General features: G+C 39.8%; 3 protein-coding genes across 5 annotated transcripts; 2 read left to right on the top strand and 1 right to left on the bottom strand.

Moving 5' to 3' along the window:
• The first annotated feature begins 14,152 nt into the window (after positions 1–14,152).
• On the top strand, positions 14,153–126,974 carry ablim3 (actin binding LIM protein family, member 3). Of its 2 annotated transcripts, XM_055224643.1 has the most exons (23): positions 14,153–14,499; positions 39,676–39,798; positions 63,211–63,394; positions 77,149–77,264; positions 83,092–83,218; positions 84,279–84,372; positions 93,882–93,969; positions 95,599–95,657; positions 95,740–95,811; positions 101,529–101,681; positions 104,744–104,773; positions 104,889–105,009; positions 107,592–107,687; positions 109,787–109,837; positions 117,570–117,704; positions 120,218–120,288; positions 120,501–120,669; positions 124,243–124,272; positions 125,507–125,562; positions 125,678–125,744; positions 125,836–125,846; positions 125,945–126,025; positions 126,674–126,974. In XM_055224643.1, exons 1-23 carry the CDS (start codon positions 14,487–14,489, stop codon positions 126,785–126,787), a joined length of 2,061 nt encoding a protein of 686 aa, XP_055080618.1. In that variant the 5' UTR covers positions 14,153–14,486; the 3' UTR covers positions 126,788–126,974. The 2 variants fall into 2 exon arrangements, with proteins under 2 accessions (XP_055080618.1, XP_055080619.1); XM_055224644.1 differs by lacking the exon at positions 109,787–109,837.
• A 5,020-nt stretch (positions 126,975–131,994) lies between these two features.
• afap1l1a (actin filament associated protein 1-like 1a) lies at positions 131,995–196,146 on the top strand. Of its 2 annotated transcripts, none has more exons than XM_055224641.1 (19): positions 131,995–132,189; positions 169,706–169,831; positions 172,122–172,205; positions 173,938–174,017; positions 177,009–177,144; positions 177,320–177,406; positions 178,188–178,405; positions 179,674–179,853; positions 181,557–181,637; positions 183,112–183,187; positions 183,281–183,391; positions 184,420–184,631; positions 186,650–186,795; positions 186,886–186,943; positions 190,484–190,583; positions 191,170–191,337; positions 192,821–192,996; positions 194,388–194,516; positions 195,258–196,140. In XM_055224641.1, the coding sequence occupies exons 1-19, from the start codon at positions 132,168–132,170 to the stop codon at positions 195,282–195,284; spliced, it is 2,217 nt and encodes a 738-aa protein (XP_055080616.1). In that variant the 5' UTR covers positions 131,995–132,167; the 3' UTR covers positions 195,285–196,140. The 2 variants fall into 2 exon arrangements, with proteins under 2 accessions (XP_055080616.1, XP_033830428.1); XM_033974537.2 differs by lacking the exon at positions 131,995–132,189 and adding an exon at positions 155,549–155,749 and having other exon boundaries at positions 195,258–196,146.
• Positions 196,147–201,313: 5,167 nt separating this feature from the next.
• On the bottom strand, positions 201,314–222,783 carry gabrp (gamma-aminobutyric acid type A receptor subunit pi). The gene is made up of 9 exons (XM_055224652.1): positions 222,732–222,783; positions 222,477–222,589; positions 219,779–219,846; positions 219,483–219,700; positions 215,849–215,931; positions 214,047–214,184; positions 207,194–207,346; positions 202,538–202,731; positions 201,314–201,670 (listed from the first exon to the last, which is right to left on the bottom strand). The coding sequence occupies exons 2-9, from the start codon at positions 222,580–222,582 to the stop codon at positions 201,344–201,346; spliced, it is 1,287 nt and encodes a 428-aa protein (XP_055080627.1). The 5' UTR covers positions 222,583–222,589; positions 222,732–222,783; the 3' UTR covers positions 201,314–201,343.
• Between the last annotated feature and the right edge of the window lie 10,774 nt (positions 222,784–233,557).

Raw genomic sequence — 233,557 nt, 5'->3', positions numbered from 1 at the left:
GTCTGTTTTTGAGGAGGAAACAGCGTTAGAACATGGATTAAAGTCTTTTCTCCCTGGCATTTAACACTAACAACACAGGATATACATGTGTTTTGTTGTTATTTTCGTATTTATTGTGTTGTCTGTGTATTTGTTTTTGTGTTAACTTTTACGTGAAGCAGCTCAAGTGGCTTTAAATGTGCTGTAGAAATAAATAAAGGTAGAACACTTGAGCTTTTGCATAATTAAACATCCCTCCTTTTTCAGCAATGCAAAAATCTGAGTCGTTTTTTCAACTTGTCAAACGTAAAATACAAGAGCAGGCAGTGTGGGTGTTTTCCGCTACACTTTAATAACGTGAATAGAATGAAGTGTGGTTCCTCATTCCGCAGCACCAGTCTCTCCAGTCCGGTTGGCCCAGGTCTGAGGAACAATGAGATTAAATAAGACGAGAGTCAGCTGTGTCGTAATAGGTCAGCACATAACTCACATAACTTCATTCCAGACGCAGAGGAACTACCTCCAAATCCATGAGTAAACACGGAGATATCACCGGAGACACCCTTTTCACACCAAGAACGCAGTCAGACTCATCGCTGCATATTTGGTGACGCATCGTAAAGCGATCGTCAACAAATACTGGAGATTTATATTTTAAAAAGAAGGAAATTATGAAGAAATGTAGAGCGATAGATCAAAAAAACTACAGGATTTATGTAAAGCGTTTGAAGCATTACTCACTGCCACAGACTGTTTATGTAAATGGGCAGAGCTAACCTGCTAGCCGCCGCGTTCCAAACAGGAAGTGATCATGTACGCACTTCCGGCTCCATCGACTCTGGCTCCAATTCACTTTCTATTGAAAAACCTGTGTCCTCTCTCTGTCTCTGCTGCTGTCAGACTCATTTTGGTCTTAAATGTTCGTATTAACCCTCTACATGATCCTGGGGTTCATTTTTTTAAAGTTATTTTAAGTTTATTTTGATTTTTTTTTTTTTTTTAAGTTTTGGTCGTTGTTTTTTTAGGTATTTTTATTTATTTATTTTTTTTTTTTTTTACTTATTTTTATTTATTTTATTTTTTTTGTTATTTCGAGTTTTTGTTTTTTTTGTTTGGTTTTTTAAGTAATTTTGAGGTTATTTAGGATTTTATTTTTGTTAGTTTGAGTTTTTTTGTTATTTTTATTTATTTACTTATCATCTTTTTTTTTTTTTTTTTTTTTTTTTTTTAGTTATTTTGAGTTTATTTAGATTTGTAATTTTATTTTATTTTTTGTTTGTTTTTAACCGTTTTAACCGTTGCCCCTCTCTCTGTACCTGCTGCTGTCAGACTCATTTTGGTCTTAAATGTTCATATTAACCCTCTACATGATCCTGGGGTTTTTATTTACTCAATTTTGTGCGTCGGTCCTGCTAGCGTTAGCAACAGGTTTGATTGACAGCGTTGCTAGGGGCGTTACCTTCAACAAATTTGCTCCGGATTGGCTCTTTGGTTGCCATGATACTCGGCTCCAAATTCGCCGCTATAACTGCTAGCCTCGACAAGCTTCATTTGACGTCGCACTTTTGTCGGTCGCCGCATCTGCCCTGAGACAAACTGAGGTGAGGCTGAAAACTAAGCAATATGGGTGAAGTGTCTTGCCCAAGGACACAACAACAGTATTTTACCCCTGCCGCCCTCCTGTGGCACGTGGTATTTACAGCAATCTCCCGTCCAAGCACTGACCACACCCCTTCCTATTAGTCATGTGACTTTCATGAACGAATCGGCTCTTCTGAACGGCTCCTTAGCATGAACGTTCGGAATCGGATTTCGTTTTTTAAAAAGAACTGAATATTTTGTCTAATTTTGATGCATTTTTACACAGATTAACCCTGAAACAAAACAAGAATCAGGACAGAATCAGAGCAGGCGACACAAAAAACACATATTTAGGATCATAATAACAATTAGTTCTTTAATTACTGCGATTGTAGTGAAGCGTTTTATTTAGTTTTCCATAATTCCAAACAATAAACTCCCTCCGACTCTCACTTTGAACCATTTTAAACACATTTAAGTCTCGGTCACTTCTCTGTGTGATCAGTTTTTGTCGATAAAATGAGTCGTCACACTGGTTTCTGTCGTATAAATAAATATAAAAACAGCTTTTCAACGGCTCTTTGAAGAAAACAGGTCCAAAAGATTCAGATTCCGAGACACGAGTCCAGACTTTTGACCAGATCCGTGATTGTTCTGTAAATGATTTCTCTAAATGTGTTTTCTGTTTGTGTTTGTGTGGGTCTTTATCAGCCGCCGCTTTGTCTCCACCTTCCTCGTTGTCGCTGCGCCACTACGGGACTTTTCTCTGTTATCTTTGCCTCACATTCACTTTCTGGGTCAGGTCCGTCCCTGTCTGTGTGAGGGCAGATAATACTCCCTACAGACCTTCTCTAGCACTGTTTTGGTTTCCTCTTTGTCTTTTCTTTGTTGGTTAAATATAAACTGCTGAAGTGATTGAGTTTCCTTGCAGCCAGGCCCGTCAGAACAAAATTGGGGGGCCCGGGGCAAGAAATCTCACATGGGCCCCTCCTCTAAAATAACACTTCTGGACCGCTAAGACTCTGGGACCTGGGACAACCACAAACTGTGTAAAGAAGTGGATTAAGTGAGTGTCAAATGAAGCTCATTGAAGTTAGCAGTTATAGCGGCCATTTTGGAGTCGAGAAATTGGAATTCTGACCACGAGTATCGTAGCAACTAAAGAGCCAATCAGGAGCAAAGCTGTTGAAGGTAATGCATGGGGGAAGCGACCTCGAGGAAAGAAGGCGCCTGATTTGTCTGTTTTTAATGTTCATATCTTGATTTAGAGACACAATAGTGAAATAAAAACCCCAGGATCATGTAGAGGGTTAATACGAACATTTAAAAAACTCAAAATAACTTAACAAAAAACTTAAAATAACAACAAAAAAAAGCTTAAAATAACAAAGAAAAACAATCATTAAACATTTTAAGGGCTAAATTTGACCCATTGGGCTCGCTAATTTATTCAAAAATAATAAAAAACATACTTCCGGCCATTCTGCAAGCTATTACTAAAAAGATTAACAAAAAAACAACAACCCAGTTTTACCAACCACTGCTTTGCTGAGACGATGACTTTGTTTGGGTAGTTTTCCAGCTCAACAGGTCGGCCATCTTGTCTTTACCACTCTGGCTCATTTTAGTTTTAGTTTTTGTTTGTTTATTCATTTTGGGCAGCAGCAATAACTGCAGCCAAATTCTCCAGGGTTAAGACCAAAATGACAGTGAAAAGTGAACTGGAGCCAGAGTCGATGGAGCCGGAAGCGCATCCATGCTCACTTCCTATTTGTAACATGGCGGCTAGCAGGTTAGCTCTGTCCATTTATATGTACAGTCTACAAGGACAACAGCCCCCTTTGTCCCCCCGCTGTCCACACTGTCCCCCTGCCCACAGCCTTTATGAACCACGCCAAAGTCACTCTGAGTGCACGCGTGTTACGAGGTTAGCGCTGTGCTAACCATGCGATCGTGAAATTGGCCGTTCAGAAGGACACGGGCCATTTGTTCTGCAATTTGAGAAACTATGGCCGATTAGACTCTGCCTCTCAAACTTTAATACTGCAGTGTGGTAGATGTGCTGTTGGGAAGTTGAGTTTTATAACATTTTAGCTAGTTTTACATAAAGCTAGATAGGCTAAAACTGTCTTTAAAGGTCCTATGTTACGCCAAACTGACTCTGGTGAGGTTTAAGTCATGTTATAATGATGTTATGTCGTCAAAAACAGACCTGGAGTTGTGTTTTGTTTCATTCACACATGTTTGAGTGACCCTGGTTTATTACTCAAAGCTCAAAATGTTCTGTTCCACCTTGTGATGTCATCAAGTCGCAGTTTTTTTCCTTTTACCTTTAGTTCAATAAAAAATGGTCAATTCCAGGACTGAAATGATCCAAATGATTCTAGAAATGAAAGTGTAGAGTTTAAAAACACAGCGGAGCACTTCCTGTATCACCACTTGATGACATCACAAGGTGGAACAGAGCGTTTTCAGTTTGGGAGAAGAAGATTAAAGACATAAAATTGTTAAAACTATGTGCACTGGTCCTGTAAATATTGTGGATATTTGAGTTTTTAAAAGTAGTTTAAAAAAAAAAGGTAAAAACAAACTAAGTATAACTAAATATTGAAAGATTTTTATTAATTTATTTTATTAATTTTCAATGAGACAAAATTAAATAAAATTGAAAATTACAAAGAAAATAAATGTAAAAAAAAATAAATAAATGTATTTGTCGTTCAGCCCAAACACGAGGCCAGATATTTCCCCCAGAATTAAAACGGCATCAGACTCAGGGACAGAAGAGACTTGTGCCTGAGTGGACGTCCCTGACCACGAGAGCGGACAAAGGACAAAGGACACAGGACACAGGAGGACAGTGGAGGAGACAGTGTGGTGCTCATGGGTAAATCTGACCACTGGAGTCTGATCACAAAACAAAAGAAGGACGTTAGGCCTGTGATTACAGCAGGACACGAGGCTCATCTGTCTGTGGAGAGACACGAGAGACGAGAAGTTTATCTGTGGAGAACAAAGTGTCTGACTGAATAAGAAAGACGTTAAAATCACAATAAAACAAATCGAAATTTAAAAAATCATCATAATTATAACACCTTTAGTCCTATTTTAGTCCCATTTTAATCCTGGTTTAGTCCTGGTTTAGTCTCATTTTAGTCCCATTTTAATCCTGGTTTAGTCCCGGTTTAGTCCTGGTTTAGTCCCATTTTAATCCTGGTTTAGTCCTGTTTTAGTCCTGTTTTAGTCCTGGTTTAGTCCTGGTTTAGTCCTGGTTTAGTCCTATTTTAATCCTGATTTAGTCCTGGTTTAGTCCTGGTTTAGTCCTATTTTAGTCCCATTTTAATACTGATTTAGTCCTGGTTTAGTCCTGGTTTAGTCCCATTTTAATCCTGGTTTAGTCCTGTTTTAGTCCTGGTTTAGTCCTGGTTTAGTCCTATTTTAGTCCCATTTTAATCCTGATTTAGTCCTGGTTTAGTCCTGTTTTAGTCCCATTTTAATCCTGGTTTAGTCCTGGTTTAGTCCTGGTTTAGTCCAGGTTTAGTCCTGTTTTAGTCCTGGTTTAGTCCTGGTTTAGTCCTGGTTTAGTCCTGGTTTAGTCCTGGTTTAGGCCCATTTTAATCCTGGTTTAGTCCTGGTTTAGTCCATGTTTAGATCTGGTTTAGTCCTGGTTTAGTCCTGGTTAGGCCATGTTTAGATCTGGTTTAGGCCCATTTTAATCCTGGTTTAGTCCTGGTTTAGTCCTGGTTTAGTCCTGTTTTAGTCCTGGTTTAGTCCTGGTTTAGTCCTGTTTTAGTCCTGGTTTAGTCCTGGTTTAGTCCTGTTTTAGTCCTGTTTTAGTCCTGGTTTAGTCCTGTTTTAGTCTTGGTTTAGTCCTGGTTTAGTCCTGGTTTAGTCCTGGTTTAATCCTGGTTTAATCCTGGTTTAATCCTGGTTTAATCCTGGTTTAGTCCTGGTTTAGTCCTGGTTTGTTTTCATCCCTGACAGTTTGTTCTGCTCAGTAGCGCCTCACAGTGGTCACGTGATGTTGCTGTTACGTGATTGGTTCAGCTGATTTAAACAGGTTATGGATTTGTCTTTCTATCGGTGGAGGAGGAGGACAGCGCCATCTACAGTCCGACTTCTTCAGGACAGTATCCCAGGTGTGTGACAGTAAAAATTCCCCCTCGTCCTGGTTTAAAGTCATTTGGTCATATTTCCGTATTTCGATTGTGTCCTCAGATGACCGGACACATCGCAGTAACACCACGTGACCACTGTGAGGCGCCAGTGAGCAGAAGAGTCAGGGATCAAAACAAACCAGGACTAAAACAGGACTAAACCAGAACTAAACCAGGACTAAACCAGGACTAAACCAGGATTAAACCAGAACTAAACCAGGATTAAACCAGGATTAAACCAAGACTAAAACAGGACTAAACCAGGATTAAACCAGGATTAAACCAGAACTAAACCAGGATTAAACCAGGATTAAACCAAGACTAAAACAGGACTAAACCAGGATTAAACCAGGATTAAACCAGAACTAAACCAGGATTAAACCAGGATTAAACCAGGACTAAACCAGGATTAAACCAGGACTAAACCAGGATTAAACCAGGACTAAAACAGGACTAAACCAGAACTAAACAAGGACTAAACCAGGATTAAACCAGGACTAAACCAGGATTAAACCAGGATTAAACCAGGACTAAACCAGGACTAAACCAGAACTAAACCAGGACTAAACCAGGATTAAACCAGGACTAAACCAGGACTAAACCAGGACTAAACCAGAACTAAACCAGGATTAAACCAGGACTAAACCAGGACTAAACCAGGTATAAACCAGGACTAAACCAGGATTAAAATGGGACTAAACCAGGACTAAACCAGGATTAAAATGGGACTTAAAAGGGATGAAAACAAACTTGACACACTGAAAAATGAATCTATTAAAAGTCCAGAAGACTAAATGAACCAGTTTGCACTTTTATAGTCCACAGATCTGACCTGTAACACCACGAGGCCAAGTTACAGGTCAGGTCTGTGGAGAGGCCCAGATTAAAAATACACATTTTCAATGTCTTTGAACAACAAAAATATCTATAATTTATTAAACGCAACATAGATACTGAATATATAAACTCTGGCTCCAATTCATTTTCTATTGAAAAACTGCGACCCCTCTCTCTGTAACTGCTGCTGTCAGACTCGTCATTTTGGTCTTTAAATGTTTGTTTTAACTCCCGGCTACACCCTGGATAATACGCGACACTCACGCATAGTTACTGCGATTTAAACAGACCTGTTTTCGTACGTTCAGATGTTTTTTGGGCGATAAGAGGAGGCCGGACTTTGGGATTGAAGCAGAAACGGGAAGATCCAATTTTCCCGACTGACTCCATTCTACTTTTTGTTGAAATGCAGCCACACGTGTTGAATTTGATCATTTCTTTTGTGACTAGAGCCTAAAATCTGCAATTTCACAACAAAAATCTCACCCGCCGTCACCTGTGTGGATTATTATTGGTCTTTAGAACGTCGAGATGTCGAGATGTCGAGATGTCGTCTGAAACACAGAAACAACAGAAGAAAACACACAAACTGTACAGAGAAGTTGTTGATTCTGTAACAAAAAACACATAGAAATAATGTTAGCGTCGCACAACTCCAGTTTAATCCCACGACTGCAGACTCTGACAGCGCCCCCTCCTGACCTGGCGCCCCCTCTTGACCTGGCGCCCCCTCCTGACCCGGCGCCCACTCCTGGATCAGCGCCCCCTCCTGACCTGGCGCCCCCTCCTGACCCGGCGCCCCCTCCTGACCTGGCGCCCCCTCCTGACCTGGCGCCCCCTCTTGGCGCTCTCTCGCTCTGCTCCTTTTGTCACAGGAAGCTCGTTTTCCTGTTTTTCTGTTCCCTCAGTGGAAGAAACAGCCACAGTAAAGTGTTAGGACCAGAGCACAGAGAACCACAGGGCATAAGAGCTACACCCACATGTAACTACACCCACATGTAACTACACCCACATGTAACTACACCCACATGTAACTACACCCACATGTAACTACATCCACATGCAGCTACACCCACATCCACATTCACACTCAGCTACACCCACACTCAGCTACACCCACACGTAACTACACCCACATGCAGCTACACCCACATGCAGCTACACCCACATCCACATTCACACTCAGCTACACCCACACTCAGCTACACCCACATGTAACTACACCCACACGCAGCTACACCCACATTCACACTCAGCTACACCCACACGCAGCTACACCCACATTCACACTCAGCTACACCCACACGCAGCTACACCCACACGCAGCTACACCCACACACAGCTACACCCACACGCAGCTACACCCACATTCACACTCAGCTACAATCACACTCAGACTCAGCTACACCCACATGCAGCTAGTAACTGAAGGTGCACTTTTTTTTTTTCTTTTTTTTTTTTTTTTTTTTATTCATTTATTTATTTGGTTTATTTGAATAGATAAAAATACAGCAACTTAGATTAAATATGCAGTAATCAGATGCAGGTATCACAGTGTTTATGCCCGACGTTAATTCACAAAACCATCACCAGAAGAACTTTAAATCTGTTCAAATTTCACTAAAAAACATTGGGATCATGTGTAGAAAAAGTAAATAAATACAGTGAATTATCCCACACTTACAAACTCACACAGTTTCAGTCGTTCTCAGCCTCTTTCTCTCCCCTTGCTGTTACTATATAAATTATATTAGAATCTATCTCCATGCAGACCGGTCAGATCTGCAAAGAGGCAAGCACTTTCACAGTAAGAATGCATTATTTTTTAACTGCAAAAATTTCTATTAGGTAAGATGATAATGGTGATCACATTTTTATATAGCACTTTTCTACCTTCAAAGATTCCACAGACACTGGGGGCGAGGTGGGTGAAGTGTCTTGCCCAAGGACACAACAACAGTGTTCATCTGCGGGAGCTGGAATCGCACTGCCAACCTGTGGGTCAATGGATCTACAGCTCAACCAAAGATGTTTATGTCGAGAGCGGGATTTGAACCGTCAAACTTTGGATCAGTGGACAAAAAAACACTCTATCAAACGCCCTGTTAGGATAGAGAGATTTAGGTTTAATGCCATACTTTGGAACATTCATGCAAAGTCATACGGTTTTATACGATGAATGTAAAAATCACCAGCTCATGGATGCGACCGGTTGTTATGGCTCTAGACCTTAAGTTCTTTTCCTTTGTCATTATTTGCCTGTTTAAAATGTGGCGGAAAATGCAAAAAAGAGACAAAAATGGCGTCCGCTATGCAGTACACGTTCAAATGTAAGTTCTGAAGCGACATGAAACTGTTAAAATGTGAGTAAAGATCTGTCTGAGGCGACGCGACCTCAGTAAAGTCCTGTTCATTTGAGTTTAATCGCTGTAACTGACCAAACTTGAGCGGAATTATCCTTTACACTTGTATATTTGTGTCTGTCGTAATGTTTAATATTCGTCCTTATTTGAGAATATTCTTTTGTCTTTAGGGAGCGACAAGCAGACGGCAGAGTTTATTCATCAGAGGAGGGAGAATGTGAACTTCAGCGGGGCCAAATTCTCCTCAAGTGCACAGACAGAAGTTGAGGTACGCTCTGTGTCCCATTTCGGCACGAAGGCGACTGCACGGAGGAGTACCCTGCGTCGGGCAGGTACTTCGAACGGTGCGTCAAACAGCACTTCTAACGGTGCGTCAGTGGGTACTTCGAACGGTGCATCAAAGGGTACTTCAAACCGTGCATCAAAGGGTACTTCGAACTGTGCATCAAAGGGTACTTCGAACGGTGTGTCAAAGGGTACTTCGAACGGTGCGTCAAAGAGTACTTCGAATGGTGCGTCAAAGGGTACTTCGAACGGCGCGTCAAAGGGTACTTCTAATGGTGCGTCAAAGGGTACTTCGAACGGCGCGTCAAAGGGTACTTCGAACGGCGCGTCAAAGGGTACTTCGAACGGTGTATTTGGCGAATTGGGACACGGCCTATGTCTGTGCGTGTCTCTTTTGTCGTGTCACTAATGTGGAAGATTTTGTCATGTTATTGTAAAATGTATTTCTTAGTTAAACTTTTCCTTTGTTACTTTTTTGTTTAACCCTCACACGTTTCTTTTTGTTTATATATTTTCAATCCCTTTTGTTTAGTTTACCTTTTACAACCTTGTTCATTAAATTACTACATTAATTACCATTTCTCCATCTTGTTTTTTGTCGTAACACCAGGATTATTACAGCTACTTTTTATACTACACAAAAATATGTTATAATACAGCTATGCACTACTTCTGATGTAATAAAAGTAGGATTTTGATGGTCGTGTGTTCAGTGTTTGCAGAAAACGACAGACGAGGGCGACTCTCACATCCCACTATTGTCCCGTTTCCTTCAGCAGCTCAAAGCTTCCTCAGGAGAAACACTGAAACAAACGAGTAAAACACAGTCAGAGCTGCAACATAATGAAGTACAAGGAGTAAAGTACTGTACTCAAGTAGGATTTTAAGGTATCTGTACTTTACTTAAGCACATTTTACAGTGGATACTTTTTACTTTTACTTCAGTACATTTGAGAGCAGTATCTGTACTTTCGACTCCACTACATTTTTGAACAGGACTGAAAAGTAAAAAGTACTTTTCATTTGATTTGAGGGAGTATTTTTACCATGTTCATGACTAAAACAAACTAAAGTAAATACACAAAACAGATTTAACTCGTTTCTGTGACCAAAATATGTCTCATTTTTAATCAAGATCTCGACATTTACACTTTAACAAATGAAATGTGAAATACTTTTACTTTTGACTCTTAAAGTACATGTGAAAACAGGGACTTAAATACTTTTACTTAAGTTTTTTTTTGTTTTTGTTTTTTTGTGTGGTGCTTTTACTTTTGTAACTTTTTACTTCTGTATCTGTACTTTTACTTAAGGAACAAAACTGAGTACTTCATCCACCACAAGATACACAAATATATATTTAAAGAAATCAAATAAATAAAAAAATAAATCTAAAATTCTCATAATAAAAGCGTGTTGTAAATATGTTTGTAGGTATTTATGGACTAATATCTGTTTGTAGATCACTGCTCATCACTTTTGCAGCTGTTTAACTCATTTCTTCTTCACTTCTGACACTTTACATAAAACTTTAAACATCAGCGTCTAATTCACTCATTTACACACATCCTCCAGAAGGGGGCGGTGTCGTGACAGTTTCAGCAGAGTCCATCCTTATGCAACAAAAACACAACATCTGAGCCTCTCCCAAACTCATACAACTCGAAAAATACAGTTTTAAAACAGTAACACGTGGGGTTTATTGTGACTGTTTATATCCAAGTGATAGAGAGTTCAGCTGGACCCAAATACACACCACAAATGTAAAAAAAAATAAGAAAAAATAAATAAACAAATAATACATGTAATGATTTATTTATTTTTATTTTTATTTTATTTTATTTATTTATGTATTTATTTATTTTTTATTTATTTTTTATTTTTTATTTTTTTTTTGGGGGGGGGGGTATTGAATTAAATTAAAATAAATGAAAAAAAAAAAAATAATAATAATAATAATAAAAATAAACATTAAGAAAGGATAATAATAATTTATATAATCACATACATTTACATCTATGCACAGTACTCGGGGTTGTCCATAAGATTCAGCTCATCTGTCACATCTTTAAGTTTTACAGCATCTTTCTTTTCCATAAAACAAACAGATGACAAAAAAAGACAAAGTTCTTTATGAAATCTGAGGAAGGATGATTTTTCAGACATAAGATAAAGAATTTACCCCATAACAAAGATTAAGGTTAAAATCATGTCACATTTTTGTCATGCATAAGAGTAAAAAATTATGTATTTACTGGTAAAGTCTTTTAAATGTGGGATTCTGGGGTCTGTGGTGTAGATCGTCCAAAAGGTTTTAGAAAATATACGTTCAGAAAATAAGTGTCCTGTCGATTCAATATTTACATCACTGAAAGAAATGTCTGTGTCTGAGACTTTTAAAATGTCTTCTTCAGCTTTAGAGGAAGTTTCAAACAGATTGTATGAATTTTCTTCTTTTCCTGAGATGAAAACAGCTGTGATTTGGAATTTATATAATAAAAGTAAATTCAAACCAGAAGAGTTCAGAGGTGATTTCAGTAAAACCTGCCCCCTGACCTGTCCTGTCTCCTGCTGTCTCTTTTTGTCTCCTGGTGTCTCTTTTTGTCTCCTGTTGTCTCTTTTTGTCTCCTGTTGTCTCTTTTTGTCTCCTGTTGTCTCTTTTTGTCTCCTGTTGTCTCTTTTTGTCTCCTGTTGTCTCTTTTTGTCTCCTGTTGTCTCTTGCTGTCTCTTTTTGTCTCCTGCTGTCTCTTTTTGTCTCCTGCTGTCTCTTTTTGTCTCCTGTTGTCTCTTTTTGTCTCCTTTAGTCTCCTGCTGTCTCTTGCTGTCTCCTGTTGTCTTCTGTTGTCTCTTTTTGTCTCCTTTTATCTCCTTTAGTCTCCTGTTGTCTCCCGCTGTCTCTTTTTGTCTCCTGCTGTCTCTTTTTGTCTCCTGTTGTCTCTTTTTGTCTCCTGTTGTCTCTTTTTGTCTCCTGTTGTCTCTTGTTGTCTCCTTTAGTCTCTTTTTGTCTCCTTTAGTCTCTTTTTGTCTCCTGTTGTCTCTTGTTGTCTCCTTTAGTCTCTTGTTGTCTCCTGTTGTCTCTTGTTGTCTCCTGTTGTCTCCTGCTGTCCCCTGTTGTCTCCTGTTGTCTCTTTTAGTCTCCTGTTGTCTCCTGCTGTCTCTTGTTGTCTCTTGTTGTCTCCTGTTGTCTCTTGTTGTCCCCTGTTGTCTCCTGCTGTCTCTTTTTATCTCCTGTTGTCTCCTGTTGTCTCTTGTTGTCTCTTGTTGTCTCTTGTTGTCCCCTGCTGTCTCCTGCTGTCCCGTTGTCTCCTGTTGTCTCTTTTTCCTCTAAACTGTCCCTCTTCTCTTCTTCCTCCTCTCTCCACATTAAAACTCTTCTTTTTTTACTTCAGTGAAATAAAACGTGATGAGACGCAGACACTTCGCCCTGGAGCTTTTCCCAGCGGCGCACGGTGACGTCGTCGCTTAGTAACGGCTAATGAGCGTCACGTGAGCCGCGGTGACGTCACGACACCGGAAACGAAGCTTTTTAACGCACAAAGTCAGAATTATAAACCGTGAAATTAAACTTTTGTTACTGAGCAGCCAGGAAACTGATTTTTACATAATAACGTGATAAATAAAAAAATTAAAAAAGAAAACTAAGAAAAAGGGAAGCTAAAATGTTTCAAATGTTCAGTTATATGTTTATGTGTGTGTACAAATGTGTGTGTGTATGTTATGTTTATATATATATGTGTTATCTATGTATGTAGGTGTATTTGTGTGTGTGTATATTGTATGTATGTGTATATAGGGGTGTGTATGTATGTGTGTATACTTATACTGTGTGCATATGAATTGATACGTGTATATATGTGTGTATATGTATGTTTTATGGTATAGGTGTATGTATATGTGTGTATGCATGTGTTATGTATGTATGTAGGTGTATATGTGTGCGCATGTGTGTATATATTGTATGTATGTGTGTGCAGGTTTATAGGTATATATAGTGTGTATTTGAATAGATAGTGATAATGTATGTGTATATGTATGTTTTATAGTATAGGTGTGTGTGTGTGGGGGGGGGGGGGGGGTGCACACACTCTTATGCATGACAAAAATGTGACATGATTTTAACCTTAATCTTTGTTATGGGGTAAATTCTTTATCCAAGTGTCTTATGTCTGAAAAACAAACCATCTTTCCTGATTTCATAAAGAACTTTGTCTTTTTTTTATCATCTGTTTGTTTTATGGAAAAGAAAGATGCTATAAATCTTAAAAATGTGATGGATGAGCTAAAACTTATGGACAACAACGAGTACTGTGCATAGATGTGTATATATATATATATATATATATATATATATATATATATATATATATATATATATATATATATATATATATATATATATATATATATATATATATATATATATATATATATATATATATATTATTATGTAATTTGTTATTATTATTTCTTAACATTTTGTATTATTATTATTATTATTATTATTATTTATTTGTTTGTTTTTTATTTTAATTTTTTACTTTTTCTTTTTTTTCTTTTTTTATTTGAGTTTGTTATTATGCAGATGATTAAAAATATATATGCCCCCCCTGCAAAAACAAAAAACAAAACAAAAAAACAAGAATAACATGATAAACTCTTAATATTTCCACACATTTGCCATGAGTCTAAATGTACCACGTGATCAGTGTCAGCTTTATTTTCACGCAGACACATTTTCACCAGTACTTCAGTGTTTTTGTGCGTTTTACGTGCGAAAACAGACTCACGTGTAAAAAGTCCAATAACATCAAAGTCAAACAGAGTCGCTCTCGTGCCTTTATTCTGAAGGACTGTCCCGGATGTGCGCTGTCCCCTCTGCGCTGGTGCGTGTGGCGCTGACAGCTGCACACCGCCAGGGAGAGCTCAGAGGAAAACCGACCGGGAGCCTAAAACTGTGAAGGTGCAAATCTGACCGAGCAGCATCGCGGTGTCATTGGTGTTTCCATGAAAAAGCCCGAGCGACGAGGCACTTTTGGGATCTACAAACACTCCTCTCCTCTCCTCCGCTCCCTCCATGCTCTTTTCGGACCCGCTTTTCTGTGGATTCGGAGCGCGCGCGGTGCCACAGAGATGAACTGAGCCAAGCATCAATTAGCAGCTTTACTGTATCACTATTTATGCAGCGGGGGAGAAGGGGCAAACTGCTCCAGGGAGGTGCTCTCGCGCTGCATGGGATTGTTTTTGACGAGGACGCGCCGTTTCCGATAAGGACGCATTGGGCACCATGAGCTCCAGCGGTGAGTCCATCCATCCCCGCGCGCTCTGCTTTCTGCTTGTGCACTTGAAGCGTTTAAGGACAATACCTATGGAAAAGCAGCCACCCACTGTGCGCAAACGCTTAGGCAGTGAGCAGAAACCAGCGCGCCAGGTTGTAACACAAGGCGCTTTTACGCACGGGCACGACGCACAGGGGGGAGTTTTCCACGTTTTTATCCCGCGTCGTTACATTTAAGCTGTTGAATTGCGTTTTACTGGAGGTTTGTGGTGGTAAACACGTAGTAAGCAGGGTTCCTACAAATACTTTCCCCGTGCTAATCTGGATAATAGACTTGGGGCAGGGTTAGGGAGGATAGTCGAGCTAATAATATCTTGGAGGTGAAGCGGCGTTTAAGTGCTGAAGGATTTTTTCGCATTCTTGTTTAACTTAACAGCTGTTGCTTGGTTTCCTCCCATGTTCTGGTTGCCTTTGAGTCTCCTCTCGTGTCTGTCCGTGCGTGTTTACAGTGGGAGGACATGCAGATGCAAACGAGGACAGCCCTGGTTGGATAAGTCCACGTTTGGGTTGTGTCCACGGGTGAGATGTTCAGCTTTAGGGCTCTGTGGTTTGACCTTACCATCACCTGACCCCCATCCTCTCTCCCTCAGCTGAATCAGGGTTTTTCCCTTTGGCAGTTTGGATGCGCTGGTTAACTCATGTGTGAGACGGTGCATAATGGTACAGAGGAGACAGTAAAGATGCAAAAATACTCAAAAGTTTTGCGAATCGGGTGAGATTTCTTGAGTTGAACCTGTCCGGGATCTCGGATAACATTGAAATGAGTGACTGAACGTGCAATTTTGGGGTCGAACTGTGCAGAATCAGTGAGGAAAATACAAAACAGAGGCTTTAAATGCGTAAATATGTTTGTCTTTTATGTGTTTTATGTGTGGATGTGGTTTTAATGTCTTCAACTAGTGATGGAAATGCAGAACAAACACTTAAACGAACATAAATCTGTGTTTAATCCTGTTTTTTAGGATCATTTAAATGCAGTTCCACACAAAAATGTTCTAAATTTTCAAACCTAAGCCTGAAAAAAAAGCTGGAACTGCATATTTTGGGCCTCAATATTACAGATACTTTATTTTTTAATCCTTAGTGCACAGTTTGAACCCTAAATATGTGTAAATATGTTTGTCTTTTATGTATTTTACGTGTGGATGTGGTTTTAACTTCTTCAACTAGTGGTTTAAAATGCAGAAGAAACATTTAAATGAACATAAATCTGTTTTAATCCCATGTTTTTTACACTTTTATCATTTAAATACAACTCCATATAAACGTTTTCTATTCAGATCTAGGTCGGAAAAAAGCTGGAACTGCATATTTTGGGTCTCAATATTAGTTTTTCTTTGCAAAAAGTGGAATATTTGGGGTATTTTTGTTGTCATATGATCAAATTTGAGCTGCGGCGACGTGAATAAGTCTCTTTTCTGGCTAATTACTGCGGTGTTCTGGCGTTTATCCGCTGCAGCTCGTGTCTTTCAATGAAACAGTTGATTTTAAATGTTCACTGGGATTATTTTTGCAGTATTTCAGTGTTAATCAGTGGCATAAAGTTGTTTCCATATCATCGTTTATCGTGGTATTTCTCTGTAGCGTCGACACGTGTTAGGTCTGTTCAGAATGCAGCGATCTGATTGGCTCATGTGACCAAACACGCTACGAAAAAAAACTTTTTAAAGCAGATATTCGGGGTTCTGTAACTAAATATGTTTTCAGAGTATTTGTCCCATCGATTTTACTCTGAAATGATCTGAACGTTCACTTTTCTAGAGGAGGATCAGCCTGTTTGTTCTGTATCTGTGCCGCCGAGCGAAGATACAGGTCAGATCTGTGGAGAGGCATTAAGAAAGTTTTTTTTTTTAATGTAATTTAATAAAAGCAAGATAAATGTTTAAGGCCAAACTGTGGAGCGTTCTAAACAAAGTGAACCAAAGTAATCATGTCCAGCTTTACGAAAACTGGATCAAAGATGGACGCTGTCAGGATTTGAGCGTCCGCAAAACGTGGAAAGGGATCATAGACGTGGACTGAGCGAGCGTGACGTCACCCACAGCGTTCAGCTCCAAATGAAGCTCATCGAGGCCAGAGCAATTATAGCGGCGAATTTGGAGCTGAGTTTCACATTTGGAATTCCGACCACGAGTATCATAGCAACCAAAGAGCCAATCAGGAGTGAGGTTGTTGGACGTAACGCCCCTTCCCATCCGCAACGCTGGTTTAGTAGGGAGCGGGCGCTTAGCAACGCTGTCGATCAAACCTGTTGCTAACCCAACTCAAAAATTCTAAAAAAAAAAAAAATCAAGTAAATAAAAAAATTCAAAGTAACAAAAAAAAATAACAAAAAAAAAAAAAACTCAAAATAACATAAAAAATATAATAAATATAACAAAAAAAACTCAAAATATAAAAAATCCCAACTCAAAATAACTAAAAAAAAAATCTAAATAACTATAAAAATAAAGTTAAAAAAAATAAAATTCAAAGTAACAAAAAAAAAAACAACAAAAAAACAAAAACAACTAAAACAAATTTTAAAAAATCAAAATAACAACAAAAAACTAAAAAAATAAATAAATCAATGAATTAATTAACCCCAGGATCATGTAGAGGGTTAATACGAACATTTAAGACCAAAATGACGAGTCTGACAGCAGCAGAGACAGAGAGAGGAGACAGCTTTTTCAATGGAAAGTGAAATGGAGCCGGAAGTGCGTCCATGATCACTTCCTGTTTGGAACACAGTAGCTAGCAGGTTAGCTACATCCATTTATATAAACCAGGGGTGTCAAACTCAAATTCACAGGGGCCAAAATTAAAAACTAAGACAAATTCCCAGGACAAACTCAGTATTTGTTGTAAAATGTTGTGCACCTGATGTGTGATGTTTAACCTTTTCATATGAAGTTTAGATTTGCTGAAACACAACAACTCAAGCTTGATACGACAAATGAGGACTTAAATTTGAAATAAAGACACCTCAGTAGTGTTTATTTCATTTTTATGAATTTATTTTATGTTTCTATAAATAAATGAGTCAAAAAATAAAAATAAATAAATAAATAAAATAAAATAAATAATAATTCCATTGACTGGACTATCAACTATTAACAGTAAAAAAGGGCATTAAAAAAAAAAACATATATTCAAGTTCAATTTTTACTCTGCCATTGGTCTCCACTGCGCATCAGCGTACTAGCAAAGCATTCTGGGATTTGTAGTATTAGTGGTGCATGTGCTATATACCAGCGTTCCAGCTCTAATGCACATTTGATATGATGTCACGGGCCAAATATAATTGCACCGCGGGCCAGATTTCGCCCCTGGGCCTGAGTTTGACATATGTGATATATTGTCTATTGTAGTGATTCATAAAAAAGAGATAACACACTGAGTTAATAAATCAATACAGAACATACTTAGAAAAGCCTTCACTCCATTGTAACCACTGTATCCTCGTACTTTACATTTGCCTGAGTTTTCTGCATAAATTCTCGGACTTGTTTGCTCGCCGTAGCCGTGTTCTCCGTGACGTTGTTGTTGTTGTTGTTGTTGATCTGTGCGAGTCAGAGCCTGAGGCGGCGGCACATTCCGTAACTGTCAAAAGGCAAGTTGAAGTTTACTTAAGAACACGAGGTCACATCCTCCTTGTCTTCTCCGTTTTGACTGAAGAGGTGAGATCTCCCTGCATCATTCATAACACAGTCTATTCTCATGTTGTGGGCTGCTCCATTATTCATCCCAGACTCCAAACTCTCTGCTCCTCGTCTCTGTCAGCGCTTTGTTAAAGTTAAACAAACGTTGTAAAGAGAATAAAGGATTTCTACGGGGACTGTAGACCATTGTGTCCTGCGTCCTGATTGGCTGTTGGACTGTAGACCATTGTCCATCAGTCTCCTCCGTGCCGTGTCTTCTGTCCAGTACAGAATGTGTTCAGACAAATTTACATAAACGTTGGATCTCAGTGTGACTCTGAAGTGCTGTACGTTTGCGATTTGTTTTCTCCACCGACAAAACCCACAATGTCGATGAAACGTTCTGCACCGACAAAGACGCCTACGAAGGTTTGAACTTTGAGAGAGTTTAAACGAGAGAGAAATGTGAGAAAATGTTAACGCCTGTGTGAGAAAAGTGTACAAAGTGTGTGGTGAGGGGTTTTACAGACAAAAACATAGAGAATAATGTAAAAAATAAAGCTGATACTTCGCGGATTTCGTTTATTCCGGGTTATTTTTAGAACATGACCCGCACGATAAATGAGGGACCACTTGTGAGCTTTAAGTCATGTCATAATGTTGTTACCTGTTACATCTCCAAACCTCAAAACGCTCTGTTCCACCTCGTGATGTCATGAAGTGGTAGTTTTCACGTTAACATCTCCTTTTACCTTCAGTTCAGTCGAGATAAGTGGCAAGTCCAGAGCTGAAATGATCCAAATGATTCTAGAAATGAAGGTGTGTGGAGTTTAAAAACACAGTGGAGCACTTCCTGTATCACCACACGATGACATCACAAGGTGGAACAGAGCGTTTTCAGTTTGAGAGAAGAACTCAATCATCTGCCTAAATAATACCCATGATGCTTTATTTGAAGAGTTTAGTTAAAAGAGAGAGCTGCACAAACGTGAAAACTCCGCTCTGTTTTGGTTTGTAGTAGAATTTGAGTAAAATAATCAAAATCTGTCCTAAATATCGGCCCAAAAAAACCGTCAGGGCTTATCTGTCGTTGGTTTCTCTGGATTCTAAACCATGAAAAAAACATATCAGTCGATCTCTAATTAGGATTAAATGGATTTATGCATAACAGAAAAGAGGAGGATGGAGCGATCGCTGGAGCTTTGGGAATTACACAACTCCTCAACTGATCGACGATATGTCTTTAGTCGACCAGGAACTGAGCGGAACAGCCTCGTACCAGGAGCGTCCTCTCAGCCCCTTCGTTTAAGAACATCCTGCGTCTTCACTGAGTCGAAATGGGAGGAGCAGAAATGTGTGATTTTAAAAACATGTGGTTAAACAGGAAAACGAGCAGCGTGTGTGAGTCGACTGTACCTGTGGTTTGACCTGAGGCTGGCACCTCGGCCCGGGCAGATGGTGCAGTGACACGGACCGAGGCGAGTGCTGCAGGGACACACACACACACAGATACACACAGACACGCACGCACCCCCCCCCCCACACACACACACACACAGATACACACTCCTCTCCTGTTCTTTCTGGTTCTGTAGCTGCACTGATCACTTTTGTCTAAATACACATTGTGCCGATTTTCAAGGGTTTTTGAGAATCTTTAGTAAAAGTATGATAATAATAATAATAATAACAATAACTGAAAGCGGTGATAAAGGCCCTCCCCACCCCTTGCGACCACGGGGTACATGCCGCTGTGAAGTTCACGCCTCTCGTTCCCGCTCACGTCGCCCCTCCCCCCAAACTCAGCGTTTACCTGATTCTACTCCATTCATTCCAAGAGCATTTACGACATTTTCACACCTGCACAGTTGGAAATGGAGGTGTGTCTTCGTTGACTTTTCAGTCTGGTGTGTGGAATATGTGTAATAAATGTCAATGGTCTATGACAAACTGTTTTTTTCATCCCAGTTTAACCAAAACCAAAAATGTATTTCTACTGATGTTGGACGTTGCCGTGGCAACACATTTGCAAATAGATGTATGTTCTCATTGGCTTTTGGTTCAGTGTGTCAATATAGATGTACATGCCAAATTTAAAATGTGATTTTTAAAAATAACATTTGAAGGGGGCGCTACAGAGGCGTCTTTAAAGTTACAGACCTAAGTTTAAAGACGCCTCTACAGGCGTCCAGCTCAGAAATGTGCACACGTTTTATTGGGTCCATTTAAATACGACAACATTTGTGAAACATACAGTTTTTTAAATTGTTTTTTATTTTATTTATTTATTTATTTATTTTTTTAGTCTAAGTCAAGTCTAAGTCAAGTCTAAACCAGGTCTAAACCAAGTCTAAACCAGGTCTAAACCAGGTCTAAACCAGGTCTAAACCAGGTCTAAACCAAGTCCAAGTCAAGTCTAAACCAGGTTTAAAACCAGATCTAAATCGGGTCTAAACCAAGTCCAAGTCAGTGTTTTACGACGGCTTTGGCTTCAAAAGGTCCGTCACTTCCTGCAGAAACATTTGCAGCTCATTTCTATCATCCATGGTCTTTGTCCAGTCAGTGTCCTGTCTCTCTCCCTCTGCACCCATGTTGACAGACAGATCCTGATTGAGTCTGGTCTGCTCTTCCAGTTTGATCCTGATGTGCTGGAGCTCACGTTTGCCCTTGGCGGTTTTGGACTTTTCCTCCTGGTTCTGTTTCTTCAGTGCCTCATTCTCGAGGCGCTCGTCATACAGACGTCCAAGCTGATAGTCAAAGTTGTTTCTCAACTCCAGGTGATATTTGTGTTGACTATCTCGTTCTGCCGCCATTTTCAGCATTATATTTTGGAGCTTGGTGTTCTTCTCCCTCTCGTGTTCCAGCTCTTTCTGCAGACTGTTTTTCTCCTGTTGCGTCCTCTGTGGAGATGCACCCAGGTCCTGCAGCTCCTCGTCTTGATGCTGCTCGGTGTGTTTGACCTGGCGCTGCTGAGTCTCCTCGTGTATCTTTGTAAGTACACGATTACGTCTTCAGCAGTTCCGCCATCATCTTCTTCATTTCCTGAACATCTCTCTCCAGTTTCTCATTGGCCTGAGTTTTGGACCTGAGGCTCTCTTCAAGAAATTCTATTCTTTCATTGGCCTCAGAAAGTTCTGCATTCTTCTCTAAAATGACCTCGTCTTTCCTCTCTAATTCCTCTCTCAAAAAGAGGTTAGTGTCGGTCTTGATCTGCAGATCCTGAAGGATCAGATTTTTACATTTCTGTCCTTCTTCCAAACTTTGACACACATTTTCTACCAGGAGATCTTTTTCGTAGATGATTTGTTCGACTTCAGATCTCGTGTCTGATAGCCTTACCCTTAGATCTTTGAGTTCCTCCTCCTGGCTCTGACATTTTTCTTGGAGGAACTCGTTTTTGCTGTTGATGGCCTTGAGCTGTTCTTTCACAAATTCAGTCTGTGATCAATTTATTCATATAGCGCCCCCTAGATATAATCACCTCCGTGGCGTTGTCCAGTTTACTCTGCAGCTCTCTGTTCTGCTTTCTGAGCGAAGGTTTTTTACTTCTAAACAACAAAAACATATTTGCTGCTTTTAGTTGTAAATGAAATAAATTCCCTGTAAATGAATAATGCATAAGAATGGAAATATATTCCATTTTTGGGACGTTAGAATGATGCGACTGTTACGTTGTTCTCCGTTATGAAGAGCCTCTCTTTAAACTCTTTCACAAGTCCAGGTCAAACATATTAAATTCAAATGTTTTTTGTTTTTTTTAAATAACATTTTAAGGGGGCGCAATAGAGTCTAGAGCCTTAATTTCCCTGTCATTACATCCAGTTCAGAAATGTGCAGACGCGCTTCATTGAGTCCATTCAAATACGACAATATTTTTGAAAAATACATTTTTTTTAAATCTTTTTTTATTTCAATTTTGTTTTCCAATTATTTATTTATTTATTTAATTTTTTTTTTCAATTTTTTTCTTTGTTTTTTCAGGTCTAAACCAGTGGCCTTGTATTCCTGGTGGAGTTGGTGGGTGGGGCTTAAAAGGTGATGTCGGTCTGTCTCACGCTAAGATCTTTTTGTGAGAATCCTGGATCGGTTCCTCCTTCACAGGTTCCAGGATTTTCTTCACTTCCTGGTCCTGTCCTTTCCGAAAACTAGCTCACTGTCTGTCTTAGCGTTGTCCATCTGCAGGCTGTTTTGGGACGGCTTTGCCTTCAGAAGGTCCCTTACTTCCTGCAGAAACGTTTGCAGCTCCTCTCTAAAATCAATGGACTCTTTCCGATCATCTTGGCTTTCTTGCTCCCCCACCATTTTGAGGACTTGATTTCTCGTCTTCGAGCTGTTTCTGCAGGCTGGTTTTCTCCTGTAGGGCCCCGTGTACAGATGCATCCTGAACCAAGTCTAAGTCAAGTCTAAACTAGGTCTAAACCAAGTCTAAGTCAAGTCTAAACCAGGTTTAAAACCAGATTTAAATCAGGTCTAAACCAAGTCCAAGTCAGTGTTTTACGACGGCTTTGGCTTCTAAAACGACTGTCACTTCCTGCAGAAACGTTTGCAGCTCCTTTCTATAATCGTTGATCTCTTTCCAGATTTGGAAGAGTGACATTCTTGTCTTTCTCATCCTGGAGCTGTTTCTGCAGAGTGGTTTGCTCCTGTAGAGATGCACCCAGGTCCTGCAGGTCCTCATATTTCTTTGTGAGCTGTTCAGACAGATCCTGATTGAGTCTGGTCTGCTCTTCCAGTTTGATCCTGATCTGCTGGAGCTCACGTTTGGCCTTGGCAGTTTTGGACTTTTCCTCCTGGTTCTCCTCCTGTATGTTTCAATATTTTTTTAGACCCCTTCTGTTTAGTTTAGCCTTAACACCTGTGCATTAAATAACTTCTTAATTTACCATTTTCCATCTTGGTTTTCTTTTGTCACTTCCCTGTCCCCACATGAGTTGGGTCGTAACACAAATGGAAATGATCACTTCTTATTTGGAACGTGGCTTCTAGAAGGTTAGCTCTGTCCATTTATACACTGCCTGTCCAAAAAAAAAGGTCACACACTCTAGTATTTGGTTGTTCCGCCTTTAGCTTTGATTACGTCACATTTGCTGTGGCGTTGTTTCGATTTCGCTTCTGGAACGTCACAGATTTATTTCCATCCAGTGTTTAAAGTTACAGACCTAAGTTTGACCTCCTGAGACCTGGCGTCCTCATCTGTGGACAACACATTTTGGATTGTTTAGGCCACAGTGCAAATTTTTTAGAAGAACAGCAACAAGAACATGTTCAATTTTGAATATTTCTAAGAGTTTAGAATATTAATTTTTTTTGTTTATTTTTATTTTATTTTTTTATTTAATTATTTTTATTTAATTATTTTATTTTTATTTGTTTTTATTATTATTTTTGTTGTATTTTTATTTTATTTTTTATTTACTTATTTTTTATTATTTTATTTGATTAAAGCTCGGGTCTCAGGAGGATAAAGACGCCTCTACAGGCGTCCAGCTCAGAAATGTGCACATGTTTTATTGGGTCCATTTAAATACGACAACATTTATGAAACATACAGTTTTTTAAATTGTTTTTTATTTAATTTATTTTTTTTATTTATTTTTTTGTCTAAGTCAAGTCTAAACCAGGTCTAAACCAGGTCTAAACCAAGTCTAAACCAGGTCTAAACCAAGTCTAAACCAGGTCTAAACCAGGTCTAAACCAGGACTAAACCAGGTCTAAACCAGGTCTGAACCAAGTCTATGTCAAGTCTAAACCAGGTTTAAAACCAGATTTAAATCAGGTCTAAACCAAGTCCAAGTCAGTGTTTTACGACGGCTTTGGCTTCAAAAGGTCCGTCACTTCCTGCAGAAACATTTGCAGCTCATTTCTATCATCCATGGTCTTTGTCCAGTCAGTGTCCTGTCTCTCTCCCTCTGCACCCATGTTGACAGACAGATCCTGATTGAGTCTGGTCTGCTCTTCCAGTTTGATCCTGATGTGCTGGAGCTCACGTTTGCCCTTGGCGGTTTTGGACTTTTCCTCCTGGTTCTGTTTCTTCAGTGCCTCATTCTCGAGGCGCTCGTCATACAGACGTCCAAGCTGATAGTCAAAGTTGTTTCTCAACTCCAGGTGATATTTGTGTTGACTATCTCGTTCTGCCGCCATTTTCAGCATTATATTTTGGAGCTTGGTGTTCTTCTCCCTCTCGTGTTCCAGCTCTTTCTGCAGACTGTTTTTCTCCTGTTGCGTCCTCTGTGGAGATGCACCCAGGTCCTGCAGCTCCTCGTCTTGATGCTGCTCGGTGTGTTTGACCTGGCGCTGCTGAGTCTCCTCGTGTATCTTTGTAAGTACACGATTATTCTTCAGCAGTTCCGCCATCATCTCCTTCATTTCCTGAACATCTCTCTCCAGTTTCTCATTGGCCTGAGTTTTGGACCTGAGGCTCTCTTCAAGAAATTCTATTCTTTCATTGGCCTCAGAAAGTTCTGCATTCTTCTCTAAAATGACCTCGTCTTTCCTCTCTAATTCCTCTCTCAAAAAGAGGTTAGTGTCGGTCTTGATCTGCAGATCCTGAAGGAGCAGATTTTTACATTCCTGTCCTTCTTCCAAACTTTGACACACATTTTCTACCAGGAGATCTTTATCGTCGATGATTTGTTCGAGTTCAGATCTCATGTCTGCTAGCTGTAGCCTTAAGTCATTGAGTTCCTCCTCCTGCCTTAGACATTTTTGTTGGAGGAACTTGTTTTCACTTTTGGTGGCCGTGAGCTGTTCTTTCACAAAGTCACTTTCTGTGATCAGCTCATTCATATAGCGCCCCCTAGATATAATCGTCTCCGTGGCGTTGTCCAATTTACTTCGCAGCTCTTTGTTCTGCTTTCTGAGCGAAGGTTTTTTGTTTCTAAACCACGAAAACATTTTTGCTGCTTTTGTAGATTAAATAACTTCCCTGTTAAAGAAATAAATTCACTATAAATGAAACGCGTTCAGTTGTAAATGAAATGCGTTCAGTTGTAAATGAAATGCGTTCAGTTGTAAATGAAATGCGTTCAGTTGTAAATGAAATGCGTTCAGTTGTAAATGCTCCGTGTGGTCGGCTCTGGTCTGTGTCTGACTCGAGGTTTATCTCTGATCTCTGAGAGTAGCTTCCCTTACTAAAAATTTTCACTCAAAGCACAAAGCTGCTTCATGATGTCACAAAGCCTCGCCTGGTCTGTTGCATGGCAACAGAACGCTTTGAAAATCTGTTGCCGCGGCAACACATTTCACGATGCCATGATTCCGCATATTTAATTTCTTTAATGTGATTGGTTGTTTTCTCAGATTCTAGAATGTGATGTCATACTCCCAGGAGGCCTTCCAAGGACCAGTTTTTCCTATTGATTATTGATACTTTCTGCATGTATGTCTATGGTAGAATGTTTAGCAGTTACCTTGGTGACATAATGCACACATTAGCAAACACACACTGATATGTTTTCTGAAAACTCAAGAAAAAAATACAAAATGGATTTAAACACATTTTCTGGAGCCTATGATGAACAGGTGATTCATTGAAAGTTTAGTTTTGTCTGTTTTTTCAGTGTTTTTGTGCCATAAAACTGAAATAAAAAGCACAAAAATTCCCCATATTGTAATTTGTACATCAGACTGGTTGCGTGTGCTGTGTGGCTTGTGCAGCGAGCAGGATGCTGGGGAGAGGTAAAACACGTGTTGATCAATAGAACGATCATTGAGCTCAGGGACCGGTCGAGGATCTGCAGAGCAATACATCAGAGAGGAGCGAAACCGCCACTAACGCCTCTCTCATCTCCCACAGACTGGAAAAAGAAGTGACTGAGTGAGTGTGACGTCACCCACAGCGCCGGGCTCCAGACAAATGAAGCTCATCGACGCTAGCAGTCGTAGCGATGAATTTGGAGCCGATTTAATAAAAAATAAAAAAAACAACTGAAAATAACCCAAAAAAAATGTAAATAAAAAAATAAACTCGAAATACCTCAAAAAGATTTACCGTATTTTCCGCACTATAAGGCGCATCGGAATATAAGGCGCACCTTCAATGAATGGCCTATTTTAAAACAAATTTCATATATAGGGCGCACCGCATTATAAGGCGCATAGAATAGAAACTACTGTAGTATCTGGGGTTGTGTTACGCATCCACGAGATGGAGCTGCGCTGAAGGGAATGTCAACAAAACAGTCAGATAAGTCAGTCAAACTCACAAAACAAGTTAATGCATCACAATATAATAACTCTCGAAATAGTGCAACGTAATAACAATAACTCAACGTTGTTCAAACGTTAATGTCCATATTCACAATATCTCCCAGCCTTGTTTAGTTGTAAACACGTGAAAGAAACACGTAAAGCCTCACTTTTTCAGCTCATTCCTCATTCACGAATCCGTCGAGTTCTTCCTCTTCAGTGTCTGAGTTGAACAGTTGGTCGAGCTCACTCAAAGTGTCTGATTCCGTCTCGTCAAAATCGCCATTATCCGTGTCGCTGTTGTTGTCTTATCAGTTCAGTGACAATTCCTCCCTCCGTGAAACTCGGACCACAGTTGAGACTGATACCTCAGCCCAGGCATCCGCAATCCATTGGCAGATTGTGGCGTATGTCGCCCGGCGCTGTCTCCCCGTTATCCCTATAGCGTCGGATCCTATCGTCGCCGTTAGACTCGCGTTGCGGACTTTCCAGCAGCGTAACTCCGCGCCCGGTCGTGCTCTCATGTAAATTCAAACGGCGTCTCAAAGCGGAGACATGGGGCTATCTAAATATTTTACCGTCATTACGGTAATCTGCCTCTGTTGTCCTGAAGGTGACGAATGAGAGGCTGCGGGGATTTTCACTCATTTATTCGACGCGTAAAAGAAAAAATACGGATGGATGTGTAAAATAGAAGTAGTTGTCTGGAAAAAATGCAGCAAATGCTGATACTTCGTTTAACATGATTTTTATGGATAAAAAAGAATAAAAGTCTAGGTCTAGGTGAGCTATACTTGCCCATAGTGTGCTCAGTCCTTAAAGGGTTATTACCGCTATTACTTCAGCGACGCCTCCTGACTACGGGTGTCATAATTGACCAATATTGATCCATATATAAGGCGCATCGGATTATAAGGCGCACTGTGGGTTTTTGAGAAAATTAAAGGCTTTTAGGTGCATCTTATAGTGTGGAAAATACGGTACCCCAGGCTCATGTGGAGGGTTAATACGAATATTAAAGACCAAAATGATGAGTCTGACAGCAGCAGGTACAGAGAGAGGACACAGGTTTTCAATAGAAAGTGAATTGGAACTGATTATTACAGCCCTAGTCCTGAAGTTATGTTAGTTGCTTGTTTGTGTTTATCCCTTATGTTTTGTCTGTGTGTCCCCGAGACCGTCTCCTTCCTCCATAACCCTGGCTGTTGGAGCGCTTGGCCGTGATTGGAGGACTGTTTCCCAGCCTGGCCAATCCTAGGACCCACCTTCAGCCGCCTCCCACCCATTTAATTAGATTTGGGACACCTGTTTGAAGCTGCTGGCCTGTGTCCGGCCAGTGAGCCAGTTTGTATGTGTAAAGTGTCTCTTTTGTGTGTCACTACGGTTGTAGAGACACTTCCCTGTCAGTACTGACTCTGTGTTTGTTTTGTTACTGTAACATTTGCGTTTTAGTTCATTTTACCTTTTTGTTTTTGTCTAATCCTCGCAAGGTACTGTGTGTTTCAATATTTTTAGATCCCTTCTGTTTAGTTTAGCCTTAACATCCCTGTGCATTAAATAACTTCTTAATTTACTATTTTCCATCTTGGTTTTCTTTTGTCACTTCCCTGTCCCCACATGAGTTGGGTCGTAACACAAATGGAAATGATCACTTCTTATTTGGAACGTGGCGTCTAGAAGGTTAGCTCTGTCCATTTATACACTGCCTGTCCAAAAAAAAAAAAGAAACCAAAGAAAAAAAACAAGGTCACACACTCTTATATTTGGTTGTTCCGCCTTTAGCTTTGATCATTCGCTGTGGCATTGTTTCGATTTCGCTTCTGGAATGTCACAGATTCATTTCCATCCAGTGTTGCATTAATTTTCCACCTGTTGCGTTGATGATGGTCGAGTCTGACGCTGCACAAAGCTTCTCCAGAACATCCCAAAGATTCTCAATGGGGTTAAGGTCTGGACTCTGTGGTGGACGATCCATGTGTGAAAATGACGTCTCACGCTCCTGATCCAACTCTTTCACGATTTGATCCCGATGAATCCTGGCATTGTCGTCTTGGAATACGCCCAAAAATCCATTGATGGAATAACCTGGTCATTCAGTATATTCAGGCGTCCGCTGACCTCATGAACGCTGAACCTAGACCAGACCAACTGCAGGACACTCAGACCTATTTGCTGAGTTAAATCCAGGTGGCGACTTTTTGTTTGGCCAGGCAGTCTGTGTCATGATGGATGATGGAGTCAGTCTTCTTCTTAATAAACAAAAATGAGATTAAAGAGGACATAAACTGACTACGATGACTGGTGACTATAAATTATCTCAGCGTCACAGAGATAATCCCAGACAATCCAGTTCATCCGGATGTTTAGACGTGCACAGCTATGCAAATTCTCGGGCAGGTTTTGAAGAATGGTTGTGAACGCTGCCAAGGAATTAATGTGTCGCCGGTTTAGACGCTCACTCGATCATGTGAGGGTTTGGAGGAAAAAGTCCCACTGCATTTGAAACTGTTGCTTTTACAATTCATAATTTAAATTCACGATTCATACATCCAGAGCACGTTTGATTAGCTCACTGCGTTGTACACGACTTCAGCTTCAGTCAAATGAAGCTCATCGAGGCTAGCAGTTATAGCGGCTAATTTGGAGTCGAATTTCATTTTTGGAACTCCAACCGTGAGTGTCCTAGCAACCAAAGAGCCAATCCAGAGCGAGGTAGTTGAAGGTAAAGCCTCTTCGCGCCCGCACCTCTGGTTTAGCAGGGAGCGGGCGCTTAGCAACGCTGTCAATCAAACCTGTTGCTAACGCTAGTGGAAGAGCAACCTCAGGGAACGAACTGACTGTACTGATTTGTCTGTTATTAATGTTCATATCTTGATTTGTTTACTTTATTTATTGATTTATTTGTCTTTATTTTTACAGGGTAACCCAACGATAGCGCTCTTTTTCATGGTCGCCCTGTTAAAATTCACAACAAGATAAAAAACAACTAAAAACAAACAAGTAAACGAGCCCGTATAAAACATTAAAAACAGGGGCAGGTGTGTGTTTAAAAGGTTATTACCAGATTATTAAATTGCGATTGTGTCACCAACGTGTCCAGTTTTGCTTTTCTGTGGAGTGTTGGCTCGTCTTTAGCCTCGTACAGTCATGTGATCTGGTGTTAAATGTTCCGGTATCAATGATTAACAAACAGGTGAGATATTCTGGCAGTTTTTCAAGTCGTCCCTTATAGATAAATTAAATAAAAACCCCAGGATCATGTAGAGCGAGTTAATATGAACATTTAAGACCAAAATGACGAGTCTGACAGCAGCAGAGACAGAGAGAGGAGACAGGTTTTCCCAAAAAATAAACAAAAAAACAAAACTCACAAAAAAAAACAAACCTCAAAATAATAAAAAAAAACAAAACAAAAAACTCAAAATAACTACAAAAATAAAGAAAATAAACAAAAAACCTTAAAACAACAAAAAATTTTAATAAAAATAACAAAAAAAACCTTCAAAATAACAAAAAAAAATCCCAACTCAAAATAACTAAAAACAAACAAACAAAAAACCCTCAAATAACTAAAATAAATAAATAAATAAAAATAACCCTCAAAAAAATAAAAAAAAATAAAAACCTAAAAAAAATTTAAAATAAAATAATAATAATAATAAAATTGAAAAATAAACTTAAAAAATGCACGGGATCATGTAGAGCGAGTTAATACGAACATTTAAGACCAAAATGACGAGTCTGACAGCAGCAGAGACAGAGAGAGGACACAGTATCTTCCATGCTTAAAGACCTCTAAAAACCTCTAAATTAGCATGTTAAGTATGCCCCCCTATTGAAGAAAAGCCCCCCCGTATCGTCTCCAATTAATAATATCTGGGTCCGCCCCTGTAATAGCATAAGATTTGCTTTTTCAAAGATTTTAGACCATGAGACTGTAGGATTCATCGTCTGGACATCTCAGTGACATAAAGCTCCAGGAATAATACTGCCCCTGTGTCTGTGTGAGCCGTACATGAGCCGTATGAGCCGTCTGAGAGCCGTATGAGCCGTGTGGAGTGTGGAGTGTGGAGTGTGAGCACAGGGATCCGTGCCAAAGCCTGTTTGATTCTGTGTGTCTCATCTGGACAAAGGGTCAGACACAAACGCAATTTATCATCCACAGCCTCAGTCCAACAAGGAACAAAAGATGGAGACAAAGACCCTCAGAGGTAGAACCAGACTGAAGGTGCAATATATACATGGAACATATATACAGAACATATATACAGAACATACATACAGAACATATATACACGGAACATATATACAGAACATATATACAGAACATATATACACGGAACATATATACACGGAACATTTATACACGGAACATATATACAGAACATATATACACGGAACATATATACACGGAACATTTATACACGGAACATTTATACACGGAACATATATACAGAACATATATACACGGAACATATATACAGAGCATATGTACACGGAATATATATACAGAATATACATATACAGAATATATACACAGAACATATAAGCACGGAACATATGTACATAATATATACACATAATATATGTATACGGAACATATATACAGAACAAATGTAGACGGAATATATATATACAGAACATATGCACAGAGTATATGTACAGAATCTATAACTAGAACATAAATGGAACATATATACAGTAAATATACACAGAAAATATATACAGAACAAATACACAGAACATATATACAGAACATATATACAGAACAAATGCAGATGTAAGAATCACTTTTCTAAACAAACCTGCACAAACACTTTCACTGTCACTTTCACTGTCACTTTACAAAATGCAGTATCACGTTTACATTATTTTTCTTTTCCAAATTAAAGCTGCACTATGTCACTTTTCTGGCAGAGTGTCCACCACCAGCTTTGACCATGGATATGTTGTTATCTGGAATATTTAAAATGTAAAATGTTTTAAACTCTATGTCACATGAATTCACTCACAGGAGTTTTAATTACTACATAATTTGATATTAGTCTTGGAAATGCAGTATTTTTAGAGCAAACTCAGAGCTGTGACGTTGCCATCGTATTGTGCGGCGTCTTGGTGGCGTCCTCGTTACGACCTTGACTTTTGAGAGGATTGAATGATCATCCGGCCGTCGCTGACCGTTTGACCCGTCCCTCTCTCCGGAGTGACCGTCTGTTTGTGATGGACTGGACACCATCACGGCGCTGATAAATGCCTCTGTCCAAGGTCCTGACAGAGATTGACGGAGATGAGGCGGAGGGTGGGACTGGCTTTAATACGGTCAGAGAGGAGTTGTAGGTCAGGAGAATGTAAACCGCAAATACACATGAACTAGTGGTACTTGTGTGTCGTTGGTTTTATCTACGTTTTGTCCTCATTTGGGTCATTTCTTGGTTAGAAGCATCGACTGTTTATATAAATGGACATAGCTAACTGCTGTCAGACTCATTTTGGTCTTAAATGTTCGTATTAAGTCGCTCTTACATGTTCCTGGGGTTTTTCTTTCACTATTTTGTCCATAAATCAAGATATGCTGCGAGCTCGAGGCGTTAGCAACAGGTTTGGTTGACTATGGCTGTGTCACAATTCGCCAAATGCACCGTTTGAAATACCCGCCGGATGAATCTAAAGACCTTTTTGTTTAGAAAAGCTTATTGTTGATGTTTTTAGCGTTTAGCAATTAGTATTTTAAAGTTATTTTTTGTTGTAGCACTCTGGGATTCTGTTGAAGAGTGCATTATAAATAAAATGTATTATTATTATTATTATAATTTCTCCTCCGTGCAGTTGCTTTTGTGCTGAAATGGGACACAGAGCGTACTTTAACCTCTGTCTGTGCGCTTGTGGAGAATTTGGCCCTGCTGAAAAAGTTCCCATTGCTCGTCTGCTCGTTGCTCCCTAAAGACAAAAGAACATTTTTAAGTAAGGACGAATATTAAACATTACAATAACAACAACAACAAACTTTTTTTATAAAGCGCTTTTCATACAAAAGATGTAACACAAAGTCCTTTACAGTGCATTAAAAACAGTGAACAGAGAAGATCACCCCAGTGTTTGGATTTAGTTTTCGGAACTTCCAAACGGAGTTGATTAGACGACCTCAAGGCCCGGTTTGGATTTCGGACCAACAGTTCAGCCAGGTAGGGCGGGGCGAGGCCATTAAGAACTTTAAAAACAAAAAGTAAAATTTTAAAATCAACTCTAAAAGAAACAGGAAGCCAATGCCAATGCTAAGCACCTTCTCTTTGCTAAACCAGCGGTGTGGACAGTCCTGCTCCGGATTGGCTCTTTGGTTGCTATGAGACATGTGGTCAGAATTACAAATATGGAACTTGACTCCAAATTAGCCGCTATAACTGCTCCGGCCTCGATGAGCTTCGTTTGACTGGAGCCGAACGCTGTGAGTGACGTCACACTCACTCAGTCGACTTGTTTAAACAGTCTGTGGTTAGAACGAATGTGGGCGTTTAGATCTGGAACGCTCCTGTTATAAACCCGTTTTAGTTCTGGTTCTTCTCAGTGATGGTACTTGGTGTGTGAAGTTGGAGAACCACTACGATGTTTTCTGGACTATCAGTCGCTCCGGAGTATATGTCAAAAAATGCATAGTAATGAAAAAGAAAATGCAGTTGTCAGTGTGACCGTAACGAAGATGTGAAATTATATCTTTGCCACATCAGCAAAATGGCCGCCATCAAGGGCCAGATGTGACTGTGGCAGGATAAATGTCACTAAATGTAAACAAATGTCATGTAAAATAAATGTAACTACTTTTAAACTTGTTAAATAACTGTTTCTGTATTTATTACTTATTCAAGTTGCAAATATTACGTGTCTGTGTAACTGTGTATTTCCTGATAAACTGACATTTTTAAAAGTGTGGATCTGGTCAGAACCTTCAGCTCTGATTCAAAAACAGACTTTTAATTATTGGACAATTTGTTGTTTTTCTCGCAGACTCACGTTTACAATATTTAGCTCCGTGTTTGGTGTCAAAATGTCGGCGTAGATTGTACCGACCGCGCCTCATAACACAAAAAACACACAGATTTTCTCCTTAAAGCTCAAACTTGTATTCACCTTTAGCGTCTTTCTTGAAACTTCCCTCCACGCCGACAATTTTCCACTTCCTGAACAATTTGGGATGATTATTTGCAAATATTTCTCAGTGTCACTTGTTGGAAAATCTCATTAATTTATTGTCAATACACACATTAAAGCAGCACAGACTTATTTTAAAATGACAGTCAAGCCTTAATTTATCTTCTCGCGGGCCACATAAAATGACGTGGCGGGCTGCATTTGGCCCCCGGGCCTTGAGTTTGACATATGTGTTCTAGAATCTACGTTGACATTTTGACACCAAACACGGAGCTAAGTATGAAAAAGTGAGTCTGCAAGAAAAACAACAAATTGTCCAATAATTAAAAGTCTGTTTTTGAAGCAGAGCTGAAGGTTCTGACCAGATCCACACTTTTAAAAATGTCAGTTTATCAGGAAATACACAGTTACACAGACACGTAATATTAGTTACATTTATTTTACATGACATTTGTTTACATTTAGTGACATTTATCCTGCCACAGTCACATCTGGCCCTTGATGGTCCATTTTGCTGATGTGGCCCTCGGTGAAAATGAGTTTGACGCCTCTGGACTAGAGCAACAAGCTAGCATCACTTTTGCCCGTTTTTTTTCTGTACAATAAGTCGCACTTTGAGAATCACTGCATTAAATGTTGGAAAATCATAATGAAATTCCTTTGCCGCTGAAAAGGGTGAAGTCTGGCTGCTCGGAAAATGTATTTGTGAATTCGTTTTTGTGCTTCTTCTGAGAATAACTCCAGAACATCACAAGGCTACGCGGCCGTTTCCATCGATTCAAAGTGATTCATTGTTCATTCGTCACCACTGATCTCCCAGCATGCCTTGTGACAGGGCCGTGAGCGTGTTCCTCCTCGGAGCTCAGGAACAGCTCCAGACTCTGCACCCTCGGGACGCCGTCTGACCCGGGACCCGTTCTTATCTCCTGCCTGCTCCCCGTCGGCTGTGGTCTCATGGGACGTTAGCTGCTTATTCCGAATGGTAGATAGTAACAACTGTCTGTGCGTGTGACGAAGAGGAGGAGAGGAAGAGGATTTTGCTGGATTGGAGAGCTCTTTAATTGGTTTACACGAGCCGGGCACAGGTTACAATTGGATAAAGTTACGTAACGACCTGATTCCTAAGTCTGAATTAACCCCCAATAACGTGGACATGTGATGTTTTTTGTTGATTCTTCTACAACAATTTGTATTTTAAGTTGACACAAGTTTTTCTGGTTACTTTGGGCTTGGTTTAGCTTCATAATTTCAGACAATATGAGTATTTTGTCTGTATCTGCACTCACACGACCATTGGGAGTCCTGTTTTCCGTGTTTAAAATTCTGTAACGGGTGAAACTGGTTGTAAATATAGTGTTTGAGGTAAAGGGGCAATAGTCGCTCAGTTGGTTGAACGGTCAGAAAAGTGCTGTATAAATTACCGGAGGTTATATTAAATTGGAGCTGGACTCATCCATCATCCTGGCTTGGAGTCACTGTGGTTGTTTGCTTAAGGCGGCTCCTCTTTGGCAACGCTCCAGGGGGGATGAAGTCCGTCCTGAGTGTCTTAAGTGTCTGGATGTTGCGGGGCTGTTTTGGCCGATACGTCTCTGGAAGATCACGTGGCGGTCGGGGATAGTTCCTCTGGACTGGCAGACCGAGGTGGTGGTCCCTCTGTTTAAGAAGGGGGACCAGAGGGTGCATGAGAATCACACTCCTCAACCTCCTCGGTAAGGTCGATTCTAGGGACTGGAGAAGAGAATCTGACCGATTGTCGAACTTCGGAGTCAGGAGGAGCAGTGCAGTTTTCTCCGTCGGGTCCTTGAGGGTTCATGGAAGTTTGCCCAACCAATCCACAAGTGTTTTATGGATCTGGTGGAGAAGGTATTCAACCGTGTCCCTCGTGGTGTCCTTTGGGGAGTCCTCCTGGAGTATGGGGTCCAGGGCTCTTCGCTAAGGGCTGTCCGGTCCCTGTACGACCAAAGTAGGAGCCGCGTTCGCATTTTCAGCAGTAAATCAGACCTGTTTCCAGTGCGCGTTGAACTTCGCCAGGGCTGCCCTTTGTCACCGGTTCTGTTCATTGTTTTTATGGATAGACTTTCTAGGAGCAGGCCTGGGAACGCCTTGGAGTCCCACCGGAGGAGCTGGAGGAACTGTCTGGATGAAGGAAGTCTGGGAGTCTCTGCTTAGACTTCTGCCCCACTGACATGACCCTGGATAAGCAGAATAACTGGATGAATACATTAATTACCCTGATAAAGTGACTAAAAAAACATTGTGGGTCAACATTCAGCACAGGTTCTTGTCCAGTAAAAATCTAGACGTCAGTGTTTCTCTCTCCAGACTCTGATATTGTCATTTTCATTTCCCAAAACTACTGTGACTAATCCAAATGTCTCCAGTGAAATCAGTTTTGCCTCCAGTTGCCTCCTTCAGTCTGTGTGTCCACGCAAACCTTTGAAACAAATGTGTCAAACTCAAGGCCCACGGGCAAAATGTGGCCCTCCGCATCATTTTCTGTGGCCCTCGACAGGGTAAATTAAAGGTATAATAGTCTTAAAATGTCATTTTATCAGGAAATCCGCAGTTACGCAGCCATATTTTTACATGAGCAATATTTGTAACTTGAATAAGTAATAAATATAGGAACAGTTAATCAAAAAGTTTTTAAAGTTCTTAGATTTATTTTACATCTGGCCCTTCGAGAGCAGCCATTTTGCTGATGTGGCTGCTCTAAAAGCTCTACAAGGTTGTGAACACCTCCCCCTTCTCCCGGGAGCTTCATTTTAACCTAATTAATTGCTGTTAACAGAAGCCTGTGCATTTCCTGTTTGCGCCGCCGTCTCTTTCATGTCGTGCCATTACTGGACCTTATCTTTCACTCACTCTCGATGGGACCAGATTTGTCCAACGGACCAGTTCCTTTTCCCCGGTGTGGAGGAAGGGAGGGGCGTTATTATTTTGACCACAGGGCGCAGGGTCTCAGAGGAGGGGTCCACACTGTGAGCCCAACAATGACGTTAAGTGTTGGGGATTTGGGAGTGGGAGTTAGTCACGGGAGCATTTTTCCAGCGCCTACGGTCGGATTGAAACAGGAAAATAAACAACAAATGCAACAACTGTGGCTCCACTCTCACTCTGCCCACTGGGGACAGCTGGGGATGGGACTTTCGGCTCTTTTACGGGATCCGAATCTTTTGGATCTGTTTGTTCAAATGACAGAGATGTGGCAGAAGTCAGTGTGAGAAGTGTGTTTAAAATGGGTGACGTCACATTCTTTTCACTTTCTTTTTTTACGTAGTTCAGTTTAAAAAAATGCATGAAAATTAGAAAGAAAAAGATTCGACTCTTTTAAAAAATGAGATCCGATTCCCGCTGTTCACGTTCTCTGGGTTTGCTTTTAATAAAATACTTAAATGTTCAAAAACGGACCTGTAGTTATGTTTTGTTACATTCACACATGTTTGAGTCACACTTTATTATTAGTCTGTCACATCTCCAAAGCTCAAAATGCTCCATACCACCTTGTGATGTCATCAAGTGGTAGTTTTCCAAGTTAACAGCGACGGTTTTACCTTTAGTTCTGCAGAGATTTGCAATTCCAGGTCTGAAAAGATCCAAATGATTCTAGAAACGAAAGTGTGTGGAGTTTAAAAACACAGCGGAGCACTTCCTGTATCACCACACGATGACATCACAAGGTGGAACAGAGTGTTTTCAGTTTGAGAGAAGAACTCCAGGTCTGTTTGTGATGAGGAAACAAAATTAAAACCGACCAAGTTCAACATCTACAACACACAAACCTGCATATTTAGGCTGAGTTCTTCTCTCAAACAGAAAACACTGTTCCACCTTGTGATGTCATCGTGTGGCGATACAGGAAGTGCTCCACTGTGTTTTTAAACTCCGCACACCTTCATTTCTAGAATCATTTGGATCATTTCAGCTCTGGAATTGACCATTTATCTCGGCTGAACTAAAGGTAAAAACGTAGCTGTCAACTTGAAAAAAAAACTACCACTTGATGACATCACAAGGTGGAACAGAGCGTTTCGAGCTTTGACTAATAATAAACAGTTAGTCAAACATGTGTGAATGAAACAAAACACAACTCCAGGTCTGTTTTTGACGACGCAACAACATTCTAAAATGACTTAACGCTCACAAGAGTCAGTTTTGCGTAATACATCCCCTTTAATTGGTTTTAACGAGACAAAAAAAAAGTGAAATCCATCAACATGAGGAAAAAAGTGATTATTTTTCATATTTATCATATCACCCAGCCTTAGTCTATCGCTTTAATGTGTAACTATCTAAATCTGGTGTAATATGGGTCATTTTTCTGTCTTTGTAACATTTATTTCCGTTCAAACCCGGGTCTATTTTAAGCCCCGTCCTGTGTCGTACTCCACATCTGTCTGAGTCACATGGTTCATAATAGAACGTCCTCTCGCCGGGCGCTGCTGTGGTGTGGGTGAGGAAGAGAAGCGCAGGGAGCTCAACCACTTTACAGGTGTCAGACAGAACAGCCTCCGTCAGAAGAACCTAGCTAACACAGACGTAGCCCTGTGCGCGGACGCTAACAGCCGCCCCCGCTACACTGAACGTCAAGGCAGATTGTAAAGGGCGATGTTGTAATCATAGACTGTACTCTTTATATAAATGGACATCGCTAACCTGCTTGCCGCCGCGCTACAAATAGAAAGTGAGCATGGACACGCTTCCAGCTCCATTGACTCTGGCTCCAAGTACATTTTTATTGAAACTGCTGCTGTCAGACTCGTCATTTTGGTCTTACATGTTCGTATTAACCCTCTACATGATCGTGGGGTTCTTTTTTTTTTTTTTTTTGGTATTTTTTGTTTATTTATTTATTTATTATTAGTTATTTTTTAGGTTTTTATTTTATTTTTATTTTTATTTTGAGTTTTTTTTTTTTTTAATTTATTTTTTTTGTTGTTGTTTGAGTTGGGTTTTTTTGGTTATTTTTATTATAAATCTTTTGTTGTTTTGAGGTTTTTTTTGTTTATTTTCTTAATTTTTTAGTTATTTTGAGTTTTTTTGTTTGTTTATTTTGAGTTTTTTTTTTTTTTTTTTTATCTGTCTCCTCTCTCTGTACCTGCTGCTGTCAGACTCGTCATTTTGGTCTTAAATGTTTGTATTAACCCTCTACATGATCCTGGGGTTTTTATTTCACTTTTGTGTCTGTAAATCAAGATATGAACATTAATAACAGACAAATCAGGCGCCTTCTTTCCTCGAGGTCACTCCTGTTAGCGTTAGCAACAGGTTTGATTGACAGCGTTGCTAAGCGCCCGCTCCCTGTTAAACCAGTGGTGTGGGCGGAAAGGGACGTTACCTTCAACAGCCTCGCTCTGGATTGGCTCTTTGGTTGCTATGATACTCGCAGTTAGAGACTTCGCTTTAGCCTCTAGCCTTGATTAGCTTCATTTAACTGGAGCCGAACGCTGTGGGTGACGTCACACAGAAAGTTTTTTTTGTTTGAGTTTAAGTGTTGGGATATTCAAAAACAGATGCTATCGTTAACTGAAATATTGAGGAAAACGTATCTGAATATTGTCACGGGGAAAACAACGCTCACTCCTTGGTATTTAATTCATCGCTATAATTATTGAGCTTAATCGTATGTTCACTGATCCAGAAGTTGGCGGTTCTAATGCTGTTTCCTCCTCAAAAACAGACCTGGAGTTGTGTTTTGTTTCATTCACACATGTTTGAGTAACTCTTTATTAAACCTCAAAACTCTCTGTTCCACCTTGTGATGTCATGAAGTGGTAGATTTCAAGTGAACAGCTCCTTTTTTTTTACCTTTAGTTCAGTCGAGATAAGTGGCAATTCCAGGTCTGAAATGATCCAAATGATTCTAGAAACGAAGGTGTGTGGAGTTTAAAAACACAGTGGAGCACTTCCTGTATCACCACATGATGACATCACAAGGTGGAACAGAGTGTTTTCAGTTTCAGAGAAGAACTCAGTCTAAATCTGCAGGTTTGTGTGTTAAACATGTGTGAATGAAACAAAAAAACACAACTCCAGGTCTGTTTGTGACGAGGGAACAACATAATATGGGACCTTTAAAGAAAACTGAAGTACTTCCTGTTCAGTTCAGCCATAATTGTCACACGTAAATTTTCGTCGGGACAAAACAGACTTTTTTGAATGTGTAAAATGTGTTTTCTCTCCAGGCTCGGCGGGCGGCGATCGCGCCTCAGGGACGATCCGATGCCAGAGATGTCGGGAGATGTGCAAAGGAGAAGTGGTCCGAGTCCAAGACATGCACTTTCACGTCAAGTGCTTCACCTGCACTGGTAAGAACACGTGTAGCCTGTACGCTAACTGGAGCCTGTATGCTAACTGTAGCCTGTACGCTAACTGGAACCTGTACGCAAGCTGTAGCCTGTATGATAGCCTGTGTGCTTACTAGGGCCTGTATGCTAACTGTAGCTTGTGTGCTAACTGGAGCCTGTACACTGACCACAGAGTACTGCATTCTGAATACTGTGAATACTTTTACATGGAGTTGCATTTAAATTAGAGAGTAAAGACACAACACAGGATTAAAAACAGCTTCATGTTTGTTTCACTGTTTGTTCTGTGTCTCACCTCAGGAGAAGGTTTATGTTTTTCTCACTAATTCTGTGCAGTTTGAGCCTGAATCTTGTGATAAAGTACTGCAGTGTAATCCTTTGATTTTACAAGTAACTGTAATCTGATTACCTCCAAATGAAAGAGTAACTGTACCAGATTACAGTTACACAGCATTAGTATTCTGGATAAGTATTATTGGTACATGTATTTAGTTACTTCCCAACACTGTTTAACTGAAGCATGTAGCATAGCCTATAAGCTAACTGTAGCCTGTGTGCTAACTGTAGCCTTTGTGCTAACTGTAGCCTGTGTGCTAACTGGGGTTTGTGTGCTAACTGGAGCCTGTGCGCTAACCGGAGCCTGTGCGCTAACCAGAGCCTGTGTGCTAACTGTAGCCTGTGTGCTAACCGTAGCCTGTGTGCTAACTGTAGCCTGTGTGCTAAGCCTAATTCTGCAGGGTTTGTGTGTTAAACGTGTGAATGAAACAAAACACAACTCCAGATCTGTTTGTGACGATGAAATAACATTAGAACAGAACAATATTTCGTTTTATTAGCTAATTTTCTTGTGTGTTAAGTTTTAATTTGGGGAAACAAGGACGTCTGTCAATCCTGCTGCTGTGTTTGTATAAATAATAGAACAAAAATCTAAAATGTCCCGTCTGAAGAGGAGCTGGTGGAGATATTTGTGCAAATTAAAAACCAAAACGTTGCGGCACGAGGACGATGTCTCACGTAAACAGCTCCATTTGTAACCCAAAGATTCACTCGAGGCTTTACTTTTTATAACCATTAACAGACGGCTTGGCACAAACGCTACAACCAAACGATTATAAAGCATCGCCTCGTCTGATTATGTTCTGTTTTGCAATTTTATGAGCTGCGTTTAGAAAATGAAATAACCAAAATTGTCATGTCAAATTGGCTCTAATCTCGACACTTACACAAGACACGAGGAACAAAAGCGGATTTTTTTTTCTCTCTCTCTCTGTGTCTGTTTACATTAGAAAATCATCATCAGTGGAGCGTTCCTGCAGGATCGCCGCGGGGTTGGGTTAAACTGCACGTGCGCCGAGTTTTATACTGACGTGTAAAAGCCGACGACAGGCCAAACCGACTTTAAACGGCCCAGATTAGACAGATTAATAATAAAAGGTGATTCAAACGTGTGCGAGTGAAACGAAACACAATTCCAGGTCTGTTTTTGAGGAGGAAACGGCGTCAGAACACGACTTAAAGCTACAAAAGTCACTGACACTTTTAAATCTTCAGTCGCTCCTATAATTCTAAAGTTAAACTCACCAAATTTTAGCAGTAGATAAACTGAACCTTCTGTGATTTTTGGCAGTATATACGGTTATAATTGTCACTTACACTTGAACTTATCACTACTTAAACGAGGGGAAGTAAAAATGACCTAATTTCCGGCTTATGTCTCTTATTTGATCCTCGATATCACGTTTTAAGTCGTTTATTGAGTCGTCTGAGGTTTATTCACAAACACATTTTCTTTAAGATCGTCCCACAAGAAGAAATCAGGACTAGTCAGGTCTGTGGAGATCACATACTGCCCCCTGTCTGTGAAAAACACGTATTATTCCTTTAATGACGTTTACACTCGGGGCATCTCTGGGATTGGGTCGAATTTGACCCATGTGACTCAAAGTCCCACTGGACAATGAGGGTTCGTTCCTCGGTGCTGGATTTGCTCAGATTAATGTGGGAAGAGTCGTTCTAAATGCTCTGGAAAAATACAAGAAAAATATTTAGAAACAGAAGAGTTATGGTTATTTTTTTCAACTGTCAGTGACTTTATAAGACCCTAAAACACATGTGTCAAACTCAAGGCCCGTGGGCAAAATGTGGCCCGCTATTTCTTTTTATGTGGCGGTGAACAGGTAAATTAAAATGTTTGACTGCCTTAAAATATCAGTTTATCAGGAGATACACAAGTTACACAGACATTTTTTCATATCTATGCAAATCCCTGTGCAATATTTGTAACTTGAATAAGTAATAAATATAGAAACGTTTAGACAGCGACCATTTTATTGATGTGACTCTCTGTGAAAACGAGTTTGACGTCGCTGCCTTAAAACACGTCTTTCTTCAGATATAAAGAGCTAAAAGTCAACTGAACTTTTTGTAAGAGCTGTCAGAATACAGTGTCCTTGTTTCAGTTTTTTTTTTTTTGTCTACATCTCCAAAGCACAAAACGCTCTGTTCCACCTTGTGATGTCATCAAGTGGTCATTTTTTTTCCAAGTTAACAGCTCCTTTTACCTTTAGTTCAGTCGAGATTCAACAGGTTCAACATTTACAACACAAAAACCCTGCATATTTAGGCTGAGTTCTTCTCTCAAAGTGAAAACACGCTGTTCCACCTTGTGATGTCATCATGTGGTGATGCAGGAAGTGCTCCACTGTGTTTTTAAACTCCACACACCTTCATTTCTAGAATCATTTCGATAATTTCAGCTTCTGGAGTTTCTAATCTCTACTGAATACTACTACTTCATCGACATTGTGAGTTTTGTCGGGGAGAAAACAAATTGCAAATGTACAGCACTTCAGAGTCACACTGCTGGAAAAAAGCATGCAAAACTGCACTTAAAAAATAATTTGATAGGATTAAGATTAGATTCAAGACATTTTTATTTTTATTTTTTTCCAAAACAACAAAAAAGTACCGTATTTTCCAGTTTATAAACACACTTTTTTCATAGTTTGTCCGGGGGTGCGACTTATATGTGAAATATGTTTTTTTTTCTTCATTATTATGCATTTTTTCGCTGGTGCAACTTATACTCCAGAAAATACGATATCTGTTTCGCGTTAATTTGAACTTCTCTCAAACTGAAAACACTCTGTTCCACCTTGTGATGTCATCATGTGGTAATACAGGAAGTGCTTTACTCTGTTTTTAAACTCCACACACCTTCATTTCTTAAATAATTTGGACAATTTCAGACTTGGAATGGCGAATTTCTGCAGAACTAAAGGTAAAAACGTAGCTGTTAATTTGACAACTACCACTTGATGACATCACAAGGTGGAACGGAGCATTTTGAGCTTTGTAGATGTTACAGACTAATAATAAAGAGTTACTCAAACATGTGTGAATGAAACAAAACACAACTCCAGGTCTGTTTTTCAGGAGAGAACAGCATTAGAACATGACTTAAAGCTCATTTTGCTAATTTTGTAGCACCTTTAATTGGTTTTAACGAGACAAAATAAACGTGAGATCCATCGATATGAGTGAAAAAGTGATTCGCTTTAATAAACATCACATCGAGTCTATCGCTTTAATTTGCGTAACTGCACAAAACACTCCCACAGTCCAAACCTCCCTGAAACTCGCTGCACTCTGAGGACCGCTCTGCTCCCAACGTGTCGCCCAAAAACACAGGCAGCTCGTGCTCGGGGGGGGGACGCTCTTCCTCGTGCCGCGGTTGTGGAGCGTTGCTGTGGAAACGGCGTGGAGGGGCACCCGGGCCGTGGTTGGTGGATATTCTCAGCATCTCTATGGTCCCTTCGGCCAATGGGGAGGTTTGATTTCGTGCCCCGGAGAAAAAGGGGGGTGCGGACAGGAAGCGAGGGAGCGGGAGAGGAGGAGGAGGAGGACGGGGGGGAGGAGGAGGGGGATGGCGTGTTTGTGTCACCTTAACGTTACATCATCACGTTAATAACAAACTGGTGAGCGACCTGCGTTTGTCCGTCAGGGTTGTATCAGTGCACAGACACGACTAAAACAAGCATCTAAACACTTTTTTCTGCTCATATTTTGCCTTTTTTTGTTTTTATGACATTATTCTTAAAGCTGCACTATGTAATTTTCCTGTTAGAGGGTCTGCCACCTGCTCGTCTCCGTGGAGATGGCATTTTTTTACCGATATGTTCCAAAATATGTCATTAAACTGTCTTAAACTGTCACTACAGGGCCACATAACAGGTCAGATCTGTGGAGAGTTGTGTTTCTTTAGGTATATTTGAAAAAGAGAAACGTGTAATTGAGTACATGCAAAATAGATGTTTATTAATGCCATACTGTGGGATATTCCAAATAAGCTTAGTGTATTTAAAGGGGATATATTAAGCAAAACTGACTCTTGTAGCTTTAAGTCATGTTATAATGTTTTTATGTCATCAAAAACAGACCTGGAGTTGTGTTTTGTTTCAGTTTTTTTAGTCTCTCTAGCTCAAAACGCTCTGTTCCACCTTGTGATGTCATCAAGTGGTAGTTTTCAAGTTAACAGCTCCTTTTACCTTTAGTTCAGTAGAGATAAGTGGCAATTCCAGAGGCTGAAATGATCCAAATGATTCTAGTGAAGGTGTGTGGAGTTTAAAACCACAGTGGAGCACTTCCTGTATCACCACACGATGACATCACAAGGTGGAACGGAGTGTTTTCAGTTTGAGAGAAGAACTCCAGGCCCGTTTGTGACGATGAAACAACATTAGAACCAACCAAGTTCAACATCTACAACACACAAACCTGCATATTTAGGCTGAGTTCTTCTCTCAAACTGAAAACACTGTTCCACCTTGTGATGTCATCGTGTGGCGATACAGGAAGTGCTCCACTGTGTTTATAAACTCCACACGCCTTCATTTCTAGAATCATTTGGATCATTTCAGCTCTTGAGTTTCTAATCTCTACTGAACTAAAGGTAAAAGGAGCTGTTAACTTGAAAAAAAAATGACCACTTGATGACATCACAAGGTGGAACGGAGCATTTTGAGCTTTGGAGATGTTACAGACTACAAAAAACTGAAACAAAACACAACTCTGGGTACATTTTTGAGGAGGAAACGGCATCAGAACATGGATTAACACTCACAGGAGTCAATTTTGCGTAATACATCCCCTTTAATTGGTTTTAACGAGACAAAATAAAAGTGAGATGAGGAAAAAAGTGATTATTTTTCATATTTATCATATCACCCAGGCTTAGTTTATCGCTTTAATGTGTAACTATCTAATCGCAGTAATGAGTAACTGACTGTGTTGTATTGTACGGCGCCTTTTGAACGACTCAGCCTTTCACTTTCCAGAGCGCTCGTCCCATGATGCCGTTGGGCGCCCCATTGTGCGTCCAGATTCTGCTCATATTATGCTGCTGTAGGGGCCTCTGCGCGGACAGCACTTTTGTAAAGCTCGTATTGTTCCCCATGTGAGCGCTCACACACAAAACATGTATGTTCAACCGGACTTCATAAACCCGTTCACTCGTTCGGTTTTGTCTCACGTGTTTAAAGCGTTTGTGCGATAGGTTGAGTTCGCTTAACATCGCAGCGTGGAACAAGTTTTAGTGTTTAAAGGGTCAAAATTACGCAAAATCGACTCTTAGATTGTGTTATAATGCTTTTAAAATGTCAAAAACAGACCTGGAGTTGTGTTTTTGTTTCATTCACGCATGTTTGAGTCACTTTGTTATTAGTCTGTAACATCTACAAACCTCAAAACGCGCCGTTCCACCTTGTGATGTCATCAAGTGGTAGTTTTTTTCAAGTTAACAGCTCATTTTACCTTTAGTCCAGTAGAGATAAGTGGCACTTCCAGAGCTGAAATGATCCAAATGATTCTAGAAATGAAGGTGTGTGGAGTTTAAAAACACAGCGGAGCACTTCCTGTATCACCACACGATGACATCACAAGGTGGAACAGCGTGTTTTCAGTTTGAGAGAAGAACTCCAGGTCTGTTTGTGATGAGGAAACAACATTAGAACCAACCAAGTTCAACATCTTCAACAAACAAATTAAGTCTTTTTGTTTAAAGTTTGTTATGGAGCAAAAACCAGAGGGAACTACATAGACCATGATCCTTTGCTCTGGTTCAGTGCAGATTACATGAAGAAATAATGTTATTAATCTTTTTTTTTTATCTGAATTATTTTCCGGAGAAGTCGCACCAGCAAAAAAAATACATAATGAAGAAAAAAACATATTACACATATAAATCGCATCTGAGTACAATATAATATGACAGAACCAACTCTAACTGTGAGTATCATAGCAACCAAAGAGCCAATTCAGAGCGAGGTTGTTGAAGGTAACGCCCCTTTTCGCCCGCACCACTGGTTTAGCAGGCAATGGGCACTTAGCTATTTTAACATTTTATAAGCGATGTATTATATCTGTACGTTGTCCACGCTACGCTGTCAATCAAACCCGTTGCTAACGCTAACGGGAGCGACCTCAGGGAACGAAGGCGCCTGATTTGTCTTTTTAATGTTCATATCTTGATTTACAGACACAATAGTGAAATAAAAAACTGGTTAATACGAACATTTAAGACCAAAATGACGAGTCAGGCCACAGTTTTTCAATAGAAAGTGAACTGGAGCCAGAGTCGATGGAGCTGGAAACGCGCACATGCTCACTAGCACGTTAGCTATGTCCATTTATATGTACAGTTTATGTCCAGAAGAAGGATTTCCACGGAGATAGACTCTCATTTTATGCCATACTGCGGAATATTACAGCAAAAGGAGCAGTATTTTTGCAGGACGAGGCAAATTAACCCTTAAGTACGTTGTCAAAATAGTCTTGCGTTCCCTTTACGAGATAAAACCATTGACAGAGGATCAAAATGAGTCGTCACGCTGTTTAAACGTATCGAATCGTAAAGGTACACGGTACAGCTTTAATCCTAGCCTTTCTGTTTATCCCTTTTTTTTTGTCATTTAAAGAAACAAAACACTAATCACACTATGTATTTAACCTCAGAGCCACGACTACACGACCCGCTCGGAAAACTCTACGGAAAAAAGACCAGGACTGGAGCGTGTTGCCGTGGGTTACGTAGATAGATGCGGTGTTGTTTTTTTACGGGGTAATACGGGGCCTAATGACGCACTGACCACATTTCTCCCCCGTCTTTCTGCTCGATACTCGTTTAATTGGCACTTTGCGAATCCAAGAATCCACAAATCATACAGGAGCAAATGGGAAAAGAACATAACGGTCCCTCTGTAACGGCAGAGAGTTTGATGATATGAAAACCAGGAAGTGTGCAGCTTTTTCGATACCGATACTTTGACTTTAAATACACGATATGAACCGATACCAGTGCTGAGACTAACCGTATAACAGATTTTATTTAAACACTTCGACAGTAAAAGGTAAAACCAAATGACCTGAATGAATTAATCTATTTTATTATTGTGACGTATACAAAAAATGACAATCCCTTTAAGGCAGCGGTGTCAAACTAAATTTCACCGAGGGCAACATCAGCAAAATGCCCTCAAATTTGCATAGATGGAAAAAATATCACTGTGTAACTGCGAATCTCCTGATAAACTGACATTTTAAGACAGTTATACATTTTAATTTACCTTGTCACGGGCCACATAAAATGACATGGCGGGCAACATTTGGCCCCGGGGCCTTGAGTTTGACACATGCTTTAATGGATTTACAAGACACCATTAAACAAAATACAATAAAATACAATAGAAATTAACATTAGACTGAAACGACCATGTAATTTTCTTGTCGTCTTTACACCAGAACATCTCATCGCGTCAGGAGAACGTTTCATCAAATAAACGAGTTCTAAATTCATCATAAAATCGACAAAACAACAAAAAACGAGCTTCACTTTCCACTTTTTCCAACTCACATAAACCACAGTCTTTCTTCTTCAGGGGCTTGAGAAAAAACCTCAGTTTCTAAGGTCAAAAGACGGATTTCTGTCGCAGCGGTGCAATAAACCATCTTTGATTCAAGCTTGAATTTGTTCCGATATAAAACGCAAATGTGTCTTTTATTTGAAAATCTGTTCGCAATTTGAATGTGAAACTGCAGAAAAGGTTTGAAAAAATACAAGTTTAGAGGTCCTATATTACAGGAAATGGACTTTTGTGAGCATTAATCCGTGTTATAATGCTGTTACCTCCTCAAAAACACACCTGGACGGTCCCTTATTATTCGTCTCTCTACATCTCCAAAGCTCAAAACGCTCTGTTCCACCTTGTGATGTCATCAAGTGGTAGTTTTCAAGTTAACAGCTCCTTTTTTTTTACCTTTAGCTCAGTCGAGATAAGTGGCAACTCCAGGAGCTGAAATGATCCAAATGATTCTATAAATGAAGGTGTGTGGAGTTTAAAAACACAGCGGAGCACTTCCTGTATTACCACACGATGACATCACAAGGTGGAACTGCGTGTTTCAGTTTGAGAGAAGAACTCAGCCTAAATCTGCAGAGTTTGTTTGTTTGAATGAGTCAGAAAACAGTGTAATACTGACAGATTATTTACCAAAATGAGATATCGACTTAAATCTTAGAAGCCGGTTTCTTCGCGTCCTCGTTGCTCCGCGGTTGTTTTTCGGGTCAAACTCAAACCGGTAACGTCTCAGTTCTTTTCCAAAAACATGAATCATATTTAGATTCAAAATGTTCCGTTGACATAGAATAAATGCGTAAAACAGACTTTCAGCTCATGGTTTGGAACGAGCTCGTGTTTATTCGTAACGTGTAATTTAAAGTTTTGAGTATTGGCGCTCGTGAAGTGTACGGCTCCTGTTCGTACACGGTCAGAGCGGATGAAGTATTGATAATGGCTGTTGTGTCTTTCTGATATGATATTTTGTAGTAGTATTTTAGTATTTTTGGACTGTATTTGTCTTAGAAATTATCCTTAATCGGCGAGCAACAGCCAAATTCACGTGCAATATCATAACAAATCTGGCAAATTATGATTTTTTTCGTATAGTTCCAGTCAAAAGTTTGGACACGCCCCCTCACTCACTGTTTTTTTTATTTTTTTGGAATTAATTTTATTACTTTCTACATTTTATATCCACACAGAAGACATCAAATACATGAAGCAAAATACCGTAAATATCGGACTATCGCACGCACCTGAGTATAAGTCGCACCATTTTGTCCATATATAAGTCGCGCCTGAATATAAGTCACTAAGATATTTACACAGAAAGACGGTACACGGAGGTTTTTTGGAGTTTTAATTCAAGATTTTTTTTCAAACTGTGCCTGAAAAACGTCTGCAAACCTGTTTTTATTTCCCGCGAAAGCTTTTTTCCTCTTTTTACGTCGACTAAGTTCTTCCCGGCGCCGCCTGATTTGCAAAATGTCAGTTCAAAATCAAAACTAGCGTGTTCTTCAGCGTGTAAACTTCCCCCACGTCTGTCTTATTTTTGCGTTTACTGCTACAGAGCGCCCCCTGGTGGACGTTACCCAGTAAAAATCTATAAATTAGCCGCACCGTTGTATAAGCCGCGGTTTAAAACGTGGGGAAAAAGTAGCGGCTTATAGTCTGAAATTTACGAAAACTCTAAAAAAAATTAAATAACTCTACTAAATATTTTTTGATAAAGCGGAGGAGGCGACGGTGGCTCAGTTGGTACAGTTTTAACGCACTGATCCGAACGTTAGCGGTTTGAATCCCGTTTTTTCGACATAAACGCCATTGGTTGGTGGTTGAACAGTCAGATCCAACGACCCACAGTTTGACGGTGCAGTTTTGAAGTTTTGTGCGACGATTCTCATGCCCAAAATAATTGCGATTAACGATTATGTCACGATAATGATTAAAGTTGTTATGGATATGAAAAATTATAACTTTAACAGAGAATATTATGGATGCACAGGGCCGTCAGCTGAGATTTGGAGGCTCGGGGGAATAAGCCTCACATGGGCCCCCTCTAATACAAATTAATAGGAAGAGGGTCAAGTTCTGGGCCCCCTAAGACCCTGGGGCCCCCGACAATAAACCCCTTTGTCCCCCCTGTCATTTTTCTGCACATTCTGGTGATTTAATGGCGATTTCTTTGCTGACGAAGGTGGAAAAGTGCAATATAAAAATGTGTTTACCATTTACTTTGAGGATGTGAATATACGTTTTTAAAAATATTTTGTTTTTATAGGTTGAAGTCGTTCACGTTTGAGATTAACTTTAAAAAAAAAACACAACAATGAGGAGAATCGTTTAGAGAAAAGGCTGGAGGAGCTACAGCTGGGGAACGGGAGCTTCCTGTCGCTATAGTAACGGCTGTAACGCTGGTCCAATCACCACGGTAATGTGTGGTTGCTAGGGAGAGATTCCGGAAGAGAACGACAGAAGGCGGCGACGCGGCTCCCATGGCGACGGCGGCGGCGCAGGGGATGGATGACAGGGATTACAGCTCGGCTCCGCTCGGCGGTGTCACTGTCCCGTGGGAACGTTACACACTTAGCCTCCGTGTTATGTCTTTAAGGAACGCTTCAGAGGAGAGAGAGAAGGAGGGAGAAGGAGAGGGGGTGAGAGAGAGGGAGGGAGAGAGAAGAAGAGGAGAGGAGGGGAGAGAGAAGGAGGGAGGGAGAAGGAGAGGGGGTGAGAGAGAAGAAGAGGAGAGGAGGGGAGAGAGAAGAAGGGAGGGAGAAGGAGAGGGGGTGAGAGAAGGAGGAGAGGGGGTGAGAGAGGGAGGGAGAGAGAAGGAGGAGAGGGGGTGAGAGAGAAGGAGAGGAGAGAGAAGAAGAGGATAGGAGGGGAGAGAGAAGGAGGGAGGGAGAAGGAGAGGGGGTGAGAGAGAGGGAGGGAGTGAGAGAAGGAGGAGAGGGGGTGAGAGAGAAGGAGAGGAGGGAGGGAGAAGGAGAGGAGAGGGAGGGAGAGAGAAGAAGAGGAGAGGAGGGGAGAGAGAAGGAGGGAGGGAGAAGGAGAGGGGGTGAGAGAGAGGGAGGGAGAGAGAGAAGGAGGAGAGGGGGTGAGAGAGAGGGAGGGAGAGAGAGAAGGAGGAGAGGGGGTGAGAGAGTAGGAGAGGAGATGAGGGGAGAGAGAAGGAGGGAGGGAGAAGGAGGAGAGGGGGTGAGAGAGAAGGAGGGAGGGAGAAGGAGAGGGAGGGAGAGAGAGAGAAGGAGGAGAGGGGGTGAGAGAGAGGGAGAGAAGGAAGGAGGGAGGGAGAGAGTAGGAGGAGAGGGGGTGAGAGAGAAGAAGAGGAAAGGAGGGGAGAGAGAAGGAGAGGGGGTGAGAGAGAGGGAGGGAGAGAGAGAGAAGAAGAGGAGAGAGATGAGGGAGGGAGAAGGAGAGGAGAGGGAGGGAGAGAGAGAGAGAGAAGGAGGGAGGAAGAGGGGGGGAGTGAGAGGAGAGAGAGGGAGAGAAGGAAGGAGGGAGAGGGAGGAGAAGGGAGAAGGAGGGAGAGATGGAGAGAGAGAAGGAGGGAGGGAGAAGGACAGGGAGGGAGGGATGGAGAGGGAAGGAGAAGAAGGGAGGGAGAGAATGAGAAGGACGGAGGGAAGAAAAAGAGAGGGAGGGAGAGAGAGGAGAGAGAAGGAGTAGAAGGAGGGAGGGAGGAGAGGGGTTGAGAAAGAGGGAGAGAGAGAGGGACAAGGAGGGGGAGGGAGAGAGAGAAAGAGAGAGCAAGGGGGAGAGAGAGAAGGAGGGAAAGGACTGAGGGAAGTGATTTATGAGACAAGTCGACTAAACTACTGTGTGTAACTGGGAATTTTACAGTTCGGATCAGGGATGAACACTCTGGGAAAAATATGTAATTCTTCTCATTTTATTTGATTTATTTACTATATTCCTCACAAAATTTGACAGTATCTTGAAATGTGATCCCCATTATTCCCACAAAACTCTCTGTTCCACCTCGTGATGTCATGAAGTGGTAGTTTTCACGTTAACAGCTCATTTTACCTTTAGTTCAGTCGAGATTGACAATAATTCCAGAGCAGAAAAGATCCAAATGATTCTAGAAATGAAGGTGTGTGGAGTTTAAAAACACAGTAGAGCACTTCCTGTATCGCCACATGATGACATCACAAGGTGGAACAGAGCGTTTTCAGTCTGATATAACACACTAAACCCCTCTTCAGTCATATTTCCCTGTGTCTCGGTGCCACCTCCAGAGGGTTAAGAGCTGTGGCCTGAGCTGAACACACTCGCTGCGCCGCCATCTGCCTCTGCGGCTCACACTGCCAGGACCCTAGGGGGCGCTGTCACTTCAGGGCATCGTGTTTTCTGCTGTAGCCTGAAGCGTCAGCACACGTACAACCAAAAACAAAACACAAACGACTTCTTCTTCTGTCACAAATGTAATATATTAGATCATCGTTCGGTAAATCAAAGATGGAACCATATTTTTGTTTTTTGTTGTTTATCGAGAGGATGTTTTCTTTGGAATAGCACGGAACTTTTTGTAATATTCTGTCGTACGATACGATTTGACGTAAGGTGAATAAGTTTGCGTTTACTCGTTCTAGTCCTAGTTTAGTCCCAGTTTTGACGTGATGAACCTTTAAAAACGTTCACAAATTCAAAAAAAAACATCTACTGTTTTTTTCCGTTGCGTTTCTTTCCGCTTAAATCCGCCATTTTGAGCTTGTGTCTCTATGGTTCTCATCTCTGTGGGTCATTTTGTTATAATTTACACATTTTAAATCACAATATTGATCTAAAACAACTTAATAAAAGAAACACGGCAGCTGATTTGAAGTTTGAAAATGGCGGCGTTCAATGGGAGCTGACGTCGCCGTAAACGTCCATCCACAGGGGGCGCCGCTGTACCAAACTTATCCAAAGATATTTCTCGCTTATCTTACGTATTTCGAGCATCAGCATCATAATTATTGACTGCAGTGTGTTTATGAGTTTGCCCTCACGCTAATGCTAACAACTGGCATGCTAACAGCGCACTTCCTGATTCTCTGACAATAGAAAGGCTTTACAATTAAATGCAGATAATACTCAGTGTTTCTCTAACGGCCTCTTTCTCTTTTCATCTGTTCTTCCTCTTTCTCTTCTTTTCACCTGTTCTTCCTCCTGTTTCTCTTCTTTTTGTCTTTTCTTCCTCCTCTTTCTCTTCTTTCCGTCTTTTCTTCTCTTCTTTTCGTCTGTTTTTCCTCCTCTTTCCATCTGTTTTTCCTCCTCTTTCTCTTTCTGTCTGTTCTTCCTCCTCTTTCTCTTCTTTTCATCTGTTCTTCCTCCTCTTCCTCTTCTTTCCGTCTGTTCTTCCTCCTCTTTCTCTTCTTTTCATCTGTTTTTCCTCCTCTTCCTCTTCTTTCTGTCTGTTCTTCCTCCTCTTTCTCTTCTTTCCGTCTGTTCGTCCTCCTCTTTCTCTTCTTTCTGTCTGTTCTTCCTCCTCTTTCTCTTCTTTTCATCTGTTCTTCCTCCTCTTTCTCTTCTTTCCGTCTTTTCTTCTCTTCTTTTCGTCTGTTTTTCCTCCTCTTTCCATCTGTTTTTCCTCCTCTTTCTCTTTCTGTCTGTTCTTCCTCCTCTTTCTCTTCTTTTCATCTGTTCTTCCTCCTCTTCCTCTTCTTTCCGTCTGTTCTTCCTCCTCTTTCTCTTCTTTTCATCTGTTTTTCCTCCTCTTCCTCTTCTTTCTGTCTGTTCTTCCTCCTCTTTCTCTTCTTTCCGTCTGTTCGTCCTCCTCTTTCTCTTCTTTCTGTCTGTTCTTCCTCCTCTTTCTCTTCTTTCCGTCTGTTCTTCCTCCTCTTTCTCTTTTTCATCTGTTCTTCCTCCTCTTTCTCTTCTTTTTCATCTGTTCTTCCTCCTCTTTCTCTTCTTTTTCGTCTGTGTTTTCACATTATTTACTCTCTCTTTCTCTCCTCCTGTCGTTCAGATCTGGGGCGATGGAGGGATGACTGGCTCTCACTCGTTTTTCAGATGTGACATTTCCTTTTTTCTGGTGACAGTTTTTCACAGACGTCTGTTTTTTTTAAATCTCTAAACTTTCTTTTTTCGTAGTTTTTCTGAAGCTCGTGTCCGTGACATTAACAAGGACCAGAGTCTAAACTGTGTCAAACATCGTCCTGTCGTCACAAACTCACCGTCTGTTCATTTTATCTCGGAAAACTGGGAAAAATCCTCATAGACAGAACTGGTGCAGAAATGACCACGATTAAGTGACCAGAAGTGACTGACTAAAAGTGACCAGAAGTGACTGACTAGAAGTGACCAGAAGTAACTAGAAGTGACTAGAAGTGACCAGAAGTGACCAGAAGTGATTAGAAGTGACTGACTAAAAGTGACCAGAAGTGACTGACTAGAAGTGACCAGAAGTAACTAGAAGTGACTAGAAGTGACCAGAAGTGACCAGAAGTGATTAGAAGTGACCAGAAGTGACTAGAAGTGAGTGACTAAAAGTGACCAGAAGTAACTAGAAGTGACTAGAAGTGACCAGAAGTGACCAGAAGTGATTAGAAGTGACTGACTAAAAGTGACCAGAAGTGACTAGAAGTGACCAGAAGTGACTAGACGTGACCAGAAGTGACTGACTAGAAGTGACCAGAAGTGACCCGAGCCAAAAGCAACAGAGTTAAGATTAGACAAAATAAACAAAGACATTTAACACATTTGTTTTGTTAAATGACAAAAGTTTTTTCCTTTTGCATAAATAGTTCTTGTTTTGATTGACAGGTCCAGTTTTGATTGACAGGTCCAGTTTTGATTGACAGGTGTAATTTGATGATGTATTTTGATTGACAAGGCGACTTATTATATTTTTGTACTTTTCTTTTCAGCTTTTTTTCCTGCAAACTGTCACTTCACTGATGTTAAAGTATAATACAACAAAATATTTATTAGGGAACAGAAATTTCGAAATTTCGGAGGAGAGAAAGAGAGAGGGAAGGAGAGAGGGCTGGAGCGAGACAGAAAGATGAAGAGAGGGAAGGAGGTAAAGGCTCGAGAGAAAGAGAGGGAAGGGGGAAGGGAAAAAGAGAGGGAAGGAGGTAAGAGAAAGAGAGAGAAGGAGGTAAGGGAGAGAGGGTGAGAGAGAAAGAGATGGAGGGAAGGGAGTAAGGGCTGGAGAGAAAGAGAGAGGGCTGGAGCGAGAGAGAAAGATGAATAGAGGGAAGGAGGTAAAGAGGGAGAGAGGGAGGAAGAGAGAGAGGGAGCAAAGGAAGCCAACACTTTGAACCCCAGGTTTGACAGAGAGAAAGAAAGAGAAGAAGTGACAGGAGGATGAGTGAGAAAGAGGGAGAGAGTAATAGATAAAGATAGAGAGAGAGAGGGGTGGTTGGACTATTTGGGGGGTTCCGGTCAGACTTTGAGGGCAGAATTTTAATTGCGTTGCTGCAGATAAACGACCAAACCCTGGACCCCTGTGTGTTTAATCTGCCCAGTGTAATGACCATACGGCACGGAAACACGCCACAGACACACGCCACAGAAACACGGCACGGAAACACGCCACGGAAACACATCACAGACACACGCCACGGAAACACGGCACGGAAACACGGCACGGAAACACGGCACAGACACACGCCACGGAAACACGCCTCAGAAACACGGCACGGAAACACTTCACGGAAACACGGCACGGAAACATGCCTCAGAAACACGCCACGGAAACACGTCACGGAAACACGCTTCAGAAACACGCTACGGAAACACGGCACGGAAAAAACACGTCACAGAAACACGCTTCAGAAACACGCCTCAGAAACACGCCACAGAAACACGCCGCAGAAACACAGCCTCTAATCTCACGCCTCTGATCTGAGCCAAAAACACAGGAGTGACACGGAGCTTCTGAACTCTCCCATCGGAAAATCAGGAGCCGGAGACGATCTGAACATTTAAAGTTTCATAAAGTGAACTGTTAATGAGCTAAAGGACAACACAGATTATAACTACACCTTAATTAACCTTAATAAAGAGTTAATTTATAATGAACAAACAGTTTATTAAGAGTGACACGGGTTTAATTAAGGTTTAGGAGTTCGGTTTGAAGTTTAAATCGTTTTAATGAAGTAGCTTCAATCAGTCTAATGTGTCTATTATGAATTAAAGACACAGACTGTTTATATAAATGGACAGAGCTAACCTGCTAGCCGCCGCGTTCCTTCGACTCTCCAATTCACTTTCCATTGAAAAACTGTGTCCTCTCTCTGTCTGTGCTGCTGTCAGACTCATTTTGTTCTTAAATGTTCGTATTAACCCTCTACATGATCCTGGGGTTTTTATTTCACTTTTGTGTCTGTAAATCAAGATATGAACATTAATAACAGACAAATCAGGCGCCTTCTTTCCCTGAGGTCCCTCCCACTATCGTTAGCAACAGGTTTGATTGACAGCGTTGCTAGGCGCTCGCTCCCTGCTAAAAAAAAACAGCAGTGCGTGTGGGAAGGGGCGTTACCTTCAACAGCCTCGCTCCTGATTGGCTCTTTGGTTGCTATGACACTCATGGTCAGAATTTCAAACATAGAACACGGCTCCAAATTGCTACTGCTAAACTGCTAGCATCGATGAGCTTCATTTGACTGAATAAAGTTTATGTATATGACACAAAACTGACTCTTGTAGCTTTAAGTCATGTTCTAACGCTTTTTCCTCCTCAAAAACAGACCTGGAGTTGTGTTTTTGTTTCATTCACACATGTTTGAGTAACATTTTATTATTAGTCTGTAACATCTCCAAAGCTCAAAATGCTCTGTTCCACCTTGTGATGTCATCAAGTGTTTTTTTAGTAGTTTTTTTCAAGTTAACAGCTCCTTTTACCTTTAGTTCAGTGGAGATAAGTGGCAACTCCAGGAGCTGAAATGATCTAAATGATTCTCAAAATGAAGGTGTGTGGAGTTTAAAAACACAGTGGAGCACTTCCTGTATCGCCACACGATGACATCACAAGGTGGAACAGAGTGTTTTCAGTTTGAGAGAAGAACTCGGCCTAAATATGCAGTTTGTTTGTGTGTGAAAAATGTATGAATGAAACAAAAAAACACAACTCCAGGTCTGTTTGTGACGAGGAAACGACATTAAAACACAGATCAGTGAAAAGTGTCATATGGGCCCTTTAAATACGAGGCTGTACCGGGACAGTGGGGCGGGACGGGGCGGGGGGCTGTTTTGTATGCGGGGGCCTCACCATGTGGTAGTTATGGTTGTGACCAGAGTCTTTCTTGTGCGAGCCAAACTCCGGCCCTGTGCCTCGGCTCTGCTCCCGGGCGGCTCTTTAAAGGCCCTCGCCACAAATCACAGACTTAAAGTGACACGGACGACTTCAGCTCAGACTCAAACCATAAACCAGTTCAACGTCACATTTCTATATTTTGCTGCAAGATTAAACGCATTCAAAAACCCAGGTCTCTAGTTTAGATGTTCTGAGATGTCCCTGTGCGTCAGATGCCCTCCCTAACTGTGCCAGATGCCCTCCCTGTGCCTCTGTGGGGTGTTATTCTGCATAAAAACTGCATAAAAACAGTGTTAAAAGTGCTTTCTATCTATTAAACACCATCAAAAACCCAGCTCTCTAGTTTAGATCTGTACAAACGTGTCCCTGTGTGCGTCAGATGCCCTCCCTGTGTGTGTCAGATGCCCTCCCTAAGTGTGTCAGATGCCCTCCCTTATTCTGCATAAACCCTCTTAACCCTGTAGTTCAGCTCTGTACAAACATGTTCTGAAATGTGCTTCTTGTATTCATTTGTCAGTTCACATTTCAGTCTTTTTGTCGTTAAAACGTGAACTTTGAACCAAATCCAAACATCAAAATCACTGCAATACCTGTCAGAAACATCACAATCCAATATTTTCCCCAAACCGTTCATCCCGTACTGTGAATATGTGCAAAAAAACCAAAGATCCCATACATCTTTTCTACTGTATCCGTCAGTCAAACCACAAAAGCCAAACACCACCAGCCTCGGCACATTATTGTGTCTGGGTTGTTTCCATGGAAGGTTTACGTCGCCTATGGCAACTGCGGAGGGGGCGGCATCTGAGGCGAGTCCAGCCAATCAGCCGCGCAGGAGTAAACAATGCGACTGGCTCGTACAGGTGAACTGGGCTGCTTTAACCGTCCAATCAGGAGAGAGTTCCTCCAGGCGTCCGGCTCTGATTGGCCGAGGCGTCTCTATGCTAATGAAGTGCATTAGGCTAATTGAGCTGAATCCAATTATGCGAGAATCTATGTGGGTGCAAATTGAAATGGCATTTGGAGCAAAGAAAGGACCCGATATCTCCCCAGACGACGGTGAAAGTAATTCCATATTTAAAGTGTCATAGCGGCACATTTTTTCCACGGACAAATGCTTATTAAATGTGGAAACGCTCTCTCGCTGCCTCCTGTTTTCCGTGCGCGCAGAGGATAGGCTGTTATTTTGGGTGAGACTCGGATACCAGACCCTGACCGCTGCTCTGTGGTTCTGGAAAAGTGGTACGCGGCACATTCACGGACGCTGTTTTTCACCCACTTTTAAAATTCAAAACTGCCCCTCGTGTTTTTCCCTGAATCTCTGTCCTCCATTTTGTTTGCCCTTTTTTGCCCCAGTGCCAATTATAGCCTGTGTTTATAAATGGGCATAGCTAACCTGCTAGCGACCGCGTTACAAACAGGAAGTGAGCATGTGCGCGCTTCCTGCTCCATCAACTCTGGCTTCAGTTCACTTTCTGTTGAAAAACTGTGTCCTCTCTCTGTAACTGCTGCTGTCAGACTCGTCATTTTGGTCTTAAAAAAATAACTCGAAATAACTAAAAAAGCAAAAAACAAGCAAAAAAAAACACCCAAAATAAAAAAAAAATAAGTAAAAAAAAAATGAACTGAAAATAACAACAATAAAAAAAACTCAAAATAACCAAAAAAGGAAAAAAAATACACTCAACATAACTCAAAAACCCTAGGATCATGTAGAGCGGGCTATTTATTATTGTTGTTTTTTGTTATTTTCAGTTTTTTGTTGGGTTTTTTTTTTTTACTTTTTTTGTCATTTTGAGTGTTTTTTGTTAGTTTTTTGCTTTTTTATTATTTATTTATTATTATTTTATTATTTATTATTTTATTTTGAGTTCATTTTTAATTTTTTAATTTTTTTTTGTTATTTTTAATTTATTTTTTGTTTTTTGTGTCCTCTCTCTCTGTACCTGCTGCTGTCAGTCTCGTCATTTTGGTCTTAAATGTTCGTATTAACCCTCTACATGATCCTGGGGTTTTTATTTCGGCATTTTGTCCATAAATCAAGATATAAACATTAATAACAGACAAATCAGGCGCCGTTTTTACCTGAGGTCACTCCCACTAGCGTTAGCAACAGGTTTGATTGACAGCGTTGCTAAGCGTCCGCTCCCTGCTAAACCAGTGGTGTGGACGTTAAGCGGCGTTACCTTCAACAGCCTCGCTCCGGATTGGCTCTTTGGTTGCTATGATACTCGTGGTCGGAATTCCAAACATGAAACTCAGCTCTAAATTAGCCGCTGTAGCTGCTCTAGCCTCGATGAATTCGTCCCATCTCCATTTCGCTGTTTCTTTCTGCTCTCAGATCTTTGCACAAGGCCACGCCACTTCACGTTTCAGATTTACGCGCCCCCCTCCTCCTCACGTGGGAGCAGAGATTGTTTTGTTTCTAAGTGAGGCCCCATTGATCTTTTATTACACAGTTAAGTCAATATGGCGCTTTCATAAACAGCGGGAGATTAAACGAGACGCTTTGAAGGGTTTACGCGCCGGCCTGTGGTGAGAGCGCGGCTTCTGTGCTTCTAAGGACGTCTGTTTAGTAATAACAACGCAATTTAGGTTTGAAACTCAACAATCTGTGTATTGCAGCTGATGTCAACAACATTCCCCGGGGCTGTGATGCTAACTGTAGGCACTGCTCTGTCAGAAGCTGCATTAGACTTTAATTTGAGCACAGTCTGACCATAAAGAACTGTTTTTTTCTGAACTACAACAGGTGATTTGTGCTGTCAAACAAGTCCCTCTCGAATAACATTACAGTCACAAGCTAGCTAGCATTAGCCAACAGCTTTTTGGTTAGCCTAGCATTAGTTAGCCGTGTTTATAGAGGTTTAAGGAGCAGGGTTGTCGCAGGTTTTATACAGAATTTGACCCCACGGAGACAGGATTTTATGGATTTATTTAAAATTTCACATTTTTATATCGCACTTTTCCACCTTTAAATCACTCCAAAGCACTTTAGATGACACAACAACGCCGTCATTTGTGTGTAATATCGTTTAGCGTGAGAAAAACTGCCATTTTATATAACTGTGATAACCGCCAACAAATATAATCGCCATTAAATCACCAAAATGTGCAGAAAAAAATGACTTATCCACAGGGGAGTCAACGAAGGGGACAAAGGGGTCTGTTGTCGGGGGCCCCAGGGTCTTAGGGGGCCCAGAATTTGACCCTCTTCCTATTAATTTGTATTACAGTGGGACGTGTGAGGCTTATTTTTCTGTCGACAGCCCTGCGCATCCGTAATATTCTCTGTTAAAGTTATAATTATTCAGATCCATAACAATTTTAATTATTATCGTGACATAAACATTAATCGCAATCGTTAATTTGGCCGCACAAAACGTCAATATCGTCCCATGTCTAGCGGGTCAGTGGGTTGAGACGAGGATTTGAACCACCAAACGCCAGATCAGTGGACAAATGCTCTACCAACTGAGCCACAGGAGTCACCCTCAGCTGTGGCCCTGGTTTCCTGTTGGACCAGTTTGTGTACAAAGGTGTTCAAAAATCTGTAAGTGTAAAAAGTGTTGTACGTCTGCCCGTTCTCGTGTTCGCGTTGGCGCCGTTCGCTTTTGTTCCGCCTCATCACTTTCACCTGATACTTTAGATCTTTCGCCGACAATGGACGAGATCGTGTTTCGGTTCGTGTTATTCCCGCCGTCATCCGGGACTCGGCTCCAGACAAAACAGAGCAAATGTGGGACAGATGTTTTTGTGCATCGCTGACAAAACTACAGTTAATTAAGTCAGTTTGAGATTCAACATCGATCAAAAACGCTCATTATCGGCGACGACGCGGTTTGTTTTGACACAATAAACGGCGTTAATTACCTCATTTTCTGTCAGAGTTTTTGCGTGGAAATTGTCCAAGGGAATGAAAGTGTCTTAATTTGTCGGCTGCATTTGAAAAATACTTATGTCACTTCCGGCGCGACGAGGCCTGTCCCGTTTTCATGCGACCGACGAATGTTTCCTACGTTTCCATGGAGATCGGCCGTGAACGAAGCCTGCATCCGAGCAGACGTCACGCACTTCTGTATCCCATCATGCACCGCGTGTCACTTCTTCTACGGGAGAAACGAGGTCTATTTTCTTAAAGTTATGTAATACAAGCAAAAATTGTAAAAAAAAAAAAAAAAATCACCTATAACGTCATATCTGTCTATTGATATTCAAAGGCAAACTCCCCCTACTGGTGTAGTCGTGTCAGTGCAGTTTGGGTCACGATAGTTTAAAAATCTTTTGCCACGCCCCCTTTTTAGTCGACCAATCGATCAGAAAAACATCTTTAGTCAATCAAGTACTTCTTAAGTCGATTAAAGTTCTACGGCGACTAACTTTTTGAGTAAAACTACCAATATTTATGCAGGAGAATGTGTTTTTTGCTTCAAAGTTTGTTATTCATTGCTCCTACGTTTCAGATTAAACTCATGATTCACAAATTTAATCTGTTTCTATATAAATACGTTATTTCCTGGTACTTTTTCTGTATACGTTTTTTTATTTTTTCAGCTCCCCCTGCTGGTGTAGTCGTGTCAGTGCAGTTTGGGTCGCAATAGTTTAAAAATCTTTTGCCACGCCCCCTTTTTAGTCGACCAATTGAACGACAGCACGTCTTTAGTCGATTACAGTCCTACGGTGACTACGTTTTTGAGTAAAACTACCGATATTTTTGCAGGAAAATGTGTTTTTTGCCTGTTTTTTTCCTCAAATTCTGTTATTTATAGCTGCTACCAAACCCAACTCAAATCTGGTTTCGTTTCGTCCACATCTGACCCTCATTAGCGGCCTGTCTGTTTGGTCGCAACGTACTCGCCGGCCCAGACAAAAAGCGTCAACTGCTCTTGTTAGAAAACCACACGGGGAGGAGGAAACCGGAGCCCTACAGCGAGACGGGCCCACGGAGCTGTGAAAACGACTTTATAATATTACACAACCCCGTCTCACTCTCTCACACACCCTGAAGACAGAACACACACACACACACACACACGTTCGCACACACTCGCACACTCGCCCACTCGCCCTCGCCGTCGCAGACCGGGTTTAATGGGGCTGTCGTCTCCGGCCCGATGCTGGGGACTCGCGGTCGGTTGTTTTGTCTCCGTCTCCGTGTTGTTTTGCTCAAAATGAGTTCTCCACTGATCATGCCATTATTTTCTCATCAGCGCAAATTGGCTCAGCGCTGCGCAGAGACGAACGCTTTGCCTCGCAGCCATGTGTGAAGAAAACACCCTCCCCTCAAACCTCCAAGAAGAAGAAGAAGAAGAAGAAGAAGAAGAAGAAGCAGTTTAAACGCCTCATGTTACGCTCGTCTCTGATCTGTGTCATTAAAATGCAGTTTCCTCATCACAAACAGACCTGGAGTTGTGTTTTTTTGTTTCATTCACACACGTTTCACACACAAACAAACCTGCGTATTTAGGCTGAGTTCTTCTCTCAAACCGAAAACGCTCCGTTCCACCTTGTGATGTCATCGTGTGGCGATACAGGAAGTGCTCCGCTGTGTTTTTAAACTCCACACACCTTCATTTCTAGAATCATTTGGATCATTTCAGCTTCTGGAATTGCGAAACTTTGTGGAACTAAAGGTAAAAAACGTTGCTGTTAACTTGGAAAACTACCACTTCATGACATCACAAGGTGGAACAGAGCGTTTTTTGAGCTTTGGAAATGTTACAGACTAATAATAAAGTGTGACTCAAGCATGTGAATGAAACAAAACACAACTCCAGGCCTGTTTTTGAGGAGGTAACGACATTAGAACATGACTTAAAGCTACAAGAGTCAGTTTTGTGTCATATAAAACCTTTGAAAGAGTTTAAAAATGGAAGAATCTCATACAGTGACCTAATCAAATTGGACAATAAGACAATATTTACATTTACAATCAACTGACCAATGTCTTTTTCGTCTCATTTGTTCAGTCTCTGTTGGTCAGCGAAACGTCCAGAAGGTTCGGCCGGTTGTTTTTGGTTGATTTGAGACTCTATTTTCTGCTGTAGGTCGAGTGAGTCTTATATTTCTTTGTATTTGTTCAACTAATAATTTTATTTAGATGAAAAGGATTTCTATGGGACAACAGCAGAAAGGGAACATTAGTGTGTGAGTTAATTGAAAATGTGTTTATCTGTAAAAAAAAAAAAATTAATTAAACTCACAATTCACAGGTTTAATCTTTATATCTATCTGTCCTTAACTCTTCTGTCCCCCTTGTGTCCACAGTGTGTAACTGCGACCTGGCGCGCTCCGGTTTCTTCCAGAAGAAGGGCGAGTACATCTGCACGGCGGACTACCAGCGTCTGTACGGGACGCGCTGTGACCGCTGCGACGGCTTCATCACCGGAGAGGTCGTGTCTGCCCTGGGACGAACCTACCACCCCAAGTGCTTCGTCTGTAGCGTCTGCAGGTAAACGCCAAAGCGTACGCCAAAATGTACGTCAAAAGATACGACAAAACGTACGACAAAATGTACGACAAAACATACGACAAAACATACGACAAAATGTACGACAAAACATACGACAAAGCATACGGCAAAACATACGACAAAACATACGACAAAACATACGACAAAACATACGACAAAATGTACGACAAAACATACGACAAAGCATACGGCAAAACATACGACAAAACATACGATAAAACATACGACAAAATGTACGACAAAACATACGACAAAGCATACGGCAAAACATACGACAAAGCATACGACAAAGCATACGACAAAACATACGACAAAGCATACGACAAAACATACGACAAAACACGACAAAACATACGACAAAACACGACAAAACATACGACAAAAGATACGCCAAGTGCTTCGTCTGTAGCGTCTGCAGGTAAACGCCAAAACGTACGCCAAAATGTACGTCAAAAGATACGACAAAACATACGACAAAATGTACGACAAAACATACGACAAAACATACGCCAAAACATACGACAAAACATATAACAAAACATACGATAAAACATACGACAAAATGTACGACAAAACATACGACAAAGCATACGACAAAGCATACGGCAAAACATACGACAAAGCATACGACAAAGCATACGGCAAAACATATGACAAAACACGACAAAACATACGACAAAAGATACGCCAAGTGCTTCGTCTGTAGCGTCTGCAGGTAAACGCCAAAATGTACGCCAAAACATATGACAAAACACACGCCAAAAGATACTACAAAACATACGACAAAAAACCTGTTGCTAACGGGAGCAGTCTCGGGGAAAGAAGTCGTCTGATTTGTCTGTTATTAATGTTCATATCTTGATTTACAGACACAATAGTGAAATAAAAACCCCAGGATCATGTAGAGGGTTAATACGAACATTTAAGACCAAAATGAGTCTGAAGCAGCAGGTACAGAGAGAGGACACAGTTTTCTAAAAGTGAATTGAATCCAGAGTAAATGGAGCTGGAAGTGCGCCCATGATCACTTCCTGTTTGGAGCATGGCAGCTAGCAGGTTAGCTATGTCCATTTACATCAGGGGTGTCCAAACTTCTGTCACAAAGTCCTTTATACTGAAACAACACTGAGACATTTTACCTTTAATACGACTTGGAAGATTATTTTTAGGTCTGTTTCTCAATGCAATGTGATGTTATTCAGGTTATAGAGGTAGGATCTCTTCAGTTTGCAGTAAAAAATACTTCCTGATCAATTGGGCCAGTTAAGGAGGAGGCGTGAGGGCTGAAAAAAATTGTTCTGAGGGCCGCATTTTGCCCCTGGGCCGTAGTTTGGATGGCCCTGATTTACATATACAGTCTATGTGCTGATCAAAAAACTGTACTTTTTCCCACTCTCATTGGAAAATAAGACATTTCTGTAGTATTCATGACACAACGAGAAGTTTTTCAGTTTTGAGACTCTTTTGTAACTGTCTATAATCCATTCCCTGTGGACTCCTTCATCTGACAGCTCTGTGTAATTGAGAACAAGGGATTAATTGTGAAAGTGAATGAAAGAATATCTTGTTTAGTATGTATCTTTTGTGAGTCATGGCTCTGCCTCATGATCACGCTGCACTGCTCAAACTGACGCAACAACGTAGAAATAAAAACTCTCCCCTGCAGCTCGTTGTACTCACATTAAAGACCCCGTACCTGCCCGACTCCGGTGTGGCGTTCGTTAATGCCACACACGGCGTTGTCACCTGATTACCTGTGCTTTTGTTTGTTCTGTGCAGAGAGCGCAGAGGAGTTTCACGCTGTTAGCCTGAGTAAAACTAGGCCATCTCTCCTCTGACCTCCACACGAGCTCTTTCTCAACAAACTAAGACTCCCCCGGTGAACACGCATTTACATTTTGACTTAGCTGTTTGCAAATAATATTTAAAACCACAGACTGTCTTGATTTACAGACACAATAGCAAAATAAAAATCATGTAGAGCGGGTTAATACGAACATTTAAAATCAAAGTGACGAGTCTGATTTAATTAATCGATAGTAAAACTGGTATTGAAACTAGATCGATCCTCTGTCTGCACTGTATTGGTCCTCCGTCTGCGCTCTATGTGTCCTCCGTCTGCGCTCTGTGTGTCCTCCGTCTGCGCTCTATGTGTCCTCCGTCTGCGCTCTGTGTCCTCTGTCTGCGCTTTATGTGTCCTCTGTCTGCGCTCTCTGGGTCCTCTGTCTGCGCTCTGTGTGTCCTCCGTCTGCGCTGTGTGTCCTCCGTCTGCGCTCTATGTGTCCTCCGTCTGCGCTCTATGTGTCCTCCGTCTGCGCTCTCTGGGTCCTCTGTCTGCGCTCTCTGGGTCCTCTGTCTGCGCTCTGTGTGTCCTCCGTCTGCGCTGTGTGTCCTCCGTCTGCGCTCTATGTGTCCTCCGTCTGCGCTCTATGTGTCCTCCGTCTGCGCTCTATGTGTCCTCCGTCTGCGCTCTATGTGTCCTCCGTCTGCGCTCGATGTGTCCTCTGTCTGCGCTCTCTGTGTCCTCTGTCTGCGCTTTATGAGTCCTCTGTCTGCGCTCTCTGGGTCCTCTGTCTGCGCTCTCTGGGTCCTCTGTCTGCGCTCTGTGTCCTCTGTCTGCGCTTTATGAGTCCTCTGTCTGCGCTCTCTGGGTCCTCTGTCTGCGCTCTCTGGGTCCTCCGTCTGCGCTCTATGTGTCCTCCGTCTGTGCTCTATGTGTCCTCCGTCTGCGCTCTATGTGTCCTCTGTCTGCGCTCTATGTGTCCTCTGTCTGCGCTCTATGTGTCCTCCGTCTGCGCTCTATGTGTCCTCCGTCTGCGCTCTATGTGTCCTCCGTCTGCGCTCTATGTGTCCTCTGTCTGCGCTCTATGTGTCCTCTGTCTGCGCTCTATGTGTCCTCCGTCTGCGCTCTGTGACTCAGCTGTTTTATTGTTCTTTTCCTCTGTATAGTTTTATCTGTATATATATTTATTATATTATATATTTATATATTTATTTTTTGTTGACTTTTATTTTAAGCACTTTGGTTCAGCTCAAGTTGTGCATAAATATAGAATAAATAATGGAACTTTCCTGAACAGTGAAAGAACCAACCGGACATTTTAAATAAAGTGCTTTCGTTTTTGTTCAAATTTACATCAGAATCAGTTTTATTCCCATTGTCAATGAACAAAATTAAACAAAGCATCATGATATAAACTATGACAAAATAAAATAAAGGCATGTAATAAAATAAGGTGAATAACAATAGCATTTATACAGTCGTTTTATATCTGTACATCTTTGTTCCATCACTGAGATAATGTCGTTTTCTTTGCATCAAAATCAGTCCGAGTCCTGATGAGGTCGGCTTTTCCTGCTGATGTTCCCAAAATGAGATGGTGATCAAAGAACGAGGGGCCTAAGCTCAGGCTAAAAATAACTTGTCAAGACTGGCCGGTTATACAAAAAACATTCACTATTTAAACAAGCGAAGATTTTTCAAACAGATCGTGACCATAAACTGTAAAGACGTGGACTGAGTGAGTGACGTCTTCCTGAAATCTGGGCTCGTTTCTTTTGACTTTCTCATGACGTTACACAAAGACGCAGTGTGTTTCAGGTGTGTCTTCCACAGGTGTGTCGCTAATTAACTCACATGTTGTCAATAAACCAATTAGAAGCTTCCAAAGACATGACATCATCACAAATTGTTTAAAGGCAAGTAATCTTAATGTATGTACCGTATATTCCGGACTATAAATTGCAGTTTTTTTCGTAGTTTGGCCGGAGTTGCGACTTATACTCCAGAAAATACGGTACTTTTTTTCATGTGATACTTTTACTTTTACTTGAGTAACTGTTTACCTCTGTACCTGTACTTTTACTTTACAAAATTGAGGACTTCATGACGTGTTATTTTTATTTATTTTTCAAGTTCAAGTTTTTTTGGCTTTGAGCAAAACAAACATAAAGCAAAAAATAAAAAATAAGATATAGAATAACACTTATACAAAATACTTTTACAGTATTTTCCGGACTATAAGTCACACTTTTTTTTCATAGTTTGTCCGGGGTGCGACTTATACTCAGGAGCGACTTATACTCAGGAGCGACTTATACTCCAGTGCGACTTATACTCAGGAGCGACTTATACTCCAGTGCGACTTATACTCAAGAGCGACTTATACTCAGGAGCGACTTATACTCCAGTGCGACTTATACTCAGGAGCGACTTATACTCCAGTGCGACTTATACTCAAGAGCGATTTATACTCCAGTGCGACTTATACTCAGGAGCGACTTATACTCCAGTGCGACTTATACTCAGGAGCGACTTATACTCCAGTGCGACTTATACTCAAGAGCGACTTATACTCCAGTGCGACTTATACTCAGGAGCGACTTATACTCCAGTGCGACTTATACTCAGGAGCGACTTATACTCCAGAAAATACAGTAAACTTCTGACTTTGAAGAAATTGTCTAATAATAATAATAATCCTTCATTATTCTGCATTAGCAAATAGAAATCATTTTGTTAATCGTAATTGACCTAAAACAGGGAAAGTTTAGTTTCATTTCATGTCAGACAGTGAAAATAAAAGCGTGTGTGTGTTTATGTAGTGTATGTAAACTTCTGTAATCGGGGCTATTTAATTTTCTGTGTAACTAACAACAACAGGATTTAAACTGCAGTAAATGTTTCGTCTTAACACAGATGGTTTAGTCTCATTCTCCTGGAGACTCATTGTCACTGAAAAACTGCAAAATTTAGCAACGAGCCAACGAAGTTCACAGCGGCGCAAACAATTACATGTACAACTGTTAAACTTTTACGCCCCACCTCCAGCTCCGTCTGAGAGAAGTCAAGTTTTCTCTAAAATCTCTTAAAATATTACAACTAAATTACTTGATATTTTAAAGTGCACATATTACGCTGTTTTCTGATCTGTTCTAATCTTGTTTCCTCGTCACAAACAGACCTGGAGTTGTGTTTTTTGTTTCATTCGCACACAAAAACCTGCATATTTACGCTGAGTTCATCTCTCAAACTGAAAACACTCTGTTCCACCTTGTGATGTCATCATGTGGTAATACAGGAAGTGCTCCGCTGTGTTTTAAACTCCACACACCTTCATTTCTAGAATCATTTGGATCATTTCAGTCGTGGAATTGCCAATTTTCTACTGAACTAAAGGTAAAAGAAGCTGTTAACGTGAAAACTACCACTTGATGACATCACAAGGTGGAACAGAGTGTTTTGAGGATTGAAGATGTAACAGACTAATAATAAAGTGTGACTCAAACATGTGTGAATGAAACAAAACACAACTCCAGGAAACATTAGAACCAACCAAGTTCAACATCTACAACACACAGCCCTGTAGATTTAAGCCGAGTTCTTCTCTCAGACTGAAAACACTCTGTTCCACCTTGTGATGTCATCGTGTGGTGATACAGGAAGTGCTCCACTGTGTTTTAAACTCCACACACCTTCATTTCTAGAATCATTTGGATCATTTCAGCCGTGGAATTGCCAATTTTCTACTGAACTAAAGGTAAAAAAAGGTCAGTGTTAACGTGAAAACTACCACTTCATGACATCACAAGGTGGAACAGAGCATTTTGAGCTTAGACTGATAATAAAGCGTGACTCAAACATGTGTGAATGAAACAAAACACAACTCCAGGTCTGTTTTTGAGGAGGAAAACTACATTATATTACTCGCCTGCTCACTAACAGTCACATGACCACACCCCCTGTCCTGTCTTTGCACTTTGCACTTTTAAAATTGTGATGTTTGTTTTTAATCCACTCCAATCTCACTCTGACCTGCCTCCGTTTAAAGCCAAACTTCAAACTTATTTATTTAGAACGACTTTTAACACTTAGCCCTGTGACTCTTTGTTTATTTTACTGGTGTAACGTGTCTGTTGATTTGTATGATGTTTATGGTTTTTAATCGTGTTTTTAACGTTGTGCAGCACTTTGGGTAGCTTTGGTTGTTGGAAGGTGCTATAGAAATAAAGTTTGATCGATTCATTGATTGATTATATTGGCTCCAACAGTTGAATTCTGTTGTCGCGTCCTTGGGCAAGACACTAAACCCACCTTCACCCCCAGTGTCTGTTTGACCTTATCCTTCCAAAGTAAAAACAGACATTTGTTGAAAAGCCTGAGTGAACGTGTCTCTGCTCGTGCTGTGTCACTAACAGCTCCTGACAAGGCAAAGATCCGATGCTCGTCTGATCTTTAGTCGTTGTGAAAGACTCAACCCGAACCAAACCAAGTGAAAAAAGATGGAAATGTTCTTATCATTTCTGCTCATTTTGACTTCACCTCTGTTTCCCCGATTTCGTCATACAGTCGTCCCTCGCTATATCGCGGTTCATCTTTCACCGACAGAATGTGTTCAGACAAATTTACATAAATGTTGGATCACAGTGTGACTCTGAAGTGCTGTATGCTGCGTGTGAAAAGTGTATAAAGTGTGTGGTGAGGGGTTTTACAGCCAAAAACATAGAAAATAATTATAAAAAATAAAGCTAATACTTCGCTTTTAACCATGTTCTAGTTGTTTCCTTTCCATTTACGCTCTTGAATTTGTATTTGGAGTGATTCATGTTTGACTAATCTTTAATTGCTTATTTTCAAGACGCCATTTTGTCGCCCACTGTGACGTTCTTAATTGGTGATACTCGTCGGATTCGGCAGCGTCGCGTCGTAAATGTCCCAGTCCAGAAATATTGTATCTGAGGTCAAATGAGTCCCGTGAAAACTCACCCTGCTGTTTGTGTTTAGTTTTAAGATTCATTCACATTGTTTTGTGCCATTTACAAGTTTTAACCATAGACCGCAGCTAATCTAGTTGGACATAGCTAACCTGCTAGCTGCCGCAATCCCAATATAAAGTGATCATGCACACGCTTCCAGCTCCATCGACTCTGCCTCCAGTTCACTTTCTTTTTAAAAACTGTGTCCTCTCTGTAACTGCTGCTGTCAGACTCGTCATTTTCTTAATGTTCATCTTAAATGTTCGTATTAACCCGCTCTACGTTATCCTGGGGTTTATTTATTTATTTTTTTTAAGTTATTTTGAGTTTATTTAGATTTCTTTTTTTTATTATTTTGAGTTTATTTAGATTTATTTACTTATTTATTTTTTGTTATTTAATTTTGTTTTTTTGTTTTTTTTTAGTTATTTTGAGTTTTGTTTTTTGGGTTTTTTTTTTTAGTTATTTTGAGTTTATTTAGATTTCTTTTTTTATTATTTTGAGTTTATTTAGATTTATTTACTTATTTATTTTTTGTTATTTATTTTTGTTTTTTGGTTATTTTGAGGGTTTTTTTTAAGTTATTTTGAGTTTAATTAGATTTTTTTGGGATTATTTAAAGGGTTTTTTTGTTATTTTGAGGGTTTTTTATATAGTTATTTTGAGTTTATTTTTATTTATTTTTTATTTTATATATTTATTGTTATCTACATGATCCTGGGGTTTTTATTTCACTATTGTGTCTGTAAATCAAGATATGAACATTAATAACAGACAAATCAGGCGTCTTCTTTCCTCGAGGTCACTCCTGTTAGCGTTAGCAACAGGTTTGATTGACAGCGTTGCTAAGCGCCCGCTCCCTGTTAAACCAGCGGTGCAGGCGGGAAGAGGCGTTACCTTCAACAGCCTCGCTCTGGATTGGCTCTTTGGTTGCTATGATACTTCTCCCTGGTATTTAGTACTTCCTAAACAGGATCTCTTGATGTTTTATTGTTCTTTTTGTGTTTGGTGTTATCTGTATATTATTTGCTTCGTTGACTTTTATATGAGGCACTTTGGTTCAGCTCTTGTTGCTTTAAACGTAGAAAAACTGTAGAAATAAAACTGAATGACACTGAACTGAACTGAAAACAGGCACATTTTTATATTGTTAAAATATTGTCTGATTATGTCTGTGTAATCCCTCAGTCGTCCAGGATCGATCCATAGCAAAAGACGAAGACGGAGATGTTTAGCTGCTCAGAACTGAAGAAGCGACTTGGACGAGCAGCCAAACGTCTTCACTCCTACAACCATTTGTCCAGTTGACAGATTTAAACTTTTTGCTATTGTCTGATTTTGCTATTTTATGATTTTTAAGAATTGAAAATCTCGATGTATATTTGTCTCAGCATCGTCCAGCCCTCGTCCGGCGCTCGTCCCTCGTCCCGTTCCCTCCCTGTTCCTCGTCTCTGTCCATATTCCCTGTGCTGGTGCTGAGTGTGATCTCGGCTGGAGACCGGAGCCTCCCTCTGGGTCGGGCGATGGGGGAGGAGAGGGATTATTTACGTCTACGTCGGGCCTTTTAACTCCACGTTCGCTCTCGCACGCTCCTCCAGCATCGTGTGATCAGCTTCGTGTCACAGACGTGTTTTGAGCTGTCAGGTTCAGTTCACGCTGCGTCTGAGTGTTTTGTGCAGATTTTTATTTTTTTTTAAGTGTTTATATGACACTATTCTCTGATCTGTTATTATAATGTTTCCTCGTCACAAACAGACCTGGAGTTGTGCTGTTTTGTTTCATTCACACATTCACAAACCCTGTATATTTAGGCTGAGTTCTTCTTCTCTCAAACTGAAAACGCTCTGTTCCACCTTGTGATGTCATCGTGTGGTGAAACAGGAAGTGCTCCACTGTGTTTTTAAACTCCGAGTAATTAGTTATAATTCTAATTCCCAGATAAAGCAACAATTTAGTAGAAAAAATAAATAAAATCCTGTAAAAGCAGAGGTAATAATAATAATAATAATAATATCAATAATAATAATAATAATAATAATAATAATAATGCATTTTATTTATAATCGCCTTTCAAAACACCCAAGGACACTGAACAAGACAAAAATCAGATAAAAACATGCAAATACAATAAAACATGACAAAAAACTGATTGATAAAAGACGTGTGATCAGTTACGAGAGACAGGACAGACTGAACAGGTGAGTTTTGAGTCTGGATTTGAAGAGTGGAAGAGAGTCTAAGGTGCGGAGATCAGGAGGGAGAGAGTTCCAGAGCTGAGGGGCCGGGGCAGAGCGTCTGAAGGCCCCGATCCCCACGGTCACACGTCGGGCAGAGGGTACAGTGAGCTGGAGAGAGGAGGAGGAGGAGCGATGTGGAGGTCAGATATGTATGAAGGGGCGAGGTTTGTGTGTGGCTTTGAAGGAGATAATTAGTATTTTGAAGTTAATTCTCTGTTTTACGGGGAGCCAGGGGAGTTGTTGCAGGACGGGGCTGATGCGGTGGACAGTCGGGGTCCGTGTTATGACCCGGGGGTATGAAGAGATATTAGATTAAATCCAGTAGCGTGAGCAGAAGGCTGTGTCCACTGTCATATCGCTGACATCTTTTTTATCGATCTGTAAACTCCAGTCGCACATGTTACTCCCGCTGTCGTCGTCTGTTTGTTCTCTCGTCACAAAGAGTCGGCAAATAACAACGTCCATCCGTTTTCTTCCTCTTATCCGGGGCAGGGTCGTGGGGGCATCAGTCTAAGCAGGGACTCCCAGACTTTCCCCCAACCCCAGACGCTGTTCCCAGGCCAAATCTTTTCGTTTCGGTCATTACCCAGAGCTCATGACCGTAGGTGAGTGTAGAAACGTAAACTGACCTGTAAATCGAGAGCTTCGCCTTTGGACTCAGCTCCTTCTTCAACCACAATGGACCGATACAGCGACCGCATCACCGCAGACGCTGATCCAACTGTCAGTCTCACGCTCCGTCCTCCCCTCACTCGTGAACAAGACCCCGAGATACTTGAACTCCTCCACTTGGGGCAGAGACTCTCCACCCACTCCCCCAAATAACAACGTTTATCCATAAAATCCACAAGAATCTGCGCTAAACCAACGAAACACCAGGAAAGTCTTTACGTCTGCCTAGCGCTGCTTCTGATCGGTCACGTTTACAGTCGAGTTTTAGCTGATCGCTGTCTTTAATCCCTCGTCTCGGTTTTGTTTACGTCCCAAAACGAAGGGAAAACTCTGCAGTTCCTTTGAATAACACGAGAACCGAGTCTGATCCGTGACCTGCTGAGACTGTTACACTGACAGTAGTTTAATTACTCGTTACTAGTAAAAAATAACAGTTTTTTGAGGAGGAAACAGCATTAGAACATGACTTAAAGCTACGAGAGTCCATTTTGTGTGATATAAAACCTTTAAAATCCACAAACACATTCTCAGTTGGATCCAGGCTTCACTTTGCGTCTTTAAAAAGAACAGATTTTTTTAGATTGTACATTTTATTCATTACAAACTGCAGCATTTATTTAAACAAACATAACAACAGAAACATGCCCTTTGACCTGTTCGGTGACATTCCAGTGTAGCAACAGGTTTTTATTTTTGAACATTCATTTGGGAAGAACCTGGAGTCTGATTTTCACATAATCATGACTCAGACGTAAGAATCGAGCCTCATGAATCACTCAAAGACGACGGTGAGTCAGACTCTGATGAGACGAAGACGTTTAACCTGGTTTAAACAGAAAAGTCAGTGTTTGGGCTGAAAGTACATTTTTAACATGGTTTGGCAGGTCAAGAAAACTACCACTTGATGACATCACAAGGTGGAACAGAGCGTTTTGAGGTTTGTAGATGTTACAGACTAATAATAAAGTGTGACTCAAACATGTGTGAATGAAACAAAAGACAATTCCAGGTCTGTTTTTGAGGATCTTTAAAGGCCACAAACATATTCCCAGTTTGAACCAGGTTTCTGAGTACGCCAAGTGCTTCTTCTTCTTCTCAAGCTTCCATCGACTCTGGCTCCGATTCACTTTCTATTGAAAAACTGTGTCCTCTCTCTGTCTCTGCTGCTGTCAGACTCGTCATTTTGGTCTTAAATGTTCGTATTAACCCTCTACATGATCCTGGGGTTAATTTTTTTTTCTTTTGTTTTAAGTTATTATTATTATTATTATTATTATTATTATTATTATTATTATTATTATTTTGTTATTTTAAGTTTTTTGTTAGTTTTTTTATTTATTTATTTACTTTTTTATTATTTTGTGTTTATTTTGATTTTTTTTCTGTTATTTTAAGTTTAGTTTTTTTGTCATTTTGAGGGTTTTTTGTTTTAGTTTTTTTGTTTTTTGTTATTTTGAGTTTATTTTGATTTTTTTTTTTTTTTTTTTTTTTTTTTTTTGGTTAATTTAAGCTTAGTTTTTGTCTTTTTGAGAAACTATGTCCTCTCTCTGTACCTGCTGCTGTCAGACTCATTTTGGTCTTAAATGTTCGTATTAACCCTCTACATGATCCTGGGGTTTTTATTTCACTTTTGTGTCTGTAAATCAAGATATGAACATTAATAACAGACAAATCAGGCGCCTTCTTTCCCTGACGTCGCTCCTGCTACCGTTAACAACAGGTTTAATTGACAGCGTTGCTAAGCGTCCACTCCCTGCTAAACCAGCTATGTTGGGCAGGAAACGGCATTAACTTCCACAGCCTCGCTCCTGATTGGCTCTTTGGTTGCTATGATACTCGTGGTCGAATTCCAAACATGAAATTCTTCTCCAAATTAGCTGTTATACCTGCTCTAGCCTCGATGAGCTTCATTTGACTGGAGCTGAAGCTGTGGGTGACGTCAAACTCACTTAGTCACTTCTTTACACAGTCTGTGCTTGGTCTGGATAAAAGCAGTGGAACAGAAGTGTTAAAGGTTTAGCAGAAAAGTGCAGATAAAAGTCGGGCGGATCACACAGCGGCGTTAGCATCAGTATGCACTCTGCACTCTGCACACAGCCCGGCCGCGCTAATACGTTTCTTTCTCAGGGCCGGAGCCAGCGTTTCTTTCACGAGTCTTTGGCAGCGTCGTGTTATGGACTCTTTAATCACAAGAGCCGTCTCCGTCCCATTAAGACGTCCCCGCTGTTTAAATATGAGTCCCCAGGTTCACGGAGCAACTCGGGAAACGTTTGTCAGCAACAACACAGCTCATTCTCTGAAACCAGTGAATGTGCAAAGAACTGCGGCGTAAACATCGACTCTGTTACTTAAGCAAAAGTGTTAAAGTACCTGTTTAAAAATGGACTTAAAGAGTAAAAAGTGCGAGTATTTCATGCAGATTTTGAGTCTTACAAAGCTTCAAATGTGATTTTTACAAAGATTTGAGCTGAATTTTGTATCTGTTTTAAAATGTACTTAAAGATACACTGTGTAACTTTTCTGATGGAGGACCTGCCATCTGCTTGTCTCCATGGTGACGTTATTGCTATGCCTGGGATGTTCTACAGTATGGCATTAGACAAATATATCTTGTATTTATTCAAGTACGTGTTTTTTTTATTTCTCAAAACTACCGCAAAAAACATGCATTATTTCCATGAGTGGGCCCACCTCTCCACAGATCTGACCTGTAGCTTGGCCTGGTGATGTGGCCTGCTTGCCTCCATGGAGATAGTTAGATTAAATGCCATATTGTAGAACATTCCAGGAAAAAAACAGTCACATGTATACGGAGTTAAGCTGGTGGCAAACCCTCTACCGAAATGTAAATACACCTTTAAGTAAAGTACAGATACCTACAACTGCAGTACTTTACTACTTTTACTTGATAACGTTACACCACTGGTAAACATAAAGACGTCCGAACACACAGACGTCCTACTGGAGTTGGCTCGTTGCCTCGTTCTCCATTAAAGCCGAGGAACACTTTATTTACTGGGGGTCGCCGTCGTCCACTCAGAGGAAATGACTGTATTTTATGGCACAAATGGATTACTTTATCGATTTGCTGCCTAAGAATATTATGAATGCTGCATTTTAAAAAGGAAGGAATTTCGCTTCATTCCAGTCCTGTTTTCATTCTGTGTAGTTTCAAAAAGGAATCTAAACTTCCCTAAAAAAAATCCTTAAACATTCCCTTAAAATTACCTAAATATTCCCTAAAAATGCTGTAGAAAATCACTGAAAAAAAAATCTCTAAACATGTCCTAAAAATTATCAAAAAATTCTCCAAACATTCCTTAAAAATTCCCTAAACATTTCCTAAAAAATCCCCCCAAATTCCCTAAACATTCCATAAAGATTCCCAAAAATTTCCTAAATATTCTCTAAAAAATTCCCTTAACATTCCCTAAAAAAAATCCCTTAACATTCCCTAAAAATTCCCTAAACATTCCCTAAAAGTTCTCAAAACATTCCCTAAAAATTCCCTGAACATTCCCTAAAAATTCCCTAAACATTCCCAAAAATGTCCTAAATATTCTCTAAAAATTCCCTTAACATTCCCTAAAAATTCCCTTAACATTCCCCAAAAAATCCCTAAACATTCCCTAAAAGTTCTCAAAACATTCCCTGAAAATTCCCTAAACATTCCCTAAAAATCCCTAAACGTTCCCAAAAATGTTCTAAATATTCTCTAAAAATTCGCTAAACATTCCTTAAAAATTTCTTAAACATTCCCTAAAAAATCCCTAAGAATTCCCTAAATATTCCTTAAACATTCCCAAATATTCCCTAAAAATTCCCTTAACATATCCCTGCAACAGTACTGAGCCGTGTTGGTCATGTGGGATCATTTTTCCTGCTGTCTGTTTTATGGGCGTGGATTACTCTGTGTAATTATGTGATGCCGTTTAATGTGTTTATATTGATTGTATTTTTATGTGTTGTGTTTCTTGTGTTCAGTGCTGTATAAAAAAAAAACACACACACACTAACCCATTTATTCTGTCCATTTTGCTAATCACCTTTATCTCTCTCTCTCTGCAGTAAGCCGTTTCCGATCGGGGACAGAGTGACGTTCAGCGGGAAGGACTGTGTTTGCCAGCAGTGCTCCGTCAGACTCGTCAAACCGAACGAACCCATCAAGATCCACGGGCCCAGTCGTAAGTCCACACAGGCTTCTGCCCGCTTCACTTTGTCCACCAGCTTCAGTGAACTTAAACCAGCCCTATTGTGTCTCTATATCGTTATAATCTTTCATAATTTACACATTTTAAGTCGCAATATTCAACTAAAACGACTTAATAAAAGAAACGAGTCCGCTGACCAGTGGGGCCGTAAACGTCATCACGACAAAATATTATTACTCAAGTATTTCGAAAGGTTAGATCACAAAAATGAGGTCGTTTTCACACAGCGTCAAGCAAAAGAGCAAACCCAACAGTCTCACTCTGGACCGCAGTCAATGGGCAGTCCGAGAACGCTTGAAACAGGAAGTCTTAAAGCAGCTCCGCCCACTCTGGAGCCAGGTGAGTGCGACCCACAGGTGAGTCTAGGTCTGCTCAGATGATCTCAGGTCTGTCTATGTCGTTCCAAAAGCTTTTTCTCCTCCTCCATGTACATTCCCCACGGTGTATTTAGCCACAGGTGAAAGAAAAACCCTCCACGTACAGGATAAGTTAGCGTTTGCGTGCGCGTTCTGTCGCTTGAAGCTCGTTGTCGTGAAATAAGTTCTTTGATCCACTGACGGACTCGCACGTGGCTCATGATATTTGCCGCTAACGTGTGAAAAACACCTAAAACGCGAATGTTCAAATCATTTACTGTGCTCAACATAAACCGTTTTTCCTTGGAACTGTGGGAAGTGTCACCAAAACTCCAAAAATCCATCGTAAAAACTGTCAATAAATATGAATGTTTGTCCACGCAGGCCCCCGTAGCTCTGTGCATTTTTACTATTGAGAAAAGAAGAAGTCTCCGGGTTACAAATTTGAGATAAACCGTTTTTAATTTAAAGTCTGCACGTGTCTTCACTTCCGACCGAACTCCAGATATTCCAGGACTTCACTGTGTCCAAACACGGAAAAGGTCACTCCACCGTTTGTTTCTATTTGAACGATGTTTGTCTTAACTTAACCTATTGCAACTCTCCAGTCACTAGGGACCTGTCCACACTCCTCCCGTCGCTCCCGTCGCTCCTGTCAGGAAAGACAAACAGTTTTCCTCCATTTGAAAACCGCAGTGCAGTCCGTCTTCTCCTGCCGTCCTCACACATCCCGGGTGACTTCAGGAGTGATTCATGGAACGTTTGGCCGGAATCTGACTGCGTTTTTCAAATGACTGAACATTAGTTTAAAAGCCCCAGTGATGAAAAATATGATTTGTTTTTTATGTTAAACTCCAGCGGTGGATGAAGTACTCGGTTTTGTTAAGTAAAAGTACAGATACAGAGGTAAAAAGGTACTCAAGTAAAAGTAAAAGTATCAAAGGAAAAATCTACTTAAGTATCGTATTTTCTGGAGTATAAGTCGCACCCCCGGCCAAACTATGAAAAAAAATGCAACTTATAGACCGGAAAATATGGTAAAAGTATTTAAGTACCTGTTTTAACATGTACTTTAAGAGTAAAAAGCTAAAGTATTTCACATAAGCGTTAAGTGTTAAGTGAATTTTGGGTATTTATTTTTATTTTGCTCAAAGCCTAAAAAACTTGAACTCGAAAACAAAAAAATAAATAAAAATAACTCCTCATGAAGTACTAGATTTTGTTAAGTAAAAGTACAGATACAGAGGTAAAAAGTTACTCAAGTAAAAGTAAAATTATCACATGAAAAAATGTACTTAAGTACTGTATTTGCCAGAGTATAAATCGCACTCCCGGCCAAACTATGAAAAAAGTGCAACTTATAGTCTGGAAAATACGGTAAAAGTATTTCAGTACCTGTTTTAACATGTACTTTAAGAGTAAAAAGTGTTATTTAATTTCTTTTTTTTTTTTCTGAATTTTGTGTATTTATTTTTTGTTTTGTTCAAAGTAAAAAAAAAAACTTGAGCTCGAAAACAAAAAAAAGATAAAAAATAAAAATAACTCCTCATGAAGTACCCAGTTTTGTTAAGTAAAAGCACAAATAAAGAAGTAACAAGTATCACATGAAAAAATCTACTTAAGTACCATATTTTCTGGAGTATAAGTCGCACCAGCCAAAAGATGTATAATAATGAAGAAAAAACACATATATATCACATATAAATCGGATCTGAGTATAAGCCACACCCCTGGACAAACTATGAAAAAAAGTGCGACTTATATTAGTATTTAAGTTCCTGTTTTAACATGTAATTTAAGAGGAAAAAAAGTATTTCACACAAGTGTTGTTCTATTTCTTTTTTTAAAATTTTCTACATTTTTTGTATTTATTTTTGTTTTGCTTAAAGCCGAAAAAACTTGAACTCGAAAACTTTAGTCAGGATGTTTCCACGAACATGGCAAAAATAACCCCTCATGAAGTACTCAATTTTGTTAAGTAAAAGTACAAGTATCGCATGAAAAAATCTACTTAAGTGCCATATTTTTCCGTAGTATAAGTTGCACCAGCCAAAAAATGTATAAAAATGAAGAAAAAAAAAACATATAAGTTGCACTCCCGGACAAACTATGAAAAAAAATGTGATTTATAGACCAGAAAATACAGTAAAAGTATTAAAGTACCTGTTTTCACATGTACTTTAAAAGTAAAAAGTAAAAGTATTTCACACAAGTGTTGTTCTATTTCTTTTTTCTTTTTTTTTCTGAATTTTTTTGTATTTATTTTTGTTTTCCCAAAGCCGAAAAAACTTAATTTGGGATTTTTCCACGAACATGGTCAAAATAACCCCTGAAATCAGATGAAAAGTACTTTTTACTTTTCAGTCCTGTTCAAAAATGTAGTGAAGTAGAAAGTACAGATACTGCTCTCAATTGTGATGCAGTAAAAGTGAAAAGTACCACTGTAAAATGTACTTAAGTAAAGTACACATAACTAAAAATGTTACTTAAGTCCAGTACGTTCCCTTCCATCGCTGAAACGCCCTCGATCACATTTGAGACGTGATAAATGTCGGTTTGTTCGTCTCATTTCCGTAAAACTTCACACGTCAGCGTTACAGGCCGCAGTCGGACGTATAGATCACGCTCCAGGTTTGTCGCAGTGTTTCATCTCATTTACTTTTACAGTCGAATTGAAGACTTAGATTTAATTAAAGTTGAGAATCAAACATGTCCGACGGGCAGCAGAGCCTGGACACGAGCCAGAGGAAAAAAGAGACGCTCATCAGCAACTTTTAATCTGGCAACACTGTGGTGGGAACGTGTTTATGATTCACAGTGTGGATAACAGCCAGCATGCTAGCTCACGCGCTCAAAGCTAACAGTTACTTTGATTAAAATTGGAAAACAAAGAGAAAAAGCAAAGATTAAAATTCAGATTGATTAAAATAAAGATGACCCGAGTGTTTTTATATGTAGAATACTTCGGTTTGTTCAGTTTGTGGTGTTGTTTTTATATCTGTTAAGTCTCAAAGTTAGCATTAGCGTTAGCATTAGCGTTAGCATTAGCGTTAGCATTGAGACACAAACATGTCTCTTTCTGATTCAGTTGTTTCTGTTGAACAAAATTCAGCTCAAATCTTTATCAAAATCACCACATTTGAAGCTTTAAAACACTCAAAATCTGTGCGAAATACTTCTAGTTTTTACTCTTTAAGTACATTTTTAAACGGGTACTTTACTACTTTTACTTAAGTAGATTTTTTCACGTGATACTTTTACATGAGTTTTTCTTTTTCGTTCTGTACTTTTACTTAAGTAACAAAATTGAGTACTTCTCCCACCACTGAGTAGTAGCAGTAATAGTCGCAGTAGTTGATAGTAGTAGTAGTAGTAGTAGTAGTAGTAGTAGTAGTAGTAGTAGTAGTAGTTTGTAGAAACAGTAGTAGTAGTAGTAGCTGGTAGTACTATTAGTAATAATAGTAATAGTAGCTGGTAGTAGTAGTAGTTGATAGTAGTTGGTAGCAGCAGTAGTAGTAGTATTAGTAGTTGTAGTATTTTAAATTCACTCCTTTGACTCACACAGTAGTGAACGTGACATAAACACTGTTCTATTCTATATTTATAACTGCAATATTTCTTAGACACACTCCCTCCATGTTTGTGTACAGCGCCCCCTGGACTTTATAGATGAGCTGTATTTGATCAGAGAGAACATGCAGTAAAAGAAAGAACACACAGTAAAAGAGAGAACACGCAGTAAAGGAGAGAACACGCAGTAAAGGAGAGAACACACAGTAAAGGAGAGAACATGCAGTAAAAGAAAGAACACGCAGTAAAAGAGAGAACACGCAGTAAAGCAGAGAACGTGCAGTAAAAGCCGGTTTAAATAATGACACAGCGTCTGTCACACAGAGCAGAGGGAACCTGCTGTTTAGAAACACAACAGGTCGTCCAGGTCTGATCCAGAGTAAAAGACAAATTTAAATCTGTCAAATGGACAAAAAGTTGTAGGAGTCTTCAGTTCTGGTCAGATCACTGCTGGACACTGCCTTATATCTGTCTGAAGGAGGCGCTAACGACACTGAAACTGTAAACAGCTTTTGCCTCCAGTTTCTGTTTGTAGACTCGGTCCATCACTGTTGTTTTCACTTCTCCTAAAGTACAGTTGGATAACAGCTGTTTAAATATGGAACCTATTCATAACATAAAATTATGATTCTTTATATCCAGAACAAAATAAAAGAAAAATTATTCCCGCCAGATCAAATTTGACTATGGTCCCAAGAGGAGTTCCAAACAGATTGTACATGATAGTGCTGGTCCTGTGTTCTGTATCCTACATCTGTGTCTTCTCCACATACTGTCCTGCTGTAAACTCGTCTACTTCCTGTAAACTTGTCTATTTCCTGTAAATCCGTCTACTTCCTGTAAACACTTCCACTTCCTGTAAACCCGTCTGATTCCTGTAAACCCGTCTACTTCCTGTAAACTCGTCTACTTCCTGTAAACACTTCCACTTCCTGTAAACTCGTCTACTTCCTGTAAACCCGTCTACTTCCTGTAAACACTTCCACTTCCTGTAAATCTGTCTACTTCCTGTAAACCCCTCTACTTCCTGTAAACCCATCTACTTCCTGTAAACACTTCCACTTCCTGTAAATCCGTCTACTTCCTGTAAACCCTTCCACTTCCTGTAAACCGTCTGATTCCTGTAAACCCGTCTACTTCCTGTAAACCCGTCTACTTCCTGTAAACACTTCCACTTCCTGTAAACTCGTCTACTTCCTGTAAACCCGTATACTTCCTGTAAACACTTCCACTTCCTGTAAATCTGTCTACTTCCTGTAAACCCCTCTACTTCCTGTAAACCCGTCTACTTCCTGTAAACACTTCCACTTCCTGTAAATCCGTCTGCTTCCTGTAAACACTTCCACTTCCTGTAAACCTGTCTACTTCCTGTAAACACTTCCACTTCCTGTAAACCCGTCTGCTTCCTGTAAACACTTCCACTTCCTGTAAACCCATCTACTTCCTGTAAACCCGTCCACTTCCTGTAAATCCGTCTGCTTCCTGTAAACACTTCCACTTCCTGTAAACACTTCCACTTCCTGTAAACCCGTCTGCTTCCTGTAAACCCATCTGCTTCCTGTAAACCCGTCTACGTCCTGTAAACCCGTCTGCTTCCTGTAAACACTTCCACTTCCTGTAAACCCATCTACTTCCTGTAAACCCGTCCACTTCCTGTAAATCCGTCTGCTTCCTGTAAACACTTCCACTTCCTGTAAACACTTCCACTTCCTGTAAACCCGTCAACTTCCTGTAAACTCATCTACTTCCTGTAAACCCGTCTACGTCCTGTAAACCTGTCTACTTCTTGTAAACACTTCCACTTCCTGTAAACACTTCCACTTCCTGTAAATCCGTCTGCTTCCTGTAAATCCGTCTGCTTCCTGTCTGTTCAGAGTGCGCCGGATGTGGAGGTGAGATCAAGCAGGGCCAGTCGCTCCTCGCTCTGGAGAAACAGTGGCACGTCAGCTGCTTCCGCTGTCAGACCTGCAGCATGGTGCTCACCGGGGAGTACATCAGCAAGTACGGCCATCTTTAAAGAATAAACTCTCTTTTTACATTAAAACACTGTTGATTACACTAAATTAACTCTTATGAGCCTTAAATCATGTGCTGTTTCCTCCTCAAAAACAGACCTGGAGTTGTGTTTTGTTTCATTCACATGTTTGAGTCACAGTTTATTTTTAGTCTGTAACATCTACAAAGCTCAAAACGCTCTGTTCCACCTTGTGATGTCACGAAGTGGTAGTTTTCAACAGTTTTTAACAGTTCCTTTCACCTTTCGTTCAGTAGAGATTAGAAATTCTAGGACTGAAATCATCATCCAAATAATGCTCGTGAAGGGAGAAGAGGAAGAGGAGGAACAAGATGAGAAAGAAGAAGAATAGGAAGAAGAAGAGGAGGAAGAGGGAAAATAGGAGGAACAGGAAGAAGTGGGAGAGGGAGAAGAAAAGGGAAAAGAGGAAGAGGGAGAAGTGGAAAAGGAGTTTAAAAACACAGTGGAGCACTTCTTGTATTACCACATGATGACATCACAAGGTGGAACAGACAAATGTTAAAAATGTGAGAATGACACAAAACACAACTCCAGGTCTGTTTGTGATGAGGAAATAACATTAGAACCAACCAAGTTCAACATCTACAATACACAAACAAACCTGCATATTTAGGCTGAGTTCTTCTCTCAGACAGAAAACACTGTTCCACCTCGTGATGTCATCGTGTGGTGATACAGGAAGTGCTCCACTGTGTTTTTAAACTCCACACACCTTCATTTCTAGAATCATTTGGATCATTTCAGCTTCTGGAATTGTAAATCTCTACTGAACTAAAGCTAAAAACGTAGCTTTTAACTTGAAAGCTACCACTTCATGACATCACAAGGTGGAACAGAGCGTTTTGAGCTTTGCAGATGTTACAGACTAATAATAAACTGTGACTCAGACATGTGTGAATGAAACAAAACACAACTCCAGGTCTGTTTTTGAGGAGGGAACAGCGTTAGAACGTGACTTAAACCTCACTAGAGTCGGTTTTCTCAGACGCCGTGTTTGAGGTGGTGTTGTGTTTTGGTTCGCTGCAGGGATGGCGTGCCGTACTGCGAGGCGGACTACCACGCCCAATACGGGGTGAAATGTGAGACGTGCAGCAGATACATCAGCGGGAGAGTCCTGGAGGTGAGAGCGTCTTTACATGTACAGAATATAAAAACATTAAGGGTGTAAAACGTAATGAAACTAGTTGATAATTAGCCAAATGCTAGTCAGATGCTAATGCTAATAAAACATGCTAAACCACGTCTTTATGTCCACGGCTTTAAATGAGGAAATCAGGACCGTTTCCATAGCGATTTACATTTTAAAACACAGTAGTATTTGTTTTGAATGGGAAAAAAGTACTTAAATGTAGTAGTTTAGTTGGTACATCTGATCTGAAGGTTGGCAGTTCGAATCCTTTTTATCATGTTGTCGTTGTGTCGTTGGGCAAGACACTTAACCTCATCGTCTGTGTGCACCAGTGTGTGAATGTGTGTGTGAATGTGTGTGTGAATGTGTGTGTGAATGTGTGTGTGAATGTGTGTGTGAATGTGTGTGTGATTGTGTGTGTGAATGTGTGTGTGATTGTGTGTGTGATTGTGTGTGTGAATGTGTGTGTGGATGTGTGTGTGGTTCTTTGTTGTAAAGCGATTTCAGTGACTTGAAGGAGGAAAAGTGCTATAAAAAATGTGGGAAGAGAGAGAGAAGATGAGAGAAAGAGGAGAGGGAGAGGGGAGAGGAGAGGCAAGAGAGAAAAGAAGAGAGAGGAGAGGAGAGAGGGATGAGATGGGAGAAGATGAGAGAGAGAAGATGAGAGAGAGGGATGAGGTGAGAGAGAGAAGAGAGAGAGAAAAGAAGAGAGAGGAGAGAGGGATGAGGTGAGAGAAGTGGAGAAAGAGAGAAGAGGAGAGAGAGAGGGAAGAGGAGAGAGAGAGGGAAGAGGAGAGAGAGAGAAAAGAAGAGAGAGAAGAGGGATGAGGTGAGAGGGAGAGAGAAGAGGAGAGGAGAGAGAGAAAATAAGAGATGAGGAGAGAGGGATGAGGTGAGAGAGAGAAGAGAAGAGGGAGAGAAAAGAAGAGAGAGGAGAGAGGGATGAGGTGAGAGAGAGAGAGAGGAGAGGGGAGAGGGAAGAGGAGTGAGAGAAAAAAAGAGAGAGGAGAGGAGAGAGGGATGAGGTGAGAGAGAGAAAAGGAGAGAGGTGAGAGGGAATAGAAGATGAAGAGGGGAGTGGAGAGAGAGAAGTTGAGAGGAGAGAGGGAAGAGGAGAGGAGAGGGGGGGAGAGGAGAGAGAGAAGAGGAGAGAGAAAATAAGAGAGAGAAGAGGAGAGAGGGATGAGGTGAGAGAGAGAGAGAAGATGAGAGAGAGGAGAGGAGAGAGGGAAGAGGAGAGAGAGAGAAAAGAGGAGAGGAGAGGGGGAAGAGGAGAGAGGGGAGAGGAAAAGGAGAAGGGAGAAGGAAGAGGAGAGAAGAGCAGAGAGAGAGAGAGAGAGCCCCATGTGGTTTTAGAGACTTTCAAAAAGACGTAGAATAAGTGATGAAGGAGAGCGGAGCGTGTGGAGCCGTGGAGACTTTGGCAGGAAGTGGAGGGGAGATAACGAGGCGTCTGGTTCAAAATAATTGGCGAGATAAAGTAGAGATGCTAATTAAACATTTTGGGATAACTGAGCGTGTCTATGGGGAGGCGAGCAAACACAGCGGACGTGTACATCTGTGTTATACAAGAACGACTCAGGGACTTTTGTCAAATGGGCCGAGGTGGAGCTTTGTTCTGTCACACTCCCCCAGCTATTTATAGAAACATGCTTTATCTACACGTCTCTCTCTCGCTCTGTCTCTCTGCCTGTCTGTCTCTCTGTCACTCTCTCTCTGTGTCTCCATCTCGCTTTCTCTTTCTCTCTCTGCCTCTGTCTCACTCTGTCTCTGCCTCTTTCTCTCTGTCTTCTGGCTCTCTGCCCCTCTGTCTCCTCTCTCTACCTCTTTGTCTCTGTCTCGCTCTATTTATCTCTCTCGGTCTTTCTGCATCTCTCTCTTTGTCTTTTTCTTTGCCTTTCTCTGTCTCTCTATCTCTCTCTCTGTATCTCTCTCACCCTCTCTCTCTATGTCTCTGCCTCTCTGTTTTTTCTCTCTCAGTCTGTTTCTCTCTCTGCCTGCCCTCTCTCTCCTATCTTCTTTCTCTTTCTCTCTCTGCATCTCTCTTTTTCTCTCTCACCCCCCTTTCTCTCTGCCTCTCTGTTTATTCCCCTCTGTCTCTGTATCTCTTTCTCTTTATCACTCTCTTTCTTTCTTTCTCTCTCTGCCTCTGTTTCTCTCTCTCTCCTACCCTGTCTCCCTCTCTGTCTCTACATTGCTCTCTTTCTCTCTCTCTCTGCATCTGTCTCCCCCTCTCTCTCCCTGCTTCTGTGTTTTTTCCTCTCTGTATCTGTATCTCTCTCTGCATTGCTCTCTTTCTCTCTGCCTCTCTGTTTCTCACCCTCTGTCTTCTCTTTGCTTCTCTCTCTCGCTGTGTCTGCATCTCTCCCTCCTTCTCTCCCTCTCTCTCTCTGTCTCTGCATTGCCCTCTTTCTCTCTCTCTGCATCTGTCTCCGACTCTCTCTCTCTGCTTCTGCGTTTTTTCCTCTCTGTATCTCTCTCTCTCTGCATTGCTGTCTTTCTCTCTCTCTGCCTCTCTGTTTCTCTCCCTCTGTCTTCTCTTTGCTTCTCTCTCTCGCTGTGTCTGCATCTCTCCCTCCTTCTCTCCCTCTCTCTCTCTGTCTCTGCATTGCCCTCTTTCTCTCTCTCTGCATCTGTCTCCCCCTCTCTCTCTCTGCTTCTGTGTTTTTTCCTCTCTGTATCTGTATCTCTCTCTGCATTGCTCTCTTTCTCTCTGCCTCTCTGTTTCTCTCCCTCTGTCTTCTCTTTGCTTCTCTCTCTCGCTGTGTCTGCATCTCTCCCTCCTTCTCTCCCTCTCTCTCTGCATTGCTCTCTTTCTCTCTCTCTGCATCTGTCTCCCTCTCTCTCTCTCTGCTTCTGTGTTTTTTCCTCTCTGTATCTCTCTCTCTCTGCATTGCTGTCTTTCTCTCTCTCTGCCTCTCTGTTTCTCTCCCTCTGTCTTCTCTTTGCTTCTCTGTCTCGCTGTCTCTGCATCTCTCCCTCCTTCTCTCCCTCTCTCTCTCTGTATTGCCCTCTTTCTCTCTCTCTGCATCTGTCTCCCCCTCTCTCTCTGCTTCTGCGTTTTTTCCTCTCTGTATCTCTCTCTCTGCATTGCTGTCTTTCTCTCTCTCTGCCTCTCTGTTTCTCTCCCTCTGTCTTCTCTTTGCTTCTCTGTCTCGCTGTCTCTGCATCTCTCCCTCCTTCTCTCCCTCTCTCTCTCTGTCTCTCTATACTCATCTCTCGTTGCCAGTGGACAGTTCCTGACTCCAGTGTTTTGTTTGTTCTATTTTCTTGTTCTCCGAGTAACAGCTTTAACCTTAAGAGTCGTTCTTTGAGGTCCATCCATCCATCCATTTTCTTCAGCTTATCCAGGATTGAGTCACGGCACAGGTTTTTACCATAGACTTTATAAAGAAGTGGAGTGAATGAAGCTAATCAAGGCTAGCAGTTATAGCGGCGAATTTGGAGCAGAGTTTCATATTTGGAATTCCGACTTTGAGTATCATAGCAACCAAAGAGCCAATCAGGAGCGAGGCTGTTGAAGGTAACGCCCCTTCCCGTCTGCACCGCTGATTTAGCAGAGCGCAGACGTCAATCAAACCTGTTGCTAACGCTAACAGGAGCGACCTCGGGGAAAGAAGGCGCCTGATTTGTCTGTTTTTAATGTTCATATTTTGATTTACGGACAAAATAGTGAAATAAAAACACCAGGATCAGAGAGAGGGGACGCAGTTTTTCAATCACTTTCTATTTGGAACGCGCGGCTAGCATGTTAGCTATGTCCATTTATATATACAGTCTATGTTTTTTACACTATAATTTAAATGCAACTCCATGTAAAAGTACTCTAAGTAGTAACTAAACACATTTTCAACGTATTCTTCCCATAAAAACCTCTCGTGGTAGGTCTTGTTTGGAATATGAACGCAGCTGTTTCACCCACCGCTAGCGCAATTTGAACTCAGATTTCCAAGAGCAAGACAGCGTTCCTATTTTAGTGCTCCCGTTCGTATTTCCAGGACTTCCGGTCACGTATAGCACTCATTACACACTCTAATGGTGAAGTGATACCGCGCTCGTGCTGATACAGACCGTGCCAGTGCTGGGAAAAAAAGGCAGCAGGCGGAAACGGGCTTCTTGGAGCATCCTTCCTGCTTCTTCTTACAGAGTAACCTGAGACTGCGGGAGACGGAGAGGAAGGCGGAGAAGAGGGAGAACTCGATAGGGATGTGCTGATCTGATACTGGTACTGGCGCCGATACTGGAAAATGGCAAAAAGTGGTAGGAAATGGAGACGTTTGGCTGCTCATCCAAGCCATTTCGTCTCCATTTCCTACAAAAGTTTGTCCAGCTACAGATTTATTTTCTTTTTACTTTATTTGAAGGATAAATAACAGCTTTTTGGATCAGTTTTGTCTTATATATAACTTTAAATGGCTTCTTCTGAGACAATATGTTTAAGTTATTCAGAAAATATCCCACTTTCATCACTTTTAACAACGTTTCAGCTGCATTTGAATCAATTCTTTAGCACGTAGCTGGTTAGCACGTGGCTAGTTAAGACATAGCTGGTTTGGACATAGCTGGTTAGCAGGTTAGCGGGTAGCTGGTTAGCACATAGGTGGTTAACACGTAGCAGGTTAACATGTCCCTGGTTAATAAGTGGCTATTTAGCACGTAGCTGGTTAGCACGTAATTGGTTAGCATGTTGCTGGTTAACATGTGGCTAGTTAGCATGTAGCTGTATAGCACGTAGCTGGTTAGCACATAGATATTTAGCACATAGCTTGTTAGGACATAGCTGGTTAGCACATTGAAGGTTAACACATTGCTGGTTAGCACGTAGCTGGCTAACACGTAGCTAGTTAACACGTGGCTGGTTAGCAATGTCCTTAAGCTCTTCTTTTCTTTCTTTCTCTCCCTTTCCCTCTTCTCTTCTCTATCATTTTTTATGGATGCAGCGATTAGTGAGACTGAAAACAGTATTTATTTCTTTTAAACTAAAATAATGAAGCTCAACAGTGACGCTCACTCTGGGTCCGGAGTTTTGGCATTTATTTTTTTTTGACTTTACGAAAAATATATATATATTAAAAGATTAACAGTTTGCTCTGGGATAATTTGCTACATGGAAGTAATGACCACAGTCTTTTAGAACTTAAAACAAGCACGTTATGATATTAGTATGTTAGCATGTAGCTGGTTAGCACATAGCTCATTAGCACATAGCTGCTTAGCACGTAGCTGGTTAGCAACACGTGGCTGGTTAGGACATAGATGGTTAGCAGTGTCTTTGAAGTCTTTTCTTTCTCCCTCTCTCTTTCTCTCTTCTCTATCATTTTTTATGGATGTAGTGATTAGTGAGACTGAAAACATTATTTATTTCTTTTAAACTAAAATAATGAAGCTCAACAGTGATGCTCGCTCAGGTTTCAGCCTTCTTTTTAACTTAAAACAACCGCTGTATGGATATTAGTATGTTAGCACGTAGCTGGTTAGCACATAGATGGTTAGCACATAGATGGTTAGCACATAGCTGGTTAGCACATAGCTGGTTATCACATAGATGGTTAGCACATAGATGGTTAGCACACAGATGGTTAGCACATAGATGGTTAGCACACAGATGGTTAGCACATAGATGGTTAGCACACAGATGGTTAGCACATAGATGGTTAGCACATAGCTGGTTAGCACACAGATGGTTAGCACATAGATGGTTAGCACATAGATGGTTAGCATGTAGCTGGTTAGCATGTAGCTGGTTAGTGATGTCTCTCAACTCTTAATTCTTGAATTTTTTGAAAAGTCGACGGTAAAAATAAATAGCGTTGCTGTTGAGCTCCATTATTTTAGTTTAAAATAAATAAGTCCTGTTTTCAGTCTCTGGTATCGGTTGATATCGAGTACTGGCAGATATTTAAAGCTAAAATATCAAAATTGCTATCGGAAATGATAGAGAGAAGAGAGAAAGAGAGAGAAAGAAGAAAGGAAAGGGGGGATTCACATGCAGCTGAAACGTTCCATGCAGTTCTTTAAAGAAGTGATGAAAGAGCGACGCTTTCTGAATAACTTAAACAGATTGTCTCAGAAGAAGACGTTTAAAGGCGTTTCTTTGTGAGTTGTTGCTTCAGAGGGTTTAAGGCTGGATTCTTGTGGATTCTTGTGATCACACGGTTCAAAGTCGTTCTCTCGTCTGGTGTTTTCATTAAAGTAAAGTGTTTTTGTTTTGTTTTTTTACGTTAGCCTGTGTTTTAAGTGTATTTACAGTCCTTAGAGATGATATTCCTCTGAGTTTGCAGCACAGCAGCTCCAACAAAAGCAGCTTGAAGTCACATCTAGATTTTTATTATTAATTTCTTTATGAACCAGGGCTAGAATTATTTAAATGATTCTAGTGAAGCTGTATTTAAAAGTACAGTGGACCACATGATGACATCACAAGGTGGAACAGTGTGTTTTCTGCAGGGTTTGTGTGTTAAACATGTGTGAATGAAACAAAACACAACTCCAGGTCTGTTTGTGAGGAAACATTAGAACAGAGATTAGAAAATAGTGGAATTGTGGCTCTTTAAGGAACACAACAGTTGCATTGTGGGTATTATTAGCTGCTCTGTATTATAAAACCAGATTTTTATTTTTTTATTTTTTTATTTTAAAGCCTTATTTTATTTAGTTTTGTTGTATTTTATTTTATTATTTTATTTTATTATTTTTTTATTAATAATAATAAAGGTGTACAACATTTGCATCATAATAGAACAGTTCCAATATAAAAATTATTAAAGAGTATTATATAAGAATAAAGAAGGAGACAGAAAAAAAAAAAAATTAGTAGTTGTCCATTAGATTTAGATCATCTTTTTTTTTTTTTTTTTTTTTTAAGCTAATCTAAAGGCCTTTTTATTTAGAAAAGCTTGTTGTTGATGTTTTTAGCATTTAGCAATTTATTATTAGTTTAAAGTTCTTGTTTTATTGTAGCACTCTGGGATTCTATGGAAAGAAAAGTGCATTATAAATCAAATAAAACGTATAATTATTATTTATTATTATTGTCTATTACATTTTTAAGTTTTATAGCACAAAACCGGACGTTCACACATGTTTTAGACTCAATCCAACCCAGGAAACAGCATCTTACCCCATTTATTTGTACATGAACGCAGAAAACCTCTTAATGACCGTGTACCCTCCCCTTGACCCGGGTCACATGACGGGTCTATAAATAGCTCCTCTCTCACGGTGTGTCTGCGGGCGTCTGCGGGCGTCTGCGGGGGGGTTCCGGGGGGTCGCCTCTGCCACCTGCCCTGCTGCCTGTGTGCCTGCGTGTGTGGGGGGCGTCCTGGGACAGTGGGCTGGTTCGTACATGCTCCGTTTCATGTTCCCCGGAGCCGTGTCAGACATCCAGGACACGCTTCTGGTTCCTTCTGTTTTTGCACATTTTGTTCACGTGACGAACCCGCCGGGATTGAGCTGTAAATGTGGAGTAAAGTGACGCAGTGGTGGACCATAGACTGTATATGTAAATGGACATAGCTCACCTGCTAGCCGCCGCATTATAAACAGGAAGTGATCATGTGCGCTCTTCCGGCTCCATCGACTCTGGCTCCAATTCACTTTCTATTGAAAAACTGTGTCCCCTCTCTCTGTACCTGCTGCTGTCAGACTCGTCATTTTGGTCTTAAATGTTCATATTGACCCTCTACATGATCCTGGGGTTCCATTTTTTTTAGGTATTTTGAGTTATTATTATTATTATTATTATTATTATTATTATTATTATTATTATTATTATTATTGTTGTTGTTGTTATTGTTATTGTTATTATTTATCTTTAATTTTAGGATTTATTTTTTTTATGTTGAGGGATTTTGTGTGTTATTTTATTATTATTTTTTGTTATTTTGAGGGGTTTTTTGTTATTTTTATTATAATTTTTTTGTTGTTTTAAGTTTTTTTTTATTTTCTTTATTTTTTGTTATTATGAGTTTTTTGTTTGTTTTTTATTTTTTATTTTTTTTAGTTTAGTTTTTTATTATTTTTTTTGTTTAGTTTTTTTTTTTTTTTTGATAATCTGTCCTCTCTCTGTCTCTGCTGCTGTCAGACTCGTCATTTTGGTCTTAAATGTTCGTATTAACCCTCTACATGATCCTGGGGTTTTTATTTCACTATTGTGTCTGTAAATCAAGATATGAACATTAATAAACAGACAAATCAGGTCCTTCTTTCCCCGAGGTCGCTCCCGCTGACGTTAGCAACAGGTTTGATTGACAGCGTTGCTACTTGTCTCTTAAACCTGCGTCAGTCCTGGTTTTGTTTTTGATCTAATCCTTAAAATGGCTGCTCAGTAAAGGTCAAACGTTTGTCCATTGATCTGAAGGTTGGCGGTTCGAATCCCGCTCTTGACGTGAACATCTTTAGTTGAGCGGTCAGATCCGTTGACCCACAGGTTGGCGGTGCGATTCCAGCTCCCACAGATGAATGCTGTTGTTGTGTCCTCGGGCAAGACACTTCACCACCCTCACAATCGTACACAGACAGTAGGGTGTGTCTGTGTATGATTGTGTGAGTGAATGTGTGAATGGTTCCTTGATGTAAAGAGCTTTCTAGTTTAGTTCTTCAATTTAGTTTTATTCTTGGTTTAGTTGTTTTTTGTTTTTTTGTTTCGTTTTTTTCTTCTTATTTCACATCGTTACTGACATTTTGAACATATTTTCTGATTTATCTCTGTCCTAATGTCGTTTCCTCATCACAAACAGACCTGGAGTTGTGTTTTGCTTCACTCACACATGTTTAACACACAAACTCTGCAGATTTAGGCTGAGTTCTTCTCTCAAACACTCTCAAAAACACCCCGTTCCACCTTGTGATGTCATCGTGTGGCGATACAGGAAGTGCTCCGTTGTGTTTTTAAACTCCACACACCTTCATTTCTAGAATCATTTGGATCATTTCAGCTCTGGGAATTTCTTATCTCTACCGAACTAAAGGTAAAAGTAGCTTGAAAACCACCACTTGATGACATCACAAGGTGGAACGGAGCATTTTGAGCTTTGTAGATGTTACAGACTAATAATAAAGAGTTACTCAGATATGTGTGAATGAAACAAAACACAACTCCAGGTCTGTTTTTGACACTCTAACAGCTTTAGAACACGACTTAAACGTCACAAGAGTCAATTTTTTCGACCTTTAACAACATTATAACTTGAACAAAGACTTTTTTTTTTCTCTCCCTGCGATGGTATGAATCATTTGACCCACTGGCGTATCTTGTGACGTCTCCGTAGCGTGATAACCCCCCTTCCCTTGGCGAGTCTCTTCAGTGGTCTCTTTTACCAGTGTGGGGTCGATGGTGGTCAGGTGCTTTACATTATGAAACATACGACCAGCGTGACCTGCTCGTGGCGGGGGAGCCATTTGCAGATTGGCTCTCTCCGTGGAGCCACTGTTTATGATGGTAATTTATGTCGGGTCACACCTCTTTTTTTTTCATTCTCTGTCTTTTTTCTTTCCCACAGGCCGGAGGGAAGCACTACCACCCCACATGTGCCCGCTGTGCCCGCTGCAGCACCATGTTTAAAGAGGGAGAGGAGATGTATTTGACAGGTGAAACTCGACACCAAATCACAGCATTAGTCTCTGTTTAAAGGGCCCATGTTACCTTAAAGGGCCCATATTACCTTAAAGGGCCCATATTACCTTAAAGGGCCCATATCACGCTGTTTCTGATCTGTTCTAATGTCGTTTCCTCGTCACAAACAGACTTGGAGTTGTGTTTTTTTGGTTTTATTCACACATGTTTAACACACAAACCCTGCAGATTTAGGCTGAGTTCTTCTCTCAAACTGAAAACACTCCGTTCCACCTTGTGATGTCATCGTGTGGTAATACAGGAAGTGCTCCACTGAAGGTGTCTGGAGTTTAAAAAAAAAAAAAACACTCCACACACCTTCACAAGAATCATTTGGATCATTTCCGTTCTGGAGTTACACATTTCTCCTTAACTAAACATAAAAAAGGAGCTGTTAACTTGAAAACTACCACTTCGTGACATCACAAGGTGGAACGGAGCATTTTGAGCTTTGGAGAATGTGTGTGAATGAAACAAAACACGACTCCAGGTGTGTTTTTGAGGAGGAAACAGCATTAGAACTTGACTTAACAATCACAACAGTCCATTTTGTGTAATTTTGGACGTTTAATCAAGCTAATTCTTATTGTCGCAAACCGTATTTGACCCATCAGAGCATCCGAATCAGATTTTCTTCAGTCATTATTTGAAAAAACAGGACGTAGTTTCATTCAGTTGTACTTAAAGTTTTGTCAGTTTTGTGTAAATATAAAATAATGTGCTGTATTTTCCTGAGCATAAGTTGCATAAGTAGCAAAAAAAAAGCATAATAATAAAGAAAAAAACATATCTCACTGGACTATAAGTTGCATTTTTTTGGGGGAAATTTATTTTACAAAATCCAAGACCAAGAATAGACACTCCAAATCATTAAATCTACTGAATTCTTCATATATACTGTAATAATTTCACATATAAGTCGCATCTGAGTATAAGTCGTACCCCTGGAAAAACTGAAAAAAGTGACACTTATAGTCCGGAAAAGACGGTTATGAACTGAAAAATGAAATGGAAAAACTTTATAACTTTACACGTACAGATTCTAGTATTTCCAAACATAATTTACACAAAAAAAGATGTTTTTCTTTTATCTAGAACAGGGACGTCAAACTCAATTTCACCGAGGGAATCAGCAAAATGGTTCATCTCAAATTTGCAAAGATATAAAAAAAATGTCTGTGTAACTGCGTAAATCCTGAAAAACTGACATTTTCAGACAGTAGTACATTTAAATTTACCTCGTCGCGGCCACATAAAATGACACGGCGGGCCGCATTTTGCCCCCGGGCCTTGAGTTTGACACATGTGATCTAGAATGTCCCACAGTATAGCATTAATCGTATTTACCTCCTTGAAGACGTATGACACAGGTGGTTCCATTAGACCAAGTTTTAAATCATAAAACTATATCGATTTTGTCAGTTTTAGCAGAATTCGTGACTACGCACTAGACCAGCAGATGGAAAAAGTTACAAAATGCACCTTTAGTTCCAAATAATGAGAGATAAGATGTAATAAGACGTAAGAATATGTTTAATTTCACGCATAAACGACCCTGCGGCTGTGTTTGTGCCGGTATAATCTGTTTACGCTTGTTTTTTTAGGCTCTGAGGTGTGGCACCCTTTATGCAAGCAGGCGGCCCGGGCAGAGAAAAGGCTCAGGGTGTGTGCACGAAATACATCAACACAAAACAAATCCAACACGGGGCACATCTAAAACAACACACTGTCTTTCTGCTCCACAGCACAGGCGTCTGTCGGAGGCTTCCATCTCTCCGCCCGGCTCCTCCATCGGCTCTCCCAGTAGAGTTATATGTGTAAGTAACCTATTACCCAGCAGTCTTCAGTCACCTTCAGGGGTAAGCGCAAAGACCCCCACCCTCCCTGCCTCCTTCCACGCCCTGTTTACCCCCCTCCCTCCGTCCCTCCCTTCGTCCCAGAGCAGTAACACTAACACAAGCACCACCCGAGGCTTGGCTGGTTCAGCGCTGGCTCGTCTCCACTGGCCTGTTCGCTGGAGCTTTCTGTGTCACCGCTTACGGCTGTGTTTGTGTCTGTTTCACCTCGCGCTCGGCTTTGTGCTTAGGTGTCAATTACAAAAGCTTTAGTAGACAGAAAAAATAGCATGTTTTTTTCATATTTATGTGTAAACTAGAAAGAAATCTGCGTTCAAATGATTCAAAAAGTGAGGCTTGAGCATAGACTGTGGATTTAAATGGACGTAGCTAACCTGCTAGCCGCCGCGTTCCAAACTCAGACTCGTCATTTTGGTCTTAAATGTTCGTATTAACCCTCTACATGATCCTGGGGTTTTTATTTCACTTTTGTGTCTGTAAATAAAGACATGAACATTAAAAACAGACAAATGAGGCACCGTCTTTCCCCGAGGTCACTCCAGCTACTGTTTATATATTTTTATTTATTTTTTGCATAATATATATTTTTAGTTTTTATTTATGTTTGTATATATAATGTTTTATTTTTATTTATTTTTGTGTCTAATATATTTTTATTTTTTTATATTATTTTAATTTTTATTTATTTTTGTATAATATATATTTTTAATTTTTATTGTTTTTGTATTATATTTTTTTAATTTTATTTTGTATTATTACTTTTATTGATATTAAATTACTATTACTACTACTACTATTACTACTATTACTATTACTATTACAATTACCCGCTCTACATGATCCAACATTAACAACAGACAAATCAGGCGCCTTCTTTCCCTGATGTCACTTCTCGCTAGCGTTAGCAACAGGTTTGATTGACAGCGTTGCTAAGCGCCCGCACCCAGCTAAACCAGAGATGCGGGTGGGAAGAGTACCACCCTCGCTCCTGATTGGCTCTTTGGTTGCTATGATACTCACGGTCGGAGTTTCTAATATGAAACTCTGCTGCAAATTCGCCGCTGTACCTGCTCTAGCCTCGACGAGCTTCATAGAGATAGATCTGTATCACATAAAATAGTCAAGTCTAACCAGTCCCAAGCTTAAACACAGAGATAAAACAGTTTTTTTACGATTAGCATCTGGTATAAACCCGATATCGACGCCATTATATAAAGCTGTTTGTGCTAATTTCACTGCATTAATCATACTGCACTTTTACAGACGCTCAAACCTGTTTTACAATCACATTTAAATATAAAATGCAGTATTGAAGACTGTGGAGACTGTTCCTAAAAACATCAGCAGAAATAGAAAAAGATTAAAAACGTGTTGATTTATGGTCTGAACTGGACAATCAGAAAAATCATATTGTTAAAATTAAAATCATCATAAACGTGATACGAAGTAAACGATGTAAACCAGTGGTGGAACAAACCAAAGTAAAAGCAGTAAAGTACATTTTACAGTGGATACTTTTTACTTTTACTTCACTACATTTGAGAGCAGTATCTGTACTTTCTACTCCTCTACATTTTTGAACAGGACGCAAAAGTTAAAGTATTTTTTTATTTTAGTTTGAGAACTGCTGAAAAGTCTGAGGGTTTATTTTTAACACAATCATAATTTGAGCAAAACAAAAATATACAAATAAAAACAGGTAGAAAAAAAAACAACCATCAGTTCATTTGTTCACCACATTTGAAGCTTTATAAGACTCAAAATCAGCTCAAAATATGTTTACTTTTTACTCTTTAAGCACATTCTTAAACAGGTACTTTAATATTTGTACTAAAGTATATTTTTACATGTGATACTTGAGTGTTTTTTGTTTTTTGCTCCAGTATTTGCACTCCTAAATAACACAATTGAGTACTTCTTCCACCCCTGTCATGTATCTGGTTCAAATCCATCAGATAAAACGTTACAAAACTATGACATAATAGTGTTAAATTATAAGTAAAGTCCCGTGTTCGTCCCTCGTCCTCGTCCTGCTTCTCACAGACCTAAACGCCGGTGTTTTCCTGTGTCTCGGCGCGTCGGAGCTGCTCTGCATGTAAGCCGCTCCCGCCCGCTCCGCTCTCGTTCTACAATCAATGACCTTTCTCTCTGAGGTGATGGATGAGAGTAAAGCGCTGCGTAAGCGTTAGCCTGGCCGCCCGCTCTGTCTGCTCTCTGCTCCCTCCGTGTCCCCCCCCCCCCCCCCGCTTGTCTCGTGAAGGTCGACTTCCTCCTCGGCCGCTGTGTGTCGGAGCATGTAGCGTCCGTGTGCATGATGTTCTTCAGACGTGTGCTTTGTCAGAGGTTTTCAATCCTCCAGGTGCCGTTCTGTACCGGTGCTGCATTCAAGTGCTCCTGTGTTTAAGGTTTAAAGCGATAAAAGGGCCGTCGCTATAGGAATTAACAATACGAAACAAAACAATCTAACTTTTGAAAGGTGAAAAGTGCTCAAAATTCCCATCATAGACTGTGGATATAAATGGATATAGCTAACCTGCTAGCCGCCGCGTTCCAAATCGACAATTCACTTTCTATTGAAAAACATCGCTCCTCTCTCTGTACCTGTTGCTGTCAGACTCGTCATTTTGGTCCTAAATATTCGTATTAACCCTCTACATGATCCTGGGGTTTATTTTGTTGAGGTATTTTGAGTTTATTTATTACATTTTTTTTTAATTTTTTTTTATTTTTTATTAGTTATTTTGAGATTTTTATGTATTTATTTATTTTTATTTTGAGGGGTTTTTGTTTGTTATTTTTACTTTTTTTTAAGTTATTTTGTGTGTTTTTTTAGTTTATTTACTTTTTTTTGTTATTTTGAGTTGTTTTTATTATAATTTTTTTATTGTTTTGAGTTTTTTTGTTGTTTATTTTCTTTATTTTTTTGTTATTTTGAGTTTTTGTGTTTGTTTGTTTTTTAATTATTTTGAGTTTATTTTAATTTTTTATATGAACATTAATAACAGACAAATGAGGCGCCTTCTTTCCCCGAGGTCACTCCTGCTAACGTTAGCAACAGGCTTGATTGACAGCGTTGCTAAGCGCTTGCTCCATGCTAAATCAGCAGAGCAGGCAGAAAGGGGCGTTACCTTCAACAGCCTCGCTCCTGATTGGCTCTTTGGTTGCTATGATACTCACAGTCGGAATTCCAAATATGAAACTCTGCTCCAAATTCGCCGCTATAACTGCTTTAGCCTCGATGAGCTTCATTTGGAGCTAAACGCTGTGGGTGACGTCGCACTCACTTAGTCGCTTCTTTATACAGTGTATGATTCAGATGACATCACAACGTTCTGTCGGCCAATCATATTTAGCACAGATGGAGCAGCTAAAATAAATATTGTTAAAATGCGGGTTTTTGTCTAGTTTCCTCTATTTAATAACAGAAATGATCAGGTTTGACATTTGTGAATTTACCTTTTAGATATTTCACAACTAAGTACAATATAATCAATAGGGAAAACTGTCTATTCCGCCCCCTTCTGGGAGTAGGACGTCATTACACTCTAGAATCTGAAACCCAACGTTTTGCAGTTTTTTGGGTGGATTTACTGTACTTTTGTTGTGATAAAATGATTGGTTATTTCAGATTCTTGAGTGTGATGACGTCATGCTCCCAGATGGGGGCGCAAGAGCCAGTTTTCCCTATTGATTTGATTGTACTTTGTCATGAAATATCCCAAAGGTAAATTCACAAACGTAAAAACCTGATCATTTTTATTAGTGACTAGACCCAAGAACTCCTTTTTAACAATATTTATTTTAGCTGTGATCGCTCCGATTGGCCGATGGAGCGTTGTGATGTCATCCGAAACGCTGCGATAATCAAAATTGACAGTTTGAAGTGAAAATTGCTCAAAATGTTCACCTGAGTATAAGTCTATTGAGATGTCTGCAGGGCGTAGATCACAAATGTCTAAAGCAGCGTAAATCTTTTTAATGCCTCAAATAAAACTCATCTAAAGTCATAAAACTGTCAGAGACGCTCCACTAGTCGGTTCAAGTCAGGATGTTGTGGACGTTTCTGCCTTGGATCAGCGTTTTCCTCCTGTCTGCGAGCACCTGAATGCACCACGCCGCTCTGTGTTCTGTTCATGTGGTCTGGAGGTCTGTCACGATAGCACGTTTTTGAGTTTGATTTATCGCAACTAAATGAAACTAGCTGTTTTTTTCAAGATTCAGATGCTCTGATGGGTCAAAAATGGCTTGCGACAGGAAGAATTTGGTTGATTAAACGTCCGAAATTACGCAAAATTGACTCTTGTGAGCGTAAAATCATGTTCTAAAGCTGTTTACTCCTCAAAAACAGACCTGAAATTGTGTTTTTTCATTCACACATGTTTGAATAACACTTTATTATTAGTCTGTAACATCTCCAAAGCTCAAAAACGCTCTGTTCCACCTTGTGATGTCATCAAGTGGTAGTTTTCAACCGTTTTTAACAGCTCCTTTTACCTTTAGTTCAGTAAAGATTGAAAACTCCAGGGTTGAAATAAAGTACGTGAATATTTTTTGTTTTATTTCAATTGTACAATGATTTACACAAGAACAGCAAGAAGTTGAAGCATTTATATTTTCATTAATTGGGCAAAGTGCAATAATAATGTTAAACAAAAGTAGAAAAATAAATACAATAATACATTTTATAGTTCCAATTCTGTGTAAAGTGCTTTGTTTTCAGGACCTTTGAGTTTGTACAATAGTTTAGAGAATTTATATAAGAGGATAAATGGGATTGAAATACAGTGAATTTGAGTTTCTGGCTGGAAATTCACAACTTACTTTTTTTTTTTTGCTACATTATCTTTTTCAAAAACACCAAAAAGTTCATGTTTTGCATTGAGTTGTAGGTTTGTATTAAGGTTTCTGTTCACAAACAAAAGTATGTCATTCCAAAAGATTTGAGTGTAAGAGCAGAGCCAAAAAAACACACTGGAGCACTTCCTGTTTTACCACATGATGACATCACAAGGTGGAACAGAGCGTTTTCAGTTTGAGAGAAGAAGAACTCAGTGTAAATATGCAGTTTTATTTGTGTGTTAAACATGTGTGAATGAAACAAAAAAAACAAAAAAACACAACTCCAGGTCTGTTTGTGACGAGGAAACAGCTTTAGAACAGGTCAGAAAATAGAGTAATTACTTTATAATTCGCCCTGGGACGATACTGAAAATTTACGTGACGGACAAAATAATTGCGATTAAGGATTATATCACGATAATGTTTAAAGTTGTTATGGATATGAATAATTATAACTTTAACAGAGAATATTATAGCCTCACATGACCCCTCTGTAACACAAATTAATAGGAAGAGAGAAAGAATAGTTCAATTCGGGGCCCCCTAAGACCCTGGGGCCCCCGACAACAGACCCCTATGTCCCCCCCTGTTGACACCCCTGTGGATAAGTCATTTTTTTCTGCAAATTCTGGTGATTTAATGGCGATTATCATGATTATATAAAATGTCCAACGAACCCTTTTGGTCACGATAAACGATTATTGTTTATTGTCCCATCCCCAAATAATCGTAGATGTAGTAGTCGCAGTAGTAGTAGTAGTAGTAGTATTTATCGTGACAGGCCTAACCGTGTGTCTCTGTGTGTGTTTTCGCTGTGGTGTTCTGTGTCCTCTCTCCAGGCCAGAGTGGAGAATGACTTCCTAGCTTATAAGGACCTAGCCGCCCTCCCCAGGGTCAAGGCCATTTACGAGGTCCAAGCGCCCGACCTCATTTACCAGCCGTACCACAGATACGCCTCCGATGAGAGGCTAGACACTTACAGCTATGGGGAGGTACATTCAAAGCACACTCCTGGACGCACAAAGACTCACAAAAAGACTCACAAAAAAGCCTCACACTGCTCTTTAAAGTGAACGAAAGGAGAGTTAAAGCGGGACTGAGGAACTTTTCGCTTTAAACGAGGACTGTGCTGTTTTCTGGTGAGGGCTCGGCCGCCTGTTTACGTTCGAGGAAATGCTGCCGTTTTGCCTCGAATGTTCCGCAGTATGGCATTAAACTGATGTCATCGCCGTGGAGACAAACAGGTGACGTCATCAGAGCAAGTTACAGGGCAGATGTGTGGAGAGGCGAGCCACACTGACAGTAAGAATGGATGGCTTTTAAGAAATGAAAGTAATTAAATGCAAGAGAGTTAAATTGCAATGCTGTCTCCATGGAGAAAAGCAGGTATGGGCCCCCCTCACCTCACCAGAAAAGTTACGTAATGCATCTTTAACGGCTATATATTACATGTAATTGACTCTTGTGACTGTTAAGTCATGTTCTAATGCTGTTTCCTCCTCAAAAACAGACCTGGAGTTGTGTTTTGTTTCATTCACACATGTTTGAGTAATCTTGGAACGCTCAAAACGCTCAGTTCCACCTTGTGATGTCATCAAGTGGTAGTTTCCAACTTAACAGCTCCTTTTTACCTTCAGTTTAGTCGAGATTGGCAATTCCAGAAGCTGAAATTATCCAAATGTTTCTAGAAATGAAGGTGTGTGGAGTTTAAAAACACAGCGGAGCACTTCCTGTATCACCACATGATGACATCACAAGGTGGAACACAGTGTTTTTTATCAGTTTGTGAGAAGAACTCAGCTTAAATATGCGGGGTTTTTCTTTTAAACATTTGTGAATGAAACAAAACACAACTCCAGGTCTGTTTGTGATGTGTTTTGTTGAGTGAGTCGACCAAACATTGAACTTTACTCAGAAAAATGGAAAAAAAGTTCCTCAGTTCCACTTTAAACACAAACTTTAAAGTCGATGTTGATTGCCCTGCTTATTCTGTGAAGTTCAGTCATGCTTCTGTCTTATTTCTGTGTTATATCTCTGGTTGGCATTTGGTTTTAAATGTTTAATTACCAAAGGACTGCTCTGGTTCTGGTTCACAGTGACATTTATTCGCTGACGCTCAATTAACTGATTCATTACAGCTCATTTCCTCTTTGTCACGTCAACTCCGGCTCTACATCCGTCTGTGAAAGGTTAAAACTCAGAGTTAAGTCGTTATAGGGCTTTGTCTGGACGATAAAAGTCCATAGTTTAAGATTCGGGAAAGAAATGACACGATCAAAACTGGGAAAATGGTTTTATTTTGCATCTAAATTATGTTTGTTGGAAGTTTACAGTTTAAGGTTAAATGGCCGATATTACACTGTTTTCTGATTATGATGTTTTTTCATCATAAACAGACCTGGAGTTGTGTTTTGTTTCATTTACACATGTTTAACACACAAACTCTACATATTTTCAAACTAAAAACACTCTGTTCCACCTTGTGATGTCATCATGTGGTGATACAGGAAGTGCTCCATTCTGTTTTTAAACTCCACATACCTTCATTTCTAGAATAATTTGAATCATTTCAGACCTGGAATTACGAGTCTCTGCTAAACTAAAGATAAAAACGTAGCTGTTAACTTGAAAACTACCACTTGATGACATCACAAGGTGGAACAGAGCGTTTTGAGCTTTGCAGATGTTACAGACAAATATTAAAGTGTGACTCAAACATGTGTGAATGAAACAAAACACAACTCCAGGTCTGTTTTTGAGGAGGAAACAACATTAGAACATGATTTAAAGCTACAAAAGTCAGTTTTGTGTCATATAGGACCTTTAACCTGAAACAGTTGAGGTTTTAGGTTTGTTTTTTTCATTAATCTTTATGACTAACTACAAATCAAAACCTAAAGCTGCCTTAATTCCATGCACCTTCTTACACTTATCGCGGGGGCAGCAGTCTAAGCAGGGACTCCTAGACTTCCCTCACCCCAGACACGTCCTCCAGCTCCTCCGGTGGGACCCCAAGGCGTTCCCAGGCCAGACGAGAGACACAGTCCCTCCAGCGTGTCCTGGGTCTTCCCGGGGCCTCCTCCCGGTGGAACATGCCCCAAACACGTGCCTTAAATCAGTTACTAAAATCACACGATGCCATTGTTAATACAGGGGTTTTCCAGTGACCTCAGTAACCGTGGCAACACAAACGCTTAACATTTCTATGACTTTGAATGATTGTAACTATGATGTACGTGGAAAAAAGTTAATTTTAACAATAATTTGGCAACTACTTTCAAGCATAGACTGTATATATAAGTGGACATAGCTAACCTGCTAGCCACCGCGTTACAAACAGGAAGTGAACATGTGCGCACTTCCTGCTCCATCGACTCTGGCTCCAATTCACTTTCTATTGAAAAAACATCGCTCCTCTCTGTACCTGCTGCTGTCAGACTCGTCATTTTGTTCTTAAATGTTCGTATTAACCCTCTACATGATCCTGGGGTTTTTATTTCACTTTTGTGTCTGTAAATCAAGACATGAACATTAATAACAGACAAATCAGGCGCCTGAATTGTCAAAACGTACACAAGGATTTTTTCATATATAATTCCAAGTCTGACTTATTAAAGTTTTAACTCCAAAAAATGAGGCAAAATTTGAATTTTTTGGCAGATTTTTACTCAAATGCTAAATATAATAACTTAAACGGTTTCTTTCCTTGAGGTCGCTCCTGCTAGCGTTAGCAACAGGTTTGATTGACAGTGTTGCTAAGCGCTCGCTCCCTGCTAAACCAGTGGTGCGGGCAGGAAGAGGCGTTACCTTCAACAACCTCACTCCTGATTGGCTCTTCGGTTGCTATGACACTCGCAGTCGGAATTTCAAACATGAAACTCTGCTCCAAATTAGCCGCTATAACTGCTAGCATCGATTAGCGTCATTTAACTGGAGCCGAACGCTGCTAAATACAGTCTTGATTGAATTATAAAGTTAACAAAACATAAACACAGCGGTTGTCTGATCCTCGCTGACTCTGTCCTTTATTAACTCTGCTCTTTTTCATTCCCAGTCTCTCGGGACGCTCTCTCCATATTCTCAGGTGAGCTCTTCCACGCCGGGACAGGTACAGACACATCCGCTCCTGTCACTCAACTATTTGACTTGTCCTTACTCATTTCCTTTTAAGCGTCCCACAATGACGTCTCTGTGTTTAGGACTACGACAGTTTGGACAAGCAGAGGTTCCCCAGTCCAGGTTACATCGACTCGCCAACGTTCAGTCGCCAGGGCATGTCTCCCATCATGCCTCGCTCCCCGCAGCACTACGGCTACACTGGTGAGTTAGCGAAAATGACGCTAAATGCGCACTTTTGTATCGTTTAACTTGGACCAAATCGACAAACGGCATCGTAATCCTCATCGTTTTCATCGTCAGTGACCCTCGCATAGATTCAGCCGCATTGATGACTAAAAAAAACGATTAAAAAAAGTTGATCAACGGATTAACCATCAATGGCTCTCATCTCATGTAACTCTTACACATGTGCTCTGACCAATCACAGGAGCGGAGTGGACCAAAGGACGACGGCGTTCACCACACACGTTCTAAAAATAACCCGCAATGGACAAAATCTTGAAGTATCAGCTTTATTTTTTACAATTATTCTATAGTTTTGCAGCTGTAAAACCCCTCACCACACAATTTATACACTTTTTTCACACAGGGAGTAACATTTTCTCACATTTCTCTCTTGTTTAAACTCTCTCAAAGTTCAAACCTTCGTGGATTTAAAAAAAAAAAGTCCTCTAAACGTCTCCCGTTCATTTCAACAGAGACTTTGAAGATGGTTTTGCAGCTAAACTCTGATATAAACTCGTGTTAATTTGTGTAAAATTCTCTATGTTCATGTGTCAACGACTTCTCTGGAGGCTTTAAAACAGCTCTGTATAGAACTTATTTACGGTAAAGATCGGCCCAGCGCAAAATGATACAACCCGAGCGACAATGGCGGCGCCCACGGCAACTTCTAGAATGAGGTGAATGAGTTAAAGGTGCGGTGCCTCACTACTGCTCCTGTAACTGAATATATTTCATAGAACTGACTGTACAATACTGTATAAGCAGCAACGTGTAACAAAATCAGACTGTTCCAAAGGTAAGGGACTGTAGACCATTGTGTCCTGCGTCCTGATTGGCTGTTGGACTGTAGACCATTGTGTCCTGCGTCCTGATTGGCTGTTGGACTGTAGACCATTGTGTCGTGCGTCCTGATTGGCTGTTGGACTGTAGACCATTGTGTCGTGCGTCCTGATTGGCTGTTGGACTGTAGACCATTGTGTCCTGCGTCCTGATTGGCTGTTGGACTGTAGACCATTGTGTCGTGCGTCCTGATTGGCTGTTGGACTGTAGACCATTGTGTCGTGCGTCCTGATTGGCTGTTGGACTGTAGACCATTGTGTCGTGCGTCCTGATTGGCTGTTGGACTGTAGACCATTGTGTCCTGTCTCCTGATTGGCTGTTGGACTGTAGACCATTGTGTCGTGCGTCCTGATTGGCTGTTGGACTGTAGACCATTGTCCATCAGTCTCCTCCGTGCCGTGTCTCCTGTCCAGTACAGAATGTGTTCAGACAAATTTACATAAACGTTGGATCTCAGTGTGACTCTGAAGTGCTGTACGTTTGCGATTTGTTTTCTCCCCGACAAAACCCACAATGTCGATGAAACGTTCTGCACCGACAAAGACGCCTACGAAGGTTTGAACTTTGAGAGAGTTTAAACGAGAGAGAAATGTGAGAAAATGTTAACGCCTGTGTGAGAAAAGTGTATAAAGTGTGTGGTGAGGGGTTTTACAGACAAAAACAGAGAGAATAATGTAAAAAATAAAGCTGACACGCAAAATTGCACTAAAGAAATCTGCAAAACAGTGAGGCCACGAAAGGTGAACTGCAATATAGCGAGGGACAACTGTACAATTTTTTTTCTAATAATGACTCCAGAAGCGTTCAGTTTGGGCGACAGTGGCTCAGTTGGTCAAGTTTTTGTCCACTGATCTGAAGATTGGCGGTTCGAATCCCGCTCTCGACATAAACATCATTGGTAGAGCGGTCAGATTGATGTTGAGTTGAGTCCAAAATTAAATATAATCGCTAAAAAACTACAACATTATGAAAATACCCAGGGACAGAATTCAAACTATGAAACAGACAGGTCAAATATTGATTCTAACGCTGTTCCCTCCTCAAAAACAGACCTGGAGTTGTGTTTTGTTTCATTCACACATGTTTTCTATTAGTCTGTAACATCTCCAAAGCTCAAAATGCTCCGTTCCACCTTGTGATGTCATGAAGTGGTAGTTTTCAAGTTAACAGCTCGATTTTTACCTTTAGTTCAGAAGAGATTTGGCCATTCCGGAGGTGAAATGATCCAAATGATTCCATAAATGAAGGTGTGTGGAGTTTAAAAACACAGTGGAGCACTTCCTGTATCAGCACACGATGACATCACAAGGTGGAACAGGGTGTTTTCAGTTTGAGAGAAGAACTCCGGGTGTGTTTGTGACGAGGAAACAACATTAGAACAGATGAGAAAACAGCGTAATATGGGCACTTTAACAAAACTAGAATGTCCAGTTAGTCAACGTGTACACAAAGTAATTCAAAAGTACTTTACAGAATCAGAAATACTTACGAAAAACATAAATAATCATAACACACACGTCTAATCCCTTGATCCACTCTTTCTCCTGTCATTTAACTCCGACCAAACCCTGTCATTACACAAGTGGAACAGTTATTCAAAGTCACGTTGTAATTTTGAATGATATTAACGTTTTCATCCGCATGCTGCTCTGTTAAACCCCGCCCTCATGGTCATTACTCCTCCTCCTCCTGCCGTGATTGGCTGTGGCTGGCTGCAGGCTCCGAGAGTGGCAGGAGCTCGCCCTATTACGGCCAAGACGGGCGTTCCAGCACCCCCACCACAAACCAGCCCCCCAAACATTTTCATGTGCCAGGTAGGAGCCCCGTTCATCTCCTCCTCACTACCTCCACGTTTAACCCACTTCACTAACGCACATCGCTCTGACACTGGGTTTATTTTCTCTGGGAATATGAGGTTTTCACATTGTGTCATAGTTCTTGGTTTACATTTCCCTTCATGTACTTTTATTTTACGTTGAGTTCCTCGCCCTCCCCATCCCGACACAGTCCCCTCTGTGAGTCGTGTTCAACAGTGGTGGAAAGTAACTCAGGTCATAGACTGTTTATGTAAATGGACATAGCTAACGTGCTAGCCGCCGTTGCGTTACAAACAGAAAGTGATCATGTGCGGATTTCTTTCTCCATCGACTGGCTCCAATTCATTTTACATTGAAAAATTGTGTCCTCTCTTTGTAACTGCTGCTGTCAGACTCGTCATTTTGGTCTTAAATGTTCGTATTAACCCTCTACATGATCCTGTGGCTCCATTTTTTTCAGGTATTTTGAGTTTATTTTTTTTATTTTAAATTTATTATTAGTTATTTTGAGGTTTTTATTACATTTTTTTAATTTACTTTTATGGAATTTTGTTTGTTATATTTATTGTTTTTTTTGTTTGTTTTTTTAAGTTATTTTGCATTTTGTTTTGTATTTTGTTTATTTTCTTAAATTTTTTTTGTTTTTTTGAGTTGGGTTTTTTTTTGTTATTTTGAAGGTTTTTTGTTATTTTTATTATAATTTTTTGTTATTCTTTTGAATTTTTTTTTAAATTTTCTTTATTTTTTAGTTATTTTGAGGTTTTTTTATTATTATTTTGAATTTTTTTTTATTTTTTTGTTTGTTTTTTTCTGTAAAACTGTGTCCTCTGTAACTCTGTCAGACTCGTTTTGACTCATTTTGGTCTTAAATGTTCGTATTCTCTACATGATCCTGGGGTTTTTATTTCACTATTGTGTCTGTAAATCAAGATACGAACATTAATAACAGACAAATCAACTGACAAATCATTCCCAGAGGTCGCTCCTGCTAGCGTTAGCAACAGGTTTGATTGACAGCGTTGCTAAGCGGCTGCTCCCTGCAAAACCAGAGGTGCGGGCAGGAAGGGGCGTTACCTTCAACAGCCTCACTCCTGATTAGCTCTTTGGTTGTTATGATACTCGCGGACGGAATTCCAAATATGAAACTCTGCTCCAAATTAGCCGCTATACCTGCTCTAGCGTCGATGAGCTTCATTTGACTGGAGCTGAAGCTGTGGGTAACGTCACACTCACTTAGTCCACAGTCTATGGTCCCCTCCTTCTACCATGTTTGCTTCGCTGTTTTAAACAACCTTAACTGTAACTCCCCCTTGTGGTGATTTATAAAACCTGTGAATTTCTTGTTTTTTATTGTATTGATGTTTTTATTTCACTTTTCACATTAACGCCCCTTCCTGCCCACAACATTGGTTTAGCACGGAGTAGGTCAATCGAATTTGTTGCTAGCAGGAGTGACATCGAGGAAAGAAGTCACCTGATTTGTCTTTTATTAATGTTCATATCTTGATTTACAGACACAATAGTGAAATAAAAACCCCAGGATCATGTAGAGGGTTAATACGAACATTTAAGACCAAAATGAGTCTGACAGCAGCAGAGACAGAGAGGGGACACAGTTTTTCAATAGAAAGTGAATTGGAGCCAGAGTTGATAGAGCCGGAAGTGCACACATGATCACTTCCTGTTTGTAACGCGGTGGCTAGCAGGTTAGCTATGTCCATTTATATATACAGTCTATAATTACAACAAAATCAATTTTAGCTGCTTTTCGTCTGTATTAAGTATTATCGGCCAATAGAACGCTGTGATGTCATCTTAAACCAGCCAATAAGAACAGTCTATGGATGTAGTAGCCCTATAACGCCGTATTATCTTCATCTCTAGGTATTTTATGTCGAAAATGACCTTTACGTGTTTGTATTTTCATTGAGGTGTTGAAATTAGCAGTGAGCATCAAACCTCTTCCTTAATGTTGTAATTTAAGTACAAAAATATAGAAATAAATGCAATAATTTACATTTTGAATACGTTTCCACCACTGATCCTCTGTTTAGCTTCTTCCCTTTCACTTCTCCATCTCCTCTGTCTCTCCTCAGCCACGGGGGACCCCAACATCTACAGGAAGCCCCCCATCTATAAGCGAACGGGTACAGTCCAGCCTTAGCCTCGCCTTAGCCTGCCTGTTAGCTCGCCTGCCATTGTGTTTGACTACTCCATTTAGCCTTTAAGCTCAAGCTATCGGCGCCGTTAGCTGCAGCCCATGATTCGACATCGACTAGTATTGGCGTTCTTGTTATGGTCGAAAACGCCGCCGCCGTCGCTGCTGCGCACAATCAGATAAGTGCCAAAATGGTTAGCAGAAAAGAGAGAATAGCTGATTTGTGGAAAGGCTGATAAGGATCGCGCGGTGGCTAATTGCGTCGCTAAGCGGTTTGCGTGTAAAAAAGGTTGTCGGAAACGCGCTGGTGTGAAAATCTGGATCGAAATCTGGACGTAAAGTGTGTAGAAAGTGTAGAAAAAACACTCAGGCCTGACAGGTGTTGAGTGGAGACAACACAGGGGACGCAGCGCGAGAGACAACAACGTTAGCATGGTTAGCGTACTAGCATATTACAGAGACGGGAAAGATTGTTTAGCCTTTGTGCAAGTCCCAAACCATAATAAACGGTGTCAGACAGGAAAGAAAGTCCAGTTTGATACCTATTTGTGTATTTTTTATTTGTTTTAATCTTTATTTATACAGGGGAACTGTTCAAAATGCACCACAAACTAAAACAAAACGAGCGCACGCTTTTAGGATCGTTTGCTGTCACGACTTTAAGTGCAAAGTTATTGAGAAAGTGGCAGATTTATGATTAAAACCCTGCTTTTTACGATCAGATATATAGACCTCGTAAAGTAAAGCTGCTGAATAAATAATAATGGCTCAAAGTTGCTCCTCAAAGTTTGTTCGGTCTGTGATAGTAGAGAACTTAAGGTTGTGATGTAACATTGTCAAAACTTCAAAACTTCGTTCAGTTTTTAGTTTATTTTTATAGTACATTTAAAATTGATTATTGATTATTTTCACAGTCTAGATTACTAAAATTTGAGGACTTGGTGGAATAAAGTATTATCTAATCTAATCTAATCTAATACCAAACCATGCTCATTATGTTCAAAGCAAGAAATTATCAATTGCCTCCAAACATTCAAAACTTATTTAGTGAGCGAGAAGGGAATTATAATCTTAGAGGAACGGCAAAATTCAGACACGTTAAAGTCACACTACAAGAAAGAGCTTTTGTGTCTCAGTCTGTGGGGTCAGATTATGGAATGGGCTGAGTGAAGATTTAAGGCAATGTTCAAATATTAGGCAATTTAAAAAACTGTATAAATGTCATATTCTGTCCAGATATACCAAAAGAAAATCCTAATTAATGGTAGCAGTGGTTATATGTATACTTTTTTGTTGATGGAATGGTTCAGTGATGATGTACAGGAAAGATTATGGTGATTTTTGTGATAATAACATGAACAAGGAGAATAAGAATAACAAGAATAATGAATATAATAATAAGAAGAAGAAGAAGAAAAAGAAAAAGTAGTTAATACTAAGAAGTAAAGTAAAAGGAAGCTGGATGAAATTTTTGTTCAAAGTTTGAATCAGAAGAACGGGGTGGGATTAAATAAGTTTACACCTCTTCCCACATCCCTTTTGAGAATGTTCAATGTTTTTTGTGGAAGATAATTTATTTTATTTTATGGACTGTAATGACATGTATTACATGATTTATGAACATACTCAAATAAAATTCAAATAAAAAAAAATTTAAAAAAAAAACAAAAAAAAACAAAACAAAGTGCTCCACACAAAAAATAAATAAATAAAAATACTGCACATATAGAGACCATATACTGAAAATGTTGTGTCCTCGTGTCTTTCCTGAATCGTAAACATTGTTAATAATTTGAAAATAAATAAATAAAGTTAAGATATAAGTGCAGTCTGTGTTGTTACTCGGCCTTCAGCTTCTACAGCTTCAGTTTTATTTGTGTCGTTTTCTTGCATGTTCCCTGTCCTGTCTTTCCTGTCTCTCCTGTCTGTCCTGTCTCTCCTGTCTGTCCTGTCTCACCTGTCTGTTCTGTCCCGTCTGTCCTGTTCTGTCTGTTGTCTGTTCTATCCTGTTCTCTCCTGTCTGTCCTCTTCTGTCCCATCTTTTCTATTCTGTCCTGTCCTTTCTGTCCTGTTCTGTCCCGTCGGCCCCGTCTGTTCTGTCTGTCTCTTCTGTCCTGTTCTGTCTGTCCTGTTCTGTCCCATCTGTTCTGTCTGTCCCGTCTGTCTCTTCTGTCTCTTTTGGCCTCTTCTGTCTGTCCTGTTCTGTCCCGTCTGTCCTGTCTGTTCTGTCCTGTCTGTCCCGTCTCTCCCATCTGTTCTATTCTGTCCTGTCCTGTCTGTCTCATCCGTTCTATTCTGTCCTGTCCCGTCTGTTCTGTCCTGTCTGTCCTGTCTCTCCCATCTGTTCTATTCTGTCTGTCCTGTCTCACCTGTCTGTTCTGTCCTGTTCTGTTCTGTCTGTCCTGTTCTGTCTGTCCCATCTTTTGTATTCTGTCCTGTCCTTTCTGTCCTGTCTGTCCTGTTCTGTCCCGTCGGCCCCGTCTGTTCTGTCTGTCCCGTCTGTCTCTTCTGTCTCTTTTGGCCTCTTCTGTCTGTCCTGTTCTGTCCTGTCTATTCTGTCCTGTCTGTCCCGTCTCTCCCATCTGTTCTATTCTGTCCTGTCCCGTCTGTTCTGTTCTGTCCCGTCTGTCTCATCTGTTCTATTCTGTCCTGTCTGTCTTGTCTGTCCCATCCGTCCCGTCTGTCCCATCCGTTCTGTTCTGTCCTGTTTTGTCTGTCCCGTCTGTCCCATCTGTCCCGTCCGTCCTGTCCACCTCTTCATCTTCCGTCCCGTCTCCGTCTCTAAAGTCCACCTCAGTCCAGATAAACCCGCTGAACAATCGTGTAGTGAATAATCTCTAGCTCCGAACCTTTTACTTTAAGAACAGCCCTTCACTGCAGAGCGGCGGCGGCGGCCATATTGATCCGTGTGGGGTTTTATATCTTCCTAAACAGTTATCGATCGCCACTTCTTCTTGTTTCAACATTAACCATGATGGATGTGCAGAGTTAATCAGAACATCCCATTCATTCTCAGAGCTGTATTAAAGGCCACGGAGCTCACTGACATTTCTTATAGTTCAGCTTGTAAAACGAGACAATATCACACTGTCCACGTATTTTAACAGGTAGTTTAATGGATGAGAACCATAAGGTAACAACTGGGCACAGTGCTGGGTGAGAACCAAATAGAAACAACCGCGTAGGACTATTCCAGACAGCTGTTTCTGTAAGAGAAGAGAGTAATATCCTCCTGAGACCTGGTGTCCTCATCTGTGGACAACACATTTTGGGTTGTTTAGGCCACAGTGCAGATTTTTAGAAGAACAGCAACAAGAACATGTTCAATTTTGAATATTTCTAAGAGTTCAGAATATTTATTGTATTTTTTATTTATTTATTTATTTTCATTTTTTAATATTTTTTTATTTTTATTTTATATTTTTTATTGTATTTAATTTTTTTATTATTTTTTTTAATTTTATTTTATTTTATTTATTTTTTTTATTTGGGGTTTTTATCATATTTTAATATATTTATTTATTTTATTTATTTATTTGCTTTATTTTATTTTTATTTAAAGGCATATATCTTCCTGCACCTGTCAGCAGCACAAATGAGACACATTGTTCCTAGAGGCACAATTGTTTCTCATTTTGTTTTTTACACAAAATGTATGTGTTCACGCACTTAATAGTTTTTTGCAAATAAAGTCCTGCAAGAGCTCGGGTCTCAGGAGGATACACAGCACTAACAGTTCAAACGGAGCCATGTTTATAACTTATTGCTCAAAATGGACTTTACAGGGAAAATTACTCTTAAATAAATCAGTCACACGTAGATTAAAGGCGTAAATATAGTGTTTAAGTTAGCAAAAAGAAAGGAGTAACGCTATTTTTACTGGTGTCTGAATGTCCAGATGGTGCAAAAGTAGTGCACCTTGAAAAATGAATATGGTGAATATAGACCATGATGCATTGCAAAAGTCAGAAAAACAACAGTGGACAGAGACAGGTCTTTAACTGGACACAACACGACTGAATGAAGTAAATAAAAGCACTGGTTTATGAATAAAACTCTCTTAAATAAACCGTTTGTGTGTAAAGTTGCTAGCGTTAGCCGTTTACTTTAGCTTAAACTGTTAAAAGAACGAGAATTTCCACATCTCAGACAGAAATAGAGACGTGTGCCAGTCCAATCTGACCATTATTTATGACACAAATCAAGTTTTATCAGAGTTTAGACTTTTTTCACCCAGACCCAGAGTCATGTGACCTGAAAGTAGTGACCTGTGTGTCCGAATCTCTCTGACGACGAGGGCGAACGACGGGTCAGAGGCTGGGGGAGACATTCAGACACAGCTCAGAGTCTCTACTTTTAACAAAATGCGACAAACTGAACTGTCAGGATCAATTCAAACAATAACATCGACCAAACTGCAAACTCTAAACTGTTTCCTCTCCCAGTCCTTTCACAATAAAACTACTTTTTGTGTGTGAGGCATAAGTGTGAACACAGGAGTTTCCACAAAGTTTATACACGGGGGGTTTAAGTTTGTTACAGTTACAGAAAAGTTTGCCAAAATAACACAGACATGAATGGAATGATTAGCCTCAATGCTAATCCTGTGGTCATTTATTTTATTAAAATCAGAAAATATCAGATAAACAACCTATTAAAATGAAATTAATTAAAATAAAGACTACACAGTGACTTTTACATGTAGAATACTTCAGTTTGTGGTGTTGTTTTGTATTTATTATGCCTCAAAATTAGCATTAGCATTAGCATTGAGGCACAAACATGTTTCTTTCCAAACACAAAACTGTCTCTGGTGAAGTTTTCATTTTATTTGTGTAGTTTTTGACATTCCTTTGCAGCTCCGTGTCCACTATCTGACCCTAACCCCCTGACCTCTGACCTCTGACCCCTAACCCACCTGCAACTCCCTGTCCACTGCCTTATCTTTAAATATTTATTCATTTTAGCATAATTCGGTAAAACTGACCGACACACGAGTATTTTATAATAACCAAACACGTTTTTGTCAAGATGGATGTCACGTAAACGGACTAGATTTTAATTTTTTTGTCTGAAATGTGGAAATTCTTGCTCTGTTAACAGCTCAAGCTAAGGTAAATGGCTAACGCTAGCAACTTTACACAACACCGGTTGATTTAAGAGTCTTTTAATTCCTAAACCAGCGCTTTTATCTGCTTCATTCAGTCGTTTCGTATCGAGGTTAAACACCTGTTTCCGCCGTCGTTTTTCAGATTTTTGCAATGCATTGTGGTCTATATTCACCACTGTAGTGACCACCGATGTTCACTACTTTTTTTTTTTCATTCTGAGAAACTTTGAGTGCCCTACTTTTGCACCAACGGGACATTCATAGCGCCCCCTGTAGGGAATAGTGTGGACTTTTGGACACAACCACAGAGATATAAAACCGAACAGGAAGTACTGACGCTAACAGTGAGCTAGCCCGGCGCCGATAGCTGCATAAACACTTGCTAATGCGTGGTGTATATAATTGAGCTTTTAGCATGAATCAATTTGACACCGACGTCCAGAACGAAACCACATAACGCTGAATGTAAATGTCGATATTGTTATGCAAGCGTTCGTCTTGTCCGAGGCCGGTTGTGCGCACTACCTCGTCGACACGTCTTGCCTGTCTGTCTCGTCTCGTCTCGTCTCTCCTCTGTTTTGTCTCGTCTTCTCTCCCTTTGACGATGCTCCAGTAACGTTTCCCTTTTCTTTCAAATCTTTTATTGCATCCAAACACATTTATTCACTGTCCACCTCCACCTCCTCCTGCTCCACCTCCTCCTGTGGCCTTGGCTCGTAGTGAGTATCCTCCCTCCTTCTGACTTAGCTTTGTCCATGTGTTTCAGTAGTTTTTTTTTTTTGTTTTTTGTTTTTTTGTCCATAGAATACGACTTTAGTTTCCAAAATCGTCAAGGGTTTATCGTGGACTGAAGTTAGCGGGCCACGCGTCTGTGCTAGCATGGCTAAATCTGCATGTCGGCTGCCGCTCGCACGCCCTAAGTGACCCGTTATGACGCAATGCTGTTTGAGACGGTGTAATAGTGATGTAATGGTGATGTAACAGTGATGTCATTGGATGTGGATGATGTAATGATGGCCACTTTATCAGGTACATCTGCTCCACTCAAGCAAAACCGGCTTTTCTCTGACCATAGACTGTTTATATAAATGGACAAAGCTAACGTGCTAACCGCTTTCGAAACAGGAAGTGATCATGGACGCGCTTTTCCGGCTCCGTCGACTCCAAATTGCGTCCAAATCTAAAAAGTTCTGAGGGGGTTTTTTCTGCAGGACGCTTGAGTCTATATTTCATGCGACTCTTATGAAAGAAGCGGCTGTTTTTTCGCCCCCGTGATGCGCCCGGGACCGTGGACGCCTCTCAACTCTTCGATATGAGGGAGAAAGTATAATTTATAACTTTACCTGCTCACAGTTTATTTTAAGCCCATAAAAATAACTGACTAAACAGACTCATCATTTTGGTCTTAAATGTTCATATTAACCCGCTCTACATGATCCTGGGGTTCTTTTTTTTTTTTTTTTTTTTTTTTTTTTTAGGTATTTTTAGTTTGTTTATTTATTATTAGTTATTTTGAGGTTTTTATTTTATTTATTTTTTATTTTGAGTTTTTATTTTGTTTTTGTTTTGAGTTGGGTTTTTTTTTTGAGTTGGGTTTTTTGGGGTTTTTAGTTTATTTTATTTATTGTTTAGTTATTTTGAGTTTTTTTGTTTGTTTTTTTAATTATTTTGAGGGTTGTTTTTTTGTTTTGTTTGTAAAAAAAAAAAAAATAGACTACTTACTACTGACCCAAAATCGCACTAAAGTGTTAAAATAAAAGTTTATGCAGCGATTGTTGAGTCCAAACCAAATATCGGGCTGAGCAGGAGAGTTAAGACCGATGGCCCTATGCAGAAAAGTGCAAATACTGACTCGATATATCGGAAAACCGTTATATCGGTGTATCTGTAGATGAAAAACAGCCAATTCTAGGGTCTAGTCTGTTATAGAAATGATCAGGTTTAATATTTCTGAATTTACTTTTTAGATATTTCCTATAAGAGTCTCAATTATAGACTGTATATATAAATAGACATGGCTAATGCTCTAGCTGGCACGTTCTAAACAGGAAGTGATCATGAGCGCACTTCCTGTTCCATTGACTCTGGCTCCAATTCACTTTACATTGAAAAACTGTCACCTCTCCCTGTGATAGCTCCAGTCAGACTCGTCATTTTGGTTTTGAAACCTTCATATTAACCCGCACTACATGATCCTGGGGTTTATATTTCGCTATTTTATCCGTGATTCAAGATATAGAACCCATTTTCGCCGCTTTCTTTACACAGTCTATGGTCTTAGATGTGTTGAAAACAAGTCCGCAGACGCTAAAATGGACTATTATTTTAAAATCTTAAGCTAAACTGCAACTAACTTTGACTTCCTCATCTCCATTTCTAATCATGAACATCCCAGATAATAATGTATGTGAAGCGAACTGTTTTTACGGGCAAAAAAATCCCTTTGTTTATTGAGATTATTGGGATTAGTAACAGCAAGTCACATCCAAGGTTGAAACTGGGCGGATTATGTTTTATTTTTCCTCTTCAGCGACGCTCTCCTTTCACAGCTAACGAAGCGCAGTTTGATTATGCGTTTTCTTACCGTTCTCGCCTCCTTTTTTTTTCCCAGATCATTACATGGAAGCAGCGACCAAGAGCAGGACCAGCGAGGACATTCTGAGGTCGGCGAGACTTTCCACCTACTCCCCTGAGTCATACAGCCAATCAGAGTCAGACTATTACCCCTACACCAGCTCTCCGAAAGGTACGCTCGCATTTTACAGCACTTTTCCCACCTTCGAAGCACTCGGAGCACTTCACATCACATCCACACACATGTACGCAGACGCTGGGGCGAGGTGGGGTAAAGTGTCTTGCCCAAGGACACAACGACAGCGCCAACTTTCAGGCCAGCGGACGAACACCAAACTGAGCTACGCGTCGTCGTGCAGCTGATTTTAACCAGTTTTGACACCTCGTTTATATATTAAAGCTCCACTACGTGACATTTCTGGTGGCTGGTCTGTCTCCATAGAGAGGACATGCTTTGCCTATAATGTTCCGCAGTGTGGCATTAGTGTAAATTTATCCGTCTTGCTCTTTTTTTCTTTTTTTTTCAATTGCGTGTGTTTTTATTGCTACAAAAACATGCATTCTGACTGTGGGATCGCCTCTCCACAGATCTGACATGTAATTTGACCTTGTGTCACCAGGTTTTCTCATTGAAGATATAACGGTTTAATGCCAGACTGTGGAATATTCCTGGCGAAGAGATCATGACGTCTTAGATGTTTTATTTTCCATAGCGGGACCAACTGAGCCACCTTCTCCGTGGAGCTGATCAGTTTTGATGCACTGTTTATGTATTAAAGCTCCACTACGTAACATTTCTGGTGGCTGGTCTGTCGCCTGCTGATCTCCACGGCGTATTTCTGCGGCCGCGGTGTGACTTTGTTCGAGGTGTTTGTTTGTTGAGTTACTGCAGAATTACTCCTGTATTTACAGATGATTTGTCCTTTGTCCTTTGGGGTTAAGTTATTCATAGGATCAACAATTCCTCCAAATAAATAAAAAATGAGTGTGAGTCTCTCCTCCTTTAAAGGCCCATATTATTCTATTAACCCTCTGCATAAATTATCAAAGCAAAATGTTTTTATTCTTCTCAGGACATGAAACAACATTGTGAACTGCCTGTAAAAATGAATTAACTTGTGTTCTATTGTAAATATACAGACACATTTCAACAATTTTTGGGAAATTTCAACACTGTATAGATGCAATGTTTACGCCTGAATAAGAAAACCATCCAGAGGAAATTTACTTGCAGTTACACCGACTGACCACTGAATTGACCTCAATGGAGTGTGGCAGCAGAGAGCACTCTAGACACTCATATCTAGTTCCACCATTTAAACCAATGCATTAAAGCGAACGTTATGTTTTAGTAACTGTCCACTGAAGTGACCGCTATGCACCAGAGGGTTAAAGGGCCCACATTACCTTAAAGGGCCCATTTTATTCTATTAAAGGGCCCACATTACCTTTAAAGGGCCCATATTAAATAGTCTCTGATCTGTTCTATTGTCGTTTCCTCGTCACAAACAGACCTGGAGTTGTGTTTGTTTCATTCGCACATGTTTAACACACAAACCCTGCAGATTTAGAAGCAGAAAACACTCTGTTCCACCTTGTGATGTCATCGTGTGGTGATACAGGAAGTGCTCCACTGTGTTTTTAAACTCCACACACCTTCATTTCGAGAATCATTTGGATCATTTCAGCTTTGGAATTAACGCTCTGTAATGAACTAAAGGTAAAAGGAGCTGTTAACTTGGAAAAAAAACTACCACTTGATGACATCACAAGGTGGAACAGAGCGTTTTGAGCTTTGGAAATGTTACAGACTAATAATAAATTGTGACTCAAACATGTGTGAATGAAACAAAACACAACTCCAGGTCTGTTTTTGAGGAGGAAACGACATTTTAAAACGACTTATCGTTCAGTCCATTTTGTGTAATATAAGACCTTAAAGCTACACTATGTACTTTTTCTACACATCTGTAATGTTCCACAGTTTGGCATTAAACTCACAATACAACAAATCAAAACACAAAGAATCATCATGAAAATCAACATTAAAAGAGCTGTATCCATGGAAACGAGACCAAGAACACGACACATCCTCCAGCAGAAAAGTTCCACACTGCAGCTTTACTGCCTCATCTAAACTAAACCTAAAACGACTTGTAGCTGTCGCGTTTGTAAACCTCCTCCTCTCCTCTTTCTCACCTTCACCTCCTCCTCTCCTCTTTCTCACCTTCACCTCCTCCTCACCTTCACCTCCTCCTCCTCTCCTCCTCACTTTCACCTCCTCCTCTCCTCCTCTTCACCTTCACCTCCTCCTCTCCTCCTCTTCACCTTCACCTCCTCCTCTCCTCCTCCTCACCTTCACCTCCTCCTCTCCTCCTCCTCTCCTCCTCCTCACCTTCACCTCCTCCTCTCCTCCTCCTCACCTTCACCTCCTCCTCTCCTCCTCTTCACCTTCACCTCCTCCTCTCCTCCTCCTCACCTTCACCTCCTCCTCTCCTCCTCCTCTCCTCCTCCTCACCTTCACCTCCTCTTCTCCTCCTCCTCCTCACTTTCACCTCCTCTGTCTCCAAACATCTCCACATCCACACGTCCAAACACGGCTCCTCCTGAAATAACCGCGCTCACGTTAAACTCATCTGAACCTTTTTTTCTTTTTTTCTTCTTTTTTTTTTCTTTTTTTCGCAGCGTACCGAGCCCCGAGACGACGCTACTCGACGGGAGGAGACGAGGAAGGATGGAGCCACGGTCTTCAAAGAGTAAGAGCTTCACTATTCTCTCTATCGCTTTCCACAACCTCGTCAAGCAGCTCCTCCGAAACCGCCATAAATAATGCACCGCCGATGGTACGGTGCCTCATCTTCTGCCTTTTTATTTCTATTTACTCCAACTCATTTTTTCCCACGATTTTATGTTCACTCAGTCCGTCTCTAACTGCGCCGTTCCTCCGTTCTTCTTCTTCTATCTTCAGATCGGGAGCGGGATCGGGAGGATGATCCTGAAGGAGGAGATGAAAGCCAGATCCGGTTCCTATGACAACGACCCCTGGGGCAGCCGGAGGAATTCACGGAGCGGCAGCAAAGAAACGCTCAACACGACGGGCTACGGGTCCACGGCGTACAACAACACCGTCAACGGGTGTAAGTCTGCGCAAGTCTGACGCCGCCCCCTGGAGTTGAGGAGGCGTAACCGCGACGACAAATAGGAGAAATACTTTAAAGGGTCTAATCTAAAACGTACTGGAGTTGTGTTTTTTTTTGTTTTTGTTTCATTCACAAATGTTTAAACGCACAAACGAACCTGCAGATTTAGGCTGAGTTCTTCGCTCAAACTGAAAACACTCTGTTCCACCTTGTGATGTCATCGTGTGGTAATACAGGAAGTGCTCCACTGTGTTTTTAAACTACTCACCTTCAGTTATAGAATTATTTGGATCATTTCAGACCTGGAATTTCTAATTTCTACAATTAGAAAGTGGTAAAAATAATAATAATAATAATAATAATAAAAAAAATAAAAAATAAAAATCCAAGTACTGTTCTGTTTGTATTTAAAATGTAGAAAGTGGTAAAAATAAATAAATACAAATCCAACTAGTGTTTTGTATGTATTTAAAATGTAGAAAATATTTTTAAAAATGAATGAATGAATAAATAAATAAATAAAAATCCAATTAGTGTTTTGTATGCATTTAATATGTAGAAAATATTTTTTTAATGAATAAATAAATAAATAAAGATTAAAAAAAATAAAAAAGAAATAAAGATAAAAATTTTCTGTATGTATTTAAAATGTAGAAAATATAAAAAATAAATAAATAAATACAAATAAAAATCCAACTACGATTCTGTATGTAAAAGGACCTGTTGAAAACTCCCACTTCATGACATCACAAGGTGGAACAGAGCATTTTGAGCTTTGGAGATGTCACAGACTAAAAATAAAATGTGACTCAAACATGTGTGAATGAAACAAAACACAACTCCAGGTCTGTTTTTGACAACGTTACAATATTTTAACTTGACTGAAACCTCACAGGAGTCCATTTTGTTTCATACAGCCCCTTTAACTCTTATTTAAACTCATTATTTCCTTTTACACCGTGCGGTTTAGTTGGCGCTGAGTCTTTCCTTTGTTCACTGAAGCAGCTCCACCTTCAACATTGTGACAGAAACATTCACGCTCAATGGACCAATGTGTGGTTTATGTCGGTGGAGTTACCTGCACACGCCTCCACCCTCCTGTGTTTATGTCTGTGTCAGAAATACGAAGGAAAACGGATAAAAATATCTTCACGTTGGACACAGACCTGGACACACGAGAGAAAGACAGAATTTTGGACCTAAACTGTCACCTGTCGTCATTTTATGTATCTGTACTTTACTTAAATACATTTTACAGTGGATACTTTTTACTGTTACTTCACTACATTTGAGAGCAGTATCTGTACTTTCCATCGCGCTACATTTCTGAACAGGACTGAAAAGTAAAAGTATTGTTTATTACCGTCTCAGAGACATATTTTAGTCATAGTAACAACACAAATCTTAATTTTTCTTGTGAATTTTGTGTATTTATTTTTGTTTTGCTCACCTGACTGGCCTAGAACATAAATAGAACATATATCGATGGAGCAGGAAGTGCGCACATGATCACTTCCTGTTTGTAAAGCGATGCTAGCAGGTTAGCTACGCCCATTTATAAAAACAGTCTATGGTTCAAACTCAACCGTTAGCCCTTAAAGCGACAGTATGTAACACATTAGCCAAAAAATAGATTAAAATTAAAGCTTTTTGTTTGTTTTTTTGGTTAATACGAACATTTAAGACACAGATTTTCAATAGAAAGTGAATTGGAGCCAGAATCGATAGAGCAGGAAGTGCGCACATGATCACTTCCTGTTTGTAACGCGATGCTAGCAGGTTAGCTACGTCCATTTATAAAAACAGTCTATGGTTCAAACTCAACCGTTAGCCCTTAAAGCGACAGTATGTAACTCATTAGCCAAAAAATAGTTTAAAATTAAAGCTTTTTGTTTGTTTTTTTGGTTGTTTACTGCATTAAAACAAACAAAAACATGCATCCTTACTCTGAGCAGGCTTGCCTCTCCACAAACCTGACTCATTTGGCCTTTTTCTGCTGGTTTTGGCTTTAATATTTCAGAGTCTGACATAAAACGTTCATATCTATCTCTGTGGAGAATGTCCCTCAGTTTGGCTTTACAGTACTTTATGTTTCCATGGAATCAAACACACAACGTTCCAGCTCCAGAAAGTTACATACTGTATCTTTAGTGAAGTAGTTACCAGTGGTGGATGAAGTACTCGATTGTGTTGCTTAAGTAAAAGAAGCAAGAAGTTACTCAAGTAAAAGTAAAAGTATCACATGAAAAAATCGACTTTAAGTATTTAAGTACCTGTTTAAAAATGTACTTTAAGAGTAAAAAGTAAAAGTATTTCAGTGTAAATGTAGTGATATTGTAGTAAAAATATTAATCAATTTCTTAGTTTTTCTCATGAATTTTGTGTATTTTGTTTATTTTTGTTTTACTCAAATCCGAAGCTTGAACTCGAAAACTTTAGTCAGAAACGTGGTAAAAATATCCCTCAAATCAGATGTACTTTTTACTTTTCAGTCCTGTTTAAAAAGTGTAGTGGAGTAGAAAGTACAGATACTGCTCTCAAATGTAGTGAAGTAAAAGTAAAAAGTATCCGATGTAAAATGTACTTTAAATACCTAAAATTCTGCTTAAGTACAGCACTTTACTACTTGTACTTTTTAGCTTCCTCCACTGATTTTAATGCAAGTACTTAATGTCAGAGTCACATAAGTACTTAATGTCAGAGTTACTTTAGTACTTAATGTCAGAGTTACACAAGTACTTAATGTCAGAGTTACGTAAGTACTTAATGTCAGAGTTACGTAAGTACTTAATGTCAGAGTCACACAAGTACTTAATGTCAGAGTCACACAAGTACTTAATGTCAGAGTCACATAAGTACTTAATGTCAGAGTTACTTTAGTACTTAATGTCAGAGTCACATAAGTACTTAATGTCAGAGTTACTTTAGTACTTAATGTCAGAGTTACACAAGTACTTAATGTCAGAGTTACACAAGTACTTAATGTCAGAGTTACACAAGTACTTAATGTCAGAGTTACACAAGTACTTAATGTCAGAGTTACACAAGTACTTAATGTCAGAGTTACACAAGTACTTAATGTCAGAGTTACACAAGTACTTAATGTCAGAGTTACTTTAGTACTTAATGTCAGAGTTACAGGGATAAATATCTGGACAGGAAAATGAATATTCCAGCACATGTTTTTGGATTGTGTTGGAACACTGTCGAGACATAAGAAGAACATGCAAACTCTGCTGAAACAGAACAGAAGTGCATGCTGGGAGACAGATGCAGTGACCTCACACGCTCTTTTTAGATTAACCTGAAAACTGAGCCACTGAGCTACTGAGCCACTGAGCCACTGAGCCACTGAGCCATTTATTTATGAGCTGTGAGATTTTCATTAATGTGTTTTTTGTGGCCGGGGCTGTTTCCTGTTCGAGTCTTTTTTTTTTAGAATAAACTGATTTAATATGAGTTTATTTGAGGATGAGTTTTACATTGTACATTTTTTGTTGGAGTTTTTGTCCTTTGTGTAACTGTACAACATTTTAAACTCTGAATAACGTTTGTGTGTTTTTTTTGCAGCTCCTCGTTCACAGTACAGCAGTGAAAGTGGTGAGATTTTTATTGATTAATCCGTTCATTTAATTTAAAAAGATGCAGTTTTGTCTGATGTTTGAGCTTCAACAGCTGCAAACCAGAGTTTAGTTGGGAGAGAGCGCCCTCTGTTGGTGTTTTGAGGGCAGTGTGTGTCTGGTTTTAGACAGTAGTGCGTCTGTTTGTGTTTATTATGAAACAAAGACGTAAGAAAATTTTACTAGTGTAATTACAATGTGTCACAAGTCAAATATGTCTTATATTGTTTAACTTCTGTCCTGCTACTGTGAAAAAAAAAAAAATTATATATACACTTCTAGTCAGAAGTTTGGACACGCCCCCTAATTCAGTTGTTTTATTTTTATTTTTACTATTTTCTACATTTTATAAACACAGAAGAAATAAAAAATATGAGGTAAGATATGTGGAATTATGTAGGAAAGAAAAAAAGTTAAATAACTCCATAAATAAAAATCCAAGTAAGAATGTATTTAAAATGTAGAAAATACAAAAAATAAATTAATAAAAATAATAATAATAATTTAAAAATAATAATAATAATACATAAATACATAAAAATAAAAAAAATACATTTCTGTATTTATTTAAAATGTAGAAAGTTGTAAAAAAAAAAAAAAAAAAAAAGAAAAAGAAAAAAAATCCAAGTACTGCTCTGAATGTATTTAAAAGGTAGAAAGTAGTACAATAAATAAATAAATAAATATAAAAATCCAAGTACATTTCTGTATCTATTAAAAATGTAGAAAGTAGTAAAAAAATAAAATAAAATAAAAAATAAATACAAAAGTCCAAGTACTGTTCTCTATGTATTTAAAATGTAGAAAGTAGTAAAAAGAAAAAGAAAAGAAAGAAAACAAATAAATAAAAATCCAAATACTGTTCTGTATGTATTTAAAATAATAATAATAATAATAATAATAATAATAATAATAATGATGATAATGATAATAATAATAATAATAATAATAATAATAATAATAATAATAATAATAATAATAATAATAATAATTCATAAATACACGTTCAAGTACTGTTCTGAATATATTTAAAATGTAGAAAGTACTAAAATAAATTAATAAATAAATAAAAACACTGAATGAGATGAGATGGCTTGTCCAAACTCTTTGACTGTTAGTGCAGATATATAAATATAAAAGGCTTGTGCAAAATTAATAATTCCACTTCAATAGTTATAATAAAACCTAAACAAATTATCCCTTTTTATGTCTAGATTTTGGCTGCAAATCATCATCACTTCCAGGTTATGGACGAAACGGTCTTCAGCGGGTAAGACTTTTAGCCTCTTACATTTAACCTGCTGGTTCCTGTGTGATTCATGGGCCGGGGAACCTATAGGACTCATTAGTATGTTAATTTGTCTCTCCGCTCTTTCCCCTCGCAGCCTCAGAGCGCTGATTGTTACCAGTATCAGTACGACAGCTCGAGTGAGGTCACCTGGGGAAACAAAGGTAATTGTGTCGGAGTTTTAGATAGAGCGGATTCCTCGTTAGTTTTAAACCAATTACACTCACGACTTTGTTCTTTTTTCCTCCGTCACAGCTGAATACACGGTACGTTTGAAGGAAAATGACTTGTTCTGGTTGTAACTCATAATCCCACTGCTGTAATGAGTCTGTGTGTTTAAAGTCTCTGTCTCTGCCTTTTCCAGGTTTATCCTTATGAAATGCTCATCGTCACCACCAGAGGGCGCAACAGGCTGCCAAAGGACGTGGACAGAGCCAGACTGGAGGTGAGTGAAGAGACGAGAAGAAGAGTCTGAGCCACGAGCAGTATTTATGTAGTAATAGTACTTTTGTATTTGTATTTATGTAGTATATGTACTTTTGTATTTGTATTTATGTAGTAGTAGTACTTTTGTGTTAATGTAGTAATAGTACTTTTGTATTTGTATTTATGTAGTATATGTACTTTTGAGAATCACTGGTCTGAGCCATCTCGGCTTCTGCCACTAGTACTGCTGACTACTACTACTACTACTACTAACCTGCTACTACTTTATAAAACACTTCTGTATATTTTTCTCATTACCACAAACTGAATGTTGTCGTTCCTTTCAGTCTTTTCTTTACAGTTCTTCAAAGTATCTCTCTTTTTTCTGTGTTATAGCGCCACCTGTCTGCAGAGGAGTTCTGATGGTTGTCTGTTTCTGTGTTATAGCGCCACCTGTCTGCAGAGGAGTTCTGATGGTTGTCTGTGTGTTTCTGTGTTATAGCGCCACCTGTCTGCAGAGGAGTTCTGACTGTTGTCTGTGTGTTTCTGTGTTATAGCGCCACCTGTCTGCAGAGGAGTTCTGATTGTCGTCTGTGTGTTTCTGTGTTATAGCGCCACCTGTCTGCAGAGGAGTTCTGATGGTTGTCTGTGTGTTTCTGTGTTATAGCGCCACCTGTCTGCAGAGGAGTTCTCGCAGGTTTTCGGGATGAGCACAGAGGAGTTTGACCGTTTGGCTTTATGGAAACGCAACGAGCTGAAGAAACAGGCTCGACTCTTTTAACATGAGCCCCATTCCATTAATTACCAGGGATGCACCGGTATCGAATATCGGCATATCAGATCTACGAAAACCTGCTGGATCGAGTATCGGCTCCAAAATATCGATTCTGCCGATATCCTGGTTGGGTTTTTTAATTGAAGTAATAAAACTATCACTGGGGTTTTATACAAAGTCGTTCTGTAGACAACATGACACATTTTCTCATATTATATTTTTATTTTTATGAAATTAAAATACAAATCGGTATCGGCACAAGCTTAAAGCCATAATATCGGTATCAGTATCGAGAAGCGAGGACAAAGGGGTCTGTTGTCCCGGGTCCCATTGTCTTAAAACCTCAGAATATGAAAGTACAACTGTTCCAAAAAAGTTTTTAAATGTAAAGTTGATTTGTCCGATGTTAAATAAAAAATATTTATTTATTTTTTACACTTAAAAATATCGTTTTACACTTAGAAATATCGTATAACTATAATAACTTAATAAAAGGTGAATTATGTACATCATAATATCACAAAAAGGCTACGTACTGTCTGAATTCGCGTTAGCTAATCCTTTACAGTACATGAAAACCAGTTTAGCCGTTACCATAGCAACCCCAGCCGCTCCAGCCCCGCCCCCTCAAGCCCCGCCCCCTGCTGTCGTCACGTTCAAATCGTCGTTGCGTTTACAAATCGTTTTGAGACAGACTCGGCACAACAAATGTCTCAGAACTCGTGAAAGTGTAATTTTTAGATTTGTACTTGTAAAATTTCAAAGTTGCAAGTGAAAAATGAAATTTGTAAATGTCATTTTATTTATTTTTTTTTTACTTTAATTTAATATTTTATCATTGTACAGATCAATATTTACACATTAAAACTTTTTGGAGCAATTGTACCTTCACGGCAGAATTTTTCTTAATTAATTTCATAGGGGGGCCCACGTGAGGCTCCGTGCCCCGGGCCCCCCTCGTTCCTGCTGACGGCCCTGTGCATCCCTGATAATGACAAACAGAGACTTTAAAATTACAATAATATGAAGGAAAAACAAACTTTATTACGACTTCCGCTGACTTTCACTGCCAAGGCTGAGAGACTGTTCAAGAACCTCCTCCCAAACCAAAACTGTGCTCACTCCAGCGTGGAATTCTGGGAAAAACAGGAGGACGACCGCACAGAGACAGAGACACATGAACTGTGACGAGTAAGCAATAGAAAGGCTGAGGGCGCCCCCTGTGGCCTGGAGGACGGCGCAGTACACGAGGGGGATCCTGTGATGAAACGGACGTAGACGAGATTTCGGGCTTTGCCTTATTGCGTTTCTTATTTCGGTTAAAATTATAATAACTGCACCTGATTAGCCTTTTTCAATAGTTTAGCGAGAATGAAACTCAGTGACGACTTCATTCAAACCATAGACTGTGTAAAGACGTGGACGGAGTGAGCGTGACGTCAAAAATGAAGCGCATCGATGCTAGCAGTTATAGCGGCTAAGTTAATTTGGAAATAAAAAAACCCAGGATCATGTTGAGCGGGTTAATACGAACAGATTTTCAATAGGAAGTGAATTGGAGCCAGAGTCGATAGAGCAGGAAGTGCGTACATGATCACTTCCTGTTTGTAACGCGATGCTAGCAGGTTAGCTACGTCCATTTATATAAACAGTCTATGGTTCAAACTCAACCGTTAGCCCCTTAAAGCGACAGTATGTAACACATTAGCCAAAAAATCGATTAAAATTAAAGCTTTTTGTTTGTTTTTTTAGTTGTTTACTGCATTAAAACAAACAAAAACATGCATCCTTACTCTGAGCAGGCTCGCCTCTCCACAAACCTGACTCATTTGGCCTTTTTCTGCTCGTTTTGGCTTTAATATTTCAGAGTATGACATAGAACGTTCATGTCTATCTCTGTGGAGAATGTCCCTCAGTTTGGCTTTACAGTACTTTATGTTTCCATGGAATCAAACACACAACGCTCCAGCTCCAGAAAGTTACATACTGTATCTTTAGTGAAGTAGTTACCAGTGGTGGATGAAGTACTCGATTGTGTTGCTGAAGTAAATGAAGCAAGAAGTTACTCAAGTAAAAGTAAAAGTATCACATGAAAAAATCGACTTTAAGTAAAAGTATTTAAGTACCTGTTTAAAAATGTACTTTAAGAGTAAAAAGTAAAAGTATTTCAGTGTAAATGTAGAGATACGGATTAAAAATGACACATATTTTAGTCAAAATACAATAAAAAATAAAAATACAAATCTATTTCTTAGTTTTTCTTCTGAATCTTGTGTTTTTGTTTTGCTCAAATCCGAAGAAACTTGAACTCGAAACTTTAGTCAGAAACCGAAAAATACCCCCTTAAATCATATGAAAAGTACTTTTTACTTTTCAGTCCTATTCAAAAATGTAGTAGAGTAGAAAGTAGAGATACTGCTCTCAAATGTAGTGAAGTAAAAGTAAAAAGTATCCACTGTAAAATGTTCTTAAATACCTAAAATGATAGTACAGTACTTCGTTACCTTCCACCGCTGGCAGCTACTAAGTTGTTCTTAATAAACTGTTAATAAACTATGAATGAAGTCTTTGTTTATGTTTAATTAAGGCTGATGTAGGTGTAGTTCTTGTACTTTGGCAGAGTGCAGCACCAGCACCGAGCGAGTAGAACGTAGAGGGTTTGACACTTTAAAGGCGCGAGTGTTGGATGTGAGTGTGAGATTTAGCTTAGCTCTTTTCTGATCGTTTCCTCATTAAAAATAAAACGTTTTTTTGGTTTAATCTGGTAACAAAACACAACGACAACTACAAAACCGAAGGAAAGTCAGTACGAGCGCTGTGTAAAGTGTAAAGAAACATTTAAGATGGATTATTTTTGTTAATAAAACGTTCTACAGTTTAAGATTTTTACGCTTTAACATCATCTTTTATCCATAACGCATTAAACTTGTGTTGTTTTATTTAAATTTCTACATATTCTGTGGTGTTTCAAGCTTTACATTATATTATCATTTGCTTTTATTACTGTTACGATCATTTAAATCATGTTTTTTTTTTACCAAATGGATTTTTAGCAGGCAAAAAGTGAAAATAGAAAGAGGAAGGGAGCAGGGGCGTCGCTAGTGAGGGGGCTCGAGGGGGCACGAGGCTCCCCTAGAATGGTCAATGCCCCCCCCCAAAGACTTTTCTCCATTTTTACAGCGATAAAAAATGTTCAAATGTAAATGACTACAATAAAAAACAAGAATTCTATAAGTTTTATAAATCACTATGAAGCTCATCGAGGCTAGCAGTTATAGCGGCTAATCCGGAGCCGAGTTTCATATTTTGAATTCCAATCAGAGTGTCATAGCAGCCAAAGAACCAATCCGGAGCGAGAATCTTGAAAGTAACGCCCTTTCAGCCTGTAACGCTATTTTAGGAGGGAGCGGGCGCTTAGCAACGCTGTCAATCAAACCTGTTGCTAACGCTAGTGACTACGGGGAAAGAAGGCGACCAATCTGTCTGTTAATAATGTTCATATCTTGATTTACAGACACAATAGTGAAATAAAAACCCCAGGATCATGTAGAGGGTTAATACGAACATTTAAGACCAAAATGAGTCTGACAGCAGCAGGTACAGAGAGAGGGGACACAGTTTTTCAATAGAAAGTGAACTGGAGCCAGAGTTAATGGAGTCAGAAGCGCGCCCATGCTCACTTCCTGTTTGTAACGCGGCGGCTAGCAGGTTAGCTACGTCCATTTACATATACAGTCTGTGTTGAGAGCTCCCTGTTAGCTCGAATGCTAATGCTATTTACATATTACACAGCTGCTGTACTGATTGGGTTTGTTACAGGTGTGTGTGGTTGGTTTGCATTGATTTGTATGAGAATGAAAACCAAAGTGAGGAGGTGCCGACGGACCAGAACGTATCACTTCCAATGCAAAGGTCAAAGGTCATGGTTCCATAAGTTAGACTGCAGTACACTGTGGAGTATGTGCAATGGTCCTTAAGGCCAACGTACCAGTCACTTCAGGCACTTAATGCAATATCAGATCCATGTTTTAGACGAAACTGAAGTCACCACTTTCTCACTGTTTAAAGATTTGCTTTGGAATAATATTTTGTAGCTAAAGAGGTTATTTTCACTTGCGACGTCCTAGAACGGCCATGAAAAACAAATGATCCAGGGCTGACTTTGTTTGAATACGGTATTCATGGTTTTGTCACGAAAATAAACAAAAATCAAACTGACTGTTGTGTTTTTGTGATGATTGACAGCTCGGGTCTACATCGATCACATACAACACGCATCGATCACACAAAACACGCTGGACAAAGGTAAAACTCGAGGAAATATTGTCTTAAAAGTAAAATCATCTGATCATATGTGACGCTGTGATTCTCCCGTGAGTCAGACCAACAAAAACACTCACACTTTAACAACAGGAAATGAAAAAGTCTCATTACCGCCCCCTGCTGGACAGTCTCTGTCCAACACCTGCTCCTCTAATGACAGACTGTACTCGACCTCCCAGCAGCGTGGAACAAGTACTGCAGTTTGTTGCTTAACTAAAAGTACAGAGACCAGAAATACTCAAGTATCACATGACAAAATCTACTTTAGTAAAAGCATTAAAGTATCTGTTAAAAATGTACTGAATGAGTAAAAAGTACAAGTATTTCACACAGATTTTGAGTCTTATGAAGCTTCAAATGTGGTGATTTTGATAAAGATTTGAGCTGAATTTTGTTCAACAGAAACAGACTTTTTATTTGTATATTTTTGTTTTGCTCAAATTCTGAACGTGTAAAAAATAAACCCTCAGCCTTTTCAGCAGCTCTCAAACTATAATAAAAAATACTTTAGCTTTATAGTCCTGTTCATAAACGTAGTGGAGTAAAAAGTACAGATACTGCTCTCAAATGTACTGAAGTAAAAGTAAAAAGTATCCAGTTTAAAATGTACTTACCGGTAAGTAAAGTACAGATGTCTAAAATGTTTACTTAAGTACAGTACTTTACTACCTTTACTTTATGTTCCACCTAAACAAACATTTCATTCTAGATCTTGTCATTGTTGCTGACAGTAGAAAATTATTCATCTTTGTTTTTTATTTATTTATTTTATTTTTTTATTTAAACCAGTAAAACCTCCACCTCCTTAATCCCACTGACTCTAGGACCCAGAGGAGGCGCCCCCCTGCGGCCGCGCGCTGCAGACGCACGTGGAGCCTGAGCGCAGAGGCAGATGGGAGCAGGAGGAGGAGGTGGAGCAGGAGCTGGAGCTGGAGCCGGAGCAGGAGCTGGAGCAGGAGCTGGAGCAGGAGCAGGAGCAGGAGGTGGAGCTGGAGGTGTAGGTGTCCCCGGGGCCTCTGTCTCACACATGGGCCGGTGCAGAGTTTAACCCTCCTGCAGCGGGATGGACGAGAACAGCTCGAAATGTGAGTTTAACAAACACAAACTTTATCAGAACATGCGCAGTTTGATGATTGTGCATCAGAGGAGCTCACAAAGTAAAAGTAATTGGGTATCTGCACTTTACTGAAGTACGTTTTACAGTGGATACTTTTTACTTTTGCTTCAGTACATTTGAGAGCAGGATCTGTACTTTCTACTGCACTACATTTTTGAACTAAAAAGTAAAAGCTGATGAAAAGTCTGAGGTTTTATTTGACTCTAGTACATTAAATTTAAATGTTTCTACTAAAACAAAATTCAGCTCAGATCTTTATCAAAATCACCACATTTGAATCTTTTTAAGACTCAAAATCTGCACGAAACACTTTTACTTTTCCATCTTTAACTACATTTTTAAACAGATACTTTAATACTTTTACTTAAGTAGACTTTTTCATTTGATACTTTTACTTTTACTTGAGTATTTTTCACTCCTGTATCTGTACTTTTACTTAAGTATCACACTGCAGTGCTTCTTCCTCTTCTTTGTGCATCACTGAATGTCCTGGTGTTCTGTGCATTCCAAAGTTTATTACACAACAGCACAACAACCAGTACTACACTACTACAGTACTACTACTCCCAGTGTACTTCTACTATTCCTCTGACTGCCTTACCTCTCTCATAAATAGTCCACTTTTAGAAATGCGCTCATATAAATGGTGTTTATTTGCAGACTGTCCTGTTGTGTCCTTTAAAGACATTTTGATGATGACATCGTGAAGGACTCTGTGTTTTTGTTGTTTTTAAATGTTTTTTTTTCCCCGGCGTGTGGTCAGTCTCTCCTGCAGAGTCACATCTCTCCACACTGTAATTCAAAACATTTTTTTGCTCTGCTGGAGGTCGGGACTGACGCTCTTACAACACGAGTCTGATGTTTCCTCACATAAAGACACAGCTCTGGTGTTTTTACTCGAGTGAAGTGTGTGAGGCCGTGAGGGAACGACGGGATAAAAGAGACGATTTATGCTTTTGAAGATCAGTAACATGAAAATTTTATAGACTCTGGCTCCAATTCACTTTACATTGAGAAACTGTCCCCTCTCTCTGTCTCTGCTGCTGTCAGACTCGTCATTTTGGTCTTAAATGTTCAGATTAACCCTCTACATGATCCTGTTTTTTTTTTTTTAGTTTTTTTTTTTTTTTTTTTGTTATTTTGAGTTTTTTTAAAGCTTTTTTTGTTTTGTTTTTTGAATTATTTTGAGTTTTTGTTTATTTTTTAGTTATTTTTATTATGATTTTGTTTTTGTTATTTTGATTTTTTTTTGTTTTAGTTTATTTTCTTTATTTTTTAGGTTTTTTTGAGAGTTTTTTACTTGTTTATTTATTTATTTATTTTTATTTGTTTTTTTGTTATTTTGAGTTTATTTATTTATTTTTACTTATTTTGAGTTTTTTTAAAAGTTATTTTTATTATGATTTTTTTGTTATTTTGAGTTTTTTTATTTTAGCTTATTTTATGAGTTATTTTATGAGTTTTTTTTGTTTATTTATATATATATATATATATTTTTTTTAATGATTTTTTTGTTATTTTAAGTTTATTTTTGTTTGTTTTTTTAACTGTGTCCTCTCTCTCTGTACCTGCTGTTGTCAGACTTGTCATTTTGGTCTTAAATGTTCGTATTAACACAATATTTCACTATTGTGTCCGAAACTCAACTTTTGAACTTTAATAACAGACAAATCAGGCGCCTTCTTATTACACAGTCTATATTTCAGTGCTTTTCTTGCTTAAACAGTGAATCTGATGCGTTTCTTTTGCAGCGGTTCACTTCATTCTTGCAGTAAATGTCGCTGGTGTTGTGTTGTTTTTACAAAAGATCCGTGGAGGAAGTCTTAAACCTCCTCGTCCGTCAGCGAGGCCGGTTTAAGTGACAGGATCCATGAGGCTGATGTTTGGATTCACCACAGGGGAAAAAACACAGCCCTGAGGAGAACCTTACAGTCCGTTTATATATAAATTAAACTTGGATCACATTACGCACGTGTCAAGTAGATGGACCTGACACTATAACACTGTGAAGATATGGATATATATTCAGATAAATGATGAAACTACTTTGTGCCACTGATATAATTAAAATAAAACAAGATAATCCCAATAAAACGTTTGAAATAGACAGTATCCTTAAAAAAACATGCGCTGCAACATATAAACAGCAAAATAAAGCAGTAATCAGCCCTAAAAGTGACTTATTCGCCCATTTGCAGCTCAGATCTTAGCGAATTACAACAAAAACAGCAAAAATCTCCCCAGTTTTGCAGAATACTAAATACTGAGAACCAAAACATATAGTTCCAGCTTTGATTTAGGGAACGTTAAGTGGATTTAGTGATTATACGGCCTGAAAATGGCACTTACTTTCTTCAAAACGCAGTTAATTTATGACACAGCGGATCCAGTCGTGTTAAGCAGCTGTTGTTCATCCTTAAAATCATGACTCAACAGCTTCATATGAGCAAAAGTTTTATTTATTCATTGTTATTTAATTCGTAAACTATACAAAGACGTGAATAGAGTCGTAAAGTTAAACATACTGTATTTTTCGCACCGGATTACAAGGCGCTTTGGGCGACGTCACACTCCCTTCGTCCACTTCTTTATAAAGTCTGTGGGCGCATTAAGAGAAACAAAACAGTCAGATTACGGCATCAAGCGCGCCCAGGTCCCTCCAGTCATGACCTGAGTCCGTCTCGTCGCTGTTATTTAGCTGTTTTGGTGATGATTCCGGTCCTTCCTGACGTCACTCATCTTCTCCTCGTCCATCCAGCTCGTTCGCTTTACCCTTGATGATGACGCCGGCCGGAAACTTTTCTTTTGGCAAAGTCTTTCTCTTGAAATTGACCGTGGGTGGTAGTTTCTGGACATTAGCCCCTGGCAACCGAGAACGACAGTGAAAAATGACTTTTCGTTCCCTGTGGAGACGCCGTCCTGGCCAGAAAGATCAGTGTCTCCTCTCTCTGTACCTGCTGCTCTCAGACTCGTCATTTTGGTCTTAAATGTTCATGAATGTTCAGAATCATGCTCTACATGATTGTTTTGTTATTTGTTTTTTTTTTTGTTTTTTTTTTAGGTTATTTTGACTTTATTTTTTAAGTTTATTATTATTATTTTGTTTTGTTATTTTGAGATTTTTTTTTCTTATTTTTAATTTTTAAAAATATTTTTATTATGATTTTTTTGTTATTTATTTAATCTTTTTTTGTTTATTTTCTTTATTTTTTTTTAGTTATTTGGAGTTTTTTTTGTTTGTTTATTTTTATTTTTATTTTGAGTTGGGGTTTTTTTGCAATTTTTAAATTTCTTTTTTTATTTTTTTATTTATATTTTTTATTTTGAGTTTTTTTTGTTATTTTTACTTTATTTTTTAAGTTTATTATTATTATTTTGTTTTGTTATTTTGAGTTTTTTTATTTTAAATTTTTAAAAATATTTTTATTATGATTTTTGTTTATTTTCTATATATTTTTTTGTCATTTGGAGTTTTTTGTTTGTTTAGTTGTTGTTTTTTTTATTTTGAGGTTGTTGGGTTTTTTTTGGGGGGTTTTTTTTGTTTTGTTTTTTGAGTTATTTTGAGTTCATGTTTGTTTCTGAAAAAACTGTGCCCTCTATTATTGATGATGTGTTCAGGCCGGATCGCCTTTTCACTGATCTTCTTTTCGTGTCCTTCCACATATTTTACTCTTGACTACAGCAGGTTTAATGCTCCAACGATCCATCAAGCGGCGCGGCTTCGTACTTTATACATAAAACATAAGGAATTATAAAGCGCGCCGTTGATTTTTGAGAAAATAAAAGTATTTTAAGTGTCGCCTTATAGCCCGAAAACACGGTGCAAGAAATGAACAGAAAGGAGCAGAAAGAAAACTTCAAACTTTATGAAATCTGCCTGTAAATCTTGTATTACGTCGACCGATATCATGAAACCGATACCGATCCGACTCACGCTAACGCTACGTCCGTCACGCTAACACATTTTGAAGAGCTGTACGTCGCTCTAAAGTAAATACAAACGATGAACGATAACACTGAAACCAAACCCTAAAGAATTATTCACAAAAAGTGTTTTAAATTTATAATATTGTGAAAAAAACCCATGAATTGCACTGAATAAATACGATAATGCAACACTTTGGAAGAGCTTTACTCGGTTTGTGTCGATAATAAATGAGTCGTAGAAGCTCAAATCTCATCGTTGTGCAGAAAAATAACCAAATTGTTCCCACTGGTGCAAAGAAAAAAGTCCCCACGATAAAACTGACCCTAAAAATATTATTCTGTCCGTCATGAAGTGGATGATAAATCGATGTAAAAGTTTAATGTGACGGGTTTAATCGTCTGTGTCATGAAGTAAAACACAAGAAATTAATGAAACGATGAGGCTGAAACAGTCGTGGTAAAAGTTCAAGCCTTCAGTTGAGTTTTATTCAGTTGAGTTTTATTTTTCACAATGGGTCGACGTGTATGTTGTGCACATGTTTCTGTTTATTTATGTGTGACTGTATTTAAATGACACTGAAAAACATGGACGCCCCAAAAAAACTTCACAAACTCATGAAACAACGCACGTTTGAGGCTCGAAAGATCGTTGTGTTTAACTTTTCTCGTTAGAGTTTGACACGCTGTTTTATGAAAGTAGAAAATTGTAAGATAAAATAAAATAAATAAATAAATAAAAAAATAAAAAAAATAAAAATAAATAATAAAAATAAATAATAAAAATAAATAAAAAATAAAATAAAATAAAAAATACAAATACAAATACAAAAAAAAAGAAAAAAAAGAAAATAAATAAATAAAATAGAGACAAACAGAAAGAGATACTGTATATATACTGATAAAATTAAATGAGAGAAAACTAAATCTCTCGTTACGTACAGTCAAACGTCCAGCCACGATATCGCCTTAAACAATATCACCGAACCGATACTGTTCCAGCTCATTTTTTCAGTATTGGTGTCAGTATCGGTATCTGTCATGGATCTGTTAAAATTACTGGATCGTTTATTGCTGCTTAGAGCGTCTCGAGTTGGACTAGTGGCCGCTCACTGGTACTACAACGAAGAAACTTTCACAAAGGTCAAATTTCATGTCGATTTTGACCTATTTTTTTCAGATCATAAACTTTTTCTCAGTAAAAATCCATCTGTTATCTTAAAAAAACCTCTTCTTAATCGTTAGCTTCGGCTACGCTCTATGTTCGCTCCAGCTAAACTCAAACTCTGATTGGTCCGAGCGGTCACATGGGCCACGCCGAGACTATTCCAACCACTAAATTTCCAAACTCATCGATGGGGTTCTATTCTTCTTATTTTTCCCTTGTTTTAAAAGAACAATCTACAGTGATTTAGGTTTAGTAGTGGTGGTGTTTAGGGACAAAAAGCTGCGTGGGGAGGCGGTACTCGGAGTGAAAAATGTCGGTGCGAGATAAGAACCAAAGAATTAAAGATTATGTTCACTTTGATGATCAGAAGGTTCAGTTTGAGTTCACATCCAGGCACTGACCAGCTCTGGACAGGGCCGTCAGCAGAAATACTGGGGCCCGGGGCAAAAAGTCTCACATGGGCCCCCTACTTTAATATTAATTCAGTGGCAGAAGTTCCAATTCTGGGGTCCTAAGACTCTCGGCCCTGGGACAACGGAACCCTGTCAGCTCCTCTGGCCTCAGCGTCTGGCAAAGTTCACTTTTTAACTTTTTTTTTATTTATTTTGATTATATTTTCCACGTGTAATAAGTCTCCTCTCTGCTGTCGGCTCGAGTGTTTGCACAGTATTGTTTTGTCTCGTTGATAAGGTTAATCTTAGCCAGATACAGCAGCTGTGTGAAAGTCTTTTGTTTCCTTTAGGTCTGAGTTTGAGGAGGGCGTGTGAGGGCGAGGTCCCCGCTGAGTTTGAGGAGGGCGTGTGAGGGCGAGGTCCCCGCTGAGGTGCAGAGCTGGGACCGGGCTCATGTCTAACCCAGATTGAATGAATTGTTCCTATTGTGAGGCGACCGCTGCATATGGAAGAGTTTGAGGAGACAATGGGTCTATTTTACACTGGAGCAGCTTTAGTGTCGTCCTGATGCGAAAATTTCAAACCGGATTCAAGATTTTATTGTTGTTTTCTCGCACAAAAACGACAAATTTACTTTTAGAACGTGTCAATTTCGATTTTGATACTAAAGAATAGACTCGATACAAACTTTTTCCAACCGCAAGATCGTTTTAAAAGCTCTTTTCCGGACAATATTGCAATTTTCAGCTCAGAATAGTAGCATTTCTTTATTTCTTTTCACTATTTCTGCTAAAACTCTAGATCAAACTCTTGAAATTGCAGCTCTTCTTCGTGACAGGGGCGTCTGACCTGGGGGGGGGGTGAAGGGCACTGTTTACCCAGGGCCCCGCACAGGAAGGGGCCCCTCATAAAGTCTGTAATGTGCATTTTTCATAAGACAATATGTAGCCCCCACAGATGATTTTACCAAGGGCCCAGAATACAGCGCTACGCCCCTGCTCCCTGAATATGTTGTGTGCTGAATGTGTTTTATTGTTCTTTTTCTATGTTTCGTGTGATCTTTGTATTTATTTTGTATTGACTTTGGTTTGTCTCAAGTTGTTTTAAATGTTCTGTAGATATAAACTTAAATTCAATCTTCAGAAAAGGTCAAATTTGATCCATTTATGTGATTTTTTTCAGTGTTGATACTTGTTTAAAGGTCCTAAATGACACAAAACTGACTCTTGTAGCTTTAAGTCATGTTCTAATGTTGTTAATTCATCAAAAACAGACGTGGAGTTGTGTTTTGTTTCATTCACACATGTTTGAGTCACACTTTATTAGCTCAAAATGCTGTTTCACCCTAAAGATTAAAGATTGCTCAAACACGAATCAGTCCAAATACAACTTCAGGTGAATAATTGTTGAGGAGAAACAACTGTAACATGGTTAAAAGTTCTGAAAAGTCCATTTTGCAGAATAGGTCTGATTTAAAGTGATATTACTCCTGTAGCCACAGCTGTCCTGGGGCACACTGACTGAAACAAGGCTGCAAATCTATGACCCCAGTGACACCAGCATGTAGTGCACTCCTACGAAAGAAATAGAGGAGTCATAAGTGATGTGCATTTTATGTGCTGTTCTCAAGCTACAATTTATAGGATTGTATCAGGAAGGGCATCTGGTGTAAGAGTAAGAAGGAAACAGTGAAAAGTGTAGTGTCCTGTCTCTTAGTCCTGGTTTAGTCCTGGTTTAGCCTTGGTTTAGTCGTGGTTTAGTCCTGGTTTAGTCCTGGTTTAGCCTTGGTTTAGTCGTGGTTTAGTCCTGGTTTAGTCCTGGTTTAGCCTTGGTTTAGTCGTGGTTTAGTCCTGGTTTAGTCCTGGTTTAGCCCTGATTTAGTCCTGGTTTAGTCCTAGTTTAGCCCTGATTTAGTCCTGGTTTAGTCCTAGTTTAGTCCTGTTTTAGCCCTGGTTTAGTCCTGGTTTAGTCCTGGTTTAGCCCTGGTTTAGTCCTGGTTTAGTCCTGTTTTAGCCCTGGTTTAGCCCTGGTTTAGTCCTGGTTTAGTCCTGGTTTAGTCCTAGTTTAGTCCTGTTTTAGCCCTGGTTTAGTCCTGGTTTAGTCCTGATTTAGTCCTGGGTTAGTCCTGGGTTAGTCCTAGTTTAGTCCTTGTTTAGTCCTGGTTTAGTCCTGATTTAGTCCTGGGTTAGTCCTGGGTTAGTCCTGGTTTAGTCCTGACTCTGTTCAGGAGATGTTCTTTGGTGTTTGGCCAAAAGTATCTAGTAGTAGTAAACTATACACTGATTTAAACGCCCGTATTACTCTGTTTCTGATCTGTTTTAATCCTCAGCACAACTCCAGGTCTGTTTTTGAGGAGGAAACAGGTTTAGAACACGACTTAAAGCTCCACGAGTCCATTTTATGTAATATAGGACCTTTAAGTGACGCTGCTCACTCCAGTTCTTTACGTCTTTTTCAGCTTTAATCATTCTCTCTATCAAAACATTCTGAATGCCCCTCCCCTTCTCCCCTCTCTGTTCACACTTTGATGTTTTTTCATTTCATCACCGTTGACGTCTTCAGCCTCGTTCTCGCTTTTACCTCAGGCTCGCGCAAACCAAACAGTGAATTAAACCTGATGTACGAGCGGCTCTTGTCCCGCGCGAGCCGTAAATCCCGGATAATTGTGCGGCAGCTTCGGCGTAAAAAGTGGAATTCCCCTTTTTAACCCGGAGCGACGAGGACACGGCTCCGTTTCACACTGACGCGTCCCCTCGTGTTAGAGAGAGGGGAGCGTGGGCGGGGCCTGCACTATGTTTAAGTCGGTTTCCATGGTGATATCGTACATAGGGTGGACGATGCGACGCCCCCGACACTTACGCCATTGTCCTTAAGACTGACCCTGGGTGTAACATGGGACGAGAGTCATAAGATCCACTCTTTTTTAGACTTTTTTAGAGCAGAGGGCAGAGCTTTGTCCAGAGGAAGATGTGGTTTGGTCAAAGAAATGGACTTTGAATAGAAACTACAGCTCGAATCTAATACAAAAATATATTTATTTATTATTCTTCAAACTTTAACACGCAAAGAGCCATTTTGACCCGGTTTGCACGGAAAAGAAAACACTAGGAGCCACGACACTGCTTTTTTAAAACTTTACGCTTTGTTTAAACATCTGTAGTGTTTCAAATGAATAAAAAACAGAATTTAAACGATCCACGTCGCAAACAAAAAATACCGTGAGCCGTCGTCCTTTTTAGAGCGTGTCGTGCAGCCCTGACCTGAATAAAAAAAGAAAATCAGCTGGAAAAAAAGCACTATGTCGCAAAAAAAAAGAAAAATATTTGCTAAATATCTGTATAAATTTGTATTTGAGCTGTTTAATGGGACTTCTGCTCCTGATCCTCTGCACAGCGTCTCAAATCGGGGCTGCATGAAGTCACTTTCGTCGTTCCGCAGGACTGTAGCTGTCGTCTGTGAGGTTTTTTGTTTTTATGTACCGTAAATTTCTGACTATAAGCCGCTACTTTTTTCCCACACTTTGATTTGCGGATAATTTAAAGATTTTTACTGCCTAACGGCCACTGGGGGGCGCTCTAACAGTATATGCAAAAGTGACACATGGGGAAAGATTATGAACTGATGCTTTTCAGACACAGTAAAAAAAAAAAAAAAAAAAAGAAATTAAAGTAACTAAATTAAAAAAGTTCCTAAATTAAAACAAAAAAACTCTGTGTAACATCTTTCTGTGTAAATATCACATGTTACAACACAAAAACTTATATTCAGGTGCGGCTTATATTTGTACAAAATTGATTTACTTTTCAAATTTAGCTGGTGCGGCTCATATTCAGGTCATAGTCTGAAATTTACGGTAGTTCATGGTGGAGAATAGCTGCTCCACATGCAGATTTCTTGATAAATGCGTGACGTTTTGCCGCATATACCGGCTTCCGTGAGTGCAACGCTTATTTTGAGCAACGAAAAACAATAAAATATGATGATCAAATTAGCGTAGTCTCGCTTCTCCGTAGATCTGACCATTAACTGTCTCCATTCCGATGGTAAAATGGTAAACGGCGACATTTTTATACAGCGATTTTCCACTTTCAAGTCGCTCAAAACGCTTTACATCAAGAAACCACTCACACATTCACACACCGGTGCACACAGACACTAGGGGGCGACGTGGTTAAGTGTCTTGCCCAAGGACACAACAGCAGGAATCATCTGTTTGAGCTGGAATTGCACCGCCAACCTGTGGATCAATGGATACGGTCACCCAATATAACAGTATAGGAATGACTACGTTTTTCCCCATACTGTGGAATAATCAAGGCAAAACCGTAACATCTCCATGGAGACAAGACCCTCTACCAGAAAAGCTACACAGTGCAGCTTTAAGACACGGTAGAAATTGTTATTTGAAGTGCAGCGGTCTAAAAATAACCCGTAATAGGCGAAATCTTGAAGTATCAGCTTTATTTTTTACATTATTCTCTCTGTTTTTGTCTGTAAAACCCCTCACCACACACTTTATACACTTTTCTCACACAGGCGTTAACATTTTCTCACATTTCTCTCTCGTTTAAACTCTCTCAAAGTTCAAACCTTCGTCGGCGTCTTTGTCGGTGCAGAACGTTTCATCGACATTGTGGGTTTTTGTCGGGGGAATCGTACCCGCCTCCACCTCTGATACATAAACACTCGATTCGCGCTGACGGAGGTAAAGATGGCGTAGGTTAATCAAATTGAAAAACGTCTCGAAGCATTTTTAAAATTGTTTTGTTATTTGGTTCGGTTTCATCGTCTACGTTTGACTCTTTCGCTGTGAAAAAGTCATAAAATCGACGAGCTCAGTCTCAGGAGAACGGGGGACACTTCCACTTTACCAAACCCCCGTCTTCGCCGCCGTGGGGGGGGGGGGGCATATCTTCGTGGTGATGTCATGGCGCAGGGGCATCGGGGCAGATCTGGATAATAGTGTAACTGTAGGGTCTTTGTGTGACAGCTGCCTGACTCAAGTCTCTGTCCTGTTCGGGCTCAAATATGAAAAATGAAATGGGAGGAGAGCGGATCGTGGTCTGGTCTCTGAACTTTGAACTTTGACCTCGGCTTTGCGCTAAATTGTTCAGCTGTCGGGTCTCGTTTGAGGCTGCCTCTCTGTCTTTTATTGGGGGCGACTCTCGGCATCAGAGGGTCATTAATCATATAATTATATTTAATTAAACGAACTCGCGGGCGTTGTGAGCGGTGCGTGTGTGTGCGTGTGTGCGTGTGTGTGTGCGTGTGTGTGTGTGCGTGCAGCAGCTTTTGGACTGATTACAACGAAAGATTCCAGCTCCGACTGAAATATTTGGCAAAGAAAACGCATTTTTCCTGATTTGAATGAACAAACACAACATATGTAATACTTAAAGTGTTGATTTTACGCTATGTTCTAATGTTTCCTTATCACAAACAGGCCTGGAGTTGTGTTTTGTTTCATTCACACATGTTTAACACAAAAAAAAAAAAAAACCTGCATATTTAGGCTGAGTTCTTCTCTCAAACTGAAAACACTCTGTTCCACCTTGTGATGTCATCATGTGGTAATACAGGAAGTGCAAGTAATACGTGCGTTTAACCTGAAGAAAATCAACTTCTGCAGGAGGGCGTTAAAAAATAAAAACATCATCTGTAAATCAGCAATAGATCTGTGCTCATGGGTTTCTGCGTCCATCTATAGGCGCCATTTTGAGGACTTTTTCCCTGTTCTAAACGTAGGATATTTGTTTTAAAGCGGCCATATTGTTCTCATGTTGTTTCCTCGTCACAAACAGACCTGGAGTTGTGTTTTGTTTCATTCACACTCGCATATTTAGGCTGTGTTCTTCTCTCTCGAACTGAAAACGCTCCGTTCCACCTTGTGATGTCATCGTGTGGTGATACAGGAAGTGCTCCGCTGTGTTTTTAAACTCCACACACCTTCATTTCTAGAATCATTTGGTTCATTTCAACGCTGGAATTGCCAATTTCTACTGAACTAACGGTAAAAAGGAGCTGTTAAAACTACCACTTTATGACATCACAAGGTGGAATAGAGCATTTTCCGTGTCAGAGAAGCCTAAATGTGCAGGATTTGCGTGTTAAACATGTGTGAATGAAACAAAACACAACTCCAGGTCTGTTTTTGAGGATTAAAACATGACTTAAATCTCACAAGAGTCCATTTTGTCCCTTGTATATTTAATAACATTTAACCAGTGATGGACTTAATGACACAAAATGGCCGCTCTCACCTGAAAATGCCCTCGCCGTTTGTTGCATTGATCTGAGCCGAGGCAGACGGGGTAAAGACGCAGGTGAACAAACGCGAGGTCATAACCCAGACTGCACTTTGGCGGCAGAGACACGCTGCGTTTTGAACAGGTCTAATGGGTTTCTCCGTCTGACAGAGTAATGACTGTGGCCTGATGCGCGAACCGTCGTTATATTCTATCATTCACTCCAAATAAAGACGCAAACTAGAAATGAGACCTCCACCAAGGCACTGAGTCAAAACCATAGACAGATAACCCGCAATAGGTGAAATCCGTGAAGTATCAGCTTTATTTTTTACATTATTCTCTCTGTTTTTGTCTGTAAAACCCCTCACCACACACTTTATACACTTTTCTCACACAGGCGTTAACATTTTCTCACATTTCTCTCTCGTTTAAACTCTCTCAAAGTTCAAACCTTCGTAGGCGTCTTTGTCGGTGCAGAACGTTTCATCGACATTGTGGGTTTTGTCGGGGAGAAAACAAATTGCAAACGTACAGCACTTCAGAGTCACACTGCGATCCAACGTTTATGTAAATTTGTCTGAACACATTCTGTACTGTACAGGAGACACGGCACGGAGGAGACTGATGGACAATGGTCTACAGTCCAACAGCCAATCAGGACGCACGACACAATGGTCTACAGTCCTACAGCCAATCAGGACGCACGACACAATGGTCTACAGTCCAACAGCCAATCAGGACGCACGACACAATGGTCTACAGTCCAACAGCCAATCAGGACGCAGGACACAATGGTCTACAGTCCAACAGCCAATCAGGACGCACGACACAATGCACGATCATACACTGGAAAAAATCATGAAAAACAAAAATAATAATAATCCGTGAAACAGCGAGACCGCGAAAGGTGAACCACGATGTAGCGAGGGACGTTTTATTGATAATCTGTGTCCTCTCTCTGTCTCTGCTGCTGTCAGACTCATTTTTGTCTTAAATGTTCGTATTAACCCTCCACATGATCCTGGGGTTTTTTTTTCACTTTTGTGTCTGTAAATCAAGATATGAACATGAACAAATTTTTCCCAGAGGTCACTCCCGCTAGTGTTAGCAACAGATTTGATTGACAGCATTACTAAGCGGTAGGTAGGGGTGTTACCTTCCACATCCTCGCTCCTGATTGGCTCTTTGGTTGCTATGATACTCGCGGTCGGAATTCCAAATATCAAACTCTGCTCCAAATTCGCCGCTATACCTGCTCTGGCCTCGATGAGCTTCATTTGACTGGAGCTGAACGCTGTGGGTGACGTCACGCTCACTCAGTCACTTCTTTCACACTCTATAGCACATGTGTCAAACTCAAGGCCCGTGGACCAAATGTGGCCCGCCAGGTCATTACATGTGGCCCACGACAAGGTAAATTAGGTAGAACTGTCTGTTTATCAGGAGATACCAAGTCATATTTTTTTACGTCTATGGAAATGCAGACGCAGATATTTGTAAATTGAATAAGTAATAAATACGGAAAGTTAAAAAAGCAGTTTATTTTACATTATATCTTGGTGAAAATGTGTTTGACGCTCCTGCTTTATGGTCTCGTCCCGTCTTTACACCTTTTACATCGTTTTAATATCAAACAGTATCCATCCACGCCTCGTTTTTCCTCATCACTTCTACGTTTGTGAATGGAATCAGATTAAATCAAAAGTTCCGGACTGCGACTTCTGCTCGTTTTTTTTTACAATATCCTGCAGCGTCTCAGTAACACAGCTGGTCGACCCTGTTCCTCCATGAGATGCTCCAATTTGTTCAACTTTACAACCTACAACCAAATAAAAGCCGCGCGTTTGCTCACTGCCCGCGTGCTTCTGCTGCACCGTTGTCGCCGCACGCCGCGCTCTCACGGCCTGAGAAAGGAACTGCTTCTCTCGAGGGTCTCCGCAAATAAGCATGTGCGAGAATAGCATATCGACGCGGCCTGTAATTTGTCAAAGGGGAGGCTCGGGTTTAGCGTATCTCGTGAAAGATCTAATGCGCCGAGAATAGGGTCGACACACACGCTGGTTTATACGGGTCCACCGCCGCCGCTGTTACTGACGACAGGAAGAGGAAACAGACGGTTGTCGTAGATACGCGACGTCACGGACACGGGGAGGAAGTGCATCTCCGTGGGGGTAAGTCGGTGCAGTGGGTCAGCGCGTTAGACGATGTGGGGCAGGAAGCGGAGTTTGTAGGGCTGCATTGTGAATGGGAGGCGGGGTTGGGAACGTCGTGGGTCACCGGGATCAGAGCCGGAGTGACCTTCAGACGTCGGCTTTGATGCGTGCGAAGGTTGGAGAACGTTTACGCCGTGATAGACCGGAATCGCGACCAGTAAATCCTCAGACAAAGAGCAGGTTTTTACATAGTTTGCGTGTTTGTTTTGAGGTTTTTTTTGTCAGTGCGAGCCAGAAATTGCAAATGACAAACATGGCAGGTGTGTAATGATGAGATCTGCTGGATTTACAACCGAACGAAAACTTAAATCGGTTTTAAATTACACAGTGTTTGAGAGTTTCCAGTGGGCTACATTACAATTAAGACGATTAAAGTGTCATTAAAGCGGCTGAGTAACATCCTTGTTTACTTTGGCTCAGGTATTTGTAAAAGAGAACAATTTAGAGAAGATTCGCCGTGTAACTTTTTACCTTCTTATCCCCGTAAAGATGTTGCCTTGTCTGGAATGCTCCACAGTATGGCATTAAATTCTTACTGAGCACGCGCTTGTCTCACCAGTAACTTGAGGTACAGTAACTAAACCGTATGTCGCACTATGGAACATTCCACACGAGGCAATAACGTCTCCATGGAGATGACGTACCCTGCTCTTTAAGGCTTGATTCACACCTGTTTTCACGCCGCCGCCGCCGCCTCCCTCAAATCCAAACGACCGGACTTTCCCTGGCGCGGTCTCCACTGTCGTCGTGACAACGGGAGCGTGCCTCATGAACCCGGAGCGCTGAGGAGCTGCAGAGGGTTTTTATTTTTTTTCTTTCCTTTGTTTTGGGAAGTAAACAGAAGCAAGACGAGGCCTGGACGCGACGCCGATCCCTGCACGAGCCTCAGAGAGAAACATTTGTGTTCTACAATTGGACATGGGATCTTTTTTAAATTTAAAATAAAAAAAATAAAAACAAATAGAATAAAAAAATTGAACAAAGTAAACTAAATACATAAATAAAGTAAAATAAAAAAAAAAATTAATAAAGTAAAATAAATAAATAATACATAAATAAATATACAAATAAATAAATAATTGGCTCAAATACAGGTCGACAGGAAAAATGGCCAATCAGATGCAGCGTTAGGCGTAGGTGTAGAGAGTTACCAAACATTTCATTGGTTTCGCTTTGGAACATGATTTTGTACAAGCAGATGTGCAGATATAAGTAGATTATATGGATATACATTTGTCTATCACTATATCGTGGTTCACCTTTCGCGGCGTCGCTGTTTCGCGTATTTTTTTGTGTAATTTTTCATGCTTTTTTGCAGAGTATGATCGTGCATTGTGTTGTGCGTCCTGATTGGCTGTTGGACTGTAGACCATTGTGTCGTGCGTCCTGATTGGCTGTTGGACTGTAGACCATTGTCCATCAGTCTCCTCCGTGCCGCGTCTCCTGTCCAGTACAGAATGTGTTCAGACAAATTTACATAAACGTTGTATCGCAGTGTGACTCTGAAGTGCTGTACATTTGCGATTTGTTTTCTCCCCGACAAAACCCACAATGTCGATGAAACGTTCTGCACCGACAAAGACGCCTACGAAGGTTTGAACTTTGAGAGAGTTTAAACGAGAGAGAAATGTGAGAAAATGTTAACGCCTGTGTGAGAAAAGTGTATAAAGTGTGTGGTGAGGGGTTTTACAGACAAAAACAGAGAGAATAATGTAAAAAATAACGCTGATACTACGCCCTTAGCCAATCAGGACGCATGGAAAAAAACATGCAAAATTTAACTTCAAAAAAATCCAGGAAACAGCAAAAGATGAACCGCATTATAGCACCTCCAGTGGTTCACTTTGGAATTGAAGCTTATTTGGACCATCTACAAGCCCATGGTAACAGAGATTTTTGTCATAATGCAAAATTACAGATGAGTCGTGAATGTTAGTTTGCATGTTCTCTCTGTTTCCCTCAGACTCACTGTTACCTCCATCCACCTCTTTTCTTCTCTGTCCAATGAACCGAGTCCCGCTAAGTCCCTTGTATAAAACCTGCAGATATGGGCCTATAATTGCCCGGGCATGTTTGGCGTTGGGGGTAGATCAGCGCCGTCACACTCGGGAAATGTCTGGAATCCAAAGGAGTGCGGAGTGGGAGGCCAGCGTCATCGTTAGAGCTCAGGCATCGTGTCCTGCTGCTTTGAGTATCGCAATAAAACCAACCACAAGCACATCTGTTGTACTGGTTTACCTCATCTTTTGTCAGGGCACAAAGAAACCAGGCTGCGGTGGGAAAGCACACGCAGCCGCTATACAGGTCAGTTCTTCAGGCTAGCTTTTATGTGCGAGATGAGAGGAGCTGTTGTGATAACCTCAATGTGACTCTGAGATAACGTTTAAAGGGCCCGTGTTGCGTCGTTTTCTGTTCTAATGCTGTTTCCTCGTTGCAAACAGACCTGGAGTTGTGTTTTTTTTCATCGTTTCACATGTTTAACACACAAACCTGCATATTTACAAACAGAAAACACACCGTTCCACTTTGTGATGTCACGAAGTGGTAGTTTTCAAGTTAATAGCTCCGTTTTTTTACTTTCTGTTCAGTAGAAATGTGCAATTCCAGGGCTGAAATGATCCAAATAATTCTAGAAAAGAAGGTGCATGGAGTTTAAAAACACAGCGGAGCACTTCCTGTATTACCACTTGATGACATCACGAGGTGGAACAGAATGTTTTCAGTTTTGAGGTAAGAAATCAGCCTAAATATGCAGGTTTGTTTGTGTGTTGTAAATGTTGAACTTGATTGGTTCTAATGCCGTTTTCTCATCACAAACAGACCTGGAGTTGTGTTTTTTTTCATCTTTTCACATGTTTAACACACAAACCTGCATATTTACAAACAGAAAAGACTCCGTTCCACCTTGTGATGTCATGAAGTGGTAGTTTTCAAGTTAACAGCTCCTTTTACCTTAAGTTTCAGTAGAGATTTGCAATTCCGGGAGCTGAAATGATCCAAATAGTTCTAGAAATGAAGGTGTGTGGAGTTTAAAAACACAGCGGAGCACTTCCTGTATCACCACACGATGACATCACAAGGTGGAACAGAGTGTTTTCTGTTTGAGAGAAGAACTCAGCCTAAATACGCAGGTTTGCTTGTGTGTTAAACATGTGTGACGTAGGCCCAATTTGGATATCAACCCAGGATCGGTATCGTTCAGGTGCGTTGCTCCTTTACTCTACTCCAGCCCCAGGTCTTTGCCCGTACGACCTGAATAATCTTGTAAACTCACATTTTGGGAGTTTGTTTTGGCTCCAGCTATGTGAAATTATAATCCACCCACTTTTAAAGCGTGACCTCGTTTTGCTGAAGTGCACAAGTTTATCTGGTGAAGCGAGATGTGGAGGAGAGGCTGGAGGTTAAAGGGTTAATGTCATCTCAGCGTTGTGTTTGGGTTTTTCAGAATAAAACCTCCAGTCGACTCGCACGTAAAGAACTGACGCAGCAGGTCGATTTGAGGATACGCTCTTGTTGTTCTACAGCAGGGGAGGACCACATCAACAAAATGGTTGCTCTCAAAGGGCCAGATGTAACTGTAAGATAAATGTCAATGCGTTTTTATCTTGTTAATTAACCATTTCTATATTTATGACTTATTCAAGTTACAAATATTGCAGATGGATTTGCGTAGATATGAAAAAAATGGCTGTTTGACTGTGTATCTAATGATAAACTGACATTTTAAAACAGTCGTACCTTTTAATTTACTTTCTTGCGGGCCACACAAAATGACGTGGCGGGCCGCATTTGGCCCACGGGCCTTGAGTTCTACAGTGTTTTGGTTCGTAAAATCCTGAGTTTGTAAAGTGTTGGTGGTTTGAATCCCGTTCATCATCGGTCATGTTGGCGATGCATTTCCAGCTCCCACTAATGAACGCTGTTGTTGTGTCCTTGGGCAAGACACTTAACGCAGCTCTCCCCCAGTGTCTGTGTGTACTTTTGTATCGATGTGGAGTAGTTCCTTAAAAGTGTAAAGCGCTTTGAGTCACTTGAAAGTGGAAAAATGCTATAATATTAAAAAAATCTGAACATTTACAGTTATTTATTAGTAAAATACAGTTTTTTCTGTAGTATAAGTCGCACCAGCAACTTCCACAAAAACAGCAACTTTTTGAGAAGCTAACAGTATTAGAGCATGACTTAAAGCTCAAAAGAGTAGCAGAACTGAAAAGTAGAATGGGTGCATCGCTAAACTAAAGACATTTTAGCTCTCTTCTTGTTTGTAACGCAGCAGCTAGCACATTAGCCATGTCCATTTATATGAACAGTCTATGGTTTTGATCAAAAAGACATAAACTTTGTACCTTTATTCTGTTTTATGATGCTTGTCTGGAAGAGTTCACGCCTCACTGTGACCTCTGACCAACAGGAAGTGTGTGTGCGGAAGTTTAGAGTTATTTCAACTGGAAAAAAAACAAGAATCAACTCTAATTTATTCAAAAGGGCCAGATTTACAAAGGGTCAAATCCATTGACCAAAGTTACAGAGAGAGGGGACACAGTTTTTCAATAGAAAGTGAACTGGAGCCAGAGTCGATGGAGCAGGAAGTGCGTACACGCTCACTTCCTGTTTGTAGCGCGGCGGCTAGCAGGTTAGCTACGTCCATTTATATAAACAGTCTATGTCCTGACCCCAGTTCCATCGTTGTTGCAGATTGTATTGAACTGTTTCCTTACCTACTTCCAAGGCACAAAGTGAGTTCAGGCTTCACAGCACGACTCTTGAGGTCAAAGGTCGCGTTTAGTCACAGTTCGGAGGAGAGTGGCAAAGCGTGACGGGGCAAAGCAGGATGTGTGCGGTGTTTATGGGAACGAAAAATATGGGAGCGGCTTAAAGGGGCCATATTACGCTGTTTTCTGGCGTTTCCTCGTCACAAACAGACCTGGGGTTGTGTTTTGTTTTTCTCTCGAACAGAAAACACTCTGTTCCACCTTGTGACGTCATCGTGTGGCAATACAGGAAGTGTTTTTAAACTCCACACACCTTCATTTCTAAAATCATTTGGATCATTTCACCTCTAGAATTGCCGAATCTCCTCTGAACTAAATGTAAAAAAGGAGCTGTTAACTTGGAAACTACCACTTGATGACATCACAAGGTGGAAATAATAATAAAGTGTGACTCAAACATGTGTGAATGAAACAAAACACAACTCCAGGTCTGTTTTTGAGGAGGAAACAGCATTAGAACATGACTTAAAGCTACACAAGAGTCAGTTTTGTGTAATATAGCTCCTTTAAAGTGTTTGCAAAATATTGATCACTGAAATCGATCATTTTCACTTATTCAAAACAGATTTTTAGAAATAGCTGTGGGACTTCGACGGTTAATTCCTGGGCTGGGACAATGATGATTTATAGCAGAGCAAGACAGACATCCACTCACAGTTAAACATTTTTTCTCCAAATACATATAGAAAAAACAAACCTAATTACTTTTCTGTCATCAGTTTCTGTCTCTTTAGCTAAATTACAAACCATAACATCAAAAACCACAGGCCAAGTTCATATATTCTCATTAAACGCTGATGGAAGCAGCTGCCACATTTCAATACACAGCGTTTTTTTAATCACCGCCCCTAAGCCTCAAGGACACGCGCGAAAAGAGACACAAGGAGTAAAAACATCACATGACCCGACTCCTCGACTCCCCCAGAGTCTGATCTGAGCAAATACTGAAGATAGAGCTGTGAGTCAGGAGTGTGAGGGTCAAAGGTCTGTCCCTCTGTGTGTGTGTGTGTGTGTGTGTGTGTGTGTGTGTGTGTGTGAGGGTGCCCGTGTGCGGTGTGTGTGTGCTTGTGTGTGTTTGTGTGTATTTGTGTGTGTGTGCTTTGTGTGTGTGTATTTTCTGTGTGTGTATTTGTGTGGGGGTGTGTGTGCATGGGTGTGTGTATTTTTAGTGTGTGTGTGGGTGCATGTGTGTGTGGGTATTTGTGTGCATGTATATTTTTTGCGCGTGTGCATGTGTATTTGTGTGTGTGTACGCGTGTGTTTGTGTGCATGTATATGTGTGTGTGTGGGCGTGTGTATTTTCTGTGTGCATATGTGCTTGTGTTTGTGTGCATGTGTATTTGTGTGGGGGTGTGTGTGCATGTGTGCTCTATGCTGTGTGTGTGTGTATTTTCTGTGTGTGCATGTATATTTTTTGTGTGTGTGCATGTGTATTTGCGTGTGTGTATTTGTGTGTGCGTGTGTATTTTCTGTGTGTGTGTGTGTATTTTCTGTGTGGGGGTGTGTGTGTGTGTATTTTCTGTGTGTATGTGTGTGTGTATTTTCTGTGTGCATGTGTGTGTGTTTTATTTCTGTGTGTGTGTGTCGCTGTGATGCCAGTGTGACTGCAGGCAGCGTGGCGTTTCGTGCCGGGGCTCGTGAGCCTCGAGGCGGCGAGTCGTCCACGTGGAGCTGAGGAGTCTGGACTTGTGCACAGACATTTCTCATCAGGGTTTGACATGATTTTTTTAGGAGACAGAAAAATGAGCCGTGTTTGGAGACACAGGCTCAGTGTCCTCCTTTTACTGGAGTTATTGTCTTAAAATGTTGCAACACCATTATCCTTATGTTGAGTAACATTTCACTAGAAAAACAAATGTGATGTCTGGATTTCCTCAGAGTCGAGCTTTAAAACACACGACTATGATCAGTTAACTATGACATGTAACTATGACATGTAACTATAAACATGTGACTATAAACATGTAACTATGACATGTAACTATGAACATGTAACTCTAAACATGTAACTATGACATGTAACTATGAACATGTAACTCTAAACATGTAACAATGCCATGTAACTATAACCACGTGACTATAAACATGTAACTATGACTTGTAACTATAACCACGTGACTATAAACATGTAACTGTGACATGTAACTATAAACATGTAACTATGACTTGTAAGTATAACCATGTTACTATAAACATGTAACTCTGACATGTAAATATGAACATGTAACTATGACATGTAACTATAACCACGTGACTATAAACATGTAACTATGAACGTGTAACTCTGACATGTAACTATAACCACATGACTATAAACATGTAACTATGACATGTAACTATAAACATGTAACTATGACTTGTAAGTATAACCATGTGACTATAAACATGTAACTATGACATGTAACTATAAACATGTAACTATGACATGTAACTATAACCACATGACTATAAACATGTAACTATGACATGTAACTATAAACATGTAACTATATACATGTAACTATAACCACGTGACTATAAACATGTAACTGTGACCATGTAACTATGAACATGTAACTATGACATGTAACTATAAACATGTAACTATAACCATGTAACCATGAACATGTAACTATGACATGTAACTATAACTAAATGACTATAAACATGTACCAATGACATGTAACTATAACCATGTAACAATGACATGTAACCATGAACATGTAACTATAACCACGTGACTATAAACATGTAACTATGACTTGTAACTATAACCATGTGACTATAAACATGTAACTGTGACATGTAACTATAAACATGTAACTATGACTTGTAAGTATAACCATGTTACTATAAACATGTAACTCTGACATGTAAATATGAACATGTAACTATGACATGTAACTATAACCACGTGACTATAAACATGTAACTATGAACGTGTAACTCTGACATGTAACTATAACCACATGACTATAAACATGTAACTATGACATGTAACTATAAACATGTAACTATGACTTGTAAGTATAACCATGTGACTATAAACATGTAACTATGACATGTAACTATAAACATGTAACTATGACATGTAACTATAACCACATGACTATAAACATGTAACTATGACATGTAACTATAAACATGTAACTATATACATGTAACTATAACCACGTGACTATAAACATGTAACTGTGACCATGTAACTATGAACATGTAACTATGACATGTAACTATAAACATGTAACTATAACCATGTAACCATGAACATGTAACTATGACATGTAACTATAACTAAATGACTATAAACATGTACCAATGACATGTAACTATAACCATGTAACAATGACATGTAACCATGAACATGTAACTATAACCACGTGACTATAAACATGTAACTGTGACCATGTAACAATAGTGTTACGTTAACCTCAGTGCTTTTTCTTCTTTATCGTCTGTTTATCGTCTCCAGGGCCCTGTTCATCATCTGTCACCTACACAGTCTGTTTGGGTTGAAGTACATTTGACCAGGCCTGGGTCAGAAAACCCTCATGAACCACAGGCACATAGACGTGTAGAACCTGAAATCTGAACTCACAGCTGTGCAAACTGATACCTGGGCTGATGGGATTAAACAGGTGTGGACTAACCAGGGTTTGGATCAAAACCAATTTATAAATCGGCAACAATTCAACTATTTGTTGACTTTTGTCCAGGTTTGGAAAAACACTGATCAGAGTTTACAGAGTTTGCGCGCTGCCTGATTTACGTTCTATTTTTGAAAACATGTGAAGCCCAAACCTGTGAAATTCTTTATGAAGCATCATGAGGAGAAGTATCGCACATTTACAGCTTTATTCAGACTGTGTGAATAAACAGATGATCAGCACCGATACAGAGAGAAATAACCGGATCAGATATCGGCTAACAAATATCGGTTCGGTCGATATCCTGTTTGAACTATTTACTGGTCCTAACTGGCCCAGAAAGTTTGAATTTTCATTTATACAAAATTATTCTGTCATTTCTAGAAATAAATAACAACATAACATGACTGCATCTGCTCTGCCTCATGTTATTTTTGGTTTAACTTGTGTCGTATTGTTCTATTGTGTTGTTGCATGTTTTGTTTGGTAAGATTGCACTTCGTATCGTGTCTGTGCAGCTTTTTGTGCAGCGGTGTGTGTTTTTAACGTGGTTTTTTGGCTTGATTTACAGAAATAAATGCTGTTTTCAGTCTGTGGTATGCGTTGATATCATCCTGTAGTGTTTTTACCTTAAACTTGTATACACTTTATGCACTTTTTTTGTGTTGTTTTGCGCCGGATCTTAACGCTGCTGTGCTAGGTTCAGAGAGGACGGGTTATAACGCCAGACTCTATTGTCCCGAGCGAGTTACAGGTTAATAACACGCTCCAGCCCCGAACACGAGCTAATAAAGAATGTGAGTTAGGTATTAGTGTTTACATAGCAAGTCTTTCCCAGGTGCTACACGATCTCGGGGATTACAGGGGCAGGAGGAGGAGGGGGATACACACTCACACACTCAAACACACTCACACACACACTCACACAAGTCCTCACGTGCAGCTCTGCCCCTAAAGGGAAAAAAAAAAGAGAGAAAGAGGAGGTAGCCGGAGATAACAGATCAGAGGGAGGAAGGGAGCGGTGGGCTGTGTGAACCAGTGCTGGAGTTAACTTCACAGAAACACACACGGTGCCTCCGACCTGGGACCTTTTTCCTTTTTCCCATCAGCTTCTGTATGAATGAAGCTCTTTACTTCTTCCTTTGACTGGAAAAATGGTGGGATTCTCCTCCACTGCTGCTGAAAGTAAGTCCAAGTTTCGTTTACTGTCACTAAACTGTCAGCTCGGCGAGTTTTTAAAGCGAATGCGACGTTCCCGGAGTTACACGCAAGATTTATTATTTATTTTTCGCGTTTACGAGTTCAGGAAGTTAAGTTTTAGCTGGAGAAGAGTCGTCGTTTGAGAGCGAGGGGTCAGGTGGTTCGGGTTGCGTGCCGGCGCGTTAGGATGCTGGAGAAATAATGATGCAGTGTTGGGGAAACGACTCCGCGGCTACGGAAAAATGTAACTTATTGTGAGCTGGGAATTTCTGCTGATTTGTGGGAATTTGGAGGAATTGGATTTTTGAAACTTGCAGAGTCGCCGTGGGGATGTGGTAGCTACTATTGTGCGTCCGTGTGCACAGTTGTTTTGGTTTACGGTTTCGAAATGATTGGACCTCATTAACTGGCTTCTGTTCAGGGGTTTCATCGGATTCTTGCTACTGGAGCCATTTTGAGGACTTTTCACCATTCGATACATGCGATTTTTATTTCGTTTTGAATTGTTAATTGTGTCGGCAGCCGTGCAGATCTTTCATCACACTTAAACCCAAGGATAAGACAGTCTTTCATTGCGTGTTGTTGTGGATTACAGGATTATTTGTTTTCTTGCGTTCTACCTTCATAAAGATACTGAACTAGCGTGTTTTTGTCAGCTGTAAAAATCTGTCAACAGGACAAAAAGTTGTAAAAGTGAAGACGTTTCACTGCTCGTCCAAGCCGCTTCTTCAGTTCTGGTCAGATTACTCCAGGACGCTGCCTTATGTCTGTCTGAAGGAGGCGCTAACGACACTGAAACTTAAAAAAACCCCTATTGTTTACAGTTTTTATTTGTTGGCTAGGTCCATTTAGCTACTTGTGCACTGTGCCTGAGTCATTTTTAGCATATTCCTTCAACTCTTAATGGGTGTTTTTCGCACCTATTTGCATCCTGGCTCTATTGCTCTCTTTGTTTCCTTTGTTTGCTTTGGGTCTGAGCTTAGTTATATAGCTTCTTTAACTCTCCTCTTAAACCATTTCTTTTCTCTGGCTCAGATCTGAACCTCACTCTCTTCAAAGGAGTGTTTAGTGTCTTTGAGATGGAGATGAACCGCAGATTGTTGTCCTGAGCTGCTCTTGTGTCGGTTCATTCTCTTATGGAGCGGCTGTTTAGTTTTTTCACTACACTGAATGGAATAGACCTCATTGTTTTGTTTATGTCTCGGGGTTTTGTTCTTTGTCTGAACCAGTTTTTGTCTTAAAGTGTTTGTAGGTTTGAAATAGACCGGAATCTCAAACGCTCTGAAAATTCTCTGTAGCTTTTCAGACATTTACATTTTATATAGATTACCAACTCTATCTGAATAGTTAGTCCAGTTTTTATATGTAAATGTTTAGTTTGCATCGTCAAGATCCCAACTACTCGCGATTCACTGAGCCAACTTTTTTACTTCTAATACAGATTTTTAAAAATACCTCAAACATTACGAGACTTTCTGACCCGACTATGACCAGTGACTAGTCTTATTACATCAGTTTACATGTTCAACCCATAGACTGTATATATAAATGAACGTAGCTAACCCGCTAGCCGCCGCGTTCCTTCTACTCTGGCTCCAGTTCACTTTCTATTGAAAAACTGTGTCCTCTCTCTGTACCTGCTGCTGTCAGACTCGTCATTTTGGTCTTAAATGTTCATATTAACCCTCTACATGATCCTGAGGTTTTTGAGTTATTTTGAGTTCATTTTATTCTTTTATTTTTTTTTATTTTTTTGAGGGTTTTTTTTCATGCCTTTTTTGTTATTTTAGTTATTTATTTATTTATTTTTTAAGTTATTTTGTGTTAATTTTTGAATTTTTATGTTTTTTTTTGTTTGTTTGTTGTTGTTTTTTTGTTATTTCAAGTTTATTTTTTGTGTCCCCTTTCTCTGTAACTGCTGCTGTCAGACCCACTGTATATGATCCTGGGTTTTTTTTTTGTTATTTTGAGTAAATTTTTTCCACTTTTTTTTTTTTTTAGTTATTTTGAGGTTTTGTTTTGTTTTGTTTTTGGTTTTTTTTACTTTTTTTTTGTTATTTTGAGTTTTTTTTATTTTGAGTTTTTTGTTGTTGTTTTAGTTTTGGAGTAAATCTGTTTAATTTTTATTTATTTATATATATATTTTTTTGTTATTTTGAGTTTATTTTTTTGTTTTTCGTGTCCTCTCTCTGTAACTGCTGCTGTCAGACTCATTTTGGTCTTAAATGTTCGTATTAACCCTCTACATGATCCTGGGGTTTTTATTTCACTATTGTGTCTGTAAATCAAGATATGAACATTAAAAACAGACAAATCAGGCGACGTCTTTCCCGAGGTCACTCCTGTTAGCGTTAGCAACAGGTTTGATTGACAGCGTTGCTAAGGTATACAGTCTATGATATATGAAACATGGAACTATATCGTTTGGGGTAAATTTTTCTGGTTATGTTTTGGTTTTATGAGCATATTTGAGAAGTTGTCTGACTCATTACAGACTCAAACTAACGACTTAAGTGTTTAATTCTGCTGTTTATTCACTGCAGCTCATGATTTTTAACAATATTGTAGATTTATGGTTCAAATCTGCTCGTTGTTTGCGTCAGTGGCGTAAATGAGTTTCAGTATTATCGTTTATTGTCTATTTACTTCAGCGATATATCAAACTTCAAAGTGAAAGACGGTTGGAGATGGTGTTTTTCATGTTTTAGAATCCAGAGCAACCGTTGACCGATAAGATCTGCCGATATCGTTTGGCCGATTTAGATTATTTTGCCCGAAGTTTACTACAAACTCCGTCACAAACCTTTGACGGCGTTTTCTGCAGTTAAGAAATCACATTGAAGTGTTAAAATAAAGCTCTGTGTGTAGATCTGTCACGTTAACACATTTTGAAGTTCGATATATCGCTGTAAAGTAACGTAAATATAAACGATAAATGATAATGTTGAAACTAATGACGCTGATTCGATTCTCGCCCTCGACATAAACGTCATCGGTCGATTGGTCACATCCACGGATCCACAGGTTGTTGGTGCGATTCCAGCTCCCTCAGGTGGATGCTGTTGTTGTGTCGTTGGGCAGGACACTCCCCCTGTGTGTGTGTGTGTGTGTGTGATTGTGTGTGTGTGTGTGTGTGTGCAGTGGTGTGTGCTGCAGACCTGGAGGTGCGTCTCTAAAGTCTCTGATGGATGATCCCGATTTTACTTTTCCAGATGAAAAATGAGGGAAAACCACATGACCTTTGAGCTGAGGTCATGTGACTCTTCAGATCAGTGTGAGCGGCGTGTTAGTGCAGGCGCTCCTCCTCCTCCACCGCTCCTCCTCCTCCGCTCCTCCTCTGTCTCTACTGTCTCTCCTACTCTGTCTACTCCTCTGTCTGTCCTCCTTCATGTGTCTGTCCTCCGTCTGTCTCTACTCCTCTGTCTCTGTGTTTCTCCTCCTCTATCTGTCTCTCCTCTGTCTCTACTCCTCTATGTCTGTGTTTCTCCTCTCTCTCCCACTCCTCTGTCTCTCCTCCTCTGTGTCTACTTCTCTGTCTCTCCTCCTCCGTCTGTCCTCCTGTCTCTACTCCTCTGTATTTGTCTCTCCTCCTCCCTCTCACCTCCTCTCTCGCTCCTAATCTGTCTCTCTCTCTCTCCTTATCTCTCTTCCCCTCTCTCTCCTTCTCATCTCTCCTCTTCTATCATTCCTTCTCTGTCTCTTCTCTCGCTCCTGTCTCTCCTCCTCTCTGTCTCTTCTTCTCTTGTCTCTCCTTCTGTCTTTCCTTCTCTGTCTTTACTCCTCTTTTCTCACCTCCTCTGTCTCTCCTCCTTTGTCTCTCCTCTCTCTTTCCTGTCTCTCTATCTCTCCTTCTCTCTCTTCTCCTCTATCTCTTCTCTCTCTCCTCTGTCTCTCCTCCACTCTCTCCTCCTCTCTTTCTCCTCCTCTGCCTCTCCTCTTCTAGTCTCTCCTCCTCTGTCTCTCCTCCTCTCTTCCTCTGCCTCTCCTCTTCTAGTCTCTCCTCCTCCTGTCTCTCCTCTGTCTCTCCTCTTGTCTCTCCTCCTGTCTCCCCTCCTCCTCTCTCTCTCCTCTTCTTGTCTCCTCTCTCTCTCCTTCTGTCTCTCCCCCGTCTCTCCTTCTCTGTCTCCCTTCCTCCTGTCTCTCCTCCACTCTGTCTCCTCTGTCTCTCCTCTCTCTCCTCTTCTCTATCTTTCCTCCCCTTGTCTCTCCTCCTCTGTCTCCTCTCCTCCTCTTGTCTCCTCTCTCTCTCCTTCTGTCTCTCCCCCGGCTCTCCTTCTCTGTCTCTCTTCCTCCTGTCTCTCCTCCACTCTGTCTCTCCTCTTCTCTACGTTTCCTCCCCTTCTCCTCCTCCTCTTGTCTCTTTTCCTCTCTCTCTCCTCCTCCTGTCTCTTTTCCTCTCTCTCTCCTCCTCCTGTCCCTCCTCTTGTCTCTTTTCCTCTCTCTCTCCTCCTCCATCTCTCCTCTCTTCCTCCTCTCTGTCTCTCTTCATCTGTCTCTCCTCTCTTTGTTTTCTGTTCCTGTTGCTGTTGCGTCCCTCTGGTTCTTAAACCTTTTGTCTGATCTGTTAAACAAACTCTGTCGACACAATAGAGTCACATTCGCTCCATCACTCGAGGAATGTGTCCAGCGTTTATCGCCCGAGTCGGCGACGTGCGAGAAAGAAACAGTTTAAAGCCGCTAGATTACACAAAATGAACTCTTATGAGCTTTAATCCTGAAACAAAACACAACTCCAGGTCTGTTTGCGTCGAGGAAACGACATCACAGATCAGAACGCCGGCCCTTTAAGACGTCACCGCGAGTCGACAAAATCCTTCAGAGGAAATAAAAGCAGATGGTTCGTGTTGGTGCTGTTTTATTTTCTAAACCTGCAGGTGTGTTCATCTCGTGTTGATGTGACGTTGGTGCCGATTTTCAGGCACAGTTTGAAAAAAATAAATAAATAAAATAAAATAAACGTCTTTCTGTGTAAATATCTCAAGTTACAACATAAAAACCTGTGACTTATACTCAGGCGCGACTTATATATGAACAAAATGCATTTTCTTTAAAAAAATAAAAATAATAAATAAATAAAAAAATAAACTCAAAATGACCAAAAAAATAAATAAAAATCAAAATAACTACATAAATAAATAAATAAATAAAAACAAATAATAACCAAAAAAAAACCAACCCCAAAATAACAAAAAAAAACTTAAAATAACCTAAATCAACAAATAAAATAAATAAAAATAAACTCAAAATAACTAAATAAATTAATTAATTAATAAAAATAATGACCAAAAAAACAAACAAAAACAAACTCAAAATAACTAAAAACAAACAAAAAAAAAAATTAAATAACCAAAATCAACAAATAAATAAATAAAAATAAACTCAAAATAACTTAAAAAATAAAATAAATCAAAATAAACTCAAAATAACTAAAAAAAAACAAAAAACCTCAGGATCATGTAGAGCAGGTTAATACGAACATTTAAAACCAAAATGATGAGTCTGATTTAGAACCCAAAAAATTCTTAAAGCCGTGCTACGTAACTTTTCTGGTGGAGGGTCCTGTACCTATTTGTCTTCATGGGGATGTTATTGCTTCGTTGGAATGTTCCACAGTTCGGAATTAAGTCGTTAAACTTATCTTTTTCCATGGAGACAAGCAGATTTCTTTTCAAATTTATCTGGTGCGACTTATACTCAGGTGCGCTCTACAGTCTGAAATCCGCAGTGTTATATCCAGAACATTTTTAAACTGTCAGCAACAATAATTATCATGATATTATCGTTAATCGCAGTTATTTTGACCGTGATAATCGTGACACCAAATTTCATATCGTCCCGTGTCTACTGTTGAAGGTAACGCCCCTTTCCGCCCCCGAAACGCTACTGGTTTAGCACGACGCGGACTCTTAGCAACGCTGTCAATCAAACTTGTTGCTAACGCTAACGGGAGCGACCTCGGGGGAAAGAAGGCGCCGGATTTGTCTGTTATTAATGTTCATATCTTGATTTACAGACACAAAAGTGAAATAAAAACCCCAGGATCATGTAGAGGGTTAATACGAACATTTAAGACCAAAATGAGTCTGACAGCAGCAGAGACAGAGAGAGGAGACAGGTTTTCAAATAAACAAAAAATAAACTAAAAATAACACAAAAAAAATAAATAAAAATAAACTCAAAATAATAAAAAAATAATAATAAAAAAACCTCGAAATAACTTAAAAAAAAAAATCCTCAAAATAACAAAAAAAAATAACTCAAAATAACTAAAAAAAAACAAACCCAAAAAACCAAATTTAAAATAAAAATAAACTCAAAACAACTTTAAAAAATAAAATAAAAATGAACCCCAGGATCATGTAGAGGGTTAATCCGAACATTTAAGACCAAAATGAGTCTGACAGCAGCAGGTACAGAGAGAGGACACAGTTTTTCAAATAAACAAAAAATAAACAAAAAATAACAAAAATAAATAAATAAAAATAAACTCAAAATAATAAAAAAAAATAATAAAATAGCAACAAAAAAAACTCAAAATAATAATTAACCCCCCCCCCTCAAAATAACAAAAAATAAATAAATAAATAACTCAAAATAACTTAAAAAAAAAAAAAAAAAAAGAACCCCAGGATCATGTAGAGGGTTAATACGAACATTTAAGACCAAAATGACGAGACTGATTTGAAACGTGGCGGCTAGCAGGTTAGCTACGTCCATTTATGCATACAATCTATAGGTTGACGCCCCAAAAATTCTTAAAGCTGTACTACGTAACGTTTCTGGTGGAGGGTCCTGTACCTACTTGGCTTCATGAGGATGTTATTAAGACGTCACCTCGAGCCTCATCTGAACCTGAACATTTAACATTAAAGTGAAGGAAAAACAGCCAAAACGATTCTCTTTTTCTTTTTAATAAAACTTCATCCCTGTTGTTTACACAGCGCTTTGAGGAAACGCCGTGTAGTTTGCCTCAGGTGACTGGACCGAAAATGTGTTTTTTCTGGCAACGCTTTGATTCAAACAACTCCCTCCACAAATATCTCGACATCTTAAGATAAAAAGACACGAAAGACGTAAAAGATTTAAAGACTTGGACGATGTTTTTGAGTGTTAGAGATTTGTAACGTAAGACTTGAGGGACTCGGGGTGGGTTTATTCTGCAGCGTTGCCAGATTCTACAAAAAATAACAGCTTTTTTTACTTGTTTTGGCCCAGTTAGAGATGCTTAAATAGATAAAATGTGTGTGGTTTTGTTCCTTGAAAGCCGTTCTGGGTTTATTGCTGACTCGTTTCAGTTTTCGGTCGTTTTCTCGGGGCTGAATGAGTCACTCCAGATGAAGTTTGACGACCTCAGTTTTAGGGGAAGCCCACTCCGTGTCCAAACAGCTGAAATGTTTGGCTCCGGGACGACAGCGAACGAGCCAATATTCATCCCACTCACGTACGAATCCCTCGCCGCTCTGTAGTCTGCAGGGCGTGACTTAAAGCTGCACTCTGTGGCTTTTCCATCATTTCCATGGACTTTTGACCATCGTTAAAGGTCCTATATTAAACAAAAATGACTCTTGTAAGCGTTTAGCCATGTTTTAATGCTGTTACCTCCTCAAAAACACACCGCGAGTTGCGTTTTGCGTCGTTCACACATGTTTGAGTAACACTTTATGATTAGTCAAAGCTCAAAATGCTCTGTTCCACCTCGTGATGTCATCAAGTGGTAGTTTTAACAGCTCTTTTTACATTTTGTTTCATCAAGATTGGCAATTCCAGAAGCTGAAATCGTCCAAATGATTCTAGAAATGAAGGTGTGTGGAGTTTAAAAACACAACGGAGCACTTCCTGTATCGCCACATGATGACATCACAAGGTGGAACAGAGTGTTTTTGAAAGTGTTTGAGAGAAGAACTCAGCTTAAATATGCAGGGTTTGTGTTGTAGATGTTGAACTTGACTGGTTCTCATGTTGGTTCCTCATCACAAACACACCTGGAGTTCTTGTTCTCAAACCGAAAACACTCTGTTCCACCTTGTGATGTCATCAAGTGGTAGTTTCAACAACTCCTTTTACCTTTTGTTTAGTAAAGATTGGCAATTCCAGGAGCTAAAATGATCCAAATGATTCTAGAAACGAAGGTGTGTGGAGTTTAAAAACACAGCGGAGCACTTCCTGTATCACCACACGATGACATCACAAGGTGGAACAGTGCGTTTTCAGTTTGAGAAAAGAACTCAGCCTAAATATGCAGGTTTGTTTGTTAAACATGTGTGAAAGAAACAAAACACAACTCCAGGTCTGTTTGTGATGAAGAAACAACATTAGATCCAACCAAGTTCAACATCTACAACACACAAACCTGCAGATTTAGGCTGAGCTCTTTTCTCAAACTGAAAACACTCTGTTCCACCTTGTGATGTCATCAATTGGTGATACAGGAAGTGCTCCGCTGTGTTTTTAAACTCCACACACCTTCATTTCTAGAATCATTTGGATCATTTCAGCTCAGGAATTGCCTATTTCTACTGAACTAAAGGTAAAAAAGCAGCTGTTAACATGAAAACTACCACTTGATGACATCACAAGGTGGAACAGAGCGTTTTGAGCTTTGCAGATGTTACAGACTAATAATAAAGTGTGACTCAAACATGTGTGAATGAAACAAAACACAACTCCAGGTCTGTTTGTGACGAGGACACAACATTAAAACGGCATAATATGGGCCGTTTAAATAGCAGTTTTACATCAGTTTCTACTCGTTTTTACTCCGATAAAATCCAGTTGAACAGAATCATATTTTGTTGTTGCGTTGAGTCAAACACCGCGTTGCCAGGGCCTCTACACTCCACTACACAAAGACACCTCAAACACGCGGCGTTTCCTTCCATTGTGTAGCATAAGTCTGATAAAAACACCGGCGTGAAGATGATGAAGTGGCCCGCGTGACCCAGAGCGCTCCTGTGCGGCCCATTAGAGGCGGGCCGTGTAGCTTTTGGCTCGAGCAGGTGGTCATTTTGTTGATTGCGTTTCCAGTAGAGGTCGACCGCGAGTATCATAGCAACCAAAGAGCCAATCAGGAGCGAGGATGTTGGATATCTCTAATTTCCGTACATAAAAAAGCTGTTTTATGCGGGAAAACGTCGCACTTACGGTAAGCTAACGGCGGGTATTTTACGTCCAAACACAAGCCGTGAAATAACTAGGTCATGAGTAAATTAGAAGCGTTGATGAACTAAACTGTTCTAAATTGAAAGTGCGCATTTCAACACGTCTAACTAGGCTAATTAAGCTAACTAACGGCTAATTATAAAGCCCGTTTATCCAATCAGGTCATTAAAAACGGTGCTTTGTTATGACCCTGAGCCGTGCCTGACCTCACACTGTTCTGCAAAACTGTGAAACGAGGTAAAGAAAGAGCGGAAAAGGAAAAAAAACGCAACGTACAAACCGTGAATGCTAACAGCTAATCCAAAAATTGCTAAAGTGACAGAATGTAGATCTTATAAGAGACGAGCGGGTGCAGAAGCGACCCCGTTCACAGTAGGAATTCATGTTTTCCAAAGCTGTTTTCAGACATAAAAACCCTTATAATTGAGTAAATGAAATACGTTTAATGCCGTACTGTGGATTATCTTAAAGCGCTAACGTTGCGCTATTTTCAGAATCTGTGTTTTAATGTTTCCTCGTCACAAACAGACCTGAAGTTGTGTTTTTTTTGTTTTAATTCGCACACGTTAAACACACTGACGCTGAGCAGTTCTTTACGCAAACACGAAAACACTCCGTTCCACCTTGTGATGTCATCGTGTGGCGATACAGGAAGTGCTCCGCTGTGTTTTTAAACTCCGTACACCTTCAAAAGACTCATTTCAGCCTTGGAATCGCTGATCTTTAACTTGAAAACGAGCATTTTGAGGTTTGGAGACGTAGACGGATCAATAATAAAGTGTTACTCAAACTTGCGTGAATTAAAAAACACAAGTCCAGGTCCGTTTTCGACAACGTAACAACATTATAACACGACTTAACGTTCACAAGAGTCAGTTTTGCGTAACGTAGGACCTTTAACTTCCTCCAAACTCTGCAGACCCTTTTACTCTGCGGCTCTGGTTTGACTCACCGAGGACGCACCTTGTTGAAATATGTCGGGAGAGCAGTTTTCTCACACTTAGTCAACACCAGCAATCCCCAGATACAACCTCGGGCCCGCGCTGAGTTTACACAACACGACGCACAACCTGAGATGTCAGAGATTCTCGGTGCGGCTGATAATCGAGCCGTACTGAGCCAGGTATGCCGCACGCCTCACTGAGCAAACACACGGCTGCGTTCCTGCGGTTTTAATGTTTTGGCCTGTGTTTGTCCAGCTCTTGTTTCCATATGAGCGCTCCGTCGAACAAAGACTTTTCTGCCTCGCTGCCTGTCCTGCGCCTGACCCATAAACTGTGTAAAGAAGTGGACTGAGTGAGTGTGACGTCACCCGCAGAGTCCGGCTTTCGGTCAAATGAAGCTCGTCGAGGCGAGAGCAGGTATAGCGGCGAATTTGGAGCCGAGTTTCGTGTTTGGAATTACGACTGCGAGTGCCATAGCAACCAAAGAGCCAATCAGGAGCGAGGATGTTGAGCAATAATCTTTTGTGGGACTTTTTATACACCACACCACCTTTTTATACACTACTTATTTTCCTGAGTATAAGTCGCACTGGAGTATAAGTCGCACCAGCCAAAAAATACATAAAAAATAAGAAAACAAACACATTTTTCATTCATCATTCTTTTTTTTTTTTTTGTTCTGTTGTTGTTATTATGTAAACAATAAAAATTTGATCACAAAAAAAAAACAAACAAACACATTTTTCACATGTAAATAAAATAAGATAAGATCTGCCTTTATTAGTCCCACAGTGGGGAAATTCCAGTATTGCACCGCACAGTTAAAGAACAGAAGGAAAATGGTACATGCAATAAAACAAGATAATAGATAAATAGCTTAAAATAATTAAAAAAATATACTTAAAAATAAACTAAAATCGCATCTGAGTCGCCTTTTTTCATAGTTCAGCCAAGAGTGCAAGTTATAGTACAAAAAAATACAAAAATACTATAATAATAATAATTGCTAACAAAGTTAATCGCCGTTGTGTCGTTAGAATGTGCGGAAAAAGACGACGATTTACTGTAGATCACTGTTGTTTTCACGTATAACAAAGTACAAAACTTTAACAGAGCCTTTTCGTGATATTAATTATTAAAATAACCAAAATCAACAAATAAATAAATAAAAATAAACTCAAAATAACTTAAAAAATAAAATAAAAAAATAAACTCAAAATAACTAAATAAATTAGTAAATAAAAAAATAATAACCAAAAAAATTATTATTCAAAATAACTTAAATAAATAAATAAATCAAAATAAACTCAAAATAACAAAAAAAAAAACAAAAACCTCAGGATCATGTAGAGCGGGTTAATACGAACATTTAAAACCAAAATGATGAATCTGATTTAGAACCCAAAAAATTCTTAAAGCCGTGCTACGTAACTTTTCTGGTGGAGGGTCCTGTACCTATTTCTCTTCATGGGGATGTTATTGCTTCGTTGTAATGTTCCACAGTTCGGAAATTAAGTCGTTAAACTTATCTTTTTCCATGGAGACAAGCAGATGACGCCACCAGGACAAGGTAGAGGTCAGATCTGTGGAGAGGCGACCCCATTTATAGTAAGAATACATGTTTTTCAAGATATTTTCGAGCAATAAACGCACGCGTAGCTGAAAAAATAGATGGATATGTTTAACGTCGCACTGTGGAATCTACCCGGAGACAATCAGACGGTCAAAAAAGTTACGTCGTGCGGCTTTAAATGCGGTTAAAAGTGCGTTATAGTTTGGCTCGAGGGCAGTGGGAGATGTGATTAAGTCTAGATACAGTAAATAGAAATAACAATTGGCGAGGAAGACAGAGACGGAGCCGTGATGGATGGTGTTTATCTTTGGAGGAGATAAAGGAGGAAGCTAAACAAACACACACACAAAAGACACACAAACATACACGCACACAAAAGACACACAAACATACACGCACACACGCAGGTCGGAGACGTGTTTTCAGAGGGAGGTGCGTCTTAAGATCGATGGCGTTTCGTGGGGACGGTGTTTTAGGGACGACTCGATCCAGCTCCGGTTCAGTTCAGAGACTGATAACGACTCTGGCCTTAAACCTGTCGCGAAAACTCACAAACCAGAGGAAGAAGTGCAGAGACTGGAGCAGAAAATACTCAAGGAAAAGTAAAAGTATCACCTGAAATAATCTACTTGAGTAAAAGTATTAGATTGTGATTAAAGAGTAAAAAGTAAAACTATTTTGTGCAGATTTTGAGTCTGATGAAGCTTCAAATGTGGTGATTTTGATAAAAATTTGAGCTGAATTTTGTTCAATTGAAAGCAAGGATTAAACCAGGACTAAACAGGGACTAAACCAGGGCTAAACCGAGACTAAACTAGGATTAAACCAGGACTAAACAAGGATTAAACCAGGACTAAACCAGGACTAAACCAGGGCTAAACCGAGACTAAACCAGGATTAAACCAGGACTAAACAAGGACTAAACCAGGACTAAACCAGGGCTAAACCGAGACTAAACCAGGATTAAACCAGGACTAAACAAGGACTAAACCAGGACTAAACCAGGATTAAACCAGGACTAAACCAGGATTAAACCAGGACTAAACCAGGACTAAACAGGGACTAAACCGGGACTAAACCAGGGCTAAACCAGGACTAAACAAGGACTAAACAGGGATTAAACCAGGACTAAACAAGGACTAAACCAGGACTAAACCAGGGCTAAACCGAGACTAAACCAGGATTAAACCAGGACTAAACAAGGACTAAACCAGGACTAAACCAGGATTAAACCAGGACTAAACCAGGATTAAACCAGGACTAAACCAGGACTAAACAGGGACTAAACCGGGACTAAACCAGGGCTAAACCAGGACTAAACAAGGACTAAACAGGGATTAAACCGGGACTAACCAGGACTAAACCAGCACTAAACCGGGACTAAACCAGGACTTAACCAAGACTAAACCAGGACTAACCAGGACTAAACCAGGACTTAACCAGGACTAAAGTAAAACTTAATTTGGACTAAACCAGGATTAAACCAAGAATAAACCTGGACTAAACCCGGACTAAACCCGGATTTATAAAGCTTCAACTGTGGTGATTTTGATTTTGTTTTTATTAGTTTACTTTTGTTTGTGTTAAAACAATAATAAAAATACTTTTACTCAGCAGAAAGTCCAGATACTCCTCTCAAATGTACTAAGGTAAAAGTAAAAACCATCCTTCAGTAAAGTACAGATACAGACGCTGCTTTTACTTCGTAACATTCCACTTCTGAGATAAACAATAATATTGAAACAAAACCAAACTGAAGCAGAATTATCCCCCAAAAAACGATTACAAATCTATATCACAAAAACAAAAGCTGAAATAATTACACAACAGAACACAACACTTACGTAACGAGTTTGTCTTTATAATGAGCCGTAAATGTCATTTATTCAATGTTTTGCAGCTCAAATCTCATCAAATTGCAAAAATATAACATTGAAGTGGATGTGAACGTGGTCACTGTTAGTTTATGTCGTCTGGCGCTTCGTTGTTGTGAAACTAAAATCTTTCTAAACCGTTTCCCAAGAGGCGGTGGCTGTAAACTCTTTTCCTTTCGAGTTTCCATCACAGTGAGATTCTGTTTCAATCCACATTTTGTTTAGTCTGAAAACCAGACGTCAAAACCTGAGTGACAGTAAACGAGGGAGCGCAGAGGAAGCGTGGCAGATAAGTCTGTCTCACACGGGTTTGTTTGGACGTGTGAGGACGACCTTTGAACCCTGGGTTGATACACTGAGCCCTCTAACCTCTGACCTTTGCCCCCCGCAGCCATGGAGGTGCTGGTGAGCGAGCTGGGCGTCCTGCTGAAGATGCTCGACCAGGAGAGTCTCAGTTCATCCACAGAAGAGAAGAAGACGTCTGTGTGGAACCTGCTCCAGCAAATACAGCCGCAAGGTACGAGGAAAAATAAAATAAAATAAATATATATATATATATATACAGCACAATCTGCACACAAAGTGAATCAAAGTGTTTTACAGAATAAGAAAGACGTTAAAATCATAATACAACAAAGAAAAACATAAATAATCATCATAAAATTAACATTAAAGGAGAAGAGCCAGAATATTGCACGTATGATTCCCCATGTTTATTCTTGGTTTAGTCCTGGTTTAGTCCTGGTTTAGTCCCATTTTAGTCCCAGTTTAGTTCTGGTTTAGTCCTGATTTAGTCCTGGTTTGGTCCTGGTTTAGTCCTGGTTTAGACCTGGTTTAGTCCTGGTTTAGTCCCGGTTTAGTCCTGGTTTAGTCCCGGTTTAGTCCTGGTTTAGTCCCGGTTTAGTCCTGGTTTAGTCCCGGTTTAGTCCCGGTTTAGTCCTGGTTTAGTCCTGGTCTTGTCCTGGTTTAGTCCTTGTTTAGTCCTGGTTTAGTCCTTGTTTAGTCCTGGTTTAGTCCTGGTTTAGTCCTGGTCTTGTCCTGGTTTAGTCCTTATTTAGTCCTTGTTTAGTCCTTGTTTAATCCTTGTTTAATCCTTGTTTAGTCCTTGTTTAGTCCTGGTTTAGTCCTGGTCTTGTCCTGGTCTTGTCCTGGTTCAGTCCCTGTTTAGTCCTGGTTTAGTCCTGGTTTAGTCCTGGTTTAGTCCTTGTTTAGTCCTGGTTTAGTCCTTGTTTAGTCCTGGTTCAGTCCCTGTTTAGTCCTGGTTTAGTCCTGGTTTAGTCCTGGTTTAGTCCTGGTTTAGTCCTTGTTTAGTCCTGGTTTAGTCCTGGTTTAGTCCTTGTTTAGTCCTGGTTTAGTCCTTGTTTAGTCCTGGTTTAGTCCTTGTTTAGTCCTGGTTTAGTCCTGGTTTAGTCCTGGTTTAGTCCTTGTTTAGTCCTGGTTTAGTCCTTGTTTAGTCCTGGTTCAGTCCCTGTTTAGTCCTGGTTTAGTCCTGGTTTAGTCCTGGTTTAGTCCTGGTTTAGTCCTTGTTTAGTCCTGGTTTAGTCCTGGTTTAGTCCTTGTTTAGTCCTGGTTCAGTCCCTGTTTAGTCCTGGTTTAGTCCTGGTTTAGTCCTGGTTCAGTCCCTGTTTAGTCCTGGTTTAGTCCTGGTTTAGTCCTGGTTTAGTCCTGGTTTAGTCCTGGTTTAGTCCTGGTTTAGTCCTTGTTTAGTCCTGGTTTAGTCCTGGTTTAGTCCTGGTTTAGTCCTGGTTTAGTCCTGACTCTGGTTGGTTCATGTGGTTCTGACATGATTCATTTTTATGATAGATTTGTCTTTTTAAACGTCGTATGTGACACAAAACTGTTGTTTAGTTTAAGTTGTTCTAATGTTTCCTCCTCAAAAACAGACCTGGAGTTTTGTGTTTTGTGTTTTGTTTTTTGTGTTTTGTTTGATTCTTCTTGTCTGTGACGAGGAAACAACATAAAAACACAGACCTGAACACAGCGTCACATGGGCCTTTAACTGTCAGATGTGTTGACCTTTGACCTGTTTTATGCTTAATATCTCTGTATTTTTTGGTCCAATCCACATGAAACAAAAACTTATACAAAGTCCAACGTCTTCTCTGTCGGTTTAAACCAACAGAAGTTTAATATTTTGTTCACCGTAGCTTCAGGACGCGGCGTTTAGGAGTGAGATGGAAGTACTTTTAGCCGTTTAACAGGTTTATGGAGCCGACCCCAGACAAATAAAAAGTAAAAGTAAAAGTAAAAAGTATTAAAGCACCTGTTTAAAAATGGACTTAAAGAGCAAAAAGTAAAAGTATTTTGTGCAGATTTTGAGTCTTATAAAGCTTCAAATGACCGAAGTACTTAAGTAAAAGTAAAAGTATCACATGAAAAAGTCTACCTAAGTAAAAGTATTTAAGTACCTGTTAAAAAATGGACTTAAAGAGTAAAAAGTTAAAGTATGTTGTGCAGATTTTGAGTCTTACAAAGCTTCAAATGTGGTGATTTTGATAAAGATTTGAGCTTTTATTTGTATTTTTTTGTTTTGCTCAAATTCTGACCGTGTTAAAAATAAAAATAAACCCTCAGACTTTTCAGCAGGTCTCAGAAAATAATAAATACTTTTACTTTACAGTTCTGTTCAAAAACGTAGCGTAGTAGAAAGTACAGATACTGCTCTCAAATGCAGTGACGTAAAAGTAAAATGTACCCACTTAAATAAAATCCAGATACTTTAAATGTTTACTTAGGCGCAATACATTACTACTTTTACTTCGTTACGTGTGAATATTCATGGTAACGCAGTACTTGTTTGTGTGTAGTGTCCGGGACAGAGTACATCTACATGAACGCCTCTGTGTACAGGAACGGGACCAGCTTCGTGGAGTCGCTTTTTGAGTCATTTGGTGAGTTTGAGTCTTACATATTTAAGATAAAATACTGTATTTTCCTGAGTATAAGTCGCACCGGTCAAAAAACGCATAATAATGAAGAAAAAAACATGTATAAGTCGCGTCTGAGAATAAGTCGCACTTTTCAGAACATTTATTTTACAAAATCTGAGACCAAGAACAGACAATTTATCTTTAAAGTCAAGTTAGTCCCGGTTTAGTCCCTGTTTAGTCCCGGTTTAGTACCGGTTTAGTCCCGGTTTAGCCCCTGCTTAGTCCTGGTTTAGTCCTTGTTTAGTCCCTGTTTAGCCCCGGTTTACTCCCGGTTTAGTCCCGGTTTAGTTATGGTTTAGTCCTGGTTTAGTCCTTGTTTAGTCCTGTTTTAGTCCTGGTTTAGTCCTGGTTTAGTCCTTGTTTAGTCCTTGTTTAGTCCTGGTTTAGTCCTTGTTTAATCCTGGTTTAGTCCTGGTTTAGTCCTGGTTTAGTCCCGGTTTAGTCCCTGTTTAGTCCTGGTTTAGTCCTGGTTTAGTCCCGGTTTAGTCCCTGTTTAGTCCCTGTTTAGTTCCGGTTTAGTCCTGGTTTAGTCCTGGTTTAGTCCTGGTTTAGTCCTGGTCCAAGAACAGACATTTTATCTTTAAAGTCAAGTTATAATGATGATAATAAAATATAGAACAACAGGCTGACGCTAACCACACGCTAACGCTAACGCTAACGCTAACACATTTATATTTATTCAGCTACATGAAGCTAATTTCACATATAAGTCGCGTCTGAGTATAAGTCGCAGCCCCGGACAAACTCTGAAAAAAGTGGCACATATAGTCTGGAAAATACATAAGTGAGGCCAAACATAAATACATAAATACATAAATACATAAATACATAAAAAGACACTTATATTAAAACTGTGCAGACAAAAGTGATTTAACGGACATTATTCTCGAGTTACGTGTGGTTTTGTGTTGTTACCTTTGCTCTAATGGAGATGTGGTTGTACGGAGCTGCCAAACCAACTCATGAATAAATCAAATCAGCCACTATTTCCTTTAAGTTGTAATTACTGCTGCGTTTAGACTGGTAAAAAAATAAATAAATAAATAATGCAATGCTAAGATTACAATAACAAAAATGCAGGAAAATACGTCTGTTTGACATCTGTAGTGACTTCTTATGTTGTGTTTAAAGAGCGTTAAGTCATGTTTTAATGCTGTTTCCTCCTCAAAAACAAACCTGCAGTTGTGTTTTGTCACATTTCCAAAGCTCAAAACGCTCTGTTCCACCTTGTGATGTCATAAAGTGGTAGTTTTTCAAGTTAACATCTCTGTTTTTACCTTTAATTCAGTCGAGATTTGCAACTCCAGCGCTGAAATGATCCAAATGATTCTAGAAATGAAGGTGTGTGGAGTTTAAAAACGCAGCGGAGCACTTCCTGTATCGCCACACGATGACATCACAAGGTGGAACAGGGCATTTTCAGTTTCTAAATAAGCAGGATTTGTGCGTTAAACGTCTGAACGAAACAAAAAAAACTCAACTCCGGGTCTGTTTGCAACGAGAAAACGGCATTAAAACGGATCAGGACACATCGTGACATGGGCCTCTTTAACGACGCAGTTACATTTTTGCACGTTTAAAGTCGTTAAAGTCGTACATTTTGCGGTTACGTTTACGATATGTCAGTATTCCGCAGCAGATTTCAACACAGTTTATATTTAGGGACGTGTAAATCTCTCGTTTTTCCTTGCAGACTGCGAAATCGGAGACCTGAAGGACGTCACGGATGAGCTAAAACTGGACAAAGACGCTCAAACGGACGCGATAAAACAGGTACGTTCGTAAAAACTGCTTATATATTTAGATTTCCCTGTATATAATTTGCAGATATAAGTGCGTGGTATGTGGGATCCAAACTGTTGCTCCACAGCCGAGTACAAACACGTCCAGCCTGCAGCGATCTGGCAACCCAAGCCGCCCCAGTTTTCCCCTGTCATCGGATTTTATATGGCACCGTGAACTTTTAACTCGTTTCAAAATAAAGTCTTATTAGTTTCGAGGCTGTTCCCCGAGTTCAGATGTAGGTCGCTAATGGATGAATGTTCCAGATTTGTGATTTTTAAACGTTTCACACCCAAGTCGGGGAATAATATTTGGTTTTTCAGGTTTTTTTGAGTGTGTGTGTGGGATAAATTTAACCGAAAATGGGGTTAAAGCAAAAGTAAACGAGGACGATATCAGCGCTAGGACGTAAACAGGACGAGAAAGGACCAAGAGACCACAGACTGTGTAAAAAAGTGGACGAAGTGAGTGTTTATGTCTTTATTTACAGACGCAAAAGTGAAATAAAACCCCAAGGATCATGTAGAGGGTTAATATGAACATTTAAGACCAAAATGATGAGTCTGACAGCAGCAGGTACAGAGAGAGGAGACACAGTTTAAAAAATAAATAAATAAATAAACTCAAAATAACAAAACAAAAAAAAATTCAAAATAACAAAAAAAACCAAAAACTTAAAATAACCCTCCAAAAAAATAAATAAATAAAAATAAACTCAAAATAACTTAAAAAAAACAAACAAAAAAATTCAAAATAACAAAAAAACTTAAAATAACCAAAAAAATTTAAAAAAAAATCTAAATTAAAATAAACTCAAAATAACTTAAAAAATAAATCAAAAATAAACAAAACACTAAACAAAAACCTCAAAATACTACAAAAAAAAAACGTTTAAAAAAATCAAAATAAACTCAAAATAATTTACAAAAAACAAAACAAAACAAAAAAACTCAAAATAACAAAAATAACTTAAAATAAAAAATAATAATAAAAAACAAATAAATAAATAAACTCAAAATAACTTAAAAAAAAAGAGCCCCAGGATCATGTAGAGGGTTAATACGAACTTTTAAGACCAAAATGACAAGTTTGACAGCAGCAGGTACAGAGAGAGGACACAGTTTTTCAATAGAAAGTGAATTGGAGCCAGAGTCGATGGAGCTGGAAGCGCGACCATGATCACTTCCTGTTTGTAACGTAGCAGCTAGCAGGTTAGCTATGTCCATTTATATAAACTTTCTATGGCGCAGACTAAGGTTAAACTCGGTCTGTGGGTGCGTTCACATTTGGACACAAACTGTATAAACGGGAATAAACGAAGACTAAACCAGGACTAAACCAGGACTAAACCAAGTCTACATCAGGACTAAACCAGGACAAGTTATATGTTCATAATAAACGATAAGTGGTTTAAAGTAGCCTGGTCTAATTCAGGGGAAAAACAGGAAGTACATTTGTACAGAATAAATACAAACTGTCCATCCGTCTATTTTCTTCCACTTATCTGATAAATATAAACTAGTAAAACTCATTTAAATCAGGGCTGGCAGTCATGGCTAAAACTGTAAAATTTTTAGTAAATAAGGTTGAACTGCAAAAGACGCCAGTATCATGGTATTATCTGCCTGCAATGTTCCACAGTATGGCATTAAACACATCTGTCTTTTATTTATTCAGCTGGAGTTTGTACGGCTCCAGAATAGATCGAAACACATGGATTATTCTTACAGTGAGCCGGAGATAGATATGTTTATGTTATAGTGTGGGACATTATAAACCAGAAAAACTAAATCTAAACTATTAACCAGAAAAGTTGCGTAGTGCAGCTTTAAAGGTCCCGTATTATCTCTGTTCTAATGTTGTTTCCTCGTCACAAACAGACCTGGAGTTGTGTTTTTTTTTTGTTTCATTCACACATGTTTAACACACAAACACATCTGCATATTTAGGCTGAGTTCTTCTCTCAAACTGAAAACACTCCGTTCCACCTTGTGATGTCATCATGTGGTGATACAGGAAGTGCTCCGCTGTGTTTTTAAACTCCACACACCTTCATTTCTAGAATCATTTGGATGATGATTTCAGCTCTGGAATTTCCTATCTCTACTGAACTAAAGGTAAAAGGAGCTGTTAAAAACTGTTGAAAAGTACCACTTGATGACATCACAAGGTGGACAGACTAATAATAAAGCGTTACTCAAACATCGGAATGTTTTGGATGACATAACAGCATTAGAACATGATTTAAACCTCACAAAAGTCAATTTTCAACACATATTGTCATGACGTAGACCAGGGGCGTCAAACTCATTTTCACCGAGGGCCACATCAGCAAAATGGCCACCGTCAAGGGCCAGATGTGACTGTGGCAGGATAAATGTCACTAAATGTAAACAAATGTCATGTAAAATAAATGTCATTCCTTTTTAACTTGTTAAATAACGGTTTCTGTGATAAACTGACATTTTTAAACGTGTGTATCTGGTCAGAACCTTCAGCTCTGCTTCAAATTCGGCCTTTTACAGCCTTTTAATTATTGGACAATTTGTTGTTTTTCTCGCAGACTCACTTTTTCACACTTAGCTCCGTGTTTGGTGTCAAAATGTCGACGTAGATTGTACCGACCGCGCCTCATAACACAAAAAACACACAGGTTTTTCTCCTCAAAGCACAAACTTGTATTCACCTTCACTTTTCTTCCTCCAAACTTCCTTCCACGCCCACAATTTTCCTCTTCATGAACATTTTGTGATGATTATTTGCAAATATTTCTCAGTTCCACTTGTTGGGAAAATCTCATTATTTTATTGTCAGTGCAAACATTAAAGCAGCATAGACTTAAATTGAAAGGCATGACTGTCATTTTTAAATATCTTCTCGTGGGCCACATAAAATGACGTGGCGGGTCGCATTTGGCCCCCGGGCCTTGAGTTTGACACATGTGACGTAGATGGTTGTGTACTTGCGTTTGTGCGTCTACAGGACACTACCGACTCCCCCAGGTCCCATTCGGCCGACTCCCCTCCGCCTCTGCCCACCACCCCTCCCCCCGAAGACTACTACGAAGAGGCCGTCCCGCTCAGCCCCGGCGCGCTGCCTGAATACATCATCACGAGAGGTTAGTGGCGCCCCCTCTGGCCTGGAAGACTCAAAAACCTCTCATGTAACCCATGTTTTCTGTAATCTACATAAACATAAACACAAAGCGAGTAAAATCACAAGAGTACAGTTACCTCAAACATGAAATTTAAGCTTTAGGATCTATTTTTAATTTGTACTTTCTCCGATTTCAGTCAGGCCCGGTCCTCCAGCGGAAGAAGGTTATGAAGAAGCCGATAACCACTACCCCACATGTGTCAGCTCGCCACGGAAGAACTCGTGTAAGCAACGTTACTATAATTTATGTAAATGTGTTGCTAAACGTGAGGAAACGGGTCTGGAGCGGTTCCCATACGTCTAAGTGTTGCTCCTCCCCCAGGGTTTTTCCCCTTAATGTGTTTATTTACTTAAAGCGGACGTATTACGCTGTTTCTGATCTGTTTTAATGTCGTTTCCTCGTCACAAACAGACCTGGAGTCGGGTTTTGTTTCATTCCCACATGTTTAACACACAAACGCTGCAGATTTAGGCTGAGAAAACACTCCGTCCCACCTCGTGATGTCATCAAGTGGCGATACAGGAAGTGCTCCGCTGTGTTTTTAAACTCCACGCGCCTTCATTTCTAGAATCATTTGGATCATTTCAGACCTGGAATTGTCAATCTCTACTGAACTAACAGCAAAAACGTAGCTGTTAACTTGAAAACTACTAACACTTGATGACATCACGAGGTGGAACAGAGCGTTGTGAGCTTTGGAGATGTAGACAAACTAATAATCTAACTGCAAAACGCAACTCCAGGCCTGTTTTTGACAACATAACAGCATTATAACATGATTTAAAACTCACAAAAGTCCAAACCCCGCAGATTTAGGCTGAGAAAACACTCTGTTCCACCTTGTGATGTCATCAAGTGGTAATCCAGGAAGTGTTTTTAAACTCCATACACTCCGTAACGGCATTAAAACGTGGCTAAAACCTCGCAAAAACCTTTATATAAAAATGTAACCTTTGACTTTTGACCAGACAAACTGACTCTCTGTGATTCTTGAACTTCTCCAGACAACGACTCGGACGCCCTGAGCAGCTCTTACGAGTCGTACGAGGAAGACGAGGAGGAGCGCGGTCCCGGCGTTCGACTGACGCACCAGTGGCCGTCGGAGGAGATGAGCTCGATGCCTCCCGCTCGCGACTGTCACATCTGTGCTTTTCTACTGCGCAAGAAACGCTTCGGTCAGTGGGCGAAACAGCTGACGGTGATACGAGAAAACAGACTTCAGGTACGTCAACAAAGTATTACAGCGTGTTCTAGTGTCGTTTCCTCATTAAAAACAGACCTGGAGTTGTGTTTTGTTTCATTCGCACATGTTTAACACACAGCCCCTGTAAATTTAGAGTTCTCATAAACTGAAAACACTCTGTTCCACCTTGTGATGTCATCAAGTGGTGATACAGGAAGTGCTCCCCTCACACCTCACACCTAAACGCGCCACGTCCTGAAGCTAATGTGAGCAAAATATTAAACTTATGTTGGTTTAAACTGACAGAGAAGACGCTGAACTTTGTGTAAGTTTTTGTTTCATGTGGATTGGACCAGTAAAACCAGGTCAAAGGTCAACACATCTGACAGTTAAAGAGCCCATGTGACACTGTTGTTCTTTCCTCATCACAAACAGATCTGGAGTCGTGTTTTGTTTCATTCACACGTTTAACACACAAACCCTGCATATTTAGGCTGAGAAAACGCTCTGTTCCACCTTGTGATGTCATCGTGTGGTGATCCAGGAAGTGCTCCAGTGTGTTTTTAAACTCCACACACCTTCATTAGATGATTTAGATGATGATTTCAGCTCTGGAATTGCGAATTTCTACTGAAGAAAAGGTAAAAAAAGGAGCTGTTAACTTGAAAACTATCACTTGATGACATCACAAGGTGGAACAGATCGTTTTTTGAGCTTTGGAGATGTTACAGACTAATAATACAACAACAAAACGCAACTCCACGTCTGTTTTTGACGACGTAACAGCATTAGAACACGACTTAACGCTCACAAGAGTCACTTTTGTGTAATATAGGACCTTTAATATTTATTTTTACTTAATTTATTTTATCAGAAAGTCATATTGAAATTGCGTGAGGAAGTCCTGGGAACACAGTTAAAACGTAGACATTTACAATTAATAAAACGCACAGTAAAATATACACTTAAATATTTACTGAACTCGCGGTCCACAAGCTTCAGTTTAAACAAATACGACGGACTGAAAAGATGACAGATATATCTTTGAGCTGGTTCTCACATTTAGCGTGTTTAGGTCGGAAAATGACCTTTAACCTCTTCGAAAAACAAAGTATCTGGTCTTCACGGGGTATGAAATCTGTCGACGCTGTGGTTAAGACGATTTCCAACACGCACGGTCTTGATTTAAAGCGTAGACGTAATTGAAAATGCAAAATTATCTTAAATAAACGGGAAATACCTTTGGGAAAATTGTGGAGCGTTTGTACAATCACAGTCACAAATACAAAGTTCTGTGTCGTTTTTAGTGCTACAAGAGCTCCAAGGACACCACCCCCTACGTGGACCTCCTCCTGCCCCAGTGCATCGTGGTCTACGTCCCTAAAGACAGCAAGAGGAAGCACCACGAGCTGCGCTTCACTCTGCCCAACGGGGACGGTCTGGTCCTGGCCGTGCAGAGCAGAGAGCAGGCGCACCGCTGGCTCAGAGTGAGTTTGTATTGTTTAGTGTTTGTTTGGACGGAGGTGGAGGTGAAGCGGGGACCGGGTGGAGACGTGAGGACATGAGAATGAATTCAGGGAAAGGTGAGAAGGAGGAAGCGCCGGGAGAAGGATCAGAAACAGCTTTGGATGAGGCTGAGTTTTATTGTTATTGTTCTGTTTTTTGTTTTGTTTCGTTTTGTTTTTGGTGAAGCACTTTCGCTGGAGTTGTTTTAAATGTGCTTTAGAAATAAACTTGAATTTAATTGACCGTAACAATTTAAATATGGAATAGGAACGGTACGATATTGAAATTTTACGCGACGATTATCACGATCAAAATAACTGCGATTAACGATTCTATCAAATTTTATATAAAAATGTTTTGGATTTGAATAATTATAATTTTAATATTATGAATAAGTCACATGTTTAAACAACTGGAATAGTATTGTACTTTGTTCTCAGTGAAAACAACTACGATTTAGCTGAGAATATTGTTTTTATTACTGAAATTTCGGGGCCCCCCTCTAATACAAATGAATAGGAAGAGGCTCCAATTCCAGGCTCCTTTGTCCCCCCCTGTCGACTTCCCTGTGAATAAACCGTTTTTTCTGCACATTTTGGTGATATAACGGTGATTATCTTTGTTAACGATTATCAAGATCATATAAAATGTCCCACGAACGATTTTTGTGGACGCTTTTTATCACGATAAACGACATTATTGTTGTATTGTCCCATCCCTAATATGGAAACTGTTAAACACTTTAATCGTTATCATGATGTAATCGTTAATCGTACTTAATTTGACTGTAAATGTACTTGCATATGTGGTTTGTGCTCTGCCAGATGAGCCACAAAGCCCCAAATCCTCCTTATAGACCCGGTATCATTAGGATTCAACTATATTTAGGTCATGATCGTTACTATAGCAACTTCTCGTCCAGTACTTTACATCTGGAATTATATGTTTGGGGCTTAGTATTTGTCGTGTGTACTTTTTTTTTTTTTTTTTTTTTGCTTTAATGGGGAATTTTGTCTGTAGAGAGTCAAAAAAAGCAGTTTCTATGACATATTCTGTGACACGTCCTCTCATTCTGTGATATATACGCAAAGAAGACATCAAATATATGACAGAAAATACATGGAATTATGTAGTAAACAACAAAAATTAAATAATAAAACTAATATTTTTTAACAAAGCAAAAGGGGGGAACTTTGAGGTTTTGAATTTAAAATAAAACATACCTTATTTCTGGAGTATAAGTCGCCCCAGCCCAAAAATACATAATAATGAAGAAAAAAAAACATATTTCACATATAAGTCGCCAAACTATGAAAAAAAGTGTGAAAATATGGTATATCTTTAGTAGTTATTTAGTTTTTTTTTGTTTTTTTTTACACAATTCTATATATGTTTTTATGTTTTATTTTTTAGTATTTTTAATTTTTATATTTTAATGTTTTTTCTGTGCGTAAAAATGTAGATTTGGTTAAAAAAAAAATTAAAATTAAAATTAAAAAAACACTGAATGAGAGGGCGTGTCCAAACTTTAGACTGGTAGTGTATTTTTTGTGGTAATAATTAGCACATAGGTTAAAGCTACACTGCGGAACATTCCCGACAAACCTTCCTGACACTTTCATCATGTAACCAAACGCTGACATCATCACTGACATCATCGCTGACGTCATCACCTCTTCCTCAGGTGGTCCGGGAGGTGAGCGGCCAGAGCGTTGCCCCCGACGACGCCTCTCCCGTCACCGCGAGGAAGAACGAACTCGACAAGGTACACGGTTTTATTTTTGTGTGTGTGTCGTTTTACCCGGGCGCTCCATTCATCTTCGTGACGGAGGTGTGGACGAGCCAGACGAGCCGTAATCTTCCTGTCAACATCGATTCTCCGTAACAACTGTTTTGGTCTGGAGTCACCGGGGACGAGGGATTTTATTTTGACAGTGGCTCAGTGGGTAGAGTGTGTCCAGTGATGTGAAAGGTTGTTGGTTCAAATCCCGCTCTCTCGATGAACGCTGTCGTTGTGTCCTTGGGCAAGACACTTAACCCACGTCGCTCCATACGCTGTACATATAAATGGACATAGCTAACGTACTCGCCATCGCGTTCCAAATAGCCTTTGTTTATTCCCTGTTTATATCGTTTGTGTCCAACGCACCCACAGAGTTTAACCTTAGTCTGCGCCATAGACTGTTTATATAAATGGACGTAGCTAACCTGCTAGCCGCCACGTTACAAACAGGAAGTGATCATCAGCGTGGTTCTAGCGCCATCGACTCCAATTCACTTTCTATTGTAAAGCTGTGTCTCCTCTCTCTGTCTCTGCTGCTGTCAGACTCGTCATTTTGGTCTTAAATGTTCATATTAACCCTCTACATGATCCTGGGGTTCTTTTTTTTTTTAAAGTTATTTTGAGTTATTTTTTATTTATTTTTATTTTAAGTTTTTTTTTTCAGTTATTTTGAGTTTTTTTTTTTTTGTTTTTTTGTTTTTTTTTTTTGTTAATTTGAGGTTTTTTTTTATTATTTTATTTTATTTTTGTATTATTTTGAGTTTATTTTTATTTTTTATTTTTTTTATTTTAAGTTTGGGGTTTTTTAAGTTATTTTGAGTTATTTATTAATTTTTTTTAGTTATTTTGAGGGGTTTTTTTTGTTTTGTTTTGTTTTTTAGTTATTTCGAGTTTTTTTTGTTTTGTTATTTTATTATTTTATTATTTTGAGTTTATTTTTATTTCTTTATTTTTGTTAATTTTAGTTTATTTTTTGTTTATTTAAAAAACTGTCTCCTCTCTCTCTGTACCTGCTGCTGTCAGACTCATTTTGGTCTTAAATGTTCGTATTAACCCTCTACATGATCCTGGGGTTTTTATTTCACTTTTGTGTCTGTAAATCAAAATATGAACATTAATAACAGACAAATCCGGCGCCTTCTTTCCCTGTTGTCGCTCCTGCTAGCGTTAGCAACAGGTTTGATTGACAGCGTTGCTAAGCGGCCACTCCCTACTAAACCAGCTGTGTTGGCGGGAAGGGGCGTTACCTTCAACATCCTCGTTCCGGATTGGCTCTTTGGTTGCTATGATACTTGTGGTCGGAATTCCAAATATGGCTCTCAGCTTCAAATTGACCACTGTAACTGCTAGCCTGAATGAATGTGTGTATGTTTATGTGTGTGTAAAGGACTTTGAGTGACTTGAAGGTGAAAAAAACAGTGTATAAAAACGTGACCATTTCCCATTTACGTTCCAGAGATTGTCCGCTGAGAGAAACACCTCGGACTCGGACAGCGTGGGCGTGTCCGCTGGGGAAGCCTGCAAAGAAAACGGTGAGACGGGATAAACGTGCCTCTACTTGATTTACTGCTTTGGCAAATATAAACTTTTATGCTACAACAACAGTGTTTGCGTTGCTGCTGTAGGTAAAGTGAAGCGTGGGGCGTTCGCTGCCGGTCGTAAAATCACACGAATTATCAGCTTCTCCAAGAAAAAGCCTCCGAGACCAGGAGCTGCGTTCAGTGACCCTCGCCAAGGTCGGCCATCAACTAAAACCTGGTTAAATAGAGTTTTTTGTTTGTTTTTTAAGAACTGTGAGTAAAGGAAATACCTCAATGAACACAAATTTGCAGCACAGAACAAAATTAACAGATAAATACACATATAAACGAACATGTATGTACGTTTTTGATGACGTAACAGCATTATAACTTGCCTTAAAGCTCATAAGAGTCCGTTTTACGTAATTTAGAACCTTTAATCTCGATGTAAACTTGGTTTGGTCCTGTTGTAATCCTGGTTTAGTATGAACGCACCCATAAAGATGCATTTTATATTAGATTGGAGGCTGCCCCTGTGGCCCAAAAGTCACTGACAGCTGAAAAAAATCCATAACTCTTTTGTTTCTAAATATTTTTCTTTTATTTTTTCAGAGTATTTAGAACGACTCTTCCCACATTAATCTGAGCAAATCCAGCACCGAGGAACGAACCCTCATTGTACAGTGGGACTTTGAGTCACATGGGTCAAATTCGACCCGAGCGTAAACGTCATTAAAGGAATAATAAGTGTTTTTCAAAGACAGGGGGCAGTATGTGATCTCCACAGACCTGACTAGTCCTGATTTCTTCCTGTGGGACGATCTTAAAGAAAAGGTGTTTGTGAATAAACCTCAGACGACTCAATAAACGACTTAAAACGTGATATCGAGGATCAAATAAGAGACATAAGCCGGAAATTAGGTCATTTTTACTTCCCCTAGTTTAAGTAGTGATAAGTTCAAGTGTAAGTGAACAATTATAACCGTATATACTGCCAAAAATCTCCGAAGGTTCAGTTTATCTACTGCTAAAATTTGGTGAGTTTAACTTAAGAATTACAGGAGCTATTGAAGATTTAAAAGTGTCAGTGACTTTTGGGCCACCCTGTATATACAAAAATATGTTTATTTTTTATTTTCTTGGCCCACTGAACCCCATTCATATTTAATTTTACACAATCCTTCATCGTTTTGCCCACATTTTGCCTCGTTTTGTATATATTCTGAGTTTCTGTCCTTCTGCAGGCTTCATGTTGGTGCTCGTGAACCAGGTGTGGAGGGAGCACTGGTGCTGCGTGTCCAAAGGTTACCTGCGTTTTTACAGCGACAGGGGCGACTCTCGCACCTGTCTGCCCTCTGTGCCCCTCCACGACTGTGAGGTGGTGCCAGGGCTGGGACCCAAACACCCCTTCGCCTTTCGGATCATGAGGAGCAGCAACGAGGTGGCGGCTCTCGAGGTGAGGTTTAATTCAGAAAGCTGCAGTTCACTCAAAATGGCTGACGGTGAAACTGCCAAGAAGCTTTTATTCACCTTATTCTGGAAGTTGCTGTGGCGCCGTCATCACTATTTGGGTTGTATTATTTTGGACTGTAAATTTTGGACTGTAGAGCGCACCTGAATATAAGCCACACCTGCTGAATTTGAAAAGAAAATCAATTTTGTACATATATAAGCTGCACCTGAATATAAGCCATATGTTACAAAGATGTAACATGAGATATTTATACAGAAAGACGGCACGCGGAGTTTTTTTTTTTTTTTATTTAAGGCATGCTTTTTTCCAAACTGTGCCTGAAAATCGGCACTAAAACACGGATGAACACACCTGCAGGTTTAGAAAATGAAACCACACCAACACGAACCATCTGCTTTTATTTCCTCTGAAAGATTTAGTCGTCTTTTTACGTCGACTAAGTTCTTCCCACTGCCGCCTCCAACGTCGCACCATCGATTCACTGATGCCAAACGTACGTGCAGTGGCTCTATTTCCTTCTTTGATGGTCAAACCTCCGTGCAGTGGCTCTATTTCCTTCTTTAACGGTCAAACGTACATGCAGTGGCTCTATTCCCTTCTTTAATGGTCAAACTTACGTGCAGTGGCTCTATTTCCTTCTTTAATGCTTAAACGTACGTGCAGTGGCTCTATTTCCTTCTTTAATGGTCAAACGTACGTGCAGTGGCTCTATTTCCTTCTTTAATGCTCAAACGTCCGTGCAGTGGCTCTATTTCCTTCTTTAATGCTCAAACTTACGTGCAGTGGCTCTATTTCCTTCTTTAATGCTCAAACTTCCGTGCAGTGGCTCTATTTCCTTCTTTGAGGTCAAACTTATGTGCAGTGGCTCTATTTCCTTCTTTAATCATCAAACTTCCGTGCAGTGGCTCTATTTCCTTCTTTAATGCTCAAACGTCCGTGCAGTGGCTCTATTTCCTTCTTTAATGCTCAAACGTACGTGCAGTGGCTCTATTTCCTTCTTTAATGGTCAAACTTCCGTGCAGTGGCTCTATTTCCTTCTTTGGCTCATTTCTTCGTGTTTTCCATGATGAGTTTGTGGCATGAGGCGCAAAATGACAAAAAATCAAAACTCGTGTATTTTTCAGCGCATAATCTTTCCCCACGTCCGTCTCACTTTTGCGTTTACTGCTAGAGAGTGAAGCGCCCCCCGGTGGACGTTACCCAGTAAAAATCTATAAACTAGCCGCACCGTTGTATAAGCTGCTGCAAATAAGTTTTATAGGGAAGACAGAGGCGTTTTAAAGCTTCACAGAGAATCAGTGCGGTGTTGATTTGTTGTTGCGCATAAACACTGAACATTTGACACAAACCAACCGACTTTATACAATATTTAGCGCCAAAACTTTTCCCAAATTCTCCATTGAAAGGAACAGGATTTCCTCTTAACTGGAAGCGCTGCCACAAAGACAAAGCGGTTTAGTTGCATTTACGGAAAAAGCGAACGAGGCCGAATAAGGTCAACCACATTTCATTTAAATCAGCTTTAATCTGCTCTACAGTTATAATTTGCACATTTTAAATAATAAAAATAAGCGATTAAAGATTACTCAAACATGAAACACTCTAAATACAACTTTAAGACGATCAACGAGAAGAAAACAACTAGAAAATGGTTAATACAGTAGCTCTGAAAAGTCGATTTTGCAGAATAGGCCTGATTTAAGAAAGAAAACAATGCAACTTATGTAACGTTTTGCTTTGAATTATTAATTTCTATGGCAACAGTGTTCATCTTTCATCACTCGCAAACTAGAAATGAGCTTTTGTTCCTTTTATTTCTTGCTGATTCGTAAAGGTATGTCGCAAAACACATTCAAAAACAAAAGTAAAAACCACAAAACGACACTTTTGCTTTAAATTTTCAAGTAAACTCCAACTGCAACTTCCACTTACGAGTCTCCAGATCCAAAATGTCATCAAACCCATTAGCCCGTGTCCTCCTCGTGCCCTTGTGTGTGTAGGCGAGCAGCTCAGAGGAAATGGGTCGTTGGCTCGGCGTTCTGCTCGCTGAGTCCGGCTCTCTGACAGATCCAGAGTCCCTCCATTACGACTACGTTGACGTGGACACCATCGCCAACATCCGCGACGCAGTACGACACTCCTTCCTGTAAGTGGATATGAACGGCGGTGTCTGCACGGGGTCAAACTTAGGACAAAAAAACGACTTACGCTGCATTTGTCTTGTTTATTAACGCAGGTGGGCCACTACTTCAAGTTCCCACGACTATGACGACGTCCCGAACGAGGACATGCAGGTGAGTCACGTGATGTAACGGGAGATAAAGAGAAGAGCGGGAGGAACTTGTAGCTTACGCAACTAGAAATCATAGACTGTATATGTAAATGGACGTAGCTAACCTGCTAGCTGCCGCCGCGTTCCGTCGACCATGGCACGTTTTCCGTTTGAGACAAGAACTCAGCGTAAATCTGCAGCGTTTGTGCGTTAAACGTGTGTGAATGAAACAAAAAAACACAATTCCAGGTCTGTTTGTGACGAGGAAATAACATTAAAACATAAACCAGAAAATAGTGTAGTAATAGTGCAGTGTTTTGGTTCTTAAAATGCTGAGTTTGTAAAGTTGACAGTTTGAATCAGTTCTTTATTTATTAGTAAAATACCATGTTTTGTGTAATATAAGTCGCACCAGCCAAAAAATGTATCATAACGAAGAAAAAAACAACATATATTTCACATATAAGTCGCACCCCCGGACAAACTCTGAAAAAAATGCGATTTATAGTCCGGAAAATACAGTACTTTTCAGACGAGCAGGTTCACCTCGCTGTTTCTCGGATTTTTTTTGTGCGATTTTACATGCTTCTTTGATTGGCTGTTGGACTGTAGACCATTGTGTCGTGCGTCCTGATTGGCTGTCGGACTGTAGACCATTGTGTCGTGCGTCCTGATTGGCTGTTGGACTGTAGACCATTGTCCATCAGTCTCCTCCGTGCCGTGTCTCCTGTCCAGTACAGAATGTGTTCAGACAAATTTACATAAACGTTGGATCTCAGTGTGACTCTGAAGTGCTGTACGTTTGCAATTTGTTTTCTCCCCGACAAAACCCACAATGTCGATGAAACGTTCTGCACCGACAAAGACGCCTACGAAGGTTTGAACTTTGAGAGAGTTTAAACGAGAGAGAAATGTGAGAAAATGTTAACGCCTGTGTGAGAAAAGTGTATAAAGTGTGTGGTGAGGGGTTTTACAGACAAAAACAGAGAGAATAATGTAAAAAAATAAAGCTGATACTTCGCGGATTTCGTCTATTGCAGGTTTGGATCATTTGGATCATTTTTGAATCATTTTTACTATGCCCAGGTATCGGTTGATATTCAGTTTCGGCAGATGCTTCAAGCCAAAGTATCGACATTGTATTGGATCAGAAAAAGCTGGATTCCTACTCAAGATATCAAAATTTAATCATATTTGAGTATTGGTATCAGTATCAATATTCTCAGTGTTTTAAGTAACTGAATTTTCTTTGCAAACAACAAAATATCTGCTGTTATTATGAAAGTACAATGTTATTTTAATGTTCTAATGGAGTCTGTATATGTCCCTGCGCCTCCAGCTGTTAGCTCCCATCACTGAATTTGATACCTCTAATCATTTTAACGCAGAAGCACCAGCAGAGCCATGTTACACGCCTGTCCGGTGAGCGAAAGGGCAAGAAAAAAGAAAAAAAACTAGAGAATATAAAGGAAGTGTGAAGGGTGAGACGGGGCAGGAGGTCAGGGCGCTTTTACAGGCTGTAAATTGCTGTTTTAACCCCAAAGACGTGCTTTAGAAACACAGCTCACTCACACACTTCCACACGCAGTAAATGTGGGAGGACGTGGGGTTTGTTTTATGGGGGTTTCCTGCCCTTTGCACATCCTCCTCCGCTCGAGCTGCACAGACGTGAGGAGGAGCGTCACTGACCAACCGCAATCACTGAAGTTTTTTTTGTAAATGGGGCAGGATCTTTACTATTTAGTCTCCTCTAAGTTTATCTGAGTACTTCGTTTATTTATTGTTAAACTATGGTATAAAAGGAAATCCACTGCAGTCACTGATAGACAGCAGTTTGTCCAAATGGATGAGCGCAGATCCACATTAAAACATATTATCCGGTGGGTCCCTCAGGGGTCAGTACTGGGCCCGTTATTGTTTCTCTTGTTTATGAATGATCTATGTAATTTCTCTTGGGGAAAACTTATAATTGGTTCTAAATTGCACTGTTGTCTCTGTATCTCTTCATGAACAATGTACATTTTGTGTAGGACAAATCTGTGAAGTCAGCTGACCAGCCCTGCTTACTGTTTTGTGTATATGGCGAACAGACAGGGGGTGGACATCAATATTTAGTCGATAACAATCTCATAACGGCACTTTTTATACAAGCTAATTGCAAATATGTACATTTATTTTGACTGACATTAAATGCAGATATACCGAGCCATTTTGGAGTCACATTAGACACATCCAGACCTACTTTGTTTATTAATATTTGTATATATTGGACTGTATTTGACTCCCTGGGCTGGTCAGTTGACTTCACAGATTTGTCCTCCTCCAACACCTCATTTATGCAACTGAGCATTCAGAATTATTGTTATTTATGTAATTATTGTCATGCCTTTACAAACCCTTTGAGTGAAACATGACAGTTCTACATGTGTAATGCACTTAATACACAAAATGTACATTGTTCATGAAGAGATACAGAGACAACAGTGCAATTTAGAACCAATTATAGGTTTTCCCCAAGAGAAATTACATAGATCATTCATTAACAAGAGAAACAATAACGGGCCCAGTACTGACCCCTGAGGGACACCACCGGATAATATGTTTTAATGTGGATATACCATAGTTTAACAATTTATTGATGAGTGTATTATGATCAACGTATTAAAGGCTTTTTTTTAAGTCAATGAAAAGTGCAGTGGGTTGATCAAATCTGGCGTAATGTAATGTCATAAAGTTGTTGTTTTTTTATTGAAATATTCAGTTTTCACCAGCCCTTACAGTAGTACTAAATATAAGGACGACGCGTTATCAATTTCACATCTTTCATTAACCTCTTTAACAGTTTTTTCCAATATTATTTACACTTTTGACGCTGCAAAAGAAAAATACTGGCCCAAAACGTTGTAGGAGTGAAGAGGTTTCGCTGCTTCTTCAGTTCTGGTCAGATTACTGCTGGACACTGTTTTATATCTTATCTCAAAGCCACTGACCGCTCCTTTAAAGATAGTGAGGTTCAGATTTTAGCCAAAGAAAAATACTTTGAGAGGAGAGATAAAGACGCTATTTTTGTTTGGAAAGACACTCCATCTTTGAAGAGGAATGGCAGCCTCAGACATCATCTATTTCCTATCTATAACTCCATCCTCAGACCCAAAGCAAACAAAGTAAACAACAGGGCTAGCGAGGATGCTAACAGGTGTGACACCACTCATTAGGGGTTTGAATGACTATGCTAAGTAGGACTCAGGCACAGCGCAACGTGACCTGAAGAAACGGCTTCGACGAGCAGCCAAAAGTCTTCACTCCTACAACGTTTTGTCCAGTTGACTCATTTTATATTTTTCTTTTTGCGATGGGTCAAACCTGGACGACTGAGGGATTACGCAGATACTTTTGACGTCGTTTCAGTCACGCTTCTGATCAAACCTTAGCGAATCCCACACTCCCCGACACTCTACCTCTCAAACGTAACATTCTCCCCCATCTTCCTCTTTTATTTACGTTAATTTCAGTATTACAAACTCATCCAAACACGTTCACGCCGTGTTTCCTCTCCTTCCAGTCCGAGCAGTGTGGGAATAACGGAAAACGCCGCTCCAGTTTCTCCAGCAGCGACTCGGATCGGACCAAACCTCCCATCTCCCTCAAGCGTTCGGGCTCCAGTAAGTCCTACCGTTACAACTCCAGCTTTACTTACTCCTTATAGACGAAAGATTACGCTGGTATTCCGACTCTGAGGGATTTACGGCGGGTTGGTACATCCCGTTAGCTCTGAGCAATTCCTTCTGAAAACCTCAGCTTTCATGTGGTTTCATGCTCCTCTATCCTCTCCATCATCTTCTTCAGTTTCAATCTAAAATCTATCTCTCGTTTTTCCTTCGTGGCAGTTGCTTTCTTCGATCTAGCTAGCTTAAGGTCTACTGAAACTGATATCTGTGTGGTCATCGCCGTTTTGGTTCTTTTTCCACATTAAAGAACGAGGATTAAGCCTTGAGTTGGAGCTTAAAATTTATTGGATGGAAGCATTAACTGTGACACGACCTCTCTCTGCAGGAGTTCTGGGCTTTTATTACTCCATAATTTCCAGGTTCACGGTTTGAAATGTAAAATAGGTCAAATTCAGCAAAAAAAAAAAGTGTGAAATCTGAATGCCACGCCCGTTGAGCGAGGTGTGCGCTTCTCTTTCTTCCCATAACCTCCGTGACCTTTTACTAAAGCTTCCTGTTCCCTGATGTCTTCTTTACGTAGACGCAAACCAGTACGGCCGCTATGGGAAAACACGAGCGGAGGAGGACGCCAAGCGATACCTGAAGGAGAAAGAGGAGCTGGAGAGAGAGAAAGATGGGATAAGGAAGATGCTGTTGGTTTTGAGACAAGAGAAGAAAGAGCTTAAAGAAGAACTCAAAACTGCACATGGTAAATATGGACAGTTTGGATTATATTAAGTTTAAAGATACTATATCACGAAAAATGGACTCTTGTGAGCTTTAAGACATGCTATAATGCTGTTAGCTCCTCAAAAACATAGACTCATGGTTTGAAATGTAAAATAGGTTAAATTCAAACAAATCTGCCTTGTATTTATTGAATTACAGGTGTTTTATTGCTCAAAAATTCCTGAAAAAACACAAATTCTTGCTATGTGTAGGCAAGTTTTCGGATGATAAACAAACCCGAAATTTGACTCTCTTTCTATTAATTTGTATTAGAGGGGGGCCCATGTGAAACTTCTTGCCCCGGGCCCCCAAATTTCAGTTGACGGCCCTGCTCATCAAATAAATCTTCCTTGTGTTTATTGAATTACAGGTGTTTTATAGCTCAAAAATTCCTGTAAAAACATTAATTCTTGCTATGTGTAGGCTAGGGATTGGATGATAAACAATAATATCGTTTATCGTGATAAAAAGGGTCGACAATAATCGTTCGTGGGACATTTTATATAATCGTGATAATTGGCAACAAAGATAATCGTCGTAGAATCACTAAAATGTGCAAAAAGTCTATGGCGGGGGGGACAAATGGGTCTGTTGTCAAGGGGTTTAGGGGCCCAAAATTGGACTCTCTTCCTATTCATTTGTATTAGACGGGGGCCCACGTGAAACTTCTTGCCCCGGGCCCCCAAATTTCAGTTGACGGCCCTGCACAATCAGAATATTCTCCTCTAGATCGTAGCTGTTTTCACTGATGACAAAGTACAATATTATACAATTTATATGATTAAAATTACAATTATTCACATCTGTAACATTTTAAACTGTCAGCAACTTTAATAATTATGGTGATATAATCGTTAATCGTGATTATTTTGGCCACGATAATCGTCCCATACCTACTAGCTAGACAGAATATCTTGATGTTTTATTATTCTTTTTACTATGTATCATGTAATCTGTATATTTTGGGGTTTTTTGGGGCCTTTTTTGGGGTCAGCTGGAGTTATTTTAAAGCGCTTTATAAACAAACTCGCACTGAATCTAAAAACATCAGATATATATCCAAAAATGTTGAACTTATCTTGCGATGTTGATGTGTTCCTGATGTTTCGAGATGTTTCAAAGTGATATATTTGCTTCTTTGTTCCTAACGTCTCCGTTTCTCAGCACTAGCTCCTTGTGTAAACGTGTTCCCCTACGATTTGGACTCGTCTACGGTCCAGTCCAAATCGTCTGATCTTTCCACTTATTACATTACGTGAACATAAATATTACCACTCATTGCGTCAGACGGCTCATGTTTTTACAGCCTGAATAAATGTGTTTTTAAATTAACTTGAATGCTTTGATATTCTGTTAATCTGACACGACTCTCCCACAGACGTAGACGAGATGTGTTGCTCCGAGGGTTTTTTTTTCACGTTTTAAATGAACCGAGTCCTGATCTGGGATTGTTTATTCTGCAGAGAGGAGAAAGCCCTTCCTGAACAAGCGGGTGGCGGAGCTGGATGAGAAATGTCGAGCCAAAGAGGCGGAGAGGGTGGATCTGGAGCTCAAACTGACCCAAGTCAAAGAAAACATCCAGAAAAGTCTGTCAGGAGGAGGCGTGGCTTCACCAGCGCAGACCAAACCCGCAGCCAAGGTACGTTTGAAGGACCAGTTTGTTCTGTCGACTAAAATATTTCATCATTGCTTTGTCAGACATAGTAAACATATCGGAAATTACGTGCGTTTTTGTCAAATATCTGTGTAATCCCTCCGTCGTCCAGGTCTGATCGCAAAAGAAAAAACAAATCTGTCAAATGGTGAATGAGTGAAGACGTTTGGCTTCTTCAGTTCTGGTCAGATTACTGCTGGACACTGTCTTATATCTGTCTGAAGGGAGGAACAGCCATTGTTTCAGCCAGTTTCAGCCTTAATTTGCCTTGCTAGGTCCATTGTTCTCCTTGTTTCCTTTGTTTGCTTTGGGTCTGCGGATGGAGTTATAGATGGAGGACAGGTCTAAGGTCTCTGTTCTTGTTCAAGGAAGGATTGTCTTTCCCAACTTTCCTTCTTTAACTCTCCTCTCAAACCATTTCTTTTCAGTTCTCCAGATTTAACTTTGTCTTTTACTCGAGATAAACAGCAGCAAAAGAGAAATAAAATGTGTCAACTGGACAAAACGTTGTAGGGGTGAAGACGTTTGGCTGCTCGTCTGGTCAGATTACTGCTGGACACTGCCTCATTTCGGTCTGAAGGGAGAAGCTAACCACACTGATACTAAAAACACTCATTGTTTACAGTTTGTTTTTTGTCTATTGAGCTTAATTCATCTTCACGCCTGCAACGTTTTGTCCAGTTGACACATTTTATTTCTCTTTTTCTGCTGTTTATCTCGACAAAGTTAAATCTGGAAATCTGAAAAGAAATGGTTTAAGAGGAGAGATAAAGAAGCATTTTTATTGCTCCATCCTAGGACCCAAAGCAAACAAAGGAAACAAAGAGAACAGTAGACCTAGCCAGGCAAATTAAGCCTGAAACAATGGCTGTTCCTCTCTTCAGACAGATATAAAGCAGTGTCCAGCAGTAATCTGACCAGAACTGAAGAAGCGGCTAAAGGTCCTTCAACTTTTTTAAACTTTCCTTTGCTACAAAAGTAATGCAGTACAGTTTATCGCAGTTAAAATATATTTTCTATGATGATGGATCTAGTTCACCAAATTAGCTTTAGCATTTCGGTCAAATAAACTACACTAAAACAAATTATTTTATTCAATTTGGACAAAAACAAAACAAAAAAAAGGAAAAAGACTAAGACTAAAACCAAATTGAAATGTCTGACTGAATCGTATTTACACTAAGCGTGAGGTGGGTTAAGTGTCTTGCCCAAGGACACAACAACAGTAATCATCCATGGGAGCTGGGATCGCACCGCCAACCTAAAGATCAGTGGACAAACGCTCTACCTGACTGAGCCACCGTCGCCCTTGTAGATCGGTTGTCGGGCTTTATAGCTGCTTCTTCTAAATGTATGAATGTATTTTGTGTTTCTAGGCGTCGAACAACAAGAAGCAGCAGAACATCTACGCCGAGGGTTTACCTGTGAACTGTGCGGCCGAGCTGAGGCGAAGACCCCCGTCTGTGTACGCCTCCTCCAACGGGACGGTCATGCAGAAAGCGAAGGTCCCGCTCAAACTCGATTTATACTCGATTTTTACTGCAACGTTTTCACATTTAGAAAGATGCTGAAGCTCCCAGTCAGTGATTATCCTTTGTGCCCATAGACTAGTTATATAAATGGACATAGCTAACCTGCTAGCGCCGCGTTACAAACAGGAAGTGAGCGTCAACTCTGGCTCCAGTTGAGTTTCTATTGAAAATCTGTCTCCTCTCTCTGTACCTGCTGCTTCAGACTCATTTTGGTCTTAAATGTTCAGATTAACTCTACATGATCCTGGGGATTTTATTTCACTATTGTGTCTGTAAAGAGAGAGACAGACAGAGAGAGAGACAGGGAGAGAGACTGAGAGACAGACAGAGAGAGAGAGAGAGACAGAGAGAGAGAGGGACAGACAGAGAGAGAGGGACAGACACAGAGAGAGAGAGACAGACTGAGAGACAGAGAGAGAGACAGAGATAGAGAGACTGAGAGACACAGAGAGAGACAGACAGAGAGAGAGAGACAGACTGAGAGACAGAGAGAGAGAGACAGACAGAGAGAGAGAGAGAGACAGTGAGAGAGAGATTGACAGAGAGAGAGACAGACAGAGAGAGAGAGAGACTGACAGAGAGAGAGAGACAGCTCCAGTCCAGTTTTTGGTTAAATGAGTTTACTTTGTACAGTTTTGAAGCTGGTTGAGAGTTATGTAACCCCTGTGCTCACAAATGTATTTATTTTTCTCTTTTTTCTAATTTTTTTTTCAGGAATGGGAATCAAAGAAAGGAACTTAAGGAGAAACAGTTGCAGTTGAACGACAAACTGGACCAAGAGACTGGAGGGGGCGGGATCACGCTCCAAACGTTCCTTGTGAATTTGTGAATTACTTGTAATGAAAGACTTTGGCCCCTAGGTGGAGGTACAGCCCTCTTAATATTTACTTGTTACATGAATGAGGTAATTCTCACTGTATTCAAGTGTTGGCATCAGTTCAAGTTGCGAATACGATGGTGATTTGTGTTTTGAAAGACGTTACGCAAGTGTGGACAGCGTTGCATTGTGGGAGATCCATGTTTTTAAGGGTGATAGAGGTTTAATATTTAAGCGGCACAAGGGGAAACGGAGGAAACGATGGGAAAAGAATGGATTTAAACGAGGAGGACGTGCCTTTTATGTGTGGATATGGCTGTACATAGAAAGATATGACTACTGTTTATTGTATTTTTTATATTACGTTTCAAACCGGATCAACATCGTCATAAAACATTAAAACATGGAGCGAGTGTCGGGGCTGATCAGCTGTGCGCCGCTCAGTTTCTGCATTTTAAATACGCTGCACTTATCAGTTTGTTCTATGAAAGCTGCAGGCCGGAGACACACTATTAGAATTAATGTGGTTTCAGCAAAAAAAATACGAGGAGGAACCGTCAGCCATGTCCGCGTTTGTAGATAATATTCTGTACGTCTCTGCTTTAAAGCCACTAACAAACTGCTTCTCATTCAAAGCCATTACGTTCTCATTTGAATATTAACGTCTCTGTAAGTTTATGTGGGAGGTTTTTGCACTTTACGGTCGTCTGCTCGCACCCGGGAGCAAAAATGTAACTGTTTATCGTATTTTCAGAGGTTTTAATAATAAATTGTACTGTTGAAAAGCAGATTTGTGTGATTATTTGTGATTATTTGTGATTATTTGTGATTATTCATGTCATAACGCTGTTACTGCCTCAAAAACAGACCTGGAGTTGTGTTTTTGTTTCATTCACACATGTTTAATGCACAAACTCTTCAAAACGCTCTGTTCCACCTTGTGATGTCATCATGTGGTGATACAGGAAGTGCTCCACTGTGTTTTTAAACTCCACACACCTTCATTTCTAGAATCATTTGGATGATTTGTGCTCTGGAGTTTCCCATCTCGACTGAACTAAAGGTAAAAAACGGAGCTGTTAACTTGAAAACTACCACTTCATGACATCACAAGGTGGAACAGAGCGTTTTGAGCTTCAGAAACATAATAAAGAGTCACTCAAACATGGGTGAATGAACCAAAACACAACTCCAGGTCTGTTTTTGCAGATAAAACAGCATTATAACATTGTTTAAAGCTCACAAGAGTCAGTTTTGTGTAATGTGGGACCTTTAAGTCTAAGTTAAAGGCTGAGTTTTATCATCAAATCTCACCACCAGAGGTCACAATGGAGTCTAATTACATTCTTATCTGTGGAAAAACCTTTTCAAATGCTTTGTCCGTGAACGTTCCCGCTGCTTTCTGATACGTTACATGGAACTGATAGAAGCTGCAGCTCAAAAACAGCCCGATAAAACACGATCCGATTTATGAATGCAGTAAATAAATATGGAGACGGGGTAAGACAAGACCGAAGGAAACGCTTTAGGCAGCACATTTCAAATCATGACCAGAAATCACATAAACATACACATTTGGAGCCATGTGTCCTCTGTCCCAGCAGATTCACCCAACACCAGTGATTTATCCCAGTTTTTGTCCCAGATGTCACTGTTTTTTGACAATTTGATACAACACAACAGGGGCGTTGGACTGGAGGGGGGTAAAGGGGCAGTGCAGGAAGGGGCCCCTCACAAAAAGTCTTTGATGTGCATTTTTCATTAGATAACTTGTAATCCAGTCAAATGAAGCTAATCGAGGCTAGAGCAGTTATAGCGGCGAATTTGGAGCCGAGTTTCATGTTTGGAAATCCGACTACAAGTATCATAGCAACCAAAGAGCCAATCTGGAGCGAGGCTGTTGAAGGTAACGCCGCTTTTGGTTTAACAGGGAGCAGGCGCTTAGCAACGCTGTCAATCAAACCTGTTGCTAACGCTAGTGGGAGTGACCTCGGGGAAAGAAGTCGCCTGATTTGTCTGTTATTAATGTTCATATTTTGATTTACAGACACAAAAGTGAAATAAAAACCCCAGGATCATGTAGAGGGTTAATACGAACATTTAAGATCAAAATGAGTCTGACAGCAGCAGGTACAGAGAGAGGGGACAAAAAACAAACTCAAAATAACAATATATATAATTATATATATATATATATATATATATATATATATATATATGTATATATATATATATATATATATATATATATATATATATATATATATATGTATATATATATATATATATGTATATATATATATATATATATATATATGCAAAAATCAACTCTGAATAACTAAAAAACAAACTAACAAAAAAACAACATAACAAAAAAGTTAAAAATAACTCGAAATAACAAAAAAAACTAAAAAATTGAAAAAAATAAACTCAAATAACAAAAAAGAAAATAAATCTAAAATTAACTTAAAATAACTAAAAATAAAAATTAAAAAAAGTTTAAAAAAAAAACTCAAAACAACCAAAAAAAACTCAAAATAAAATTTAAAAAAATGAAAAAATAACTCAAAACACATCAAAAACCCCAGGATCATGTAGAGCGGGTTAATCCAAATATTTAAGACCAAAATGATGAGTCTGACAGCAGTAGATACAGAGAAAGGAGCAAATAGAAAGCGAAACCATTTAGAAGCAGCAGCTAGCAGGTTAGCTATGTCCATTTATATAAACAGTACAGTCTGTTTTGTACCCAGGGCCTAGAATTGCCCTGTTCACCAAAAGCAGAGGGTTTAAATCGTCATTTCTTTAGCTAAAATACAGAAAAAATAGCTTGAAAATTACGAATGCACATAAAAATACACCCTGAAGTCTCTTAGATCAAACTGACTCACAACAAGATATGTAAAAGGTATGAAAAATGTCATTCTCTTTTCACAGATTTATTATTAATTCAATTCAATTCAATTCAATTCATTTATTTTTGTAACGCCCAAAATCACAACAACAGTTGTCTCGAAGGGCGTTCATGTTTTGGTTGATGGGGGAAACCGGAGTACCCGGAGGAAACCCATCCAGACACGAGGAGAAACATGAAAAACTCCACACAGAAAGGCCTGGTGACCCGGGGATCGAACCAACCTTCTTGCTGTGAGACATGAGTGATGGCACTCAGTCACCGTGCCGCCAAGACACAAAAAACAAAACAACTTACACCCCTCTCGGCCATGTCTGTTTGAAATCAGGTCCCGCTACACAATGCCGATGTTCCACAGGTTCATAGACACACGTTAGCTTAGCCCTCGCCTTCGTAAACACACGTTAGACACACGTTAGCTTACCCCTCGCCTTCGTAGACACACGTTAGCTTAGCCCTCGCCTTCATAGACACACGTTAGACACACGTTAGCTTAGCCCTTGCCTTCGTAACCACTCGTTAGACACACGTTAGCTTAGCCCTCGCCTTCGTAGACACACGTTAGACACACGTTAGCTTAGCCCTCGCCTTCGTAGACACACGTTAGACACACGTTAGCTTAGCCCTCGCCTTCGTAGACACACGTTAGACACACGTTAGCTTAGCCCTCGCCTTCGTAGACACACGTTAGACACACGTTAGCTTAGCCCTCGCCTTCGTAGACACACGTTAGCTTAGCCCTCTCCTTTGTAGACACACGTTAGACACACGTTAGCTTAGCCCTCGCCTTCGTAGACACACGTTAGCTTAGCCCTCGCCTTCGTAGACACACGTTAGCTTAGCCCTCGCCTTCGTAGACACACGTTAGCTTAGCCCTCGCCTTCGTAAACACTGGTTTTTGGGCGAAGCCGCGTTTAATGAACAACACCAGCTGAAGTTTACAGCCTCAGACTCGGCGCAATCAGCCATAAAACACACGAACGCCGTCTGCCCCTCGAACGCAACACAGACCCACAATGCCGTCTGTTTTTGGTAGTCAAATCTTTAATATGATAATAATTTACAGTATGAAATGGGAGAAAGCCACTGTTATGAAGGCAATATTTGCAGCAGAGTATAGACTCATTCAGGCAGCCAAAGTTCTGGTCTCTGTAGTAGATTTACACATGCTGATGTATTTATTCAGCCCAGTGGTGGAGTACAAGTAGTAAAGTACTGTGTTTAAGTAGAAATTACAGTGTATACTTTTACTTCAGTACATTTGAGAGCAGTATCTGTACTTTCTACTCCACTACATTGTTGAACAGGACTGAAAAGTAAAAGTATTTATCATATTTTTTGGAGACCTGCTGAAAAGGCTGATTTTTTTTTTTTTTTTTTAATTAATTAATTTATTTTTTTTATCAAGGTCATAATTTGAGCAAAACAAAAATATACTCTTGTAGCTTTACGTCATGTTATAATGCTGTTACCTCCTTCATTCACACATGTTTGAGTCACACTTTATTATTCGTCTGTCACATCTCCAAAGCTCAAAACGCTCTGTTCCACCTTGTGATGTCATCAAGTGGTAGTTTTCAAATCAACAGCTCCTTTTACCCAGGGCCGGTCCAGACTATAATCAGACTGAGCAGCTGCTTAGGGCCCCGAGGCCACCAGGGGGCCCCAAGAGACCATATATTTATATTGAAAATAATATAATATATCACGTTTTATTGGACACGGGGCTTGTGTGTTTACAGCAGCTTAAATATCTAATATCTCTAAAACAATTACATTTGTTGTATTTCTAAAGTAGTAAAATATCTGCTGCTGTGTTTGTTTTTGAGTCGGGCAGAGGTGAGGGCAGCTCTGTGTTTACACCGGAGCAAGGACCCGACATAATGTAAATGTAAGAAACACACAGCTGGACACATTAAAATACAACAGAAACAAAGAAAAATGTGTAGAATTTAAAAAGTCTTGTGTTCTGTTGTGTCTGTTGTATTTGTGTCATTCTGGATGCTTTCAGTCTGATGTTGTTCAGATAAACACAAATACAACTGTTCAAAGTGATGAGAGCAGAGTCAGAATGTGTCAAATGTGAATCACCAACAGCTGAACCAGGAGGGGGCCCCAGAGACACATTCAGCTTAGGGCCCCCTGAACGCTGGGACCGGCCCTGCCTGCACCTCTGATTTAGCAGGGGGCGGGCTCTTAGCAAGGCTGTCAATCAAACCTGTTGCTAACGTTCTTTCTTTATTCTTTATTTGTCAGGGACCATGTACAAATTCATTAATCTTACAAAAAAAGTATGATTTGTACCAGATTTAAACACATTAACCCTGTAGCGTCGGATGCTATCGCCGCCGTTAGACTCGCGGTTGTGGACTTTCCGTTACCATAACTCCACAACTAATCGTGCTTCATGTAAATTCAAACGGCGTCTCAAAGCAGAGGCATGAGGCTCTTTAAATATGTCACTGTCATTACGGTAATGCGCTTACGTCGCCCTCGAAGACGACCAATCAGAGCGCAGGGGCTGTGGGGATTTTCCCAGTCAGTTCTTAGCGGCAAATCATCCAAATGATTCTAGAAGTGAAGGTGTGTGGAGTGTAAAAACACAGCGGAGCACTTCCTGTATTACCATATGATGACATCACAAGGTGGAACAGAGCGTTTTCAGCTTGAGAAAAGATGGGTCTGTGTGTAAAACGTGTGTGAATGAAACAAAAAAACACAACTCCAGGTCTGTTTGTGACGAGGAAACAACATTAAAACATAGAAAACAGAGTAATACGGGCCTTTTAAGTACATTTTTAAACAGGTACTTTAATACTTTTACGCAGATTTTTTTCATGTGATACTTTTACTTGAGTAACAAAATGGAGGACGTCTTCCACCACTGGTTTACCCATTACCCCAGGCTTACTTAATGACAGCTTTATCCAAATGCGCAGCCGTTTCTATGGTACAAAAAAAGCGCTAAACTATAAGTATTTTTACAGTCTCCCACTGCAGGTCGTTACGAGGAGGTAGAGCAGCTTGCGGACGGTAAACTCACTGAGGCAGCATCTTCTTTCATTGCACTTAGAGGCAGAGATAGTAAAGCCAGTACAGGATATTCACGAAGAAAAACGCCGTGGGGAACAAAGTGCGTGCGTGTCGGTCGATATTATGAGGATTTTCCACCACGAACACGGCGGCGGCTCGGCGGGAGGCGTGCTTCACCGTGGACAGTCCGCAGCCCTGGCCCTTGGAGCTCTCTTTGGCCTCCCCGTTCATGACCACTTCCTGGGTGGGCGACTGCTCCGTGGGGGGCTCGTCCCGCGCGGAGGGCCCCACCTCGGGCCGGGTGGAGCTGACGATCGGGATGGCGCCGTTTCCTTTGGACTCGTGTAACTCCCGCAAAATCTCCTACAGGGAAAAGAGATTAGGAGATGGGATTATCTACAGACAAGGTGATTTTATTTAGTTGCCATAGAAACATTTTGTGAGTTGAGAGAAATGCCATATATCAGACGTTACCATGAGGTGACTTGTGCTTAGGGGCGACAATAATGATAAAACACAATACTTTACTTACTTACCATTACGTTTATTAATTTTTATTTAAATTATTATTATTATTTTTTTTTTATTCTATTTTTGTTTTGTCTAAAAGATGATAATGATCAAATGCAATACTTTTCTTACTTACCATTACATTTATTTAATTTAAATTTTAATATTATTATTATTTTTTTTTTTTATTCTTTTCATTTTCTATTTTATTTAAATTTTTTATTTATTTTTATTTATTTATTTAAATTTAAAAGTGATCCCTTGCCTAGGGGGAAAAATAATGATCAAATGCAATACTTTACTTACAAACTACATTAATTTAATTTAATTTTTTTTAATTGATTTTTTATTCATTCATTTATTTATTTATTTAATTATTTATTTATTTATTTATTCATTTATTTATTTATTTATTCATTCATTTATTTATTCATTTATTTATTCATTCATTCATTCATTTATTTATTTATTTATTTAGTTAGTTAGTTATTTAGTTAGTTAGTTATTCATTCATTCATTTATTTATTCATTCATTCATTTATTTATTTATTTATTTAGTTAGTTAGTTATTTAGTTAGTTATTCATTCATTCATTCATTCATTTATTCATTTATTTATTTATTCATTTATTTATTTATTTATTCATTCATTTATTTATTTTTGTCTAAAAGTGCTCCTGGTTGTAGTGCAGCTGAGTTTGAGGCGCCCCCTGCTGCTCACCCTGTGTATTTCCTCGATGGTCTGGTGCTGCATGGTGTAGAAGTGTGCACAGGCGTACTCCAGCAGAGCGCCGAAGATGAAGGTGAAGCAGATGCCCAGGTAAACGTCGATGGCTTTGATGAAACAGTTGGCGTTGGGCAGAGACGTGCGCGCCCCCATCATCAGAGTCGTCATGGTCAAGACGGTGGTCACCCCTGGAGACGGGACAACTTTAGATGAACTAATCCTAAACCATTATCTACTGCAGCAGACTCCCAGACCCCCCTCACCCCAGACGCTTCCTCCAGCTTCTCCAGTGGGACCCCAAAGCGTTTCCAGGCACATAGTCCCCCCAGCGTGTCCTGGGTCTTCAACGGTTTTGTTCTTTTGGTCCAAGGCTCATGAAGACTAAACAAGGACTAAACCAGGACTAAACACGGACTAAACCAGGACTAAACCAGGACTAAACACAGACTAAACCAGGACTAAACACGGACTAAACCAGGACTAAACCAGGACTAAACCAGGACTAAACCAGAACTAAATCAGGACTAAACCAGGACTAAACCAGGACTAAGCCAGGACTAAACACGGACTAAACCAAGACTAAACAAGGACTAAACCAAGACTATAACAGGATTAAACCAGGACTAAACACGGACTAAACCAGGACTAAACCAGGACTAAACCAGGACTAAACCAGGACTAAACACGGACTAAACCAGGACTAAACCAGGACTAAACAAGGACTAAACACGGACTAAACCAGGACAAAACCAGGACTAAACCAGGACTAAACCTGGACTAAACATGGACTAAACCAGGACTAAACCAGAACTAAACCAGGACTAAACCAGGACTAAAACAAGACTAAACCAGGACTAAACACGGACTAAACCAGGACTAAACACGGACTAAACCAGGACTAAACCAGGACTAAACACGGACTAAACCAGGACTAAACCAGGACTAAACCAGGACTAAACACGGACTAAACCAGGGCTAAACCAGGACTAAACCAGAACTAAACCAGGACTAAACCAGGACTAAACCATGACTAAACCAAGACTATAACAGGATTAACACGGACTAAACCAGGACTAAACCAGGACTAAACCAGGACTATAGGTGAGGGTGTAGATTGACGGTAAATCGAGAGCTTTGCCGTTGGACTCAGCTCCTTCTTCACCTCATGACTCACTGCAGACTCTGCTCTAATCCGTCTGTCAATCTCACGCTTCTCTCACTCGTGAACAAGACCCTGGGAAACTTATATTTGCTGCATAATGGTAAACACGAGCTATGGATAGAGTCCTACGGGATCCTCTATATGTGCGGACATGGGATATACTGCAGTAGCCATGTTATTCTATTGTCTGAAAAAGGAAAATGAGTCATATTCTTCTCCTGAAAGTTCACACTTCACTGTGATTGGTTTAATCCAGCTGTCACTCACTCAGAGCCTTACAGAGGTGAACCAACAGCAGAAATGTCTGTGTTTTAGCCATAGACTGTATAAAGAAATGCGCTCACGTGAAGCTAATCGACGCTAGCAGTTGTAGCGGCGAATTTGGAGCGCCGAGTTCCTTATTTGGAATTACGGCCGAGTATCATAGCAACCAAAGAGCCAATCAGGAGCGAGGCTGTTGAAGGTAACGCCCCTTTGTGCTCGCAACGCTGGTTTAGTAAGGAATGGGCACTTAGCAACGCTGTCAATCAAACCTGTTGCTAACGTTAGCTGGAGCGACCTCGGGGAAAGATGTCGCCTGATTTGTCTGTTATTAATGTTCATATCTTGATTTACAGACACAATAGTGAAATAAAAACCCCAGGATCATGTAGAGGGTTAATACGAACATTTAAGACCAAAATGACGAGTCTGACAGCAGCAGAGACAGAGAGAGGACACAGTTTTTCAGAAAAAATAAACTAAAAAAAAAAAAAAACCTCACAAAAAAAACAAAACCTATAAATAATTAAAAAACAAACTAAAAAATTCAAAATAACTACAAAAATAAGGAAAATAAACAAAAAACCTTAAAACAACAAAAAAATTAAGATTAAAATAACAAAAAACCTCAAAATAACAAAAAACCCCAACTCAAAATAACTAAAAACAAAAAAATAAAACATAACTTAAAATAACTAAAATAAATAAATAAAAAAAATTACAAACAAAAACCCCTCAAAATAAAATAATAAAAAATAAAAACCTAAAAAAAATAAAATAATAATAATAATAATAATAAAATCTAAAAATAAACTTAAAAAATTAACCCCAGGATCATGTAGAGGGTTAATACGAACATTTAAGACCAAAATGACGAGTCTGACAGCAGCAGGTAGCGAGAGAGAGGACAGTTTTTCAGAAAAAAAACAAAAATAAACTCAACATAAAAAAACCAAACTCAAAATAATTAAAAAACAAAAAAAAACCCTCAAACCTCAAAATAAACAAAAAAAACCTCAAAACACCAAAACTAATTATAATAAAAATGAAAATAAAAAAAACTCAAAATAACAAAAAAAAAGTAAAAATAAACATTAACCCCTCAAAATAAAAAAGAAAAACCTCAATATATCTAAAAAAAAAAAAAAAATAAAATAAAATAAAAATACCTCAAAAAATTTAACCCCAGTATCACGTAGAGCAGATTAATGTGAACATTTAAGACCAAAATGACGAACATGACAGCAGCAGTTACAGAGAGAAGGGACACAGTTTTTCAATTAAAAGTGAATTGGAGCCAGAGTCGATGGAGATGGAAGCGCGACCATGCTAATCTCCAATTTGGAACGCAGCACCGTTTATATATAGAGTTTATATAGTGAATGCATTGAGCCCTTGCATTCAGAATAGTTACACATTAAATTTTAAACTACAGCCATGACACGTAACTTAATGAGCCGCAGGTTTGACAAATGAGCCGCTATATAAACCTGAAGATAATGGTCCGCACACGTTTCTGTAAAAGCAGCGGCTATAGATCTGTTCCCTTCTCAGTGTGTAGTTTTCAGCTGTGTACTTTGACAGGGCGATTACTGCGACAATCTGAGTTTCACAGAATCTATAATCTAATCAAAACCTTTACACTCCATGAGGATGTGACTTCCATTTGGGTCTTAAAGTCTTGGACAGTTGCCATATAGTGACATTGTTCCGATATTGGTGCCCTCCAGTAGTTTCAAAAGACTTATAATTGTCTTCAGCTGCTTTTTTGTCTCCGCTCCAGTAAAGTACCACAGGCTGCTAACGACGTGGTGCGAAAAATCAAACTGTAATTTCATCCCTGAGACATCTGCTGCGTTGGTCATGATGTCATTATTATTATGATGATTCGCTATTTCAACATTTACCGCAGCTCTGTGCTAAAAACATAGACTGTTTATATAAATGGACGTAGCTAACCTGCTAGCGCCGCGTTCCAAAGTTGGAAGTGATCATGGGCGCACTTCTGACTCCATCGGCTCCAATTCACTTTCTATTGAAAAATGGTGTCCTCTCTCTCTGTACCTGCTGCTGTCAGACTCGTCATTTTGGTCTTAAATGTTCGTATTAACCCTCTACATGATCCTGTTGTTCTTTTTTTTTTTTTTTTTTTTTTTAGGTATTTTGAGTTTATTTATTTATTTATTTATTTTTAGTTATTTTGAGGTTTTTAGTTTTAATTTTAAGGGGTTTTTGTTTGTTATTTTTACAATTTTTTTTTGTTATTTTCAGGGTTTTTTTAAATTATTATTATTATTTGTTTTAGTGTTTTGAGTTGTTCTTTTTTTTAGTTTATTTTCTTCATTATTTTGAGTTATTTTGTTTTTTTAATTATTTTAATTTTTTTTTTATTTTGAGTTTATTTTTTTATTTATTTATTTTTTTAATTGTGTCCTCTCTCTGTCTCTGCTGCTGTCAGACTCGTCATTTTGGTCTTAAATGTTCGTATTAACCCTCTACATGATCCTGGGGTTTTTATTTCACTTTTGTGTCTGTAAATCAAGATATGAACATTAATAACAGACAAATCAGGCGCCGTCTTTACCTGAGGTCACTCCTGTTAGCGTTAGCAACAGGTTTGATTGACAGCGTTGCTAAGCCCCCGAGATCAGAGCTAAAGCAGGACTAAACCTGGACTAAACCAGAACTAAACCAGGACTAAACCAGGACTAAATCAGGACTAAACCAGGATTAAACCAGAACTAAACATGGACTAAACCAGGACTAAAACGGGACTACACCAGGATTGACAGCGTTGCTAAGCGCCCGCTCCCTGCTAAACCAGCGTTGTGGGTGGGAAGGAGCGTTACCCTCCACATTCTCGGTCTGGATTGGCTCTTTGGTTGCTATGATACGCACAATCGAAATTCCAAACATGAAATTCAGCTCCAAATCCATCGCTATAACTGCTCTGGCCTCGATGAGCTTCATTTGACTGGAGCCGAACGCTGTGGGTGACGTCACACTCACTTCTTTTACAGTCTGTGCTTCACGACAGCAGAGAGTATAAAGTTCACATTTATACTTAATTAAGCAACTTTAAAATGGGCCTATTTAAGTTGCCCTTTTCCAAACCCAGTGGAAAGATCATAGTCATAAATCTTACTGTAGGTGCGTATGCTAAAGTCTGGAACACACTCGCTATAAAACGTCACAAAGAAGAACAGAGTTAAAGAGGCAGTACAGACCGATGCATGTGCGGGCGGGGACGGAGGACTGGCTGATCCAAAAGGACACCCAGGACAGCACCACCAGGAGGATGGAGGGAACGTACGTCTCTAAGATGAAGAACAGGACGTTTCTGCGGAGGGCAAAGTGCAGCACCAGCTTTGGGTAGTGTCCTGCAAACACAAAGAAGAGAGAAAGTTACTACAACGATCTGATATTTTGAGTTTAGTCCAGAGTTGAGACCTTTTGTTGTTCTTCTAACTGTTATGTGTTCATATATCTGCTTTTTTTATTTTCTGGGCCGACAACTTTATGTCAAAATTCTGTTTGTCAGTTACTTGTAGACCAGACATATCCAAACTATGGCCCGGGGGCGAAATGTGGCCCTCAGACCAATTTTTCTTGGCCCTCAGGCTTCCACTTGCATTGGCCCATTATACTTTCAAGCAGTATTTTTTATTGCAAGTTTTGACAAATCTACCTTGATAAAGCTAATGTCCAATATTTAGTGTGTCCCTTTGAGGATTTAAGCGTGAACAAAGGTCTCGTGGCTCATTCTAACCTGTTATACCAGTCTATGGCCCTCCATCGACCCTCAGCTTTGTCTATATAAATGGACATAGCTAACCTGCTAGCCGCTGTGTTCCAAATAGGAAGTGTTCATGGGCGCACTTCTGGCTCCATCGACTCTGCTGCTGTCAGACTCATTTTTGTCTTAAATGTTCGTATTAACCCTCTACATGATCCTGGGGTTAATTTTTTTGAGGTATTTTGAGTTAATTTTTTTAATTACTTTTTTTTTTTGTTATTTTGAGGTTTTTATTTTATTTTTTTATTTTGAAGTTTTTGTTTGTTATTTTTAGTATATATTTTTTTCAAGTTATTTTGAGTTTTTAAAAAAAAATTTATTTTGAGCATTATTTGTTATTTGTTAATTTTTTTTTGTTTATTTTATTATTATTTTTTAGTTATTTTGAGTTTTTTGGTTTGTTTTTTAATTATTTCGAGTTTTTTTTGTTTTGTTTTTTTGTTATTTTGAGTTTATTTTTTGTATTTTTGAAAAACTGTGACTCTCTCTGTACCTGCTCCTGTCTCATCATTTTGGTCTTAAATGTTCGTATTAACCCTCTACATGATCCTGGGGTTTTTATTTCACTATTGTGTCTGTAAATCACCTAAACTGGCAAAACGTACACAAGGATTTTTTTTTATATCTAATTCCAAGTCTGACTTATTCAAGTTTTAACTCCGAAAAATAAGGCAAATTTGAATTTTTAGGCAATTTTTGTACTCAAATACTAAATAAAACATCTTAAAATGGTCTTAAATGTTCGTATTAACCCTCTACATGATCCTGGGGTTTTTATTTCACTATTGTGTCTGTAAATCAAGATATGAACATTAATAACAGACAAATCAGGTCCTTCTTTCCCTGACGTCACTCCCATTAGCGTTAGCAACAGGTTTGATTGACAGCGTTGCTAAGCGCCCGCTCCCTGTTAAACCAGTGGTGCGGACGGGAAGTGCCGTTACCTTCAACAGCCTCGCTCCTGATTGGCTCTTTGGTTGCTATGATACTTGTGGTCGGAATTTCAAATCATTGTACAGTGATTTGTCCAGTTGACGTTTACGACGGATCAGACCTGGACGACTGACGTTTTGGCTCTAGCGACGTGACACGGCTGTTGTTTTGCTCTTGCTTTGGCGCAGGTTATGGCCAACAGTTTCAGAAAATAAACAACCAGCAGAAATGTGGCGTTCTTCCTCACACCAGAACGACAGAACACTTTTATCTCCTGTGTTCGTGGCTCGAGGCGCCGCTGATGTGATCACTTGGCATTTTGCTGCTGATGTCCCACAATTATCTTTGTATTTGTTCCATAAAAAAGCTCATAAAAAACACATCAGCGAGAAGACAAAATAATGAACAATTTGGGAAAACACTTTGAAAACTCAGAATAAGATTTGGTTTAGAAAGTGAGGAGAGCATATGTGAGTATTTATGAGCCTTGGGCAGGTATAAAGGGTAGAGATTAGTAATTGGGCGAATTCACCAAACAAAGACGCCACGACGGAGATTTTAGTCAAGAAAGTCATTTGAGAATAAGGCTGGAATTGTGTTTTTTGTTTCTGTGTAAACTCTGCACACCTGGCCGGGCGACAGGTGCGTTGGAGGTGTGTTCCCCCCTTAAGAGTAATAAACCAATCACAGTGAAAAAATACAATCACAATTAGAACCCATTATTGTACTTAACTCTTTGTAGCAGTTTCATGAATAAAAAAATCGACTCCGCTCACGTTAGCAACAGGTTTGATTGACAGCGTTGCTAAGCTCCCATTCCCTCCTAAACCAGCGGACGAGACGAGAAGGGGCTTTACCTTCATCAGCCTCGCTCCTGATTGGCTCTTTGGTTGCTATGATACTCATGATCAGAATTCCAAATATAGAACTTGACTCCAGATTTGCCTCTGACGTTACACTCACTGAATCCACTTCTTTATACGATTGAAATACATTGATAGTACAGTCGTCTCTCGCTATATCGCGGTTCATCTTTCGAGGTCTCACTGTTTCGTGGATTTTTTTAGTCAAATTCTGCATGCTTTTTTTACAGAACGTGCATTGTGTTGTGCGTCCTGATTGGCTGTTGGACTGTAGACCATTGTGTCGTGCGTCCTGATTGGCTGTTGGACTGTAGACCATTGTCCATCAGTCTCCTCCGTGCCGTGTCTCCTGTCCAGTACAGAATGTGTTCAGACAAATTTACATAAACGTTGGATCTCAGTGTGACTCTGAAGTGCTGTACGTTTGCGATTTGTTTTCTCCCCGACAAAACCCACAATGTCGATGAAACGTTCTGCACCGACAAAGACGCCTACGAAGGTTTGAACTTTGAGAGAGTTTAAACGAGAGAGAAATGTGAGAAAATGTTAACGCCTGTGTGAGAAAAGTGTATAAAGTGTGTGGTGAGGTGTTTTACAGACAAAAACAGAGAGAATAATGTAAAAAATAAAGCTGATACTTCACAGATTTTGCCTATTGCGGGTTATTTTTAGAACGTGACCCCCGCGATAAACGAGGGACCAGTGCGATTAGAAAAATATAAAGATTATTATCACTATAAAAAGATAACTGCATTTCATTATTCTGACTTTTTTTTTTTTTTTTTTTTAGCTAAATAAGCATCAAATGACATGAACCTCCAGGACGGGCCTCTTCACCTCCGTCACAGAGAGAGGAAACTGTGGTTCACTCACCAAGTACTACTAAGAAAATACTGTATTTAGCCTTCTGAGTACCACCAGATCTCAACCAGGACTATTCAAGACTTAAAATATGGCTTAACTGGTTCTAAAATATCCCTAGAGCCAAGCCAAGAACTAGCGAGAACTGCAATTATTTATCAACTATGAAAATTCAACTAGAGTAAACTTAGATTAGCTTCCTTTAGTCCTCAGAGTAGATTGTCTGAAAGAAGTAAATGAGTCTAATTCTTCTTCTAAAACTACACTCTTCACTGTGATTGGTTTAATCCAGCTGTCACTCACTCAGATCCTTACAGAGGTGAACCAACAGCAGAAACATGTGTGGAAAGTCTTCGTGTTTGAGCCACAGAGCCGCAATAAATAAGAAAAATTGAATCACAATAAGACGTCAAGACCAATATAGCACATCTGATGAGATTATAATTAGATTTTTGGCTCCGTGTCGGCTCGTCCTGGGGCAATTTGCTGGAGCTGAGACAAAAAACTAGATGATTATAAGTCTTTTGAAACTCCTGGAGGGCACCAATGTGGGAACAATTAGGTCTAAAATAGAGGATCCTTCCGTAGAAAACAGTAATAATACAGAACAAGTCTCCAAAACTCAACATAAGGTGAACGTTTCTATGTGTTACTCACTACAGTCTGTCCTGCTGTGTCAGTGTAATAAGAAAATAATTTGAAAAAAGGCAAAAAATAGTGGTTCTCAATCATAATCGGCCAAGTCTCTTTAAGAAAATATTTAGACTTCAAGTACAACCAGATCTCAGGACTATTTAAGGCCTAAATTAGGGCTGAACTAGGTCTAAACTGAGACTATAAATATAAATGGACATAGCCGCCGTGTTACAAACAGGAAGTGATCATGTGTGCGCTTCCAGCTCCATCAACTCTGGCTTTAATTCACTTTCTATTGAAAAACTGTGTCCTCTCTCTGTACCTGCTGCTGTCAGACTCGTCATTTTGGTCTTAAATGTTTGTATTAACCCTCTACATGATCCTGGGGTTAATTTTTTTGAGGTATTTTGAGGTTTGTTTTTTTATTTACTTTTTTATTTTTTGTTATTTTGAGGTTTTTATTTATTTATTTTTTATTTTGATGGGTTTTTGTTTGTTATTTTTATTATATATTCTTTTCAAGTTATTTTGAGGTTTTTTTTATTAATAAATTTTTTTGTGCGTTTTTTATTATTTGTTTTTGGGGGGTTTTTTTAGTCGTTTTGATTTTTTTGGTTTATTTTCTTTTTTTGTTATTTCGAGTTTTTTGGTTTGTTTTTTAATTATTTTGAGTTGGGGTTTTTTGTGTTTTTTAGTTGTTTTTTTGCTTTGGTCTGTTTTTTTGTTATTTTGAGGTTTTTATTTATTTATTTTTATTTTGATGGGTTTTTGTTTGTTATTTTTATTATATATTCTTTTCAAGTTATTTTGAGTTTTTTTTTTAAATTAATACATTTTTTTAAGCGTTTTTTATTATTTGTTATTTTTATTTTTTTAGTTGTTTTGATTTTTTTGGTTTATTTTCTTTTTTTTAGTTATTTCGAGTTTTTTGGTTTGTTTTTTAATTATTTTGAGTTGGGTTTTTTTTTGTGTTTTTTAGTTGTTGTTTTTTTGTTGTTTTGTTCTGTTTTTTTGTTATTTTGAGTTTATTTTTTGTATTTTTGAAAAACTGTGTCCTCTCTCTGTACCTGCTGCTGTCAGACTCATCATTTTGGTCTTAAATGATCCTGGGGTTTTAATTTCACTATTGTGTCTGTAAATCAAGATGTGAACATTAATAACAGACAAATCAGGCGCCTCTTTTCCCGAGGTCATTCTCCCTCGCTTCATTTTAGAAAATCAACTGTGTCGACATCAGTTTAGTTCATTTATACTGTTCTGTTTCACTGTAAAAACCTGCAGATAATTATTTTTCTTATGTGTTTGGACTGTAGGACACATCATGTATTGGACTCGGGGACATATTATTGTATTTAACTGCGAATGTTAACGATGAACTGATCTTATAATATCATTTTTTACCCTTTAAGGACTGAGCACCTTATAGACCATTATATCACGCACAGACTTTGATTCTTTTTTTCGCCATAAAAATCATGTTAAAGGAAGTATCAGCCTGTACTTTGGCCTTTTTTCACACAACTACCTCTATTTTACACATCCATCCGTATTTTTTCTTTGACGCATTGAATATCTGACGTGGAACCTGCGCTCTGATTGGTCTGATTGGTCGTCTTCGAGGGCGACGTAAGCACATGACCGTAATGACAGTGACATATTTAAAGAGCCTCATGCCTCTGCTTTGAGACGCCGTTTGAATTTACATGAAGGACGATTAGTTGTGGAGTTACGGTAACGGAAAGTCCACAACCGCGAGTCTAACGGCGGCGATAGCATCCGACGCTACAGGGTTAATGTGTTTAAATCTGGTACAAATCATACTTTTTTTGTAAGATTAATGAATTTGTACATGCTCCCTGACAAATAAAGAATAAAGAAAGAACGTTAGCAACAGGTTTGATTGACAGCCTTGCTAAGAGCCCGCCCCCTGCTAAATCAGAGGTGCAGGCAGGGCCGGTCCCAGCGTTCAGGGGGCCCTAAGCTGAATGTGTCTCTGGGGCCCCCTCCTGGTTCAGCTGTTGGTGATTCACATTTGACACATTCTGACTCTGCTCTCATCACTTTGAACAGTTTTATTTGTGTTTATCTGAACAACATCAGACTGAAAACATCCAGAACGACACAAATACAACAGACACAAGAACAAAACACAAACATATAAGGGGGGATCAATATTTTTAAAATTCTAGACATTTTTTCTTTGTTTCTGGTGGATTTTAATGTGTCCAGTTGTGTGTTTCTTACATTTACATTATGTCGGGTCCTTGCTCCGGTGTAAACACAGAGCTGCCCTCACCTCTGCCCGACTCAAAAACAAACACAGCAGCAGATATTTTACTACTTTAGATATAAAAACAAATGTAATTGTTTTAGAGATATTAGATATTTAAGCTGCTGTAAACACACAAGCCCCGTGTCCAATAAAACGTGATATATTATGTTATTTTCAATTTAAATGTATGAGCTCATGGGGGCCCCCTGGTGGCCTTGGGGCCCTAAGCAGCTGCTCAGTCTGATTATAGTCTGGACCGGCCCTGGGTGGAGGTACAAAAGGGGCGTTACCTTCAACAGCTTCACTCCTGCGATGATACTCATGGTCAAAATTCCAAATATGGAACTCAGCTCTAAATTAGCCGCTATATCTGCTCTAGCCTCGATTAGCTTCATTGGACTGGAGCTGAACGCTGTGGGAGACGTCAAACTCACTTAGTCCACTTTTTTTTGCAGTCTATGGGTCTAAAATAGCCTTAGTCAAGTCAAGGACAAGCTAGAACTGCAACTACGATAATCCAAAGAGAGTAAATAATAGAAAACAAGTCTCCAGAACTCTAACTTTAAACTTGGATATCGTTTATCTGCAAACTCAACATAAGGCGAGTGTTTGTGTATGCTCCTCACTACAGCCTGTGCAGAGACAGTCCTGCAGCGTCGGCTTTACTGCGATAAGAGCACAGCGGGGTGCAGAGTTAGTCCAGAGTTAGTATACATCACCTGTCTCATACACCGCCTCCGCCACTGTGGTGTAGTAGCTCTCCACGCTGTACTGAGCGAGCCGCAGAGTGTCCAGGCCTCGGACAGAATCGTTCCCTCGGGTCCAGTAAAACACAACGTCTTGCAAGTTGTAGCCCCCTGTCCATAGAAACAGCATCAGCCTACGCACACATCAACTTTGAGTATTCAGCGTGTTCACGATACTCACATGAGGGGCGGGGGAGATGGAGGCGTGGTCAGAGTGAAATGGCATTGATTTGAAAGTTTAAAAAAAACTTCAGGTGATGGGGGATGTGGACTTAGGCCTGACACGATACACGCAACATCGACTCAGTGAGAGAAAAAGTCCGATCGGTCGACTGGACGAAAAGTGAAGATGTTTGGCTGCTCGTCCAAGCCGTTTCTTCAGTTCTGGTCAGATTAATGCTGGACACTGCCTTATATCTGTCTGCGAAATCGACTTTTTTGTTGTACTAGTGGGAAATATTTAGGTAATGTTCTGTATCATAATGAGAACTGAGCTGGAGAAGGTTGAAAAAATGTAAATATTAAGTGTTCAAAGCATAGGCTGTATATATAAATGGACATAGCTAACCTGCTAGCCACCACGTTCCAAACATGTGCGCACTTCCGGCTCCATCGACTCTGGCTCCAATTCACTTTCTATTGAAAAACTGCGTCCCCTCTCTCCCCTGGGGTTCATTTTTTTGAGGTGTTTTGAGTTGATTTATTTATCTTATTTATATTGAGGGTTTTTTGTTTGCTATTTTAAGTTATTTTGAGTTTTTTTTTTTTGTTATTTTTATTTTATATATATATATATATATTTAATTTTTTTGTTGCTTTGAGGTTTTTTTTAGTTTATTTTCTTAATTTTTTTTGTTATTTTCAGTTTTTTTTAATTTTTTTTTATTTCTCATTTATTTTGAGTTGTGTTTTTATTTTTGTTATTTTGATAAACTGTGTCCTCTCTCTGTCTCTGCTGCTTCAGACTCATCATTTTGGTCTTAAATGTTTGTATTAACCCTCTACATGATCCTGGGGTTTTTATTTCACTATTGTGTCTGTAAGTCAACATATGAACATTAATAATAGAAAAATCAGGCAACTTCTTTCCCTGAGGTCACTCCCACTAGCGTTAGCAACAGGTTTGATTGACAGCGTTGCTAAGCGTCCGCTCCCTGTTAAACCAGCGGTGTGGACGGGAAGGGACGTTGTTTCTTCGTCAGGAAACAGACCTGGAGTTGTGTTTTTTGTTTCTTTCACACATGATTAACACACAAACCCTGCAGACATATAACAGAAAACACTCTGTTCCACCTTGTGACGTCATCATGTGGTAAAACAGGAAGTGCTCCACTGTGTTTTTAAACTCCACACACCTTCATTTCTAGAATAATTTGGATGATTTCATCTTCTGGAATTGCCGATCTTTACTGAACTAAAGGTTAAAAAAAGGAGCCATTAACTTGAAAACTACCACTCGATGACATCACAAGGTGGAACAGAGCATGATAAAGTGTTACTCAAACGCATCGACAAAACAAAACACAACTCCAGGTCTGTTTTTGAGGAGGAAACAGCGTTAGAACACGACTTGAGTCCATTTTGCGTAATACATTTAACCGTCGCGTTCATGTACGTTCATATTTTTACACAATATTGCACATTTAGACTACGTTTTTAGGAGATAATTTTGTTTTATAGCTCATTTATTTATTTTTTATTTTTTCTTCAGGTTGCGTTATCGTGACAGGCCTACGTGCATGGACTTCTTCTTCTTCTTCACGTGTTCTACTCACAGCTCTCCAGTTGCAGCGTGCACTCTTGGCGGTCCATGGGGTACTTGGTGAGGTCCATGTTGCAGGCGATGGTTGCCGTGATCCTGTCGTGCACAAACACACACACACACACAAACACACAAACGTACATACACATTCGATAAGACCTTTGATATCGACACATGAAAATCTGTGATGTTATGAAAGCGAAGAAGTCCCATATGCGTCGATATATTTATGTGCTGGAAGCTTTAATGAGGTATTGATCAGACGATGTATACTGAAGTTCACTGACACATCGGGGAACGAATCTCTGGATCGTTTTATGTGTCTTCTTTTTATTATTACACGTATCAGTATAAACATGGAAACGTGAACGGCACTGCTCCATTTGACAGGCTTCGCTATAGGGACGGCGAGCGTAAGATGTTTAACGTGAGCCTCCGTCAGGCTTCATATCCATCAAACCACGATCCCCAGAGATATTTCCATAAGATATTTCCAGGATTCTTTTAAATTTCTCTTGTATTTTTTCATTTTTTTAAACTAAATTACATCTGTTTTTAAAATTGTAGGTTATATCTTGTTCGCGTATCCGCTATCGGCCTTAAATCTCCAGCAGAGGGCGAGCTACTGCCTAAAAAAAAGTGACCACGCCACTCTGTTCAAGGTTTGAGGTAAAAAAAAAAGGACTTGGGAGGAGTTTGTAGTAAATTTAAATGACGTTTTTATATATGAGTATAAGTCGCACCAGCCAAAAAATGTATAAAAATGAAGAAAAAAACAAACGTAAATAATAAAATTTCACATATAAGTCGCACTCCCGGCTAAACTATGAAAAAAAGTACGACTTACACTCCAGAAAATGTTTTTTTTCTTATCTAAATTACGTTTGTTTTTAAAATTGTAGGTTATGTCTTTTTCGCGTGTCTGCTATTGGTCTTAAATCTCCAGCAGAGGGAGATATTTTGTTTTAGAAACTATGCAAAACGATGCAACATGTGACTACAAAGCTCTGTTATAGGTTGGAGGTAAAAAAAAGGATGTGGGAGGAGTTTGTAGTACATTTAAATTACCGTATAAGTCGCACAGCCAAAAAATGCATAATAATGAAGAAAAAAAATGATATATTTCACATGTAAATCGCATCTGAGTATAAGTCGCACTCCCGGACAAACTATAAAAAAAAGTGCGATTTATACTCCGGAAAGTATGGTATATAATTTTGGGAAAATAATCTAAATCAGTCCAAAATATCAACCCAAAATATCGCCGACTGGTTGCTCTGGATTCTAAACAATCGGCATCGGCCCCGAAAAAAAACATACCAGTCGATCTCTTTATGTTACTATGTGTGTTTTACTTTTTTTGTGTTTTATTCAATGTAAAAAATATATAACGTCAAAAGCCAAGGCTAAAATGTGAGCGTGTGAATAACCCACACTACAGCAAAGACGCAAACCAGATACACTGCATCATGTCTCATTACCTGGAATGTGCCGCAGTATGGAATTAAACACAGTGGCTGTCAGAAAGGTTGGCCTTATTGAGCTTGTGTCTCTATGGTTCTCATGTCTGTGGATCATTTTGTTATAATTTACACATTTTAAATCACAATATTCATCTAAAACACATGTGCTAAACTCAAGGCCCGCGGGCCAAATGTGGCCCTCCACATCATTTTCTGTGGCCCTCGACAGGGTACATTAAAAAGTATGATGGTCTTAAACTGTCACTTTATCAGGACATACAGTTACACAGACATATTTTTACATCTAGGCAAATGCATATGATATATCTGTAACTTGAATAAGTAATAAATACAGAGTTAATTAAAAGTTTAAAAAGTTGGGGTTTTTTTGTTTTGTTTTTTTACATCTGGCCCTTTGATGGCAGCCATTTTGCTGATGTGGCCCTTGGTGAAAATGTGTTTGACACCACTGATGTAAAACGACTTAATAAAATAAACAAATCCGCTGAGCTCAGTATTAGAAAACTGCGGTGTCCAATGGAGCTGATGTCGCCGTAAACGTCATCACAACAAATACTGTCGGCGCCCCCTATGGACAGATGCACATCACACTAGAGCAGCACATTCTTTTTTTCATTTGTACCAAAATGATGACGCGACGCTGCCAAATCCTAAGAGTATCACAGTGGGCGTGTCAGAGTGGGCGTGTCACAGTAGGCGTGTCACAGTGGGCGTGTCACAGTGGGTGTGTCACAGTGGGCGTGTCACAGTGGGCGTGTCACAGTGGGTGTGTCACAGTGGGCGTGTCACAGTGGGCGTGTACAGGCGGAGGTGAAAATGGGAATCGATCAACAAAATGGCGTCTTGAAAATAGTCGATTAAAGATTAAACTCAAACATGAATCAGTCCAAATAAAACTTCAGAGGCTCAACGAGAAGAAACGACTAGAACATGGACAAAACTCTGAACAGAACAGTTTGTCGAACAGGTTTGATTTAAATTATGGGTTGTGTCAAAAAACAAACATTAAATCGTTGCTTCTCGCTGCAGAGCCCAGACACACAACCTCAGACGGTGAGTCGTCCTCGGCGTCGCGTCGTTTTAAAAGTCCATTCTCGTCTCTGTCATTGATTCGGCCGAGCGTTTGAACGAGTGGAACGATTTGTGACGTGAGAATGAATCTGAACCACGGCCAAAACGAGCGAGTCCTGCAGCTGAACTAAATACAGGGATTGAACAAGAATCACTACAAGCTCCGCGTCAAGGCCCGAGGTGGAACGAAAACGAGTAAAAGTAGTAGTAAAAGTACTTATGATGTAATTGTAATGAAATGTGTATTTTAGTTGTAGCTAAATCTAGAACAAATCATCTTTTCTTTTGTAAGATTGATGAATTTGTGCATGGTCCCTGACAAATAAAGAAAAAAGAAAGAAAAGTAATGTACTAAAGTATAAATGTGAGGTATCTGTACTTTACTTAAGTACATTTTACAGTGGATACTTTTTATTTTTACTTCAGTCCGTTTGAAAGCAGTATCTACTTTCTACTTCACTACATTTCTGATCTGGACTGAAAAGTTTAAGTATTTTTTTTATTTTTTTGTGAGACCTGCTGAAAAGTCTGAGTTGTTTTTTATTTTTATTATTTTTTTTAAACACGTTCATAATTTGAGCAAAAGAAAAATAAACAAATAAAAACAGATAGAAAAAAATATCAATTCAATTTTTTCCATTTGACAAAATTCAGCAATTATTTATTTATTTATTTTTTAAATCAAAATCACCACATTTGAAGCTTTAAAAGACTCAAAATCTGCGTGAAATACTTTAACTTTTCACTCTTCACGTACATTTTTAAACAGGTACTTTAAACTTTTACTTAAATAGATTTTCCATGTGACACTTTTGTATTTACTTGAGTATTTTTTGCTCCGATATCTGCCACAAAACGTAGTACTTCTTCCACCGACGGTTAAGGTAAAGACACAAGGAAAAACTGAAAAAATACTACTCAAAAACTCATTATGTTCAGCGTGTCCTTGAGACCAGATCCATATGAATAAAAACAAGCACTTTCCCTGAAATTCCAAGGCTGAAATTCCAAATTAGCATAAAAGCCGTGAAATCAAACGCGTAGGATTAGCATTTCTCCGCTTCCCGAGTGCCGCTATTATAAACTAATTACCGTAAAGCGTAGAGAACCGTTCCGTTGCTGAAGATCCGGATGAGCCGGTTCTCCACTGTCACATCGTGTAGGAAGGAGCGCTTGGAATCTGGGATAAAAGTATCAGGAATCCACAGGAGCGATACCAGCCGGCCGTCCACGCTCACGCTCTCATTTCCTGGGAATATCAACCGGGAATCGCGCCACCTCTGACGGAGAAAGATTGTGGCTGTGTAGTCCTGAGAAGAAGGGGAAAAGAAATCAATTTACTGCCTTTTATCAGCGTAAAGTCAAAAATATATAGGAAGGATCTATACCATATTGATTTCAGAGATGGCATCGATACTAGCGATATCCAGGCTCATTCCAATCTCCACAGGCCCCGCTGGGAATTGGAAAACAGAACAGTTTTTCCTGACGCACACGAGACTCGCTGATTGCTTCCATGTTGAAAAATCGCTTCGTGCCACAGACAGGTTTTGCTTGATTAAAGAGTTTTTCAGGACGACAGATTCAACGCCACAAAAGAAAAAAACGCCTCCCCAGTGTTTCGGAACGGGATCGGAATGGAATTTTAGCTTGGGACAGTCGTGAAATCGCAGCGACAGCAGTTATTTAGATTAGAATTTACTCTGCAGAGGACAAAACACCTCGTCTGTTACGCTTCAAATGAAAACGCGTGAGGTTTTTGTGTTCGTTTATCAGTTTCCGTGATGTTTCAGTGTTTCTCGGAACAAAAATCCTACTTTCCAAACGTGAACCGCAACGGAGTTCAACGTGGACGCTCACCCCGTTCATTTGTCTCTTAGACTTGCTGAAAAAATCATATTAAAAGTTTGAAAGCTTGCAGAATCAGCTCCGTGGAAACGAATGACCACAGAGAATTTAACTTCAAATTGTTTCTGAAACTTTATAAACCACTAAATTGTTCAAACATTTGGCAGAATCTTGTGTTTTAAATGTGCTTTTTGGACTTAAAACAGCAGCGTGATGGATATTCGTTAGCACGTAGCTGGTTAGCATGTAGCTGGTTAGCACGTAGCTGGTTAGCATGTAGCTGGTTAGCACGTAGCGATGCTTTTGGACTCTTTTTGTCTATGTGAAAGGTTAAGGAAACTCCCGCACACTGTCTCACTCTTGGTTCACTTTTATTTTTGTAACGTTTCGGTCCCTTAATACGAACATTTACGACCAAAATTGAGGAACGTCAGAGGGACAGAAACGTAAGAATAAAAGTAGATCAAGAGTGAGACAGTGTGCGGGAGTTTACTTAACCCTTCAGACAAAATGCTTCTCCTGCGATGCACCTGTCGCCCGGTCAGATGTGCAGATTTTACACAGAAACGAGAAAAAACTATGTGAAAAATTTATGAGAAATTTATGTCCAGAACATGAGCGTCACTGTAGAGCTCCATTCGATTTTTATGGTTTTCTTGTGCAGCCCATAGACTGTTTATATATATGGACATAGCTAACCTGCTAGCCAAACAGCAAGTGAGCATGTACACGCTTCCGGCTCCATCGACTCTGGCTCCAATTCACTTTCTATTGAAAAACCGTGTCTCCTCTCTCTGTACCTGCTGCTGTCAGACTCGTCCTTTTGGTCTTAAATGTTCAGATTAACCCTCTACATGATCCTGGATTTTGTTTTTTTTTTTTGTTTTTTTTTGTTTTTTTTTTGTTTTTTTTTGGAGGGTTGTTTTTAGCTGTTTTTGTCATAAGTTTTTTTTGTTACTTTGATTATTTTTTTATTTACTTTATTTTTTTTTTTTTGTAATTTGAGTTGATTTTTTTTATATTTTGATGTTTTTTTGTTATTTTTACTATAATTTTTATTTATTTTTTGTTATTTTGAGGGTTGTTTTTTTTGTTTTTGTAATTTTTACTTATTATTTTTACTTATTATTATTATTTTTTGTTGTTTTTTCTGTCCTCTCTCTGTACCTGCTGCTGTCAGACTCATTTTGGTCTTAAATGTTCGTATTAACCCTCTACATGATCCTGGAGTTTTTATTTCGCAATTTTGAACGTAAATAAACAAAACATGAACATTAATAACAAACAAATCAGGCGCCTTCTTTCCCTTCCCTGGTCACTCCCGCTGGCGTTAGCAACAGGTTTGATTGACAGCGTTGCTAAGGAAAGCTCTAGACCTGGGACGATATTGAAATTTGGCGATTATGGTGACGAAAATAATTGCGATTAACGATTATATCAGGATAATTATTACACTATTGACATTTTTTTTTTAAATTATGGATATGAGTCATTTAAATTTTAATATTATGAATAAGTTACATGTTTAAACAGCTGTAATTGTCCAGTACTTTGTTATAAGTGACAACAATAAGACATTAGCGTTCATTATAACGTGCATATTATGTATTTTTATTTTATTTTTTCGTATTATTCACTATGAACCGGATCTTCTGTGTTCTTAATAAAGACTGAAATGAATTAAACAACAAAGATCTAGAAGAAAACACGGAGAAGCAGGTTTTTTCCGCACATTCTTGTGACATAACAACGATAATCAGTGCTGGACGATTATCTTTTCTTTATAATTCTGTTGTTCTGATGTTGTTGTTGTATAAATCTACTTCTAAGACTATTTTATTTTTACGCATATCTTTTTTAACATATATTATTATTATTATTCAACGTTTTTTATTTTGTGTTTACACTTTATCAACGCAGAAAGTTCCTAGTTTGCGAGTTGTTTGGCAATAAAAGTCTTGCCCCACGAACGATTATGACCGACCCTTTTTAATCACGATAAACGACGATTATTGTTTACCTGCAACAACCTCGCTCCTGATTGGCTCTTTGGTTGCTATGACACTTGCGACCGTAATTCCAAACGTGAAACTCAGCTCTAAATCCGTCGCTGTAACTGCTCTAGCGTCGACGAGCTTCATTTCGACGTCACATTCTGCTCCGTCCACGTCTTTACGCCGTGGACGGAGCAGAATGTGACACGATATCAACTGCGAAAAGCAAAAATCCAGCGCCTACCGTTGAAATTGGGCCTGAGGTAGCGGTTATATCCTTTCATGAGCTTTTGAATCGTTGGTAGAAGTTGCGAGTCGTTCCATTCGCCCCAGTGATTTGACGTGAACATGCAGCTTCTGGTGATACAGGAAAAAAAAAGGAAATGACTGGAGGCAATTACAATGTGGAGAAATGAGCTGATAAAGCAACGAGATTCTCCGGGAAAGTGACAACACCAACACAATAGAGCTATTAAAGTGTAATCCGTGTTGTACTCACCCCGGCGCGTGGGTCACGAACAGGATCAACGCCGCGTGGAGCAGGAGGAGCATGATGATGATGAGGAGGAGAAGGAGGAGTCTGGGAGAAGTCCGACACGATACAGAGTCAGGGCTGGCGCTGGTCTGTGGGGTTTCTGTGTGGAATTAATGCACAGATTTGATGTTTTATGTGGGAATAGGGAGTTTATTTGTGGAATATCGAGAACTGTTCAAACTGTCGAAACACAGAACAAAACAAACAAGTCAAAGTCCCGCCCAGGTCCATTTAAAACGTTCAAAACAGGAGCAGGTTGATTATAAATGTTTATCTCACATTATTAAAAAGCTGCAGTGGCTCCAGTTTAAATGTCCTTCCAATATGTGACATTTTTGTGAGACTGAAATAACAAAAAAAAGTTGTTTTTCCCCTTTTCAGTTCTAGTACGGCCGAGACAATCATCAGATCTTGGATTAAAAGTTTTTCTCCACCTCTGCTGTTCCTCCTCCTCTCCTCTTTTCCTCCCCCTCTCTCTCCTCCCCTCTCCTCCCCTCTCCTGCCTCTGTCCTCCTCTCTTCTCTATCTCTTCCTCTCTCATGCTCTCCTTTCTCTCCTCCTCCTTCCCTCTCACTCTCTCTCCTCTCTCCCTCTCTCTCTTCCTCCCTCTGTCTCTTCTCTCCCTCTGTCCTGTTTCTCCTCTCCTCTCTTTGTCTCCTCCTCTCTCATGCTCTCTCTCCTTCTCTCCTGTTTCTCTTTCCTCCTCCTCCCTCTCTTCTCCTCCCCCTCTCTCCTGTTTCTCTTCTTCTTCCCTCTCTCCTCCTCTGCTGCCTTTCCCCTTCTTTGTGTTCTTCTCTCATCCTCTCCTCTCTGTCCTCTTTCTCTCTCCTCCTCCCTCTCTTCTCCTTCCCCTCACTCCTCCTCTCTCCTTTCTCTCTTCTCCCTCTCTCATTCCTTCTCCTCCTCTCCTCCTCACCCTCTCTCCTCCTATCCTGCCTCTGTCCTCCTCTCCTGTTTCTCTCTTCTCCCCTCCTACTTTCCTCCCTTTCTCTTCCTCTCCTCCCATTCTTCTGCTCTCCTTCTCTCCTCCTCTGATGCCTTTTCTCTTTTTTGTGTGCTCCTCTCTCTCATCCTCTCCTCTCTGTCCTCCTCCTCCCTCTCTTCTCCTCTCTCCTTTCTCTCTTCTCCCTGTCTTCTCCTCATCCTCTCTCCTGTTTCTCTCTTCCTATCCTGCCTCTGTCCTCCTCTCCTGTTTCTCTCTTCTCCCCTCCTACTTTCCTCCCTTTCTCTTCCTCTCCTCCCATTCTTCTGCTCTCCTTCTCTCCTCCTCTGATGCCTTTCCTCTTTTTTTGTGTGCTCCTCTCTCTCATCCTCTCCTCTCTGTCCTCCTCCTCCCTCTCTTCTCCTTCCCCTCCCTCCTCTCTCTCCCTTCTCCCTGTCTTCTCCTCATCCTCTCTCCTGTTTCTCTCTTCCTATCCTGCCTCTGTCCTCCTCTCCTGTTTCTCTCCTCTCCCTTCCTACTTTCCTCCCTTTCTCTTCCTCTCCTCCCATTCTTCTCCTCTCCCTCTCTCCTCTCCCTCTCTCCTCTTCCTCTCTCCTTCTCTCTATTGTCCAGTTTTCAGACCTAGACAATGATGAGATCTTGGATTAAAAGTTCTTCTTCCACCTCTGCTCTTCCCCCTTTCTCCTCCTCTTCTCTATCGCTCAGTTTTTAGCCATAGACAATCATGAAATCTTGTTTTAAAACTTCCTGTTTCAAAGTTCAACAAACAGGTGAGGTACAGAGTGAGTCTGTCGTCGTCATCGTCCCATAAACACATTTAATAAACACATTTATTCAGTGTTTTTCTTCTGACAGCGATGAACAAACTACTTTTCCATCGAGTGAACGGAGACGTTTTAAACTCATTTAATTTAGACCAATTCAAACATGTTCTGAAACGCACAGGAGCCACACTTGAGTTTTCTTTCAAACGCTAGCGCTCCGGGATGTGTTAAAAAACGTTAAAATTGCAAAACTTAACACCCAAAAAAGTTCCCAGTTAGACTTTTTCTTCCAAACAGTTCAGCCATATTACATTATCTTTCATTTTCCTACATTTTTTTTTTCGTTTCTAAGTGTCGTTTGGACAGTTTCTCCTCTGGTTCACCTCATTAATCACAAACATAATCAAAGAGCTCAGTACTAATCATGTACTGTGAGCGATCGTGGCTCCGTTTGTCTAAAATGGCTCCAGGACTCGAGTAACTGTGACGGACAAGCTGCACATTAAGAGACATCTGTGGACGTCAAACCTCCCAGTGGAGACGGAGACAGAGACGGGACGAGGCGCACACCAGTAAACGCTTTCAACGAATCCACAAACTGTTTACCCCGACAAATTATGTCCCATCTGCAAACTGACCATAGACTTTATATGTAAATGGACAGAGCAAATCAAATAAAAAGTGAGTACACAATGTGCACACTTCCGACGCCACGAGTGGTCATTTTGGTCTTAAATGTTCTTATTAACCCTCTACATGATCCTGGGGTTTTTATTTCACTTTTGTGTCTGTAAATCAAGATATGAACATTAATAACAGACAAATCAGGCGCCTTCTTTCCCCCGAGGTCACTCCTGGTAGTGTTAGCAACAGATTTGATTGACAGCGTTGCTAAGGGACTGTAGACCATTGTGTCGTGCGTCCTGATTGGCTGTTGGACTGTAGACCATTGTCCATCAGTCTCCTCCGTGCCGCGTCTCCTGTCCAGTACAGAATGTGTTCAGACAATTTTACATAAACGTTGGATCACAGTGTGACTCTGAAGTGCTGTACGTTTGCAATTTGTTTTCTCCCCGACAAAAACCCACAATGTCGATGAAACGTTCTGCACCGACAAAGACGCCTACGAAGGTTTGAACTTTGAGAGAGTTTAAACGAGAGAGAAATGTGAGAAAATGTTAACGCCTGTGTGAGAAAAGTGTATAAAGTGTGTGGTGAGGGGTTTTACAGACAAAAACAGAGAGAATAATGTAAAAAATAAAGCTGATACTTCACGGATTTTGACTATTGTGGGTTATTTTTAGAACGTGACCCCCGCGATAAACGAGGGACCAGTGTACTTATTTTTCTCAAATGTATAAATCTTGAGTTCTGATCGAATTTCTTCTTTTCAAACGCCAAATAAAACCTGATTTCATTATTGATCTCATGATGTTTTTACCGGTTGAGCATTGGCTGTGACCTGGAGTTGTGTTTTGTTTCATTCAAAACGCTCTGTTCCACCTTGTGATGTCATGAAGTGGTAGTTTTCAAGTTAACAGCTCCTTTTACCTTTAGTTCAGTCGAGATAAGTGGCAAATTCAGAGCTGAAATCATCTGTCAGGATTTCAGTTTTTCCCTGTGTTCCTGTGTTATCTTTCCCTTCTGTGTCTGTTTCTGGAGCTGGGCGGAGAATCTGGCACCACCCACTCCTCACCTGAAGCCCATCAGCAAAGACTCTGCTCGTTTCTCCACACGCTGCCAGATCATCAGTTTATCCTCTCGTGGTTTTATAAGCATGGCCTAGTTTGCTTCATTGTGTTTTTCGGAAAACACTGGTCCCTCGTTTACCGCGGGGGTCACGTTCTAAAAATAACCCGCAATAGGCAAAATCCTTGAAGTATCAGCTTTATTTTTTACATTATTCTCTATGTTTTTGTCTGTAAAACCCCTCACCACACACTTTATACACTTTTCTCACACAGGCGTTAACATTTTCTCACATTTCTCTCTCGTTTAAACTCTCTCAAAGTTCAAACCTTCGTAGGCGTCTTTGTCGGTGCAGAACGTTTCATCGACATTGTGGGTTTTGTCGGGGAGAAAACAAAGTGCAAACGTACAGCACTTCAGAGTCACACTGAGATCCAACGTTTATGTAAATTTGTCTGAACACATTCTGTACTGGACAGGAGACACGGCACGGAGGAGACTGATGGACAATGGTCTACAGTCCAACAGCCAATCAGGACGCACAACATGATGCACGTTCAGACGATGTAAAAAAACATGAAAAATTATACACAAAAAATCCACAAAACAACGAAACCGCGAAAGATGAACCGCGATATAGCGAGGGAGAACTGTACAGGAAAACATTTATATATTTATTTCTCAAAAAGGTCTTGATCTTCTGGTTTCATTTTATAAAACTGTACTTATTTTTTTAAGTAAATAAGTGAGAAATGTGAGAAAATGTTAACGCCTGTGTGAGAAAAGTGTATAAAGTGTGTGGTGAGGGGTTTTACAGACAAAAACATAGAGTAAAATTGTAAAAAAAATAAAGCTGACTTGCAAAATTGCACTAAAAAATCTGCAAAACAGCGAGACCGCGATATAGCAAGGAACAACTGTACTTAGTTTGTTTTGTTTCTTGATTTTTTTCAGACCCTGTTTTTTGGACCCTCTGATCACCTCAGCCTCCGACCCAGCACCAGGTCCAACCTTTGCATTTACTTTGTACTAAACCCTGTTAATTTTTGAGTCTTTAAAATGTCATCCAAATGATTCTAGTGAAGGTGTGTGGAGTTTAAAAACACAGTGGAGCACTTCCTGACAACACAAGGAGAGTGGTTTTTTTTTTCAGTTTGAGAGAAGAACTCAGCCTGAATCTGCACAGTTTGTGAGTTAAACATGTGTAAACGAAACAAAAACACACCTCCCGTTTGTCTGTTTGTGTCATGATCCGCACCTGCAGCTCATCAGCGCAATTACCTCCACCTGCTGCGGAGCATAAGAGGAGCTGGGACCAGACACTCGGGCAAGATCGTCGTCGTTCCTTCGTTCCTGCATTCCTGCGTTGCTTCATCCTGTTCGTGGCCAGGGTGTCCACATGTCTACATTCCTGCTCCCGCTCGTTCCTGCTCCTGCCTCCACACCCCAGCTCCGGTACAGTCCACCCTTTGTCTTCACCTCCTTGTCTCGTCCTGGACTCCGGCTCACACCCCGCTCCCAGTTCCTCGCTGGGTTAATGAACTCTTGTTAATTATTTCACAATCTGTAAAATAAACACTGTAAATCTGCCCCGAGTCCGCACTCTTTGGTCCGCTACACCCTCCGTTACGACAGTTTGTGACGAGGAAACGACATTATAACTCAGATCAGTATGTAGCGTAGCGCGTGCCCTTTAAAACGTGATGCATTGCTAAACGCTAGCAGCACGTATTGCTATAGTCAGCTCTTGCTCTTAGTAGTATCGCCTATAGAGGTCAAAGACATTACCCCGCGACGCTCAGATCCATCTCTGTCATGGCTGCGGTGACTTTTATGACCCGGTTCTATCACTTGGGGGCAGCACCTCCCCAACCTCAGACCTGCACGTGCGTTTAGCCTTTAGCTTTAACCGTGCACGCTCTTATTTTAAAATACGTTTAACCTAGAGCAGGGAGTAAATCCGGTTTGCTCTGCGTCTGATCAACCGTCTCCCAAAAGGCCACGTTGCGATCTGCTACCACGATAACATCTGCGTTTCTATATTCCTGCCTCGCGTCCTCGCACGTGCCAAGGCTTCACCTGCGAGCGTAGGTGCCTCATAACTTATTCAAAACGCATCTCTCCCCGGATCTCCGCGCCCGTAATAACTTAAGCTGTCTTTTAACTCATCAGAGATTCCCAATTGTCCGGCCGTAAGCGTCGCAGAGTCCCGCTTCCATCGCCAAACGCATAAATCTCTAGCTTAGCGTTAGCACAACCGACGCCTACCTTCCATCACAGCTCTATAAATCAACGCTTCCATATTCCCAAAGCAATCTTTACGCTAGCAAAACCACATCAGCGGCGTTGCGTTAGCGCGGCTCCGAATACTCCGCGAAAGCCTTTCAATTAAGAGTATGATCTATAATTCAAACGTTCCGGGTTCGCGTGGCACGGCTCAATGTGTTTTCTTTCGCTAATGTTCAAAACGAAACCTCGAAATGAAACGTTAGCCACTTCAGAGCCGCGGTGTTTTTATTTACGTGTGTTTATCCCGCGTGTCGAGAGGCGGCGCTGGCTCCAGACTCGTTTTCTTTCAATTTGTGTGTGTCATAGTTTGATGTCTTTGCTAATTATCCCAGCTGTCGCCCGGCTAACCTCAACTCGCTGTAGCTAAATGCTGAGAAACGAGGACAGATGTTTTGGGAAAGAGCCAAATGATCGTTTACGTTCGAGGCGTTTTTAAAATTACGTCAAACCGCGATCACGAAAAGTATATATTTTTTTAAAGTTAATCTAAAATATAAGTCGATTCTGCTCAAAGTTTGATACCAACTTAAAGGTGAAATGCGCAACTTTTCGCTGCCTACTCGTCTCCATGGAGATGTTATTGCTTCGCCCGAAATGTTCCGTAGTATGACATTAAACATTTCCATCTGGCATTGGCTGCACTGCTAAAAAATACAGTCGTTCGTCCTGTGAATCAAGACGACGCTCCACAGATCTGACCTGTAATGCAACGTCGAGCTGTAAACCCGCCTGTCCCCCTCGTGATTGACAGGTTTAATTTACACTGTGGGACATTCTAGGCAAAGTTCTGGCGTTTCCAAGGAGACAAGCAGACGGCGGACGCTCCACTAGAAACGTTACGCAGTGCAGCTTTAATCTGCTTCACACAAACGTCGACAAAAAAACAGATAAACGGAAAAGAAAGAACAGTTAAACTTCACTTAGCTACGAGATCGTGCAGTTGGAGCTGAGGTCTGGGCGCAGTATCTTTGACATTGCGAGTGTTGGGTGCAATGCCTTGGCAGAGGTCCATTAAACCATGATGCATTTTTGTGCTTGTTTTTTTTTTTTTTTTTTTTTTTTTTTTTTTTTTTTTTGCTGTTTTATTGTTTTCAGCTTCGTTTTCAAAATCTTTTATACAATTCCAAAAAATAACACAATAAGAAAAACAGAGCATGCAATTAGCCATATATTATTATTATTATTATTATTATTATTATTATTATTATTATTATTATTATTATTATTATATTTTTTACATTATTTATTTTAATTTAATTTTTTTTTCTTTTTTTTTATACATACATTTTATTTATTTATTTATTTATTTATGCCTCGTGTCATTTGGTCAACATCAATTTAACGAGACAAAACCAAATGAATCAGACATTTAACACGCTTGTTTTGTGTGTTCATTATTGCTGTGAACAAAAGGACCAGAAAAAAGAAAAACCTCCTAAATCTGCTCGTTTTTCCCGTCACTAAAACAATCGTTCCTCAGCCCAAAAGTCCCCAGTGAGTCTCAGAACAGCCCGTGTGGTTTACGTCTCATTAACTTCAACATTTCCTTTAACCTCATGCTCCATCATTTTGTCACCAAGTTTAAAATCTGTAGTAAATAATACAAATCCGTGCAAACAGAGCGTAGTTCGTACCTGTTTGGACTGGTCACTCTTTCTCTTTGTTAGTTGCTTCCAGGTTTTTAAACGATGCCAGATCCTCCTCCACCTTTGTGCTTTTTTTCCTCCGTTTTTTCCCCCACGTTTTTAGTCCATTCGTGGCCAAACCGTTGACTTAAGTTGTCCCCGTGCGTCTTCTCCGTCTCCCTCACACGGCTGTACTGCGCTCCTCCTGTTGTGTAGACCCCATCCCTCTTTCCCTCTCTCTCTTTCTCCTCCTCCACCCTCTCCCTCTCTCTTTCTCATGCTGCATTCTCATCCTCCCTTTACTATCTCCATTGAGCCACTTTTTTCTATTTTTTTCTCCTCCTCTCCTCCCACGGTCTTTCTGGTCTCCTTAATCTTTTTTCGACCCCCCTTCGCGTGGATTTAGAGTGACATCACACCTCCTGGAGCTGTCTGCGTCTTGTCGCCGTGCGCCCGCTCCCAGCTCGCTTACAAACTTCACTTAAATTGCGTTAGCGTCACCGGCGTCCCTCAGGTCACTCTCTACGGGAAACGAAACGACTATTTTAAGTATATATCCAATTTTAAATACGTACAAATACAGACTAAACCAGAAATGTTTACATATTTAATAATAACGCAGTGGCTTTATGCATTTTGAGACTCAGATTGTCACAAATCCTGCTCGTTTATACAAGAAAGAAGGAGGAAGTGTCTGGCTAAAGGGCACAACGACGGTGTGGAAGGTAAGTCGCAGCTGGATCGAACCGACAAACCTGTTCTAATGTCGTTTCCTCGTCAAACAGAGCTGGAGTTGTGTTTTTTTTGTTTCATTCACGCATGTTTAACACACAAACTCTCTCTCGTAAATGGAAAACGCTCCGTTCCACCTTGTGATGTCATCGTGTGGTGATACAGGAAGTGCTCCGCTGTGTTTTTAAACTCCACACACCTTCATTTCTAGAATCATTTGGATGATTTCAGACCTGGAATTGCGAATCTCTGCTGAACTAAAAGGTAAAAATGTAGCTTTTAATGTGAAAACTACCACTTTATGACGTCACAAGGTGGAACAGAGCGTTTTGAGAGAAGAACTCAGCCTAAATCTGCAGGTTTGTGTGTCAAACATGTGAGAATGAAACGAAAAAAGCACAACTCCAGGTCTGTTTGTGACGAGGAAACGACATTAGAACCAACCGAGTTCAAAAACTACAACACACAAACGCTGCATATTTACGCTGAGTTTTTCTCTCAAACTGAAAACACTCCATTCCACCTTGTGATGTCATCATGTGGTGATACAGGAAGTGCTCCGCTGTGTTTTTAAACTCCACACACCTTCATTTCTAGAATCATTTGGATGATTTCAGACCTGGAATTGCGAATCTCTGCTGAACTAAAGGTAAAAACGGAGATGCTAATTTGAAAACTACCACTTGATGACATCACAAGGTGGAACAGAGCATTTTGAGCTTTGGAGATGTTACAAACTAATAATAAAGTGTTACTCAAACATGTGTGAATGAAACAAAACACAACTCCAGGTCTGTTTTTGTGGAGGAAGGCAAGTTTATTTGTACAGCACAATTCGTACACAAGGTAATTCAAAGTGTTTTACAGAATAAGAAAGACATTAAAATCACACAAATATAATAAATAATCACAAATAATCATAAAATTACCATTAAAAGAGAAGAGTGCAGAATAAAAACCTTTCAGTCGTATGCACAGCTGAACAGAACCGTTGAAAAACTCAGGCTGTTTGATTATGGAAAAATCTTGAGAAAATTGGGTCATAACTGAACAACTACAACAACAAACATGTTTTTATGCTTTTTCAAATGTTGTGGAAATGTTTGTCATGTTTTTAGATTCACACCACAGGGTTTCTCCAGGTTTTAAGGAGCAGAACAACCTCATTTATCCATAACAACATTTGGAAAACTGACTGGAGCTATCGCTGTTGTGTTGTTGTTTTAATTACAAATTTTCCCTATTTGTATTTACCCTGAAAAGTGGTTCTGTCAACAGCGCCACATACAGGTGAACAGAGTTTTGTTCAGGGGTAAATGCTCTTTTTACAAATAATTAGGTCTAAACTGAGCCATAGATTCATATCAATAATAATAATAATAATAATAATAATAGTGATAATAATGATAATAATAATAATAATAATAATAATAATAATAATAATAATAATAATAATAATAATAATAGTGATAATAATGATAATAATAATAATAATAATAATAATAATAATAATAATAATAATAATAATAATAATAATACATTTTATTTATAATGCACTCTTCATTCCATAGAATCTCAGAGCTACAATAAAACAACGACTTTAAACTAATGCTAATTGCTAAATGCTAAATGCTAAAAAGATCAACAATACGCTTTTCTAAATAAAAAGATCTTCAGATTAGCTTTAAAAAGTCCAGGCTCTGTGCGGCTCTGGACACGGAGGCAGGTCCAGAGTCGTGGTGCAGCTGAACAGAAGCTCCATCCTCCATCGTACGGAGCCTCGTGTGGGACCTGAAGGAGCCACATGAACATCTGAGGGAGCAGTTTGAAGATCGCAAAGTGATCAGGTCGTGCAGATACAGCGGCGCCCGAGCAGTGACGCATTGACCCGGGATGAAACATGGAGTTAGTGTTTCAGTTGCTAAAGCTTTTCAAGTGCATTATCCAAAATCTGTTAGCTAATCACAAATGGTAATTATTGGTTAGCATCCACAATTCTCTCTTACAAAAACATTTAGCTTTGTTTTTGTTGTTTTATTTTTGTACTATCTAATACGTTAGGGTTGGGGTTGGGGCATAGACTGTTTATATAAATGGACATAGCTAACCCGCTAACCGCTGCGGTTTAAACAGGAAGTGATCATAGGCGCACTTCTGGCTCCTTCGACTCTGGCTCCAATTCACTTTCTATTGAAAAACTGCTGCCCGAATCGTCATTTTGGTCTTAAATGTTCGTATTACCCGCTCTACATGATCCTGGGGTTTTTATTTCACTATTGTGTCTGTAAATCAAGATATGAACATTAAAAACAAACAAATCAGGCGCCTTCTTTCCCCGAGGTCGCTCCCGTTAGCGTTAGCAACAGGTTTGATTGACCCGCTCTCTGCTAAACCAGCGGTGCGGGCGGGAAGAGGCGTTACCTTCAACATCCTCGCTCCTGATTGGCTCTTTGGTTGCTATGATACTCGCCGTCGGGATTCCAAAACGTGAAACTCGTCTCCAAATCGGCCCCGGTATCCGCTCGCCTCGATGGGCTCCGTTTGACTTGAGCCGAACTCTACGGGTGACGTCACACTCACTTAGTCCACTTCTTTACTCCGTCCCATTGGTCGGTTACATAACTTAACCCTAAAAGATGAATGCGTGAGCTGAAAATGCCACAAAAGAGTCGGGTAGAAATACGGCGACATCACGTCCACATGAGCGCTCACATGGTCCTCGTGGTCACCCTCATTATCCCTGCGCAA

This window comes from Periophthalmus magnuspinnatus, chromosome 10 (genome assembly GCF_009829125.3).
Source record: "Periophthalmus magnuspinnatus isolate fPerMag1 chromosome 10, fPerMag1.2.pri, whole genome shotgun sequence".
NCBI classification, from domain to species: domain Eukaryota; kingdom Metazoa; phylum Chordata; class Actinopteri; order Gobiiformes; family Gobiidae; genus Periophthalmus; species Periophthalmus magnuspinnatus.
This window is presented reverse-complemented; position numbering and strand designations above follow the sequence as displayed.

Bases quoted from the DNA above. Each gene is read 5' to 3' on its own strand.
- ablim3 (XM_055224643.1), top strand. The intron at 95,658-95,739 runs GTGTGTGCACGA...TCTGCTCCACAG, and splicing joins GGGCAGAGAAAAGGCTCAGG to CACAGGCGTCTGTCGGAGGC. The intron at 105,010-107,591 runs GTGAGTTAGCGA...GGCTGGCTGCAG, and splicing joins GCAGCACTACGGCTACACTG to GCTCCGAGAGTGGCAGGAGC.
- afap1l1a (XM_033974537.2), top strand. From the start codon at position 155,719: ATGGTGGGATTCTCCTCCACTGCTGCTGAAA. The intron at 178,406-179,673 runs GTACGTCAACAA...TGTCGTTTTTAG, and splicing joins TACGAGAAAACAGACTTCAG to TGCTACAAGAGCTCCAAGGA. The intron at 181,638-183,111 runs GTACACGGTTTT...TTTACGTTCCAG, and splicing joins GGAAGAACGAACTCGACAAG to AGATTGTCCGCTGAGAGAAA.
- gabrp (XM_055224652.1), bottom strand. From the start codon at position 222,582: ATGTTCACGTCAAATCACTGGGGCGAATGGAACGACTCGCAACTTCTA. The intron at 219,701-219,778 runs GTATAGATCCTT...CCTTCTTCTCAG, and splicing joins CCATCTCTGAAATCAATATG to GACTACACAGCCACAATCTT. The intron at 201,671-202,537 runs GTGAGCAGCAGG...TTTTCCCTGTAG, and splicing joins CCATCGAGGAAATACACAGG to GAGATTTTGCGGGAGTTACA.